Genomic DNA, 264,254 nt, shown 5'->3' with positions numbered 1-264,254 from the left:
AACATTTTTTTTTTTTTTTTGTTAATGCAATGTCAACACAGTTCCTTTTAAAAGTCAACCAACTCTGCTACAGATAAAGCCGAATAATCGGAAGAAATGGCAAAGTGAGTTGTGACTTTACTCAATTTATATGCAAATGTAATATTTCCTGAGTAATGAGCTTATTGTATTGTGTCAACACTTACTGGTGCTGTTTTGTCATTCAGGATGGAAACCGCAATCAATATTGTTACCTTGTACTCATTTTCTGAAAGATGAATGGAAATGCACATGTTGCGCAACTCTGACGGGAGCTGCACAGCCTCAAACAACGGAACAAGTGCACGTGAAGGACAGATGGTCGTATTTAAAGGTTCATTTCACATAAAAACAACGCTGTAATGTAAACCTAATACCGATTACGGTTAAAATGTAAACATTAACGCGCTCGTCCTGCAATGTTCTACGTTATCGTGTTCTGTTTATGTGGGGGCTTTGATCTGTTAACCAGCCTGATATCTGGATGCTGTCTGATATTAATGTTTTTAATTTTCCAGCCTGACAACACAGCCTCCTGATGGCTAAGAAATAAAGCAACTTAACTGATTGCCAATTCTCCACTTTGTTTGCCAACACAGAAGTGTAGAAGTGCCTCAGAGCTTTAACAAATAGTGCCTTACAAAATTATTCCTGCTGCTGGAAATCTACACAACCACTACCAATGTAATTTTTGGGATGCTGTGTTTTATATGGGCAGCACGGTGGGGCAGTGGTTAGCACTCTTGCCTCACAGCAAAAGGCTTTGCATGGGCCTTTCTGTGTGGAGTTTGCATGTTCTCCCCGTGTCTGCGTTGGTTTCCCCCAACCACTAAAGACATGCTGGTCAGGTCGGCCATTAGCGGCGACGCACTCAGTAGCAGCGGCTCAGGCTAACCCGTCATCTGATGTACGCAATTTTGTTGTATGTACCTTGTATGTATAATGACAAATAAAGGACCTTTTCCTTATAGAACACAGGGAATTGTGAGATGATAGCAATATATATGTCAGGATCCTCTGCGCTGTGGACTGGTTTCTGTTTATGGGTCTCACCTGTGTTCCCCTGATTAGCACCTGTATTTAAGTTCCTCTGTTTGTTTCCCCGTTGTCGGGTCATTCTGGTCCTCCTGCGGTCCCCTTACTCCAGCGTTACCGCGTTATCTGTCTTTCACTCCTGCGTTCACTCCTGCATCCTGTAAGTCTCTTTGCCTCATTAAAATCACCATTTTCTCACGTTCTGCCTCCGCCTTGTTGCCGCGTAGGTTCTCGCCACCACAAGCATATATATATATATATATATATATATATATATATATATATATATATATATATATATATATATATATATATATATATATAGAGAGAGAGAGAGAGAGAGAGAGAGAGAGAGAGAGAGAGAGATATAGATATAGATATTATTTTTTTATTTTTTCCCCCAAAGAGATTTATAATAAATATCTGAAAATTCTGACCAGAAAGCATCCCCACAACATAAAGCTGTCCTTGCCCGGCTATCTGCACAACTCTGACCCAGACTTTCCAGCTGCGTTTTTGGTCTTCATAATGTTTTTCAGTGAGATCATACCACCATTATAAAAGACACATTTATTTTAAGTTTCTTTCGAAACCTTTTATTTAATTTTACGAGTTGTACCAATATGTATGGAGGGTGGTTTAAAAAAAAGGAAGACGGTTAATAGTAGCAGCAATTTATTTATTTTCTCATTAAGCATTTTCTGTTTTGTAGAGAAAAATTAAATAAATGTAACACAAAACTGTTTAGGTCAGATAGTTGATATCAAGTAATACCCAAAGAAAATGACAGTGTCTTTCACTGTTATTCAGAAGTAAAGGATGTTGCGCGTACACCTAAAAACTCGTGACAATATTGGGATCAGGTTATTGACCCATGAGCACCAGATCACTTCATTATTCCTCTCTGTGATCATAGTCATACTCGTCTTAAAGGTCTATAAAAGGTTGTGTGCGGCTTTAAATACAGGTTAGCATGAAGACGTGTCTCAGAGAGGGGGTCAGGCCAAGGCTGACCATGCTGTCTCTCTCCATCTTTCTCACAGCAAACATCCCTACACCTTAGCCCATCTGCATATTCCCAGAGTGACAAAATTAGTTAGCTGAGTAATAAATCAAACCTCGACTGCCCAATTTGGCTTCCTAATGCAATTAATAAGTGCTAAAAGCGTTTAACCACCTCTAATTTGCGGATGCCACTTCAAAGCGTGGGTTTAAGGAAAAGTTTGTGAGCCTGTTGTGGAAAAAAACATTGGTCTGGTACAAATACTGTCATGGGAAAGAGAAGAATTTCACGTTCGTCAGTCTGGTTGGGCAACAACTAAGTAAACAATTGCTGGTCACATAGCATTTAAAAAGAGAAGCTGCTGTCAGCTGCCAATTAAGGCTCCTGATTATTGATCATTAGCAGGTGTGACCACCTCTATAAAAGCAGGAGTCGTGGCAATTTGCTGGTCTGCAGCATATAGGTCAGCGTTTACAAAATGTCAGGGCGGAAAGACAACAGGGATTTTTGGAAAGGCAAACGTTGCTACACATCACTCAAGGGTTCTAAAAAGGGCCATTTTTAAAAAAATTCAAAGTCAACTATTCGACAGAGAGTGGACATCCCTGCCAATTTAACCCAACGTCAGGACCTCCCATGGTCAGAGATATTTCCAATAAAGGGTAAAAGGCCTTAATAAGCTTGTTTAAATTAAGAGTTAAAAGTGCAAGTGAAAAAAACACTGAACAAGTATAGTGTGTTTAGAAGGTAAAATGCCACATTTTTGTGATGATAAATCATTTCAAAGCATCTCTTTCCTCAAATGTGACATTTAGTCCAGTAAGACTTTCTCTGACTTTTCCACATTTGGATCCCTTCTTAAACGCCGCAGTTTGCAGAGGCATTAGAAAGAATCCAAAGCCACCCTATGTCAGGAGAGGAGCACACACTATTATATACAGGTACACCGTGGTATAATGAAAATGACCAACTGGGTCAAATATAGCATGAGCTATAACCATTCATGCCACATCTCATGCCATATTTATATATTTTTTTTATATATGTAACATATAAGTTAAAAAGGCAGGCAACGAGGCTAAAAGAAAAGCAAGAATTTCCAACAAGTACTGGTTGTGTTCTACAGGCAACACCAATCACACAACATGGATACTTAAAATTATTTCCTATTTGGGAGATGTTACAAGCTATAACGTCATGGGATGTACCTGGTTTGTTCTCATGACATGCATCTGCATCAGAAGGTTGGATGTAATAGCGGTTTCTCAAAGCAGGACCCATGTAGTTACTCAGATCATTCAAGCCCTACCGTAAAAATTTAAGATTACCAGATCATCCTGGTAAGAATTAGCAATTAATTAGAAACAATATCTGATTGCAAATCTGCCTCTAGTTGCAATACTGTAGAAGGACATAATGTCATCAGAGAATTAAACAATGACATTGCTTTACTAAGCATTTTATCCCGCACCTTTGAAAAGTTGATCACCAGAATAGCCAGGCTGCCATGAATTCTTTTGGAAAATTCCCCGCCACACTATGCACAAACTACACTCACCTTGCAATGGTGAGTGCTTGAAACTGAGAAGGACTTTTCTGATTAATTCAGTGAGTATTTATACGACCTCTTGGTGGCACTCACCCCTAGTTTACACAAAGCCTGTCTCTGCTCTGCCCTGCTCTGGTGCAAACTTTACTCGTGATTAAAAATCAATGAAAAGATTTACACAGCATCCATTTGTTGGCCTTCCACTAAAACTAGACTTGATTGTATTTTTGCCAGAGAATGGAGGCCAACACTACTCAATATAAATATATATACAAACACACACACTTTTATTATATATATATATATATATATATATATATATATATATATATATATATATATATATATATATATATATATATATGTGTGTGTGTGTGTGTAGCATAAAATCACCAAAATGAGCAACGGATAGAGCTTCTCTTTACTCAATATACTCACCCATTGTAGAACGTAACTTGCTAAAATGTCTGGTTGCAAAAAACTAAAGAAAACAGGAGTTTTTACTGTTATAACTTCCACAGAACAACTTTTTTTGTGTGCCCAACTTCTGCATTTATGACAGGCTTTTATTGCACAATCATGCTTCTTGGAACACCTCTGGGTTCTGCAGCGGGGTGTAGTGCTTCTAATGTCAATTAGGACTGAAAAGAATGGCGGCAAATGGCGGTATAAGGTGGAGCAGGTGGGGGTACGGACAATATTCCATTCCCAGACGGTGATTTAATAGTTTTATATATTATGAAAAAGATACAAAATTCCACATCACTGATCCCAAAACACATGCACTATTCAGACTGGAAGCAGACACAAAGCATTGCACACTTTGTTTACGACATATAAGCGTATAAAGCAAGCAGGACACAGTGTGACAGCAGCTTTGGGTCACAGGAAAGCTGCACTGTTACTGAAATCTCCAAGTTCATGAACGACTGCTTTTGGATAACCAAGAATGACTCTAAGATTTTCACCCTGAAATAAACGTGCAAATAAATCTGCGGAGATTTCATTTAATTTTTTAATCCAGATTAAAATTTGAAAGCAACTGTTACGATCATCTCCAGCCCATCAAACAGACTGACTCAATCAGAGAGGATCTGTCAGTTAAATCTCTGTCACTTGCCGTCCTGCATAATCTCCTCCTTACCGTTTTCTCAGCAGAAAACCGCTGAGAGGATGGTGCAGACAGAGTCGAGCAGAGGAAGGAAGCGGTGCGGGGTGATTTCCGAAGAGCAGAGCTTGTCATGAGTGGATTTATGGCTGGGAGGGGGGGGGGGGGAAGATAGCGGAGGGGGGTGAATTGATGGGTGACACATAATCAGCCTCCTTATCGCAGCCCCACAAAACTGGATTGCATCCACATCCTTGTGATCCGTCCGGATTTGGCTAATGTCTCCCACTCCTCTACGGGGCCCGGCAGCTCTGCGTTATCAGGGCCAGGCCTGGGCTTTGCTTTTTTTTTTTTTTTTCTTTTCTTCAGACTGCTATCCCTCCACACCTCCGTTCCCTGCCTTCTCCATCCTGTCTTTATCTTGACACAGTGTCAGGTAAAGAGGCAGCTAAGGGTTTGTTGACCGGGTTTGTCCAAACTCCACCTCGCTTGTTGCCTCACCCCTTTACTCTACAGCAACATTTTGCCCCATTCCTTTCTCCTACTCCTGGTGTTTCTCCCAAAAACTGCACGCTGCAGAGAAATCGTCAAACATCCCTTTTTGAATCAGCGCCGGTCGTTCAGAGGGCCGTTGCAGGAACAGAAGCAGACCTTTAGCGTGTCTCTGCTGTTTTATAAATAAGGACGGCTTGGCCGCTTTTGAAAACGACTAAATATACCTCTATCGAGTGTTTTGCATTGTTTTCACGAAACACGGCGGTTTTCGTCTTTGTGGTTTGTTTTTATGTGACTGAAAATGCTAAATAAACAGCTAAGGGAAGGAGTGAATCACAGCTTTCACGGTGGTTCCACAGTGGTGGAGCTCAAGTGGTTATGGAAGAAAGTAGAGCAATACAATGACATAATTCTCTGGTTTGCCTGCGTGATCACCACGTTGCCTGCAAACGTTTCCCATAAAGAGAGACCGTGGATACCTCACGGGTTCTGCTAGTATTTCTGAACAGCGATTTACCTGGGAAACTTGAGCTGGGCAAATATTATGGTGCCATGAAGCCACGCTTTACTCGGATGTGATGGACTCAAGAACACCGAAAAGGCTCCACTTCTACACAGTGCCTTGCAAAGGTTTCCAAATAAATAAGATGGGAATGGTATGATCCATCATTACTTTGACTGGTCAAGTCGATTTTCAGAAAATCACAAAGAAGGCACAACGTTGGACATGTTCTTCTGTATACCTATAGAGACATTTGTCACTGCTGTCATTTTCACTCTGCCTTCTTTTTTTTCCTTCTTCCTATTTGCTCTGATCAGTAAACCATCAGGCTCCATTTTTATCCCCCTCTCTCCTCAAATGCTGCTTTATGCGCAGCCCCCAGTCATCGCTGCCCCTTCTAATAACTCTTCCCATGTTTAAGCAAAAGCGTGTGCCTAATAGACTGATCTCAAATCACACATCGGGGAATGCCGGAGTGAGAACGCTGTCACAGCGCATTTATCTCCCTTTTTGCCCTCTGACCAACCCATCCATGCTGGGACCATTATTTAACCTAAGAGAGGTCAAATCCTCCCTGTAAGGCTGAAACGCAGCATTAATTAAACTAAATCGAGCCTCCCGCTACTGAAGTAACCACTCCCTGCTTTGAAGCACCCTGAAAAGCCTCCCGCACCGTATTGCTTTATGTGTGTCGCGGACCGAATGGGCTGACGGTGGGTGAGGCTGATGGCGTGTGAGGAGGTTGAAGGGCAAAAGGAGGGTAAGGTGGGGAGGGCTGTGATGCTGCTTGGTCAGCACTTGGCATTATATGAGGAGAGTAATGAGGCTTGGAAAAAGATCCCCCCCCTCCCTTCTTACCCCTGCAGACTGCCTCATTTTATGTTCTAGGAACTTCAGTGTCCTGGATTATATATTCTTTCTGTTTGTTCCGCAATCAGTAGATCTGCGGTTTTAGTTGCTGTACACATTTGAAGGACTCAAAAATAGAGTTATGGATTTCATAACTTTTTGGAACTTTTTATAATTCACACTAACGTCGCTTAGATGTGGTGGCCGAGAGGTGCAAAAGCACTTCAAATGCATAAAATGCAGTGCAAACACACACAAAAATGTACTGCAAACACACAAAAGAGAAACACAAAAAACACATGCAAAAACGAAATAAAATAACTATATACAAAATCTATGCAAACCATTGTAATAAAATACCAACTGTATGCACAACTATGTACCATAAAGGCATTTTACAGACCTGTAGTGGTGCTGTTGGTTTAGAGTGATAAACTATACCAATACCTACATAACTTCACCTCTCCTGCTACAGATGTACTTTCCTAGATTTTCTCCTTGCAAATCCATGTATGTGGTATTATAATCAGTAATATTTATTGGGTATTGTTTTACATTTAAATCTATGTTCCATCTATGTTTCCATTTTAATAGTAGATAGTAATAACTACTTTTAATATTTTATAGACAAGTATAGACAAATGCTTAGGCCCAAGTGCCCTCAGCATTTGTCTATAATGCCTAACTGGCCAGACGGCTTGCTCCACTGGCTGATTATTTTAGTTACAGACAACTTTAAATGCTTTTATTGTCTCAATTTTCAAATATCACAGGAACCTCTTTACCTGAAAGGTCCATTGTCCAGATCTTAACATGAAAAAAACAAAACAAAAAACAGCTGCCTCCACACCAAATTAAGCTAATATCAAATAAGGCTATAACGTAGTTTTATAAACTAAAATGGCCTGTATTCCTTTTGTAAGACTGGATATAATGCTTTGTTAAAAATGATCAAGCTTCCAACAGAATCCCCACAGAACATCCTCTCTGTATTTTGGCTGCTCGGTTAAAGCCTTATGCTGCAGGCCAGCCTTCGCCATCCAGCTGGCCCGGCAGAATTTGAACGCGTCCAACAATGAGACCAGGATCCACAGCTGTGTGACCATATTGCATGTGAGAGATGGCAAGAAATGGTTTACTTCATATTACACCAACCATCTGCAACATATAAATACACTTTCAGTTGGTTCTAACATACAAGCAAACTTTAAGTCAGTGTGTTAAAGTCTGTGTGTATAACTAAGCAGTTCTGAGTTTTTTTTTTTCTGAATAGAGTACGACTTTAATGTCGACAACTGAAAAGCATTGTTTTTGTATCCATTTCTGATGTGGCCTTTCTTTGGCTATGTCAATATGACAATTAGGCCTGTCACGATAACACATTTTGCTTGATGATAAATGTTTCTAGAAAAGAATTGCGATAAATCATATTATTGTCATTTGGGGAAATTGTTCAACTGAAATAATAATAGCATAATAACGCAAGTATATCCTCTCGACCTACCGGCTCAGATAAATTAAGCGACTGCCGTCATTTGGTTTAAATCCAAAAAGCTCCCACCCTGCAGCAGTCGTGTTCGGCTTTGGCACCAATTCCATTTTGTTTTCAAACTAGCATTTCTCTGGCTCTTCCTCATCAATGTTAACATTGAGCCTACCTGACATAAGCCGGGTATCCCCTGTGACAAAGTGGTTCAGTTTGTGTTCACCATTTCTCCCTTATTCTTATTTCTGATTTATTTCCTTTCTGTTGCTGGCCATGTTGCTTAAATTTAAACATTAGTTTGCAGCTCTGCTCCACTTACTATCACGGGCTTGTTTGTGTTGGCATTAGGTTGCAGTTTCCATCTATGTTTAGGTTGAAGCTACTATTGGATTATTGGTTGAACTTGTTTGTTTGGTTTCAAAGTATATTCATATTTGTTTACCTTTTTACTCACCATTGTTTGTCCCTTGTAGATCTGCAGGAGTATGGGAGGGGCCGGCCCAGTACTTCCTGCTTAAGTGTCTGAGTGATGTCACTGATTGTCTGGCTGGGTTCTACCAATTAGAGGGTTTCTTTTGGAGTATTGCTTTGTTTTTCTTTAAAGTAACTTTTTGACTTCTTTTGTATTACCTGGTTTATTTTTCAGATCATTTTATTATATAGAGGAGTTCGTAAATCAGATTAATAATTGTATTTTTGTTTTTCTATTTAGTTTTCATGTGTTTCTCCTTTTCCCTGTTTAATTGTGGTTTGGTCCACTCAAGTGCAGGTGTGTTTCCACTTGATTATAAAACAGAGCTGTTGGAAGCTCAGAGATAAAGGAGAAGTGTTCAGAATCCTGTGGCGAATAAAAGTCTTCAGAAGCTGGAACTGTTGACGGAGGCTGATTCTTCGGTTCACCTTGCTGACCCTTGACCTCACTACCTTACATCCCCCACCGTATTATAAGCCTGGCTGGCCGCCTCGCTTCCCATCAGACTAACCGTTAATTGTTTAGTTTAAAAGCCTTGATGTTTGACAGCAACATAAAAGGGTCGGTAAAGTTCCCGTCTAGAAGAAAACCTCCCGGTCAACTAACCTATCGCACAGTATGGCAACCAGTTAAAGGCTGCACCCCTCCTTCGAGCTGCAATCACGCAACGCTCCTCGCGCTTCCAATTCCCCGTTTCGCGGGCCCCTCCCACAACCCACCAGACTACTACTGCCAGGATGAACTGATTTTCTGTGAGAAACCCTGGCAAGACTTGACCCCTCCTACACTGACGAGCAGACATCGATGCATCGTACGGAAACCTTTTTGTTATTCCGTCTCAGAGAGAGGAGACGAAAACACAAGGGGAAATAAGCAAGCATGCATACCCAAATTATTACGTTTATTTGAATTAATCATGTGATTAAAATTCATCCTGCGATTAATTGATTTATTGATTATGGTGACAGGCCTAAAGACAATACATAATAATCTGTTTTTACAAACACAAGTGGTTGTGTTACTAGCTTTTGTACTATTACTCTGTTAATCTCAAGGCAATGCAGTGTAAAAAAAATTCTGCTCAATATCATTTTTACAACTTTTCATTAAGATCACTCTTTTAGCTCACGATAGTAATATCTATTTTCAGTTGAAGCTCAGGAAATTGTAAAAAAAGAAAAAAAAAGAAAATCACAAGATAAACTAAACTCAAGGCAACTATACATGCGACAAAAACCGGCAGTGATGACATTACTAATGGATGACCAAACTCAATCAGATGCATCATTAATGAATTACAGATTGGACACTAAAGAAGTTAACAAGGCAAATACTTGTGTGATCATCTGTCTAACTAGGAGAAAGAAGTCAGGAATAAAATGTTGAGTGGCAGCTTGGAGACTTGGCAAACAAGCACTCTTCTCAAGAAAATAAAAGCTTTCTTCGGTAAGCTTAGTTCGCCTGTAATGCGCCACTGCAGTGGATGATCACTTGTGACAAAAAACTGTAACTCAAAAGATAACAATTTCTGCAGCATACAGGTACATGTACTCTAACTTCTGCTCTAGTTATAAGCAGCACAGTTACTTGTGTAAAACATAGCAGTAGTAAATAGAAGCAGCTGAAAGTCTCATTTTTTTATCCTCATTTTTAGCCGGGTGAGAGTTGTGTACCTGTCAAATGTTATTCTGAGGAGATCACCTGTCATGCCACTAAACTCCTTAAGTACCTCTATACAGTTTTTTTTATTTACTTTATGTTGTTTGGCCCTAAAAGGTTCCTTAAATTTTATGCTCTACATGTAAGTAATGGATGGAAAGAGTCCCAGCTGCAGCTAATTGTCCTCTTAGATTGTACTTTCCCTTGAAGTCAAAACAAACTTTTTTCAAAAAAAATTTTTGGAAAAAAATAAGGACAAAAATTGATGAGGAAGGGGAGCTTTTCATCCATTTACTTTGAAGAATCTCATCCACTTGTCCTCCATTACTGGAAAAAGTAAAAGTGTTCAATAGTTGCAGACATTATATCATTACTTCATTAGTGGTAGTGTGATTTTACTGTATGATTCAAATGCTCTTTTTCACACCAGAAAAGTATTTTAAAATTCCTTATTTGCTCACTAGAAATCTCCGCTGTAAATTATTTATATTAGTACTGTCAAGACTTGTAGGTCTTGTGATGCTTGTGTTACATGGCAATCTGTGGGGATCTGGTTTACAATACCCTCCGAAAGGCACATATCATGCTTTTTAATGCCTTCCTTTTCACATTGAAATCCTTTAGTTATGGTCTATATAAAGTGGAGCTTTTGACTCATCTACATGTAGCTTCTGCCTTTTTGGGCAACAAGAAGCTCTATACAACAAGAAGCTCTATACAACAAAAATAAAAAATTCCAGTGAGTAATAAAATTCGCAAAATCGGTTAGCTTGACGTCCGTGGCCTTGTTTAGCAACTCTGCAGCAAATACTGCGGCATAATCGTTCGACATGCGTAATAGGAAATTGGGAAAATATATGATCCAAACAGAATATAAAGATATCTCGTTGGGGTTGTGAGTCTAAGAGGTCACAAATGCTGGCGAGCCTGAGTTAACTCGTACATATGTCATCCAAAAGCTGAGCTTTTGGGGGATATAAACACGCCCACCAAACACTAATCAAACCGAGGCTTTATAAAACACTGTTGATCTGTTGTGTCCAACTAGATATTTTCAAACCTTCGAGACTGATTCAAGGGGATGCTCTTGGCTGTTTTTCAAGCAATGGATTTCTACTAGGGTTCACAGAGAGAATACTGTACCTGGAAGGTCTAGCCTGACTTAACAATTATTAACGCATGATCTGCTTCAAACGTAGTATAAAAGAAGGTGCGGGTATACAGCATAACTGGACATGAATCGATATCTTCACCGGGGAAATCGATCACATCTGCACGGCGAGAAATTTTAATGTAAAGCGGCCTAAACAACCTACAGGCCCACTCTTAGCCCTGGAATTCAAAATGAGGGAATATAACTTAAAAAAAAAAAGAAAAAGAAAACATAGCTTAGCTAAATAAACTGCAATTTGGCATATGGATATAGACTTCCCCTGATGTATTTTTTTGTTTTGCTCCCACTCAACAAAAAGATCTGGCAGCCTTCTATCCTGTAAATGGCCCTATTATTTTGTGTTTGCACCCTCTAGTTCCTCTGAGCAAGCAGAATTTATCTTTGTCAAACAGCCTTGTCTGTGTGTTTTCCCATTTTACCTTTTTGCTTGTTTTTTTTGCTCCCCTAAAGCCCACACAAGCAGACAACTCTTGCCCCATCACTCCCAGTTTTTTTTTTTTTAACTTTCCGTTCTGCAATTTACTTGACTTTGAATTTTTAATTGGTGTAGTTCAGTGAACTATGTTTAGCTTTTAGATGCATTTAGAGGTAGTTAGTAATTTTGTGTAATGCAGTCAGTTCCAAAAATGTCGCTAATTTACTAAACCTGGGGCTACTGATTGCATCCTTGCTGACTGGTACTGAAAAATGAATGTTGGACAAGTTTGAAGGACACGTGTCCTACGGCAGATATTGTAAAAACAAGCTATTTTGTTTTAAAGGGTCACGTAGCTTGTGTGACGTTAAACAAATTTTGTTTTGCTGGACAAAAGCAAAAATGTTTCTAATGGTTATAAAGTTTACTGAGCCCAGGTCTAGATTATTAAAAATTATTTCTTAACCTGTAGCTCCATGATAAGCTATTTAACAAATCTGTGTTACTACAGCGTGATGCATGTTTTGCACTGTTTGTATTTAAATGTGTCTTTTAAAGAGTCAACGTGTTCTTGTTATTTTAAACTACATTGACATAAACAGATAAGGAAACTGACAGTAGGCGGTAGACGCAGCCATTTTTGGGTGCACATTCCTTACGGGGGCTATTTTGGAGATTTCAACGAGCTGTTACTATGTATTTATTTCCCCTCTGTCTCGGCCTAAAGTTTTCTCCATAATCTTGCAATAAAATTGATAGGTAAATGATCACAGCTTTCATGTTATTATACCTTGTGTATACACGGCTTATTTCGGTTTTCATTACTGCTGTCCAAGTCTAGATAAACAGCCTGAATTTAATCTCTCTCCAGTAAACAATCTGAGCAATGTTCCCTTTAAAATTATCTCTGTTTTCTAGCAAGCCAAATATTTTCCTTTTCTCATTTTGGTCAGTAAGTAACCATCATGATGAAAGGCAAAACCACACTAGGGAGTCAACCACCAATCAAAACTACACACCTATGACTCACTTGTTCTTCCTCCCACACAGTTCAGAGAGGGTGAAGACAACTGAGGTCGGACAAATCATACACGTCGTATGCTTTTTATATTCATTTTCAGCTTTTTGCACCCAGACTCACAAAGCTTACATTGGGTTGTTACAACTCTGTAAGTCCAAAAGCTGAACCTATATTTCGACCCATATACACTCCTTAAAATCATGACAAATGTTGAAATATTTGCCAATGTGTTAACCTATGATTCTTTTTTCTTTTCATATCTTGGTTAACTTTTAAACATAAGGGGGGTGACTTAACTTTCTTTTTTTACACCATAGATATAAACTTTCTAAATCAGCTTGCATTGTTTTCTATAGTGCTCAAGAATGGCACTTTAAATTAAGCTCAACAGACGAGACAGTAATGTTGGTTTTATTAAAATATGGCCAGGTCAGACTCCAACAATATCCTCAAGCCACCACACCTTTGTTTGCTTTCAGAAACAGGCAAAAGGTTTACATCCCAGACTGTGTTTTAAAGGAGCTTTAATTGGTGTTAAACAATTAAGTTCAGGTCTGACTTCTCCCAATACTCCAGTTTTCAAACAATCTATCCCATCTAAGTAGGTACTAATAGCAGTGACATTTCTCTTTGTGACAGGACGCAAGCATTGCAAAATAAAACCCATGTCTGATTGTCTATTTTAGATTTTCAGTTGTATATGATCAGATGCAGTCCACATTTTCTTAAAAAAGAACAAGGAACTAGCCATTTAGGTTAGAGGCAAATAGGAGGCCACAACTTGCATGCCAACTTTGTCATCGTGTCCAGGCAACAAAAACCAACAACAAAAAATAAATACACTGAAAATGCTCTTTATTTACACATTTTCAAATGTGAGCAATCTAAAGGTGCATTCCCATCGAACGCGAATGTGGCAGGCTCAGCGACAGATTTACATGATATCCCTATGCTCAGGTGCAACACAGGAGGCCACAGAGGAAATCCTAACAACGCAAAACGCGTGATTTTGGCGATCAAAGCGAGGCCATAGTGACACGACTCGTGATAGATGCAAAGCGACAGTAGTTGGAGTTGAAAAAATCTGAACTTGCCGCGTGTCTTGTCTCATCGCAACAACCAATCAATCAGGAACTGGATGTGGCTGTGACGTAGCGTGAAGGATTGCAGCGGAGACGACGCAGTTTTAATTCAACACGAAATAAAAGCGAAAAATAGCGGCCAATAGAGTAAAGATATTGAATATTTGGAACATATATTTGAAGGAACTGAGTTTATAAAATTTGATAGATTAAATATATTATGTGGTATTGACAAAAAATAAATTCTTAGAATATCAACAAATTAAATCTGTAATAAAAAATATAGGTGGTGTCTCAGAATTAGAGATCCCCTACATACAAAGTCCTTGCATTGCTTGTCTTTTTTTCCAGGATTACCTGTTTATTTTGTTTTTGTTGGGATGCCATTTTTACACTAATAATAATAATAATAATAATAATAATAATAATAATAATAATAATAATAATAATAATAATAAACAACCCAGAACTGACCAGAAAACATACAAAAAAGAAGACCAAGACACAAATGCCTGTGGATAATGCACAACTAACAGGTGACTTTTTTTTTTTACCTTTCAAGCATTTGTGGTACCCCCCTAAACCATGGTGCCCTGGGTGGTGAGCCATATTTGGCTCATATATGAGCCAGATTCCCAGCACTCCAGTCTTTGTACAGTTTCCAGGCCTTAGGTGACTGAGCTAAGAGCAGTACATAGAAGCTTTTATAAAACAGACTTGTTATCCTTCATGTGGACTACAAATTGTATGACTTTACTTTCCCAGAATTAAGTCTGAAGGTTTTTCTAAGATGCAGTTTTTAAAAGGCTCTTAACATGTGCTTTATATAAATTCTCAAATCTGCAAAATGATATATATATATATATATATATATATATATATAGAGAGAGAGAGAGAGAGAGAGAGAGAGAGATAGATAGGTAGATAGATAGATAGATAGATAGATAGAAATATAAGATATTAACTACATTCTGACTAAAATAACAGAGTATTTAAATGTTTAAAAACGCCTTGACTTTGAATTTATTTATGAACCCTGATCTTTTAAGGCTGCAGTAGTTAAAACAATCTTGCTTTTTGAAGAGAAAGATTTGGAATGAGATTTGTGGTGCTGCAGGGGAGGGAAGTACAATAGTTTAGGAAAGAAATCAATGTGGATTTGGCAAATACTGTGTGAGAATTATCTACAGTCATGACTGTAGCTCTACAGCTGTCAAGAGAAGACAAAACCTTTGGCAGACTGAGTTGGCTGCCAGGATAAGGGAAAAGCAAAAACGAATGACTGTCTGATTGGCGCCATTAGTTTAAATGCTGTATAAACAGCAACAAGGACAAACTGGTTAACTGAATATTAACAAAAAGAGCTCAACTAGTTTGAAAAACAAAAAGAACCACTGCGAATGCACCCAGGTTATTTAGCCATTTGAATAGGTGATGATGCAAAGCTGTGTTAGGTGACAGATTGGGATCGAGTAAACAGCTCACAAATGGCACAGCATAAAGAAGAAAAAAAAAAAAAAACTATGTTTGCATTTTGAGTTTCTACAACTGGGTTTATGAGAGGTGATCACTGATCAGTTGAGACCATTAGATACATCTATTGACACATGTACAGATGTTGCCCACTTGCATTATAGTGAATTTATCATCTGTAGAAGTTTTACTGATTTTTAAAATACTAAGGAACAGTGTTCCCGCATGGAGAATGGAGAAAATACTTTGTGGATTATTAGCCTGCGGTGGCATGAACCTACTCAGGGTGGATCCGGGGCCCTATCTTTGGATCCCACCCTGGAGAGTGCATTGTTTTTAACTTCCATGAGAGTTAATGATATACCTACAGAATGCTAATTTTCCCTGCGGCTTTTAATTGTAGCGTGTGCAAAAGCCCGCTGGATATTCCTTCCCCCACTTATATATGAAAAGTTACAAATTCAATGCAATCAACTCACCTTCTTTCATGTCCGTAAATATTTGCTGCAAAAGTTTGAAACTCCGTGGGCTTGCTTAGTTTCAGCCATCTCTTGCTTCTTTGGTTGTAGTTACATGCTAGTCCATTCTATATAGTGAATATTTCTCAGCATTTCTTCAATAAATGGCAGCTCTGTGAATAACTGGACAGCTGTCAAGTCATCAGTCTTCCCCTAATTGTGTAGTCCAAAACTTTCTGTAATAAAAGTTATGTTTTATTGGTGTTATATTATATAATATCCTGTTTTCAGAGAAAAAAAATGGATTTTCTTGGGTTTTCTGGCTTAAAATCCTAATAAATACTTTAAATATTTCACTCTGTATGTAGTGAATCTGTAGAAAGCATAAGTTTCTCTTTTTTAATTTAATTATTGGAAAAAAATAAGTTTTAACTTTATTTAGAAAGCGCCTGTACAAAGAATGCACCTTTTTGCCTGCAGTACCTACATTGTTATGCAGTTCAAAGTCAGCTCTGCTGATGGTACTTTGTTCAGTAACATGTTTTTTAGTATTTCTCTCTATAACTGTCCTAAATGTTTATAAATATCCGTTTTATTCTCCACATGTTTTTGTGAAAAGATTGTTTAGTAAATTGCTAAGTTCCTGGTATTACTACTTTTAACAAGTATCACTACACATTTTTAAGAGTGTGATAATAGCAGGATTCTCTCTACACTAGATGTGTGACATATTTAAAAAAGAAAACAACAATGACAAAGAGTGCAATCATACAAGCATTACTCAATAACTTTATTTAATTTAGATTTGTCTGAAATTGTGAAAAAAAATTAAGGCAGAATGTGAGTAACAAGGAGACTGCGGATTGATTTTAGAATGTTTTTGAGTATTAATTTTACCTGTATCTTTTATTGAATTTACATACATATTTGAAAATATTGCTCCCTTCTATCATACAGAGCCTTTTCATATCTGTCAAATCATAAGGAGATCTTCACAGCCCTTTTCTGGTGACTCCACGGATTTTCACAATTTAGCTCAAGACTATTCTAAAATATTATTATTCCGTCTTTTGATTTCGACTTAAAGCCAGACATACTAAATATTTTTAGGAGAAAAATTAAGGTCTTGCAATGAAACTGACTGGTAATTGGAACTAACCATGACTTAATCCATGGTGAAAACGATTTCATTTCCATCAAAAGGAAAATATCAGTGCATGATGCTGCCAACACTATGGTTCAAACTCGATGTGCAATTTTGTTCTTGAGTCAAAGATTTGTTATTGGACTGCGATCCTAAAGGTGAGGTGTTGGTTTCATTGGACCCTAGTCCAGACATATGGAGACTACAGAAGATTGTTGATACAATCGTCACTTATTGGAAATTCCTGCAACTCCTTCTATGTTCCCGTTGGCATCTGGGCAACCTCCCTGTCAATTTCTGAGACATGTCTACTTTTTGTAATGTCCTTGTGTTCCCATATTTTTTTTATTTTTTTTTACATGATACCTTAGTATGGTAAGATCCTTTTGATCATTTATAACTGACTGCAAATTATGCCATCAGTAAAGGATGCAAATGTCAGGAAAATCCTAATCAGACTCCCCCGTAACTGATGACATTCGTGAAATGAAACAAATTAGAGGTGTGTGCGATCTTGGAACAGGGTTATAGCATCTTTTTATATATTAGATTTTATCCCTGTCACATTAAAGAAGGAAAAAAGGTTTAAAAGGATTCATCGCATTTTTTTTTTTTTTTTTTTTTTTTTTAGATCTAAAACCCTGGCATTTGAACAAAGGTTAAAGATATTCAAAACCAAGGATTGTGAGCTCTGTGGAGAGGACACACTTGGGAGAAACCTACTTCAAGATGTTGTAATTAATCAGCTAATTATCCGCTGAAAATATTTAGTTTTAGTGTGAGAATAAACAATGCACAACAAATTTAAAATTTATTTTGGCAAAGAAAACAGGTAGAGAACAGGAGACAGGTTATTAATTCCTTTCATTCAAAAGTCACAATAAACTTTTGAATGAAAGCCAATTAAAAATATTTTATCACAGATCATACGAAGGAAACTTCTGGCTGTAGTAGGTTGACTATTAATAATAATAATAAAAAAACTAACAAAAAAAAAGATCCATTTGACTAGAGGTTGAGTAAAATGCAACAGTGCAACACATCAGTTTCAGACCAGTGAATATACAGAAGCAGGATGTAGAGCTGCATTTTAACCAGATATAAAGGGCATTGTAGCTCAGGTCAATGAACACATCCCTTGCTAGGGCTTATTTTTAAACAGAAATGTAAAAACGTTGCTTCCTTAAGGATAGTGTTAGAGGTAAAGCTTGTAAGCTTATCAATTATTAATTCCAGTAGCTAATGAGGTCTGAAACAGCAGGTAGCGCTTTCTCTGCACGCTGCAGCAAAGTCAGGGTTCCTGTGCCGTCTGGAAACGTGCAGCACTGTGAAAGGCTATTTGCGCCCTTTAAGGTTTCCTCTGGCTTTGTTTCCTTTTCTGCTTTTGCTTCAGTTCCGACAAAGAACCGAACCAAACACAAAGCAGTACAATAGTTCTCAATTTTTTTTTATAACAGCTTAGTAAATACTAAGGTTTTTAAATACCATCACACTGACAGGCATTTTAAAACTGTAGCTTACCAGGCCTTTGACTTTATATTTGGTTGATTTTATTTTGAGAACTGTAAACATGTTCCTATCTTTTGACACCACATGTTCGGTTAAAAGATTGTTTATTTCTGTTTTACTATAAAATTGAAATTACCAAGTTCCAGATTTGAAAAATAAACAGAAACGCCCACTGAAGTTGGAATTTTGATTTTTCTCAACAACCCCAACCTAATGATCCAACATGGCTTCTGGAATACACAGTGCTGCTATGGAAACATTTCATTTATATTGTAGCTAAAATTATTATTATATATTTTTTAAGTCATTCCCAGATCCTTGTTGTGACTGTGGAGGTAAATGTAAATCAACAAACATAGCCACTAACACCTGTTATTTTTGCACATAAACAATAGCTGGACATTATTCCGCACACTGTTTTTGCATTCTGTTTTTCTCCTGCATTGTTACATTCTGATCACAGCTGCACTTTATATTGTAATGTTGCCTTTTTCCACCTGCAATCTTATTACTCTGTCGTAAGCTGTATACAACGAAATTTCGTTCTGTATGCACTCTGTACGAACAAAATGACAATAAAGTTGTCTAAGTCTAAGTCTGTTCCCGATTCATTGCTGTTTGAGTTTACACAAGATCTTCTTCAAGCATTATCCATTGCACTTCTCTTGGGTCAATTTTCTATTTAAAGTAAAAATCTTTCTGACATGTTTACACTAATTTTCTCTATATAACTCTTGTCTTTGTATTTTCCTTGACAATAGTTCACACCAGCATTTCTTGAGTACCTCTAAAGACAGCCTGGGAGTGGGTACAGTGATTCCCATAACCCAAAACCATGGATCTGAAACATTCCAGCTCAACCACCTCTGAATGGCTCAACAAAAGCAAAATGACAGTTCTAGGTATATGGTGGAATTACTTTTTCACATCAGAGCACGTTCATTTGTATACCTTTTAATGAATAAAATCTTCATTTGAAAACTGATTTGTGCATTTACTCAGGTTAACCTTCTCTGGTATAAAAATATTGTTTGAAGATATAAAACACACAAGTTCTGAAAAGTACTTTTTCAAAGCCCTGTATAGTACTTTATTTTGTTTATAGGTTATAGTAGGGTATTTTAAATATATATCATCTCATCAAACTGGTAAATGTTAATATAGAAAAAAATCAAAATCTCAGGTTTCTCTGAAAATAGATTATGTTTTAGAAGTGTAAAGGATCAGTGATTGACTGACTGATTATACACCACATTATCTTGAAAGAACCTGTTTTTCAATGCCGTGAAGCAATGTTTAATGATGCATGAAACGTGAAGATTAGCAGGATTCATTTTATATTTCAGTGCACTATGTTGTTTTTCACCTGTGCGTTTGTCATATTTATGAGATTCAACTTGTCTATTCAATAAGGACCTTTTATGCTCCTCACATGGGAACAGGTCAGCAAATGTCACTTCCAGTGATTCATCTTTCATGTAAGATAGAAAATGTCTCATCCATCCATCACAGTGGATCCAACAAAAGTGTCGCAAAGTATCCGTATCTTGAGGAAAATTATGCCGTATCACTTTAAATAGTGTTAAACACTTTGTTACAGGAATAAATTGTCCAAGGAAATAAGCGTCTCCACACCTGACTTGCTCAGGGTAGGGGAAAAAAAATGTGAATGATTTTCACTCATTTATGTTAATTAGGAATCCAGAAAATTAAGGTGCCCTCAGGCAATCTCAACAATTAGAAAATTGGCTTTTTATTTTAGTCATAAATTAGATTTTCCTTAGAATTTAAATAAGGAAATTGTCTGCGATCATATCTCTCATTTTTTCGTGAGGGCAGAAAGAAAAAAAACGGTTCATATTGTTATGGTCTTCTGCACATCAAAGAAAAAAAGGAGGACAAATTAACTTGACTTGTTATGGCGTTGGTGTGTTTTGATGAGACTTTTTAATGAGTTTCGATGAGAGCCCTGAGCAGGATCTTTGAAAGGTGTTTCATGTAGAGAATTGATTTTACCTCTTTGATATAAAAGGCCCTAAAATGCCTCTATAACAACAAACAGGTGACATGTCATATTATTTTAATTAGTATTTATTGAGGAGGACAAAAACAGCACAAGTACTTTATTATTTTTAAATTTTACTAAGCATTTTTATGAATGTAGTGGGTAAAAACTACATTAAGCTGCTTTGATGCTGACAGTTAAAGCTCCTTCAAAATCTAACAGAAGAAGTTTTTTTTTTTTTTTTGTAAAAAAAGGAGATCTCTGGATATTCAGGCTCAAAACTTCACTAGTATAGCAATTAAAACTGAAAGACTGTCAAAAGCTGACTGACAATGTAAAGTCCTTATTTTTAATAACCAAACACCTTTTCGCTATTGATTAACCAAAGAAAAAGAAAAAAAATATGAGTGACTGACTGATATTAATTAATTATGACAAAGTAATTAATGACCAAAATATAAGTTTATAGACTGTATAAAACCTAAAAATATAAGTTTTTTTTAATTGGCTGATGGAAGGATTTTCTGAACTTAGTCAGGTTCAAAAGTTTTTACTGAAAAGCGGAGTTTGGAATGGATGTTCTCTTGAAGCCAACTTCACAATCACAATGAGGGCTTCAGCAGAAAAATCTGAATGTTTTAGGTGACCTTCTCATTCCTTCTCATTCCTGCAGAACCTGATTTCTTTCTTCAGATATGTGGTTCCTACTGTTGGCACTGAGCTTGGCTGAAAGCAAAGTCTTGGCCATTAGTTGTAAGAATTGGCCAAGAGCCACTCTACAAATGGTGAGTCCTCTCACCGTAGCACTAATGCTGAACAGCTAAGCGGTTCTGATCTTTGGAATACACTGAGTCAGGATTATTGATAAGACAAAAGGTAAACTCCAATCGAAAAACCTGCCTATCTTGTGTTTTAAGAACATCCAAGTGAAATTGGAGAGAAACAAAACAGTCTTGCACAGATCTACCGCACAGGGGTGACAAACTCAATTTTACAACATCCCTAACACATTTTTATCTATCTGAATATCCTTTTAAACTTCACGATTTGTCAGAAATAACACAATCTATCAGAGTTATAAAATCTGTCTTATGTCAACCATATCCAATCATGTAATCACCTCATTGAAATAACACATTTGCATTCAGAGTTTGACAGAATTAAACTTAAAGCTATAGTTGATAATCCAGTTCAGAAGTACTTTTTGTAATGATAGGCAAAATGGTCTTTCCATCCAAAGAGTAGTAAATACATTATGTATTCAGAAAAAGGAACAAAAGGAATTAGACCTGTGTGATACCTTAAGGCCTGTATAACCACTGACCAGTACCTGCCATTTGGCCATTGATCCTGACCATGCTTCCCGCTGTCCCTCGAGTTCCGGGGGAATGAACTTATCTATTTGTTGTCCCACATGCCAATCATTCTGACATACTGACGTAACAACGATGCGTGTGCACGTTCCTTGTTAGTTTCTGCTAACTGGTTGCACATGCATAACCTGACGCCGCCAGATAGATTTGCTTCGCATATCCATCTGGAAACCTTCCGTTGAAGTAATTTTGGGAAGGGGCGAAAATACTGGTTAGCTGATTGGATTATGTTGGTGATAGACGGGCCAAATAAACCAATCAGATCAACGAAGCATATTGACATACTTGTCAACATGCTTCGTCGTGAGCGACGACGAAAACACAACCACAAGCCAAGCTACTCTTGCTGCTGCAGGTAAAGGCTCGTTAGCTCAGCAAAGAATTCAATTCAATTCAATTCAATTCAATTCAATTCAATTCAATTCAATTTATTTATTTATTTATATAGCGCCAAATCATGAAACATGTCATCTCAAGGCACTTTACAAAGTCAAGTTCAATCATATTATACAGATTGGGTCAGATTATACAGATTGGTCAAAAATGTCCTATATAAGGAAACCAGTTGATTGCATCAAAGTCCCGACAAGCAGCAGTCACTCCTGGGGAACCGTAGAGCCACAGGGAGAGTCGTCTGCATTGTACATGGCTTTGCTGCAATCCCTCATACTGAGCAAGCATGAAGCAACAGTGGGAAGAAAAACCACCCATTAACGGGAAGGAAAAACCTCCGGCAGAACCGGGCTCAGTATGAACGGTCATCTGCCTCGACCGACTGGGGTTACAGAAGACAGAACAGAGACACAACAAGACAGACAAACAAGCACAGAAGCACACATTGATCTAGTAATCTGTTCTACATTAGATGGTAGTAGCGGGTGAGCCGTCTTCTCTGGATGATGTCACAGTTAACAGAACGCCAGACCAGGTGTACCTACTATGAAGAAAAAGAGAGAGAGCAAAAAGTTAAAAGCTGAAATGACGACAGTCATTTCAATGTAATACAATGCAAAACTGGAGAACAGTAGACTGAAGAACAGTAGAAATCAGTAGAGTGAGAAAATTAGACCCTGATGTCCTCCAGCAGCCTAGGCCTATCACAGCACAACTATAGAGATAGCTCAGGGTATGAGCCACTCTAACTATAAGCTTTGTCAAAAAGAAAATTTTAACATTAGTCTTAAAAATAGATTATACTATTTTTAAGTAGATTATACTTAAAAATAAAGAAATACTCTGTAATTCCGATAAAACTTGCTCGATAGCCACGCTAACGCTAGTTTCATCGGCTGAAGCCGCCATGTTCTTTAGACTGAACTGTTCCGCTTCTCGTTGCGTCACACCTCAACCCGCCTCAAAGCCAACGCTGATTGGACGTTCGTTTGGTGAACGGCTCCAAATTTTCTTTAACGGAGAGTAGCCAGACTGATCTGCGAGTGAAACCTTGAAAGCTCGCGAGATCAGGATGGTCTCACGAGGCTAGCACATGCATGCGTGTAGTGTTTATTTATCCAGTTAGCTTAGCGGTTAGCTTCAGTGTTAGCCATTCATTGTAGCATTGCTGCTCTCACTGTATACGTTGAAAATTGCTGTGAGACGCAAGAAGCAAACTGTCTGACAAGTTTATTAGAAGAAGAAGAATGCCTCAGTAGAAAGAAACAAGACCAGAGTGTATTTGGGAGATTTTCTGTCACGCAATCCCACTGAGGAGCGAAAGAGCAGGTAAGATGGTCTTGCACATGCAGTTATTAAAAAATGGACTTGGGTGTTTCTTACTGACATTTCCAGAAAAATTGTACAATCTACCTTTAATGATACCTAGTGGACCCTTCAACCCTGGGAACTGTCATCTGGTTGGTTCAGGAACCGGGAAGTAAACACGGAATACATGCTGGACTCAAGTAGTTCTGCGCCGTACCTCTAGATTTCAAAGGAGAAAAAAACTTGACTTACACATTGTTGATGGAGAGGACCAAATCTTTTTTTACATAATATTTCTTCATTCCCGGGTGACAAATGAGAATGATTTTGAATATTTTTACAGTAAATTTCTTACTTATTGATCCTTTAAGGTTACAAGTTATTAAAAATCTTTCTGTGTTTACAAATGAACAAACTAAGATTGTTCATGTCTAAAGGACCTCATATATCCTAAGTCAACACTTATTATTGTACATTGTCATGTAGGGCACGGAGATGCACATGCAAACTTGTCCAAAGTGAGAGATGTCTTTGCTGCCAGTGCAGTATTGGCACCTGCTTAATGGATGTTTGGTAAATGACCCTCACTCTACAGTGTTTGTCAGCATTAGCAGAGCCCCTCTCAACTGAGAGTAATGCAGCAAAACTGCAGGGGTGACAGCCTGCCGTGATTTGTCGCCTTCCAAACACACAGTATCATGACACTTCAATAATGGACCTGCGTGTTTTACTCAACAAATGGCACAATGACTGCCGCGATGGAAGAAAGCGGCTTCATTTTAATTCAGGCAAGGCTGTCCAGGTCAGTGCAGCAGGGCAAGAGGGGTGCAGGTGTGACACCATCAACCAAAGACAGATCCATATTGATGATGAGTTAATGAAGAGGAATGGACCCTATTGAAGTGTTTGCACCTGAAGGGCCCAACTCTTCTGAAAAGCTGCCAATACCTGTTCAATGAGACAAGCAGAGGACATTGGCCTGGAAGTGCCGTTATCGCCCAGAGTATTAGAAGCTTATATGGCCTTATTGTCCACAAGAGCTAGAGGCTGTATTTAAGGTAAACCTCTCTATCTATATAGTGGTAAATCTCTCTATCTATGAAGTGTAAAATATTTGTGAGAGTATATTCTCAAATTCATGCCATTCATTTGCAATGGCCTGCAAAACATTATTGGCCTGCATGGTTAAACCTGGCAATTTTCCATGATGCAATAAAGTACCACCCAGATGTGCAATTGCAATTTTAACCAAGTTAAGATTTATTATAATTGTTATTTTTTGTAGGACTTTGCCATGCAAAACATAGCTAGATTTGTACCCAAGCTGTGCTTTTTTAAATGAAAAACAATTCAACATACAACTTGTGAATACAATAACTTATACCCTTATTCTCCTGGTTAGAAGTTGACATAAAAAAATGTTATCAGCCCTAATTTGGCTGAATGTGTAACTATTTTAGGCAAAGCATGGCAACACATTTTTATTTGTACAACACATTTCAGTAGCAAGACAATACAAAGTGCTGTGCATGAACAGAACATTAGAAAAGAAAACACACAGAGAGAAGTACAACGCAGTGGAATAGTAGCAGTAGGTCAAGTTGGACTCCAAACTTAATATAAGGATTTTTCAGTTAACTACAACAGTTTGAATTGAATATTAATATTTAAAGGCAACTTTAAACGAATAGATTTTAAATCTCCATGTGGAGTAACACAACATTTAAAAGTTTCAGCAGTTTTACAGTCTTTTGGGAGTTTTTTTTCCAGCATAATAACTTATCACTGCTTCTCCATGTTTGGTTTTGGGTATGCAGAGTACACTTGAGCCAGAAGACACGAGTGGGCTTGTTGGTTCATAGATCGACAGCACAAGTCTGTGATGCATTTTGGTGCTAAGCCATTGATTGATTTATAGACTACAGGCTGAAACATACCAAACCATCACATCCTACCAACCCGACGTTCAGATCTGTACCACTCTTTTTCCTCACCTACTGACTGTGTAGAAGGTCCACTTTATGGACCACCGGACTCGGCAGATTAAGTATTCACGCAACAGTTTGTACCACAAATACCGGAAGAGTCGGCAGCATAAACAAGCCAGACAATCAACGTGAAGCTGCAATTTTCTTATCTGTTTTTTGCACTTCTGAACACCTACCAGTCAGCTTTCTGTGTGTACCACAGTGCCAAGTTACTGACTGCGGAAGAACCACCGTGCTGGTATTATTGGACCTCAGTGCAGCATTTGATACTGTCGATCACTACATTCTTTTAGAGCACCTGGAAAACTGGGTTAGCCTTTCTGGCACTCAACTGGTTTAAATCCTACTCAATGGATAGGTTTTTGTATCAGTACGTAACTTTACATCAGATACCACAAAAATCACATGTGGGCTTCCCCAAGGGTCCATCTTGGGTCCCCTCCTCTTCACCATCTACATGCTCCCTCTAGCACAGATCATAAAAAATAACAACATCAGCTACCATAACTTACGACACACAGCTCTACATCACCATGTCACCAGGTGACTATGAACCAGTTCAAGCACTGAGTAAATGCTTGGAAGAAATCAATGCATGGATGTGCCAAAATTTTCTTCAACTGAATAAAAACAAAACTCAAGTAATAATCTCTGGACCAATAGAGGAGAGATCAAGAGTTAGCACACAGCTTGAGTCACTTCAGCTAGTAAAGAGCGATCAGGCCTGAAATCTGGGAGTAGTAATGGACTCTGGCCTGAACCTCCAAAAACGTCTAAACACAATTACAAAGTCGGGCTTCTATCACCTGAAGAACATTTCCAGGATTAAAGGACTAATGTCTCAGCAGGATCTGGAAAAACTAATCCATGCGTTTATCTTTAGTTGAATCACATACTGCAATGGTGTTTTCACAGGTCTGCAAAAAAAGTTAATCAGACAGCTGCAGCCGTATATATATATATATATATATATATATATATATATATATATATATATATAATATTTATAGACCATTTGTTGAGCAACAAAGTAATAAAGCAACTTCATTTTTTTCAGTACTGCCACATCTAATCCATTGTTGAGACCCATGTCTAAAAACATGTTAATTATCTTGCAGATGAACTCGTACAGTCTTTCATGCTTGTATGTTGTCCTTAGGATAGGTTTAATCTGTAAAACACTGCACAAACCTTGCCGACGTCAGCCATTCTCCACAGAATGAATCCATCTGCAGTCGAGTAAGAAGGACATTGTGGCTGCCCTTCGTACCACTCCTACAGACATTTCTCCTGTCACCATGTCACGCAGCCTCCTTCGCACACACACCATAGCTCTTGGCAACAGCCGTCTTTCTCGAGGCTGGAGAAAGAGCAAAGTTATTTAATTAAATAATCACAGCAACGATTAACAGGCTGTGAAATGAACAAGTAAGAGGATGAATAGCAGAAAGAAAAGGTGCCTTTCACATGCTTCCCTGCTCTTTGGCCAATTTAGAGTGTGAGCTGTTTTAATGCATGTAAAAATCAAGGTAGACCTGTTGAAACTTTAATGAGTCCTTGTTAAAAATGTATAAAGCTATACATTATTTTTTAATAGCACAGCTTATTTATGTCTAATCAAAGTTAAGCTGATACAGCTGTAAAAAAAAAAAAAAAAAACTTCTTAATTAGATTGTGTCATCCTGAGATGCATACTAAGGGTGTAAATCACCAGTTGTATACAATATTTGCAAATATCACAAAGTCTGTTATGATTTCCGATCGACGTGATTAATGTGAGGCGATATCAACTGCCAATCTAATGCTTTTATTTACATTGATATTAACTTACATGAAAACCCAAATATGATTTGACTATTTCATTTCTAAGCAGGCCCTTACATAAAAAAATAACATTATTTTAGTTTTAAAAGACTGCTAAAAATAAAAAAAAACAGATCACCTGTTCACTTTAGTTCCATACCTTGTGAATTTTTAATACAAAAGTACATCATAAAATGAATATGTATTGTTATTTTCATCCTGCTTTGATGTAATTGGATCATTAGTGATTTAATTGATATAAATCAATGCGGATCGATGTATTGTTACATCCCTAATGTATCCTCTTTCTTTTGGCATATTGAGCTCTTTCAGCTGTCTGGTGTGTGCTTCTATTGTGTTCATCTTATATTTATAGCACTAGTTAACAACACATGTCTCAAAGCACCTTACAAAAAAAAAACCCCAAAAAAATTAAAAGGGCTTGGTGTTAAAGAAATTAACTACAGGTGCAGTAAAGTGGCAACAAGATGACCCCCCCCCCCCAAAAAAAAAAAAGAATAAAAAATAAAATAAAAAATAGTTTTGCAGGTCGAGGCCACAGACTGCTAATTTTTTGACAGTTTTTCAGTAGTTTGTGATGTGACCGAGGTCAGTGTCAGAACTGGTGGCATGAGGCGATACCTGGACCCTACAGAGCTTGCACAGGCATGCTAAAACCCAAATATGTCATTGCCTGAAGGTCCAAGCACAGTCTGAAGAGCATGGAGGAGCTTCCGGGAGATAGACAATTACTGTAGGAGAGCCTGACAACACCTTCAGAGATACTTGGCCCGTCAGCAGGACCCGTATCTGCTCCTTTGTGCAAGGAGGAACAGGATGAGTACAGCAGGAGCCCTGCAAAGTGACTTAGCATTAATGTCTCTGACTAAACCATAAGGAACTTTTAGTATAGATCCTAAACACTGTTTTATTAATGAGACCCCATGCCTGTTTTGATTTGATGTTGGGTAGTGTGGCGGTACTTGTAACAATGGATGCTTTTCTAGTCACAGTGATCCACAAATGTGCTCACAATCATCCACATATTCATTGGCCGATATATAGGCTACTATAAAGCTGGAATTAAGTGCAGGACAACTGCTCTATCCACATAGTCATGTTCACCCTAATTAAAAAAAACAAAACTGTCATCAAGATTTTTCTCTCATGTTCACAGGGCGACATCACATTGATCTTAAATTATCCTATGTAAAGAATTTTTTATACCAGCCTAAAAAAGCCTGGGCAAAGTATATTGTACTTTATTTTAAACATCTCCAAAACTTCATTTCCAAAGACAACTTCAGTAGGTCAGTTTTAAAATTACGAATCGGACGTCTTTCTTAATTTTCTGCTTGCCGTTCACTGCGCTAATGTGGACAGCTCGCCAACAACTGTAATCGAGTATCGAAACGGACAATTCAATGCACTGGAAAGACTTTGTTCTGTTAACGCTGGACGTCTAAATGGTTGTCTTCTCCTAATGTGTGTTCTGTTAGCCGAAATAATTCACAGAGATTAGTTCATTCATACCGCGGTGAAGCTCGAACCTTTCAATGGCCCCCAAATTGTGTATTTGACAACTCAAGCAAGCAGTGCATAGCTTGTGCAAAGACTCTGTTGGAGCAAACACATTGGCCAGTTGGAGGCGTGCAAGTCAGATGCTTTGCGAGAATACCGTGTCCATGCATCCTCTGCGGGAACGAGATAGGGGAAGCACAAAGAGAAAAGGGACAGGGACGAGGACAGAGACAGAAGAAAGAGTGAATTAAATGAGGTCGAGCAGCAACATATGAACTGCAGCTGAGGAATAAAAGAGGGATCAGTCGAGTGAACAAAAGTCAAGTTAACAAGGTGCGAGAGCAGAAAAATGAAGGGAAAGGAGAAAAACCAAGGACTGTACGCACGCACCGTCTGCCACATGGTTTTATCTGCCTGCAGGCAAAATGGGCACGAGTTATTATGCAAATGTCCCATGTGAATCACATTAAAGAATATTTAATGTTTATGAAATGGTTATTATAACCCTACAATAATCGTTGTATTCTCACCAGTCTGATGATGGTAAAGCGAGAGGAGTTTTATGCTGTGTGATTCCACGTGAGGCCGAGCAAATGAATCACTTGAGTTTGTGGGGCAGGGTAAAATGTACGGTGCAATGCAAAGGTGTCCATACTTTTTCACAATTGTTCACACCATGAACTAAAACCTTTTGTAAAAAAAAAAAAAAAAAAAAAGAAAAAATACAAATTTATTTTATTTACATATTTAGCCAGATTTTACATCAAAGAGCAGGACAAAGTGTCATACAGTTAAAGGAAAATTAGTTGTTTTTAATGGCTTTTTTACAAATAAAAATGCGAGAAGTATAGCATCCATCTGAATTTAGCCCCCTTTACTCTGACACCCCAGAGTAAAATCCAGTGCAACCCAGTGCCTAATAAGTAAATGAAGACCACCTGTTTGAAATTGTCTCCTAGTATAAATCTAGCTGTTCTGTGAAGGCCTCAAAGGTTTGTTAGAGAGCATTAGTGACAAAAAAAAGTCCTGATACTAAAAGCATCTGACATTTTCATGTCTATTCAGATTCATCAGATTCAAATGAAAAGCTTCTCAATATCTCAAAGTTGGAATTGGCAAAGGATTATAGGATGCTTGACATTCGTTGACTTCGGGGCCGTTTCAGTTTTTTCCTCCTATACAATATAGTTTGCTGTTCTGCTTACCGTTACTTGTGTGCTTGTTCTTTACATGATGTGATTGTTGGAATCTCAAATACCTTGATTGTAGCCACAAACTTGGTGAATAAAACTGATTGTGCCACAGATTATGGACTGTATTTAAATCCTTTCTACAAGGACTCGTGTGCGATCTCTGAGCTTCATGAATGTCTGAAGTTTTGTTATTAAGTATTGTCTAATTTTATTAAATTTGAGCCCAGACCTTGTATGCAGATCCCGTTTCCACTGACCAAAAAAATCGATTATTTTAAAAAGTCACTTAATTCAGCTATATACTTGCTATACAAATAGGTCCATGCTTTGATGTTGACTATATTTTTTTTTAAATTCAGTATTAAAATTTAAATGCATGAATGAATGACCTAAGAATCTATCATATTTTCACCTGTTAATTATTTGGAGTCTTAATGTCCACCACTCCATTATTTATCTGTGGCAGATCTCCTGTTCTTTTACTTGAATCCTAATGATTCAGCGACTGATTATTCTTCATTATGCTCTAATACCCACATGAAGTCTTTCCCATCATCGCCTTTTGTCATTAATGGAAATTTTGCATGATTAATAGTATCTATTTTTGTTTTACATCGCAAGTGACATGGTATGACTGCTTATCAGTCTCCCGTCATTAGGTGGTGTGGCTTGACAATGGGCCCTCTGGCTTAGGTCGACGGGACTTATCAGGATAATGTATGGCTTCTGGGTTTTGGGTTCAGAATCTTTCCCTAAAGATAATATGTCTTCATTTTTGCAGCCATGGTCCCTCCATCAGCCTGTCAGGTCTCCACTTTTAGCAGCATTCAAGTTCCACTGGGCCACAGAGGGGCTAAAGACCTAATCAGTGCACCTTTGAGCATGCAAAGTGGTTAAAGTCAAAACGCATTAAAAAAGTTTGACTAAAAATGTATTATTTAAAAATGAACGACTGAAAACATAGACACAAAGCTTCAGTTACAGGTAATTTCATATTTATTTTTGGCATGTTATATATTCATTTTTACATAACGTCTTTATTATTCTATGCAACTTTACTGCATAATAATAATTATAATAATGGTAATCTCCAAATTTTGTCTGAGTTTTCAGAAATAATTATTTTTAGTGATGTAAAAATGGTAAACTGAGTTTTTGTGTGTATGAAATGCCAAAACATATACAATTTATTTTCCCAGATATCCGGCTTTGTGTGGACCAAACCTTACAGATTATTGGTAAAAGGGCACATCAGAAACAAATTGAAGGGAATTGAAATATTTAGGTAAAGGTATGTATTAATTTAATTAAGGATGTATAATTTAACCCAGTAAGAATTAAATAAAATCACTGCAAGCTCAAACTTGTGCTTGTCCCATATATTTTTTGACAAATGCTTGAAGTTTGTTGTTGCTTATGGATTCCACCCTGTGAAATAAACAATTCAAATAAATCATTAAAAGCCAAAATATAGCGACCTTCATCCTGATAATTAAAACTTTGGACCCTCACAGTGCATATTACATGATTTTGTAACAGTTCAATGCAGTAGAGACCTAACCTCTTCTTGACTCTTTATGATAAATTGAGGCAGTCTGCACATCTTCCAGTAAACAAGTGTCTGGACCTGGGACTCCACAGCTAAAGGACATCAAACTTGCAAATGAAAAGGCAGAAGCTTTACCGTCCAAAATTCCTATTGTGTAGAGTGTTCCTAAAACAAACGTGAAAAAACGAATTGCTTGATCAGACCTACCTTTCCCTTTTAACCTCTGCTTAAACCATCATGGCTTTACCAGTTTAGAGACCCAATGACAGGCTTCAGCCAAACCAAGGTGCAAACTGAGAGATTAGCCAGACGTCACCTGCCAAAGTTGAGGAAGCTGGTGAAGGTGCCACAGGCAGAAGTTCAGCTCAGCTCACCGCCAGAATACGGGCTTGCAGACTGACTTCCTGAACTGAGCATTCAGAGACGGCAGCTACTTGAGGGACAAGTGATGTGACCCGTATGACATCTTCATTGTTAAATTTGCATTTAACATAGTCTGCATGTTGTACCTCAAGGCTGTGAAGTGATGCAGAGCCACATAAAAGCCAGAGTTGTACTGACACCGTTTAGCTCTGCTTTCCTTTATAATTTAGATCAGTTCTTTGGTTTCAAAGTCAAACTTTCTTGCGGTGTCACTGACATCACAGTGCCCTGCAAAGAAGTCATACCCTGGCAACTTTTCACATTTTGTCAGGTTACAACATAAAACATCAACGGACCTTATTTGAATTGTGTGTGTGATAGACACACACAATGTATCTGATGACTGTGTAAGTGGGATGAAAGAAATGACTTTGCAGATCTAGACCGTACGTTTTGCCCATTGCTCTCTGCAAATTTGTAACATTTTCAATAAGTACTACTAGATGTCTTCTAGTAGTACTTATTGAAAATGTATTCTGTACAATTGCTTTCAAAAGAAGACATTGTATCCGTGTAACTGTGCTTTGATTTGTAATGTCTCCTTCTATCAAAAGACCTTATATGTTAAATGTGACATGAATATTGTAATTGCGGGTAGGTTCTTATAAGTTCTTGAACTTCTATCTACTCCTTTTGAGCGCTACTAAAATGTCTTAACATCTCAATGTAAATCTTGCTTGTATTGTTGCTCAAAGAAATTGAAAATTATATATATATATATATATATATATATATATATATATATATATATATATATATATATATATATATATATATATATTCTTACACATAATGTGGTGGAGTGGATGGTAAGGGTGGTCCTGCTAGAGGGTTTTTTACGTTCTTTTGGTTTCAAATCTTCCGTATCTGTTGAGAAAAAAGTACTTTCATAGGATGATGCTGCCAACTCCATGTTTCTTGGTGTGTGTGTGTGTGTGTGTGTGTGTGTGTGTGTGTGTGCGTGTGTGTGTGTGTGTGTGTGTGTGTGTGTGTGTGTGTGTGTGCTTGTGGTGGTCAGGGTTATAGGCAGTGTTAGTTTTCTGCAACACAGTATAATATTTTGCATGGGGGCTTGTCCTGTCCGTTTAAGTAGGCAGCCGAGTCATAGGTTTGTAGTTATGCAACCTACCAACCCCGCTTTAACCTTCTGCATCACTTTATCCTATTTTTTTGTATTCCTTACTGCTTATAAGGCTTTTCGTCCACCAATATTCTCCAGCAAACCTTTGATACCACTGAAAATCTAGACTTATACTGGGATTAAATTACAAATTTATGGAATTTGTTTGGGTGACTCCAGTTTAAGTTTATTGCACTGAAGTTCATATGGGAGTAACGCGGAAAACGGGGTTTCATAGAGTTTTATTTGCGAAACATTTTGAAAATCCCGTTTTACTTTCCTTCCGTGTCACAATTATGCACAATTTTGTGTTGGTCCATCACGTAAGAACCCAGTAAGATACATTGTGGTTGTAAAAGGTCAACATAGGAAAAAGGTTCATGGAGTACGAATACTGTTCCCCAAAGCACTCCATACCCTTGTTCCGATCTGAATGGTGTTGGTACTGAAGACGAAGCCTTGATGCAGTCGCTTTTAAACCAGGGATAAAAACCAACCTGTACTTTCAGCTTCTGCTCTCTCTGCATAGCGAATGCATGAGCTACCATGTTCAGAAGGGGGGGAAAAAAAATCCTCACCATTTATTTCCCACAAATTCTTCCCGGACAAAACCTGCGTGAGATAAGTTAAAACCTCCTTGTCATGTACCAGTTGAAAAATGGCCCGCTGTGCCCCGCTCACCCGTGTCGGCTCACGCACTGCGCTGAGGTCTTTAAAACGCTTTCACATGAACATTCGATGCCACACAAGATGCCTTTACTGGGCTGCAGATAATTCAGATGGATGGTACACGGCGCGCCGGATCTCGAGGGAGCGGGACTTCATTTCGTAAACCACTCCACTATATCATTCACCATTATTCTTTATATTATCTCTGTGTGCCGTCACATTCCAGGTACTTCTCTGAAATCTCCGGTGGAAGAGGTGAGATGTTTGTGATGATGATGATTGAACACTATTCTCAGGCGTTGGGGCATGTTTTTCTGTTCTTTTTCTTTAAAAAACAAAGACGCAACTTGGCTCTCCCTGATTTATGTCGTCTCAGTAATAGGCCACGTCAAGATGGGACCCTTCAATACTCTTGCATGCAAAAGTTTGGGGATTTCTACTGCTGATGTCGATGGTAGAAGACAGATTACGTTTATAGTGTTTTTGGTTATAGGAACCACTGTGATGAAAGTACAGCGGTTTTGCAAATGTGCCTTGCAAAAAAGAAAACGTCTCCACTTTTTAGCAGTCATGCAAATGCTTTAATCCCCTTTTTTTTTCACTTCAGCCTATGATCTAACATAAAACCTTTGGAACCAGACTGTTATTTCACAAGGCAGTCTTGCTATTCACTGTGTTAACACTCTGAGACGATCCATTTAGTTTTATAATCACCCTTTGGCTTTAAACAGTTTATCTTTATCTCTGGTATAGTTAAAATGTTCTCTGATATATAATGTCCCTTCCACCTCCTGGACTCTATCCTCCGCTCTATCTAAAGGTTTATCCTCGACAAGAATATAAGCTTCAGGGTTGTTGTTGTTTTTTAAGTTATGGCAGGAAACCACACAGTTCATGTGTTGTGTCGGAAGATTTAGCCCACTGGGGTGAAACAACCCAAATTGAGCAGAAATTAATTCACAGCTGCAGCTGGCTGCTCTTTTTCTTCTCAAGGTGTGGTGCGAGCGAAATGCTTGGTTGGGTAATGAGACAGATGGACAACACAGATTGCTGGCATTAGCCTGCTCTTGATCTAGATCATGATTCCTCATCAAGCTAATCATTTATCAGTGGAGTTCATCTTGTTTTTTTTTTTTTGGGGGGGGGGGGGTAGAGGACAAGCTGTGAAGCCCTGGCTGCTTCAACACTTGACCGCATGGAAAGATGGCATCATGGAGCGTGTTGAAATGGAAACATTAGGGGTCTGTTGAAAATTCTGCACTAACTCGACACATGCTAACAAATGTGGAAGCTCAACTATAGCTGCTTGATATTAAATGTTTTGAGACACTCTGCTTTAGTGAAATTATTTTCACAAAGGAAAAACTCATTGTTAGTTGCAGCAAAACTCTTGGTAAACTTCTTAAAGAGACACTTCAGGATTTATGAAATTTGGTTCTGTTAAAAAGGTTACAAGTAGCTAATATCTTACCTGCAGTAGATAACTCTCTTGGTGTTTCCTTCAGTTTAAATCCAGGTAAGCTGGTCCTGGAGGCTATAGGCAGTCCAAGTTTAGGTAGCTTTGTTGTTGTATTTCTCTCTACACTGCCTTATGTTTAAAGGAGGCAGATTTTCTGGTCGGAAATGTTTGTATCTTCCATTTTCAGTAAATGATTTACACAGGAACATCATTGGAGGCTGGGGCACCACCTTCAGCCTGCATTTTCCTGTGTAAGTAATCGTTGGTTAATAACAGCAAAGTGCAAACATGGTGGTACTTTAAAGGTTCAGAGACTAGTGTTCAGGGAAACCATGGACGGTTTTGAGATTTCTGTGGTCTAAAATTGGTAGAATTGTGTTTTGGTCTTGGTCCCTCCAGGGATAACCATTTGCTTCAGCATCCAGAAACAACTAATCCTGGTTCATACCCTATGAAGCTACTGCATCTACTGCAGGCAAGATATTAACTGCTTAACTTGTAAAAAGGAAAGCATAATTCATTATCATTGTCATCACCTAGACCCGTTGAAAAATAAAGAAATGTTGCTAATATTGGTAACTGTACAAGGCGAACTAAGCTGGCCGCTGTTTTTGGGCTACTTACTACATTTAGTTAATCAGAACACACCATACCACAGGGCAGAACCGTAATGTTTCTTGAAATGCACCATCAGGCCTGACATATTGGCCTGCACTACGCCACCCATCTGCTCACAGCTGGGCACAGTTGAGGCAGACAGTAAAGACCAAAGTCTGTGCCACAGGGATATGGACTGGCAAACAGGGAGAGGTATCCACAAAGCCTTCCTAATCTACGGAAATAAAAACAGAAAGCGTAGCAGTGTTTCCCCCTTTACCATCTCTTTTCATGACCTGTTGGGAGATGAATGGCTTCATTTCCTCTTGCCCTCGGTTAAAGTGGCATCTTAGCACGCTCACTGCCGCTCTCTCCAGCCCGACAGTGCTAGAATGAGGGGAAAAGTATGTTGCCCGTGCCAAGGGTTGTGCTTGCCAGGAAGACACATGAGCAAGGAAGGGCAACATAAAGGCTTGCAGGCAAATTGGATTTGAGTAATGAGTCACACTGTCGCATCAGACAGAGATATAAAACGAGCACCTGGGACTTCAGCAGACTGTAGAAAACTACAGAAAACCACAGTCATCAAAACAAATGCATACTGATATGTAACAAGAAATGTAAGATTTATAGGACTTCTATATAAACTTCTGAAATACTACCATATTTACCTAAATTAATGGAACTGTGTAAACGTAATACATTACTTTTGCAATAATAAAATGTACAGTTGTAACATCCATTGATCCCATCTATTTTCTACACCTGTTTTTTCCCTGCAGCACCATGGGGGAGCCCGGCAAGAATTAAACCCAGGACTGTCTTTGGCATCTTGTACGAGCAACTTTACTGTAAGTTGGCTAAGCTTACTGCACTATTGAGTGTCTTGCTTTCTTGCACCGCTCTTGTAGAAAACACAGTTCCCTTTTAGATGTCTTCTTATGCCTTTTTTTGCTTAATTTGACTTAATTTCTTCAAAACGTCACTGATACTAAAAACAGCTGACTTCAACGCTTTTCCCGCACCAGCATCCACACCAAAGAGGGTTGTTACAGCACTGTAATCAGAAAATACACCCCAAAGTTTCAATCTGTTGCAGTTCTGTTTCTTTATTTCTGTATTTATTTTGCAACTGAAGGGGGCATTTACTGGGTTTGTGAAATACATTGGTTTGAGAACTGCACTTGTTCTTTTATTCCTCACCCAGAGCAAGGATCCAGTCCCCAACCCTCACTCTAGCTTCACCCTATCCTCATTTACTCAAGTGGGGCTAGATGAAAGCTGATGAAGTGGCTATTTTCATGTAACTGAGACAGAAATGTGGAGCCTCATCAGATGCTGACATGGACTTGGTATGAAGTACCATGGTTTCAAGGGTTTCATGGCATGGTTTTGCCTAGGAACTAAATGTATATGTGCATTCACATTATAAACAAAACCAAAACGTAGATTTAATTTCTGCAACAACACATTTTACAGATTGAGTTCTTACTTTTAAAAATCTTGAATAGATGACGTCTGATTTCTAAAGAGTGACGCAAAGTCACTTTGTGCTATAACAAGTTTGGCCTTGGCAAAAAGAGAACGGCAAATGCTTGTGCAAGGCGCTTCATTTCCATTGGCAGCTCCCTTAAACTTGCCTGCATTGATTAGTCATAATCACCTCCAACCACACAAAGGAGAATAAATGGCAAAAGCTCCTTACTGCATCTCTCCTATTCTGTCTGAGGCAACCAGCCCTCTAATCCAATTATGGTCACACGCCGCTCAAGAAATCTCGCCTGAAATCAGCCTTTGTTGTTTCATCCATATGAGAGCAGCATTTACTCAATCATTGCTGCCGCTGCTTGGAAGAGTCTTTTGTTAGATTGTAATAATGTTATTATCAGCATTCTTAAATACTAACATCATTCATTTAGTAATGGCACTAACGGTTGAAAACACTAGCTAATCAGTGGATGGTTTAACAAGACGTTTAATTTTGCTGCCTTGGTCTTTCCTGATTATGAAAATTACAAAGGTAAAAGCCTTGAGCTCTAAGTCAAAATGTTAAAAGGTATTTTTTACCTTATCATTTGACAACGGTTTTGATGTATGTATGTATGTAATTCTCCATCCTACAGGTCAGTATGGTTACAGGTGTGTGGGGCAGATGTGTTTTCACATAGATTTCTTTGGATGTATATTTTTTCACTATGTAGCCATCTTCAATATTATGTCCAGGGGTGGATGCCGAAAAACTAGTCCATGCATTTGTTACTTCAAGGCTGGACTAATGTAATTCTTTACTATCAGGAAGTCCACAAAACACAGTTCAAGGCCTTCAGCTGATCCAAAATGCTGCAGCAAGAGTTCTGATGAAAATTAACAATAGAGATAATTTTTCTCCAATTTCACATTCCCTTCATTGGCATCCTGTTAAATCAAGAATATAATTTAAAATTCTCCTTCTCACATATAAAGCCCTTAATAATCAAGCTCCATCATATACAGTTAGGCCCATAAATATTTGGACAGTGACACAATCTTCATGATTTGGGCTCTGCATGCCGCCATGTTGGATTTGAAATGAAACAACTACAATATATTTGAAGTGCAGGCTTTAAGGGGTTGAACAAAAATATATGAATAAACATGTAGGAATTGTAGCTATTTTTATACAAGGCTCAAAAGTAATTGGACAAATAAACATAACCCTAAGTAAAATGTTACTTTTCAATATTTTGTTCAGAATCTTTTGCAGGCAACGATTGCCTGAAGTCTGGGACCCATAGACATCACCAAACGCTGGGTTTCTTCCTCAGTGATGCTTTGCCATACCTTTACTGCAGCTGTCTTCAGTTGGTGCTTGTTTGTGGGTCTTTCTGCCTTAAATTTCATCTTCAGCAAATAAAATGCACACTCGATTGGGTTGAGATATGGTGATTGACTCGGCCATTGCAGAATATTACATTTCTTTGCTTTAAAAAAACTCTTGGGTTGCTTTTGCAGTATGTTTTGGATCATTGTCCATCTGTACTGTTAAGCGCCATCCAATCAACTTCACTGCATTTAGCTGAATCTGAACAGAAAGTATATCCCTATACACTTCAGAATTCATCTGGCTGCTTCTGTCTTTTTTCACACCATCAATAAACACAAGTGATCCAGTGCCACTGGAAGCCATGCATGCCCATGCCATCACACTGCCTCCACCATGTTTTACAGAAGATGTGGTTTGCTTTGGATCCTGAGCTATTCCAATTGTTCTCCAAACTTTCTTCTTCCCATCATTCTGATATAGGTTAGGGTTAGTCTCATCTGTCTAAAGAATGCTGTTCCAGAACTGGACTGGCTTCTTCAGGTGTTTTTTGGCAAAGTCAATTCTGGCCTTTCTGTTTTTGAGGCTGATTAATGGTTTGCACCTTGTGGTGAATCCTTTTTATTTACTCCCATGACGTCTTCTTTTTATGGTAGACTTAGATACTGATACACCTACTTCCTGGAGAGTGTTCTTCACTTGAGTGGATGTTGTGAAGGTTTTTCTTCCACCATGGAAATTATTCTGCAATCATCCACCACTGTTGTCTTCCATGGACTTCTGTGCACTCTTTTTTTTTCTCAGAATGTATCAAAGTGTTGCTTTGGCCACTCCTAACATTTCTGCCATCTCTCTTCTTTTTTCAGCCTCAGTATGGTCTGTTTAACTGCCATTGAGAGCTCCTTTCACCGCATGTCGTGTGTTCACAGCAACAGCTTCCGAATGCAGACGCCACACCTGGAGTCACCTCCAGACCTTTTAACTGCTTAATTGATGACAGGTTAACGAGGGAAGAGTCCATGCAGCCTTGCTATTTATGTTGCAGTCTTCTGAGTCAATTGTCCAGTTACTTTTGGTCCATTGAAAAAGAAGCGGCTACGTATTAAAGAGCTGTAATTCCTAGACCCTTGATCCAATATGGATGTGAATACTCTCAAATTACAGCTGAGAGTCTATACTTTAGGCCCATATTGATTAGATAATTGTATCCTGGATATGTTTTCATAAACAGCTAAAATAACAAAACTTGTGTCACTGTCCAAATATTTCTGGGCCTAACTGTATCAGAGATCTGATTACCCCGTATGATCTTAACAGAGCACTTCGCTCTCAGACTGCAGGTCTGCTGGTGGTTCCTAGAGTCTCTAAAAGTAGAATGGGAGGCAGATCTTTTAGCAATCAGGCTCCTCTCCTGTGGAACCAACTCCCAGTTTTGGTCCGTGAGGCAGACACCCTGTCTACTTTTAAGACTAATCTAAAAACTTTCTTTTTTGACAAAGCTTATAATTAGAGTGGCTTACCTTACCCTGAGCTACCTCTATAGTTATGCTGCTATAGGCTTTAGGCTGCTGGAGGACATCCGGCTCTATTTTTCCCACTCTGCTCAGTTCTCCTACTGTTCTCCAATTGGCATTGTTGTTTGTTATTTCAACTTTTTGTTCTCTGTGTCTTTTTTCTCTTCATAGTAGGTACACCTGGTCTGGCGTTCTGTTAGCTGTGACATCCTCCAGAGAAGGTCGATCATTTACCATTACCATATGACAGAAAGGATTCCTGGATCAGTGTGTGCCTCTGTGTTTTATGTGTCGCTGCTCTGTCTTCTCGGTCAAGGCAGATGGCCGTTCATACTGAGCCTGGTTCTGCTGGAGGTTTTCCTTCCTGTTAAAAGGGAGTTTTCCTCTCCACTGTCGCTTCATGCATGCTCAGTATGAGGGATTGCTGCAAAGCTATGAGCAATGCAGATGACTGTCCACTGTGGCTCTACACTCTTTCAGGAGGAGTGAATGCTGCTTGCCAAGACTTGATGCAATCTGCTGGGTTTCCTTAGACAGGAAACGTTTCGACCAATTTGTATGATTTGATTGAATTTTAATTTGAATTGAAGTGCCTTTAGATGACATTTGTTGTGACTTGGCGCTAGGCAAGTATAAAATTAATTGAATTGACCTATGTTAAATCACAGTTAAATCACAATTTAACAAGGAGGGCAAATTAAACATTTACAGTAAAAATAAAATGTAAGTTAAACTGCTACTTCTCTCACAATATTTTCCATGCAATGTACTATGTTCTTCTTCCATTGGGAACATTTTTGTCTCCAGGAAGCTGAATGTTAGTTAATTATTTTGTGTTATCTTCCACCATGGCTTGAGGCTCTATCAAACTTATATGCATGCAGTGGAGATAAGAGCTTATTGGCTAAGAGGAGCGGACAGTTTTTTAATCATAAATACAGGCAGCTCTGCTCATCAAAGCGCTGCCGTCTGTAGTCAGTGTGATTTTCGCAGGCTCGGCCCACTTCTGAATCTTTGGTTCTGCTCAGTATTTGGGATAAACTCTCTGTTTTAGTGGTAAAGGCAGCTCTTAATGACAAATGTGATCAAGAACAAGTTAAGGGTTATTTATGTATATTTATTTTATTAAATTCCCACTTCCTTAAAGTAGCAACACAAAATATTTGACTTCAGAATTCACAATTCATCAGAAAAACACTTTTTTTTTTTTAAGGACAGCTTTCTAAGTTAAAATTCAAATACTGGTGGACATCCCTCCTGGAAAGCTATACAGGGGTAGTTTAAATGGGCTCCAGGCTATTCATGGTTGAAAAAGCCACCACAATTCAGAGTAGATCAAATGCCTTCACAGTGTAAAACATCATAAAATGTTTGTTACAGCAAACACTTTATGGTGGTGTTTGCTGCTAAGTGAGGTTTATTAGCCAATTACTTTCTCACATAGGGTTTGGGGGGGTATGGATAGCGTTTCCCTTATAATTAATGAAGACATGAATGAACTGCTGTTTGTTTTTACTCACGGAAGACACTAGAGTGTAACATAATACTGTAGGTATGAACTAGTTTGTTTGCAGATGAATAAAAGAAAAGGCTAGGGAGAAATGACAAAATGAGGGGAATTGAACATGAAACACTGGGTAGTAAACACAAGAGATACTGTATGGCAGAATCACACATTTTGTTTTTTAAATTTATAAAGGAAATTGATATAAAGTTCTTTGATAAAATATATGCAAAGTTGTTTGACAATACATTATCCCATTTAAAAAATACTGTTTTTAGATCATGAGTTTTCATGTGTTTTTGGTGTCTTTTTAGAACTAAATCTAGTCCCTCTCATGGCACCACATATTTGTTACTTAAAATAAAATTTGCTTTTTGAATAACTATTTGTAATTAATGTAAAATCTTATTGAATCTTATTTACCTTTAGTAGTAATGAAAAAGCACAATTCTTCCACACTAAGAGTATGTTTATTAGTAGACCACTTTATATGATTTTTATTGACTCCTGATTGATTTTTTTTCTTGTCTAACATAATGACTGAAGAAACATAAATATTACTGCTACTTACAACTATCTGCTAAGTTGTAATAGAAAATCAACTGTCAACTTTTGCTACCCCCCCCCCCCCCCCCCCCAGGTAAGATATGCAGTAACTTACCTGTCATATTTCATACATAAATCACAAAAAATGAAAATGAGATGCAGCTTGCATTTCTCACTAGGTATTAACAGAGAGTGTGAATAGGTTATTTTTGTGTGTTTAAAAATTACAGCAGCATTTTATTTTATTGCTTCCCTTTTTTACTTTTCTCACTGTTTATCTTGTCCCTCGAGGGGAAAAGCACCGAACCTAGCCATGATTTATTGCACAATAGCTACAAAGCAATGAGGGCTACTAAATTGCAATATTTGAAGTGTATTCTTTTGGGTTATTTAAATTGGTATACTCTTTTTGTGTCTTTCCTGAATATGGAAATGTGTTTAGATATAGTAAATACTTTGTGTGTCACTTTTTGTATAAAAATCAAAGTTCAATTCTTAAAACTACAAATAAAGCAGGATGGCTCTTGAGCCGCATGTGGCTTCTGCCTGTCCTGCGACTTGACTGATCTTTCAAGGTCCTCATTTTAAATTTTGTGGAGTATTTTATTTTGAAAAATTGCTTATATAGAAAAATATTAAGCTCCGACTGCCTACAACTTTTTTATCCAGCTCTGACGCCTTAAACATGTCTGCAGTTCATCTGTCTTTATTGCATTTACTTTAACCAGTCCACTAAATGGTAAATAGCTCATGCTTGTACAACACTTTATCAAGTCTGACGACGCCAAAGAGCTTTGAAATACATTCACTAACTCACATACACATTCACTTGCTGGCGGTGGTAAGCTGTATTGTAGCCATAGTTACCCTGGGGCAGACGGACAGAAGTGAGGCTGCAATACAATTGGCACCACCGGGCCCTCTGACCATTGACATCAGGCAAAGTGTCGATCGGAGCGGAGATTCAAATTGGCAACTCGCCGGCTGCAGGGCCAACTTCTAGCTCGTGTGCGATTGCTGCCACTAGGGGGAGGCCAGTTAAACCACAAAATTCCATCACTTTATAACCAGTTACTTTTGTTTGTTGGCACAACACACAACATATGCTGTAACCCTTCCCTTCCCCCGCAACACCAAGAAAGAAATTATGAATAAAGAAATATCTTCACAGAAATCGGCCCATCCATTTTGAAACCATTTTTGCCAGACTGAGTCACAATTAAGGTCACAGTAAGGCTGGTTTATAATTAATCACACAATTATTCTAATACCTGTTTGGGAACTATTACTCAGATTGACATGGCTTGGCTTAAAGTCGAGAAAAGGGGGTAATGCTGAACATGTTCCTGGGGACATTGTGTGCCTTCAGTTGTCTTTATTTTCAAATAATAAGTTTGTGAACAAGAGAGATGATATGAAAATGCAAATTAAAAAACTGTTTTGGTTTATGTAGTAAAAGGATGTGAGTAGTTAAAAATGTGTGAATGTTTTGTAGCGTGGCTTTTTTATTCTGGCCCTTGATGACCCACCAATGGCCTAATTGGTCACCACTCAGATCCTACTGACCCAATTACAACGCAGTTTTAATTGTTATGCCTTGAAGGGATATTTGTGCCATCTTTCAGCAGTTTTATTCATCTAGTGAGTATTTCATGATACTTTTCCAACTTTATTTTTTATTGAAACAGACTATTTGCACTTTCATCAAATGCAGCCACTGTAGTTCTCTATCCTACATCGTGTGCATGTATCAAAGTATATATATATATATGTATATATATATATATATATATATATGACAACTTTAGGCTGAACAGTGTCAAAGGATGCAGGCACTACTCCTTGGCTGTGACGTGTATCGTGCCACTGTTGTCTTGCCTGCTATCATTTCTCATGTCGACCGTGGTGCGCAAAGCATGTTGGCTTTCACAGAAGGTGACAGCTCATGCTCCACTTTCCTCTCTGTTCTGAGCAGACATGTTTTATTTGCAATTAGGATGTCGTCGAGGGAGAATGATGTAAGGACTATGTATGACGACATTCCCCCTTACCGTACTGAAATCCAGTCTGTCACATGCAACAGCACAAGACTCAATTTTCTCCATTTGGTTGCATCTGTTTTTTTTCCTGTAAGCATCTCTACTTGTAAGCTACACACACTAGTTTGGTATAGCCTCCTTTGTCAGTGAAGACATTTTGATTGGCTTTTAGAAATTGCAGGATGTTGTACTCAACAATGCATATAATACTATATGTTTGGTCAGTCTGAGTACAGCAATCTGTCCCCTTGGGACTGTAAAATCCTCTGGGTTTATGTAAAATATTTGCATAATATCAATTCTCCATAAATATGAAGAACTCTCCATAAGATGAGAACTCACCTGGAAAGAACAAATTAATTGAACATATTCCCTAACAAGCTCATTGTCTTCCTCTCTTGCTAACAGCTAAACATATGTCTAACCCTTGTTTGACCCAAAGCTTTCCTGTCACACCTGAAATACTTTATCTTCGATCTCAGACACGGAGTAATCTGCTTCTACATCTTTGTCTTCCACCAGATCAGGAGCTGGCTTCTCACCTGTGTTTCTCTGAAGGTCAGGTGAAAAAGCAGTTGGAGGCACTGAACCAAAACAATGCGGCAGGAAATGTGCAGACCAGCTCCAAGGAATTCTACAGCACCTCCTCAACCTTAGCCCGACCAAAGAGAAAGTGTCCGTGTTCTGGAAGATGTCCTGCCTTGTTCCAGCACCAAAGACAGCTCCTTAGAACTCAATGGCAGTGGACCTGTTTCCTTGCCATTCCACATCATGAAGGTCCAACTGAGATTCCTATTGGCCAACCTAAATATGCCAAAAAGTGCACATTAACACCCCTGGCTGTTTGTCTATCCTTGCAGAGCTGGAGTTTAAGACACCACCATACACCTTCTTTAACAAACCCACTGTAATCTAGACAAAGCAGGCAGCAGTGTGGAGATCATGGTCAAAATTTCTCCAGTGCATTTTGCTAAATCACCCTGATTTGCTTTTTTAGAAACTCCAAAAGAGTCAGGTAAAGACCTCAACAACTGCCTTGATCAAAGCCTACCACAAAAACAGGCCATGGTATTTGAGACTGAATGGCTAAGTGTCTAAACAGGTGGTTAGGAGCACAGGAGCACCACAGGGGACCGTACGTTCAGCATTCCTTTTCACTCTGCACACCTCAGACTACCAACACAAGACAGAGTCCTGTAATCTACAGAAGTACTCAGAGACTTTCCAAAAAAAGTAAAAAAAACAAAAAACAAAAACAAAGCAACTGGACTTGTTTTCCGTAGTTGAAGATATTTTGCTTCCTCTCCAGGAAGCTTTCTCAATTCAAAAAGTCTGGAGTAATGTGGAGTAACAAGCTTTATACTGCTGCCTAACAAAGGCCTTACAATGGATTAGATAACATGCAAATTCAATCGAAACAGGTCCACCCCTGAGTAATGGGCGGTTGTTAAAGCTATTAAGCCAGCAGATTGAACCAAAACTGGTCCACTTCTCTGTAACGAGGAGTCGTCAGGGTCGTTATTGGCTTGTCTTAAAGGAGCAATGTTTTGATCACTCATATGAGGATGAGAATTTAGGTGATGATTGGCCAGAATTAACCCTATAGCTGTGTTGTAAGTTTTTGAGAGTTGGAACCTAAGGCCCCCTCCTCTGTTTAAGGTTGGTTTTTACCTTAAACCAACCTTAAACAAAAAACCGCCCGTTACTAAGGTGTAGACCTCTTTCGGTTGAATTTGCATGTTATCTAAGCCATTAGATAACATGATTAGAAAGTTATGTATGGTTTTGCTTTTCAGTTTGAGATGCACTATGTGTGTGGACAGTCACAGTGTTTGAAGTGTCAGATTTATGTAGTTACAGTACTGATTTTAAATCACTATTGGCCATAGATACTTCTACTACCAAGGGCTTGAATTCCAATTTTAATAAGAAATATAATAAGTTAAAATGGAAATAAGTGTAGCATGTATAATGCTGCAATTTGAATAATAGTTGTAATTATAATAACAGTAGGTTAGAGACAGAAGTACCTAGTTCGGCTCGGAGGAAAATTGTGTGTTTATTGAAACACAGACCCAAAAAATGCGGTACCTAGTTGTGATGTATTATTTATAACAGTGAGGAGTAAAAACATTACATTACATACAATATGCCACATTTCACATTGAACTGGTTACTAATTAAGTCCAATACAGCTAGTGGTTGCTGACCTCATATGTGGTAGTGTGGCCGAGCGGTCTAAGGCGCTGGATTAAGGCTCCAGTCTCTTCGGGGGCGTGGGTTCGAATCCCACCACTGCCATATCAGTGTTTTTCCCTATCAAGCTGAAATGTGATCACAAGCAAATACTACAACCTGTCAGAGGATTAAGCTGCAGTTTTCCTGAAATCCTGGACGCCTAGGTAAAGGTCTATGGCTTATAAACCTCAACTCTTAACGGGTGGGGAGTGGTGGCCTAGTGGTTAGAGCGTTGTACTTGTGTCCCGGAGACAGTCCCACAGACTGCCACTCTTGGTCCCTGAGCAAGACCCTTAACCCCAGATTGTTCCCCGGGCACCACACAGTGGGAGCCCACTGTTCCCCAAGGGGATGTGGTTAAATGCAGAGAGCAAATTTCATTGCAATGTCTTTTGCAATGACAATAAAGATGATGATTATTATTAGTGCCTCCTACCACACCGGCAAAAGCTTGCATTCTTCAGACTAAAGGGCTTAGCTCCCCATCCAATGCATGGGACCAGCATGGTCCTACAAACAGGACCATGCTGTCAGTAACACAATATTACCACTAAATCACCATTTCCTATATCAAAATAATATTTTTCTTCATGTACATGATCAAATAGTTAGACTTTAACAATGTAAATCATTTCAATAATAATTTCACAGGAATTCATCAACAAGAGTACCCTTTCCATGTACATCCATATAAATTATTCACAAAGTCATGCTTGACCTGCATCGCAGATACAATGAACCAAATAGAGTTTTTTTGAATATGTGCAATATTCATATGAACTCACGACAAGTACACCATCTTAATGTTACATTTAATGATTTAGCATATTGTGAAACAGTACACCCAGCACCAGCTGACTGGCTCGCAACAACAGAAAAGCCGTAGCTTCGAACACTCACCAGTCCCGCTTAGATAAATCAAAGTTGACACAGGGTGGCCGATCACAGCGGTAGAGACATCTGAAAAGGTTGGTAGGCATCCTAGTTTGTAATTTAGCATACCTGCATCTGCTCGAGACCCAGCGCATCCCAAACGTGCTCTGCACAATGGCCGCAGCCATCCTTGTCAGTAAAAGTATAAATTATTACATAAACTATCTTCTTAGCTAAAGTTAGCAAATTAACAGTGGGATCGATCCCAATGAGTTGCTTTTAGTGAGTTAATTTAGTTAAATTAGCAACATTGGTAGCTAATGTGCAGTACGGTTGAAGATATTACAGACCTGTTGCATATGTTTTAGAGTAGCTACATGACGATGAACACCAGGTTTTTTTGCACCATGGACTGACTTTGGACAAAATTGCAAGGCAGCTTGACATTACTACGCTCTTGTCCTGCTTCTGGTACAATGTGTGCAGAAAACTCCTGCAGTAGACTCTACTGGCTTTTCTTCATCTTTGGAGAAAGTATCACCCAAGCACAGACAGAGGGTGATACTTAGACAGCTGACTGACAGCTTACAGCAAAAAGAGGGGGAGGGGGAGACTGCTTTACACTGAAAAGGTATGCACCGCCTTTGGCACCTCATTAAAATGACTTTAAAATGCAGGATTATCCAAAGCTTTCATGGCCGTGAACATTGAAAGCACCCAATGAATAACTGGAAAAATGGTATCTCCTGGCTTTGGCAACTTGGGTGTAGCCAAGAATAACTCAATATAATGTGTTGGTGAGTGAGCAACTGCTGAAATATTCGGGGTTTTACTTGACCTGGCAGTTAATAAAACTGATAGCTTTAATAAGACGCAGAAAGTCTGAAAATGTACTCTTATTTCTGCATATTGAGTGTATAAGCGGAAGCATGACTCATTTATTGTCATTCAATAATTGACGACGCCTAGGTTAAGGTCTATGGCAAGCATTTCCAGAATAACTAGCAGACATTTAAACTGTAATATTTATCTTTGAAATTGAAGGAGAATGATCATCAGAAAGCAATTTTAAGCATGCCAACCAGACAAAGTTGTCAGAAAGTGTTTGGTTTGGGAGCCTCAAAAAATAAAACTGCATCTCAAGGCGGGCATATTAAAAACTATGATGGCAACGCATGAACTCCTGCTCACCTTCTTGCTTGTCGATAAAAACCTATTCATTGGCAGCGGCTGCAGATAGGACACACTCAAACACACACACACACACACACACACACACACACACACACACACACACACACACACTCATGTATGGCTCCTGTGGATCCGCTGGAATTGGTAATGACACAATCCATCTCTAACCCATTTCCAATTCAGCTCTGGGAAATGAGATAGGATGGTAATGGAATCTCATTGATCTGAGTTTGCACTCATGTTTATGGTCTATAACTGTGAAAGCCATTTCTAATGTTCTTTCTCATGTCAGCCTTTTTGCATACTATCATATTTGCAGGAAATTTGGTTCAGCTTCAGAGGTAGGTGCAAACTGCACACATGGCGTTATTGATTTTTACTTAGTGCCTAAAATGTTTTAGTAGCCATTTTATCACAAATATGGTCATGATTGTGTTTTCAAACAAGTCATCCATTAAAATGGGTTATTAATACAAGGACTGCATTCAGTTAAGCAGTTCAAACGAAACAAAACCAAGGATTCACTGGCCGAGCAATCGATGCAAAACTACAATTTTTTGCTGTTTATTTATTTGATAGAAGATTTTGGTTGTGCTAAAAAAACATTTTAATTTAGTACCACAAAGCTTCAGCCATATGTGCTGCACAACGCTTCACATGGTTAAAGTTTGGCCAACTATTAATGCCTACTCAATTACACTGTTAAATAATAAAATTTGAAGTTGCCTTTGTAATCTTGCTTTGCAGGGACATGCTCTAGACTAGAGAGTACCAAATGGGCTGTCCATCTAAAACCGGACTGTGCAGAAATCCTGGACAAAGAAGGTGTACCGAACGATTCATGTTTATTGACTTTGGTGTATTCTGTTGCGATTTTATTAATGCGAAAGTGTAACTTTCAAGCACTAGTCTGATCTCAGACTGCCGTAACAACATATAATAATTTGCTGATTCTAAATTGGATTCAGGTTTGGATTTTTGACTGACCGACTCAAACACACGTATATGCTTTGATCTTAACTATTGCATTGTAGCTCTGGTCATATCTTTAGGACCCTTGTCCAGCTGGAAGGTGATTCCCCATCCAGTCTCAAGACTTTTGCAACTCCTAACATGTTTTCTGCCTGTATTGTTATTCACTTAGTTACATCCATCCTCCAGTCAATTTTTTAATAGTTTCCCTTTCTCTGCTAAGGAAAAGCATCCCCACGGCATGGTGCTATCACCACTAGGGAGATGGTGTGTTTAGGGTGATGTGAGTTGTCACAGATGGGCTTTTGCATGTAGCTCTGTGAGCTATTAAACGAAGCTATGTCACAATGGGGATGGTCAGTTATCTTGGGGACAACATGCACACAATCTATCAGATAACACCTGAGTGTTGACACATTTTCTACTGAAAACATGGGAGGCAGTGTACACCCTTGCAGGGCTCTGCCTAGTGTTCTATAAAAAGCTAATGTAGCAATCATCCGGGGCTCTTCTTCATTCCTTTTTCCCATGTCAATACCTGCCAAGAGCCTCTGCACTGATCTCTGTAATAATTTATCTGGGTTGTTTCGATTAAAAGTGTTAATATATACGTTCCGTTTGAGTCAAGTTTTTACTAAAAGTGTGATCGCTTCAAGGGAAAAGAACCCGGGGCATGGCGAGGCATCGAACCACTGAAAGGGTGTTGTAGCTTTAACAGCACAAAGATGATCAACTTCTCTAGCACCTTCTTCCAGATGTTTACTGTAACCCCTAACGCTTGTTGCAAACTGCAAAGAGAGCTTGTTTGGGGTTTCTTTTTCCCAGTGACTTTCTTCTTGTCCTTCCATAAAGGCCAGATTTGTGAAGTTCAGGATTAATTGTGGACAGATTCCCAACCCTCACCTCGGGATCTCTGCAAGTTCCTCCAGAGCTACCATCTGGGTCTTTGCTGCTTATCTTCTGTGAGATGTTCAACGCTTGGGATATTGTTTTAAAATCTATCCCTGCTTTAAACTTTATCTCTGTCCTGTTGTCCATGATGATATTTGGTCACTAATGTTCTGTAACAAACCTCTGAGACCTTCACAGGGCAGCTGGATTTATTCTCGGATTATATTACACACTGGCGATTCATCCATTAACCAACTAGGTGACTTCTAAAGGAAAGTGATTAAACTGGATTTTAATAAGGGGTATCGAAGTAAAGTGTGCTAATTAAATATGCATTTTATTTGAAGAAAAAGTGAGAATGATCATAATCCTTCTACTTCTCCATTATCTGCTACTTTGTGTTTGTCTATGACACCAAATCCCAATAATATACATTATCATTTGTGGTTCTAATGAGACAAAATGTAAAAAAAACATTGTTAAAGGAGCAGAAATACTTTAGAAAGGCACTCTATGACGAGCTGTTTTTTTTGTAGAAAAGTGTGACAGTATTCTGGATCTTTGAACCTCTCCCAAAATCGTCTTCATCATTGTTCACCCACTCGTGTGCACTTTTAAATACTCCTACTTCATCTACCTTTTATTCTCCTCACTACATTCCAGCCATCTTACAGTTAAATGCTTTTACATACTCACCAGTTTCTCATTCATACTGAATATGGCTGGGCTGAATGTGCAAGACTGCAGCAATATGGCTTTCCATTACATCACAAAACATCAAGTCAAGTGTGAAATTAACGTCAAGATTGTCCCTTGCAGATGAGGAGGAAATAGAAGGGTCCGCATCAATCCATGAAAAATATACACTATATATTAAAGATGAAATAAAACATCAATGGTAATAAGCACGAATAAGGTGTAGGAACGACTGTAGGAATGTATAAATACAGTCCAGTAGTTGTTCTCATTACATTTTTCTTCATTAAACTAAAAGCAAACTGCTCTTTAGGGGGTACGTTTTATTTCCACTTATCATAGGGAGACGAAGTCAGTTGATTTCATTGCTTACCTTGATGGGTCCCTTTTTTGCCTTGCTGTTTTACTTTGACGATTCTGGCTGACATTGTTATATAATTCTGACATGACAGCACATAACTTTGCAAAGCCACTTCGTAAAAAGCTTTGCTCCAAGGGGATGCATTAAACATCACAGAACCTCTCATGTTGCTCATGTTAACAGTTATTTTTGTTTTGACAAACCAGTTTTACATTCGCAGCGTACTGATTTTTTTTTAAACATGGATCAAAATATGCCGGCACCCAACAGATGCCAAACATGAGGCACAGATAAGTGCAAAACGTTGTTCTTTGGGTTCAAACCACTTTGGATACAATGAGATAAATGCATTCAAATTGCCACTTTTGGTGGATTTATCTAAGGAGACTACAAGGACGCTCCCCAGAGATTCGAGAATAGATTGATAGGTCTCTATGGTAATACATCAGATCACTATAAAGCTTGTCAGTTTAAAGCATAATACTTTTACTGTTTTTACTTTTCAAATCACTACCAAAAGCACAAAGCAACTGAAATAAATTGATATTGAACATTATTGATAAGTGTATTTATTTCAGTGATTCTATTCAAAAAAAGAGAATCTCCTGAGGATCCACAAAGAGGATAAGCCACAAAAGGTCAGAAAAGCTAAATAAGTTGCCTGTTGATAGAATGCTCCATCCAAGTATAATGATAGAAGGTTTAGTGGAAGGAGAAATGTTGGTTTAAAAATCTGCACTATTTTAATCAAGTCAATGTAGCCATCTACCTGCCTGTTTTGGAGAACTTCATGCATCCCTTTGCTAGAAGGCTTTAGGAAAGCTGCTCAGAAAACCTCCCTGGCCAGAACTTCAGACAATTCCTGGAGGAATTTCCACAGTAAGTTGAAAAACACTATGGCTAACAATGCAGATAAGCTTGAAGGCCCCTATCAAAACAACCCGGGCTGCCTCAGTAAATAAGCAGTGCATATAATGAACATGAGTATACTTTTACAAAAGTATTCCACGTATTTATCCATGTTTTTTTTTTTTTTTTTTTTTGCAAGTTCACACACAGGGTTTATTTTCATTAACCTTTCCATCAGTAGGCATGGACACAGTTGTTTGCAAATAACCAGCAAATCAAGATGAGCTCCCAAACCAAACAGTTGTCAACCGCTTTCTGATGTACAACTGCATAGGCAACAGTCATCCCTATTATTGTGCAGGCCACAACATAAAATGTTTACTTAAAAATATATTTTTTTTTATTGGTCCTGAGTGAGCTATACATATTGATAAGAATTTAAACAAAATTATTAGAATCCTAAAACTTAACAGAAAGAATTGATGACAACACAGTGTATAACTCAAAGACTTTATTATCTAATTATATATATATATATATATATATATATATATATATATATATATATATATATATATATACTCCCCATTTGAATTTATTTGGTAAATAAATGAAGTTTTTGATGATATTGTAATTTACCAAGACCTTAATCCTTGATGTTCTCTTTCTGCTCTCACTCTGGAGAATTTGAAGTTTACTCTTTTGTCTATAAATTTGCTGGTACTGACTAACAGTTTTTGGGATGCACGTCATTGCATTGCAAGTAGGATGAATGTAAACGTTAGTCCAAAATGATATTTTGGAACCATTATTTCTTTTCTGAAGCGGTTTAATGAACTAGTTAGACATTTAGGGTCATTCTCGGTGACATAACATTGCTTCAGTGTTGCAGAGTGAGTTAACTGTGTGAATATATTGATCCTGTTATGCTGAAGAGCTAAAGGTTAATGTGTTGCCCATCGATCTCAATGAGGCCTTTTACTTAACAGCGCAGATGATGTGTTCAATAAAGCCCCTGCAGGTGCCGCTTGTACCAACTCATTTTTAGATCAAACCAGGTTTTGGGATCCAGCACATGGCTCAAGGGTGGATGCACCCACAGACCACATATGTTGCATCATGCTAACCAGATCACATGCAGCCATCCAAATCTTGCCAGTATCTGCCCCACAAAATAACTGTGGCACAAACCTGTGATGCCAGCTATTACTGTTGGAAGAATACAAACACTGCTAAAGAAGTAGCAGTCCATTTATCTGTCACATTACAATTTATTTTAAGCTGGTAGGAGATGCTAAATATTGAACTCAGAGACCAGACTAATAACAAGTAGCAACACAAGTCAATAGCAATTAATTTATCTGCATGTAATGCATTGAAACACCGAGGCAAATCTATGGAGGTTCTAAAATGCTTATGTTACTTCAGTCCCAATCTATTGGATTGGGGTCCTGTTCAATGCATGTCTCAGTCCCTGATGAAACTCAGCTACAAGCACCAGATGGTATGCCAATTAGTCATGCGCCTACATTCAGCTTGTTTTGGAGAATCACAGCCTATTTTTGTGTGCAGTGCTTGGAAAAGTTTATCTTTTTTTGGCTCCACATTATATTGTTGGTCGAACAAATGCGGGGTTTCCCCAACAATCTAAGTTTCTACAATGACATCCACCATAAAAGAGAATCACCTTCATTCTGTATCTCTCGTGCTATCTGCTCTGTGTGTTACGGTCAGGGGAAGGAGAGGGGTTCACAGAGAGCAGCTGAAACACTTTGACGCTCTCATAGTTTCTTCCCACAAGCTATGACTCTAATAAACAGCTGACTTTGACTCACAGTGTAAACAAACAAACAAAAAAACCCTCCTGTGCAATAACCCAGTAATTCTCCTATCTATTAGCCACCTGTTATATATATATATATATATATATATATATATATATATATATATATACATATATATACATATATATATATATATATATATATATATATATATATATATATACATATATATACATATATATATATATATATATATATATATATATATATATATATATATATATACATATATATATATATGTGTGTGTGTGTGTGTGTGTGTGTGTGTGTGAGCGTGTATGTATTTGAATAAACCTGTTGGTTGTGATTCAGACCAAACCATGAAGTTTCAGGAAAATCCATAAAGCCAGTAAATACATCCTAAACATGATGGTGCAGGGTATTAGATTTGTTATCACGGAAAACTGTCAAGAAGACAACACTCAGATTGAGTTCTCTGTGGACTCCCTTTGCCTATTACAGAAATGAATGGTTTCAATATCTGTGCAATGGTGTGTTAAGAATGAGAGGAATATCATTAACAGGAAAAGATGCTATTAAAACGTTTTATTTCTCTGAAGGCCTGGAAGTGAATCTTGCCACTGAGCAGAACTACTTTTGTTTACAGAAGTCACGCAGTATTCACACCTCAACAGTTGATCATAATTGAGATTATCATATTAAGTACTGGAAGATGTGATTTCATTAGGAGGTGCTGTGGATGAAAGAACAATGTGGATTCTTTTTGAATAAGGTCACGTAGATGCTGGTTTAAAACCCCACTGTAGCAGTACTGCAGTACATGGATTCTGTTCTCTCACTGAAACCACCTCAGCCTAAACTATTCCTGATTACGTAGGATTACTTAGAAAACAAATTTATTGAAAAACTTTTTTATATAGTTATTTCTTTCTTCAAATTATATAGTTTACATATATTTTATTAGTATTTGGTAATATTACCTTCTAAACAGTAGGACATGGGTTAAGTGATTTTGCATTCTTCCATCCACCTTCTCACAGTCGCTAGCTGGGCAGTCCTGATTGAACACAACTGCTCACAATCATCTCCTCCTCCTGTGCGTATAGGTCAAATGACGTCAAATGACTAAATTCAGACGCATGCGTCGCAGCCATCTTGTGGTCGTACAAGCAGAGCGGCAACGCTTGAATAAATTACTTGCATGAGTGAAATAGTGAACAGATCCGGGGATACTGCACCAACAGGAATTGGCTTCTTCAATTCAATTCAATTCAATTTTATTTCAATTCAATTTTATTTATATAGCGCCAAATCATGAAACATGTCATCTCAAGGCACTTTACAAAATCAAGTTCAATCATGTTATACAGATTGGGTCAGATTATACAGATTGGTCAAAAATGTCCTATATAAGGAAACCAGTTGATTGCATCAAAGTCCCGACAAGCAGCATTCACTCCTGGGGAACCGTAGAGCCACAGGGAGAGTCGTCTGCATTGTACATGGCTTTGCTGCAATCCCTCATACTGAGCAAGCATGAAGCGACAGTGGGAAGAAAAACCACCCATTAACGGGAAGGAAAAACCTCCGGCAGAACCGGGCTCAGTATGAACGGTCATCTGCCTCGACCGACTGGGGTTACAGAAGACAGAACAGAGACACAACAAGAGAGACAAAAAAGCACAGAAGCACACATTGATCTAGTAATCTGTTCTACATTAGATGGAAGTAGCGGGTGAGCCGTCTTCTCTGGATGATGTCACAGTTAACAGAACGCCAGACCAGGTGTACCTAATATGAAGAGAAAAGAGAGAGAACAGAAAGTTAAAGCAGAAATGACAACACATAATGCATAATTGAAGAACAGTAGAACTCAATAGAGTGAGAAAATTAGATCCTGATATACTCCAGTAGCCTAAGCCTATAGCAGTAAAACTATAAAGGTATCTCAGAGTAACATGAGCCACTAGTTATAATTTTTGTCAAAAAGAAAAGTTTTAAGCCTAGTCTTAAAAGTAGACAGGGTGTCTGCCTCACGGACCAAAACTGGGAGTTGGTTCCACAGAAGAGGAGCCTGATAGCTAAAGGATCTGCCTCCCATTCTACTTTTAGATACTCTAGGAACCACCAGCAGACCTGCAGTTTGAGAGCGAAGTGCTCTGTTAGGAACATACGGGGTAATCAGAGCTCTGATATATGATGGAGTTTGATTATTAAGGGCTTTATACGTTAGAAGAAGAATTTTAAATTCTATTCTTGATTTAACAGGAAGCCAACGAAGGGAAGCCAAAATTGGAGAAATATGATCCCTCTTGTTGATCCTCATCAGAACTCTTGCTGCAGCATTTTGGATCAGACTTGACATTGTATATACTTCTTGACATTGTGTTTCCAATTCAAGTTGATCAAATAGAAGCAAAATTAGGATGAACATTGGTCAAGTTTTTGAGGGTTGGTAGCGACATAAGGATGCAAAAGGGGTCACAAACCACATGGAGGTTGCTGTTTTCCTTCTGGACCGGTAAGTTAGTTTGGACCTGGCAACTGGCTGGCAAACAGTACAACTGATGGTTGGAACAAGGGCTAAGGAACGCAAGTGGGCCACCTGCTGGCTGAGAGGAGTTCAACTTGTTGCTATCTCCTTTAAAATAATATTTTATGGAGACACGTTTAGAAGAGCTGTTTTTAGCTTGTAGGAACTTCCCAACCGATAAAGATCATCACGCATCAGCTATATCCATATGGGATGTCGTCTTGTCTTTCTCATTTTGAAGAGTGAAGGACTGCAGCAGTGCACTGCCTCTCCTGGATTTTAGGTCAAAGAGTGTGTGGTATTTGAGCACTTGGTGATGGATTCGGGATGGGAAAGATATGTAGTGAGAGAGATTCCAATTAATTAATTTTTTTTTACCTGTATCATTTATAATGGTTAAATGACCTCTGACTCATAACAAAGACTAAACAAAACATGTTCCTTGTAAATGTTTACTAAGGGATGTGCCTTACCTAACCAATTTAAAATGCCAGAAGATTAGTGTCTTTTACAGACGGTTTGCAACTTTAACTTACCTGCAAGATGCCTTGCTAACTGGCTGGCCACAAACCTGCAGGATTAAACCAAGAGAATCTGAAAACCAGGTTACATTATCATCCTGAGTAGGAGGAGAAAATCCTGTCTCTGGTGTTATTATGAAACAAGAAAAACACCTGTTCGCAAAATCACTGGAGCTTGCGATTTAATTTTATCAGCCCACAAACAATCACTCATTATGTCGCTGGAACGATGATAGAAAGCAGTCATCTGTGAAGCCCTCCATTCTTGGGCACAACGCATAACCAAAGCCTCCTCTTTTTTTTTTCCTTCGGGGAGTAACCTGTTCAGCTGAATCCTCTTAGGCAAGGGGGACACTTGTGGCAGCAACACTGGCTATTCAGCAAATGTCACGGTCTATAATCTTTTAATACCCCTTGAAAATAAGAGAGGCAAATATATGTCCAATACTAGCTTACAAAATAATTAAGTGAACACTTACCATTTAATTGAAAAAAAAGCCATTTCAAATAAACTCTGTGTTTGTTTTACTGATGGATATTGTGGAAAAAATGTCTTGCTCTCTGTTATAATCCAACTCCCTCATCCAGATGGGGATTTGCCTTTGGCTGACTGGCAGATGTTTAACAACTGGGGACACATAATCCAATATAGGATAGCCAAACAGTGTGGCTAAGAGAGGCTTTTGAGTAGTAGTTTGGCCCTGGGTGAAAGCTTGTTTGTGTCCATCATGTGTACATAAACTAATTTTCTCAATACTTACAGTGCATGAGCATTTGACCCCCAGCTAAATTTCTATGCTTGCTGACATACAAAAAAAAATAAAAAAAATAAACAATAGCCTCAAATTGTTGCTGTCGTTTCATTTAATAAAATAAGACGTTATGCCAACAAAAATACATACATTAAAAATCATTAGGATGCCTTTGGAAGAAACAAGTATTTGGTTGTCCGAGTGACACAAAGATCACTTAATTAATTTAAGTCTACATATAAAACAACATTTTGTATAGTCTAAAGAAAACAGAAGTGATACATTGATTTATAAAATTTAAAATGGTTGTTGAGAGTATTTATAGTGGCTTACTAGCCTTATTTCTCTGAAGCTTTATTTCCTTTGGACTTGGAAGCTGATCATTTTGGGTCTGAATTCAGAAAAAAACAATGGACCCACTTTTAAGGTCCAATTAACTACTCCTTAACTTACAGTACTGTATATGTATGAAGCAAATTTGTGTACATAATCAGTTTACTGTGAGTAAATATGGATAGATGACTCTAGGCAAGGGGTCTGCAACTTCAGTTCTTGAGTTCCACTTAGTTGAGTTCCTGCTACTTTTAGATGCATCCCTGCTCCAATACACCTGAATCAAATGAACAGTTAATGACCACGCCTTTGAAAAACTTGCCGACATGCCAAGGAGGTAATTCAGTATTTCTATTCAGGTGTGTTGGAACGGGGATGCATCCAAAATTTTTAGAACAGGGGCACTCGGGGAGTGGAGTTGCAGGTTCCTGCTTTTGGCAAACAGCAGTTATTATTAAGATATACCAAGGTCTCAAAATCTGTGGTTCCAAAACTGCAAAACCCTTTCTTCATATCATTTCAAAGCCTTTCCGTGACATCCCAGAGAAAGAGGGGCTTAATTTGTCTTTCGTTGTATAGTGCACAGAGTGATGCAGAGCCCCAGTGGCACCAATCATATTTGCACTGCTGGTCTGATGGCTAATGCCTGGTTCACATGGCCAAATTTTTAAATTGTCAGCTGATTTTCAAAACATGAGAGACCCCACATTTGACGATAAAAAAAGAAAAAAATCATAGCTGTAACAGGTTTGCTCATGCAGTGTGTCCTGTAAAATGACAAGCACAACACACCGCACACAAACAGATTTCACTCAGGAACACTCAGATGTCAGATGGGAAATCTTGCAAAACCTCTCAATATCAAATGTGATTTAAAGGTAAACAAACATGATCAATGACAAGGTACAATGGCAATAGTTTATGGACTAATTTTAACAGAAAAAAACATAATGAAAATAAAATATTGGTTGGTTGATGGAGTGGACACAACACAAAAAGGGGTTCTACATTTGTTACACAATGATTAGATGTGAGTTGTTGTGTTTTTTTTCCCCCTCCAGGTTTCCATCATCTCGCTTTCCGATTAGCTACACATCACATTCAAAAGGTGCCATGGTCGTTTGTCCTCAGGGGACACTACACACTAGGATATCAGGTAAAAACAATCCAACGTGTTGAATATCCCATATTTAAAGTCAGAGTGGTCAATGTCCTTATAAGCAGATTAAATAACTCTTAACACATCACACAGCAAAAATATCTCAGAAGATTATCTTAAGAGCCATCCTGATAATCGGGGGGGCCTTAAGACTGTCGGAAGGGGAAGATTACTTACTTTATAAGAAAGACAGATTCTGCTCAAATATCTCAAACTGCAAACTATACAACTAAAGGAGCACAACCCATTGGTTTTCTTATGCTAACACTTTTAAAACTATAGTTGGGTAGGTACAAAAGTCATACCTGTTAAGCTGAATACAGTCTGACTCCCCAAGTAGATATCCTTATTAGTTATCCTGGTAATATGAAGGTTTTATACTCCAATTGTTTTTCTACAAGAACCAGAAGAGGAAAAATATATACTGTTAGATGTATACTGTTAAAAAACAACTAGTCCATATCATCAGCTTCTAGTCCATCCATATTTGACTCCAATGAATACTAGTGGTGGTTACTTCTGCCTATTTTGGATTGATCAGCCATCACAAACAAAGAAATTGTGGTTTGATTCTTACTGTCATAAATCTTTATAAATACTCAGGAAAATAAACTTGAAGATTCACTAAATGGGCCACATCCTTTCCTCTGCTCAGGCGTGTGTTGACTTACTGAACACAACTTACGTACACACAGAATGGTGAATTCATCCATAAACAATGGTACAGTTGTCTTAGAGACTATCTTGGTACACACATATGTCAACAACAAATGTATTAGTTAATATAACAGTAATGGTAAATATAACCTATGTCAAAATGTATTCCCAAGCAGTCTTAGTTATTAAACCCTCTTACAACAGTGTATGTGTGTTTATAAGACTATTCATAACTGAAAAGGAGATTATTCAATAAATAAGCCACAGACATATTCTGTCCTCCGCTCAGGTAATTATTGACTGTGAAAGAAGTGCCATGCTCTTTACTATGGGGCTCCAGTGCTAGACTCCTGCTGCTGGTCATCTCTGGTTACTACACCGTCCGAAATTAATTAAATATCGACATAATATTAAGAATTATTGACAGACAAAATGTAAATCACGTTAGACAATATAGCCCCTTTGAAAAAGAAGGTGATTATTCACAGGAAGCTGGCTCCCTGGGTTAATTTAGAGCTGCGTTCTTTGAAACACAATGTTAGGAAACTGGAGAGAAAATGGCGCTTTACACATGTAGAGGAATGCTATCTAATCTGGAAAAACAGTCTACTGTTGTATAAAAAGACCCTTCGCAGAGTTAAAGCAGCATATTTTTCATCATTAACGGAGGAGAGTAAAACTCTTTAGTACTTACAGCAATGATTTTATGGGATTCTTTGTATATAAAATTGATTCTATTAAAAATAAAATAAGTAGCATCTTCCCAAACATGAGTACCTCATCCGTAGTAAGTGAGGCAGCGTTGGTGGCATCTTCAGAACCTAGTCAGAATTTCACCTGTTTGGATGCAGTAGAGCTTTCTGAGTCATCTAAAATTTTAGCTTCATCTAAACCTTCTTCTTGTATGTTAGACCCAATCCCAACTAAGCTATTTAAGGAAGTATTCCCTTTGATTAATGCCCCTATCTTATACATAATTAATTTATCCTAAGTAAATGGATGTTTTACATGCTTTTAAAGTAGCTGTTATTAAACCTTTTCTTAAGAAACCCTCTCTTGAAGATGACTTCATAAATTACAGACCTATATCTAATCTTCTTTTCTTATCTAAATTATTGAGAAAGTAGTTGCTACTCAAGTATGTGAACATACTTAAACTAGTCCATGCATTTGTTACTTTAAGGCTGGACTATTGTAATTCTCTACTATCAGGAAGTCAACAAAATGCAGTTTGAAGCCTTCCGCTGAGCCAAAATGCTGCAGCAAGAGTTCTGATGAAAATCTACAAGATGGCTTATATCTCTCCTATTTTAGCTCCCATTCTTTGGCTACCTGTTAAATCGAGAATATAAATTAAAATTCTTACCTTCTCACGTAAAACAGCCTTAATAATGAAGCTCTGTCATACATCAGAGCTCTGATTACCCCGTATGTTCCTAACAGAGCACTATGCTCTCAGACTGCAGGTCTGCTGGTGGTTCCTAAAGTCTAAAAGTAGAATCGGGGGCAGATCCTTTAGTTATCAGGCTCCTCTCATGTGAAACTAACTCCCAGGTTTGGTCCATACTTTTAAGACTAGGCATAAAACTTTCTTTTTTGAGAAAGCTTATAATTAGAGTGGCTTAGCTTATGCTGTGCTATCTCTATAGTTATTCTGCTATAGGCGTAGGCTACTGGAGGACATCAGGGCCTATTTTTCTCACTGTACTGAGTTATCCTCCTGTTCTTTAATTTGCATTGTTTGTTGTTATTTTAACTTTTAACTTTATGTTCTTTGTCATTTCTTTTCATCATAAAAGGTACACCTGGTCTGGCATCCCGTTAGCAGTGATATCATCCAGGGGAGACAGATCATCTGCTGTTACCATATAACATAGAAAGGATTCGTGGATCAATGTGTGCTTCTGTGCTTTTTTGTCTCTCTTGTTGTGTCTCTGCTCTGTCTTCTCTAACCCTCAGTGGGTCGAGGCAGATGACCATTCACACTGGTTCTGCTGGAGGTTTTCCTCCTTGTTAAACATGGGTTTTTCTCTCCACTGTCTGTATGCTGTATGCTCAGTATGAGGGATTGCTGCAAAGTCATCGACAATGCAGACGACTGTCCATTGTGGGTCTATGCTCTTCCGTTAGGAGTGAATGATGCAATCTACTGGGTTTCCTTAGATAGGAAACTTTTTGACCAATCTGTGCGATTTGATTGAATTTGCCTTTGTAAAGTGTCTTGAGATGTTATGTGTTGTGAATTGGCGCAATATAAATACAATTTAATTGAAATTTAATTTAATTCAGTCAACAGCAAAGAATCAAAGTACATTTGAGCTGCAAAACGGCAGCCAATAAACCTCAAGGATTTAGAGATTTTGTGAAGATGTGTTCAAACTTTTTGACCTACTACTAGGAATATATTTGCACTGTGTTTTCTATTAAATGTCCTATAAGTCCTCTTTTTGTGGCTGATCCAATAACTATTTAATTCAATTATTTAGTCAGGAAAATAACTTTACAGCTGTTCTGTAAACGAACAAACGTTGTCCTGTTTGTTTACTCCCAATGTTGCCCATAAATCAACTTTTAGGACACAAACGTCCATCTACACATAATCAACAATCTTGGTCACAACCCTGAATGTCTGTCATAGTAGTTCCAATTTATTCTGTATTCTCCCTGCCAAACAACCCATAGAAGAAGGCTGCAGTTTACTCTGCATGGTGGTGTAATTTCTAACAATATGGTGTGACCAGCAGCAGATATCCATGCCTAGATTTTCTGAGCAAATGCAAGACAAAAATATATATTCAGTTCCAAACAAACTGGAAATCCTTTCACAAAAAAAACAAAACACTTTACCTGATGTTGGAAGGCCTCCCCATATTTTCCACAGCACAAAGAGTCTTACCTTGATATTAATAGGCTTGTAACTCCCATTTGAATCTGTAAAAGTAGTTCTACTTGACAAGCGTAGGATGACAGAGCATTTGCCTTAATGGAATACCGCAGTTGCTGTGCTGAAAACAAATGAGAAAGAGAAACAAAACGAAGGCATCTTGTTATCATTAGTTTAGCAATGCCACTTTATATTCAGTGGAGCACACGGTAGACTGCATAGATTTTGTGCAAACTAGAGAAAAATGGCAATCAAAAATTATCATTTAGTGTAACACTGACTTAAGCTCTGCTCAGACATTTGTCAGATAAGAAAAGCATTAATTTGTGATTAAAAATGTAAACGCCATTTGCTCGGACTGCCTTCCAAAGAATGGGGTTTATACCGTTTTTCATTGCAAGATTAATCTAAATATTCCAAACTCATTTATGATCCCAAGTGTCTTTTGTGCTCCGAAATGTGGTTGTAGCTGATTTCTCTCCAAATGGCTGTTGTCAAAATAATGGCATACAGATTAAGACTTTCCATTTGTTTCCATGATTGAGGCTGTGGCTCAGCTAATAAATTGCACTGACACTCATTTTAGTGAAACTTTATTTCAGTACAAACATGCTGGTGGATAATTCGTCTGCCTCTTTCGGTACTTTGGTACCTCCCCTACATCTGCAATATGGTATAATAATTAGCTGCGGTGATGATAGTATGTACAATCCATAATCGGAATTATGTGTGAAAATGTAGTCCATGTCCTGATGCACTTACCGGCCACTTTATTAGGTATGTCTTTCTAGTACTGACTTGGACCCCTTTTTTGCCTTCATAACTTCCCTAACTCTTCACAGCATGGATTCAGAGAAGTGAAACATTCGTCCAGGATTTCGGTCCATGTTAATTTGATAGCAACACACAGTTGCTTCAGATTATATAAATCTATCTTGTTTCCAAAAGGTGCTCAGTTGGGGTAATATCTGGTGACAGAGGAGGCCATTGTAGTAAACTGGAATCATTGTCAGGTGCAAGAAACCAGTTTCAGCTCATTTGAGACATGAAGTCATCATTAGACACTGTGTACGCTGTGGTCATTAAAATATACACATGGTCAGCAACAACATTCAGATGGACTGTGGTATTTAAATTATGCCTATCTGCTATTACAGGGTCCATTAGTATGAAGTGAAAATATCTCCCATATCATTATATCAACACTACTGATACATAATGGATTTATGTTTTCTGTTTGCACCAGATTCTGACCCAACCACCTGGGTGTTGCAGGTCAAATAAAGAATCATCAAACATTTGTCCAATCTATTATTGACTAACTTTGGTCAGCCTCAGTCAACAGCAGCCTCAGTTTCCTGTTCTTAAAAGACTGGCTTTAATAAGTACTCAGCTTTCAAACAAATCTAACTACACAAATGGAACCTCATTCTTATAAAATTCAGCATCACAGAACCCTTCATTTTGAACACATACTTTGCTCTCAACACTGATTGGTGTTTTACGGAGAAGTGCTGGTGCCAACTTTGACTTTTGATGGGCTGAATTGTCCCCTACTTGTGGGTTTCATAATTAAGAAAATTAAAATTGTAATATTGTAGTTAATTATATTTTCTACTCTAGAAAGAACAATGCGCCTTGAAAAATGCAATTCAAAGATTAATGTGTTACTAATACCAAAATCAGTGTTTTTGCAAATAAACTGTTATAAACCAGGTCTAAGGGTGTTACTTTAATGTTACTGTGCAAATGTTTACATTTTCATGTAAACTTGTTTAGTTCTGTAATACTTGCTTTAGAACCAACTCAGTCCGGCCCTCTCAGGGTTGAACAGTGGCTACTGCAGTTGATTTTTTTCTATTGTTCCAAACGGTACATGCTTTTGTCATCAAAGCTCTGCGTTCAGTTATAAAAGCATCTCAGCCAGACGACGCGAGACACACCCAGGAATTGGAATCTCGAGCACTGGGAGCATTTATCAATAGCACTAGCCTTTGTTATTTCTTTGAACGTTAGCCCATGTTAGCAGTGATGCTGCTAATATTGCTATTGTAGCACCTTGAGGCAAAATTTATAAGACTCAGGCCCGCCGGGTTCCACAAAGCCTCCTCCAACCTCCCGTGACGAGGGGGGTGAAAAGTCCTCCACCTCAAAAGACTAATCCATGGTGAAACCACCTCCGCCGCTCTGGTCACTCAATGTTTCAACCTGTCGCTTTCCCTTCTCCTGACCACTTTAACACAGTCTCTCTCTCCCCCAGAAAATTACAGAAAATACGAAGTACCCTAAAGCACACACAGCGGTGACAAAACACCCAGGTTTCTCTTGGGGGGAAAGATAGATCATTTGAAATAATTTAAGAACTATTTTCACCTTTAATGTGACATTCTTACTGAACAATTTAACAGAAAAAGCCTGTAAAAAATAAAGGAGACTTGATAATGACCTGGTAACAGAGGTTTGCACAATCGTCATGTAATTTAGGAATTAATTCTTCTCTGATAGGACTGGATAGATACAGCACCCTTTGTCTAACTGACACCTGTGTGTAAATCAGATCAGTTTTTATTCTTTGTAGTGAATTTCTATAACACTTGCATTCAAAGATTCCTGACTTTTGCGGCTCAACTTATTAAGTTCTTAGTGTCTTGCAGGTATTTTAATATATACCCTTTCTTGTGGTTGAACAGAGGAACTTAAACCAGAGCCTTCCATAAATTCACTGGAGGTAGATGATAAGGAGTACTGGAAAAACTGAAGGCCCGTGAAGGGGCCTTCAAATTAGCCCCGCCCCCTACAGCAAAAGAGTGCCAGCTTGTAGTCACATCCTAGCTGAAGCTGTTTTCATTGTCAGCTTTGAAAAAAGCTGATAATGAGAATATCATCATAAGTATTTACTTTCTAACAATGTTTGAATTTTCAATGTTTGGCTTTTCAATGTCTAATGTTTCAATGTCAAATCTCTTTTTCAATGTCATTCAAAGCGATTTTTTAATGTTTAATTATTCAGTGTTTGATTTTACAATGCTAAATCTCTTTTCAATGTCGCTGCAAGTTGTCACTGGTTTAGCTCCATACTGCTGTGTATGTGCAGTGTCATACTTCTGTTATTATCAATATACACAAAGGGCTTTATTTACTAACAAATTGAGCAAAAAAACAAAGCATAAAACACCACAATAACAACTAATACACCGACAGGACACGATAATCTTTCATAACAACTTTGAATCCAACCAGAGTGAGCTAATGACGAGGAAATAAAAAAGGTAAATAATTTGGCTATGCACCGTTAAAGCAATAAAACACCTTTCATTAAATAAGGGATTTGAGCAGTTTTGAGAGCCATGGACCTTTATTAGAGTGACACGAAAGTCTATAGAAAAGCCTTTAGTATTTTGTGAGGTGCTGTTTAGAAAAAAAAGTCTGTAGATTGAAAAACATTCTAAAAATTCAGAGTGCACTATCTTCCTGTGTGTTGACCCTTTAAAAAAAAACATTTAGCAATGTCACTCTCAATTAACATTTGTCCTCCTGATGGCAGAGACGAGTTGTCATCCAAAGGAGTAAAATGTCGGTAAAGAGAGATAATGATTCTGTCTCCGTTTCGTCCCGAGGTTAAAAAAACAAAAAATGCTGCATTTATTTTTTTTTCTTTTCATGGTAAACATACAATGTTTCTCTCTTCCTTTCCTCTGCCAGATAGCCCCGAGGCTGCCAGAGGGAATGCTATTGATTGTTCACCAGAAGATGGACTTTGTGTTGTTGTGAGAGAACATATAGCATGGGAAAAGGGCCTCTCACTTGAATCATGCAATGTTTACCTCCTGACTGAGATCCAATAAGTATAGTGCTTTGATGGTGTAAGCGGCACAGTCCCGACAGTACGTCATTCTTCCTGAAGTCCATCACAGCTGTAAAGACACACCAGCAGGGAACATGCATTCACATGTTACAGAGCTGCAGCGCAAAACAAATTATAGCCGGGTAAAAGCAGACAGCCTCGTAATTGTGATTTTTCACATTTCAACATGAGCTGGAAAAAATATGCCGCTTTTGTATTTGTGTACAATATGCCTCTGACACTTGTACTATGATCATCGATCTGACAAACACGAAGCGCCACTGCACTACTGCCCAGACACTAGAAGCCAGTTATTACTCCGGAGAAAGTATATGTTTTTGAGCTTTTTCTGCTCTCAGCCATTACACAAGGAAGACTAATTGATCCCTGCAGACGCCAGACAAGGCAATAGGTCATAAAACCCAGCCACTTTGCTTTTTCACAACTCGCTATCACTTTTCTCCCAAAGTGCCATCAGCAACAGCAACGGGGGAGAAAAACTCTGGACGTAATTTGAGGCAATACATCTTGGCGGACGGCTTGTTTTGCCAATGCAAGTGGATGAAGGAGGGAAAATACAACATCCACGCCCGGGGCTCTTCAAATTCTTTCAAAAATGTACACAGAGTACAAAATCTAGTAGTCTACTTATTTTCCATTATGACAGATGTTTACTGTCTGTTCTGTAAATCAACAAGCACTATAATAAGCATTGTGCTAAACACCATTTCATTTATCTAAAAAAATAAAACACCAGAGGTACAACGCCCTTCAGGATAACAGTTAACCTTGGAAAACAGTCATTAAAAAACATTAAAATAGATTATTACAGTGCCATAATCTTATAATGAAACATTTTAAGAAAACCAGTCGATAAACAGATTTTTACAGTGATGGAAAAGGGAGTAACTGTAACTTTTTTTTCTTTTACTAAATTAGCTGTGCCACAAATATTGGCACCCCTCAAAAAATCCTATAAAATTAAACTTGCGCAATCATTTTTCAAAATAGTCTCATGTTTATCGTTCATCATCATTATCATCATCATCATTGTTTATTTATAAAGCACTTTAAAAACCAAATTGTAAGCATAAAGGTCACCTTTAAAAACTAAAAACAATATCTTGAAAAAACGAAAGTGACTTAAAAAAGGAAACCCGAGGAACCCCTCATGCGGTCTTTGTTCAGATACATGATTGCTATATTATACAAAGCAGTTCCGGCCTAACAATGAGGATCTGAGCCAATTTAGTGCCAACCTGAGTCTCGGCAGCTGTATTTCGTTCCGCAGAGCTCCATTGGAGATGTATTACAGAAGATGGGGCCTTATCAAAAATCCTTGCACCTGATTGGACATCATTTCCACTAACAAAAGGCTTCAAAGCTGTTCTCTGGTGTTCTTTTAAAGAATTGACATTTGGTAGATTGGACTGATGAAATAGCAGCATCAATGTTACCGCTTGCTTCGTCGCTGCGAGCCGACATTTTTGTCTGAGTCCAAACAGTCGATTCTCTGATACGTCACATCTACGAAAACCCCCGCCCGGCGATCCCGATTGGCTCGTCCATTTTATGTGGTATTGAAATCCCTCCCAATGGCAGCGATTCCAGATGGATGCGTGGAGCCGTGTGGAACTCAGCGGAACGAAATCCATCTGCCGAGAGTCGGGTTGATTAAGTGCAGCACATTTCCAATTTATCAATCTATTATTTGATATTTCCATACACACCTGGTCAAAACATTTACATATGTTTTAATCAACTTTATCAAACACAGCAGTGAAAACCAGTAATCCAAACACAGACGTTTTACAAACATCATTGTTAAGATATAGGTTATTCAAAACCTTTACTAAACCAGTCTGTGTGTGTAGTTATAAGCAGATTGAAATGAGGAAAAAAATATAGACATTTTTCTAAATTAGTGCTTTCCCAGCTGCAGCAGATAAAATCAGTAAGCTGCTGGCAGCCGGCGAACATATCACCAACATTTCTTATGAGAACATTATTTCAGACTTTTTTTTATAGACTGGCTGATAAGAGTTTGAGTTTGCCAGATGACTTGATGATGGGGAGGGGGAAGATATGCCCTGGAGATGGCAACTTCTGGTTATCACATAAGAAAACTATAATCGAGATGAGAACTCAGTGAAGATGTCAAGTTCCCCCAACACGTTACTTTTTCCCTCATCATTTACATGTGGGGCACGTCAGTCATGTTGTAGAAAAAGACTTTTTAAATAAATAACTTCAGCTGTAGTATGTCCGAGTGCTTGGTAAGTACTGTAAAGGCTTATAGGGGTAGAATAAAAAAAAAAACTATTTCCTCCCTTATAGATTCCAGCATTTTTTGTCACGTCAGTATTTCGGATGGGGAAACTTATCTTAATATCAGCCAAAGATGAGCCTATTAAATACAAAATGCAGTTTTCAAATAAGAGTTTTATCTATAAAAAGAAGACAGAAGGCTAACCAAACCAGCCTTGTCCTGCGTGAAATGTTTTTCGTTATAGCAATATGGTTCTTGAACAGGACTGAACAGTTTTTACTTCTGATAAATTATCTTTCAGCCTACATATGTCTCACCCTTTTGACATATGTCGTTATGAGGAGATGATCAATGTTATTGAACTTGGCTGTAGGTGGTTTTAATGAGCAAAATGATCTGGGTAAAATAATAATAATAATAATAAAAATTGGCATTCAGGCTGTTATGTCCTGTGTTCTCTTTTGCTCTCTCCAACAACTTGCGTCACTGCAATTATATTCCCCAATATGGTATGTAAAAGCATTTCCATAGAAACTAGATTCCTTCCATGAAGACTTTTGGGACAAATATGACATAAGGCCAACCATAATTGCAGGTTATGGATGGTAACTGCTCTGGCTCTGTGTGTGACTTTTCTCAAGAAATTGTGCCTTTGCATGCTGAGGTAAGAACTTGGCTTTTTATCTGGAAAAAAAAAGGCATGCATTGATCTTTAATAGTCTCTTGTAAAATGCCTTTTACACAGCAGGAGGAAGCATGTATGCGTGGACAGGCTGCACAGTTTATTTGGTATTTAAACACACCTGTCTTATGCTAGAAAAATAAATCACATTTTAATTTGCATTTTAACATTGGGTGACAGAAAAGGTTTTGATTTATTTTAAATACAGTTGAGTGAATAATAATTCACCTAGTGATTGTATGCATTTATTAACAAGAAAATGAAAATTATCAAATTTTAATGGTTCATTTTATTTATATTGGACTGAATTGAAAACTTTGCATAATATGAAAAAGCAATTATTTAAAAATATTTTTTTTGATTGCCCCCAAAATCTAAATGTATAACTTGTATGTTTGAATTGTGCTCTAATTTAAAATGTTTATTAATTTACTTTAACCATATTCCATGTTACTTGTTAATAATGCAATATTTATCATGCACAGCAAATTGTCATGTACACTATATTTTAATGTGTTGAGCTGCCTTGACAGAAACGTAACACAAATAAGCACAGGATCACACACTGATCCAGGAATCCTTTCTGTTATATGGTAATGGCAGATGATCTGCCCCCCACCCCAGATGGTGTCACAGCTAACAGTACGCCAGGCCACGTCCACCTAGCATGAAGGGGAAAAAAATTACAGAACAAAAAGCTAAAAGTTGAAATAACAACAAGCAATGCAAACTGGAGAACCCAGCAGAGTGAGAGAAATAGATATTGATGTCCGCCAGCAGCCTAAGCCTATAGCAGCATAACTACAGAGATAGCTAACCTAAGCCACTCTAACTAGAAGCTTTATCAAAAAGTTTTAAATCTATAGTCGGTAAGCCTGTTCAGAAACACTTATTGTAATATTGGGTCCTTCCACCCTGAAAATAGTAAATTCATTATGTATTCACAAAAATGAATTTAAAAAAAAAACGTTTTCTGTGGGACAGGCCTGTAAAACTCTATGTAATCCATGCCCCTTGAGTTTTGTTCCTGCTTTCATTCCCCTCTGTCCCTCAAGCTCCAGGGGAATCACTATATCTATTGTTTGCCAATCATTCTGACGCGCTCACGTAACACCAGTGTCTGTGATAGTTCCTTCATGGTTTCCGCTTTCTGGTGTTTATGTATCCGGTTAGCTTAGCGGTTAGCCGTTCATTGTAGCTCCACTGCTTTCGCCGTAGACGTTGAACATGGCTGAGGGTCGCATGAAGTGAACTGCGTTCATGTTCATAAGAAGAGAAAGGCTTCAGAAGAAAGCAATAAGACCAGAGTGGATTTGGGAGACTTTAAAGATGCAATCACTCTGAAGAGTGAGAGAGCGAGGTAAGTCAGTCTTGCGCATGCGCCGTTCTTCAGAAAGGGACTTGGGGAAACTTCCGGAAAAATTGACGACCCTAGCTTTAAGCCTAGTCTTAAAAGTAGACAGGGTGTCTGCCTCACAGGCCAGAACTGGGAGTTGTTTCCACAGGAGAGGAGCCTGATAACTAAAGGAACTGCCTCCCATTCTACTTTTAGAGACTCCAGGAACCACCAGCAGACCTGCAGTCTGAGAGCGAAGTGCTCTGTTAGGAACATACGGGGTAATCAAAGCTCTGATATATGATGGAGCTTGATTATCAAGGGCTTTATACATGAGAAGGACAATTTTAAATTATTCTTGATTTAACAGGAAGCCAATGAAGGGGAGCTAGAATTTGAGAAATATGATCCCTCTTGTTCACTTTCCTCAGAACTCTTGCTGCAGCATTTTGGAACAGCTGAAGGCTTTGAACCTTGATGTATGAGATTTGCACTTTTTAAGGATAAAAGCCAGGCTCATCAGTGTTCTGTGAAATAGTGCACCGTTGTTCAAACATCAACACCGACTCAGAGCTTTGGCCTCATGTGCTGCTGAACTCGCACAACTCACTCATCCCTTTCTCCTCTGAGTTTTATCCGCTCCTTCTCACCTCCGCTCTCCTCTTTCTGCCTGTTTTCTCCTCCCTCACCTTTGCCTCAGAGGGCTCTGCAATTATGTGTGGTGCGTTCAGGAAAGGGGTAGGGGTGGGGTGGGGTGATCACTCCAGCGAAATAAATCGCTCCATAACAGCTGTGGTGAAATGGTGCTAATTGCCGATTGATTGGGAGCAGAGGCAGCAGATTTCTGCAATGCAGAGCCGCATCTGCCACTCTCCTCATCATCCCCCTCTCTGATTATCCATTGTTCAGGCTGTTTACTTGGTGGTGATGAGTGGTAAATGGCAGGTTAAGAAAACTAAGGGGGCCAGACACCAAATTGGGTCCCTCTCAAAAAGACGAAGTGTAAAATTAGACATAATTAACACACCCCCTTCAGGCAGATTCTCCAAACCGCATGGAGAGGACAGATACACATTTCAGATACAAAAACAGTGATTAAGCTTCCTTTGGTGAACAGGGGCTCCAGCCAGTTTTGATTGAGAGCACATCAGCGACTGAACAACTCATTTTAATTTTCAGGACTCTTGATGATTGGTTGCTTTAAGCAGCATGTAAAGAGATAAGAAATCATCAAAACTTAAAGCTTAACTTTGTAATTAGAGTGAAAAGTACAGTTTGCTTCACTGCAACCTTTGAAGCTCCATAGGATTTTGATTCGGTGTACAGATTGCATAAACCTCAATAGTATCCACTTACTGGTGTTTAATGCGCTTTTCATAGCTGTAGCTTAATGGTGGGGGGAAAAAAATGATTTGACTTGATAAGTGTCAAATTCTCCCAGCTCTGTGTTTGAAATAAACTATATCTGACACATGTGAGCCTACTGCATTTAATGCTGTGCTGAAACTTCACCCTCTGTCTGTGTCACTTTGAAGTGGTACAGCTATTTATTTGCTTAACATATAAATAGAGGAAGAAATGTCCCTTTGAAAATAAAATCGACTCCTTAGCCATGTTAAACCCGCATGAATGTATTCAGCAACACTGGAACCAGTTTTCAATTGTAGTGAAGCACATTCAGAACATTATGTATATTAATTCTGTGCATCAGATATAGAGGTTGGCCCATATGTAAATGTTTTCTCTAAGTATTGTCCATATGTGTTTTGTAACGCTGTATAACCTAAAATAACACTTACATCAAATTTGAAAGTATTATAAACTATAACAAGCTAAAATAAAATACTTGCAGTCATTTTTGTACGCTTTATAAAACATGCACAATTAATTAAAAGTGCATTACATGATAGTAAAACACTGCTACTGCCTCTAAAGAAGTGGCACCTATTGCTATACCGCTGGTGATAATTATCTATTTATGTTTACATTACTTAAGATGCATCTTTATTTATTTGTAATCACCAGTAGCCAGCCGATTAAAAAAAAGAAGACTTTCAGCAGATACATACGAATGAAAGCTCTTAAGTAAAATACAGAATTAATGGCAGCTATATAGTACTAAAGAACAGTTGTGTGGTTCTGCTCTTTGTAGATTATTGTTGGAAGGTTGACAAGCTGATGTTAGCCAGTGAATAGTTGTCTCCTGTAATAGCCCAGCTCAAGTAGACTTTTTACTTGTCTTGAAAATGTTAGTTTTAAAACACCCATCCATCTGTCTGTGCCTGCTTATAAGAGCAGGGTCGCGTAGGCCCTGGTTTCTAGCTCCAGCGGTCAATGGACGAGAGGCTAGTTTTCAAACACTGTTACTTTAAAGACAGCAACATGTTTTGTATCTTTTGGGTTCAAACCACAATCTTATGTTTTTTTCTATCACATTGTTGATTTTATTTTTTTAAATGTAATGCTTTGTAAAGCCAATTTTAGTCAATTCCAATTTCTCTTTCAGAACTGTAATTTAGGCAGATATAAGAACACCTTTTTGTCTGTCGTCCAAGCCGTTACTATGTAGATAAAAAGAAGCTACAGCTGATAAGAAAGCAGCTGTTGTAAAAACAGCGACACGATTATTAGAGATGAAACTTTAAACGTCCTTTTCTAGTTTGTATTAATGATTAGCTGTAATATTCTGTTATATAACATTTATTTACATTATATTTATATGTAAATAAATTACATTTATTTACATATAAATATAATGTTATAAATAACATTTGCTGAGCAATAAAAAAGGATCTCCTTTAAAGAGAAAATTACCGTTTGCTCATATTGTATATTATGAGCACGTTATACGTCTCAAATATATAATCTGTTTAGTATGAATAGTTACTTCATTAAACGCAAACACTACATATGATTGTAGTGTTTGATTATGGCTTAAAATAAAAAATATTTAGCTTTAGTTGCTAAAATAAAAACAAAAATTAGATTAGAGAGGAAGAAAACACTCTCCCCCCCTTTGTTTCTCATTCACACATACAAATTACAGAACTGATTCGCCATTTCAAACTTATGGACCATGAAAGTCAAAAGGAACACAGTCAGTAACTACTACTGTTACGAATACTATTCTTCTCCACAATAAATAGATTAAATCCTTCTCCTAACGGTGCGGCGAGAGAACACTTGTAGATGGATTTAGTTTTTTTATGAAGTCGACTGGCAAATGCTATCATTCTCCAAGTGCTGATTATCCATTATCATTTTTTTATTGAATTTCCATCATACAAATGTGTTTTATTAGGTGAGGTTATAATAGAGTGCATTGTGGATGGCGGACCCCCTGCTGAAGTGATTGTCTTTTCACAGCAGGTGCAAATCCATTTGCAACAAACTCTCAGAACTGACATCATTATCTCTCAATTTTATGATTCATGATTGTTTGAAGGCAGTAAAAGATCCTGTTTCCACAGAATTGACTACCGTTTCCCCAAAAGGTTTTTAAGTGATCTTCTTATGATTGTCATCAGCATTTAAAGTGTAATGTCTTCTCTGCTGGGACTTATGCAAAGAGGGTTTTTCTCCAGTGATGTTTTTCTCTTTTTTTTTTTTTTCCTCTCCTGGTTTGAGTAAAGAAGTTTATCCGCGTAGGAAAAATCGTCAAAGCAACTCAATCTAAGTATGTTGTTTGCGCTTGTCACGTTGATGCACTGTAGGTACACATCCTACATGAACTTCAAAAATAACATAACGCCTGTGGCCCAAGGAGACAATTAGGTGAAATTATGGCAATTACACTAAATTAGAGGTCTTTTATTTATTGCTGTAACAAAACAAAAATCTAAATTGTTTTGTTGAAAAAGGAATAGAAGAAAAGGGTTAAAAAAAGAAAATTACAAGACACCGCCAACGTAGCAAGACTTGATTTGTGAGAAAGTAAATCGTTGAACATAAACAACATTTTCCATCCGTTTTCCTTTGCAACAGCATTAATTAAAAGTTTTTCATTTGTGTAGGCACTATATACATATAGTGAGTAATAATTCTGACTTAACCTAATGCGTATAGAGGAATGAAACAGTTTAGAAGTTCAAATTATTTTGCAACACACTATAGCTGTCACATAAAAAAAAAACTTTTTGAAAAGTCATGTTATAATTAACATTTTTCCCACAATCAACATGTTTAATGGCAGCTGATTAAAGAAAACACAAAGGCCTGTCTCACATGTAAAAACAAACAAACAAACAAAACACCTCCTGGTGATCCCCAACACTTTTTTCCCCCAGAAAATATTGTTGGAACTAACGAGACAAAAGTAGAACTGTTTTTGGAGAGTGTGTGCCCTGTTACATCTGGTGTAAAACTAACAACATTTCTAAAACCGCGTATTATACTGACAGAAAACCTTATGCTGCTTTTGTCATGGTCTGGGATTGCTTTGCTATGGATGTTTACTTACAATGTGGCTAGAGCCTCTGTAAGAGAAATAGGCCGACACCATCACATATCCTTCACCATACTTAACAGCGGAAAGGAGGTACTTTTCCATATACTCGTGTTTAGTTTCATTCTAAACACATCTGGGGTGCTTGTTGCAAAAAGAGCTCTATTTTAGAAATGTACAGACTTTAGCATTTGCTATGTAAGGACAGAACAGTTTTTTTTTGTTTTGTTTTTTCCTGGGATGCCTCTGATGCAACCAGTTGCCATGCATATTGCCTCCAGTGGTTGTTATGGAGACTTAGTGACCTCCAAGATCAGAACTGAGCAAAAAGGATATCATATATGTTGACCCCTTATCCTGTAACGTATGGAGTAAGACAGCTGTCAAAAAGATGTGTCCCTGATTCTAACAATTCATATTTGTATTTGTATGTCAATAAAATATTGTGCTGTTATATACGTATGTGAGTCTGACAAATTGTGTGGGTTAGGATTGTTTTTATTTGAGTATAAATCTGCAAGCTTGTGAATACAGCTTTAATTTCTACACTGCAAAGTCTTCACTGCTGTGGACACGAATCCAAGTTTGTGGGTATGATTAAAATAGTGTGATTGGTCGGATTGACAAGTTTGTGTGGGGTTTGAAGAAGCCATGATGGTTAGATTTCATTACTTTCTCCCACCCAGGAGCTGCAGCAAAGCTGCTAATTTACACTAGCTAACACGGTATATAAGGCTAAGACACTTTTTTAATATGATTGATCTAATATGTTGATTTTATTAAGCTAGACTGCTCACTTCCAACTTCTGGCTAATCATAATGCTAATTAAACATATCTGATACATGAAGGCCATCTGGAATAAAGGGTGTTCAATCACCAATTTATTTGGATATATGTTAAAAGATATTTTAACTTGTTAAAAATACACTTTTAGATGTCTCTAACTTAGTTTTGCCCAGTGAATATTTGTTTTCAAGATATCTGGAATGTAATTTGCACTAGTCTTAGTTTTAGAAATCTTAGTTTCAGATTTCTAAAAATACGTTTAGGATATCTTGAATAATGAGGGAATGTGAATTAGATGTTTCAGGTTGTCAGTCATTTAATGCAGAAATGATTCTTTTCATACAATGTAATAGTAAAGATGACATTGTTTATACTAGTCAGAATGTAATTGGAGATACCTCAAAATACTATGTTGTCTGTAAAAAATATAGAAATTTCAATTAACTAATATGACTGGTTATACATTCATTTCAGATATCAGGAATGTAAGTTTGGTCAAGCCGATTTCATGTTAAAACGGCTTGCCATAACTGCGGCAGACATCCTCTTTGTTCAGTAACGCCCCCTGTGACATTTCAACACTGTTTTACTCATACCCAAAAAACTTGAATTTGTGTCCACAGCAGTGAAGACTTGTAGTTGTAGAAACTAGAGGTGTATTCAAAAGACTGTGGACTCACAGCTTTCAGGCTCAGACTCACATAAAAACCTTCCTGACTGACACAATTAGTCAGACTCACATATTTGACATCAGAATTTTGTATGCAGTATTTTTTTGGACATACAAATTACAAATAAGAATTGTTTGACTCATGGACACATCTTTCTGACAGCTGTTTTACTCCATAGACCCACAGCACGACCTGCTTCTCACCAATCCAATCCCTCTTGGAGGGTTTTTAAACAGGTTTTCAAGACACTTGGAATTCAATGGACATGGAGTGTTTTCATGTTCATCTCATCTGTGTTGTTTTATTAGATGTGTCTCCGTATCAGGAAACCTGTGTAAATGAAGGTGTCATGAATTGTGAGGTTTGTTTTGAACCAATTACAGACGGGGACTCGGGAACGGCATGGTGAGTAAAAAGGGTGACAGAGACAAAACAAACTCACTGACAGGCACGAGGACAACAGGATGTGGAACACATGCAGAACCCTGGCATGAAATGGGAAGGCAAACACAAGAATCCATCAGAGAACAATGGCTGCATACAAAATGTTCTAATTATACCTCCTAGCGCCTGTGTCCTGACCTTAAAGGAGGTCAACAGTAAGAACTCTTTAGCTGGTAGGAAAGGAGCTTTGGACTGCTGTGCCGATCTAAGACAGCCTTTAACTCATATGTCATTACATGATGGAAACACATATGAATGATGCAAGTCAAATCCGGGCCTCCAGCCTTCTGAGAAAGAACTACAAAATAAACACCAGTAAGACTAAATAGACAATGTGTACAACATGAACAAGTAATCAGAGTTTAATTTTCAAGGTTAACATACATATATACACAATATATTTCATCACATCACAGCTGTTGATTTCATGGCATCCTTTGATTTAAAGGTATACTATGCAACCGGGGTTGATATTCCAGCGAGGCTCCCCCCAGAGGGCGAAAGTAAAAGTGCACTGTCATAAAGATGCTCAGCTGTTCTCCTGGTTTCTCCGTCAAGTCAGGCGCGGTTGTTTTGAGCTTAGCAGACAGGCGAACGCAACGAAAAGTGGAAAAAACGGCAGTACAAACAATGACTAACACAGTGAAGGTATGAACATCAAGCTTCCCGCAGCGCTATCTTGGCGAGGCGGCCGCGGCGAGGCTCGCCAACATTAAAAAAATAAATAAAATAAAATAATAATAATAATAATAAAACTCGATATGCTTGCATGTTTATTTGATGTTAACACGCGGTTCTTTGTTGTTGCTTTCGCGCGTGCATATAGTGAATGGCAGGGCAAAAACACATGGAGTTCTCGCCGTAAAGCAAGACCGACTCTCTCGGTGTTGCACGAGAGTTCTGAACCTGTGTGTGCGGGCCGAGAGCTCTTGCAATTGCAAGTGCGCTATTTTCCCCACAGACCACCAGGGCGGCCGAGAAAACCTTTGTTTGACCTGAAATGACTCATTTAATCATCCAAAACGGTATGGAACACATTAATTAACTGAAAAATGTTGCATAGTATGCCTTTAAAACTTTGCCGTTTAGCTCCAGTAATGGACATCGCAAGCTCCCTATGCTAAAGCAACTATGATAGGAAACACACAGGCTCCTTTTTCTTCCTTACTGACAGCACTAGTCGGACAGCACTTGTCATTGTGAACGCTGCGTCACAAAGGTTTAGGTGCATGGATTTGAAAGGATTGTTAGAGGTATGAATAATTGTGGCCCTGGTAATTTAGTGAAGACAATTATTTTTCATCATGGGATATTGTTTCTCATTGAATAAATATAATTAAATGAAAGGTTGGACTTTCTATTTTTGTTTCAGTGCAAGTTTATACTACTGCAAGAAAGATTATTTAATTTTAAGGCTTTTCAGATATTTTTTATCAGGGTTGGCAATAAATGCAGTCAGCGCAGTATACTATATAACTAGGAAAATAAAAAGAAAGACATATACTACCAATGTATTAGATGGTCACAAAGACCAAGTCCTCTTAAGACACACTAAATGCTGATTAGCACAGTCTTTTGTTTCATTTTTAAGCTCTTGGCATAGAGTGCCTCAGTTTTTGTTACTGCCAAAGCAGTCTTGGATCCTGGTTTGATTCCCACACAGCTTCTCCCCATTACGTAAGTGTGTCCCTAAGACTGGCCAAGTTCGAGGAAAGCGTGGTCAGGCAGTAATGGTACCTCATATAACCAAAGTGCTATGATGTCAACATAATCACGTTGCTTGTACAGTAACCGCCAGTCGGAGAGCCGCACTGTTAGGCTTCTCTGTCCCTGTTTATTGGGCCGTCCGTGTGAGGAAAATGAATAATGGCACAGGATATCTTTCATCCTGCCAAAAAGTGACTTGATGAGCCACACTGAGTAGTTCCTCACACACACACACACACACACACACACACACACACACACACACACACACACACCACTCAGCCTATCGTGCGGGATGACCTCATGGTGATTTTTTCCTCTAGTAACATCTTTCTCACTCTCTCATATGAGCAGATTTTAGACCACCGACAAAGCGTGCACACAGGCACCACAAAACCAAAATGTTCACCAAACAACGATCCAGTCCAAGACAGGAAATGTGGGGGCAACCAATTCATGCAATTTACCCAAGCTTCGCCCTTTTACAACCTCGACTATTGACACTTATGGCTCGCGAGAGGCAGGGCCACTGAGTTGGCGCTCAGCTTATGAGAAAAAGACAAACGTCCTGCAGTGAGCGTCGAGATTGGAGCTCCTGTTTTCATTACTTTGGTTTATCGGCTCAATAGTCCCCCTCCTCTCTTGCAGTGCTAAATATCCCCTTGATTTGTTCCTCTCAAGCACGCACCTGAAGCAATTCATTAAAAATGAATAAGAAAGTGGCAAAACACTGCAAGATGAGGGTATGAGAGTGATCAGTAGACAGAAGAACAAAGAAAAACATTGACATCTGCAGTTTAAAACAAATAAAGCCATTAAGTCCTTAGGCTTTCCTCAAAGCAATAATTTAAAAACCTGGCAATGCATTCAAATCATTTTAATACATTTTTGGGCATAGATGAAGAGTTTCCTTTGTATTTTTAATCTTATTTCTAGGAATAAAAACCAACCATCCATTCTCTTCCAATTATCTAAGATTGGGTCTGGGGTAACGGAGCGGCACGGTCCACTCTCAGGGGTGTGGGGGATACTTCCTAAACATTATTCCACATTTATTTTTAGTAAAACGAACCGCCCATTATTTATCTAGGTTTATTTATCCCTACAGAAGGGACGTGGTGGTGGTGCCCATGTCTGGCAGTCATTGAGCGAGATGCATGGTATTTTTTTGAAACACTTATGGATATGTGAACACAGTTAATATGAAATCTATAAATATTTTACACCCCAGAATCTTCTATTATCACTTCTCTTAGGAGAGTCCCTTCATTAGGGTTAAAAAGCACCTTTCTCACCTTAATTTGCACCACGCCAAAGCGTGATGCAAATTAAGGTGAAATTAAGAAAGCTACGAGTCCGGGAGGGAAACCCACACATTGTTCTCACTCACCAGTGACACCTTGTGCTCTTTGTGGGATCCTAAGGTATCCACAACCCATCTATGCATGTATGTATGTATTTCGTTCCGCAAGTTGACATTGCCTGGAAAACCTCCAATGGGAGATATGAAAAGATGAATCCCGGTCCTGGTTTTGATGCAGAGAAGCTGTGGCTCTAACCTGACCTCCCCTGATGAGGAAGCGTTACTTGCCTCTAGGTTTGAGTCCATCCCCTTTACGGACAATACATCAGCTTGTATCCAACATCAGGTTGTTTTGGTCATCATCTGTACCTTATCTCTGAAGACGAGGGTCGGACCATAGACTAACCTGTAAATCAAAAGATTCACTTGAAGAACACACCAAGCTACTTGAATTCCTCCAGGTTAGGCAAAGGTTATCCTCTGTCCTGGTTGTTTCACACTCAGCTGTGAAGTGCTCCATTGCAGATTGAAGACCAGTGTTCAGAGATGAGACCCTGAGACCCTACTATCACCTGAAGAACATTTCTAGGATTAAAGGACTAATGCCTCAGCAGGGTCTGGAAAAACTAATCCATGCGTTTATTTTTAGTAGCATTGATCACTGCAACGGTGTCTTCACAGGTCTGCCTAAAAAGTGGATCAGACAGCTGCAGCTGATCCAGAAGGCTGCTGCCCGCGTCCTCACTAAGACTAAGAAATTAGAGAACATCACCCCAGTTCTAAAGTCCTTCCACTGGCTCCCTGTATATCAGAGAATAGACTTTAAAAACTTCTGTTAGTCTATAAATCCCTGAATGTCTTAGCACCTAAATACATCACAGACTTGTTATCGGTGTATCAACCCTCCAAACCACTAAGGTCTTCTGGCTCTAGCCTGCTCTGCATACCCAGAACCAGAACCAAATACAGAGAAGCAGCATTTAGTTCCTATGCTCCACTTATCTGGAACAAACTTCCAGAAAACTGTAAAAGTGCAGAAAGCCTGAGTTCCTTTAAATCAAGATTAAAAACACATTTGTTTAGGATTGCCGTCAACTGAAACAACACTTTTTTGTTCTTTTTTTCTATCTACATTTTATTCCTACTTTCTTTTATTCTGTTTTATTTTGCTATATTTTAATCATGTAAAGCACTTTGCATTGTCTTTGTACTGAATTGTGCTATATAAATACATTTGCCTTGCCTTGCCTGAGGGTCACATTCCAGAGTTTTTCCTCTTCACTTCCCTGCTACACTGAGTTCTGACCCACCCGAAGAATCATGGGAGCACTGTGAGGATCATGTTCTTTGAATTATCCAGCTCCTTTAACACCACTTAACCAGGACTCCTGAATGGCAAGCTAGAATGGTCGTAACTGTCTTTTATGCATTCTCTGCACTGTTCTTGCACAAGTCACCATCACTTCACTGGGATTCCCAAGGTGAAGTGTTATGACTATTGTGATATGGTAATATCTTGTACGGAATGTTGTAAATAAATATATATATATATATATATATATATATATATATATATATATATATATATATATATATATATATATATATATATATATATATATATATATATATAACAATGTGTGTATTCTGGAGCAACAAAAGTAATTTCCCCCTGGGATCATTAAAGTATGTCTGAGTCTGAGTCTGAGTCAGGAGTGGACAACACCTGTCACAGTGTATACTAGATTACCTCACTGGTCGACTGCAGTATGTGAGGACATGTGGTTCTGTTTCTGACAGGTTGATCTGCAGCCCTGGAGCATTGCAGGGGACATCACTGATGGGCAATGTCTCCCACCTAATGCAAGAAACCGTTGAAGAGCTAGAGAGCTCTTTCAGTGACTGGCATGAGGACAACAGTGCTGCATCCTAGATGCTCTAAGCAGCGTTTCCACAGGTCATTCCTCCCAGCTGCTGTTAGACTTTATCATCTCTGCTGCTCACAACAGACTCAATGGGTGGTTCACAACATGGAAAGGTTTTGATCTGATCATAAATCTTTTTTTTTTTTTTTTTTTACTCTATCCCTCAGAGGCTAAGGTACACTTGTACATGCCTTAACTACTTCAATATGCTGCTTTATTAGCAGTCATATTGCATATCATCTCATATTGTTCTGCAAAAAGGCTGTTTTCTTCTTAAATATTTTTCCTATTTACCCATGTATGCCATAGTAATTGTGCAATATTTACTGGTATTTATTTTCCATTTATTTTTGGCCTTTCTGATGAACTCATTCTCTTTTGCTTTGGGATTCATTTTAGATTAGATTAGCTTGTTTTGTTTTTTCATTACTAAAAATTGTATACAACTGTCTGTGTCTTTGCCACTGGCATGCCCGTATTTCCCCATTGTGGGACAATAAAGTAATTTCTTATCTTCACAATCACAACTCGTACATGAACACCACAACCAAGATCAGCCAAATAATTCCCACTCCCACCGGGGACCAGCTCCAGTTTGTGGTCTCAGCCATTGCTTTGCTTACACAAGGACCCATAGAAGCTTCCCTTGCACCCCATGCACCCATAGAATTGCCCACATAATAGCCCTCATGATTGGTATCTAGACCCCCCCCCCCCAAAAAAAAGAAAAAAAAAAGAAAAAGAAAAACATGTTGATTGTTGGAAGACCAAACTGCACTGACCCCCTACTAAACTCTGTAATAGTGAACATCTGTTCCACCATTACACAGTCAGTACAAAAGCCACACTTCACATCCTTAATGTGAGATTTAATAATCTATCAGAGCTTCCTTTCCAACGTCATAGAGCAGTAGTTCATCAACTTTTCATCGTCCAACCCAATACATAACATTTGAAGGCAATCGTGACAGGGACCAGCAGTTGAGCAATCATTTCTACTAAGTCTGTTAAACTGCAGTATAATGATAACTGGGGTTTCCATTTTTCACCTCCGGTATATTGCCAAAATTGAAAATATTCTGTCCAGGAGTGCCATGCATTTGTTACTTCAAGGCTGGACTATTGTAATTCTCTACTATCAGAAAGTCCACAAAATGCAGTTCGAGGCCTTCAGCTGATCCAAATGCTGCAGCAAGAGCTGTAATGAAAATCAACAAGAGGGATCATATTTCTCCTATTTTAGCTTCCCTTTGCTGGTTTCCTGTTAAATCAAGAATATAATTTAAAATTCTCCTTCTGACATATAAAGCCCTTAACAATCAATCTCCATATATATCAGAGCTCTGATTATCCCATATGTTCCCAACAGAGCACTTTTCTTTCAGACTGCAGGTCTACTGGTGGTTCCTAGAGTCTCTAAAAGTAGAATAAGAGGGAGATCTTTTAGTTATCAGGTTCCTCTTCTGTGGAACCAACTCCCAGTTTTAATCCACGAGGCAGACACCCTGTCTACTTTTAAGACTAATCTTAAAACTTTCCTTTTTGATAACACTTGCAGCTACAGCGGCCTGAGCCATCTGGTGTGGCATTCTGTTCAGCTGTGACACCATCCTGGGGGTAAGAGCATCTGCCATTACCCACTCTAACATAGAGAGTATACCTGGATCAATGCTTCTATGTTCATTTTCTGTATTTACTCTGTCTTCTCAAACCCTCAGTCAATCGTAGAGGATGACCGTTCACAACGAGTCTCGTTCTGCTGGAGGTTTCTTCCTGTTGAAGGGGAGGTTTCCTCTCCACTGTTACTACATGCATGCTTGGTATGAGGGATTTCTGCAAGCCATCGACAATACAGACGACTGTTCCCTGTGGCTACACGTTCTTTCCGGAGGAGTGAATGCTGCTTGTCAAGCATTAATACAAACTGTTGGGTTCCCTTAGATATATATATATATTTTTTAAACTAATCGGTCTGGATGATTTGATTGACTTTGTAAAGTGTCTTTTAAATATCCTGTGAATTGTTGCTATATAAAGTAGAAAATGTTATTGAATCTTGGTCTCTTGTAATTAAACCATTTTTTTGTTTCTTCTACAAATTAGTTGCACAAATTTGCAATACCTTTTATCAGCTTATTTTCTGACGAGGCTTATAAGACCATGTAGGGCTAAAGCCAAAGTTTGAGTATAAACTAAATTATATACGTTGTAAAAAACTTTAACATACACATCCGCAGTTAAAGGCAAATCCCAATTGGAGTTTATAATTTCCACAGATCTGTCACTTAATGTCTTGTTTGTTTGTTTTTTTCTTATTTTTTTTGGAAAGGAGAAGCCGTCTTAAGCACATTTTTAGGAGGAGCAATTACAGTTTTCAAGTGAAATAATCTCTCCAGTCAGTTCATAACTTCCCCTTTCTGTCAAAAGAACCTATACTTAAAAAAGTTTTACATTCAATATGTGATGCATATGTACCATTAAGAGATCACTGTGGGTGAAAATTTATGGTTACATGTGATTGCTGCTTTGCCCCTCTGTGGTATTAAGATTTACAAGCACTGAAAGAAAATATGATTCATAGGAGGAGAAAAAAAAGAGAACTCGTAGAAATAAAAAAAAAAGACTTTCTCACTTCAAAGTTCTCATGAATTTGAGCCCCTGAGCTCGATTTAGCTGAGAGTGTTTACCTTTTTGAAAATGACCTGTTGATTTTGTGGAAAGCCTTTCCTCTAAATGCGCTTTGTCTTGGTTTCTCCTTGGAAGAAAAAAAAAAAAAAAAAAGAAACCTTGAAAGCAACCACAGAAGTTATGTCAATGCAACAAGAACCGCAAGATGAAACAATTCCTCCGCTGCTCAACTTTGATGAAACGTACATAAATATTTAAAGGAAACACACACGGACAGCTGTTATTTTAGTATCGCCAAGGCAGCCGGTAAAATAAAATCCCCTGTATTTATATGAATAAGCACGCAATTTCATGTGAGCACAATGCATTTCCAGCTCTATCAGATCTGTTTTTGTTTTGTTTATCTCTCCCCATTTGCATCATTATGAGGCAGAGAAAATCTATAGTGGAGTCTGAATAGCACCGTAATGAGGAGGAGGAATCAATCATCCTTTCAAAGTAGGCCTGCCGCAGCAATGAGAATATAAATTCACTCTCATAAATCCCACACTTTAGGGTCTCTATATCCTTCTTAATGTCTCTGGAGTTTACAGCGGCCTTGTGTGTTATACTCCTCTGTAAGATGGACTGCCTGATTTAGGGCTGGTTTCCTCTGTCCTGCTGGGAGACATCGGTAGAGATATCCAAGTTAGCCTTCGTAGTGCGAGCTATAAAAGTGCTGTAATTGCTGTGTTAATTCTGGGGAGAGCACAAAAGGAGCTCTCTTGCTGATTCATCCTGCTATCAATCTACCTATCATGTCAACATTTGGCAGGTCTGGACCATTATTACATATGCCACATAATTGGGCGCAATTAAAAGAAGGCACAAGTACTGTAATTAATGTCAGTTGTCAAACAGAGAGGCTGGCGGAAAATGATTTTTCTCTGTGACTTTAGACAGAAAGCCTATGAATGCAGAAGTAATCTCGAGGACTGCACTTGACTTGTTTTTATTTTTTTTTCAAACAAATAAAGCCGATTTTTATTTGAACTACTTGAAGATAAACATCTGATGCAGTTCTGACTTGTCTCACCTGCCACTTTTCCTCGGTATAAGGGATTTGGATCCCTTTTGTTTGCTTTGTGGTATAAATTCAACAAGCTGCCAAAAAAAAAAAAAACGTCCCTCAGAGAATTTCCCCCCCCAACGTTGACAGGATCACACCTTGCATCACAAGATGAATCTCCCGGTCCAGCACATCCTAAAAGGTGCTCTATTAGATTGAGGTCAAGCCACTTTAAAGGCTAATGAAGAACACTGATCTCATTTTATTCAACTAGATCCATCAGTAAATATGATTTGAGCTTTGCGATATTGCCCGTGCACTTTCTCAGCAAAAATCCGGAAAAGTGAGAGAAAGTCCAGTTTTCTCCGATTTAAGCCTCTTTGCTGTTTGTGATATAAGATATCAAGATACCATACTTATGGTCAACAATCCAGAGTAACAGCTAGTGCGGAGGGGAAAAAAGACGTGTCCAAGCAGGTTAGAATGAGTGGAGGAAATGTGTCAGGTGTGTTGTGTGATAAAAGAGCATCAGCCCTTTTAAGTTCAAAGTAAATCTTCATCTCTGTAATAGCTGAGATGAAGATATTGAGGTTCTCTTCGAGAGTGATGAGAATGGATAGGATCAGGAAGGAGTACGTTTCAATCACTCTTGTAACAAGACTGAATCGTCTTGTTACTGAAAAAGTACTATATAAATAAACGTGCCTTACGTCAGAGAGACAGCTGATGTTAGCTGTTTTGGAGATAAAGCCAGAGAGGCAACGCGTACAGAAGAGGGATCGTGAGTACGTCGGTAGAGGAACGTTGAAGCTTGAACTGTCAGGCACGAGGCCTAGAGGAAGGCCAATAAGGAGATTTATGGATGGAAGTTTAAGAGGACACGAAGGTAGCTGGTGTGAAAGAAGAAGAGGCAGAAGATTGGTTAGATGTAGACCGATGACTTCCTGTGGCGACTCCTGAGAGTAAAAGGCCTAAAGAAGATTACATTACTGCTGTTTTTATTCAAGAACATATTTATAACAACAGCTCCCAGACTTCTTTGCTAAACAACTTAACATAAATTGGATGAGTAAACTGTTAAGTCAAATAAATAGGAAAAGATGGAGCAGAAACAAGCTAGTCTGTTGGGGTTTATCTGTCTTTATATATATATATTCATACATATATATATTTATACATATATATATTTATACATATATATATATATATATATATATATATATATATATATATATATATATATATATATATATATATATATATATATTTAAACTTTTATATGTTTAAACTTTTAAACTGTAATAACTTGTGCAATAACTAACATGCAATTACTATTTAATACCCTATACAATAACCTGTGCAATAATCCTGTTAAATAAGTGACTTCAGCTGTTATAGTTATCTCACTACCTCGCTGTTGTTCTTTACCTGGTACCACTTTAATGTACAACGTCAAATCCATATGTATATAAGTCGCCTTGAATGTACATAAGTCATCTTAAATCTCTGCTTTATTTCCTTTTTTTTATTAGAATTTTTTTAGATCCACTGTATATGTGTGAATTTCTCCACTTTGAGATCAATAAAGTCTATCTTATCTTATCTTATACCAGACATCTGTTTAGTCATTATTAGTTTTGATATTTACTTTGAACTTAAAAGGGCTTATGACCCCATTCTTGTTGATTTGTGAACCCCAGTGGGGTTGTGACCCCAACGTTGGGAAGCACTGGTTTAGAGCACAGCCACTGTGTCTAAACCACAACATTAAAGCCACATGGTGAAAACAGCCTTGCTCCCGAAAAAAGTAAAATGTAAATAGGAAACAGATGCATGCAACAACATCCACGCAAGAGAGATGTGTAGTGTAAAGCCACAGCTTTGACTGTGTGGGAATTAAGTGTAGGCATAGATCAGCAGACAATGGTTAGCCTTTGAACTGAACTTGAACACAAAACTATTATCTGTTGAAGGCGCAAACATCTCAAATGGAGTGATTTTCATGGATTCAAAATAAAACTTTAGAACAGAAAGGGGAAATACTATGTGGTTAAACGTTCCATTCACTGAAGTTCTTCTAAATATTTCTTGGTTACATTGCATGCACTGGATATACAAGGTCTACACCCCTCAACCATTTCATGTTTTTGACTATTTTGTGAAAAACATAATAGTCAATGGTTCAATTCAATGGAAAAGCAAGACAAAACATTTTAGAGGAGGAAAAGAAAACAAAAAAGTATCACTCTCTCTCTCTCTCTCTCTCTCTCTCTCTCTAATCATCAGTGAAACTGAACCAAGGACGTAGAAAATACTTGCGTCACAAATGTGAGACATAAAGAAACTTTTAAGTATTTCTTAAAAGACGATTCATTCCATTCTTGTTAGATCAACACATTACATAAAATCCCACTATCTTTTAGTATAAATGTCAATATTTGGTTGTCTTTTCACATTTCCACTAAACAACTGTTATTTTGTCATTTTCACCAAAATACATAAATGTTGACAACAGGCATTGCACAATGCTTTGCATAACAACAAACTATTTACTTCACTGACATGCAATTTCACTTGTTACATTAATAAGAAAGTTTCCTTATCAGCTCAGCTATCCCCTTTTCAGTCATTTACAGTAACGCGTGTTCAGTAACTTCAGTAACTGTCACACAATCTCGCTGGACGGTGGGCATTGTATGTACATACATGGTCTAACTATATGAGTTTCATTATAGCTTTGTGAAAGCCTGTGGGAAAATGGATGGCTTACATACAGTCGAGTTTAGTTCTGCTTAGAGAATCTCTGGCCTACTCCTGCACTATGCAATTACCATCTTTTTTTTAATATATGAAAAACATATACAAACCATGAATGGAAAACATATTAACACATACTTTACTTATATACAACATACAGAGTTATATTACATTGCTTGAAATAAATGCAAAAGTGGCCATTTTGAACAGTAGATGGTATAAGCCCCATATAATGTGCAATATATAAAACATAAACTGAAGATATTTGAATGCTTAAATATTTTTTGTGTGCATTTCTTTTCCACATGGGCAGCCACGATCGAGACCTGAATCCAATGTCCACAGGGCATGCTCTAGAAGCCTGGCAGATTTGGAGCTTCTTTGCAAAAAAGAAGGGGGGGGGGGGCAATATGTAATGGTAATATGTGCTGCAGTAAAAACCAAAGGCGCGTCACCGAAGTGAAAAATGCAACCGTGTTTTTTTTTTATCTTCTTATCCCTCTAAAATATGTCACTTTGTTTTATAACCCTCTGGAGTTATTTGGGTTGTAGCTCGCAGTGCAGGTGGTAAATTATTTATATTGCTTTGAGTTTTAACATGTTACAGAAAATCTGGTATTTTTGGGTTGGGGGGATGGAGTGTAGACAAAATAAAATCATATGGTGCTGTTGGAGGCCAAAGTAAACAAGCAAACTCAAAACATGCAGTGGCTTGGAAGCAACTGTGGAACAAATGGTGGAAACCTCTAATATCTGGAACACGCCTTACCCCAGGGTTCCACTGAACGTGGAAGTGCTGCGCCGTGCTTTGTGCCAGGCACCCTATTCCACCAGCGTGCCTCTGCGCGGTTGGACTCGGATCACGCAAGGATTGTGCGCTAGTAGTGTACCTGTAGGCTTTTAATAGAACAATGAAGCAGTGAAGTGTCAGGAATGTTTCGAAAAATGGACCTAGGTACAGACAGGCAGGCAGAAGCAGCAAGGTGACTTGAAGAATTTAATGAAAAAAACAAAAATTTACTGATGACAGCAGCGAAACAACAACCAGCATGAATACAAATTGGCTTGGCTTGGTGTGACATGGACAAAACAGACTGGACCAAGCAAGCAGTATAATCCAGCAGGGAGTAACTAAAAAATAGGAGCATAAATAGCAAAGAAAACAGGTGGCAAGCATGACTGTGATGACAAGGCAGGTGAACTGAATAAGCTGAACTGGTTGGGGCTATGGCAGAAGCTGACACACTGAAACAAACATGAATGGAGCTAAGTAGATATACAAGGGCATAATGACTGAAAACACAAACACAAGACCTTAAGTAAAAATGATTGGAAGAAACAGCTGGAAGGCAAAAAGTAAGACAATGCAGTAACTATGAAAAACATCTTAACAAATCTAAAGCACGAAATAAAACCTATGTCAAAATCCAAATATCAACTCTACCAACTGAATATGGTAAGACCTATAGCACTTAAATAAATGACAAGAAAAACACTAATCTAAATCAAAACCATAACCAAACATTTCCAAATCCCGACAGTAAAGCGGTTATCTGGCCAGTACTACCCACGTCTTGCCTGCCTGCTCTTTATCTGATTACCTTGCCTTGTTTTGTTTGGGTCTATCATGTCTAAGTGAGTTCAAATATTTAGTTTTTCAGATATTATTTTAATTCAATGGTCGTTGTTATTGTTGATTAACTGCATGAACAGAATTTGTTTTTACATAAAAGTTCAGATTGTAAAGACTCTGCAACTTTATTGGCATGTTATTAAGTGCACATGTAGTCTTTTACTCGTAAACTCGACCGGATGCACTTTTGCTTTTCACCAACAGACTTTCTTCCTGAGCGATCCGCTCTGCTCCTGATTGACGCGGAGCCGGCATGGCGAGCAGCAAAAATAGAACAGCCGCACCACAGGGCTTCCACGCTCAGTGGAACTGAGGGGTCAGGCATTTTGCCTGTTTATTTACGTTTGTATAGTAACATGTTACTGCAGTACGCTGTCCCTGGAAACGTGGCCAATTTACTTACACATCTCTGAAGTGGGATAATATTACATAATATAATGTACTGTATTATACGATGCATTATATTATATAGTTTTGTGTACAAAACTATATACAATTTGTATATATACAACTTGTATATAGTTTTGTGTACAAGTCTAGAAAAAGTGTTAACGTACGTTATTTCTGGCCAGAGTTAGGATACATCCACAATAAATACCATTGCTCCAGTTTATTGCTTTTGTTCAAAGAACCTTTGGGACTCATGTTCCAGTTGATGGAAAACATTTTAATATATTCAGGTGCATCAGAGTTATTTGAAACAAAAAGCCTTAACTTCAGCTTTAAGTTTTTGTTTATATAATGCATGTACGTACAATCCCTACCCTCTGAGGTAAAAAGCCCGTGGAATATTTGCAGCATTCATCAAAATGATGCTCTGAGTGACCGCTCTCCCACGATGGCTTTATTTCCGCGAGCCATCTGTTACATCCAGTGTGGGAATACAAGCCTGGATAGTGCTCCCCATACTGTACTACGAAAGCAGCCACTGTAATAAATTAGGTGATGACCTAATGCAGGATGAGGAGAGGCAACATCCCATTTCTTCTTTCAGCATACCACATGGGATCTATTTCCCCTCAACATTAATAATACTCGGGAGCATTAAGGCATGCAACAAAAGCAGATGTATTCCTCCCCGGGCTGATTCAACTTGTGAGCGTTTCCTCTCCCTAACCCCCATCCCCGGTCCTCAGGCAAAGCATGATTACCCGATTTTAATGAGATTTTTAATGTGATTTTTTTCCCCTTCTTTTTCCAATTCCAGTGAGACAATCCAGTTCTCTGTTATGTACACACTATGGTTAATGTTTGCAGTCTGATGGTATGCAAAAGGAACTCGTGTTGACATTCTGTTTTCCCCACCCGTCTGCCTTTTGACAATGCCAGAGTTATGTTTCTTTTTCTTTATATGTGCATGTCTCCATTAGAGTTGCAGAAAAAACACAAAATATCCAGATTTGCATTTTGTACTTTTGTTGTTGCAAGAATAATATTATATAAATAACTACATAGAAATGAGCCGTTATGGAATTGCAGGAACTTTGCCAACACACATTCTGATTTTTATGTGACACTTGACAGTTTTAACTTATCACACACATATTAATATCAGAGAAAGATAAATCAAACCATATGACCAAATGTAAAAAAAAAAAAAAAGAAAATAATCTACTTCATCAATGATGAATTAACTATGGACCATTCATAGATTTTTCATTTATCACAACCATACCTGACTATTGCCAGACTTGTAGAATAGAGTAGAGAAATAACTGAAATAGAATTTTTTTGACAACAAGAAGACGGCCAAAAGACAACTAAAAAAGCAACATACTGTTCCCCAATCAAAAGACATTTGAGAACTATTGAGAAACTAAGACCCTATCTTAGAAGATGGCTTTGGCTGTATCCAACAACATATTTAGACAAGAGGTCGCAAAAGCGACAAAATTTGAAACCAGCTCCCAGAGTGGGAAAGTTTGAAGCCGATCCTTGCAGCGGCTTTGCCTATATCAGCATAACTGGTTACAAATTTGCACATGCGAGCCAATGTAGACCTCGCTTCTTCCATATCACGCATGCACTATAACACAAACACCGACAATGCTGAGTTTTGGGGTTGCGGTTGCGTCTCAGATGATATTTAATTTATTGTGGATTTCTAATCAACACATTTTATTCCTCTATTCCATTTGTGGAGACCGCCTTGTCATCAGTCCACAGAAAGGCCTCTTTTCTCTCCTGTGTTCATTTTTGTCACCTTGCTCGTCTTCCTCCTTCTCCCTTTTTCACTTCTGACATGTGATACCTATGCCACTCACTTGAGTGGCATAGGTATCACAATGCCTGTTACGGCTTCTCCAGCTTGGTGCGGCTTCATCTTTATGCTCAAACTTTACCATGCGGACACAGTATTTGGCTCTGAGCGGATGTAGCCTAAGTCATTGGCTTCTGTAAGTCTGGCAAGGGTTGCAAAGCAATTCCTAACGCCTTTGTATACCCGTACACCACAGTGGGAGACAATAACCTTAAATGTAGAGAACAAGGACCAGTGGTGAACTTTCTCAGGCATGGCAAGCCTACTAAATTTTTTCAACACATCAACAGCTCATCCAGGTGATTACAGAACAACTTAGAACGTCTTTACAGCCACAGACCTCCCTGTCTTAGTTCAAGATTCAACAATAAGAAAGAGACCAAAAGAAGAAGGAGAATGTCTAGCCATCAGTTTTATGACCTTAAACTAAAGCGCACTTAAGGTTTGCGGTTGGACAATGATTCAAAGCACATTAGCCATCCCATCCCTGAATGACTAGATGTCAGTAATCGCAAACACTTAATGACCGATGTTGTCTCCAAAGGTGGCACAACCAGTTATTAGATTATGGGTGAATCGGTTTTACGCCCAAGGACTGGTAGGTTTGAATAGTGAATAAAATTAGCATTTGATAATTTTGTTTGACAAACTGAAACATTTGAACGTGACAAAAATAAATAAATAAAAGAAAGGGAGAAGGGGGAGAAATGGGGCTTTTCACAGCCCCGTGTATAAGTAGGAATGTCCATGGTTACTTTACACAGCAGCAGTCCTTCACTTTTATTCATGCCTCGCCTTCTCCCAGCAGTGCTCCTCTATGAACCCGAGTGTTATTACTTGTGTTTCATCAACACTAATGTGTTCAGTTTTCTGCAGGAAGTGTGCTCTCTTGTCCTGTCTCTAGAGGTTTTTTTGTACTCGACACAATAAGAAGTGCACATTCTAGGACAGATATCTCTTAGACTTATTGATCAGGCCTAATCCCTCAAATATAAAGCACCTAATGAAGCTGAAAACACAGAGGCTTACTTGTAAATGATCAAGGAAATCCTCTTTGTTCTAGATTTATAAGCCATTGAATGCTTGTTACTGATCCAGTCATTAAAGTAGACTGCTTCAAGTAGTTAGGATAACCCTAATTTGGACATATATTTTATTTTTCAGGCATGCTTATCAAATGTAATTTTAGAATGAGAAGATACAAAAATGTGTTATAATGAAATTTCAATTTAGGTATTTAGGTACTCGAGATTTCAGATGCCCTTTTTCCACAAGCAGGTGCTGCTCCAAAGGGGTCTTTGGCCATTTGTCTTCGCACAATCTCTCGATCATCCTGAGTTCTGAGTCTTGATACTTAGGTGTGGGGACTGAGGTGGCCATGGAAGAATATAGATTTTGTCTCTACATTTGGATTATTAGTCTGCTGAAAGACCTATCATTTGTAGAAAGACCCGCTTTTAATTTTTTGTCAGATTCCGCCAGTTTTGTCAAAAAGGGTTTGGTATTTTAAACAGTCCAAGTTGTTACGTGGTTTAAGACGGTTAGGATTTTTGGAAGCCCAAAAATTTGGACCCACAGCATCCCAGATCCTCCATCATATTTGCCACTGGGTATTAGATGATTGTTCACATACTTTGTTTCACACCAAATCTCTCCATAGTATGTGTTAATAAAAACCTCAATCTTGGGGTCATCTGACCAAAGCACGAAGTTCACAAAGTATGTGTGATGGCAATTTAAACTAGCCTGCTTGTCCAGCCTTAATTGTCACAATTCCAATTGTTTTAATTATGTTTTAGTGCTGGTTTGATATGGGAAAGTTTACAAAACTACCTAGCAGCCACGCCCAATGGATATGGACCACTTAATTTCTACATCTGGGGAAAACAGGAAGTTATGTGCTCTACTGGATAGAGTTTTCTAAAAACTTCGATCAATTTAGTCAAAAAGCAAACCTGAGAGTTTGTTAAACACAATTAATTCCTGGCAAGGGATTTTCCCATACTGAAAAAATATATTTAAATTAAAGGTTGGGTTCTTAACTTTTTTGTGATATTATATTACTGCAATTAAAAATATCATGCATCCACTTTCTAAACCTTTAAATACATTCTGTTGTGTACTTGGAGAGAATACAAGTTAAATGTGTTCTATCCACATGCTGCATGGATATCTTTATATTTTTGTTTGGGTCATATTTTTCAATCCGTTTAGTTTTCTCTCTTCTCTATTATGTTTTTTTAACAGTTACGTCACAGTATTTGGTGCAGAACAGCTTCATTTCATGAATCTGTCATTTTATTTCTTTCTTTATTTTTTTGCCACAATTTTGTAGTACAAGCTGAAGTATGCCAATGCTACAAATGGACAAGTGAAAAACGTTTGCTTATGTTTATTAGCCCACACAAATCATAACACCATCCCCCAGCATTCTACAAGAATGGCCGAACGGGATGGAGGGGGACGGGATGGAGGGGAACGGGATGGAGGGGGATGCTCTGCGGCCTTGGAGGGTAGTGGGGGTGGGACATTTGTGGAATAAATGAGTCATATTGCCCACCCCTTTATTCTCTCTATAAGGTGGCCCTAAAAATATTAAAGCTAGACAAACTTCCTTTTGACACAGCCTATATGACATATAATAGGCAGTGGTCAGTGTTGAGTGGCCTTTGCACCATGGCTCTGTCGCTGCGCGGGTCACAACTGTGTTTATTTTTGTCACCGTCACTTTAACGGGCTCAGTACACATGCTCTGTAATTCCCGCTCATAGTCACTAGGCAGTGTTCTTAGAAACAAATTATCTCCAGTCATATTCAGCCCAGGTCAGGTCTAAAGTCTTAAAGATGTGGCTGAATGTGGAACCATCCCATGTAGGTTGGTGTCCCTTCCTGTTTGATGGTGAAGGATTAGTGAGGACTTCCTGTTGGATTATGTCATCTCACATTTTCCCAGTTATGGTTCTTTTCTCTGATGATAATAATAATAATAATACTTTCTTGAAATTCAATAGGGCTTCTCAACACTAGATTTTCTGGCCTAAATTAATTTGGATTATTTAACAACGTCTCCAGTCTGCCGGTACTGTATTCATTTTACACCTAAAGCAGTAGCCTGCAGTAAGTGTTTCTCAAGACATGGCATGGGGTTTTAAAGATTGCTCTTTGTGGGCACCCCTTGTGGAGAGGTTGTTGGTTTTTAACATGGCCTACAGGGTTTGATTCCCAACCGTAGAAGCTTTCCAGCACGTCTTTACCCCTTCTCTCTCCGTCCATTTTTTGTCTGATTACTGTGAGTGAAGGCCTCTAGTGCCATAAAATCTAGCTTTTGTGGTTGGATTTTTGGTCAGGGCAATTAATATATATATATATATATATATATATATATATATATATATATATATATATATATATATATATATATATATATATATATATATATATATATATAAGCTGTCGCAGCTATCTATAAGCTGCCACTTTGTTTTTGAAATAACTTATTTTGTGACCTTTTTTCCACAAAAGATATTTAATGTGTTGCATTTTTCCTAAAGTGGCCTTCGATTAATGCAATATAATCTGGATACTCAATGTATCTAGAAGACCTCATGCTCTTCTAATGACACTTGGTATAGTTTATATTTTGATAAGTAACTGTAACATGTTAGTGATGATGTTGGTCACCTAGTGTATTAGACCTATGAAAGAGAGCAGGTTTCATCCTGGTGCTGAAGATTTGGATGCTGTTACGAAGAGAAGGTGCCTTTAACTTACTGATGGAAAGCAAGGTTTTGAATGCATTTAACTTCTGATATTCCTCTTCTGTGCCCCCCGATTCTAGAAGGTACGTAGTTTTCCATATTTATTGTGTGACTGATGAGGTTATGTGCATCATAGATGCTGTCACAGTTTTAGTTCAGAACCACAGTAAGCTTTGTTTAATCTTAGAATACCACAATTTTGTAAATGAAGCCCTGTGTAATAGTCTCTGTTCGGTTGCCAGAATTCCCTTTTGTTTTATGAGGATTCGGAAGTCAACATTTCTCCTATGTAGTTGCCCCCACTTCATCCCCTTGCTTCGCTCTAAGTCTCCATTCTTCGACAGTGGGGTCATGGTGCTTTGTTAAGCAGAAGTCAACCCAAATAAATGTGAGAGACAACAGACCCCTGGCTCCCCGCACTCACACGCTCGCCTTATATTTGGACGGGACCCTGACATCATGAGGCAAAAATGGCTGGTTTCCGTGCTGAACTTGTCTACCCGTTCAGTTTACCTTCATTTCCCACTCCACAGGCAGCAGCTGTTCCCAGTCCATTTTTGAATGAAACCCAGGATTTCCTGTATTTCCTTTTAGGCTGATGGTGACCATATGCTTGGACAAATACCAGAGCAATAAAAGTCACAGTGTTACTATTTATTTTCTTGAGATACAGCATCAGTCTCCTTTAAAATGATTAGGCAGAGCAGGTGCAAAAAAACCCCCCCAAAAAAAACCTCACAATAGTACATCATGCAGCATGCCTGAATAAACAAAGGTGTCTGTCATAAATGTTTAAATCACCATCAGTTTACCAGTAACGCATATTCTGAAGAAGCTAAGAGTAAGGTAATACTGGTGCCGACCAAGATCAACATCGCCAGCTCCAAAATCAAAACAGTTCAAGTTCAAGTGAAACTTGGAGCTGCTCACATGAACAAATGCCTTTTGGAGAACATTTTGATAGTCCAATGAAACAAAGATTGAGCTTTTTGGCAATATTGAAAGTATTTTTAGAGGAGTCATGGTGGGGCGCCTAACCTTAAAGGTTATAGCTACAACTTTTTAAGCAAAACAGTAATTAAAAAATATATATATAGATATATACATCTCCACAGAACCCCTAGAGAGGTGCAGAGAAAAAGTATTAATTTTACTGAAAAAGAAACATTATATAATTAATGTTTATAAATTTTAATGGGTTCAAAATATATAAATATTTATCAATGGATTCTGATGCCAACAGCAACACAAAATTATTATGCACCAAGAGGAATAGTAGGTTGAAGTCCCATGAGATGCATCTCAGGTTTGTCAGACTGTAGTAGCTCCACGGTAGCGTTGAAAAATAGCTTCTTCTCTGCGTTACATTTCTCAGATTCAAACAGACCAAAAGAAGAAGTAGAATGAAGGTTACCATCTGTCTAACTTTTGAGCGTTTGTGCCAACTTAAGGAAGCAAAGGGGCTCAGAAGGTCACACGGAGGTTGGCGTTTCCTTCTGGACAGGTAAGTTAAATGTTTGCTAATGCTAACCATTATGCTAATGCTAACGGACCTGACAGCCGGCTGGCAAACAGTAGATTGGAACGAGACCAGATGAATGCAAGTGCGCCACCTACTGAATGGGATGACTTAAACTTGTAGCCATCTTCTTTAATAACAAATATAATCAAATGGTGAATTGACTGCTTTTATGTAGTGCTTTACTAGTCACACTGACCACTGAAAGCACTGAAAGCGCTTTATACCATAGCTGCATTCACCCAATCATACTCACTAACATGCATACATTCACACACCAAGTGGTAGGCAACTTGGGGTAAAGTGCCTTGCACAGGGGCACATCAACGTGGGACAGGGGGAAGCTTGGATCAAACCCACAACGTTCTGATTGCAAGATAACTATTCTCTACCCACTGAGCAACAGTCGCCCCAATCAGTTAAGCATTGTCATGACAGCATCGGCTGAGGGTCCGTTTTGCAGGTGGCACACTCGAATTGCACATGGTAGGTGAATAATAACAGATGAAGAATAATTACAAAGTTTTCAACTTAGTGTTCCAGTAAGTTGCAAATAAGCACCTGAACTGGTTTTGGAATGGATAAAATACGCTACTATTGTGTTTTTTTTTTTTTTTTTTGGAATGGGGCACACCTCAACCTTTTCATAACCTGTCAACTGTACCTCCAAGCTATAGCCGACACCAGGAAACCAACCAATTTAAAGAAGCTTTAACAACAAGGACTACATCTCTATATATAATTATGCTAATAGCTACTTGATGGCTAAGACACATATGTCCAAATGATCAGGTTGCATGTTTATATCTGAGCCTGTGTGTGTAATTTTAACCTCTGTGTGAACCAGGGAGCATGCACGGATTCAAACTGCCGCACCGAACCGTATTTTGGGAGTTTTATGTCCTACTTAGAGTCCTCAATGGAAGAACATTCAAATCATTAAAAGTAAAAAATAACTGACAACAACAATGACGAGTGGATGTACATTTCTGGGCTGCCTCTGCTTCCTTTGAAAAAGGTCTGCTAAGCATTTAAGAACTCTAGAAAAGTATGGAACCTTGACAAGAAGAAAGTGTAGGAACCTTGTTTTCTAATGTTGCATCCTTTTAAGTGGGAAACCTTGCACAAATGAAATGACTGTTTAGCAATTGAAATTGCTGTTTAGTAAATGGAGTGGAGGATTTAGCATCTGTCAGAAAAGCTTTCAGACTGGACTAGATGGTCATTTTTGGATATTTTTAAAGTTCTGGAAAATCTGAATGTTGAAACGAATGTCCTAAAAACCCTGTGGTAACTATTGAGCACATATTTGACATGTTTCCTAAAGTTAGGAACCACTGTAGGAAAAGAACAGTAAACCCTCCATTTATTTTCTCTCTTAAACCGTCTCACTGTCTGCCTTATGAACCTTAAGTCTAGAAACAAAGTGAAGAACATCTCTTGTAATATATGTTGCCATGTGAACTTTTGGTATGTTATTCTTTATCCTTAACATACAACAAACAGCTTTAGCTTTAGACCTTTGCAGTTGCATTCCACTCTGAGCTTGGAGGAAAATTATATATTTTTTTCTGACACAGGACTTCTGCGAGCTGTCACTGTAGCTGGGAGACAGCTCTGAATTTATCTGCAGGCTGTCAGTAGAATTAATAAAGATAAGGTAAAATATATATATATATATATATATATATATATATATATATATATATATATGACAAAAGTTTGAATGTCTGTAGTGGAAAGAAAGCTCTGCCAACTGCTTCATTATATTAAAGAGTGAGGGCAAAAAAAAAAAGGGGGGGGGGGGGTTATCTCTAATAGCTTGCTGTTGGAAGCTTACAGAGTTTGGGAGAGACCCAGAGCCAATTATATCTGCACTCAGTCCAAACTTAATCAGCACCCCAAGCTCTTTATACTTACATTTATTATTATAATGCACTTTGTAGAAGTATTTGTCAGGACACTTTCTTCTTCATTCTGGTTATGTTTTAATGGGGATTGACTATGGCATGCCTTTGTTGTTGTTTTGTCCCCATTTATGTTAACAACTTCAGGCTCTGCAGTGTTTAAATGGAAGCAATAAAACATGTGTAAGGAATTTAACAAGAGAACATTCCTAAATGACAACACGGTTAAAATGCAGAACCTCCTGCAGTGCTTTTTGAAAGTCTGAGAAGAATGATGTGGAATATTCAGATCACATTTGAATCACATTATCGTGCACTTGAGAATTTGCACAATATTTGAATAGTTAGGTCATGGAAAATAAAACAAACTCTCAACATTTCTAGATATGGGAGGGATTTTTACTTGTTTTTAGTGCGCTCTGCTAAACGTCTAATTCAGGCATTCACTGATTGGTCATGATTAACATTTTGCTCTGAGTATGTATATGGTTTGCAGTATATCAGTTCAGTCTATTTGTGTAATCTTTAGTTTTGTCTATTTTTTTGTTCAACTGGAGGTATTGGATTAAGTGTTGCCGTGCACGGCAGCGAACATCTGTACCTCTGTAAATCTCCACAGTTGTTTTGTGGCATTACAACACAAAGCCATAGTTCTGGGGAATGATCAAGTTTTCTCCCAGAGCTACCAGTTGTTTTGCAAATTTGTTTAAATTATGGCTTCCTGTGTAGTGCGGAAATGTTTGGTATTGCATTTAATCAATGTCCATGTTTGGAAATGTATAAAAAAGGAAAACATTCTCTTTATTGAAATGATTCTGTATGTTCCTGTCTGTGAAACCCCTGTCTGTAGTCTCATGATGTAGTTCCCTGGTCCTGCTCCCACACTGCCTGGTGATCAAGGTCCGAGCAGTTACACCTGCTGTGGCTCAGTTCCTATGCTCCGCTTATCTGGAACAAACTTCCAGAAAACTGTAAAAGTGCGGAAAACCCGAGTTCCTTTAAATCGAGATTAAAAACACATTTGTTTGAAATTGCCTTGGAATGTTCTAGTTAAACTGTTTTACTGTTTTTAAATGTTCTTTTTTGTTTCTACATTCTATCCCTACTTGCTTTTATTCCTATATTTTAACCATGTAAAGCACTTTGCATTGTCTCTGTACTGAATTGTGCTATATAAATAAATTTGCCTTTGCCTTTTGCCTATTTAGTGGAGTCGCTGCACCTGCGACAGGCCTCTCCCTGTGTGTAACTGCCAGATTCTTGAAAGCCACCATGTGAGTAAACCATCCAGCTCTCTTTTATTGCCGGCCTGACATCAACCTGTCTCGTTCCTGTGATTTCTCCTGCCTGTCTTGCCCCTGTCGGATTCTCCAGTTGGCTTCTGTATTCTGGACACTGACCTCCTGCCTTACCTCTCAATCAAGCTCACCTGCCTCTGCCCCTGTCTGGACACCTCTGCCTGGAGTGTGCCTCTCGTGAACGACTCAAAGCCTGTATCCAGGACTTGCACCTTACTGAAGCCCACATAGAAACCTCTGTTTATCTATGTATGAACCAAGTCCTGACTTCAGATTCCCCATCTATCTCTGCCCTGCAAACACACTGCCTGAAGCGGATCAGTCAGTCAGTAATTCAGATCACCCAGACAGAGCCGTTAAATTTAATCATCTTTTTGTACCTTCTTGGCTGGGGTTCCAAGCAAGCCAAGTTGTCCACAAGATCAGAAGATTTTGGGTCATTGACTGGGTAGGCGGTGTGTCACTGGTTGTAATACTAGACCCACTCCAATGGTAAGAGGTTATGGGTACAAGGAATACCAAAGTATTGTCATGAGAAGTCTAAAATGCTGGAAAGTGATTACAGGTCCATCAGAGCCTACAATAGCTGGATCGGTTCAAACCAAAAAAATGTTTAAGTCATTCAACCAAATGAGCTCTATTTACAGGCACTAACTAGAGAGTAATGGGAGAGAGAGTTGATTAATCTCAGCCACTGCAATACTGGTTACCAAGATGATGAGTGTTTTATGACTTAAAGCATCTTTTATGTAACTCCTCCCATCTGGAGCAAATTTAATTTAAACAAACAAGGATATTCTGAAATGAAGGCTGTTGTCTCCTGGATGAAGACAAAAAGTTACCTAGTTAATGTTAACTCAGTAATTTGCTCTAATTTTTCGCATCCTGTCTCTTACCTATATTGCAATTATGTGTTGTTGTGCACTTAAGCTGTAGATATATATTTTTTCTATTTCAGAATTTTTTTTCTGAATGCAAAGGGTATTCATCTACCTCTCTTTATTTGGATCCTCCAAGCTCCCCCGCTGTGTCTGCCCTTCCAACACCGACACCAGCTCCAACACCATCATCATGCCCCTTTTCAAATGTTTTATTTAATTTAAAAGACTTAAAACTACATATGCCTTGAGTTATTTGCTCCCCATCAGGAGAGGTTGTCCTTTTTTCTTTTTTTTTTTTGCTAATTGTAGTTTGGATTTTGCTGCTGTCAGTAATTCAAAAAATTGTTACCTATATATGTGCTCGCATTATTATAATTGTTTATCTGAGCATACACTGGTGGGAGAGGCAATGTACAACCCAAGCCTTTGTCATTGACATGCATCGATTCCAAGAAAAGGTAACAGTTTTATTTTGTTACTGGATCAAGTCATCATGCAAACAACTATTCTTGGACGTGCTAGTGCAGAAGGAACTGTGCTTTTTATGGACAATAGTTTTGCATTAAGGAATTTTTTGCCACGTTAGCGTCTGTATTTCTTTATACTGAAATAGAGTTTATTGAAAAAAAATTAATTTTTTAACTGACTACTTCATGGTTCATGGTTCTTTTGACCAAATCATACAAAACCAAACATTTATCTAATGGTTGCTCCTTTCTTTTAGCATTCTTTTCGCCATAAAAGGTTTGTAATACATACAAAACAAAAGTTGATTTTTTTTTTTAAAGAAACAAACATTTGTCAAAATTCATGGAGATATAATAATAATACATATTTGGGTGAAGGGCTGGAAAGGCAACAATAATATTTTATATCTGCAACAGCACTATGCACAAAGTTGTGATGCTGACTCCAAAAATATGTCCAAATACTTCTGTACTCTGAGCCTGTAGCTTGTTTCCACAGTGCAATGCCCCCTCTCTTTTTTAAGGATACACATTAACTGAAAGTTGTGTCTTGTCTTTCCTAAGACTAAATGCAGATTATTGTGCAGGAAACTGAACACTTGTTCAGACATCCTGAAGTTCTCACGTCGGTTAAATGCCCAGACTGATGGTCTGCAGCAATACATTTGCAAAACACACACCCTATACATATACATATTACATCATTAATATCTTCAAACATAAAATATTTGCATGATGAAGTTATTGCGTATATGACCACTATATCAAGCTGGCATTAGATATTATTAGCTTACCGTCTGACACATCGTCTAGCTCACGCTATGTGGTTCGATACTGTTTTATTCTTTCACACGTGGAGCCTTACTGCTTTTGCTATAGTGCGCCACTTGATTTATATATGCAAATAGCTTTATTAGATTTTATTCTGGGACTCTTTCACATTTAATGGACACAAAAACAGGAAGTAGAAGAACAGTAGATATTTCTTGAAGCATCAAAAAAATAACTGGGCTTGAAACTGGCAAAGATAGGACAGCACAAATGCAAATGCAGGCAAAAAAAAAATAAAAATAAAAATGGGCCGTAAGCACAGCAGAACAGGATATCTCCAAAAACTTCGGAGGATTTTTTTTTTTTTTAGGTTAAGTGAGATTCTGACAAACCAAGCAACTGTCTGAGTTTTAACCCACTACATTCTCGTCTAAAAAGGTTGCAGACGTTTATTTTCTGTTATAGAAAGTGTAATATACCAAACTTTAATCACAGTTTTCGACACCTTCTTCCTCCATTGCACTTCTGTTTGAACAATCAGCTTCGGCCTTGACAGTCAATAATCCTGGGATAATATGAAAGTCCAGACCAGGCCATTTAATGTGGGAAAATGTGGACCTGGGAGATTTAAACTGCATTCGGAAAAACTATGTCAAAATGGGCAGAAGGTTTTCAATATCCTAGTATAATGGCTGAAAGTCCCGGCAATGGAAAACGGGTTAATTGTGATGGAAAAGAAATTGTACTGCATTGAGTCAAGCTGGGCATGACAGTAGTTTTAAATTTGGGTTGTCAGCTGTAATAATATGCCTGCTGAGATACTTTTTATTCATCTAGGAGTTCACTTTGACACAGTAGTTTACTTTCTTGGCACAAAACATGTACGAACTTCTGATTTTAATATACATCAGTTTTTCAGCAAAGCAAAGCACAAATTTCTGTTTAACCAAGCCATTTCTTCATCCATATTATTTATCTCGGGGCTTTCAGATGCTGTGTTCCGAGGAGGAATTACCCCCCAAAAAATCTCTAAAATCAAATCCTGTTAAAGCGCAGGAAACAAGAAGACACTAATCCATCCCACGCGTGCTTCCACTGACTATGAGACCCGCTTTCTGTAAAACACTGTCTACAGTAGGGCTCAGTATTTACCAGTCGCCCACCCACTCAAACCCATGAGTGGAAACTTATCATAATTTACCATTGAAACTGTTGGACTTTAATAAACTTTGCTATGCAGGGGACACACACACACACATAGGTATTAGTTTTTATATGTGAAATATAGACCATTGTCTTGCATGTAGATAACTGTATAGAGTAATTTTGTTGAAAGATAATCGATGACAACAAAATATAACTTTGTTTTCCAAACAAAAACATTTAATGTTGGGCATATAAGTTTAATTCTAGATACAGTGTTATCTATCAGTCTAAGTAAGTATTTCTGGACTGCCGCTGTGACACAGTGGTTAGCTGACATACGGCTCAGAAGGACTCCCAGAGGGCTTTACCTTGATGGCTGCACCTCTCAGTGAAATCACAAGGGTAAACAATTCAATTCAATTCAATTCAAAGGTTTATTTCAAACCTGCACACATTTTACAATACATAAACTGTGCCAGATCCCTACCAGCATTTGAGGCTGACCTCATCCTAAGTATCCAGTGACTCAGCAATATTAAAATCCAAAGTGGTCCCCTCATGGGACAATGCTACATTGGATATGAGCATTGCTAGCAAATCCATCTCCAGTGCATTAAAGTAATTGACTTTATCAGAAAAGCTGTAGTTTATACTTTATGGGACCACACAGATTATTGTGATATAACACCCTAACTTTTAAGTTACTATATATATATATAGCAAAATTATTTAGTTATTGCTTCTTTGATACACTTGAATGTTTCAGATCAAACAAATTTCGACATAACGCATTTTGACATAACAGCATAAAGTGCTAGTTTGGATAAAAGGATGAAATTATGGATAAAAGGTTTGCTAAACTAACCTGAGTCTAACATCCAAATCCAGTTTATTTATAAAGATTTTTAGGATATGATTTCATTTAAAAAGTAGATTTAAAGTTTACCAAAGTGCTGTAAATAGTGAGATAAATAAAAAATAAAATAAAAGCAAGACACCCAGCAGACATATATAAGACAAGATAATATATGAGCATGTCCACTCACAACTGATCAAAGATGATAGAAAACTAACTAAATGAACAAGTGCATCCATTTATGAAACAGCTAAATTGGTTTTAAGAATGAATATTGAAAATCTGACTTTTTAAGGCTTAAAATCAAGATTATTAAATTTAAAAGGTTATGCCTTTTTGAACCCCTCAGAATTCCTGATTCAGAGCAATCTTTATTCTGTAGTGCCATGCTCTTTATTTGTTTGATAATAACGCATGTGTACTAATCAAGCTAATGCTACTTCAGAAGCTACCCCTTCCCTTTAACTGTCCAACATGGCAGCACAGGCACTACAAAGGGCTTATGAGTGGGACTGAAGTTAGGCAAACAAAAAGGGACATTTGTTGAGAAACGCCATGAAATTGACCGAGCTTACTTCATCTTGCAAAACACTCATTAAGGGGAAAAAAGAAGGCATCGGTATCATTTCTCCTAGATGTGCTTTGAAAATGTTCAATGAGACCTGTACTCATTTTGATTCTGTGGCTTGACAAGACAATAATGATGCTTGTGTCGCTACATCGGTGCAGCAGCTATGTTTTCCGTGCCTTCTCTTTTCTTAGACCGAGCGTTGATTCGCAGTTATGACCGTCACCTTGACACACCTCAATTAAAGCGACGCCATGGGATGATGAAAGCAGACAGGCTGATAAGGAAGCTCTGACCACGGCAAAAACAAAGGCCAGTAGAGTGTTGATTAGTTTGTTCATAGGTTACAAATACATTTAAATGAGCAAGACTGACGCTGCTTTTAATTGTGAATATAAATGGCCCAATGGTGGAGAGTAATTAAATATCCAACTGCTTCCACCTTGCCATCTCAGCATCATAAATATACAGGAGAGTGGGATTTAGAATTGTGTGTGTTGATCACGCACACACACACACACAATATCAAATGAGGCCTGCAATGAAGGCCAAATTTCTCATCATCACCCAGATGAGTGAAGCCTTTGCTATACACAGACGTTAACCCGCGCGCATCCACAATTTTCTCAGGCTGACACTTCAATTAGGCTAATCCCGGCTGCATGCAAAATGCTGCACTCCTTCTCTCTGAACCGGCATTGTTGGAGATAGACCAAGTCCCTGTACTTTATGTCCTGCTCTGCATTACAAGTAGAGGGGAGCTTTTTTTTTTTTTTCTTTTTTTCTTGACAGAGGAGAGAATCCAGAATGATCGGTTCCACTTCCAGGGAAGAGGAGCAGAAAGAGAAAAAGGGTTGGAGAAATGCAGGGAGAGTTATAGAAAGGAAGGAGGGATGGCATGCCGTCAAAGGAAAAGGCGGATAAATAAAAGTGATCCGCGCTGTGCACTTCCTCATACTTGGCATATAGAACATATAGAATAAGTGTGAGCTGCTCCTGCACCATCTTCCTACCATAAGGTATGTACTGTCCTGGTGGTGGATCTTATTTCAAATGTTCAAAGATGGTCTGTCACCTTTTCACTGATCAGAGATTTATAGTCCATTTTTTATCTCTTTGCTTTGTAAAGCTTCAACGTTCCAATACACATTTTAGCCTATTTGGCTTCCATTTGAAGAACAATAGTATACAAGGACATATGAACAACATTATAATAGAACAGAAATAGCTTTATTTTCCCACAATGGAGACATTCAGATGTGACAGTGACAAAAACGCAGATAGGATACACCAGATTTACACACTAGATTAAGTAATATGAACAATAAAGCTAATTTAAAGTTAGGTTCTGGACCGGAAGAGAATGAAGTTCTCGGAAAGGGAAAACCTTTAAAAAGGAATTACTGCACAATTATAATTGATAATATGTCAGATTAAAGTGAAAATCTGTATATTTTGTAAAAAAAAAATAAAAAAAAAATCTAACATTAAAGTTAAATAGAAGGCAGTAGCCGATTAGCGGAACGACACGGGAAAACTGCAATGTGCATGATTGTAAAGGAAGCACCTCAGAGTAGCTAAAGCGTGTGCAAATGGACATTGACATCTGAGAGACAGTATAAATAATTCTTGATCAGATCAAGAACCCGTGCAACCATTGGCATGTTTGTAAACACTTGTTGAGTCTGTTGGGAGGGGCAGAGGTTGTAGAGTCTATTAGCAGCTGGGGTGAAGGACATGTGGAAGCGCCACATTGAGCATCTACGATGCACTGAAAAAACCTGACAATGTTTTGCTATTTTGAAACACAAATTGATAAAAGAGTCACATTTCAAATTGTCTTTAGCGCTTTATTTAAGAATTTTGCACACTACAGGAACAGCAAGTTCCACGTGTCAAATCCAAGACAGAGTAGAGCCTTACCTTAACCTGGAGATTTGTTACCATCCCAAAGGGAAGGCAACATTTCCACATCCAGCGTGCTCCATAACAGAGAGCACTTGAATGCTTAATTAGATTAAGTAGGGTTAGGGTTACATTCAGCCTTCCTTGTATCTGAGGAAAGTCTTGCTCTCATCCACTTGCAACAGACATTTCTTGAAGTATCAGAAAATAACTGGGCTTGAAACTGGCACAAATATGACACAGGGCACTGTGCCCTATTAAAAGATGCAGTTCTAGTCGTTTTTATTGTGAACTTCATTAAAAGTATAGGACTAAACAGCAGTTGGCTCAGGGAGCTGCTCATCAAGCTGGAGTCAAGGTGTAGAAGTCCGGGGTACCATTGTGAAGTAGGATGGCTGAGTTGGGTAAACATAACATTATGGAACGATTCTGCTGTCTGAGGGGAAAAAGCCAAGCACTTTCTGGAGATTAAGCGGAAACCTATTATGGAGCTCTGTGATAACCAGCGGCTCTGTGCTATGGCCTTTCATGGTGGACGTGACCGAGCATCTGTCAGCGTTGAACATCAAGCCGCAAGGTTCCAACCAGCTTCTCGGTTATCTGCTCTCACATGTAAAACACTTGAAGGGAAGTTAGGGCTGTGGCAAAACCAGCGGCGAAGTGGCAACACCGTACGCCATGTCCTTAGCTTCAAGAGAAAAAGCCTGCTGTGACAAGTGAATATGCTGGTTAGTGTGCAAATCGAATCCAGGCCTTTAATGAATGGTTTCATGATGTGAAAATGAAACAAAAGCACGCTTGGGATGCTGGACAATGTCCACCTGCAAACCACCGAGCTTTAAATCAACGAGTTTGAAGCCCAATACAACAACCTTCCAGCCTTTGCTGGACATCTAAAGTCTGTAGGTGCTGAGGATTTTCCAAACCTGAGGAGACATGCCCTCAAGTTTGTATCTCTGTTTGGGACAACATACTGCTGTGAGCAGTTCTTCTCTAAACTCACTCTGACAAAAAAAAGGCTGCTTCTGCTCAGGACTTACTGATTCTAATCTTGAAAATCACCAGCAAGTGGCAACAACATGTCTTCCAGCAGACATCAGACGCCCGGCTGGGGAGAAGCCGTCCCCACCTTCACCTTAGATGAGTGTTCTGGTCAAACAGAACATATAATGCTTATTTTATAACCTTCAAAGACATTGAACAGTCTACGTTCAAAAGAAGAACATTTACTTCTTGAGTCACTTTATTTTCTGTGGTATTCTGTTGTGGTATTTTGTGTTTTGAAACAGAGCAAATGTAAAAAAAAACAAGAACTAAAATCTATAATTTAAAAAAACAAATGTGAAAATAAATATATATCATGTGGTTTATTAATTTATAATTGGCGGATCACAAGGGTTTACAAATTGAGTGTGGACCTGAGAGGGCTTTTTAAGAATATGAATGCCTCCCCCAAGACAGAAAGTGTTCCCCACTCCTGGTCCTCAGAATCGATATTCTGCAGCTTTTGACAGGGGAGCTGTTAGATTTACCCTCATTACAGGGAGAGGAATTTCTTAAATGCGTGACACGGTAACTTTCAAATTGTGACAACTGTCATTCTTTCTCTAACACTACCAGTCTAATTCATTATGTTAGAGCTCATAGATATTCTTGTCTGTAAAATAGTGCTCCAGAGGTAAAAGAAAAACAAATACCAGCTTAAAGCCACTTAATATGTTTGATACCAACGGTTGGCACACAGCTCAAATCAGAGTGTGATTAAAAAAAAGTCACATTTAAAAAATTTGTACATGTTTGATTTAAATAGCTATACTTTTCTCCAACATATTAAATGATATGTTCTTAAAACAAGGAAAAAAATAACATCCACTAAACAAATGCTCCAATATACCTAAAACAAATCCGTTGCTGTTTTCTCAAATGTTGCACAATTTTTTTTACAACCAACAACCAATTCAAAGTGAGGATTATTTGTGTTATTTCGACCCACACTCTGGTCAGTTTTGAGCGACTTATAACATCCTGCATTATTTACAGAATGACCAGTGGATATGGATGTGACGTTATGCATGCTAACGAGCCCCGGCCTGGGTGGATGTCAGGAACAGCCGGAGCAGGTTCCATAAATGTGTCCATCCAAGTTAGACTGAGCGCTGCCATCACCTGGCTCAGGCGGCACGATGGAGAGATGAGGGACAGTTTTCAGCAGGGAATAAATTGAGTAGTAAAAGCAGCTGCTGTGCCGCTGGTTTGAAAGTTTAAATGTGGACCCAGTTCACGATGTCCATCGAAGAGAACTGCCGTCTGCTATTGCTTTGTCTTATTTATTTTTTTTACTCATTGTCCTATGCCAACTATTGAAAGAGAAGTCAGCCTGGACGAGAGCATCTATGAAGATCATTTTTCAAGATTGCTACAGATGCAAAACTGGGTTTAGGTCTCACCTTTGGGCCATTTTAACTCATGAATATGTTGTGATCAAATCCAGTCCTTTGCATCTCCTACTGCAATGTATAGAGTTGTTGTCATGCAGGAAGGTGATCCTCTATCATCCTTTGTTCCTGCCACAACTTTTATAAAGGGCATATACATGGAGTGCAGAACTAATAATTGTCCTATTGACATATTCTCCTACCTGAGCTGTAAATGTCTGCAGTTTATCCAGAGTCAACAGCTTTGCTGCTAATCGGAGTTAAGTCATCTTTGCTTGGCCTGCCAGTTTAACTGGATGTCCAGTTCATGGTAGGTTTGTGGCTGTGAGAGATAGGCTTCTATTGATCTCACGTTGGAGAAATTCACTTGTCACATCGGCTCAATAGTCAGTCAATAGTCAGGAGAAGGTGCCAAAAGTAGGAAAAGGTGCAGTGTATCTTCATATATACAGAGGATCAAATAAGAAAACGAGAACAAGATAAGAATAAAAATACAAAAGAAATCGGAGTAGGCAGATGATGTCATATGTACATTCACGGTTATATACACCTATACCTATATATATATATATATATATATATATATATATATATATATAGATAGATAGATAGATAGATAGATAGATAGATAGATAGATAGATACATATATATATATTGACATATATTCACTTGGTGATAGCAGCAGAAGTCACCTATTTCAGGATTATTGCACGGGCTATAGGACAATGTATTAAATAGATTATTGCACATTAGTTATTACACATTAGTTATTACATCATCATCAGAAACCAATCAATTCAGAAACATTGTGGTTACAGTTATAGTCTAGTATTATATACATATATAGCTGGTTATAGCAGCGGAAGTCGCTTCTTTCAGTGAACCTAGTGCGTGTGTTTTTTTCTTTCACTTTCTATTTATGCACGACTGTGTGTTGTTGTATCACATCAAATCTCAATAAAACACGTCATGACAACATGCAAAAAAACTCCAAGAGGAATAAATACTTTATCCCCATTCATCCTGTAGATCTTAAAAATACAGTATATATACAATTGCTCATCAACAAGGTGTTGGGCAACCATTTGGTTGCAGTGTCATTTGATATGCATGACAAATTAATTACTGCGTCCCACTGGGTCTGAGACTCTGAAAATAGGGAAGGTTTGGGGGTTGTTTAATTTTGTCACTACATCCTCTCAAGTGACCAAAGCTGCCAGCACTACATGGACAATCTACACTCACATCCGCACCTCCTCTGCCACTCTGCTGATATCTCTCCTCCCCCAGGCTCTACACCAGGACATCCCAGTGGAAATCCAGTAGTTAATCTCTGCTAGTTAAATACTTGTGTATGGCCCTGAGCTGCCGGCAGTCAACCTTCTCGTCTTTTCAGCCGTACTTCTTCTCTGGGGAATTTTGCTCAGTGCTGTTTTATTGTTGCACATTGGGTAAAGATAAGTGTGTCTCACGATAACAATTTATCAGCCTATGTTTATAGTCTCTGCTCTGTGGTGGCTGATTGAATGTGAAAGACTGGAGTGTTTTGCCTGGTTAAAGTTTGTTAACTTTAAGTTCCTTTATGCTTTATTAAGCAAACTGGACGGAAGGGTTTCAGTGACAATATATATATTTGCCTCCATTGGTTTCAGATAGGACTCAAAGTATAAAAACAAGCTTTCCCTCCAACCTCATCCTTAATCCTTTTACATCTTGATATGCAACATTACCTGGTATGAGATTATCACAGTAACACTTGTGGTTAGTGGGAATACCATAAATGTCAGTTCCTCTTTGGCCACATTTAAAACTGACAAAGTAAAAGTGCTTCTATTTTCAATAGACAAGATACATGCAAATTGTGTCCATTTTAAAGCTCCTGGCATATTGTTTCCTATCTTGCCATGTATGTTGGTGTAATGAACAATGGTTGTTTTTGTAGGTCTAAATAAGATAAGATAAGATGGATAAAATCTGTCATTATATAAGCTGAGATCAATTTCACATGGCACAGCCAGGCTTGAACACTGCCAGAACGTCATCAATGTTACTTTTTCACCTAAGGAAGTTTTGGAAGTTTGGGAAGTCCCCCCACCCCCACACACGCAATGAATTAAGGTTATTTCAATACTGCTTTCTGTATTTAACAAGTTATCTTTGTTTGATATTAACATTCGCTGAAACATTTAAATGTGACAGATAAGAAGCAAATGCTTTTTAAAAGTGCTGTCAAGATGTAAAGTAATGAAGAAAAAGACTTAAATATTCAGAATGTAAGGTTTTTGTCTTAATTAGATTGTGAAATAACAAATAGCATTTATTTTTCTATAATCAGATTTCATTTTTTCCCTACCTACAGTGAGATGGAAAACGTTCAAATCAAATTCCAGCCTTGTCAAGACTGTGACAATGGAATAGAAAAAAAAAAAACCTCCACAGCATAACATTTATGTTGGTTTGCTTTCTACTGTGTCAAGTGTGTCATCTTTTTCAATGTCTTTTTTTTTGTTCCCCAGGAGTTTGTTGTTGTTATGCTACATTTTACAGGAGGAGATTTCACAGTCGTTCTAACCAGACCTGACTATTTATTCTGAAGAGTATAGCCTCAGACAAAACGATGCACCTTGCATTTTGTATCTGATCCTGAAGTGCTTGAAAGATGCCCTTCAGACCATACATTTGAATGTGATGGCCTTTGCTTTTTGTTTGAGCCAGACTTCCGCATAAAAAAAGGAAAGCTTGCAGAAACTGAGCAAGAAGAGAATGAATCAAACTGTCTCTGCGCGCTCGCAGTGGGTCTCTCTGCTGCCTTGTTCCAATGAGAAAAAAAAAGTGTTTAGCATCTCAGTCGAGTCGTTGCGAGCACAATGCAAGGCAAACCATACATGCGAAACATCAGGACCCGGCACAACATGTCCCAGTGGTCTGAAAGTTTGTCTGTAATAGCTCTTGATGTGCCACCCAGCATTTTGTCGCCACGAATTGGATATATGCGGATGTCAGAGTGATTTTCTTTTTTATATTATTGTTACATCTCTCTGTGACATCCTTTTTTTTTCCTGAGATCCTGCCTCTGTTCCCACCCGCACTTAGACTTCTGTTGTCTTGCTACATTTAGAAAGAGTTGTCATTGCAAGGCTTTATCTTCTGAAACACCTGAGCAGAGCCTTTGTCCATCCCATATTGCTGTCAAGATCCTGCAACAAAAATCTATCTCTGTTAAAACTAGACCCCTAAGCCTTGCACGTTCAACTGTTGACTCGGGCGATTGTTTCATATTTTCCCTGAAGTGTTGTTCTGTGAAGAAAGAGCAACTGAATAGAATAGCATTTTAAATGCAGCTCACTGGAGGGTCATGATATTTTTTTAACAAGCTTGTGGGCACCACATATGGTCCTTCGGGGCTACCTGGTGTCCCCATGTTGGTGACCCCTGATCTGTGTATTAGCGAGAGAACACGGGCGATCACGCTAACCAGTCTGTGCTAACGTTATCTGTCTATGCTAATGCTAACCAGCTGGGATAACCTTAGCCGCCTATGCTAACATTAGCAGTCTATGCTAATGTCATCTGTGTATGCTAACGCTAACACGCCATGCTAACATTAGCCGTCTATGCTAGAGAGAGAGGGAGTCAGCTTGGAAAAAACACCATCACAGCTTTAAACAATGTCTCAGTGAAAAACACGGGTACCATAGCAAAGGCTAAAGCATTATTGCAATGTTTAACAGTTACAGCCTGATGAAGGTAATGAAGTAGTACCATGTGTTACAATATATGTCATCAAACTTTATCTCATAGGGATATAGAAACAGCACACAATTGTCCAGCTACTGCATTTGCCACATAACTCCTCAGTTCACATCTTTTGTATAAACCTGTTGCATTTTGAGGCTGTTGTATAGGGCTGAGGACACCCAAGGTGTCATTGTCTGCAGATATAATACATGAAAGCATGTCAGGTTGCAAATGCCATGAAGCTACAGTAGAAGACTCATGTCATGTGGTTGCTGGAAGATTATCTGATACTGATCCGACTGGGCTATTTTTCCATCATATTGTATTTCATTATTATTCTAGTCCTTTTGCCTCTCCAATATTGACCAGTATTGTGTTCATTTCGCTCACTCTTGCCGAATCATTCCAGAATCAGCATCAGTCAAATTGTGTCCTGTAGTTTACAGATAACTGTAATTTGTCCAGGTCATATACGTTACTTCATGCCCTGCTCTGCTTCCCTGTCTGATGTTTGTGTGTTTGTTGTTCTTTACTAATCCTGTCCATCCAGTAAAACCTTGAGGAGAAATTAGTTGATTAGATTATCTATAATTCAGTCATTTGACCAAAATCATGAAGACCCACTTTGTTTGTTTCATTAGTCACAATCTATATCATCTGTATGCAACCTGGTGTCAATATCCAGACAGCAAAGAGACTGCATACATAACATAAGATATTATATTGTTTCTAATGGCTTAAAATGACTCCCCTTTCTAGCTCTGGGTATAGTTACCTGGTCCTATTTACGATAGATTATGCTACAAAGATCTCAAGACTTATACTAACCCTAATTCTGGGAAACAGTGGGCTCAAACTAAGAGAGTTACACTGTTAAAATGGTTTAGGGAGTTTTTCATGATTATTGTGTGGTTCTAGTGAATGTGGTTCAAATTTGTGGAGGACCAATTATGACATAACTAAAAATAAATATGGAAATAAATGTAGAAATAAATACATAATAAATAAATAAGCACAAAAATACAGCAAATAAACAAATGTATTCTTTTTTAACAATCACCTTTTAAATAATCCCCCCATTTATTTATTTGAATCATCTTGCTACTGAAAAGTGCTTTATAAATAAACTTGCCTTGCCTTTAGTTATTTTTTTCATTATAATTGTCAACATAATTTTTTTAATCACTTAGTTTGTATTTATTTCTGCGTACAACTTTATGTTTTTGTCTGTTTTATTCTTCCATTCTATAATTTTACCCCCCCCCCCATTTATTTCTTCAACCTTATTTATTTATGCCTCTCCTTTTTTCCACTTCTGTATTTATTTCAGCCTCATTATGCAAATGAGGAGGGGGCGGGTCTTAAGGGGACTACTGCCCCCTATTGGTTTGCTAGCATCAGACTTCCATAGATACAATCTACACGCTGCTGCCATCGTGGCTGACACTACCGACCGCTGTCAAACTGGTTCCCCAGGTTATGAGTGAGCTGAGGCATTAAGCCACTTGATTTGAAAACAATGCTGTAATTCCAGACTTTATTATCTGTCGTGTCACATGGACACAGGTCAACAGGTGTCGTTCTGACTAGTTCACCCTCCGTGCTCGGACTGCCCATTGGGCTAGAGCAGCGGATGCAGTCGGTTCTGTTTCTTTTTCTCCAGAAATGTTTAACCTTTGTTAAAAATTAAAAGAAGAGAGTCGTTACCTCATCATTCAGTTAGTGGGTTAAATCAGAGAATGAAACATCTTGCTCTCCCGTGGTATTGCAGCCTACGTGATTGTTGGATCGCCGTTTTGCCCACATAACTGGAGCGAAAAAAATCGTCCGCCAATGAATTTGAAGTGAGGTGAACTTGCACTTTACATGTTAATGTCGTGTTTAGCCATTTGGACAGATTCTCACAGTAGCGGTTGATCACAAATGGACACAAATTATGATGCACAAAATCCTAAAGGCCACAGAGTGGTGGAAACACAGATGAAAGGGGGAGAAAATAGGCAGATATTGCAACTGATATCGTCATCACAATATTTACCCACATTATCACCACTGCAGGGTTTTCTAATACTGTGCAGCCCCAGCTCAGGTCAATAAATCTGATGGATGTTCCTGAATTGCCGGTCTGGTGCAGGTTAGAATTAAAGATGAAAAAAGAAAGAAGATTAAGTCAGTAATTCAGCTGAGGAATCGTATTCAGAACGAACAAGTCATGAAACTAGGCAACAACCATAATGAGAATATTTCTTCACTCCTTGGTTAATTACTTTTCATAACTTGGATTTTTGCAACCTTGACTTTTTTTTTTTTTTTTGCACCTGCCTTTCTCAGATGGACTTTGCAAACTGCAGCCAAGCAAGTTGAATTCAATTTCAACCCAGATACAGCTTTATTTGTTATGAAAAAGCAAATGGCGGGGCAAAAAGAGGTGGACAAAATGAACACCTTACCGAGCAGCAGGAGCCTTAAAGGCTCTCTGACTGAGTGGGGAGGGAAAAAAAATAAAAAATTAGCTCCCTGAAGCGGAACTGTCTCACTATCAGCTGAAATTATATACACCCTGACAGTAAAATCACTACCAGCTGGTGAGCAGGAAAACGTGTGGGGGAAGAAAGAAGAAAGAAAAAAAAAAACACTTAATTTTATGATGACTGAATTTAATGACCCACTCCCCCACCGACTCCAACCGCTCACCCTCCCGTGAATTGCTTGAGACCATATTAAGCTACACTATTACATTAAAGTTTGAACTTGAAATCTCGCCACACCTTCCAGGCAGGTAGCTGGATTCTCCCTGTTACAGCGAGTTAGTCACAGCCACTTTGAGTTTTTCGCCGGCCGTATTTGGAGGAGTTCTTATGCTACGGATGCATTATGTAAGTTTGACTGCAGGGTGGCGTGCAGAAAAAAAAAAGGAAAGGAAGTGAATTCATGCAATCAGTCCCTGCCTGTAAAATGGACCGTCTTTGGATGGGGTAGTCACAAGGCTCGTGCTATTCAAATGAAAACTGCTGATGTGTCCTATTTACCTTGTGGTAATGGATTTGTTTGTGGCCCCGGCACCCCCCTCCTGCCTGTCTCGAAGGAATATTGGGGGCTTAACTCCATTCACTTTCTGCTGCCCTGGCCATTTATTTTGATTAGGGAATGAAGCCGTCCATAGGACCATACCCAGAATAATTGACACAATGTCCTCTGAGGTTGCAAAAAATATATATACTCTAAGCATCCCTCGGTGAGGTGGCAGCGTGTGAAAAGAGTGGAGCCGAGCACCAGACTGGAGGTGTATTATTGCTTTAGGTTGCAACAAAAAAAAGAAAAAAAAACTGTTGAGGGGAACTCATAAATTATATTTCGGCTTTTATTTCACACGGTTGACAGGATAATTGATGTGCACTGTGGATTTCCAAATGGCTTCAAATAGGTTATTGATTGTATATTTTTCTTTTGTTGTCATCCAGAACAAACAAAAAGAAAAACAAAAAAAAAATAACTATTTGGACCATCAGTGGTTTGCATTTAGGTCGCATGCAGTAATGCCTTAAAGGGATACTTGGGAATGTTCTGAACTGGGGCCTTGTGTGAGTTGCTGACCGCTGTCTCACAGTTTACTTAATGATTTTCTCACTTGAATGCTTTCATTTTTTTTTGCTCCTGTGTGGAAAAGGGATAGTCCCAATTTTGTTGACAAAGAGTTCTGTGATTTTAGCAAACGTCAGAATCTTGCTTGTACCGACTAATTGAAAGGAAAGCGAATGGAGGGTCAAGCTAACAGTTAATCAGAGCGGGAATGTTATCTGTTCTCTCTGGTCAAAGAGAGCAGGTTTCCCCACCATCTAAGACTGCATATTTTATCATATTTCACAGCCAGAAAAAGTGGAAATGTGAAAAGAACAAAGCACATGAATCGCAGATAGTCTTTCCATTATTTTTCAAAGTAGATATGTAATTCCAAATGCTCTTTTTCCAAAATAGATCTACATTTTGAGTCATGTCTACTAAAACAGGAAGGCGCTATCACATATTAATAATGACGTCGAATCTGTAGCAATACTTTCTGAAAATCTCTCATGGGGATCACAGACAGGGATGACTTTAATGGGAAATTGGTGAGTGGATGCGTGGAAACTTCCTGGGATCACAGAGAAAGGACGCAATGATCATTTTAACTACGAAGACAATCCATGCAGGAAACCTGAGTGAGCTAACTGAAAGTAAATTTAGACGAAGAGACAGACTCTCTCTGGTGGAGGCACTTTTTAGCCCGGCATGATAAAGCAAATTAAAAACTTGATTTTAGGGAAGCGAAAACATCAAGTTTTACAACCCTGTTCTGACAGGAGTATAGCGCATGTTCCAGGATTTTTGCCCCCTCTGGAGACGAGTTGAAATGATACCAGTGTTGTGCGCGTGCATGGGAGAAGTGGAAAAGCATCTGGCACTGTGACCGCACAGGTCTTTTGTTTAGAGGCGTAACGTCTTCTGGGGTAAGAAAGTTATACATATTGAAGCTAGCCCGTGTTCTCTCGCTAATGCCTAGATTATGGCCGAGACTCAACAAAGTAGCCGGGGGAAAGAGAGCGTGCAGCACGTCGCACCCACGTGCACACCCAGAAGATTCGGCCCAAATCGCTCTCTAGCAAACTGACAGATCCAGCCTATAGAGGCAACTGAGGTAAATAGAAAAAAGCTCATTTTATACGTCAGGTAATTGTAAGGCCTGTATGGGAAAGAAAATACATAATATTTAACTTCAAAACTTGCACTATGCACCTTAAAGGATAGCTTGAGCAGCCAGACCGCCACCTGACTGCAGCTGTTTTGTTTTTTGTTTTGCAAAAAAAACGTATCCAATAAGAGAATCCTTTCTATCAAAATGCTTAACTTCAGCCTCGACTATTCTGTTCACTGTGTCTGAGCCAAGTGATCAAGAGTGTGTTACTCCTGATTTTACAAGTGTACATATTCAAGATACATGGTGAACTAGTCTGTTTCCCACCCTGCTTGTCATGATTTCGGCACTGTTGCCTGGTCTGATCTCTCATGTCACACACCTGTTCTAGCTCCGCCCGTTCCTCATCACTTCAGATCTGTTCCACCTGTTCTCACTAGTATTTAACCAGCTCTAAGACCAGGCAACAGTGCCAGTTTATTTCGATCCTAGTGTGAGACTTATTCCAGCGTTTATTATTCTGACTCCTGATCCTGACCTGTTTTGCCTTTCGACCTCCGAGCCTGCTTACTCCTGTCTGATTCTGTTTGCCCGATCTGACCTCTGCCTGTCCTGACTACCCGCTGGATCTCTGCCCCGTGTACCGAACCTGGAACCGTGACCCGACGCCGTCCTGGATTATCCTTCGGTACCTCACTGGCTCTCTGATCTCCTGGCTCCGACCTTCGACCACGTCCCCGACTTCGGCTTCGCTCTACGGCTCATCCTGCTGACGTTTGCTCTCACGGTTCTGATCTCCTGCCTGTCCTCTGACCACCGAAACACCCGCTGCTGGGACTTCATGAGCGGCAACCGCCGCAGCGAATTGACGACCCGCCTGCTGGGACCCACTGGGACTGAACCGAACATTAAGACCAGAGGATCCCGCTGTAGATGCTGACGCCTCCCGCTCCGCACCTGATCTAAATAAACTGTTAAACTTGAACGGTTTGTCTGCCTCGAATTCTGGTTCCACCTGTTCTGAGCCTAACAGAATAAACTGGCCCAACATGGATCCATCGGCAGATAAACCGTGGCGTTCAGGCGTCGAGAATTCTATTTCTCAACTCCAGTCAGGCGTCAGGGAGATTCTGACTCGCTTACGCAGCGAGTCTGCTCTCGCTCCTACTCTTCCGCCTACGTCAGCCCCCGCCGCTGCGTCATCTGTTGCCGGGCAGAATTACCCAGAGCCGCGTCTATCGCCTCCTGAATTTTTTAAGGGTGATCCAGACCAGTGTCGGGCCTTTATCACCCAGTGTGAGATCCACTTTGAGCTCCAACCATCAGTTTATCCGACTGATCGGTCAAAAGTGGCTTATGTCATCTCGCTGTTGTCAGGAAAGGCTAAGATTTGGGGAACATCTGAATGGCAGAATAACCAGGCTCTCTGTTATTCTTATCGGGCGTTTTCTCAAGAACTTGTCAGGGTTTTTTGTCCGGTCCTTCCCAGTCGAGAGGCGTCTAGAGGGCTTAAGACGCTTAAGCAGGGTGGACGTTCGGTGGCTGAGTACATCATTGACTTTCATTTACTGTCTTCAGAGAGCACTTGGAATGAGGATGCTCTCATGGACACGTTCATTGGAGGACTCAATGAGAAAATTAAAGATGTGCTCTCCACCCGCGAGTTCCCTTTGACCCTGAGACAGCTCGAGGAGATGGCCACCCAGATTGACCTTCGGTTGACGGATCGTCGCAGAGAACGAGGAGCACCGATGTCTACTAGTCCTCATCCGAGGTCCGACTCATCTACAGCTTCTGCTCCCGCCTGTACACTGAATCCCAAGCCGATGCAACTGGGACGTACCCGGCTGACACCACAGGAGAGAAGCAGACGTCACCAGCTCAACCTCTGTCTCTACTGCGGTGGTCAGGGTCACCGCGTCCGATCATGTCCGTTAAAAGGGTCAGGTTCGGTAGAGGAGGGGAGAACTTTGCTGAGCCGTACTAGACTCTCTGCCTCTCCGGATCGGAAGTTCCCGGTGACTATCTTGGTTAACGCCAAGAGCCACAATTTGTCAGCATTTGTGGACTCAGGAGCTGATACTGAGTTCATGGATGAGGGGCTTGTTAGGCGATTGGGTATCAGAATTTTCCCTTCGTCGGCCTCCGACAAGGTGTTAGCGTTAGATGGTCATCAAATCAACCAGTCTAACTTAGTTTCTGAACCTATTGAACTAGTTGTGGGAGGAAATCATATTGAAAGACTGTCTTTTTTGATAATCGATTCACCTCAGGTTCCCATAATTCTGGGGTATACCTGGCTTCATAAGCACAACCCCCAGATCGACTGGCAGAAGATTGAGGTGCTAGGTTGGGCTTCATCTTGTGCTGGTACCTGTTTACGGTCTGCTCGGCCTAAGCAGGCACCTGACAATGAGGTGGAGGAGGTTTATCCTGACCTCTCCAAAGTCCCAGTTGAGTATCATGATCTGAAGGAGGTGTTTAATAAATGCAAGGCCACGGCGTTACCTCCACACCGTCCATATGATTGTGGCATCGATTTGTTGCCTGGAGCAACACCCCCTAGGGGCAGGTTGTACTCTCTGTCTGTGCCTGAGTCTCAGGCCATGCAAAAATATGTTTCTGATTCTCTCAAGGCAGGGATTATTCGTCCCTCTTCATCTCCAGCTGGGGCAGGGTTTTTCTTTGTGGGGAAGAAGGATGGCTCCCTCAGGCCATGCATCGATTACCGGGGATTAAATGAAATAACAGTTAAGAATCGGTACCCTATCCCCCTTATCAACTCCGCCTTTGACCAGATTCAGGGAGCTAGCATCTTTACCAAATTAGATCTACGTAATGCGTACCATTTGGTACGGATCCGAGAGGGGGATGAATGGAAGACAGCCTTCAACACCCCTACTGGTCACTATGAGTATCTGGTAATGCCTTTTGGCCTCACTAATGCTCCGGCTGTTTTTCAACACTTAGTTAATGAGGTTCTTAGAGACATGGTGGATCAGTTCGTATTTGTTTATCTGGACGACATTATTATCTACTCCCGAGATCTGGAGTCTCACAGGAAACACGTCAGGGCAGTTTTACTCCGCTTACTCCAAAATCAGCTATTTGTTAAAGCAGAGAAGTGTGAGTTTCACGTGTCCACCATGTCCTTCCTGGGGTTTGTTGTGTCTCCTGACCGTATTGCCATGGACCCCTCTAAGGTTAGCGCAGTCACCGACTGGCCCGTCCCTAAGGATAGAAAGCAACTTCAGAGGTTCTTGGGATTCGCTAACTTCTACCGCAGGTTTATTAGAAACTACAGCCAGGTAGCAGCCCCCCTACATACACTCACTTCTTCTAAGATCAAGTTCTGTTGGAATGAGCAGGCCGACAGGGCATTTCTGAGACTCAAAGATTTGTTCACCTCAGCTCCAGTCCTTGTTTCTCCAGACCCAGAGAGACAATTTATTGTAGAGGTTGACGCTTCCAGTACGGGGGTTGGGGCTGTTCTCAGCCAAGAGGCTAAGGATGGAAAAGTCCACCCCTGCGCGTTCTTCTCCAAGGGACTGTCTAGTGCTGAGAAGAATTATGATGTGGGGGATCGGGAACTGCTAGCGGTCAAACTAGCATTAGAGGAGTGGAGGCATTGGCTGGAGGGTTCAAAACTCCCGTTCCTGGTTTGGACGGATCATAAGAACTTGGAGTACCTTAAATCAGCAAAAAGACTGAACCCTAGACAGGCGAGGTGGGCACTCTTCTTTGGACGATTTAACTTCTCCCTATCTTACAGACCCGGGACTAAGAACGTGAAGCCTGACGCCCTCTCCAGGATGTATGAGGCAGATGGGGAGATGACCAGTGGTGCAGAGGAGTTTGTACTTCCGGAATCCGTAAGATGTGCTGTCACTATGGTTGACTTGGAGAGAGAGGTCAGGGGGGCTCTCGTAAATCACCAGCCCCCAGAGGCCTGCCCGAAGGACCGTCTGTTCGTTCCTGACCACCTGATAAGGAGAGTGCTGGAGTTTTGCCACGGGTCCCGCCTGTTCTGTCACCCTGGAGTCACAAGGACGATTCGTACTGTGCGAGTGCAGTTTTGGTGGCCTTCTCTGTCTGCTGATGTACGGGAGTTTGTGGCAGCTTGCCCTCAGTGCAACCAAGCTAAGACATCCAGAAGACCACCATCCGGTCTATTACGACCTCTACCTGTTTCCTCACGACCGTGGTCCAACATCTCGATGGACTTTATCACCGGCTTACCCAAATCTCAAGGTAATTCAGTAATTCTCACAATTATCGACCGCTTTTCTAAGATGGTTCATTTGGTTCCACTGCCCAAGCTCCCATCAGCTAAGGAGATGGGGGAGATTCTGGCCCGTGAGGTCTTCCGCCTGCATGGTCTCCCGACGGACATTGTTTCTGATAGGGGTCCCCAGTTTGTGGCACAGTATTGGAGGGAGTTCTGTGCCATGCTGGGGATCTCTGTCAGTTTGTCGTCGGGATTCCACCCCCAGACTGATGGGCAGACAGAGAGGGCTAACCAGGAGGTGGAGACCAAGCTGCGCATTGTGTGTGAGTCTGACCCTACCAGATGGTCCAGCCAGTTGCCATGGATTGAGCATGCTCTGAACTCTTCTCCGTCTAGTACCACTGGTCTCTCTCCCTTCTATGTTGTGTTTGGTTTTCAGCCACCGGTGTTCACCATCCAGGAGAGAGACTCTAAGGTTCCTTCAGCCCGATTATCGGCAATGAGGTGCCAGCGAGCCTGGAGGAGGGCAAAAAAGACCATTACCCAGATGTCTGAGAGCCAAACCAAGGCCGCGAATCGCCACAGAACTCCGGCACCGGACTACCGTGAGGGACAAAGGGTTTGGCTCTCCACAAAGGACCTGCCGTTGAGGGTGGATAGTAGGAAGCTGGCACCTCGATTCATTGGGCCATTCCCTATTGTTAAAGTGGTGAACCCGGTGGCTGTCCGCCTCCGGCTTCCCCGCACTATGAGGATACATCCTACATTTCACGTGTCCCGGGTCAAACCTGTTGCCACATCTAGATTCGTGCCCGCCACCAGACCCCCTCCACCCACCCGACTCATCAACGGGGATCCGGTCTACACCGTTAACCGTATCCTGAGGTCTAGAAAGAGAGGCAGAGGGATCCAGTACCTGGTGGACTGGGAGGGGTATGGGCCTGAGGAGAGGTCCTGGATTCCTGCCAGATTCATTCTGGACAAAACTCTGATACAGGCCTTTCATAGGGACCACCCTGACCAGCCCAAAAGGGCGTCTGGAATCCGCCCTTAAGGGGGGGGGCTCTGTCATGATTTCGGCACTGTTGCCTGGTCTGATCTCTCATGTCACACACCTGTTCTAGCTCCGCCCGTTCCTCATCACTTCAGATCTGTTCCACCTGTTCTCACTAGTATTTAACCAGCTCTAAGACCAGGCAACAGTGCCAGTTTATTTCGATCCTAGTGTGAGACTTATTCCAGCGTTTATTATTCTGACTCCTGATCCTGACCTGTTTTGCCTTTCGACCTCCGAGCCTGCTTACTCCTGTCTGATTCTGTTTGCCCGATCTGACCTCTGCCTGTCCTGACTACCCGCTGGATCTCTGCCCCGTGTACCGAACCTGGAACCGTGACCCGACGCCGTCCTGGATTATCCTTCGGTACCTCACTGGCTCTCTGATCTCCTGGCTCCGACCTTCGACCACGTCCCCGACTTCGGCTTCGCTCTACGGCTCATCCTGCTGACGTTTGCTCTCACGGTTCTGATCTCCTGCCTGTCCTCTGACCACCGAAACACCCGCTGCTGGGACTTCATGAGCGGCAACCGCCGCAGCGAATTGACGACCCGCCTGCTGGGACCCACTGGGACTGAACCGAACATTAAGACCAGAGGATCCCGCTGTAGACGCTGACGCCTCCCGCTCCGCACCTGATCTAAATAAACTGTTAAACTTGAACGGTTTGTCTGCCTCGAATTCTGGTTCCACCTGTTCTGAGCCTAACACTGCTAAGTCAGAAGCTTCCTTTTTCATTTCATTATTCTGATAATGATTTTTTTTATGACCAATATAAAAACTCATGGAAGAATGTGTACACTTGTCAAATAATAATGTTGGGAACCCTTGGAAATAAATCAAGGATACCCGAGCAAGGAAAGTATTTTTGTGGAAAAGTGGAGCACTGTAAAAATCTATAAAATAGCAGTTATTTCAACGGTTGGGGGAAAAAAAATGGTGTTTGAGAGTAAATTTCTGCTCCAGAGAGCTCATTCACAAAATAATTTATCATGACAACGTGGACAGCTTGAAAACATTTGCAAAAATAGTTTTACTACCAAATATGGACATTTTCAGGCTAATTTTGTTCAAGCTTTTACTGGCTTGTCAAAAATAATAACATCCAGTTCTTTTAGGATATAATTTAAGAGGTCTGAGATAATCAAATTAGTGCCACGTTGATTGACTTTTTTTTATTTATGCGTCAGTAGCTCACTCTGGTTGCATACAAAGTTTTTATTATCACATCCTGCTGGCGTATTAGTTGTAAGAATTGTAGGAATTTGCCACAAGAAATGTAGGCAATATTATGCTCAACTATGAAGGGAAAACGTCCACAGAGAGTCAGAACGCAGTCCACCAAGATCACAGTCTGCCTTTAGGCAGCTCACACCTGGACTACGCACTAGCAACAATAAACTTAATAAGTTCATTCAATATAAAAGTTCAATATAAAAGTTGCGTTTATTCTTCAATTACGCTGAGCTGCTTTTTACTGAGGCATTGCAGAGGGTCAGGCGTGGTCCCGCATTATTTACAATTGATTTATAAGTAAGCAAACTGGCATTATGATCATTCTGCAATACTGTCGCTGATGTCGCCACATTTGTTAATATTTCTTATTCACACAAGAGGAAATTATTTTTCGGGTTAAAAAAAGGACCATCATAACACTATCAAGATGGAGGCTTGGTGTGTATAACCATATTTTATCAGGGCCAAACTATTTTTGATCTTTTTTTTTTTTATAAACATACGTGGTTATGTACCTGTAAGCAGGAACTTCAGATGAGGAGTTGATCCCATTTAGGAAAACCTGGAGGAGCAGAGTTACTGTGTACTTAACCTTTGTTAGACAGAATGAGCAAACTCATTTTACATTAACTAAAAAAATGACAAAAATGTTGGAAGGATTTAATTTAGCAAATTACTGGGTTTTTTGGTACCCTTTATCAATAGGGTACTATAAGTAAAAACAAGCAGGATTGTGCACTTTTTTCCTTCTTTTTTTTTTGTTGAATTCACATTTGTTCAAAAACGTAACTCGTATGCCAAGAACTAGTACAGCATGTTCTCGATTATTTTGATGAAATATTTGAGATGTATTCTACAATTGTTTAAAAAATTACTGGGCTGGGCTAAGCCCCCGATGTTTGGGGATCCTAACTGTGCCTCTGCAGACTAGTAAGAGAGAGCAGTGATAAAACACCAGAGCTTAAGTTGTAAAAATGCAAAATAAGGCTGTGTAGATTTTGTGAGACCTTCTCTTATTAATTCCATGCACAAGACATGAAATGGAAACAAATCGTGTTAACGGAGGTTTTCCAGCAGGATAACCAAATACCCGACCTCTCTCTCTCACCTTCACATTTAGACATTAGTTTATGGAAGTGCCCTGACGCATGTCCACTCCCTGATGAAGCCAGCCAGGAATCAGTAGTGTGGCCAGAGAGGAGAGTGAAAGCAGATGGCCTGCCTACAGAGGTTCTGATGGCTGGGATGTTGGCAAGATGCTGAGCTGGAGAAATTAACCTTCATAGGTTTATACACTGCGGCAACCGTTGGCCCAGACTGCATTGCTCTCTTATTGCCCCCCTCACCACTTCCGTCATCGCTCCGGTCGACCTTTTAGCTGAAGTTGTTTTTACCTTTTCCCTCTCCAATTCGTTTCTCTCCTTACATCCTGTTTCATTTCAGCTGAAAACAAAATTGCCAAGAAAAACATTTTTTTTTTTTTTTTTTTTTTAGCTGGCTAATAGGGATTTCACCTCAAAAGAAAAACTAATATTTAATCACAGCAATGACCTCGTTCCTTTAGCAGTCTGTTAACTTTGGATTCCTCTATTTTTCATTCCTGTTGCAGTGTGAAAACTAAAGGTCAAACCTTCTCTCTGCCTCTGAAGTGCCGCTAATGTGACATGCACACAAAATCAGCGCGGCTTTGGCAGCGGTGTCGGCTTTTATCTGGGTTTGTCATCGCTGAACTGAGAGCTCGCTCGATTGAGGATTGCCATTTGGGTCATCATCATCGGCCGACTGCAGGGTATGGTGCCTGTCTCGCTGCTGCACAGAAACATTCTTCATCATTCTGCCGCCGAAAGGCCCCTGGGTTTTCCCTCTGCTCACACACCCATAGCTGTCGGTTTCATTTGCAGTGCACAGACGCTCCGCTTGCTCTGCACTGTGCATTTAGTTCAGTCAAGCCAAGAATCCAGGAGGTGCGATGTCTGTTTACTCAGACGCTTAGCTCTCAAGTGCAATATTAGCTATGCTGGCAGCCGGCTGCGATAGTGGATTTGTGAGCTTTGTCCTTAACAAGTGTAGAAAATCACTATTAAGGTTTTGCACTTGACATTGTTGACCATAAAGCTGAAAGCTGCTTTGATATACCCAAAAAAAAAAAAAAAGTTGACTTTTTAGCCATGAACTTAACAAGTAAAAGGGGAAAATGTTGGGGGCCCTGCTTGAAATTTGACAACCTCATAGATCCTAATCAGATTTTATGTTGTGTAATGATTGTTGGAAAAGGTCAGATATATTATCTTACTCTTAAAACGATGTGCCGGCATTCAGTTGCTTTGTTCTCCTCTAATCAGCTGCCAGCACCCTGGAAGCAGGTTCATATGTTTTGGAGCAGTCATACAAAATTTAGCGCCAGAAACAGAGACTGAAGGCATTGAAGTAATATTTCTGCCTGTAACATAAATTTGGAAGAAGAAAACAAAAACATCCTAAACTATGATTCAACGACTTTGATTTGTTCCAGATCACATCCATCTGATGATATTACAAACACAGATTCATATAAACAGTGTCAGTATATTTAGTTGTGATTATTGCCTTCTTGTTTTCATCTATGTAAGCGTCATGCAATTCAGGAAAAGGGAAAAGAAACCTGGCTCGCTAAGTCCACTGAAAGATTACATGATTTTTCTACCCACAAAACATGCCGTATTAGTTGTAAGATGCATCTAAATATCATGTTTTTACTAAAAAAAAAAAAACTCTATTTAAATTATTTACAAAAGGTTAGAAAATGTTGTCAAGACATTGATAAGGTTGATGATTTGTATTTGATTTTATTCTTCAAACTTTTCTTTGATCAAATAATCATCTGAATGCAGCAATTACAGCCTTGCAGAACTTTGGTATTTTAGCTGTCAGTTTGTTGAGGTAATCTGAGGAAATTTCACCTCATACTTCCTGAAGCACCTCCCACAAGCAGGATTGGCTTGGTGGACACTTCTTACACATCGTACGGTCAAACTCAATAGGGTTGAGACCTGGTTTCTGCACTGGCCACTCCATTATAGACAGAATACCACATTGACAATATCTAGGCTGTATTTAAGATTAATTTAATATTATTTTAAATGAAGAAAATTTCTAAATGAGTCCGATTTTTTTTTCTTAACATGTCATGTCTGGCAGTGTAGCATTAAGAATTGCTGTCTTAATGCCAACAAGAGCCCAACAGATTTACTTTCACGAGTGGAGCGTTACTGCTTTTGCTATAGTGCTTAACTTAATTTATATATACAAAAAAAGCTTTATTGGATATTATTTTGGGATTATTTCACGTTTAATGGACACAGAAACGGAAAGGTAAAGAGAAAGAAAGGGAGAGAAAAGGCTGTGTGGAGAAAAGAAAAAAAAGAGAAAAAGATGACACTCTCGGAGTCTGCTTCTACACATGCAGAAAGAGATACAAAATGAACAGCAAAAGCCAACCCAAAAAAAGTGACATCAAAGTTTTGAGTGGTAGAGCAGCTAATTTCCAAAGAGCTTGGAGAGGACAACTCACATCCTCAAATAAGACCACTAGACAAGCACCATCATCTTGTGTTTCCTTTTTTCCCTTGACAATTAAGTTATGTGCACCTTATCAATTTTGTAATGCTTATAAATAGATAAAAATTATTTGAAAAAATGGTCTCCAAGAAGAGAACTTAGGGGAAAAAACAGCCAAAATTCTGAGGTCTGTAGAGCCTATTGAACTTTGTCGCTCTTGCTTTCGTTGTAATCTTTGCTCTCTAAGAAAAAACACCAAGGCTTCTCAACATTCTAGAGAAAATAAGACAAAGACGCAGATTTCTGGAATGATGTTCCTTTGACTGATAAGTCTAAAAATAAATTGTTTTGATACCAGAATAAAGAACATGCTTGGCAAAAACCAAACATAACAGTCCATAAAAATAACTTCAGACCCACTTTGAAGCATGGAGGTTAAAGTGTCATGATTTGGGGATGCTTTGCCGCAGCAGCCCCTAGACAGTGAAAAAAACATAGAGTACATCAGGGTAGCCCTAAAGACGGTACAGTGTCCTGTGATCAGAAGGGTATCCAGTATAATCTATTACCACATTTACCCTGTGAGTTGAATATGACTTGGTGTGGTGACACCTGAAAGGAAAAGGCTGAAAGGAGATGATGATCATGGTGCAGTTGAGGAAAATCTGAGACAATCAAAGCCCAGATCTTGATGTGACTGAGAATCTTTAGGGTGAATTGAAAAACGGTGCATATTCAGGAAACTCCTCAAACATTTCATAGCTGGAAGTGAGTAGTGGGGCAAAATTTCTTTAGACTGATGTCAGAGAATGGTAGATGCCTACAAGAAGCTAAAATTGTCTTCAGTCAGAGACTTCTTCAAATTTGCTGCAATACAGACAGCTACAACAGATCTTTCCTGCCAACACCCGTCACTATCTACAATAACTCTTTGAAGAATTTGGATCAATAGGAGATCCAACATTTAGTTTCCCTTTGGGATCAATAAAGTATATTTGAATTTTTAATTGAATTGAATCAGTGAATTGGGTGTGCTAACTTTTTCCTTTGTTGAAAACATATCTTTGTTTAGTGAAATTAATCTTTTTGGGAAACTAAATCATTTATTTTTCTGGGATAAAAAAAGGAAAATAAATCAAACATTTCCTGGTAAAGAACTGAATATTAATTGCAGTGGCAAATGCGACAGAATATGTAATGATGGTGAACAAATTGCAAATATCTTTCTTTAATCATGAAAACATAACAAATTTGCACAGCATGTTTACACAGACTACATGCGTTTCTACAATCTAATATTATTTTCAGTTCCGATTAACACTTCTTTTATTTGATTCCAACAGTGGATGAATCATTCCCGTATTGTCTGAGATCTGCAAATGATTGACTTAAACTATCCTCATCTACTCTAGATTTAGAAATGCCACCTCGGAACATTTGCAAATTGTTTACACCTGCTGCTGTCGATAAGTGTTTTTGCACCGGCAATTTATTAGTGCTATTTGCTTTGTGAAGAGGCTGACGCAGAATATCAGGGAAGCTAATTGTGAGTGCTGCACAATATTAGTGAATCAGCGCCACAACAAAAAACACAAATTTTTAGTTACTTAGTCAAGAATCAAGAGTAATTATGAACTTTTATCAAAGACAAAACACCATAAAAGCTTGTATTCAGAGAAAATGTTTAGTTTGATTTGGCACTTAATTTACACCTGCAGGATAACATTTAATTTGAGTAGCTCACCCCGCTGTTAATGTGAAAATAGCCTTACGCATGGCAAACATAGCTACAGAAAGTATGACTGAAAACTGAAAGAAAACGAATCGCAAAATGCTCAAATTAATGAAGTGCTAGCAGGTGATTGTCACACAGCAATGGAAACGAAACAGTTCTGTCACCACATAGAGAGTTTCCTCTGTGAAGACAAAATGTTTTAGCAAATCTAGCATTGTTAAACAAAGCACAAGCTGTCATCGCTAAAGGAAGAGGTGGTTAAACGAAGGACGACTCGAGCATAGGCCTGGCTGCCTGGCATGCTAATTCTGCAGAGACGGCGGAGAGATGGAGACGCAACATCAGAGGAAAAGTAAAATGTGATGACAGCACGAGTTTCCCCCGTTCGTTGTCCGGTGCAAAGGAGGCGTTTGCGATCGTGCGACAGCTTGAAATGTTAAGGAGTTCATTTAAGATGGTTTTCGACAATTTCTGTGTAAAACAAGGGACAAAGTGAAGCTAGGCTTCTTCCTGCCATTTAGAAATCTGCATAATACCATCACTTCTGCCTCCGGCTGGGGAGTAATGATCAGAATGTTTATGGGGGTGGCTAGGCTAAGATGAATAAAAAGGATATAAGCTGATGCAACACCGAGGCTTCCGCGCACAGCGGGGAACGTCAAACATCGGCGTGAGTAAAACAGTGCATTACGATAGGACGGTGTTCTTCACTCCTGTCCAAGTTCCGTGTTCAGTTTGAGATGTGATTTACAGAAACAGCATTCCAGCTCACAGAGCAATCATGGCAGGAACATCATCTCTGTACATCTTGTAGCGTGTCAGCGCTTTTGACACATAATCTCTCAGACAACGCTTTCCGTCTGAGGAAAGTGCATGTTGTTATTTACGACGCTCCAACCAATCTGTGAGCTGAAATATTGATTTCATACATCACAAATATCTGACGGCGTATTCAGGAACAACATCTGTCCAACTCGCACTTACACCTTGGCTGTATGTGTTATTTGTTCAAAGCCCACTCCGTGCTCCGCGAGAGGCAAGAAATTGTGTTCGCTGCCACAGCTGCGAGATCAATATGACGTCATTTGGTCCTCGCAACCCCTGCTTTGGTAGTTTTCGCCGCTCGTTCTTGAGCTTTGTCCTCAACAAGTATAGAAAATCACTATTAAGGTTTTGCGCTTTACATTATTGACCATAGAGCAGTAAAGCTGCTTTAATATACCAAAAAGTTAACTTTTTTCCCCATGAATTTAACTGGTCAAAATGTTTCTCTCACAAGGTGTCTGACAACTGTTGTGTGACTGGTCAGGATTTAGATGGTGCAGTTAAGTTGGAAATGTGGGAATGTAATTTTCCACTTTTATAAAATTCAGAGCGTGACCGCTAATCTCTGCTGGACTGAGATTGGCATGCTGCGTGTGGGTGCATGCTGGATGTATGGCATAGTCTCACGAATAAGGTTGTCAAAATGACTGGACGACATCGTGAAGTATAGAAAAAAACAAACGTTTCTTCCATTGTCCGTCCCACACATCTGTTGAACGTAGACACTGTATTTTCCACTGTTCAGCTCTGGTGATATTGACAGGCCAAGTTCACATGTTTTCTCCATTTCGTGAAGAAAAACAGGGTCCGTTTCTCAATGCAGAGGTACACAAGACTTCCATGTGTACTTGACAAGTATGTTCTTGGGAAGTACAGCAGAAGGTACGTACTGCCGAGTGCGGGAGCACAGAGATGGCAATTGGAACGGTCTGTACTTCGTCACGTCACCATCTGACGGGAAATGTGTGTTGGCTCAAACATAACCCATTGGCTTAGCTCAGTTGGTGAATGTGTTCCCATTTAAAATGGGTGAAACAAGCCCAAGAAAAAAAATCTTGATTTCAGAAATATCAACCATGGGCTGGATAATCAGGAAGAAGTGCCAGTAGGAAGTTGAAAATCTTTTAAAATTATGAGATCAAGTTTGCTGTTTATCATAAAAAGCTTCTCTAAGTCAATAATGCTAGTTTACCACTTGGTATTACTTTTTCCAACATCCGTGACAACCAAACTGTATAACCCTTGCTTAGATATCTTTTGTCTCAGTTGAATAATACTAATAGATGATGACCTAGAGTTATACAGTTAAATAATTTCTTGTGTTACTCCTTAGGTTTGCATATGCAGGAACTGCTTCTCTTTTTGTTAACCAATCTCCATCTAGCCAGGGCTGCTAATTTACAACTCCATAATAACTACTAAACACTGATTTACAAACTTTCCTTTCAGATACTATCATCAGGTAAACTCAACAGATATCTACAGCATCAACATACAGAAACAAAATGTTTTTTGTAAAAAAAAAAATATATGCATTATGGCCACAATAAGAATACCAAAAAACTCATTGGGTCAGCCAGCAAGTACAAGAAATTGATTTCTTGGCAATTTAATCATAAGCAGTTATAATAATATAATTTTAAAATGTAAAAGAAGATGGGGAGACGTTGGAGGAGGTGATGGCAGGACACAAAGGTGAAGCAAATTACTGGGAAATGTTGGGGAACTGCATCCAAACCTAGACAGCAGACCTGCTGTCAGAAAACAATGAGAAATGGAAAATAAAATTGATTAGAAACAATCTTTATTGTCCCTCAGTAAGGGAATGTATCTGCCTCAGCAGCAGTAATGTGAAATGCAAATGGAAGCATGCAGATATGCACATAGGTAAAAACTATAATAACATAAATCAAGTAAGAGATACAGTGAGGGTGAATTTGTAACATAAGAAAAATATACTGTATAGTTGTCTGTTGTAAATAAATAAATAAATTAAAGACCTGTGCAAATGTTCAAAAGGTGTGTGTATAACAACACAGACTGTTTAAAGGAATAAAAAAGATTCAAAAGACCAGCAGACTTTTAAAAACGTATTGAGTTTGTTGGAAGAAGTGATGGTTATAAAGTCTAACCGCTGCTGGGAGGAAAATAATAGTTCATACTCCACTAAATAAGGTTTAGTAATAAGGTTTTGTTTGTTTTGATGTCTTTGAATGGTCTTAGCTCTTCTTATTCGTCTGAACTGCTGCACCTTCATATGTCATCACTTTTAGATCGTCTGACCGGACGCTTTTAGCAGTTCCAAAAACTTTGTATAAATCCTGAGGACACAGAGCCTTTGTAGCTCTGGCTCCTAAATTGTGGAATGAGCTGCCGCTGATGGTCAGGCAGAACCCATCTCTTTCTGTTATTAATACTAGGTTAAAAATACATTATTTCTCATTGGCTTTCAACCCAGAGTGAGTTAATATCTGCTTTTTTTATTTATTTGTACAGCACTTCGGTCAGCTTCTATGTTGTACTCTAAGTGCTTTAGAAATTAATATGGTATGGTTTATATAAAAAAACCTTTTAACTAATATTTTTCTTACTATAAATGAAATGCTGTTGTAGCTCATGTTATGTGGGTGTTTTTCATGTAGTTGTTGTAGATGCTGATGGCTAAAGGCAGGAAGGATCTCCTGTACTGGTCTGTCTTACAGCAGATCTGAAGAAGCCTCTGATATAAGACACTGTTGTTGCACAACTGTCTGGTGAAGAGGATGCTCATCTCCAGAGGTTCTAGAAATGTCCCCAGAACAGAGCCGGGCTTCTTTGTAAGCTTGTTGAGCTTAAGTCAATTGCTCTGATGCTGCTACCCCCAACAGGTGATGACAGAGGAGATCACGCTCTCCACAACAGACTTATAGATCTGCAGCATCTTGCTGCAAACCCCGAAGGACCTACGCTTCCTCAGGAAATCCAGTCTCCCATGTCCCTTCTTCCAAACAGCTTCAAAGTCATGTCTCCAGTCCAGTTTGTTGTCCAGGTGAACGCCAAGGTATTTATACTCCTCCACCACCTCCACTTCTTCTCCCAGTATGGTAATAGCGTTGGCATTATTCCTATTTCTCTTGAAATCTACAATCAATCATCAACTCAAACACCTTTATTAACTTAAAATATCATAAATCTACACAGAAAATGTATAAACATTTTATGTTCTGGTGCTTGAGCTGTCCACCAAATTACTATAACATTTTATATCTGGCTTTCAGCCACTAAAAACACAAGTAAAATAACGAGTTGCCGAGATCAGGCTACAGTTATTGGGGAAAATGAATTTCCAACTGCCCGCTGAGCCTGCAGCCACCCCTGAGGTCTACTTTCTCACTTGAAAACATGTTAAAACTAAACAGTGACAAATTAATATCAGTATAAAATACATGGAATTTAGACACATATTTACCACATGCACAATGCATGATGGGATACCTTCCTGGCCCAGGTCAGGATGCAACAGTGCATTCTCAATAAAATGGGCAGAGCGAGAACATATCCAGGAACCTTGAGCATACTTGCCTTGATGTGTACTCAGGATTGCAACAAGTGCTTGGCTTCACTTGACGTTTTACAAGTACGTGAGTTCACGAGTACAGATAAGACCGGATTTTGAGAAACGGCCAAGGAATCTTCTTCCTCTTCGAACATTTTGTTTTCTTTCTCCTCTTCCTTCATCAATTTGAAAACCACCCTCTCTGCGATCATGGTGGTGTTGTCTTGTCCGTCACATTTCCACAATCCACAGGTGTATCTGTAATGTGCAACAGTGGGCAGTGCTTTCTAGGAGTTCGGCAGCCGAGTTTCTTGTTAAGTACACTAGTCAGAGCCAAAAAAAAAAACAACGTTTTTCTAGTTCTTGTCACCTAGAGACAAGATCAAATTTCTTGCCTCACCCGGAGTATATAACATGCTTAGGAATGTGTGTTAACTTAGCAGATTGTAAACCACTATCTGACTTCTGAAAATGTTCTCAAAATAGAGAGTTGTGTTCTATGTTATGAAGCAATCGTATACTTTATATTTAATACCTGCAATTTTTAATGCTTTTTGCAGTTTTTCTTTTTCCTTTTGTAGAAGGAATTTCTATGAATATGGAAGAGCAGGCTGGATAGCACATAGTTGGACTCAATGAGTCGATTTTCAGATAACAGGCTATTTAACACTCCAGACTAAATCACACATTTATAATATTTCTCTAAATCTTTGTTTTGAGAGTTTTGAATTCATTTAATGTCAAAATTATGAGGCAGAATGGTTAAAATGTAATTCCTGTTCAGCCAATTGAATATCAGGGTAGCTACCTCAGTAAGCTATAGCCATAGAAGCTTAGCTTACTGGCCTATCTACAGATACAGATGCAGCTCATCTGCATAAAAAGGTTAATTTATTTCAGTAATTCAGTGTATCATGTCGTTTCAGGACACAAACACTAAGAAGCCTGATTCATCGGCACCATAGTTTGAGAAAAGCAGAGGAATATCTAGCTAGCAAGGATAATACCAAGCTAGCTAGATACAGGTGCATCTAACAAAAGATATTTGATCAAAAACCTTTGTAAAGTTAAAACATTGAACTCATAAATGTAAAGATTTGTGAGGGTGATACATTTCCAGCACTTTTCTGTTAATTTTGATGAATATGGCTGCTAATGAAAACCTAAATCCAGTTTCTCAGAAAATGTGAGACCATAAAACAATATTTTTAATGGATATGTTATGGTATGACCATGTTATGGGCACTAAAATTGTGTGACACATTGGCAATAGTTCAGCAGAAACCACCATTGTTAAAGAAGTAGCCCATTCAGCAAGTTTTGTATCCAAGGATATGGATGGAAAGTTGAGTGGAAGGAAGATGTTTGGCAGAAATGGGGTGACCAAGCAAAAGGAATGACTACATCCTTGAGAGGATTGGGAAGCTGATGGCCTACCAAGAGTTTTCAACTTTCACAAGATGTGAAATATGGAGTCATTGCTTCAACAGTCAGCACAGAGGCACACATGCAGGACATGGGTTACAACTATCCTTGTGATAAACCTCTCCTGAACCAGAGCGTGTCATACCTGGGCTAAGGAGGAAAGGACTTGACTCTCAGAGGTTCAAAGTCTTCTTTTCAGATCAAAGTATATATTCTATTTAATTTGTAAATCAACATCCTTGGGTCTGGACAAAGAGTGGAGAGTAAAAGCTCAAATGTTTTTTGGAGATGTGTCCAAAGTTTTTCCTCAGCCAGTAAAAAATAAGTTTGTTGTTCTAGTTTCTTTAATAAGTAAAACATCATTATTTTTGTTGTCTATGTGATACATTTCTTTTCCAAAAGATGAATAGTTGTACTCACAAGAAATGTTGACATAAAAGCCAGGAGAGAAGGTTTCAAGAGCCCTCTGCTGAAACTGAAGAGAAAGTCAGAGGAAGGACTGCTAGGGGTTACCATACCAGTGCCAGGGAAAACTTTTCTTGAGAGCAACCACAAGGTCAAACACTGGGAGGAAACTTAAGGCGTTATCTCAAAGTTTTACTTGGCTGTGGGGGAGGCGAAAAGCCTGGAGTGAAGTGTGTGGCAAGTCAAGCCACACACTTCACTCCTGCCAACTATTTCATTTTTCAGTGAGAAAACAACAAACTCAAAAGTCCGGGTCCTGGATTCAGTTCCGTCATAGAAAATTTGGTTGTCTTTACCGTTTACCTGAGATATAGAATAAGGCAGCCAAATAGTATTTTTTGGAATGAATACACAGCAGATGATTTAAAGCAAGCAAATGGAAGGAACAACAGAAATAATAGATGGAAGGGTGGGTGGATGCTAGGAAGGTCAGAAAACTGAAGGAACAAATAAAGGACACACATAAGAAAGAGACAAAGAGTAAAGGACAGAAAAAAAGTAATAACTAAGTGACAGAAGGAATGGATGAATGACAAAAGGAACAGTCAAAGGTGGTAGAAAACAAATAAAATAATAAACATTGACTTAACTGATAATGGAAGGGGGAAACACCAATAAGAAAGAACAAACTGAGAAATAAACAAATAGAAACAATGGAAGGAAGGAGGAATTTTGGGCAAACAGATGGATGTTTGCAAACAAGTCCTGCTAAGAATTTGGATAAGAAGAGACCGAATGATTTATGTACATTAGTGTGTGTTAGCGAAGCTTACTAAGGCTAGGGGAACTCTGTGTAAATAGGCGGTGATTTGGAAAAGCAACTTGAGAAAGAAAAAAAAAACACTGCATTTCATTTGTCAGATGTTCCTGTGATGATTCATTGTGGGTTTCCTCAGAGCAATGGAAATCTGTTCAGATGTGGTGAGACTCAATTTTCCCCCATTTCACCAGAGAACTGTGGATAATGTGTTGGACCCATACCAGCAGGGGGTAAAATGGCTTCATCAGTCTTTTCTGTTTTTTTGTTTTTTTTTTCGTTTTTTTTTAAGCAAAGTGAGATGGAGGGAAACAAGTGAAACTCCGATGCATAACACTGACATTTTTTAATAGAATTCATTTATAACAAATGGAACTCGTGTCAGCAAAGAACTGGTTTTCTTACAGACTTCTTTCTCCACCAATGTAACCTAAGTAAGAAAATAAAAAGCACTCCTTTCATTCAGAAAAAAAGAAACAGTTTACGCTTACGACTAATCAGAGGTAATCGTATAATCTTTTTAACAAGCCATGTTTTTTTTTTTCTTCTTTTTACAGTTTCATTATTTAGTTATCAGTCTATGCATCCAGACGAGAGATAGATAGAGAGAGAGAGCAGAGAACACAACGTTTATTTCTGTTAATGACACTCCAAGCTCGAATGGCAAAGCCACAAGAACAGATGGTTGGGGGGGGACAGATTTTGTCTGAAGTCATCTGCTGGAGTAAACCTTGGTGGCAACAGAATGAATGCTCTTTTTTGCCACCAACTCTTTATTATTATTATTATTTATTTATTTTTTTGTCTTTTCCACGGGTTGGTACCATTTCTGTGTTATTTACATACACACAAAAGTGAATGTCTGAGGAGTTTTCTTTTAAGAGATGGGTTCAAGTAATATATTATTGGGTTCAGAATCAATAGGGCAGTGCATAGTACAAAGATAAGAGAAAGTGCAAGTCTTTCCTACTTGGCCGGTGTGTCGGCCACTCTGCAGTTCTTCACCGTGTATATGAAAAACCGATAATAAGAAGAATCGGATGAGGGGGGGGGGAATGAACATGTTCTGAAACTACTGAGACAAGAACACTTAGGAAAAGGAATAAAACAAACAAACAAAAAATAACTTGTAGCTGCTTCAGTTAACAAGGGAAAAGAAAGCACCTGGAATGCACATCCACAAAGCCATCAGAGAGGGGTTTTCCACCAAAGGAATGTCAAAGCTGGTGGTAAAACTGGTTCTCAACTAGCAAAGAACTTTTTTTTTTTTTTTTGGATTTTCCAGAGCCAGAGAGTCAACTTTTGACCCCAAAACATTTTTTTTCTTCTTCAGTTAAAGATGCAGAATCGAGCAGAGTGATAGGTTTTCAGCTTTTATACTGCGAATGTAAGGCTTAGTGTCTAAAAACGCCTGCAGACAGATACCTTGAGATAACCAGCTTAATTTGTAAATGTTCTTTTAAACAACATTTAGTGTTTGTGAATGTTTATTTCCGACGCTAACTGGTCGGTGCTTGTATACAGTGCTTCAAACGGCTCCGAGTCAGTTCGTTTTTCCTTTTCGTTCCGAGTAAAGCCATTTGGTTCAAAGCTACTTCCATTTCAGATTAGACCAGCACAATATATTGAACTGCAACCATTGTCGCAATACCGATGTGTGCAATATCACAATGTCAAAGCACTGCTTGGATCCTATATTTGTTAAAATATATTGCCAATTTTGGGAATTTATGCTCTGCACACTGATTTATTTAACCAGTCGGATCTACACTGGCTGCTCTTAATGCTCATAGCTGATGCATGAATTTTATTGGCTGAGATGCTAAAGTTCATGCAGAGAGGAGGGAACACATTGTGTAAGGTTAAAGGAAAGATTGTCGTAATGTTTAGCAATAGTACGGTAATTATGTTGCCCAATTCATGAAGACAAATTATTCTTAAAGATCTTAGGTATAATTTAATTTTAATGACAATTGCCAGAAGAGTTTATATTACAAGCTTTTTCCCTTGATTGTGGTTAAAGTCCCCATTTTGGCCCTATTTAAATTTAGATAAGATAGGAAAATAACCCCGACTCCATCTTAAATAATTATGAGCAAGCTGCATTATGGAGGGGGGTGGGGGGGGGGGGGCATGTGTGGATTATAGGGGATTCTTTAACATTATTTGTGGTCAAAGTGGATACAAAATGTCCTGAAGGTGGCTACAAATAAGCTTAAGGGTTGGTACGAAATGTTCCTTGGCATATGGCTCCTTTTCATAACTCAAAATGTTGGGGGATGAAGAAACCAAAGCAGTAAAAGAATGAATTAGCTAATGGGTCAAATGAACAGCCTCAGAGTCGCACATGCTTTTACAAGCAGGATTTAGAAACTTAAAATGGCAATAATAAAAAAAAGAAAATCAAAAGAAAAATTAGTTTATTAACCGATTCACAAACTGTTTTATAATTCAGCCTGAAAACACCTCTTTGTGTTTTACTTTGTCCCACACTTGACATAGTTTTCAAACCACACAAGTGATTGATGGCATTAATACAAGCACAAGGTAAGAGACAGTGTGTTTATGGACATTTTTTCATAAAAATTGTGAAGTGTTTTGTTAGTTTTTATTTCACTTAGCCAGATTCTATCATTTCTTTGCAGCTCACAGGAAAATAAGATGACAAAAACCGGTTCTGTTCTTCTGGACCAGCGACGAGTCGGGCTCCAGAAAGCCCAAATGTTACAATGCCAGACAGTTCTTTCAGCTAGTGACAGTTTGGTGGTAAACCCCCCCCCCCCCAACCACCCCGATGGAGCATTACGGAAAAAATAGTAATGCTGCTCAAGCAGGTTTAACAACCTTGTCTTTAACTGTAGAAGTCAAAGAATATAGCACACTGTTAAAGATTGTCAGGTTAACAGTAGGGACATTTGTCTCAGAATTTGCTTGGTGAGGTGTCGTGTACAACGTCAAAAGGCATAAGAAGATAGTTGTCACTTACAACCTGCGTGTGTGCATTCTTTCCCAAATCCACTGGACCAGTGCCAACAGCTTTAATAACATTATGTTGGGCTTGGACACTCGCATTCATCTTTTTGAATCTTATCTTCTTTACTTCTGAAACGTGTATTTATTTATTTTTTATTAGCTGTACTTTGTCTTTTTGGCTGCTTATTACTTTTTAAACTTTTCAAGCGGTTGTTTTTTTTTGTTTTCCAAGTCCCTCAGCCTCTGTAAGGCCACAACAAACGAAAAAGTATGACCCTTAAAATTTTCTTATTTGCATATATATATATATATATATATATATATATATATATATATATATATATATATATATATATATAATTATGTGACAAATGAATACTACAGGTAAATAAACTTTACATTTTAATTTTCACTAAATGCCTAGATTACATAAAGGATACACGGATGGTAAATAAAATGTTATAAAAACAGGCATAAATATAAGGCACTCTAGATGCAAAATGAAAATATATATGTGTATATATGACCTCTTTCTACCTTTTTTCTTTTATGTGGAGACTGAGTGTGATTCCCTCTAATTTCAAACTAGAGCTGTGTTTTGTTGTATTTTTTATTTTTTTTTTAAACAAAGATGCACCGGCATCGCTTCGACTGCCAGCTGCTTTGTGGGGAGAGGGAGGGTATCATAAAGCCATGAGTTAATGACATCTCCACATATTGAAAGGAGAAAAAAAATAATCTAAATCTAAAACACGTTTATTGCACAAGAAAATATGCACTGAATCAGAATACAGTTTTGTTGTACTGATGTGCATTCCAGTGAAAAAAAAAAATCTCAGTTTCCCCCATGGCACGCATCTCCTGGCTTCAAAGCTTTCAAACACAATCCATATTTTATATACTTTTAAACTATATATTTTATATATATATAATGTTATATATATACTTTGATATACATTTTCACATATTTGACAGTATATAGTTATATATTCATACCCAATTCATCAAGTTTTCTCTTCTCATTGTAACATGGAAGAACTAAGATAATCGGTAGCAGCAACTTCATACTTTGCTCACCCCTGTTGATTCCACAAGGCCCCGGTTAAAGGGCATATATCATCATGTTCTAGAGCCAGAAAACCTGAAGAGCCTCGTAGTATAAAACAAATCAAAACCGGCCTTTCTGAATAATTTGAAAATGCCCTTTCCTGAAACAAAAAAGAGCCTTCTGAGTCTCTCGCTCACTAAAAAAAGGAAGGCACTACCATATATGGAACAGAATGTATCGTTTTCTTGACACAAAAATACCTTTTTTTAACAGGACTTTGTCAAACGGCCGCGCGGCTGCTCATTGGCCACACACAAAAACAAACGAACAAAAAAAAAAAAAAAAAAAACAGAGTGAGCACTTTTGCTTCAAAAACCTTCTACGCATGTTACATAGGAGTTAAATGCAGGTGAACACAGTCTCTGTTGGAAATGCTTTTAGATGTAACACATTAGCCAAACCTGAGGAATGACAAAACTCGTCATGGTACAGCTACAATAGCTAGCTCAAGCAGGGAATCCACAGCCAGACCGCTTAGGCGGCCGCAGGTGTTGATTACAAGCTTAAAGTTGAACAGGAAAAAAAAAAAAATATTCTCTTACAACAATTTTGAATTTTTAGGTTTCTAAAGATGTTTGCAGATTGCATTATATCATTAAGTCCTCCCTCTAAGTGATCTCGCTGCATGTATAGCTACAATTAAAAGCTTCAGCCGTAACTAATTTCCTAATGTCTGAAGGAGTGTGGCTGCTGTCGGATTGTACATCAATATTTTGACTTCCTTTCCATCCACTGAGACAAACAAGTGAGAAAACAATGTCAAGATGGAGTTGAGCAGCATGACAGCTTGTGTCCTCAGGAAGAAAAAAAACATATGAGGATAATTCTGTGAATTTTTTATTTTATTTTTTTATATAAAAGATTAATTATATGGAGAAAAATGAGACTCAATCTGTGCAGCTAGCCTGTATAAAATATATTGGTGGTGGTTGTTTGGAGAAATATGATTGCTGATTTCAGGCTTTAAAAGCCTGACATTGCAGTTTTTTGTCAGGTTTTCATGGTTGTTGATTAAGGACGGCACTGGTGGGGGCACCGCGGAGAGCTTTTAAATCCCCGGGTAGGGATGTTAGTTCTCCAAACAACAGCTCGCAGAATACGTGTCTCAAATATGAGTATTTTTCCAATCACTACTTTTGTCTTGGGCAGATGTTGTCGATGGTACTTAGCGCCTGAGCTCGATGTTCCAGACATGACATCATCCCTCTCCAGCGGCTTTCAGCTGCCTTCTCGGCTGCATCGGCCTCAGTGTTATTCTCTCGTCCCAGTTCCGATATTTCACACGTGCAAATTAACATGACTATCATAGGCTTCGACCCTCAACGCAGTTGAAAATGATGATATATGCCCTTTAATCCAATGGAAGTAATCAGGTTACCATGAGAGTGATTGTAGATAACAAACTAAAATAAAAAAATATGAACAATTCCCGGAAAAAACAGTTCCTGAAGGTTCACTATGAATGGTTTGAACGTTGAAGTGCGTGAAAATGAGCAAATGGATTCTCTGCAAAAAGAGCACGTACATTAGAACAGTTCTACAGCTTTTTAAAAAAATGGTTTAACGTTTTTTTTTTCTCTGGAAAAGAAAAAAAAAAGACATTTCTAAAAATAAAATAAGCACATCAACTTAAAAATAAAAAACTAAATCAATACTTTTGTATTTGTATTTTAACTTCACCCTCTCCCCCCATGTTTCCCAAACTGAAATGACTTAACATTGCAACAGGATAAAAGGGGTATTTATTTATTTATTTATTCATTATTACTTTAAGTCTGTCCTGCTCCTGTGGACCAAGCATCGTCTTCTTGTTGTGATGTGTGGACTTGATTGTGAAACAGATTTTTTCCTCTTTTTTTTTTTTTTTTTTTTCATTTTGTACAATGTGCATTGAGTTGCTTCCCCCTGCATCTCACTGGTTCTCCATTGTCTCTCGTTATGGGTCATAATCACTGATGCATTTCCGACGACGTCGTTATTGTTCATTAACTTTTTTCTTGCGTTGGTTTTCATTTAGTTTTATGAGCCCCAAAATGAATCCTTGAAGCAAAAAAAGAAAAGGTAATTCCCTATGATGCTTCATCAGTCAGGATCCCCCCCCCCTTACCCTCCCCCCCACGCTTGTGTTTCAAGGCAAGGTTCTTTTCATTTGGGCTTGTTGGGGGAAATCACTTGGTCCTCCGGGAATCATCTTTTTCATTTTTTGACGAGTCATGTCGCACATCCAACACTTAAATGAATTGTTAGCAAGGAGTTAAGGAGTACTTTCTCAAGCAGGAATTTATGGCTCAGAAGAGAGGCTCGCTTGGATTTCTTTTTTCTCCCAAAGAACCCTCCACTTTTATCTTCCAATACTGGGTGTTTTACGTTGCATAGTGATCAAAGCTCCCCAAGTACTCCAAGCCGGCTCTGTAGCAGAACTGGTATTGATCCTGGAAAGAGAGGAGACTTTAGTGCCTTTTATACCAAAATCATTCTCGATCATTCGTGTTGCACATTGTAGTTAATATCAGACTCTAACTGGCTTTTGTGTTAAACCCGAAAAAATATTTACTCATAGCCGGCCATGTTTCTGAAATGATGCAATGAGGCTGCAGCGGAGAGCACACATGGCTACTGTAGACTCATCCAGCTACTAAATTAATCATAGTCTTTAACACGGTCTTGCTTAAGTTAATCCCTTTGGCTCAGGAGGATTCCTGAAATCCTTCCAGGCTGTTCAAGTAACTGGAGTAAAACAATGGAATAGAACCACAGCAGCTGATTTTAGGAGTCGCCAACTCGCAAATGTATTCACATCCCTTGTATAGTCATGCTATTCATTAACAGTTTTATTCATTTACATGTTTTATCTTTTTCTTATCTGTTTTAATCTGTTTTAAGAAGTAATAATATTTGGACTAATAGAGGAGAGATCAAAGGTTAGCACACAGCTCCAGCTGCTTCAGCTAAAAACCACTGATCAGGCCCGAAACCTGGGTGTAGTGATGGACTCAGACCTGAACCCCCAAAAGCATCTAAAGACAATTACAAGGTCGGCTTTCTATCACCTTTCCAGGATTAAATGACTGATGTCTCAGCAGGACATGGAAAAACTAATCCATGCATTTATTTTTAGTAGAATTGATTACTGCAACGGTGTTTTCACAGGTCTGCCTAAAAAGTGGACCAGACATCATTAGTTGATCCAGAACGCTGCTGCGCGTGTCGTCACTAAGACTAAGAAAGTAGAGAACATCATCCCAGTTCTAAAGTCCTTCCACTGGCTCCCTGTATCTCAGAGAACAGACTTTAAAATACTTCTGTTAGTCTATAAATCCCTGAATGGCCTAGCACCTAAATACATCACAGACTTGTTATCAGTGTATCAACCATTTTGCTATATTTTAATCATGTAAAGCACTTTGCATTGTCTTTGTACTGGATTGTGCTATATAAATAAATTTGCCTTGCCTTGCCTTGCCTTTTATCTCCACTGCTGTATCTTTTGTTCAGCACTTTGGTCAACATCTTTTCTTTTAAATATGTTGACCAAGGTTTTTTTTTTTTTAAATATGTCTTTATAAAATAAAGTTGAGTTAGAAGATTGTTCAATTACCGTGAGGTGGACGGAAAATCGTGCACTGGCTTTCACCTTTTTGTTTTTTTGCAAGCAAAAATCTAACAAAAATGCTGTGCATTTAGCTTGAAACCTCCAGGTAAAAGTGAACAGGCAGGATGAATGCCAAGCAACAGAGGTAAAGTCGTGGAGAGGTTTAAAGCAGGCTCAGGTTTTAAAACGACACTTTGAACATCTCGCAGAGAGCGTTTAATCCATCATCCGAAACTGGAGAGCACACTGCACAACTGCAAAACACACCAGGAAATGGCCGTCCACCTAAAATAACAGGCCAGGTAAGGAGGTGGTAGGAAAATCTGCCGCTCACAGGACAAGTGCTAGACACAACAAAAATCTAACCTTTAAACAAGATTGTTGAATTTTAGAAAGGAAGCCAAACGAGGTCCAAGTTTAAAGTTTGCCATGATCTGCCTGTGCAAATTGTCATGGTTGCTCAAGTGCGAGCCAACAGAATTGACAGACTCCTGGATAGGGGTCGAAACTTTTACAAAGAACAAAACAAAAGTCTCTGTTTGCTGTTTGCCACAATCCATGTAGGGGCAAGGCAAGGGAAATTTATTTATATAGCACAATTCAGTACAAAGACAATGCAAAGTGCTTTACATGATTAAAATGTAAAGCACTTTGCATGGAACAGAGCAGAAAACATGTTGGAGACGGTGCTCCGGTCAGATTAGACCAAAGCTGAACATTTTGGACAACATGCAAAATGCCTTGTATGGAGGAAAACTAACAGATACAGCCAGAGCTACCAAGCATTTTGCTGCATTGGAACAGTGAAAGTCCAGACCTCAATCCAGTGGAGATTCTGTCAGAACACTAATTTTAGAAATATCCTTTTTTGTAGCCCCTCAGTGGGTACATGCACTCTCCATCCTTTCTGACTGAGCTTGAGCTTTTCTTGCATAGAAAAATTCTCAGAATGTGCAGAAAATGTCAATTTCTAGATGTGGAAAGCTGGCAGAAACATGTCCTGCTGAAAGACTTGCAACCGTAACTGCAGTAAAACACATTTCTACAAGCTACTGATTTAATGGGGAAGTGACAAATGCGCACCAAATTTATAGGATTTTTATCTGCAAAAAAAGGTTTAAAAACCTTGTCAAATTTTCCTTCTGTTTCATAATTATGCGCTACTGTGTGTTCTTCTATCACATGAAATTCCACCAAGAAACACTGAAGTTTGCTGTAGCGCCTGACTCACCTCTGTCTGTACCATCGCTGGTCTTTGTGTCCGTAGCATTTTCACTGTCTGAAAGATGTCTACTACGCCCTCGTATCTCATTCGTTCCAAGACGATGCTGAGGGTAATGAAAACTCCGGTTCTACCAACTCCAGCGCTGTGCAAATCACACGAGCAGAGAAAGGACGGTGACGTTGTGGTTCATCACGTGATTTCACATGGTTTCAAAAACAGGCCACCGCCCAGTATCCTTGGGTATGTTTGCTTGATCACTCACCTACAGTGGACTGAGATGGGACCATCTTGGCCGAACTGCTCTTTTGTTTTATGTACTTGGCCGATGAAATCGATGAAACCCTCCCCTGATTTTGGCACTCCTTGTTCAGGCCAGTCAGTGAACTGAAACTGCCTTACTGTTCGTGACTGTCCATCCTAAAGCAAGAGGACATAAAGAAGGTAAATTGTATGGCAGGCCATTTTAAGATATAATCAAAACACACTCATACATTTAGTTAACATCTTTAGATTCCAGAAATATCATTTGTCCTAAAAAATGGCGTACATGCAAATCACAACGGAAATTAAAAACATATTGTGTCTACATAAATATCTTTCTTGCTGTTAAATTATGTTTCATGGTCTTCATAACTGAAATTGTTGTAAGAGAAACCAGATTTTAGGGTTTCTAAAAATCATTAACCCGGAAAGCAATTGTCAGAAATATTCTGATTTATGGTTCATAAGATGCCTCTAATAAAGGCATAAAGAGCATTGATACGTTTTACTATTTTTACAGTGCTACGGCGTTTTTTTATACAGAGCATGTGTTAACTACTTAACTACGGAGATACATTATAAAATAGGTTTTGGAGGCAAGTAAAAGCTTAAAAAAAGATAGGCAGAAGTGTCAAAAATATTTGAGGCAAAAATTATGTGGCATATCCAGAGTTTGTATTTAGTGACTATCTTAATATGTAATGTGTAGAATGGTTATGTATCAATATTTGAATTCTTCACAGTCAAAATTTAGATTTCAAAAATGTTCTTTGGTTTAACAACAAGACATCACCTTCCCCATTCAATTGAATTGGGGCTTTCGGCTATAAAGATTCACAGTCACATTTTTCCCCTTCAGACAAAGCACAGCATAGATCTAAGATAAATCCTTACATAGAGACATTTACATCTTGGATATCTGCCATGTAGTTAAAACATTATTACTTGTTAGGTGATATCTTAAACTGCATTGTCATTAATCGTTATCCCACAAAATAGATAGCAGATATCCTCAATGACATTCAAATGGTGACATCTTTTTTAAACATATATATAAAAAACATACACCGAATAGAGTGCTGTTCAGGCACTGATGAAAATCTGGCAGCAACCTGGTCACTTTAATCCTTATGTTGCCCTTTAAATAACGCAAACTAATTGCTTAACAAAGACTTATAAACACTTTACATCTACTTGATCGTTGTCTTATTTGTTATTACCTATTTAACTTTTTGAGATCAGATTTTCAGGCTGGACATCTAAAATGTAACAAATGCTAACAACAATTGAAATGCAGATATCTGAATCATGCCAGATTTCTTCTATCCACCATCTGTTCTACAGTCTTAATGTGAAAATGAAAGCTTAAGACACATGGGTGTTAAAAGTCACTGCATTTGTTTGTGTGGAGAAACGAGAAAAAAAAAAAAATGATTTAGAGATCGTTATTTGTAAGACTGTGTATGCTTGTGATAACTCAGACCCATATGGCATCAGGCAGAAAGAGGAAAAACGTGTTTGGGTTTCAACTACTAAATGTTAGTCGTGAAACGGTTTCACACAGGTAGCATCAAAGAATGCCTTTCATTATTACACCTAAATGCACTTAGTACACTAAAGACGCTGATTGCTTTGATGTGCGGCTTTTGACAGGTTTCTAGAGGAGAGTTTTACTTTTAGGGGGTGCGCTGCTTAAGTGATGTTCCACCCCCTTGATAAGGAAACCAATCCCATTGACAAGACGGTGTAACAGGCTCCACAAAGGTGGGAGGCTGCACCATTTATCTGTCTGAGCCTTTGATGGAATTAAAAACTGTGGCAGCTCACTGCTGCCGGCACCGCTTGCATTTCAGTTTGTTATTTTTTAATTACGCTCTGACAAGTGTCATGATTTGCGCAAATTTAGAATTACACTTGTGTTGCACTTAAGGCCACGAGCCGGTGTAAACAAGTATTTGAGAAAATGCCAATGTGTTGACGTAACGACTAATCCAAACAGATCTGGGTAATGAATATCAGTCTTCAACCTTGTTTTTTTCCTAAACCTTCTCTTCAGCTAATTAAAATCAGGAAACTGTATTAGATACTTTAATAATCATTTGTGTGGCCTTTCACGCTCGTCTGTCTTTAAAAAATTCATAGCACCCCCGGCCCCAAAATTAAAGAGCGGGGTATGATCTTCTAGCTGACCTCTAGGCGATCCAGTCATCCCGCATGAGTCAAAGATGTTACAACCCGGATTTGGATCCGTTTCAATCCTCAATATTTGGTTTACACAACAATCTCAGCTTACCCTAGCATCAGTCACTTTGAACTCTCTCAGGATATACTGGGGCATGTTATACTCGGCCATGGGGTCCACCACAAAGTACTGGTATCTGGCTGACCTCTCTGCTGGCCAGTACTGGTGACATTTTTCCTGGAAAAAAAACAACAAAAAAAACAGACCACAGTGAGTCATAGCATTCCTCTTCTCAGGAGTTTTATGGAATATTTTATGTATGATTTAAAAAAGAAAAAAAAAAGCTGTCAGAATAACGGGTGTAGAGCAGAGAAGTATCAATTACCCTGCCCATTTCTCTGAGCTTGGTCAGCATGACTACAATGGTGGAGTTGTGTTCCCAGAGCATTCTCCAGAAATCTTCTGTAGTCTCCGCCAACGGCCCCTGTGTTGCTATGTATGCTTTCTGTTGCCTGGGGGGAAACAACGTGGCAAACTGTGTGACATCACTTTAAAAATTAATAAATCTCAGTTAATTAAACCATTACGTCTTGAAGCTTACCTGTACCCATCAATAAAACTTGCATTGATGTAGTCTGAGCCCTCCACTCCTCGGATGGGCTGAAGACACACTCGTGTGGACTCGTATGGCATTATGTTGACAAGGCGGTTCTTAAACTTGTTGCAGGGGAGATTGGCACTGATGAATCGCGACGTGTGAGCTTTAGTATTGGCTAAACGCTGCAAGGGGAGAGAAGAGGCAGATCGCCATGGGTGTGAGATCCATCGATAGATGCAATGACAGAGATGCTTCTTTTCTTCTCTGAAGACAGACTATGTTTGACTTCAATGCCATACCACAAGAATTAAAACTCCAAATGTCTCTAATATGTTTGTGCTCTCTATTCTTCAACAGAAAGTACACTGACTCAATGCTGTTGTGACCGTTGCTGTACAGTCATCGATGGAGCTACTGTCGCTATTATCTATACGTAGCTACAATGTTTTCAGCCCGCCATTTTTATGTTTAACTACCCTTGTCCTGGTTGTGTCTATTGACAGCTATTACTGCTGTTAAACTTCAGCTCTCTTTCATTTTCCTTTTACAGGAAGTACTCCACGCTCAGTGTTGTTTAGCAGTCTTTCTATTCAGGATGAAGCCAATGACAGAACTATGCTGAGATTCACTGTGTATGTTTTGCTTTTATCTCCCATAGAGAGTACTCCTGGGTTTGTCCATCCATGCTTTTTTTTTTTTTTTTGCTTTTTTTGCTATTTCTTCTTCCTATTCTGTGAAACTGCAGAAGACTGCTCATTCTGAACCTGGTTGAGTTAATGTTATCTTGTTAAAAAGAGGTGGTTGCTCTCCAAGGTTACCACATACTGTTCAGGATGAAGAATATCTGCTAAGTCAGACTTGACACAATCAACTGGACTTTTTTTTAACTTTTATCAAACAGCATTATGAGATTAATTTCACTTTCCTGCACTCTATTGCAATTTGGACTAAATGGATTGCGTGTACTATGGCTAGATTGTATAGGTCTGACCTAACTTCTAACTAGATATGAATAGGATCTGTCTGTCTTGTGAAGAATGCTGTGATCTGTTGTGAATTTACCCTTGATGAACAAACCAAACTTGACTGAAATGGAAAGACAAGGACACTAGCCTGCCTTAATTGGACAGTAGTGTAATTAAATAAACTGGAAGTATCTCAACGGAGATGGTCACTGAAACAGTGATCATGAAGCAAGCCGATAAATCAGGGAAAAGAAAAGCAATTCAATAGAAAAGGTTCTATTAAAGATTGAAAACTGCTGCATGTAGCTGGTTAATTAATGTAAATGAGAGATGTCAAAGATCTGGTGAAGTGAAGACAACAGCAACGCTTGAAGTACTTGGAAACATTTTTACTTGATGACCAACACGTTTCGGCTTGTAGCCTTCATCAGGGTCAATAATGACCATGACGCGTTTGCCAGCAAATAAAGTTGTTTCCCAGTAATTCAAGCAGGAGTCTTCACGCTACCTAATTATTGTAAATGCCAAGATTTCTGCTGATATTCTTCTTGCAGGTTTTATGGGAGAGAAGAAAAAAAGACGGAGATTCTTATGTAAAGTAAAACCACAGTTCCTCAACAAAGAGGACGTATGGAAGGGGGAAGCATAGGGAGGGTGGGGGATTTATCATATGTCGTATTGTAAAAGCAAGAAGGCTAAATCAAATAAAGAGGAAACCACAGGCCCCGCTCTGTCTGGTGGGCCAAGAGAAGACTGGGAAACACAGGAGGTCAGACGTGAACTGCGATACATGATATGTAGAAAACTGCGGAGGCAAAAAGACACACGGAGCAACGCTTTGAGTGAACGCTCCGAGTTTGTACCTTGAACTCGAGTTCCATGCCCGTGACGTTCTCTCCACCCTCTATCTGGGTCAGTTTCTGGATGTAGGCGTACAGGTTTCTGGCGGGCACTTCGGTGGTGCCGCAGTTGACGGCCTCCTGGAGCGCGTCGTGTATGAAGACGTACTGGTCTTCTGTCTGCACCATGTAGTTGCGCTGGGCGCGCATGAGGGTTACATGTCCGTAGATGTCCACGGTCTTCTCGTGCTTGATACGTTCCAGCATGGCATCAATCACAATGAAGCAGCCCGTGCGGCCCACCCCGGCGCTGTAATCAGAAAGGAAAGGCGGTATGCTGTTCAATGCTTTTATGGAAGATCTAGGGTACTGTAAACCACATTATATTTCGTTTTCCTGGGAGAGGGACTTTCATGTACTTTTTTTAAAAGCAACTTGGTCAATATTTCTTCGGCTGAACAATATTCTGTATCACAACCATCTTTGCAGTTTCAGTGTGCACATAATTGTGATCGGACTTGCTTAGACACAATGTTGTCAGGCTATATACTATTTCAGGTGCCACGTATTTAAACTCGGCGTGCTAATTTTAGATCTGGACAGTTTGATGGACATTCACTGTCCATTTCAGAGACCATTACTAAAGTACATAGGAGATGGGTGTGGTTAAAGAATGAATAAGGGTAAAGTGGGTTTAATCCCAATGGATATCTTCATCTCAATATTCAACAATATTGCAGTTATCTTTTACTAATGTTTAAAAAAAAAAAACCTTTTAAACTTATTTTGTCCACTTTAAGACAAACATTTGGTGCATATACAAAGGAAATATGACAATGCGTTCCAACATGATAAAAAGTGCAAAAGTGGTTGAAAAGTTAAAACTGAAAAGAGATCTTGAAAAAAAAGCATGTAAAGATATTATATATATTATAACATATCTATGTGCTTGGAGAGTGGTTGGGGTTGATGAAATAGGTGAAACAAGTCTTTGTTAAGGCTAAATTGGAATGCGACCTAATGGCTCAAAAAATTAATTGTAAAAAAAAAAAAAAGGTTAAATAAGACAAGTTCTTGTCTATGGGCATCCAGTGTTTGAAGGAACTAAGAACATTATAAAACCAAGGTTCTGAAACTGAGGTACAAGGACTACTGTTGTCTCCTGCTAGCAGTTAGGGGTGTATGTTATTAACCACTTACAAGGTAAATAACTGGCAAACAATTATTTGTTAAAGCACAATGTTTGGCTAATACCGAAAATGCAAAACGCAAGCTACATAGCGAATAATTTTCTGAAAGGTTCCTTCGAACTGTTGTCCAAGCAGTAATATGAAGCCAGTGTAAAAGCTGAAGCTCCTCATTTACCCCTGATGCTGGAACGTGGATCTGTGAGCCACACCATAAGCAATATAATTATTCAGCAGTTGCAAGTTGGACAACCACCAGCAGTCCCGCTTTGTGGTGTTACTAACTACAACAAGCCAATGTTCCAGTCGCAAGGTGGAAAACCTGTAAGACACGCCTATAGCTCCTGCAATGATAAGCTACAACTGCTATTAGCATGATAAGCTACAACTGCTATTAGTAATACAAGCTAATAACACCTATACATGGATGTATTGTGGCTTCAAACAGTAAGTGAAAATTTTCCCAATCAGAGTTTGTACAGAACCATATGTGTATATCATTTTATGATATTCTAACTTATAGCAGTGCAACTTAACTGTTAATTACGGCAGGTTGTTGATATGTTTGAAATATGCAGCAGGCAGGTTGGAATTTGAGTTTAATAACTGAAAAGATTCCAACTTGAAACTCAACTTCCAGGTAAACATTTTTAAGCTGTGTCCCACGTGAACGTTGCTGTTTATCTTCTTCAAGTCGTTTTGGGAAATAAAAGGAAAAAATTCCAAGTTGTCTTGTGAAACCATCTCTAGATGGCGCGTGTAACCTTTGTTACAAGCACATACTGTTAAAGCAAGGTTTGAACGCTACTCCTTTTAAAAGAAAACAAGACACTCTGCCTCCTTGGAAGCAAATATAGAGAAACTTTGGTTTAACACTTCTTTGCATCGCGCTGCACTTGACATTTGGACAAGCAACACATTGCACCCGACAGGCCAGATCTCCAGCAGCAGCAGAAGAGGCATCTTTTTTTGAGGAAGTTCTCTGGCTAAAGGCCAAAAGTTACACTCTCCACCAAGTTTGCTCCTGTACAATGAGCCATTAAACTTGTACCATAATTGAATCTGAAGTGGCACTGGCTTGGCACTCAGCCTGTAGCAGGCTCCGAACCGTGTTTCGCCTCTAGACGCCACCTGTGCTCTCCACCTGATCAGAACTTAATGCACTTATGCGACAGAAATGTCCCACCTTTATCTCTTGATTGAGAAAAGTGCCACTACAGCGCATGTGATCCACTGCTGCAAATAGGAGAGGAACGTCCATTTTCCAGTGCCTTGTTATTGGTGCGGGGCAACTTTGCGAGAAGTACAGCTGACTACAATTAGACCCATTAGATTAGCACAGTGCACCTGAACAGCATAAGAGCTTATTAAGAGGCACTGAAATGCAGGTCTCTTCATTAAGATTCATACTGTCGCATTTTTGCATCCATGTGCGAAGTGCACAAGTGAAGGAAAAAAAAAAAAAACTTGTTTTACTGTCTCTCTTTGACCTGTCCTTGCTGCCGGATTCAAAGACACTGGATGCGTGCAGCTCTCTCTGCAGACTGCCTGGGGTATAGAAATGTCCTGCACATTCCACGTTCCCAACCAAGAGGTTGCTTTCTGGGGACAATTTGCAGCGCCTTCCAAAAGCTTTCACACAACTTTCGCATTTTTCCACATTGCAAATGCAAAGCTTGGGACCAACACAGAGGAGAATATATTTGTGAAGCAGAAGGGGAATGATTTATGTTGTTTTTCCAAAATAAAAAAAAAACTCTAAACAGATATTGTTCCCATTGAGGCCACTGAACTGAAATACCAATAAATGAAACCCTGTGCAACTAAGCGCTTTCAAAAGTGCCTGATCGGTAAATAAAGTCCACAGAAGCTTGTTAGAGAACAGAAATGAAGAAACAGCATCATGACGAACAAGGAGATCCCCAAGCAGGTTGCGGATGATGATAATGACAAGCTTTAAAGTTGTAGCTGGTAATCCTGTTCAGAAACACCTATTGTCATACTGGGTAAAATTGTGGAGGTTACCAAAATAGATCTCTGTGAAAGCTGCAGGCCTGTAAAGACTCTGACCAATCACTGCTGTTTGCACCGAATGGCAGGGATTGGCCAGAGGAATGGCAGGTAACGCCAATGTCCGTGCTCATTCCCTGTTAGTTTGAGCTAGCCGGCTGCGCTCGCACACTTCTAGTGTTTATGTATCTGGTTAGCTTAGCGGTTAGCTTCGGCGTTAGCCGTTCGTTGTGGCTCCACTGCTCTCACCGTATACTTTGAACACGGCTGAAACCGCGTACAAGTTTACGAGAAGAAGAGGAAGACCAGAGTGGATTTGGGAGATGTTTTTCACGCGATCCCCCTGAGGAGCGGTAGGAGAAAGGTAAGACGGTCTCGCTCATGTGCAGTTATTCAATAAATAACTACGGGGGGGGGGAGGGAAATCGGCGACTATGCCTTTAAGAATAGTTTTAAAACAACAGTTAAATCCACCATCTGAAAATAAAGCTGACAAAAGAAGTCTCATATAAGGTCTGCCACACCACAAGGTGCTCTGGTCAGATACGACAAAAATTAAAGTTTTTGATATGTATGCAAAACACGGTTCATGATGGATAAAAACTAAAATCAACATGATCAGAGCAGGCCGCAATCCTCACAGTATTCTGCAAAGAAGAATGGGAAACCAAAAATTCAAACTCCAGACGTTTGTAAAAAGTGTCAATAAAGCAGATATTATGTTTCTGCCATCCCGCATTTTGCTTTGGTCTACTACACAAACCACGATTTAAAAAAAAAAATTAACTGATTAGTTTTATACGGGGAACGCATTATGTTGTACACTTTGTTTCTCTGTTCTCCTTGCCCCTCACACAGAGCTCGGCCTCGACACGCCGAGGCCTTGCACTTGGCACGCAAAAGTAAACAGGTTATTCAATTCATTTAGTGGACGTGCCTGTGAGGTGTGAGGCAGTCCCGTGTGCCTTCCCTTTCCTGAAGAGGCATTTGTTTTTCATTTGCTGCGAGGAACAGAGAATAGGTTGAGTAGGGGAGCTCAAAAAGCAGCGAAGCTGGTCCCCAGGGGCCGAGTGTAGTTAATGTGCCGTGCTGCAGAGGAACCGTGCTGCTGCAAATGGTATAAAGACACACATGGGAGTCACTGGCTATACAGCAAATGATCTGATGATCACTTTCAAAATGGATGAAAGAGAATAATTTCTTTGCCTTTCTTTGACACAAACCCTCCCCGCTCCGGGGTGCGTTTAAGTGAAAAGGGGATGTTTTTAAGAAATGTAAATGTATCCCAAGGGAGGAAGCTAAGGAATGACTCACTTCCCAGGTCTGAAAACACCTAAGGGTGTAAGAATAAAAAAAATAAAAAAAATAAAAAAAAATCTAGAGATATCCTCCTTCGCTGCAGCTGAAAACATTTTTCAGAGCAGCCCTGAATGTGGGAGAGTGATGACCTGCTAGAGAGTAAATGACAGAGTGACAGCGCGGAGATGGAGGGAGATGAGCAATGGGAAGGGAAAGTGAGGAGAAGACACTCATCTTGAACTTGCGTCGCCCTCAAGTTAGTTTTTCCAAAGCCCGAGCTGCAGAAATACACATCGGCTAATTTCTTTTCCCTCGAAATGTAAGACCACAAAAGGCGAGTGTAATTTTCTTTTCTGTTTTTTTTTTTCCTTTTTTTTTTTGGAGAAGTGATGGGGTGTCGGGGTGAGCTGGTGCAGAAAGCTGTCAGTACGTTTGGCAGTTAAAGGGGAGCTGGCGCACTGACCACGCTAATGACCTGACACTGCCTTTTCAGCTATTCAAAAGCAGCCGCCTCGGACGTCCACACACATACACACACACACACACACACCAAACACACACACATACACACGCACTAAAGTGTCAGGCTAATATGCTTTCCAGGAGTTTAGGGAATACGGGGGTGGGAAGGGGATGAAAAAGCAACGCACAGCACAGCTGCAACGGGTCCTGTGAAGATAAAGCATTAGCAGCAGTGAAAGCAATTACATATGTATTGTTGGCAAATCTCTGGCTGTCAGATGGTCTGTCACCAGTATATCCCCCCCCCCCCCACTCCCCGTTGCTCTGTCTATAAAAACATCCACACGTGTACATTAAATTAAACTCATAGGGGGTTTCTGGACTGCTAATGGTGGGGTAGCTTTAACTCAAGTCTTTACTGAATGCGAAACACTTTGGAAATGTGTGCATTTTTAAAAGTGATTTATTAACCTAAAGTCAAGCGTCATTTCTTTGAAATCCACTCAGTTGTGAGCAAAACGGCAGCATTACTATCTCCCTTGGACCGTCACGGGTGTCAGCACCGTTAGAGAATTTGTTATTGCTTATCTACCCTCTTTCAAATTAAACGAATCTCAGTAGCGAACAAAGATCACCCGACTAAATGCTAAAAGTCTTTGAAATGATCTAAGTTATCAGGGGAAAAAAAAAAAAAAAAAAAGTTAGGCTCCCATGTGTTACTTTTTGAATTAACTATGATTACCCACTTTTTTGTTGTGCAAAGGAAAAAATACTCAAAGAGCAAATCAACAACTGATCGTGATGATCCTGAACACATTAGGGATGATATAGATGAGGTAAAAAGGAGCTAAGCAAAAGTTTTAGAGACTTGAATCTAGTTGAGATGCTGTCACGCCACCTTAAAACAGGCCATTCCTGCCAGAATATCCTCTAATGTGGCTGAATTAAAACAAATCCGCAAAGGAGAGCGGGTCAAAATGCCTTCGCAGTGATGGAAACCTGTTGCCAGTTTTCACACATTATGTCATTCGATGCTCTGAAACATTTAACCATGGCAACAACAACAAACAAAAAAAAGCAAAACCTGAAGAAATCTTCAAGGAAGCAAACCATTTTCAGCATTTTTTTAGCACTCTATATTCTGTCCTTTTTCCCTTTCAACCGCACACCGATGAGCATTTTGGGAAGAACGGAGGATTTCGGTCCGTTGCCTCAGGAGATTTTGACTGTGCGAGATTGTGTCAACTGGTTCAGCATTAAGGGAAATGAAAGAGACTATGTTTAATCTTCTCCCCGGGGAATGTTTCCCGCATGTTGCTTAACCTGTCAGTGACGCTGGAATTTCATGGCGTATTAGGTCTTCGGTTGTAGGGAAGCCAGCACCGATGATTGTCTGTCGGACCTCTGGCGACGTCCAACGGCGTCCGATGGTGTGGTGTAACACATTTGTACAGCGAAGCGGCACGTTTTGTTTTCGTCAGCGCTCACTGCGATAAAGTATGCAGAGTTTCAATCTTAATCTTTTCCCCTACGATGTAAAAAAAAACATTTAAAGATGTTTTTTTTTCAAAACAGGGTCCTTGGCTGCCAGAAGAGTCATTTGCGTTATCGCTTTTAAACAAGGGATAGCAACACTGATCCAAACAAATGTTGCATGTCTAAGCTGTGAGTAAAACAGCAAGAGCCTGACTGCGACTACATTCGTGGTATGATAATCTTGAAATAAAGCGTTTTAAAAACCCTAATTCAGTCTTAAATATTCAGAATATCATAAGTAGTGTGGACAAAGACACAAAGCCATCTACTTTTCTTCGCTGGGCTGGCGGCTCAACGCCTCAGTACTAATCGGACTTTTCTTGAATATTTTAACGCTTTTCAGTGATTTATCTAAAGTTTTCCTTTCGGTTACCAGAAGAAGCCGGCTCCCCTTTTCGACATCTCGTCAAACCTTTCGGCCACCGTTGAAAACTGGCCCCTGACTTTAAAGAATACATGAAAGACGCATGGTAAACAAAGCAAACTTTATACGATGAGCAAAAGAAATGCATTTGAACGTACATCATGTGGAGGATGGATTAGCCATCCACCACATGCATAAAGCTGGATAGGGGCACATTTTAAATTACAACCACACAAACCTTGCGCGCTCCGTTTTTGCGTGATGCACAATTATGGACGTCCATCAGATGTCAACAAGGCTGCCTTAACAAAAGGTGCCTTCACGTCCACATAAAATGGTCTTGTTTGTACATGATTGGCATTCACGCTTCATTTTTTTCTTTCGTAGCACCGCTTTAAGCGTTTTGCATGTGCAAAAAAAAAAAAAAAAAAAAAAACAGCTTCAAGGGGAGAATCTGCACTGGATTCTACAGCACCAAATACTTTTTATCCTATTTGGACAGCTTAAGCACAACACCAGCCTTGTGTTACTCTGGAAGGATGTAAATATAGCAGCCTCCTCTGTTTAACATGAAAAAAAAGTAGCGATAAAAAGGCCCTGATTGGGGGATTTGGACGGTGGACACGACTATCTGATGGGAAGCCAGAGGACTTTAAAAACCCCCAATCTGCAGTGTGACATTAATTCCCACATTTTCCTTCAGACATTAAAGTCTTTTTATTGGGGTGGAGGTGGGGGGGGGCATGCTGGCAACTAGCACTAATTAACTTCAGCATGTGGTAATTCTACAGTAAGTCTCCAGTAATCCCGCTTCCTTTTTTTGTCACTTTGATAAAAGTTCGTATCTTTTACAGTCTGTGTCAGTACTGCATAATCCCCCCCCCCCCCCATAACTCCCAGAGCTAACAGAAGGCAGAAGTCTCTGTTAATGTGCTGCGGCCCACTGTCGGCGGCCCTGCTGCTGCTAACTGATGCAGGCCAAGTTAGTAAGTTGGGTTTTTTTGGGGGTTTTTTTGGGGTTTTTTTGGTGCGTTAACCCAAAAGAGATGAGCAGACCAGTGGGTTGTTCATGCAGGAGTGGAAAGATGACAGGTCAGCTTGTATCAGTGTCGCTGAGCGAGAGGAGATCTTCAGGATTTCAAGAGGAAATAAAGCTGGTACTGCAAACACGCTCTAAGTCAGAGTGCTTTCTGAAAAAAGGCTTGTTGGTGCTGCAATGTAGTGCATTTCTTTTATCAAAACGTCTTATTTTTTCCTTAGATATTATCAACACACAAAAGACTCAAATGTGAGCCTTTAGTAACAAAGAAAATGTGATTTTTTTTTTGTCATATGTATTTATTTATTCATTACAGCAAATGGGAAGGAAAGAAATCAATTTCATGCTTCAGGATGTTTCTGTGTTGTCTCCCACCTGCAGTGCACCACCATGGGCCCCGCGTCTGGAGGATTGCAAGCCTTCACCCGTCTCAGGAAGGCGAGGAACGGCGTGGGGTGCTCCGGCACCCCGTGGTCTGGCCAGGCGGTGAACTGGAACTGCCTCACTTCCCTCTTCTCGCTGGAGCCGTTCTGGAATTACAAACGGAGGCGGCTCACGCAGCTGGCACTGAGAACGCTTCCCGGAGCCCAGGCTGCGTAAAACGGAAATCCTTACCTTAAAAAGTGCGAACGTCCGGACGCAGTATGTGGCCAACTCTACCGTGTCCAGCAGTGTTATCTGGATGAGACCGTACGTCTCTGTCCCTCTTGTGGGCCAGTACTGATCACATTTAACCTGCAAGCACACGCAGAGTTCAGTTCATCAGTCCATGGTTAAAAAAGGCTGCTTGTGACGACAGCACCTTGCAAAAGGACTCACAACTTTTAAACTTTTCTTGTTTTGTCAAATACCACCAATTAACTTTTTTTTATTATTGGGAATTTAAGATGGATCAATACATCATAGAGAATAATTGGGAAGTGAAAGGAAAAGGATATATGCTTTTAAACTTTTCTCCTGATGGTCCGTGAGGCAGACACCATGTCTACTTTTTAAGAATAATCTTAAAACTTTCCTTTTTGACAAAGCTTCCAGTTAGAGTGCCTCATGTTACCCTGAGCTATCTCTATAGTTATGCTGCTATAGGCTTAGGCTACTGGAGGACATCAGGACCTATTTTTCTCACTCTACTGAGTTCTCCTACTGTTCTCCAATTTGCTTGCATTTCAGCTTTTAACTTTTTGCTCTCTCTCTTTTTCTTCATAGTAGGTACACCTGGTCTGATGTTCTGTTAACTGTGACATCATCCAGAGAAGACGGCTCACCCGCTACTACCATCTAATGTAGAACAGATTACTAGATCAATGTGTGCTTCTGTGCTTTTTTGTCTCTCTTGTTGTGTCTCTGCTCTGTCTTCTGTAAACCCCAGTCGGTCGAGGCAGATGACCATTCATACTGAGCCCGGTTCTGCTGGAGGTTTTTCCTTCCCGCTAATTGGTGGTTTTTCTTCCCACTGTCGCTTCATGCTTGCTCAGTATGAGGGATTGCTGCAAAGCCATCAACAATGCAGACGACTCTCCCTGTGGCTCTACGCTTCTCCAGGAGTGAATGCTGCTTGTCGGGACTTTGATGCAATCAACTGCGTTCCTTAGATGGGAAATCTTTGACCAATCTGTATAATCATAGATGAAATGTTTCATGAACTGGCGCTATATAAATAAAATTGAATTGAATTGAATTGTTTTTCTTTTCAAAATCTCCAGTCCTTTGTTTTCCCGTAAAGCCCTTCGTATTACCCTTTTCGTGAATGGTGCTAGATAAAAAAGATTTAGCTTGGACTTTGCTGGTGCGTCCCCAAATGTTCTCCAAATCTACAGGTGGAAATCATTGCCCGTTTTTTTTTTTTTTTTTTTTTCCAAACAAAACGCAGGCTCCGGCAGCCTGGATGGTATGTGTCTGTAAAAAAATGGATTTAGATCTATATCAATCCGTGACTCTGCTGTGATCTAAACCAGGGGTCTTCAATTCCAGTCCCCCAGGTCCGATGTCCTGCAGCTTTTAAATGTGTCTCTGCTTCAACACAGCTGAGTGTGTTGTCATTAGAGAAGCATTTGATCCAGGTGTGTTGGACCATGGACACATCTAAAAGTCCCAGGACACCAGACCTTGTGGACCAGAACTGAAGTTCCCTGATCTAAACCATGCAATTGAAGCTCTCACTGCGAGTTTTAGATGTTTTGGAAACGAATACAAACGAATACGAATACAAACGAGTTTTATCTTACTCAGACCTGGAAAACGTTGCACACCTCTCAGGTTTTTATTTGTAACAAGATTTAATCACTACTATGTGTCCTTCCATTGCATTATTATGCTCTACTTTGAATTGCTGTATTACAAATAATATTAACAGTAATAATACAATCCAGTGAAGTTTCACTTGACTCACATGGACTGAGTACTTTTATAAGGCACTTGATATGATGTTTGTACATTATGCATCAAATACCACTTTTGCCCAGCCAAATAATAGCAAAAACAAAGGTTGACCCCCTGGCTCCTCACTTCTGCTGACTGGCTTGAATTTCCCAATCAATGAAATGGCCTGAGATGTTTGTGTGCAGCCGGCAAAGCTATTAATTGCCGTGACCTAATCTATAATTACAAATTTAAACACAACGTCCAGTCATATTATCGTCTCTGCTTTATTGCCACTCCAGTCTCTTTGTTTCCAATAAAGCACTTTTCAATTGCTTGGTTACTGTTGGAGCTGACAAAAAGAAGCATGGCCGCTGCTGGAGAGGAAATAACCAAGCTCCTGAACAATTGTTGTTCTTTAAATTGTCCATTGACACTAATGCGGTTCTAAGAGTATATTTAAGACTTGTTATTATCAGCATATTACCTAACATACTGCAGGATTTACTGAGACTTGAGCAATATGGCACCAGTCTGGAGTAGACCATAATGTAATAGTTTTTACTTTGAATATGTTGAGCTTTAGAAAAGAAAGACATCCTCCAAAGGTTCTGCTACGCATATGAAGCATATTTAACTCACATGAACCGTGTGGTTATATCACATCTGTTGGGTACAACTAGCACCATAGCTATGATTAATTTAACAAATCATGACATCTGATTCATTTGCTCTGCATATTTTATGGAGACAGAAGCTTTTTTTAGTGACCACTCCAGTTTAATACAAACTAGGTTGGTAGCGTTTAGTCTTTGAAATTTCAGAGCAATGTTGTTGCTCTTAAATGTTGTTTGACTAAGATGGCTTCTTTCACCCCTCTTTCAAACCATCTGCTGGTTTGAAAGAGGGGTGTGTGGTCCAAAGCAGCGAAGACTGCTCAGACTACTACATCAGATAACCCAAATGTATATCTAGTTGTGCAGGGCTTCTTCAAAACATACATGGTACTAAGTTAGCATGTGCTTCACAGCTGCTGTTCAAGGCTATTTGGCCGTTCTGGGGGAATCTGAACTGAGTTTTATCTGATGTTTTAAAATCTAAAAAACTTCCCCTCATCAAACATGAAGTGGAAAGTGATATGCTGAACAAAGAACACAATCCAGGGTTTGGATCACCTTAAATTTGTAGTAAGAAAAGTCAATCCTATACCAAAGTATTCTACATTAAATTACAGATTGTCTCATTACAGTCGTCTCGTTTTCATGAGCTAAATGTCTTGTTAGATCCCTAAAACCTACTCTTGAAGATTCCAATAAACTCTACTGGACAATATGATTCTATGCAAAAACATAATATGAGGGTTGAGAAAACCCTCAATCGAACTGAGACTTGCTTTAAAAAAAAGTTTAAACAGCTGTCAGTTTTTATTTTTTACCCTCGACCGCTCCTCTAGTTTCGTCATCATGACAATGATGGCGCTCCTCTGCTCCCAGATCATCCTCCAGAATTCACCAAAAGTCTCTGGCAGAGCTCCCTGGGTGGCGATGTAGGCATTTTGCTTCCTGTAACCATCTATGTAGTTGGCGTTGATGTAGTCACTTCCAGGGATTCCTTAAAGATAGGAAGGGAAATCATTAGTTTACTCAGTAAAAGGTCAAAAATGGGTTTTTATGCACTTTTTGAGTCCAAAACCTTATCCATACCAAAGAGATCAAAGTTCTCAGTCCCACATATAAATATGAAGTTCACTGTGATTTGAAGATATTTCTATTAAAGTCTGGCTTTAAAAATATAAAAAGGGGGAAAAAAAACAGGTAGTAAAGAAATGTTAATGGGAGTGACAGATAAATGGAATAGAAAATAGGAGGTTATTGGATTAAGAAATAGATTAACAGTTTGAGGGAGGATTGAAAAATTGGATGGATGGATGGATGGATGGATGGATGGATGGATGGATGGATGGATGGATGGATGGATGGATGGATGGATGGATGGATGGATGGATGGATAAACCACTGGATTTACCACATGGAGGGACAGACAAATGGATAATTGATTAAAAAGGGATTGATGGATGAACAAACCAGTGGATTAAAGGATGACTGGAGGAACAGATGGATGAATGGACGGATGAAATGATGGTCAAGCAGACTAGATAGGTAAATGATCAACAAATGAATTAACAGACGGGTCAATGATGGATGGCAGGATGAATGGATTAAGGGATGGACAGATGTATGCAACATTCAGACAATGGAATAGGGAATACATTCTGGAGATACACATTTTTCTCCGTTTTCTAAACTTATATGGATTTATTTTATCAACAGACCCTTATCAACTTACTCAGACCTGGAAAACACCAAACTCAACACCCTTCCAAACATTTCCAGACTGAATAGAAACCCTGAAGTTTGTCCAAGTTCTTGGTTTCCTTACAGATCCAGAGAAGTTGTCATTTAGTGCATCGTCAGACTTTCCAATGCATTTCCTAAACATGTTTTAGTCAGACTAATGTTTTCTGAACAAAAAAAAGTGGCACAAACACCCCTTTTTGGATGTGGGGGGGGGGGGGCAGTGTTACCCGTCCGAAGGGATTTGTGTTCCCTATCAACAACACATTTCCCTATTCCATATCTGCAACTGACTTACAGATAAAGCTCGGTCTCACACGGAGAAAAACAAACCGACGAGAAAGTAGCAAAACAATTTTCCCCAAGCTCCCCCCCCCCCCTCTCCCTTTTCCCTTTGCTTATAATAAATGAAAGGCGCAGCAGCCTTTTCGAATCCAGGCGAAACAGACAGAGCTGACAGCTAGTCAATGCTTGAGGACTGGCAGTTTAGGGGCTCCGCGCACACATGGCCGACCAAGATAAGTCTCATCTGCATGGGCGCCACGTCTCAGAGAAATACCCTCCCCGTCCCCCTCCACTTCGCTCCGGCCGCTTCCTCTCCCTCAGACTTGCTTTTACTCTCAGGTAACTAATTCAACAGAGTAAAAGAGAAGGAAAATGGCATATGAGCACATTAAAAGAGCCCACCCACGTTGTTTTTACCGTCCCACCCACCCTCGCCGAAGCTGTCCACGTTCTAAGGCAGGCGGCTGTGCATTTTTCCGTGATGGACAAGGGATAAGTACAATTAAGCCTAGGGTGTTTTCAATTTGCAAAGAAAAAAAGAAAAACACAACAAGCGGAGACATTACGGTGGTTTAATGAGAATGGGGCGAGTTGGTTAAATGTACATTTGCAAATGGATTTTTCTTTTATTCCTTCTGTCACTCAGGATTGGAGTAAATTTCTCCATTTTCTAAGTCAATGCACCCATTAAGACATTAAAACAGCTGTTTTTTTTTTTTTTTTTTGCAGCGCAGCTCGGTCGGCTCTCGCTCCTCATCGGAGGAAGATGAAGGGATCTCAAAGGACGCGCAGAAGGTTTGATGATGACTTCCAGATTTCTGTTTGTTCAAGATTTTTTTTTTTTTTTTTTTTTTTTAACTGAGGCTGGTAATCAAAAAAAAAAAAAACCCTGCTTCTGTCGACAAAAAGAAAGAGTCTTTTAGCAGCGTTATGGCTAAATACCAATTAGCAGCAAAGATATGGATTATTTCATGTCCCTAACATTCAGGAAGGGGGGAATGGGGTTTCCATTATTTATAGAATTGTTGTTAATCAAATGTATTATTTCGGTAATTGAATTCAAAAAGAGAAACATTATGCTTCAAGCTTTAATTTGTCAAAATTCAGCTCCTCAGGAAATTGGAATACTACAAAACACGTAACAAAAATCATTTTTTAAACAGAAACGAGGGACTGTAAAAGTTTCCCCATTTACAGAATGTATGCTAAATACTTGGTTAGGGCCCCTTCTGCAGGAGCTAATGCAGTGTGGCATGAATGCGATCAAGCTGTGGCTCTGCTGAAGTTTTGCTTTAACTGCTCATCATCATCTCACATCTGATTGGTCTTGTGTCTCTCAACAACACCGAGCAACCGTGCAGTCCTTTTTCTCTCCTTTGTTCAGACAAGAAACTTCTGACATTGTGTCTGTTTTATGAGGGGCTTAAGAATAGGCTCTTCCATCACCTTTGCTTCAACATTTTCTCAAGGCTAAAGTTATCCCTGCACCTTGTTCTACCACCGTTTTTCTTCCACCTAACTTTCCAATAATTTGAACCTGTCAATACATGGCCGCACACACTCCTGTGTATGAAAAATATCCCTTTTACTCCTATGTGTTATCATAATTTTCTGAGAAAGCTTGTATTTGTTAAATGTATTGCGATTACACTGTCATCTCGTTATCTGTGCAGGGTAATATTATTGCAAAAGAACTCTGAAATGCAATATTTCTTGGCTAAATGTTTGCACTTTGAAATGGATCCCCCTGTGTGTGTGTGATGAATCTATGCAACATTCCTGGTTAGGATAGGATTACTGAAATAAACTTTTCAGTTACGTTGGAATTAATTATATGCACCTTTAAACATTTCAGGGATTATCTAAAACAAAAGAAAAAATAATAATAGAACTAAAAACCAATTAAGACTACACCAGTTTAAATCTACTGAAATTGAGCTGTTTGTTCAGAAAACGTGAGAAAAGACAATAATGTCGGCACAGAAAGCCCATTTCTCCTCGGGTCCGCCCATCCATGTCCACACAGGTACGTTTTCATTTCAAACTCTGAAGCAAATCATTTTTTTTCTTTTTCTTTTCATTTCAACTCATACACTAGTGTGGTCAGAGGAAAGTACGCGAGAAAATGGCCACACTGCTTGCCAAAACGCTTCGTTCAGGCCTCAGAAGGAATAAAGAAGTGTCCCCTGTGTCCATCAGAGAGCAGCACAGAGGCTTCAGCAGATGCTTTTCAACAATAGCTCCCTAATGGAACTTCATAAACACTTTAAGTTGTGGGGTGTTTCTAATAGACAGCGAAGAGATGCTCTCCAAGTCACTTTATCCATTTACTACTTTGTTTATTTCCCATTTTCCACCATGGGAGCAGCTGAGTGGAAATGCTTAATTAATAGCCGTTTGTGTGGGTGCAGTTGTGTTTAATCATAAACTGATGAATGAGTTGGTACTTTGGAGGACCATTTCAGAGCACCCTTTTCCTGGAGAAGGAACGCACACATTAAAGATGCCATTTCATACCTCCCCCTAACCCTGCAGCCAAGGTTTTGCACGTTCACACCAGGGAGTGGCCTTTTTCTGTGCATGGGAAGGATGCTGAAAGTTTTCTGACCAGCTAGGGATTTTCGACGTTCATGGACACACCCTAAAATGATGGAGTATGAAGTGTACATATAAATACGTACAAATTGAAGACATTTTGGGTATTTGTAAAAGGGATTTTGTTGATTTTATTTCGACATTAAAGCATGGCGTCACCTGTATGATTGATAGATTAGATTTGACAGTCAAATAGAGGGCTCAGAACTTTAGATTGATTAAAGAGGCAGGAGATATTATGTCTAAAGCGCTCCTCTGAACCCTCAGAAACTTTTTTAAACAGGCGACTATCAGACAGACAGCATTTTGTTATCTATGTGAAGTTACAGGTGAGTGCAGTAAAACCCTCTGTCCAAAGCCAATTTCACTAAAGGAAATGAATAACGACAATTTGAGTTTTAAATCTAATGTTTGAAATACTTGTACAGATCACTGAAATTTCTAATTAGATGTGTTTCAATATAGTTTACACTGCATGGTTTTCTGTAAACCTTCTTGATAATATAATGACAATAGCATATTTCTAGATTTAACATCCTTTACTGTTACATATATACTTTATTTGCATGTAAATCAATTAATTCATTCGCCTAGGATCAATATAAGTTCAGATGTCTTGCAAACTATAGTCTTTCTGGTTTAGAACTGTTCTTGTACTCCCCCCTAGCAGGACGCAGCAGATAGCCACTCACACCGCCTGCTTCTGCTAGAGGTGTTTCCCTGTCTGAAGGGAATGCAACCTCTCCACTGTCGCCACATGCATGATTAGGAGGTAGAATGGCTACAAACTCAAGAACTGAAATCAAATGAGCCTCTTTAGGTTGCAAACTTTGTACCATTTGGTACTAAATATTTATATACGGCTGTACAGTTTGAACTGAATTTGAACTAGGATTTGAATGTGACTATGAAATGTTTCTGGAAGGAACTTAAATTGTTTAAACTGAATTAATTGGCTCTATATAAATACACAGAATCACCTATTTTTTAGAACCATCATGACAACATATAGCCCTGATGTATCCCTGCGATAATGTTGATTTTACAGAACCCACATTAATTATGATGTACACCAAATTTAGATGATGCTATGACAACCTTTCACGTATATGAGCATTTTGATGTTGCTACCTCTACGCACCCAGAATCAGGGACAACTGGTTTCTGGAAGGAATTTCCCATTCCAGAACATTACCAACACCATTAGGACCAAATTAGTGTTGAGGTGTAAGTAGAAATAAGGCAGATGTACAAAAATAAACTGTAAAAACCAAAAGCCATTGAGCTGAATATAGGACCTTCTCCACAAAAAGTCCTAGGATTTAAATATCAGGATTTTTTTTAACCAGAGAAAAATGAATCTCAGGCTATATTTCTTTTTTCACTGCTCTGAAAGGAAGTGGAAAATGTGTTTAAATCGGCCTAATGGTAAATGGAGAAATTCTAAAGAAAGCTGCACTACGACTCCAGTTCAGTAGATGGCGGTAATAAGAAACCGAAGGCATCACTCGCTGTTCCTGCCCTTCTGTCACCTAGAGACCGTTTCAGAGTGAAGAAAAAAGCTGTGAAGCTATAAAAAAAACGGAGCCTAGACTTTTGATCCGTTTTGTTGTGTTGTTGTTTTGTTTACTTAATCCTTGAGGAACTCTGCAGTTGTAGCGTTGTCGCAGGCATGTGTTATAGATTTGCAAATTATTTATTTACAGTTATACTCTCCTGCTCTCCAGTAAGACATTAAAGTTAAATAAAACTATCCCTTTTTGAATCTTAACTTTAATCTCGGCCAAACGGATTTTCTCAGAGAGAAATGAAACCAAACATCAACTGTAAGATATCCCTTGAATGAATTATATCTGTGTTTAACTTCCACTCATTGGTGACAGGGGTTTGAAAATGATGTGCTGGGAATCATAAAATCAAATTCTCTCTCAGTGTAGCGAGCCTCGACAGCTGAAGAGGCAACCTGGCTGTAAGCGCAGCAGGAACGGACAACTCCGAAAACTGAGTGCTTTTGTATTTAATTATATATTTTTGATAAACCAATTTTTACACAGCTGTGTTCATGTCTAAAAACATTGTAAAGGTTTATTTTGTGGCACAGAATGTGTAATATATAGAATTTTAATTACGGTTTTGGGCGCTCTCTTCTGCCATGTCCACTTCCGTTAGAACAATCCAGTTTGACGGGTCCCTCAATCTTGGAATAATCTGAAATTCCTACCTCCAGACCGAAAGTACTTTAAAATGATATGGAAACACGCTGAAGATCCTGGGGGATGGCGGAAAGTCCTTCTAATGGGAAAGGGGCTAATGTGACTTTTGAGAAAGTCACATTAAAGCAAATTATCAATAAATGTTTGTATTGTGTTGTACAAACACTTTTCCTGTTGAATCATTGTTTTTTGTAGGTAGAAAAGTAGTAAAAGCATTTTATGTTGTACCAAAATACAAATGCACATGTGTACAACAAACGTCAATGTCCTGTACTTCTACAAATCATGTTCTTAAAGGATGTTTTCTGTCTGCAAGCAGCCACCTTACCTAACCCCGATTCTTATGTATGAATATAATGTAATTTAACAGTGTAGTAGTGCCCCTGAGGGCTTTAAAACACATTTTTACAGGCTACCCTTACAATCGATACAGCAGTTAGGAAGGGAAGAAGTGGGTGAGAGGCGTACCGTCGATACCAGAGAGCAGGACTCTTGAGTGATCGTAGGCAATTACGTTGGCGTATCTGTTCTTTGGTTTGTTAACCTCCAGGTTGGAGTGCTCCCAGGTGAACTGCTGACCAGGGTCGATGGACTGGAAGAGAGAGGAGTGTCGCAATGTTATCCCAATAAAATGTGTTTATACAATATATAAAGAATGAAAAAATACATCAGAGGATATTAATAGTCAACAAGAAAGAGGTTTCCAAATTCTTGAATTCTCCTCTCAGCAACAAAAGTGCTAATGAAAGTTTAATCTAATGTTCTTTACTAATGTTTAATTCATTCCTTTAAGAGTATTCTGAGAACAACTTTGCGCCATACATGGTTTTATGCATTCAAACACTATCCAGGTCTGTTTTTTTTTTTTTTTTTTTAAGTAAAAGTACTAGTATAAATATTTCAGTGTTAGAGAGCAAAAGGTTGAAAACATACATTATGTTCTTCTGCTATGTATAATATTTTTTTATTTTTTGCACAAAAACAGTGACACAGGAAGGTTGTGAAATATTAATGAAATTTTACTTTATAGAAATGTTACACTAACACAATCCTTGCTAAACATGACAAGCCATCAAGCTCCAGTAAGTTACAGACAGGCGATTTAAAGACTGAATTAATATATAAACTCACTAGTCAAAGGTTTTTATTAAAGATCTGTATTTTGTAGAGAAGACAGAAATAGGTTAAAATAGAAAAAAACTGCATGGAGTAAGACATTTTTGTGTCAAATAGTCTTCTCAACACAGTTGTCAAGAACATGTCAGTAGAGGCACACAGTCTATAACGGTGAAATAGCCTCTTAGCTAAACCTCATTTCGCCTCTGTTTACTTTCATTTTTTTATCCATAAACATACAATTTTATACGTGTGCACTTAAGCTACTGCGTATCACGTTGCTTCTCTTCTTGTTCAAGTATTTTGATGAATGATGAACAGTCAAACATGTTTATGCTACGTTGTTTTCTGTTTCCATTTATTTTTCATACCCATTTAGTCCATTAATCATGAGATTACAACCGCTGATCAAACTTGTGACAATCTTGGATTCTGACACAACAGATGTGACGTCCTCCTGGGCTGCCATGTTTATTTTGGTGTGTCTGTGGGCTCGGCACCTCTTACTTTCGTCACAGCTGGTAGGTCCCGCCTCAAACCATTATACTGCAATGGGATTGGCCCAGCCCGTTTTGGTTTGGTCATGATCAAATACCGCGAGAATTCAGCTTGCAGGCAAGGTTACGTTTGTCAGATATAAAGCACCTTTTGAAAATAACAGCGTTTAAGCAGGTGTTAAACATACTTTTCAGTAAGCCCACATTTCTGTATTCAAAATTATGTTTTACAGTCCGGTATCATATTTTAGTCTTAAATGTCATGTGGATCAGAAAACCATTCAGAAATAATTAACAGAAATAAAGGTATGGAAACAACAGTGTGTGTGTGTGTACTGTAAATAGCATGTTTTACTTAGTCTATTGAGTTACTATCCATGTCCGCACTTATGCTAATATCTGGCAATACTGAGATTTTTTGCTAGTTTTGTTACGTCATGTTTTGATGTAACATGGATATCTACATATGCAGGTAGTGGCCTTCATCATGCACCATCATGTTAGCTTCCAGTCTTGAAAAACACATCAACAATGAAGTTTTTCCTATGGGTTTATCCACAAACTGTATGTTTTGATGTGCCCAGTCTCTGCTTCCATCAAACTTTTCACATAAACTTAAGAAGGTGTATCACTGACAGTAGGGGTAAACATGTCAAGGTAAACATGAAACACACCTGTTTTGGTAGGATCTTTAATCCAGCACTGCTTTAGCCAAGCAGATTTTCTTTAGAATTTTGGTGCAGTTAATATTTGCACTATTGCCCCCTAATGGCACAGCATGGGTTAAAATAAAAACCTGGACAAGTGTTGGCTTTTTCCTGCTAAACCATTTTGTTACAGCATAGTTTCAAGGACATCTGTTTTTAGTCAAAATGTCCTGTCCAAATCTCATCTTAAAAGGAGGGAAATTCAGGCTCTGAATGAATATGTTTAAAAAAATGTGATGCAACTTTGCTTACAATATAAAAATCCTTATTACATTGTACACATAAAATTGCTTTCCCCTGCTCTGAAATAAGCAGTATGAAAATGAAATTGAAAGGTACTTCAGCGGCAGTAAGGATTTGGCAGCTTGGCAGTTTGAGACCCACAAGGTGACCTCACAGATTATGTAGCTGAGTGATGTGCAAAGAGAAAAGCTACTGGGACCTTTTTTTTTTTTTTTTTTTGCAGATTATTTTTAAGGATCAATGGAAGGCAGTGTTAAATCAATCTAAAAACAGCATTCAGATCGTCAGAGAACGCTCTAAAAGTCCCTGAGAGATTTTACACCTCTTTGGCTCTACATTTTCTTACAAGATGGCTACAAATAGCGCGCTGGTTTATCTCTTTATCCATCATCATCATCATTGTGAAACTTTATCTACTTACATTTTATACAAACATAACTACTGGGTAAGTAAGGGGTACCAAATAATGCAAACAATTTTATTTGAAAAACACCTTTCTTCACAAGGATTATCTTCCCTTATAAATAAATGCACTCAGATTATAGGATTTCACTTAGTCGTTTGATGTGAGATTACGCTACTTTATCAAAATATGAATATCTTTTCAGGGTTTTTGCACATTTCTTTTTTACCAGGGGTGCCAATTATTGTGGACGGTGACATAAATGTAAAAAAAACCCACAATAAACGTTGCAATAATAAGTAAAATATGGCAGTCCCACCTTTTTTATGGTATACAGTGCAGCAAATATGCTCAGGTATTACAAACACCATTAGCATTGTACCATCTGCCTTTAGTGCGCCTCATGAAGTCATGTCAGCGAGCACAACAGCAGCTCCCCAGCTCAGGTAATTGAATGTGTCCATTATTGTAACTGGTTACACCTGAGTTGGAGCCTACTTTGAAAATTATGATCATTCAGAGTGACTTTGACTCTTCAAGTAGCTCCAAGAACCCCCAAAAAGTTTTGACTTTGACCAAGACTTACTTCATATGACTGAAATCGAATAGTTCTTTCTCCGACACTCACCTCATATTCCTGTGAAAATTTGAGGTTGTCGTTGGCTTTCAGGCGCTCTACGTGATCGGCCAATTCCATGATGGGGATCGGCGGGTGGTTCGCCATACCTGTCACAAAAAAAAAACAAGATGGACTGATCATGGCCCAGGCAGAAGCCTAGATTAGCGGCGCGTGAGTATAAGAGGCGGAGGTGGAAGAGTGGCTCTTGTTAGGCTAGTTCGTTTACTCAAAGCAGTGACCATGCTAATAAAGAGACACAGAAGCCAATGAGAGGCCATCGAGCACACTTCAGCCCCCACTCCCTATAGAGAGAGAAAAACGTTATTCACACAGAGCGCTGCAGTGGGTAGTTAGCGATGACGGCATGTGCACAGACACAAACACCCCCCCCCCCCCCAACAACACAAACAAAAACGAACAAACGTCACACACTGAATGTTAGGCCAGCTGCCGACATCTGCTTTGAGTCGATGTCATTTCAAGCCCCGCCTCCTGCGATGACATCGTGTTAAACGCGTGATGAATTAGACGGCGGACGTGAATGCACACATTCGCAGAAACAAAAAGGAGGAAAAGAACCGAAGCTGAGGGAAACGATTATGGGTCATGTACAAAGCATAATCGAGAACAACTAACTTGACAAATGGAGGTTACTGGGGTGACTGGGCGCACCTGAACCTGCGGAGGAAATGGTGGTGGGATTAACTTCATTACAGACGTCAATAGCAATGTGATGACTGTTGCTTTTATTAACAAAACAAAAATTAGAAACGGGGATAAGAAACCGCTGATTTTTGTCTAGTCTAAATGGGACATTAGTATCCTACAACACAATATAATGGCACTGTGCTAATTTCAGTGGGGGAACAGTACAAACACAGTGGTAGGTTAAGTGATGTGTCTGATTAATTGTTTATTTAGCTCACAGGTGTCAAACTCAAGGCCCCCGGGCCGAATTCGGCCCGTCAAGGCAAATTATCCGGCCCTCAAGAGCCAAAAAAAAAGGCATATCATGTCATAAAGTAGAGGTATATATCCTTTTAAAGTGTATAAAGTGGCTAAAACTGTGCCTCCTGTAAGTGTAACTAACCCCAATATCAACTTTTCTTGCAGATAAACTGGGCCTAAGGTTGCTATTTTTATGTTACTGTGCATTTTTTATACTTCTATGTGAACCGGAATGAAATTATGAAATGAAAAGTATCGTCTATACACGTACTACCAGCCCTTTTAATAACTTCATGACGCCAAAGTGGCCCCATATAGAAATGAGTTTGACACCCCTGATTTAGCTTATAGAGCAGGGACCATGTTTTATACCAAATCATTTAAAAGATAAAAAATATAAAATAACTGGTAGCGATGCACTGCTCAGACCAAGCGAGCAGTTCAGATTGCTCAGATTTTACAAAGTAGAAATAATTTATAGCCAGGATATTAAAAGAAAACAGATGCTCACAAAAGCACATTTTGACACCGTGGCCGTGACGGAAGAGCCGCTGTGCCGTTTTAACTGGCAGGCTGGGCAACGGGCGCTCCATACGACACGTCGATGTTTCATTTTGGTTTCTGGCACAAGTGGGCATTAGCTAATGGAAGCTGCAGCGTTTTCACACCCACTTATACATCCCTTCACACGGACGCAAAGGCTGTTTCTACCGCAGTCCACTACTCAAAATCAATTTTTACTAAACGGGAGGGAGGACGGGGAGGTTGAGGTTCAGCGGAAGTGTCTTTTCTGACATGCCATCGTTCAAACACTGAGCATCCTTAAGATGAAAATGTCCAATGAGAGGGGTGAAGAGGTGATAAAGAAGGGAAGTGCCGAGAGAGGTGTTCTTATGTGGAAGTGCTTCAGGGGAAGTGGTCCGATGGAGAGAGGAAACATATTTGGTTCTTTCTGAGGCGTGAGAAAGCCAAATTACAGTCTCTGTGAAGTGAAGACAATAAAAAAAATAAAAATAGGGATTGAGAGGTGAGAAATACTGCAAGGATGGTTGAAATCCTTTCCAGGCTGAAGGAAAAATAACAATGACCATGAAAACGGTCCGCAGTGGGCCTAAAATCCTGGAAGAGCTTGTATGGATGTGCACAAATGGGCCTGCGGGGATAATTCCTTCTCTTTTTGAGCTAGCTGAGCTGAAAAAATATGTGTTTGATATTACAACTTTATTGACAGCCTCTGAACATCTGTTCTGAAGCACTGAACCCCAGAGAAAGTCAAACTGCAGTCAAATGTGCCTCTATTGGTCCTGGAGAGCGTAAAAAAAACCCATATTCTCTGTTCTGGTAATACGGCACCTTGTCAAAGTACTAACACGCCTTGAAAGTTTTCACATTTTGTCACATTACTCCCAAACGGCTGTATTTATTTGATAAACCGATGCAAAGTGGTACAGAATAATGAAGTGGAAGAAAGCCGCAGTTTCCAAAACTGTTAACGGTTTGGAGAAGGCACTTTATTACGGCCATTAAAGCTGCAACTCTAGGATGTGTTTTCAGTTTTGCACATCTGCAGGACTGACGTTTCGGTCCTTGTGTCTTTTCGAAATAGCTCAAGCTCAGTCACATTGGCTGCTCAGTCAGTTTGCTGCTCTCGCCAAAAATTACATTTTAGATTTATGGCTGGTTTGTTCAAACACAGGAATGTGCTTTGATCTAAACCCATTCCATTGCAGCTCTGGCTGCACGTTTAGGGTCCTCGTCCTGATGGAAGGTGAACCTCTACCCCTGCTCAAGAGAAGCATCACCACATTTCAATGCTGCCACAAAAGTGGGGTTGTTCAGGGCGTAGGTTTACCACCACATACTAATCTGACGAGAACACCTTTTCTCACATAACTGTTGTGTCCTCATAAGGACTTCTGGGACACTGTGAATGGGACGCTCTTACTACTGTTAACCAATCTTGCCAGTCACCCACGAGGCCCAGAACTGTGGAGTTGTCCTGTGAACAGATTTCCTCACCTGAGCTGTGGATCTCTGCAGCTTCTCCAGAGTTACCATCGAACAATTGACTGCTTCTCTGATTAAAAACTGTCCTCAGTCCCTCTCGTCACTTTAAAGCGAGAGCAATTTCTCAACAGCTTTGGAGATGTACCGTACACTTCCTGTTTTAGATGATGAACTGAGCAGCTCTCTGTGAGATGTTTGGAGTCTTGGGGTATTGTTTTACGACCTACCCCTGCTTAAAAAGTCTCCGCAACCCTATGTCCAACCGGTCTGCTAACTTCCTTGATATTTATGGTGCTGTTTGATTTCTAATATTGTCCAACGAACCTCTGAGTCCTTCAAAGAATAGACAGATTTATACATTCTCAGGAGGGCTCTAGTTACTTATTTGGTCAATTTGAGTAAAGCAGAGTTAATACAAATAGACGCAACACTTCTTAATATTTTATCAGTAACTAATTTGAAAACCGCCCAGAATTTCCTTTGCACTACATTGTAGTTATCTATCACATAAATTGAAAGAGGTGAACAAGTTTAAGGGGATAACGACACTATACACTGATCTGGGACTTCATAGTTACCAGACATTCATGACCTAAAAGACAATGCCTTTCAAGCTGCTAAAAACGCTCCCTTCCACATTGCATCTCTCGGCCCGTTACACACACGCGATCATAATTAATTTCATCTTTCCCCTCACCTCCCGCAATGCAGGTCTTGCGCTATTCTGGGTGACCATGGCAAGCTGCGGTGACCTGAACGACCCAGATATGGGCGAAGATGACATATGCCACGGAAGTGTCAAGCCTGCATTTCTGCCTCCGGATTTTCCGCAGCGAGGTCAGACCGATGTCTGTACCGACCCGCTCTACCTTTTTCAGAGCACCTGTCCACGGCCCCCGCTACACAGCGCTCCCTTGTTTACTGTCAATCTTACAGAACAGACGATGGGAGAATTCAAAATAAAGGACGATGATTTTGGGTTTGTCCCTTTGAACAAAGCAAAGGCATTCAGACCATTTTGCCAAGATGCACATTCATTATTCTTTTGTTTTGTTTTTACGTAACACGTGATTCGGTTTACTTACCAGGTGTCTGGAAGTTAAGGCGTCGCAGCTCAACCGGGTCAGTGGGATGATGAAGAGGCATTTCTTTGCTGTTTGGAAGGCTACCTTTTCTGGCTTCGGTTTCTGCTCTTTTTCTGCCGGAAATAAAACAAATTCTAATTATCTCAGGCAAACTTACAGAGTTTTTTTTTTTTTTTTGTTGTTGCTATTGTTGTATAATCTTAAAATGTTCCTCATTGTCCCATGAATAATGAGGGGCTGTATGTAATTAAGGAGCTGACAGGACAACGTTCTCTCGGCACGCACTACTACAAGGGATAGCCCGAGTAACATCTTTTCATTGTATAATGGCTTGCAGTATTAAAGCCTTTAGCAGGTTAATTCTACCCTTATTGAAGCCTAATATTCATGCTTAAGTGATAGCGTCAGGTTGTAAATTCAGCTTTTCAGAAAATTGGAAGATTGGGCCAGGACTTAATGGGCATTATATCGAAACCCCAAGTTTGTCAATGTACATACTCTTAATTATACAGTATGGTGCAAAACCAGCCCTAATTTCTTTATACATTGCCTGCAGGAAGCCAGGCTCTCTTTTTAATCATTTAAAGTGGGTCTTCACTACTTATGCGGGCTTTCCGAGGGACTTTCCAAGTCTTTTTTTTTTGGACTTCGGCTACTTTTTCACCAATTTTCAGCAAGATATCCAGTGTGTATTTTAAAATACGAATAAGTGGAGGGCAAAAAAGTCCTTTTAAAAAACTAAGGAAACAAATTCAACCTAGGGTTGACACAGAACCTGAGAGATACAGTACATTATCCTTTAGTAGAACTTTCATCCACTATATGACATGTTTTCATCTAACAGCTCTTCGGGAATCACTCTTTTAGTTCCAACTACATTCAGAGAAACTCTTGCAACGTCCTTTTTTTAGGTTTTGAGTGTGCAATTTGTTTAAAACAAAAATGAAGATTGAACATCAGTGAACTTATTTTATTTACGTTACATTCTCATCAATTTATTGGCAAGTTTCTCTTTGCTTTGTTCCATTGCAATTTTTAATTTGTCCTAAATGCCATTAATGTTGTGTCTATTTAATCCAGTTTTTAACATTATTTCAGGGTCATCATGAATTAAATGTAAGGATCCTGGATGAGCCCCCAATTTAAGATAACCCAATTCATGAGCTCAAAAAATTAACCATATAGTCATGTTTTTGGTCTAAGCATCCAGTGGAAAACCATGCGTACATGGGAAGAACACGGCAACTACATGCAGAAAGATTTTAATGAAGGACCTTCTAGCTGCAAGACAACAGTGCTAACAACTGTACAAACAGTCTAAGACCGCTATGATAAAAATCCAGCACTGTAAACCAAGCATAATGAAGCACATGACCAATAACTCTTAGTGAATCCCCTTAAATATGCTCAAACACCGCTGTTGTTCTGCCTTACCATTCTTATGACCTACACGGGAACAAATTATGTAGCAGTAGTCCAAAAAAAGTCAGGGGCTACAACAAAATACCTGTTACTTCTCATCACAACCACGGTTTCGTTTTTGAGTTTTGACCTATGGGTCAGACTAAAGTGATTTAGCCAAAACAATAGCTAAAACAACCAAAGTCCAAAGAAAAACTTTAAAAAGCCCTCCACAGACCCAATAAACTATTCATGAAGAAGTTTTTTTTTAAATACTTAAATGTTCCAGAAAAAGTTTATAAAGAAATGAGGCATGACTCAAAATTTCTACAAAGTACCATGCATTTTTCTTTTCAAACGTAGAGCTAATTTCTTGACATATGGCTTTTGTACATGCAGAGTGTTAAATACTATATCAGAGTTTAAAAGGATCTTTTGTGCATATCCTTCCCTCGCTCTCCAAAAAGACTAATTTACCTCGTTTTAAATATTTCTATTTGCAAGAAGAAGAAAAAAAAAACACAGTCACAGTGTGGAAACTAAATTAGCATCGCACATCATTTGTATTAAGCTGACATCCTTTTCAAAACTACAGCTGGTAAAGTAAAATTGGCGTGTCTGTTAAGCAGCTGAGTGCGAGCTCCACCAGAGCAGATAGCCTGCCTAATTAACCAGCTAAGTCTACGTATCCATTCAAAATAAGAAATAACTGTGACAGCTCTTCGATACTCTTGATTATTTTAGCAGCAGTAGACATGGTTGGTGCCCTCCTCTTGCAGGGGAGAGGTGCATTTGTTAATATTCATAAGTGTCTTATTAAAGAAAACACCAAGAAATGATATATTTTGTTCTACTTCTTTGTCAGTCTTACCTGTCTGGTTTGCTGCTCCGTTGGTCAGCAAGGAAAAGAAACGGCAACACATTAGGCAGTGAGACCTTTAGATTGGAATATTACTGAGACTTCCAGAAAGAAAATCAAAAGCAGCAAAAGAGAAAAGCGAATCCTTCGCGTCTGACTTTTTTTTTTTTTTTTTTTGCTTTGTGTGCAAGATTAGTGATGCTTCACTTCGGGGGATTATGCTCAATTATGCAGCCTTGAGGTTCTTTGTTTCAAACGCTACAGATTCCCAGGTGCAACCAAGATTCGTACAATGTATCTCTGCTATTTCCAGCAGTTTCAGCTGATTGCTTCTTGTTCAAGCATAAAAGTCATCTCTTGACTGCTAATTGGTGTGTCTGTCTCTTCCTGCCCTCCACTGTTTAAGGCATTTATTAAACCCAGAAACGATGCACGCCAAAGATTCGTACATTTGGCATTTTATATAAAAATGACACGTGGGCTTGTTGGTTCCAATCAAACGTGTGTGACAGAGCACGTGAGTATTAGTGTTTTGTCTCGTCCAGAGAAATATCTCATGGTTCTAGTGCTAAACCGTTCCTTGCCTCTCAATAAACCAGCTTGGTAAACCATGTTTAAATCTACTGGTCACAAAGAAAATGCTAAAGAAATGGACAGATCCAGCTAAATAATTTAGGATGTCTTTAATGTGATTTTTTTTTTTACCCTGTACATTTTCTAGATTCAACAGAGAGATTGGTTTTAGACATTTGTTTCCTATTTCTGATGCAATTGAAAATCCAGAAAATTCAAATGTGACCAATAAAAATGGATTTCTTTTACACATGTTATTTTATGTAATGTCATACAAAATCTTACAAAATCACGAGAATGCCACGTTAATAATTGCCCAGTAAATACGCTCTACGATAAAAAGGCAGTTGCTAGAGATGCTAGCCTTTTAGACGATGCCTTACTCTAGCATATTGATGGAAAGTTGAGTGGAAGGAAAAGCTGTGGGGGAAAAAAAAGATGGATAGCTGTAGTCTTGGGATTGAAAAGCTAAGTAACCGCAAAAGTTGTGCAGTATGTGGCAAACTTTTCAGTAGGTCAAAACGTAATTATTTAAAATCCTTTTTTATTATTTTAATGCAACATTGAAATAATGTGTTTCCAATAACTGTGAGCCACATATGTTCATATAATCACCTTTATTGGTTTCACCTTTTAAACTGAACTGATGAAATAAACACATGTTTAAACACTATTCTAATTTATTGAGATGCTGCTGCACTTATATCTTCATAAATTACTTTTAATGCAAAGCAGCCAGATTTTGGGAAAATAAACCTGTTTTTAACTAATAGCTCCTTTTTTTCTTGTTGCTTTGCTTTCAGTAGTGACACCCTCTCTGGTTTTAGCTTTTGCTGACTCTTTAGCTCTTTGTCTCACCTCCTGAAACTCCACCTTGACATTTGACTGAATAAACTCCTGGTTTATGTAGAAAGCTGGATGAGACGGACGAGGTAGCCAACGCTGCAAAAGCGTAAATGTGGTGCAGGTGCATGACTGTAAGCGGTGCATGTCCTGGCAGGACAGGACGACCGGGGAGGGGGAGGGTAGCATAAGGTCAAAAATTGAGGATCTGTAGCCCAGGTTCCCCAGTGGGATGGGTAGTGGCGGAAGGTGTGGGGTGGGGTGGGGAGGGGGGGAAGCTTGGGATGGCTGGGAAGCGAGCCCAGACCCCGGGGTCCTTCTGAAAGCTTCACACACATGCAGTGACAGGCAGCAGATAGTCAAAGCTCTTCCCTCCTACGCTTGACTGATGAGCAGTGACATTACGGGCTCAGAATATCACTAGGGGGTTCGGGTAAAAAAAAAAAAAAAAAAAAAAAAAAGGGGATATTTTTATTTCATTCAGTGGGAAACGCGTTACAGCAGTGTTTGCTAGAGTTTAGAGAGAGTTTGTGAGTGCGTGGAGGGATGCGTGTGATTAACTTTCAGTCAGCAGACGTGTCTGTTTGAAGGACTGTGGGCGCCTGAGCTTTGATGGCTTGACAGTTCGGGTAGCTGCATGTTTGGAATTACTCATGTTAGAATTAATGCGAGCGACCGAGACCGAAGGTCGCACTTAGCCCAAGGATCGATGCGCCGCGGGCTTTGAGGTGAAATCCCATTCTCTGCAGCCGCATGTTGGAATTTGTTTGTGTCAAAGTTTCAGGTAATTCAGAGCTAAATTATTACTGGTCGTACGCCACCCTTCGTAATTATCAGCAACTTATAAAGATTTACAAAGGCCTTCAGAAAAATCATGTTTTATTCCAGCGGCATAATTTTAAACCAAACCTATAATTAGTGGAAATGTATTTCTGGGTAACACCAAACGGTCATAAAATGAAACTAAAGCATGATATTCCTCTTGTAAGTTTATCAGGGTGTCTGCGACCTTCTTACCTTAAGGATTAGTAATCTGTAGTTTTCTGTTTTCATGGTTATGATGTAACAGAGTGGCCTATTTCTGTTATAAACTCTTCAACATCTGAATGAGAACATGGCAATTTTCGTAACCCAGACGGGTGTTGATCTCAGTCAGTCAGGAAATGGCTGCAAGGAAATAGCTGCTTGCCAAAACTTGCTCATAGCTACAGTCAGAGCAGCATGGGAAGGTTTAAAACAGCAAGAACTGGGATCAAAAAGGCTGGGTGACTACCCGGGCTTATATAGCCTCTACGGACAGCAAACCACAGCAAAAAGTGCCTTCTTCTGACAACTGTTAGATAGCGGCTACATGCCAACATGTTATTCAGAAGGCATGCCAGGAAGTCTTACGGCCTACCATCATCAATGTAAAACACAGGATTCCTACGACTTCGTTTCAAAATACCATACTTTATTTTCCAGTTTTTATTGCTTTACATTGGAATGGCCGGAAAGCTATTCATCTAGCTTGGTTCCATCCCTGCAACATGTGAACAGGAAACACAGTGCTGAACCTGGCTGGTGTTTCAGCTGGCGATTGTTTTTACAATCGCAATCTTGGAACCGAATTGCATTATTTAACATCGACAACTTGACATCCCAGTTTGAAATCAGCGATGCCTTCATTTAAAGTAACAGCCATTTCGAAGCTTGTTTTTCGGCATTGCAACCATGTCCCTTCTTTTTCAACATGGTAGATGTTCAGTAACGCCATGGACCAATTTTAAGTGCACACTTTAAATGCAACCGCCACATCAGGCGTTCCTTGCATCTACCGACCCCTCCCACGCTGCTGGGGACTTTCACACGAGGCCGATAGGGATGCAGGGGGCGGCGTACAGCAGCGTTTCCATCTGCGATGGAGTATCTTTCCGGTGTGCTGTAATTTCCTCACCTCTTATAGAGAAGGATGGCGATGACGATGCATATGATGAAGACAACTGCCAGCACGGGCCCCACCACCCAGATGAGGCCTTCCTCCTCATCCATGATTGGCTGGGGATTGAGGTCTGCTGAAACGACCGGGTCGGAGTACGGGCTGGTGGCATACATGATCTGAGAGGGAAAACCCAAGATTGGTCAGGACTGAGAAGAAAACACTTTTCGCCGTTTTAATAACCGGCAGATCCTTTGTGTCTATGCAATGGCTATCAAGCTCATCTATCTATTTGCAATGCAGTTCAACGAGGCTAATTCCAACTTTTCTCCTGAGTCGTTTTTGCATAGCTAGTTGGTGTTTGACCAATCCCAATTATCTAAGCATCTTTCCTTCTCAGGGAAAGAGCTGATTGGACCATTTCATATTCAAACTTGAGATTAAAAAGAATGGTCTTGAGGGAAGAAAATGTACGCGTTAGTGGGCAAATGAGAGACTCGCGTCTGTCCGTCATTATCTACCTGAACTCTGGGTGAGTGCAGAGAGTATGCGGCAGGGCTGTAAACCCTGGAGCTCATCAAATCCATCATCTCGCCTGCAGCTGCCTAATCATGGTGCTTTCTGCTCTTTCGTCCACACACGCACACACACACACACGCACACACACACTCATTCACACACTGGCTGCAGCAGCGGAGATAAGGTGGACCACACGTAGGATGCAATTAAAGAGGAGCTCCGTTATCGAGGTGTTCCTGCGATCGGCTAAGGTCTTGAGGGGGTTTCTCTCCTTAAAGCGTCCAGGGTCAGCTTCTTGGGCCCGGTCCCACTGCTGCTTTAAGTTTGCAGGCCAAAAGCTGCACAAACGCTCGGAGTAACACACGACCAGAGGCAGACTGTGACCTTTGGCCGAGATGGAGTGGATCTGACCCTTTTCTTAGTAGCTTTTGGAACAAAATAAGAAATCAGGAAGAGAACTTGAGATTAAAAGATTGCAGTACCCTATAAAACTACTCTTTAATGTCTTTTTTTTTTGTACGAATAGACCAAGACTAAGAAGTGAATCATTGCGAAGTGGAAGACAAATAATACAATGACTTCAAAATCGTTGTCAAGACAAAAATCCGAAAAGCGGGGTTAACAATTGTCAGTTTTCCCGAGTCCTGCTGGAAGGTGAACCTCCAACCCAGAGTTGCATTTATTGGAGCCTCCACCAGGTTTCCTCACAAAATCGCCACCCTTCCCCCAAACTACGACCAGCTTCCATGAACCTGCTGAAGAGAAGCGTTCCCACGGCACGAAGCTGTCGCCACCACCACATTTCACCATAGGCACGTTGCGTTCGGCGGGATGTGCAGCATACATTTTCACATATCGATAATAATTATTATGATACTATTTATTTTAGAATCCTATAATAATTGATCTTTATTGTCTTTGCAATTAGATTTGTCCTCTGCCTTTCCCTTAGGGAGCAGTGGGCTGCCTCTGTGCGGCGCCCAGGGAGCATTCTGTCTTGCTCAGTGACCCAGAAAGCTAGTCTGTGGGAGTCGAACCAGGAACCAGGAACCTTGCAGCCTCGCCAGGACACAAGCGCCCTGCTCACTCATTGCAAGGCCACGCCACCCTTCACATGTCTGCTGTGTCTGTTAAATGGAGTTTGGGAATCAGTTTTCCAACAATAGCTTTGTTCTTGCTGCCAGTTTTTTGGAAGAACATAACCTGTAGTCGTAATAGTTTCAACGGTCTTCCAGCTGTGGGAGTGTGGATTCTGGCTCCTCCAAAGATACCACAGGGCTTCTCTCTCTCTCGGATTAATGCTCCCCTCGCCTTGTTTGTAAGCTTAGATGTAAGCTTTGAGATGATGGATTGAACAGTGCTCCATGAAGTGTTCAAAGTCTAGAAAAATGTTTTGTAACCTAAATCTACCTTAAACATCTTCACAACTGGCCTGTCTGCCCTGTTCCTTGGTCTTCTTGATGCTGCTCGCTCTCTGATGGTTTCTAACAAACCTCTGAGGCCTTCAGAGAACAGCTGGGTGGATTCAGAGATCAAATTGCAGTAGCAGTAGACTCTGTTGACTTCCTAAGGCAATAGGTCAAACTAGGTTTTACATCAAGGAATAGGAGTAAAGGGAGCTGAATAACAAAGCACTTTTTTATTGTTATTTAGAAAAGGAATTGAAAACTTTGCATCATTTTCCTTCCACCTGATAATTACTCATCTTTGTAAAGGGACAAAATGTGAAATCGTTTAAGAGGAGTTTTGTTTGTAAAGCACTTAAGCATGAAAAAAGAAAACCTGAAATGACAGAACAAGGTAAAGAAAAGAAAACAGAGAAGCGAACGTACGTTTTCAGACATCTCCAGCACGGCGAGCACGAAGAAGATGTACTCCTGGCCGTTCTGGAGTTGCTTGTTCTCAAAGTCGCCGTAGATCTTGCCATCACCCAGGGTGAACTCTTTGGGCAGGTCTTTGAAGTGCGCAGCGATGTAGGCTTTGGGCTCGGCGTGCCGCTGGAAGCGAAGGCCTCTGCTCGTCCGGTTTATCTCCTTCAGCAGCTACAGTAAGGAGGGGGGGGGGAGAGAAAAGACAGTTGATAACAGAGGGATGCAACGCCGACACGAAAACGAATCCCACGCCCACTGAATCTGACGATCTCTCTTGATTGCTGAGCTGAAAACGCTGATTGCAAAAAAAAAAAAAAAAAAAAAAACTGTCAGAACATGAGAAGAAACATCAATAACTTTTTTTTTTATTTCATCTGCTTTTATTTTATTTTTTTTTAGTGTGTTTGATGACAAAAGATTGAGAGATTAAAAGATTGTGTGGATTTTCGTCATTTAAAGCAGCTGAGGATTATCCAGCAGCTTCAAACAGTGAGAAACAGACCGAATTAATTCAAAACTTACGTCGCCCCGTCGATACAATCAAAAGCTATTTTCTCCTGCCTAAACGCATCGGCAAGTAGAATCTGGGGAGAATTTAGCAGTGTTTGATAAGTGTACCGCAATTTATTTTCTACACGTTTTCTGCGGAAAGAAAAAAAAAGATCTAACACACAAAAAAAAAAAAAATAGGCGGAGAAAAGTAAAAAAGTAAAACATGCTGCAAAGGCAATCGCTTCAAATATATTTATATTTGTTGCTTTTCTACGTCACGCCAGTCTGTTTTTTTTTTTTTTATATTACAAAGCAGCGTATTTGGGTAAGTTATTTCAGCACGTTTTTTCTTCTCTCCAGGCCATGAGTGATAATGATCCTACGAGGCTGAAAGGAAAACAATGCCCTTCGCGCGAAAGCCCGTGTCGTCAAATTCAAATTTCCTCTTACAAAGCACGGATGATAATTATGCTAATCGAGCCTGGTTAGCAGTTTCTGTGCCTGAATGTGTGTATCCGACTCGTGTGAATGGATGACAACGCGGGGGCGTGCGTGTGGCTGCCATTCACGTTCACAGAGTGTGTGTCCTCGGTCGTTGTGTGCTTTGTTTTGGCTGCGGGGCTGTTGGTGCGGCCCGATAATGTCTTCAATCATCTCTGCTGTCAACACGGCTAAATCTAGCTGCCCTTGGGAAAAGTTGTGAAAAGGTGAGTGCCGATATTGACAAACAAATAAATTCTGACAGAGGGGGTGACTTTTGGGGCCATCGGTCAAGGCTGCAGACACGGGCCTACGGGCGTGAGCAGTAAAAGGCGTCGCTGGATAAGACCTCCTGTGTTTTCTTTTATCTGTCGGACGTGGGATATCATTGGATGTCTAGGCCGAGAAAATAAATCCAGGAATCTCACTGTCTTACTGCGCAGAAAGGGACCAACCTATTAGTAGTTATTAATTTCAAAAGGAAATATAATCTTATATTAGAGCCACGTAATTGATTAAAAAAAAACAAATAAATGTATAAATCATAATCCAGCTTTCCATTGTTTTACAAACCGGGTAAGTTTAACATGCACACATAAAAACCTTTCAATGCTACTGGCCTGTAAAACGGAAAGGCATTAGTGGAGGGGGGGATGACGTCGGTTATGCGACTTTAGCGAGCAACCACCTTTTGCTTTAAGCGGAGCACAGATTGTTTTCTCGACAAAGGAAGACCTTCCTGACGCGACACAGGAAAGGAGGGAGTGAGCACTAAGCAAGAAGCGTGAGTGAGCGTCGTGACAGTAAGTTGGTGAAGAGAACAGATTTCTCCTCACCCACCAAAAAAGTCTTTGGTTTTGAGACACGTTACGTCGCAGGATCAGGGAAAACCTTTGGCTTTAAAGGAATCGAGGCTGAGAGAGCAAAAGATTGTCCTTGTAGGAAAATGTACGGTCTGATTGTGTTTTTTTTTTCGGTTTTCTGAGACTAAAACATACCCGCATTATTCAGTAAAAACAGTTGTCCCACTTTGTGTTTTAACCACCATGTGTGGCCTTAGCGTAAAATTTAAAGCCATAGGACATAATGTTTCTTGGGGGTGGGTGGGGCGGGGGGAGCATTTTGATTTTATATAATTTTTGAGTGAGGTGGCAGATGGTGATTTCTGAATAAAATGTTGACAGTTACATTACTGCAGGGCAAATAAACGCTCACAAACAGAAAGGTAAAGATAAAGATAAGATTTCTCAATTTCAGACATGGAAAGGAGCATAACTTCTATGAGATGCAAGTTGGAGAACAAATGAAAAAACGAAAGTTGTAAGGCAATTGCATATGTCCATGAGGAATACAACCGAAGTGAGAGAACTTTAAACCTCACCCACCTGCAGTGATAAACGCTTTCATTTGCTCACACATTTAGTAATGAACGCAACCCGCCCTGATGCTCCAGAATTACCCGACTTGTAATTCTAAATATAAAGGTTTTTCGAGTTTTCGTGCGCTAGTTTTTTTTTCCAGGAACGACAAGAGCCCGCTAAGGCCTGATGCAGCTCTTCAGGTAATTACTGCAGATAGAAAGAGGAGGAGGAGGAGGAGGTGGAGGAGGAGGAGACGGTGGGGATGGGATGGCAGTTTGCAGTGCAATTGATGGCTACTTCATGTTCTCATTTCCATATGAACAGTGCTCTCTGGAGCTATTTGCGTCAATCAGAAAGACTCATCGCCCGTCTCTCCTGTCCTCTTACCTGTCTCGACTTATATATTCCTGTTTTGAGAAAATAAATATGTGCCAGTTGCAAATTAACTTTGTAGAGCTGAGTTATGAAATGGGACGTAACCGGATGATGCACGCGCAACTTCAACTGTGTCAGTGTTATTTAACAAAAGTTCCATCGAGTCAACGCGGGCAGACGGTCTTTGGAACGTACCTCCTCCAGATTCATCTCATCAGGACTGTCCCACGGACTGTAAAACTTCCCTGTGCGCTGCTTCTTCAGAGGTACAACCACAATATAATAGCCCCTGGAAGACACGAAAACAAATGCAGGTCAGTCAGAACAAACTTTATGTAAAGGTTGAAATGCGATCTGTGATCACTCGTTTCTTTTGTCTGGCGGAGACAGGTCAGAATCCTTTGCCTGCATGATAACCCCTCACTCAGGTCCCCGGCGAATTAATTAAGAGGCAATTAAAGGCCTTTGTAAAGGCAAAAAAAAAGATGCAGAATTAAAGGATTTTCATCCCATCATCAAGGTGGCAAAAACAAACCTGCCCAACTTGAGCTTTCTTGGTGGGGCGTTGCAACAGCTACCATTAGCCTGCGTGGCAGCGTAGCAGGCTAATACAAAACTAATTAGCTTAAGCTGTATGATGGGAGCCAGTAGGCCGAGAACAACCACCGGCATAAAAAAAAAAAAAAAAAAAAAAAAAAAAGACACAGATGAGTTAGAAGCCTTCATGTGCAATCTAATGTGCTCCCTGGCCTTCTGACAACCCTGGGCTTTGTTGAAAGGCTGTAAGAGACTTTACCAGGCTTAGGGGAGTGCACTCAAATGAGTCGGACTGCTTTTGAATATAATGATTGAGGTGAAGAGGATATTAGTCTGAAAAGCAGGGTGGAATAAAAAATGGTAGTTTAAGAAAAAAAAATAAAAAAATCCTCCGTGACAAGGTCAGATATTATGCCGGGTTGTGTATTGCTCTATTCACAGAGCACCAGTGGAAAGCAGGGATGGACCACTTACAGGCACCTGGAAAACCAAACGGAAAAACCAGGGTGTTGTTTTCAAAAGTTACAGTTTCAAAATAGGATTTTGGATTAAAACCCGCCAAATACCAGAGAAACAACCCGGTAAGGCAGTACTGCACACAGCCTTTCAGCTGGCTGAAATTATTTAATTACCCTTTCAGCTTGGTTTGAAGAAGGAAAGAAATGATTCATTGTATACAGTGGTCTTTTCAATCCAGATTATCCAACCAGGAGACTCTCATACCCGACTCTCCAGTGGGAAATAGTTAGCAGTTAGTTGTGGACAGTTTACTATTGTGACAGTATTTTAGAACATTTTGAATATTCAGCTAAATCCAAGAAAGACTTGTAAAACGACTTAATAGAGGATGGGATTAGTTCTTAATGTGGTCAGTTGGGAGAAACAGAATTAAATGATCGTACATTTGAGCTATTGGTTGGTGCCATTTGGGATTTCTGGCATCTTAAACTAAACTACGGTCTTTTAGAAACATGTATGCTACTATGACTCTGCATAACATAGTTATTTAGATCAAAATATAGTATTTTAAGTGCAATAGTACCTATCACATGACTGTATATATATCCACTGTTTGTTCATTTTCTGATCTTTGCAGATCAATTCTTAGGAAGTGCTTGAGACATTTCATCACTTTATTACCTACTAGGGTCTTTATACAAAAGAGAGCAAGAGCATACAGAGCCTGTATGGGAGGTGCAATATATTAAACAGTCTCAGATGCTTTCAATCCATGACTAACCATAAGTGTGCCTTGATTAGAAGAATAGATTTGTCATCAGTGACCAGTGCAGCTCCAAAGGTGTTTATAGGTCAGTTTTCTTTCTTAATGACTAACATAACATTGCCTATAGTACATCTTAGGACATCAGACCAAATGGAAAACTATCTGATTTAAAGACGTGTAAAAACAGACTTTTATTTCCCTATTCCATGCCTTTAGGTAGTGTGCCCCCAACAAACTCCACATACTTTAATTTGATGGTTTCTAAAGCAGATGGTGTAAGCAAAGAAGAGGCAGCTGTATGAGCTCCATATTTGCAATTTACATTATCTTTTGGACCACATGGACCACATGGAGCATGTTGAGTGTGACACCAGTAGACAAACAGAGTTGCCATGTTAGTGCCAACACGTGCTTATGCATGGTAATGCTAAACATACCTCAGCTGAGTAATTAGAACATTATGATCTATTTTGACAGATGTAGTCTACAACAAAATTTTTGGAACACTATAATTTGAATTTAACCACAGCTGAAACATTTACCTGTGCAACGTTTAGAGGTACAAAGACCTCTGAAATTGAGCTTTTTTTGTTCAATTAGAGATGTTTATCTTGTTAGCATGTGTTTCTCCATCCCCAAACTGAGGTTGTTCGGATCATCTACGAGTTGAAGCTCATCCTTCAAACTACAACCAAATTAAAGCCCCTATTCACACGCACCAACCAGGCTTACCTTACTCTCTCTGAAGTTTGGACAGATGGCAGCTCTACGGTCACCATGCCATCTGAATTTGTTTTGCCAATCATGTAGGGCTTGGTGCGGAGGACGTCTGGGGCGGTCATCGTGGACACACGGTGCTGAAGACCCCCAGCGCTGTTCCCACGGTTGGTCAACAGGAAGGAGTACTGCGTCTCCGGCTGAAGACCCGTGATCAGCTTCTGTGTTAGCTTCCCATCCACCTCCACGCTCTGCCCATTATCGTAGAGGATCTGTAAAGTGAAAAAAAAAAAAAAGTGGATCTTTCATGCAGGCACCGTAGGAATGGATCGTGTTTTAATCGTCCGTTGGAGTTACAAGCTGTGCACAAGGCCAGCGAGCACTCACGGTGAAAGGTTGCGCAGGGTTGTAGGTGTCTGGAATCTCCCACGTCAGCAACACTGACGTCTTCATGGCAGCTCTCACGTGAAAATTTTTTGCAAACACTGCTAAAAGAAAGGGGGAGCACATGATTTAGACACAAAACATCCCTCCGGTCCGTTTTCCTGTGAGCCCGCGCTAGTGCTTACCTGAAAAACAAGTCTCCTTCAAAAACCAGGTTGAAAGCAGTACTATGTGGAACTGAAAACTGTCCTCTTACCTTCTTACCAACACCAGGTTTATACAGTAATGACTGACCTTTTACTTAACTGACAAAACACAAAGAGACACACATACTTACTCCATGTAAGGTCTTAAATTATAAGATAACAAAAAAAAAAAACTAATCTTAGGGGATCGTGTTAATACTAGAGTCTTCTGGTTGAGTCGGCTTTAGCCTTTTGCGGCATTAAGGTGGGAGTTGAGGGCTGAGCAGGAAAAGGCTGATATTAAGAGGGGAAAAGGGGGCGTAGAAGGTTCAGTATCTGGTCCTACCTTGATCCACAGGCTGTGTTCTGAATTGGACACTTGGGCTATATGGACCAGAGCCCTTGCTGGTGAAGGCACACATTTTAATATCATAAGTGGTGTCTGCCCTGAGCCCATCCAGGAGGACGGTCGATTCCGGGGCAGTGATGAAGAGTTCCGACGGACTGCGCGGGCTGTTGATGTCTTTGTACTGCAGAGCGTATTTCACTATTTGACCGTTCCTCTCCGCCAGCAGAACAGGCTGCCAGCTGACCTGAACCGTGGAGATGCTAGCCCCCTCCGCTTTAATGTTCTGAGGGTAGCCGCTCGGTACTTCCTCGTTCGTGGTGACCTCTTTGACCGTCTCCTCGCCGAAGCCCACCTTGTTGCGCGCTGAAAGGCGGAACGTGTATGAGGCTCCCTTATGGATTTCTTTGGTGGTGTAGTGGTTCTCTCGCTCGGGGAACTCGATAACGGTCAGCGGGTCCACGTCTTTGCGGCCGAAGCGAAGGCGGTAGCCCTGCAGGGGCCCGTGGGTTATTACTGGGGGGTGCCACTGGAGGAGAGCAGTGCCCATGTTTGTTGTACTGACCATAAGGCGAGGTTTCTCAGGAACTGTTTGTGGGGAATAGAGAAAACAATGTCATTAGAAATACAAAGAGCAGTGGTTACTTTCATCTGTGATGGGCATGGACAGCTATCAAGGTTATACAAAAGTAAAAAAAATAAATAAAAATTTCAAAATTGGGATTTATCAAAATACCTAAACGTTTCTATTTTAGCATGTATTTCCACAGGATGTTTTGCTCAACGCTAATTTTCCTGGTACTTTCATTTATTGTGTCAGGTTTTGCTAAGCCGCTGTGAAACAATGCCACTACGCTTGCAGAGGACGAACTTCTCCCACTGCAGCGTTGTTGAGTCGACCAAGGTTTCATTCTGCAGCTGAGACTGGGGGGACAGACACGGTGATTCTTAGCGATAGCCCTTTGACCAAGGATTCTGTTGCAGCAACTGTTGTAACTTTTGTAAAGTGACAACATGTTTCCATTTTACATTGTAAAACAGATTAATAAGAATGCTGCTTATGCAGACATATGTCTTCTATTGCTTCTAACACTCTTTATGGGATAAAGAAAAGGTTGAAAAGGTTTCCCTTGGGTTAAAAATCTACCCATAAACTTTTTCACAGCATTTATGCTGTGAAACTGAATTATAATCACCTCCAAGTCAACAGCAGTGATGTCTCCTCAAAGTCTATTAAAGATCCAGTGGACTTGAGGTTGTTTTTATTTGTGACTCAGAATGTAAAAAGTTTAAAATAATAAAAGGATACTTTGAAGGAGGGATTGACTTTTTTGTTCCTCCACAGATGATAATTATAATAATCAAACTATTGATCTCACAATGGAGAAATTCACTTCTGCATATTAACCCATCCCCTTGGGGAGCAGTGGGCTGCCACTGTGTGGCGCCTGGGGAGCAATCTGGGGTTAAGGGTCTTGCTCAGGGACCCAGAGTGGCAGTCTGTGGGAGTTGAACTCAGAACCTCAGGGATCCAGGCATCTATGCTCTAACCACTAGTCCACCACTCCCCCTATTAGAAACAGATGGCGGTAAACGGATGATTTACAATCTATTACGGTTAAGTTAAAGGAAGATAGACAGAAAATATGAGCATATGAGTGAATTATTATGCTGGTAAAAAAAACTATTTGAAATGCTTACACACTCCTTTCACAAAGTTTAATCTAAAAGTTCATGTAAACAAAACAAAAAAAAATACTACACTACCTGGGCTTTTAATTCGGGTCATTTGTAAATTTTAATTCTGGCCATTTGTTTTTCCTCGGGTAAATGCAGCTTAAACATAGCGGGGTAATAATGGCACCAGAATAAATATCCTGGCACATTACAAAGGTTCCTATGATGGATAAACCCTCTGATCTTTCCAGCGATTGGAAGTTCTTTGCATGGGATGACAGAAAAACTATTACAGAGACCAGACGTTTCTCTGGCTGTATGACGCACAGTTGTGCAATGCTCCAACTCCCCCACCTGTTGCAGGACACTGCCTGTCGGGAAGAGTAAAGCAGGGTACGACACTTTTGTCGCTTACTGCAAAGAAAACAATCCAATATTTCTGTTTTGGACGAATCAAACCCATGAAGTGGAAAATAAGCTAACGTCAAACTGTCAGCTGAACTCATGAAATTTTGAAAATTATAGCTGGCACTGATCCATATGCTACATTACGTCAGCGGCGGCAGCAGGAATAATTTTTTGCATTTTCAATGAAGAAAAAAAAAAGTAGTTAGAGAATGTTGCAGTTTTTTTTACTTTGCGAGATACGTTTTCAATGCCGTGACAGAATCAGTTACAAAAGAAGACTATTTCTGTTGCTATTACTATAATTTTTTTCCCCTTAAATTGCTTTTAGCCTTGCAGTGTCAGACAAGTTAGAAAGGGACTGACATCCGGCCTCCATTTTCATCTGTGACGGTTGGATTACCTGCGCCAGTGGTGGTGATCAGTTTGGGCTTGCTGCGTGCACCGTCGCCTTTTGTCGTGTAGGCTGCCACTGTAACAGAGTATGTGGTCTCGGCCTGCAGCTCTGTGATGATCATTTCCTGAAAACATACACGGGTTTAAGGTGCGGAATTGGCGCTTTGCGCTCACAGGTGAACGAGGAACCTTAATATCCTTTTGATCCTTTGTAATCTCTTTGTAAACCGTAGCTTCAGCTAAAGCATCAAAATGTATACATTTTGTTAAAATCACACTAAAGCAGCAGGACTTTTTTTTCAAGTTAACCAGACTCACAATAATTGATGTTGGGAGTCAACTCAAGATAACTTAATGTTTTATTTGAGGAAAATAAAGCAACATTTTATTTTATGGGTGTGCTTACTATTGCCAGATTGACACCCCTATTTATTATTATTTGCTTTTCAGTTCATCCATACAGGATATGGGTCACATTTGAAAAAGAAACTTTTTAAAAATATTTATTGAGCGATCAGTTCTTTGCCATAAAACCCTGCCATTTAAGCAGAGCAGTGTACATTTGATTAATTTCCTCTTCATAAAATGTTAATTAGGAGTTAATCTTTATTTGTATTTTTTTTTTTTTGTAGGACAGTGAGGCGCAGAGGATAAGGGCGGCAGAAAGCAAAGTTTAGCGACTCACATGTTCAGTTGTATCATCGTAGTCCCACTGTGAGATATCGAAGAGTGGACAGAACAGACAACAGATAAGCAGAGGTACAAACAGTGATTGACAAGAAAATATTCACACTAATTGGATCTGTAAACACAAGCAGCAAATGTTTGTTGGTTGGAATATTAGCAATACGTGAACATATGAATTTCGAGAGATACAGCAAATGATTAATGTTTGTCAAGTGAACTGAGATCAGTGAAGTTCAGCAGGGATCGCACACGCTTGCTGGCAAAGTTCCTCACACAGGCTAAACTTTTTCAAACACAAACTTAAGTATATTTTATTGGGATTTTAGGCGAACAACCAACAATAGGGACTCCATCATTGTCAAATGGATAAATGATGATATTTTTTCTACAACAGAAAAATCTGCAAAGGCGTGGCATAGATTTCTACTTAGCCCCCTTTATGTTGACACGCCTTAATAAAACCCCAGTGCAACCAATGCCAGCAGAAGCCACCAAACTGGTGAAGAAAGTCTACGTGTGTGTGACGCCATCTCCATATAAATGAAGCCGTGAAGGCCTCAGGCAAGGAGAACGCCCCTATCCACAGCACAAGGAGGAGCACTGGTCAGAGGTTTATACAACCTGGTATTCTCTTCCATCTACTTCGCATTTAGGCACCATTTGGTGCAACCATTTTGCAATCCCAATAAAATATATTCAAATTTGTAGCTGTAATGCTAAGACATTTTTTTGTGTACTTTTGTGCAAAAGTTTTAAACCACCCCCTAATTTTCTTTTACACTATACACCAAGACGCTCGAGGCTTGGCAGCAAAACGTAACGAAACGAGAGGTGACTCAAGACTTTTGCACACGGTAAAGAACATTGCTCTTGCCCGTTTGAAGGTGAGGAGGTGAGTGAGACAAAGCAGTACTATGTGTCTGAGGAATGAGGTGGCAGGCTGTGAGTCTGGTGAGTGTTGTTGTACCTGGGCATCATCAATCAGGATGTCCTTGATGACTGGCTGTCCTGTGGGCTCCCCATTAACCATCCTGACATAGTGCACCTGGTATCCTCGGATCTGACCGTGCTGCTTGGTGGGCACCGGTGAGCGCCAAATCACTTTAATTGATGAAGAGTTGACAGCCTCCACCTCAACTTTACGAGGTGGCCCACTAGGAACTGGAGGAACACCATGGGATAAAAGAAATAAGGTCAAAACTATAGAAAACCCTCCATCTTTGCTTCACCCTCCTATTAAGCTTTGCCCAAAAAAAATGCTGCAGTGACCAAAAAAAAACAAAAAAGCACAAAAGTGCAGAAAACTGCAACAAGCACTGCATGACAGAGTTATTTCAACAATGGTAAGGAGAGAGTGGGGGGGAAAAAAACAACAGCAAAAATACAGGTCCGACAACTGACCTAATCCTATAAAACATTAAAACTGGGTCGGGTGGATTTTAAAAAACCATGGCATAAAAAAATGGGTTTAGTCAAAATAGAAAAGTGGAGCCAAAAGGGACTTCAAGAGTTTCATATGCTTGAAGTCCAAGAAGAGTTTTGGCTATGATGTAATAAAAAAAAACAAAAAAACAAAAAAAAAATGATTTACCATCACATGAACTGACAAAAATACTAAAAATGGCCTTTAAAAAGAAAAAGAAAAAATCTTCCATATTTTGTAATTCCCGCTGTTGTGAAATTTAAAAATCCAGGATCTAAAAAAAAAAAATTTAAAAAAAGGTACAAAAACCGACAGCTGGGATTGGAAGTTAGAGGCCCGAAGCTGAAAATGCCATACCATGTGTTGAAATTAAGCAGCACGAAGGGTAGAAAAAGCCAAAAAAAGGTGCTTGTGTGAGTCAGTTTGGTTAAAAAAAAATTATAAAAACTCTTTTCCGGGAGGGCTGACAGTACCGAGTGGTCACAGTCATTTCAGAAGCAGGCAGAGGGAATAGAGAAGAGGTAGCAGCAGATATAGGCTGTTAGTATCTGGTTGGGGGGAAGGCAGGGGGGTTGGGTGGGGGGGTTAGGTTGGGGAAAGGTAGGCTGGATTTGCAGCAGGACCTTGTTGTTTTTATTTGTATCAAACACATACCATCCTCCTCCGTGCGGATAAGCTGCGGCAGGCTCTCTGGTCCTGCTCCGACATCCGTGTGGGCAAGGACCGTCACGCGGTATTCAGTCCATTTTTCCAGGTTCTCCAAAAGGTACTTGGAGCTCTCCGGGGGGATGCCGGAGATTCGGCGAACGGTGGTGTCCTCCCCTTCAGTGGCGGCGTAGTGGACGGCGTACTGCGTCAAGATCCCGTTTTGGAGCTCCACAGCCGGCGGCCGCCAACTTACCAGGATACTGGTGGAGCTGGGGCTGTGGCACTTTACGTCCTGAGGCGGGCCGGCGGGTTCTGGACAGGGAAGTGGTTTGGTGGCAGGTCCGTTTTGTTGTCGTTTTTTATTTAGATTTGTTGGTTGAGGCCATTCGTTGAGTTGGATTTGTTGGTTTTTGTTTTTTTTGGGGTTTTTTTTTTAGAAAGGAAGTTCAGTTGTTTTTTTTTTTTTGATCAGGATGATGATGGAAAGATTGAAAGAAAGAAAAAGGGAAAATAAAATGATGAAATGAATAAAGCACAAGGACTTTTATGGATAACTTAAATCAAATTCACAAATAATAAAAAAGGTAGAAATAAACACAAATATTTATAAGTTTACAATGAATGGAAGAATGATTGGAAAAGGGACAGCTTTACCAGAAGTCACCTACCTTTATCATGAAAAAAGTACTGTATATTTATAAAAAAAAAAACGAATAAAGCGAAAAAACTTCTGTCCATTAACTTCATAAACAGCTTATCATAAACAATTTCAAATGAATTTTAAAAAAGCTACATTTTTTCAAGCAGTTACCATCAATCCAAAAACATAAAGGTTGATGTCGTAGTTAATAAAAAAAAAAAAAAAAAAAGGAAACAAAAATGTGGTATTTGTCACCAACCTTTCCGAAGCCTGTTGGTTTGTGGTAAAAGCCTGACTGTACGACAGAGAACTTTGCAAGGAGATATGACTGGTTCAACACATTCTGAGACCACCGGCATGCACGTCCTTTTTTTTTTTTTCTACGTCATCTTTGCAGGATTAAAAACTCTGAGTGTTTTTTTTTACCCACCTTAGTTCCTGCCTCTGACTGTCAGACCCCTCAGATTTATGCTACATGTCCTAACTCAGACCAGAAATCGACTGGTTTATTTACTTTTTTTTTTAATTCTGGGAACTGATTGGTAATATTCGAAGAAAAAAGCAGAACAAATTTGGAGCAAACAGCAGGACAGTTTGAATTTTGCCAATTTTTTATTTTATTTTTTTACATAAATCTGAGGTAAGAGGAATGGGTAAGAATGTCTCTAACTAGAAAGTTGCATTGAGCTTTCTATGCTGATGCAACTCGAAAACGTTTCCCATGTTGAATTTGACTGGTGAATAAAAAAAAAATAAAAAATTAGATTTGACCATTTGTCTCCCACAAAAATACCTACATAGAAAGCTCAATTTAAACATTAACTTGTGCTCCTATTTTTGGTGGCCTTGCAGCGTCAGGGTCAAGGTTTCCAAAGCTCCATTTCACTCCCTTTCATTGTAATACAATTGAGATGTGGGAATTCACATCGATAATTCAGGGACTTTAGTGTTAAGTTTGCACAAAACCATTTCGTGCACAAAGCAGACGAATGGCGGCTTTTGTAAAAACCTTTCCTCTGACTTTGCAGCAAGCTATAGCAGCACGGTCTGTGCAGCCTTTACAAGGTGAACGCTGCTCAGTTTTTATTTTCATTTCTTGCAATCTTCAAACTTAGATTTAAACGTATTTCAAATGCATCAAACATAAAGGCGGGTGGCGATCCAAAAGGATCTAACTGACGTCTCCGCCTCTTTTTTTTTAGTATTTGGACTATAAAGGGGAAAAAATACATTTGAAAATACGTTTCCTCCCATTTAATCCAAACTCGCTGAGATAAAGAAAAACACCTACGTGTCTGTGGCGTTTCGGCGGAGATGTCACTGGTGTAAGCGCCGACTCCGTGTTTGCTGCGGGCGGCCAGACGAAAAGTGTACGTGGTGAAGGGCTTCAGCTCCTTCAGCAGGTAAGTGGTTGTCGGCTCGAAGCTGATTCGTTTCTGTGAAGAGGGGTTGTTTTTTTTTTCCGTCATTTCATCAAATCTCTCCCTTTATTTTAAAACCCGGAAACACTCGTTAACGTGCGGAACCTCTGTTTTAGACAGAGCACCTAAAATAACCGGACTTTTTAAAAGCATCTGCAATGAGATCCATAAAGTCTTTCAAAACTGCTTTAATGGTGTTCAGAGAGACATCCTGCTATCGCTTGCAGGCGGAGAGAGCGGCTAATTGAAAAGACCTCTTCGGCAGTTCAGGCCAGAGCCTCAGGACCAAGAGATGGTTGAGGTTTCTGTGAGCGAGGAGAGCAACATCCCACACGGTTTTGGTTGCTATAGCTTAGCAGGTATGTAGGCAGCATTCCAATATTGCTTTTGTAAATCAGGAAGTGTCAGTGGTTAAGCGTTCTGGTGGATAGAGGAGACCAGCCCATTCTTCCCTTATGAAGACAACGCTGAGTTGGACCTTTTGGATTTGTTAAGATTCTTAGATCGCCTGGACAGACTGAGTCCCACATCTGTAGACACTTGGAGGAGGAATGTGTGTATACAATGTCCCTATGATCCAGCGCAGACATACAACTTTATGCAACAACAGGGAGCAATGAATCTTTTATAAGGCACACCTTGTAAAGTTTGAAAAGCTTAACCATGAATCCATCTTTTATTGCAGTAGTGTAATATAGAGTAAAAAAAAAATCCCATCATATATCTGAGTATATTTTTATTTAGTGATATAAAGAATCCCACATTATGAAATACATGTTGTTGTGGTTTTTAGCAAATCACTGTTGGCACAATTATTGGCACCACTAACTTCCTTTAAATAATATATTTATACTGAACCTTTTAGCTACTTTCTAAAAATGGGGAAGAAAAGAGGGCACGGAATTCAAATAAAGCCATTGTGCGTGTATCTGAATAAGGCAGGAAGTGCACCAAGAAATTATCTACTTGCCTAAACTTGCTCATAACCTCAGGTCACAGCAGTATTTATAAAGTTACAGACAACTGTGAACTGCAATCATGATAAACAAAACAGAACGAGGGGGTAAAACATTTCCAAATCTTGCTTAAAGGAAACTGCAGGAAGTAGCGATGTCTGGTGGTCACAGAGTCTATGTAACAACCACCAATCGCTAAACCATCTGGTTTGGTCAGATGAGACCAGCACTGTTTCTGGCAACAAACACATCAGGTGTATCGGGTGTAGAGCAAAGGATGGCTATATGGGGCAAACCACCCCATGTCCACTGTTAAGTATGCTTTCCTGTATACTAGAATACTAGAAATGGGTCATCACGTAGTCTTAGAGCAGAGAGTTAACCCAAAACACTGTTTGTTTTTCACAGAATTACATTTTTTTCCATGGTCACCTCAGTACGCAGATCTAAATCCTACAGGAAACCTCGATCTAAAGAGAAGAAGGTGTAACTGATATATTTCCCCTACATAATAAACTAAATAAAAGTTTGAATTCAGTCTTGGTAAGAAGATACTTCTGCGCTAACCAGTTTATATCCCAATTAACATGGGAGGCGCTCTACAAGGTGGACTGTGAATACTTTGAAACGCTAACTTTAAAGGTGCGGGGTCACAAACGTACTTTGTTTATGAAAGTGAATTACCAGAGACTGTTGGAACACAGAAACTAATTTTACCTCATTCTTTTCATTACCCAAATATTACAATGATAAGGCGAAGCGAAATTAAATAACTGCTGCCACCCACGATCAGCAAATGTCAAACAAAGAGGAAAAAGTTGCCAATTATGCTCTGGTAATTACTCAGAGCGGCGTTAAACTAACAGCAGTACTGTACATGATTAAGGAGGTGTTGTGCCAGTTCAGACGTGACAGAAAGCGGTAACGGACTACGTTACCCATGATGCAATGTGGTCAAAATGGCCACCAACTCATGTGGTCAAAATGGCCACCAACTCCCATCACGCAACACGGCAAAATGGCCGCCGATCAAGGAAACGGCATCAATTCGGGACGTAACGGACTGCGTTACCCATGATGCAATGTGGTCAAAATGGCCACCAACTCCCATCACGCAACACGGCAAAATGGCCGCCGATCAAGATAAGGTTGCTATAGTGATGGCTATAAAAGCCGATCACACACGATGAGCTTCCTTCTTCCCTGGCTTTTAGCCAACCCGAGAAGACACGCACAGCTGATTCCCACGCCACGTGTTCGATTGCTCGCTGGACCGAGATTTTTCGACGCAACGGTTATTCCCTGCTTTATAACAGGAGGTCGACTTAAATAAGTACTTTTAAATTCCCTCTGATCAAAAGACTGAGAGACGCCGCATCTCCCACTGATCGAAGAGGACCCCGCTTTTGTCTGGCCAACAAAGCGACTGACTGTGAACCCGGAGGAAGAAACGAAGGAGCTTCTTCCCCGTGCCGCTGCAGCCTGTGGACAACTGCGCTCGTCGAAGCGCGTCCAGAAAGCCACACTCGGAGCGTTCCGGACCAGCCCCGAGGCAACTCAAAGTAACGGGGTTTTTCCCCTTTCATTTCTGTCTCACCAACAGGGTGTTTAGAAGTGCCTGGGCAGGCGGTAGAACTTTGTAGGTGTTGGTTAATGCTTTTATTCCACGACGAAGTTGGAATTATTTTGCTGAACATTTTCTTTGTATGTGCATGTATTTTACAATTGATTTTGCTGTGTTGATTTGTGATTCATCAATAACCCCGCCGTGGGTTACCGCCTTATTTTTTTTTCATCTTTTCCCTGCTCCCCCCCCCCCTCTCTCTTTTCGCTTCTCCTTATCAGTTTAATCTCTTTGTCCGAGCTCAAGTCGCGGGCTTTGCTTTAAACTCCCAGTTAGCTGCCCCCTTTCGAAGCGAGGCATTACCCCATCAGCGTAAGCGTGGTTACGTCATTAGGACCTCCCCTCATACGTCATCGTAGCAGCCATCTTGGGAGGGTCACGTGTATCTGAACTGTAGGTAGCTTAGCTGAACTAGCTTTGTGTAAGACATCAAAGCGTCCAGTGAGATTCCCGAAGCTGTTCTGTCTATCAAGGCTGATACGTGAAATGCCGATGTCTCGAGGGCGGTGTTAAACAACTTTGAGTTAAGTTAAGATCTGCTAACCGCTCATTTTAATCCATTGTTTATTTTGTTTTGTTCTTTATTTCCACATATATATTTTGCATGTTTTAGTTTAGTAATGAGTAAGAATTCCAAAGTTGTTTGAATCAGAGAATTACTGTAACAGGGAATTGCTTTTGGTTCAATAAAACCAACGACTGCGGAATAGAAATTGTTTTGTGTTCAATCCAATTCACAGTTGCATGGGTATTCAGAAATCAGAGCTAACCTCCTTTGGAGTTAACATCTGATATTAATACAGAGACAATATCATTGGATGGTGATAAGGAATAAGGATTTAAACTCTAATTGCAGTTACATTGGGGTTCTCACAGCCTGCTGGATAAACCTGGTCGGTTAACAGTCCGACCTGATCATTTATTCCAGCATAAATGAGTTCATAACAGCAAGTTAACTAATGCATTAGTGGTATAAATACTTATAAGCTTATAGCTAACATCACCACCATTTGAACTATATTTGTTATAGCGAAATTTTGAGTTGAATGATTTATTATTTAAATTATAATACCAAATTATAATTAATAATAATAATAAGCATATTCAACCAGCTTATGGCATAGCATAAATTGGCTTTTCCCGGTGTGGGCTGGAGTCTACTTATTGGCGTTCCTTTAGACTAAATCGAATAACCAGCAACTTATGAATTGAATGAACACAATCCATATTCCAGCATTTTGACTGCTCACCTTGCCAAAAGGACTATTCAGTCATAATTGATTAAGGAGGTATCATTACTAAATATATACGTGTTTGTGGTGGTTTGAGGTTGTTAACCTGAGGTTTGAATATTGATTTCTGGACTGGAAGTCAGCTAGATTGAAATACACAGCAGCCAGCGTCTGCTACTTGTCAATCAGAGTCTGTGTCGTGTTCTGCTTTGAAAAGAGAGACCCTGCCTCCATCTGGTGGCCAGGATAGGTAGTTGCAGTCACGGTTTTAAAGACAGCTTAGATCGCTCAGTGTCCCGGAGGGACAGTTTTGAAAGTCAGTTTCTTTAAACTTACCTTACGGTTACGCCCCTTTGTCTTTTTAATTTTATTTTATTCATTTTTTTTTTTCTCTTTCCTCCCTTATCCCCCTTCTGCTCATCATAAGTGGTCAAAATTGAGCTGTGATTTTGAAACTAAGGTTGCAATTTAGCGGTTTTTAACTGTCATTCTTTGCCACCTCTGAAGCTCCAAGACACTGCTATTTTCCACACATGTGTAGAGCACCTGTTCTGAAATAACTTGCATCACAAACAAAGCCACAGCTTTATCATTTAATTACTGGCCGAAAGGTTAGTGGTCCATGTCACTCAAAGTTAATATTCTCAAAGTTAAACAAGCATATTAACCGTTCCTAAAACTAAGGAGTTGTAAGTCGCAGGGTTGATTCTCCCCTGCGCAGCCTAATTAAACGCACGTATTTGAACCCACTTACTGCAGTTAAGTGCCAGTCATAGTGCGTGTTTGCTGTTAACAGTTAAAGTGAAGCCACTTAACAGTTGTTGTTAGCAGTTGTTGTTTAGCGCTGAGCTAAACTTAAGTGTATGCGTTGTTACCTAGTGCTAAGCTAGAATACAGCGTTGTTATTTGTTGTCTGTTGTTTAGCGCTGAGCTAAACTACAGGTTGTTACCTGTTGTGTTGTTATCCATAGCTGACAAAGAATGGATAGTAGCGGTTCTTCAGTCAAAGGAGCTGAAGGTCCAAACCATTCCATTGGAATGGAGGCCCAGGATGTCATTAGCTCACTGCTTAAAATGACACCGGACGAACAAACCCGTCTGAATCAGTTTAGCATAGAAGACTGTGAGAGGAGAATTCAGGAATTGGTGGAGGAGGTCCAGAGCAAACCTAAACATAGATTGGTAGCAGATGTTTTGGGTGAATTAACTGCGTTATACCACCGAAGGTTAACGCTAGAGACCGATCTGCGTAACAGAGAGGTTGAGATGCGGATCGTAGCTGAGGAAAGAATCAGGGAGCTAGAACAGAGAAGTGTTCAGGGCAGCTGTCATCCCACAGAGGAGCGAGAGGAGGATCGCATTAGCTTGCAGACAGAAGGATCTGAGTGTGAGAACTCCAAAGGAAAACATGGAGATCACACCTGGAGGACATTGGATGAACTGGGCCCCCAGACACCTTCTGAGCGAAGGGTAAGCGAAGGTCAGGACAGATATAGCAGTGTGATACGGAAAGAAATGCCTAAACAACTTAGGGTGGCAATCAGGACTGATCCACATGATGTAAATCATGGGAAAACACCTGCTTCCCACCTGACCCCTGACACGGTCCGCTGTGATCTTTTCCCCCCACCAGGGCGACGAGAGCACCGTTCCTGGGACACAGGTGAACCCCACTCCTCTGAACTGCGTCCACAGACAAGAGTTCATGACAGGGGGGGTCCCCCTGCGTCCCACGAACGGCCGCCGATGCCAGGTAGGTGGTCAGAACTGGAGCCTCCCTCCTATCGTGGTTACCGCAGGCAGGAGTCGTCAGGAGAGGACTCAGATGGACCAGCTCCGATCCCTGAACAGGGACTGCGGATGCGTCAACTTGAGTCCCTGGCCCGAGACATAGAGCGTTTTGATCCTAGCAATACAGAATCCACCATTGATGACTATCTCAGAGAGGTAGAGCGCTGTCTGCTAGACTTATATAGCCCCTCAGCTCGAGAAAAGTTGAAGCTTATCTGGAAAACCACGTCCAGAAGTGTCCATGTTTTCATAGAAAGCCTCCCTCCAGCTACACGTGACCGTTATTCAGCTCTTTGTCAGGCTTTAAGAGAAGAATATTCGGCGTTTACAGACCCAGCTTCGGCCACTCTTGGAGCTTTTGCAATTCAGCAAAAGAGAACTGAAGCACCAAAAGAGTACTACCGTCGCTTGCGGGCTGCTTACTTTCAGGGACGAAATGCTCCCGGCTTGGAGGAAGACCACACTTTCAAATCTTTGTTCCTCCATAATCTTCATGAAAGCGTGCGTTATGAGGTTACCATGCATTGTAGAACCAAGAAACTTACCATGCAGGAAATCAGGAAATACGCGCAGGTGGCATGGGAAACACGTGTCCGGCCCAACAAAGGAGCCGATAGTGATAAAAAGGTTCTGCAGATTCAAGCCGAACCAGAAAAGAGTTTAGGTCTGGAGGGACATGAGATGCCTCCCTTCAAACCTAAAACTAGATTTGGTCCTAAGAAGCAACATGGTTTTGAGCCGCAGCAGAAGAAAGCTTCCCAGGATAGGAGAGGTCAGCATGGCAGCATGGAAGGTGAGAGGTTTCAAAAATGGCACAGGCCGGATCCAGCCCGAGACGGTAAGCAAACTGACTGGCCAGAAAGGTCGAAAAGCACACATGACAACAAAGGCTGGAACCTGCGCATGGAGGAGTCAATGAGAAAGGAGATAGAGGAGACTTTTCGCAGGTTGCTAGCCGAAACAGTGCGTCAGATCGCGCCGCAGCCGTCCCAGCCATCATCCAATCCTGTCGACCCTCCAGGTAAGCCAGGCCCAAAACCCCAGCCAGCATGACTAGGCGTGGAACAGGCTTCCCCTTCTAACAGAGTTTATCTGATTAAGGGGGGGGACCAACCGAAAAATCACCAACAACCTTCTAAGATCCCATCAGCAGGTGATCAGAAAGCCCCTTTTCTAAGGTTTCTAGGTGAGCTAAACCATCATGAAAATGCGCATCGCTTATACTGCTCAACAGTTATCGGAGGATGTGTAACTGCAAATGCTCTTTTAGACACGGGTTCCGAGATCAGTTTAATGTCCTCAGATTTGTTTGATGAGGTGACCAGAGCTATGGTGTCTCTTGGGAAACCGTTCCAGGTGGAGACCTGTAACGTGGGCATCACTAGCTACACTCAGGATCAGTCATGCATCACCAAACGGGCGTGGTTAGACATCACTTTCCGTGACATGACCCTGGTGCACCCCATCTACATATGTACTTTGGACACAGAACCTTTTCTTGTGGGTCAGGACCTGTTGAACAGGTTAGCCCCACTCATTGACTGCTATCATGGTCATCTTTGGGCCCAAGTGGGGACTCCCAAGCCCCTCACTTCTGGAAGTGGACTGTCCGTCCCTATCAACCAGGTGACATGCTCTGAGGAGCCCAAAGAACTTTTAGCACCATTTCTGCCTTCCACAGAGCCGATTTCCAAATCCTCTGACACACCCCTGCTTGAGCTGAACAACCGCTCAGCTTACCTTTTAGTGGAGAATCCAACTCGCATGCCGATCCAAGTGGTGGCGAAGAAACCTCTTGGGGTGCTCATCGAAAGCTCTTTCCACGACTTTGAGTTGAGCATTCCCGTCATCGGAGACCTGCCCTTATTCTTGACTGGCAGACAGGACTCTCCAGACACCGTGTTTACCTTTCCTTCCAGCATGATCCAAATCAGGCGACATGAAGCTCGGCCTGCTGGATCCATTTGTGGTGCAACGCTTGAAGCTGAAGGAAATCTGTTGGTGTATGCGATAGCAACCAACCCAACAGAACCAGCACCAAATCAACCAGAGAATTGGGACTCACCCACTGAGCCCTGCCCTGGCTTCGAAACAGAAATTATGCAACAGCTGGGAAAAGCTGATGCACTGACCACTGAAACAGAGGAAACGGCACTTAAGGAGCTGTTTTATGAGTTTCAGCCCATTCAGCCCAAAGATTCAAACGAACTTGGGATCACACTGACACACGTCCATGACTCACCAATAGGAGAACACAGAAGCTGCAAAGCTAATCTGACAACTCTCCCACAGGTGACGTCCTGGCCTTCAACGGCCCAGGACACCCAGGAGTATGTACAAGGCTGCTTAACCTGCAGCCAGTTACAACCCACACGACCACTAAACCGAGCCCTGCTTCAGCAAAGGGGGGTTATATTTCCATGGTCACATTTGCAGACTGACTGGATCGGTCCAGTCCCCAAATCGTCAAGAGGTAACAGATATCTTTTGACAATAACAGGCAGTTTCACAGAATGGGTCGAATGTTTGCCGGCACCGAAAGACACCGCTGTCACCACAGCAGCCCTGCTGCTAAATCACGTTTTCAGCCGGTGGGGCCTTCCCCTGTCCGTCGACTCGGACAGAGGAACGTCAAACATTATGACCGTGCTTTTCAACATGTTGGGCGTGGAAGTTAAATTCCACATCACCTACCGCCCACAGTCATCCGGACAGGTGGAGCGAATGAACTGCACCGTGGTCAGCATGTCAAAGGAACATGCCAGCAGCCATGACAGGGACCGGGATACAAAGCTTCCCCTGGTCCTAATGCTAATCCGCTCTACCTCACCATGCTCCACAGGGGTGACACTTTTCCAGATGATGACAGGAAGACAAAGGACACTTCCCCTGAATCTCATCTACCAGCCCGAAGACGTCAGTGTGACAACCGTCTACACGGCACACCAGTGCGTCACTGACTTAAAAGACCGTCTCCGAACGACTTTCGCGTGGCCTCGAAAGAACCTAGAAGCCAGCGTGCAAAGTCCAGAGTACACATGGGTTCAAGCGAACCAAACTAAACCGTCCACCAAACTCTCCTCGCAGGGAAGGGAGCCTAACTCCGCCCCCGCCGAAGAGAACAATGCATAGCATTAAATAGGACAAGTGCATGTTTAATTAGGACATTTTAAACATGCACTAATAAAGCAAATGTCCATACATAACTTCACGTCCATAATTTCACACTCAGCCATAACACCATGCATTGCTTTGGAAACGCTCACAGAAGTGGTAAAGAATGACATGATGTATACTCAGGTTGTTAGAGATTTAATGCAGGACCTCACTCGAGAGGTTAGCTCATCCATAAATAGCCTTGCTGAAGGACGGATTCCTCCGTACCTGGTACCAATAGATTTGGTCGAAAAGGTTCTCAAATCTGCCTCTAGTGAAACACTGCAACCACCACAAATACACCTGGCGTACAGCCTAGGTAGTGCAATTCCAATATTTGTAAATCCTGACAACTTGGAGATAGGATTTATGCTAAACCTTCCCATCATTGAAAGGGCTAATGTGTATAGGCTTAAATCAGTATTGAATGTCGGTTTTTGGCAAGGTGAGACCCACGTACACCTACAAACTCCCTCAATATTGGCCTATCATGATGCTGACCCCAAACTTTATTTAGTCCCTAATTTGGATTTGTGTACCAAAACCAAAGACATCCACTGGGTATGCCCAAGCAACCCATTTATCAGAGATTGAAATAATAGATGTCTTTAAGGGATACAATTTCAGCATTGATGTCGGCATTGAAAGACAGCTTTTACTCGCAGGCACGCAGCTGATTAAATTCAGTCTCACTCCATCAGAGTTGAGCTCGGTCCCTCTGCTTCGCTTCCCCAGAGCTACAGAGTCGACCGACACTCACATTATGACCATTATTGTGGTTCTCCTTGTATTTGGATGGGCCATCACTACCGCGATGGCGTATGCAGCATACAAACAGATCAAACAGTTGCAAACCAGGATTGACGCCCTCACCTTTGTCGCTCCCAGGTTCGTAGCACCAGCTCCTTGAAGGCCATAAGCTGATTAAAGTACGAACCGCTGTCTCTTTCCTTTCCCTTTTTCCCTTTCTCCTTTCTTTGGTTCAAAGTTCAAACCTGATGACCAATGAATGTATTGACAATGGTGATTGTGAAGTTTGCATTTCTTTTTTTTTATTACTTTATTGTTGCCTTATTAGCCAATAGAAATGACTAGCTATAGCTTAGTCCTGCCCAGGCTAGGTCACTGACCCAGGCACAATGAATGCTTTGTTTTTCCTCCTCTTGGATGATGAACTGAACTGCATGAATCCCAATGGACTACTAGAAAGACTATTAGGTTGTTCCACTCATGCACAATGGATTTTCGTCACGCCAGAATGGACTTGGTTGTAGCTTTAAAGACTGTGACCAGCATCCCACTCTTCAAAGCTAAAGGGGGGTATGTTGTGCCAGTTCAGACGTGACAGAAAGCGGTAACGGACTACGTTACCCATGATGCAATGTGGTCAAAATGGCCACCAACTCATGTGGTCAAAATGGCCACCAACTCCCATCACGCAACACGGCAAAATGGCCGCCGATCAAGGAAACGGCATCAATTCGGGACGTAACGGACTGCGTTACCCATGATGCAATGTGGTCAAAATGGCCACCAACTCCCATCACGTAACACGGCAAAATGGCCGCCGATCAAGATAAGGTTGCTATAGTGATGGCTATAAAAGCCGATCACACACGATGAGCTTCCTTCTTCCCTGGCTTTTAGCCAACCCGAGAAGACACGCACAGCTGATTCCCACGCCACGTGTTCGATTGCTCGCTGGACCGAGATTTTTCGACGCAACGGTTATTCCCTGCTTTATAACAGGAGGTCGACTTAAATAAGTACTTTTAAATTCCCTCTGATCAAAAGACTGAGAGACGCCGCATCTCCCACTGATCGAAGAGGACCCCGCTTTTGTCTGGCCAACAAAGCGACTGACTGTGAACCCGGAGGAAGAAACGAAGGAGCTTCTTCCCCGTGCCGCTGCAGCCTGTGGACAACTGCGCTCGTCGAAGCGCGTCCAGAAAGCCACACTCGGAGCGTTCCGGACCAGCCCCGAGGCAACTCAAAGTAACGGGGTTTTTCCCCTTTCATTTCTGTCTCACCAACAGGGTGTTTAGAAGTGCCTGGGCAGGCGTAGAACTTTGTAGGTGTTGGTTAATGCTTTTATTCCACGACGAAGTTGGAATTATTTTGCTGAACATTTTCTTTGTATGTGCATGTATTTTACAATTGATTTTGCTGTGTTGATTTGTGATTCATCAATAACCCCGCCGTGGGTTACCGCCTTATTTTTTTTTCATCTTTTCCCTGCTCCCCCCCCCCTCTCTCTTTTCGCTTCTCCTTATCAGTTTAATCTCTTTGTCCGAGCTCAAGTCGCGGGCTTTGCTTTAAACTCCCAGTTAGCTGCCCCCTTTCGAAGCGAGGCATTACCCCATCAGCGTAAGCGTGGTTACGTCATTAGGACCTCCCCTCATACGTCATCGTAGCAGCCATCTTGGGAGGGTCACGTGTATCTGAACTGTAGGTAGCTTAGCTGAACTAGCTTTGTGTAAGACATCAAAGCGTCCAGTGAGATTCCCGAAGCTGTTCTGTCTATCAAGGCTGATACGTGAAATGCCGATGTCTCGAGGGCGGTGTTAAACAACTTTGAGTTAAGTTAAGATCTGCTAACCGCTCATTTTAATCCATTGTTTATTTTGTTTTGTTCTTTATTTCCACATATATATTTTGCATGTTTTAGTTTAGTAATGAGTAAGAATTCCAAAGTTGTTTGAATCAGAGAATTACTGTAACAGGGAATTGCTTTTGGTTCAATAAAACCAACGACTGCGGAATAGAAATTGTTTTGTGTTCAATCCAATTCACAGTTGCATGGGTATTCAGAAATCAGAGCTAACCTCCTTTGGAGTTAACATCTGATATTAATACAGAGACAATATCATTGGATGGTGATAAGGAATAAGGATTTAAACTCTAATTGCAGTTACATTGGGGTTCTCACAGCCTGCTGGATAAACCTGGTCGGTTAACAGTCCGACCTGATCATTTATTCCAGCATAAATGAGTTCATAACAGCAAGTTAACTAATGCATTAGTGGTATAAATACTTATAAGCTTATAGCTAACATCACCACCATTTGAACTATATTTGTTATAGCGAAATTTTGAGTTGAATGATTTATTATTTAAATTATAATACCAAATTATAATTAATAATAATAATAAGCATATTCAACCAGCTTATGGCATAGCAGAGGGGAACACAAAACTCCTGAAACACTATAAAAAAAAAAACTTCAACAGCTTTGTTATTGGTAAACAAAATCTGGGTAGATTCAGATTATTTCTTATGTGGACGCACTCTTTAAAATGCCAACTGCTAAGATCGTAAGCAATTACCTCCTCTTTGTCGTCCTTCTTCCTGTACATGAGCTCATATCCAGTCACTTGGTTTTCCAGTCCCGTCTGTGCCGGAGCGTTCCATGAAAGCAAAATACTTGTTTCTGATTTGGCTTCTCCTTTAAAGTCAGTCGGCTGGGAGGGAACTGGAAATCAAGAGATGAGTTCATTAATGATCCACATTATGGGCAATTCGTTGTGATTTTAGTCATGCTTGTGGGAACAAGAGCGGAATGGTTAGGGCCGGAGGCTATCTGTTTGATAAATACCTCTATGCCATCCTCAAATATACACCATACGCAATATTGTTGTTTTATTACTGAACGTAATTTGGGGCATTTCAAGGGTTTCTAATATTCTTTTAACTTTATGTACCTCTATATTAAAAGACCCAACAGACTAATACTTTTTTTTCATTGCTGCAGTATTAAAAACCAATTTAAAGAAAATAACATGAAACCAAAATGTGTGCATGTGTGTGTACTCTCTATAGTCCCTTTCACTACACTTGAAGGTGTCAACTGAGACCCACATCGCTTTCTATGTGTGTTGTGAAAAGACTGAGGTGATTAGGGGGGTTGAAGTCAACCCACTACGGTTAAGCTCCGGTTTTGTGGTTTATTTAGCAATGACGGATGGTCCGTGTGGCCAGTTGGCTAAAGGATCAAGGGTGTAAACACACTGAGGGGAAACTGCTTTGGTTCAGCAAGGCTCTGCTTGACTTTTATAGATCTCACATGACGGTCACACCTAAACTTTATTTTGAAAAAACATTGCATCACATTTTTGCATTGCATTAGAAATGTTGGCCCTAATATTATTTAACATCACCTGCTATTACTGTAAGAGACCGCCTGAAAATGTCTTTGTCTTTAGCTTCTTGCGTCTTTAGCTCTGCTTTTGACGGCCATGGCTCCAGTTATAAAATCTCATTGGTAAATCTCATCGGTAAAATTTTTGTTTTAAAGATTTGCCGTCTGTTATTTTAAAGTTTTGCTACTTTTAATTAATAAATTAATAACAGAAGAAAATTATTGATTTGATTTGTCATGGCATATCACCGTTGATCAAACCGGAAGGACTCCAAGCGACCTCTTGCTAGTAAATATTGGTTAAAGGAGTCATCGAACCACATTTCCATACAACTGACTTCCATGGAACAGAATTACTTAAACCGTCAGTAGTTCAGAAATATTAAACAAATTGATGAAAATGAACAAAAATATGTTTGTTTTTAGTCAAGTAAAAGACAAAAACACCCTGATTTCAAATGAAAACTTTACATTTTAACGCTGGAGATGCTTTTGTGTTTAAAGCCCTGAGTAACAACTTTAACATTCTGAGAAAATCAAAAAAAAAAGGGGGCAAACCCACCTCCAGTCTTGGCAATAATTTGGAGCTCAGGAGAAAGGGGTCCATCGCCAACCGAGGTGTAGGCCAACACCTTGATGAAGTAGGTCTTATTCGGGATGAGGCCCTGGATGGTGACGAAGTTAGAGCCCCGAACTATCTGCTTCTCCCAGAGGTTGACGTGCTGGCTGGAATCCATGGTGTAGTACACCCTGTAGCCCATGATCTGCCCGTTGGGCTCCTCCGGCTCGTCCCACTGGATGACCGCCGTGGTTGCGCTCATCATGTGACCTCGGACCTGCCTCGGCGCGGTGCTCGGCGCCTGCTCCGCCGTCTTGGCCTCGATGCTCTCGCTGGGCGGCCCTCGGCCGATGTTGTTCACGGCCACCACCATGAACTCGTAGTCGGAGTAGGGGCTAAGGCCGCCCACGCTGTAGCGAGTGGTGGCCACGCCGTCTATCTCCTTGTACAGGTCGTCTGAGTACTTGGACTTGTGCTGGATGATGTAGTAAGACACCGGCTCGGGGTTGCCAGAGTCCCAAGTCAGCGTGATGCTGGTGGCTGTGCGCTCAGTCACCACCGGCGTGCCGGGCGCCTTGGGTAGTGCTGCAACAACAATTATCACATAAATATTAATAAAAACACAAATGTAAGGGCAGGAAGTTTTATCTCTGTCATTTATTTTAGAAGCCACGGACTGTTGTGCCATCCAGGCTCAGCATTTTACGCTGCTGCTGTTGTTGATGTTGTTAATCTTTAGATTTCTCTTTATCACTTTAATAATTAAACAGGTAAATTTATTGCTTTAATTCTCCGCACCTCGGCGCAGGGCAAAAGATATCAGGGCAATAGATCGTGTTTATATGCTATCTGAAGCAGACTACTGGGGGAAGCCTCTGCCACGCTGCTATATAGTGAGTATCTTTATGTTTTGTCTCAGACAAATACTAAACTGTGAGCGTATTTGCAGGCTGGATTCTGTTTCTTCTGTGAATGTGAAAGCGGTATCTGAGTTGTTATTCTGGTACATTACAAGGGACGAATGATTATTATTTCTTTTTTCCTTTTAGAAAATCTTTAGTGTGACAGAGAAGTACTTTGCTATTATTTTAAGCTTGCATCATATGTGCCAAGCCTAGAGCCAGAGTTTATCTACAGTTTAAGAGATGATTTGGAAATGGCTTGTTTGACATTGAGAGGTGCATGTGTTTCTGCTTGCAGTCTCTGGTAAGATAATTTTTCAATCACAAACACAAGCTGCAAGATACACTGATAACATTCTTGATACACAAATCTGATAATTATTTTAAAACATTCTCAAAAGACTCTCTTTCATTAGGATCACTATGAAATGGTAATTCCGGAAGTCCATACAGTGTTATGACTGTTGCATTTACTTTAACTAACTTCTTTCGCATAATGTATTTATTTCAGCCAATCAACACTAAGAATATTCTGTGGCTGTGTGTTTTGACATTTGGTGCTTATAACTTATATCCTATTTAAAAAAATAATAATAACCTAAATATTTTTCCCATGGAAAGGGAGAGCTTTGAACTTATTCAAACACCGTGTGTTATTTAAAGACTGAGTAACTACTTCCCTTTAAGCCAGAAACACCATTTGAATTTTAAACAGGTCACTAAATGTTTAAGCTTATTTATATAATTTGCATTTTTATATAAAATCAGAATTGATGTTTCTTTAAGCTTTTGGTCAGATAGTGCTTTTTTCCTCTTAAAGCCAAAGACGTTGCCTACTTTACTGTGCAGCCGAACGCCTACACTGTTTACTTTTTGCAAACAAATTCTTCATGCTGCCACACCTTAAACCAGGGATTTCAATTACATACCCCAGAAGAAAGACTCACCCACTTCTCTATGGATGTCTTCTTGCAATTGAAAGTCTTCAATACCCAGATCTAAAATTTGCATTTTGATTATGTAACATAGCAGTTTCCAACATTATTTTTTTAAACTTTCTTATCAGAGTTTTAGAAAATCTTAAGTATTTGAAAATGTGTGCTAAATTTACTAGTAAACCATGTAAGGATTTTTGCTTCACTTAAGGCTTTCAGCTACTTTCAGCTACTTTCAGCTTGTACCTATGCCTTATGGCATTAACACAGTTTTTTTTTTTTTTTTTTTTTTTTTTTTTTTACTGGAAATGCTATTTTTTCTAGTTTATATATACAATCTTTTGTATAAAATGATTGCTTACCATTAACATTTTTTTAAATTGTCCTCTGTCACTAAATAGATGCTCGAGATGAGGGATTGCTGCAAGGCCAAAGCAAATGCAGGCAACTATCCACAGTGGCTCTACGCTCTTTCAGGAGGAATGAATGCTGTTTGTCAAGACTTGATGCAGTCTGCTGGGTTTCCTTAGATAGGAAACATTTTGACTAATCTGTCTGTAAATTTTATATATATATATATATATATATATATATATATATATATATATATATATATATATATATATAAACACTTTCTCTAACATTCTAGGTGTTTTTCACTCTTTAAAATGACATTCACATTAAAGAAGAAGTTAAATTGGCTGCTGCACCTTCCTGTCTGATTGGATATTGTGACATGCCACATGTTGTGTTCCTTTGTTGTTTTGGCAAAATTTGCATTGAGACCAGCCAAACCACAACTCATTCAAATTTATGACTTTCAAACAAAAGCTCTAACATTATGAAGCAGAAGAAAAACTTTGCTGTGGAAGAAATGCCCACACCATTAACTTGAACCACACCGAAATAATGTTAGGAACTGACATGACTTAACATGCTAATGTTAGCCTAGCACTACAGCAACCTGCTCCACATAAAAGCTCCAGCTGGAGCATTGGGAGTTTACAGAAATCTGCATGTATAGGCTTAAATAGAACTTTAGAAACAAAAAACAAAGCCACATGATATCAAAAGCTCTCATTAACGAGTTAAGGTGGGTTTGAGCAGTGTGTTAAGACTGTCCTGCAGAAATCTTAGGTGGCGACAAAATATTTGTTTCTGTAAGGAAAAGCTAAGGCATCAAGAACATTAAATGTGACTGGATAAAATGGGGTATAATGAAAAATATTAATATAGATTATTCAAAACTGAAGAAAGACTGTTATTCTACAATTTTAACATACATTGCATTGATGTTATTAGCTTTATTGTAGTAAGCTCATCTTAAATGACAAAGATTCCAAGTAGACATCGCTAGCCTAAACAATACTTAAAAAAACCCCCACAACAAATCTTGTCGATATTAATGAATCTTGTAACCATATTTTGTCTTGGATACCTCAAAGCAGGTAACTGCAACATTTGAACATGCTTGTTGACCACAAAACCCTTGTAATTTCACTTAATTTGCTAACATGTACGCATAAGTGACAAAAATCTGTATATCGGCAGTAGGTCGGTCAAATAAAGTACATTTACCTTTCACCGTTATCTGGGCTACAGCCTCTATCACTCCAAGTGTTGACATGGCAACACAGGTGTAATTGGCCGACTGCCGCACATCAGTTAGCTCCAGAACATTCCGTCCAATGGGCATGTCGTCCTCAGGGGTGAGGTCCTCGGCCCCCAGCATCCACTTGACGTAGGGCATGGGCGAGCCCACAGCTACGCATGTGATATTCACGCTGCCACCTGGCATGATCTCATTGTTTGTCGGTGGGATGGAGAACCTGGGTGGGACCCGTCGCACTGAAAAGAGATATCCACCATTAGAACTTAAACCAAGAAGAGAAATGGATGTGGAACAAAACAAATCTTTGGGCATTGCTTCCAAATAGTTTGATTGTTTGGAAATTAATAGAACAGACGATGGCATAACAGTGATGAGCTTTCATCTGCAAGATTCAATTGAAAACATTCTAGGTGATGGATAGAAAATAAAATATAAGAGCTAGTTTCACTGCTCTGCTGAGACACTGAATAAAATTCATTTCTGTTCTGCAGATGTAGTGGTGAATGGGTGAACATCAACATGAGCACCATGCACAAAATACAACATCATATTCACACAGATGTACGTATACAGCACGCGTTGCCAGGCAGAGAGAAACAACTTTTGGGCAAAAATAAAGAAATAAATCTTGCCGACTTTCATGTAACACAGGCACATACACAACAAATACACAACCGTTTGCTTTACGTAGATTGGCACATATTCCAACTAGAGCCTGTGATCTTTTTGCACGTTCGTTTAAGGCTCAGTTTCAACATAAAACAGGACTGTCAAATGTCATGCATTCTTAATGTATGTGTTAAGTGTTCAGCGTTTTTCTCTTTGTCACAAATGTTCTTTCTTACTTCCCTTCCTTCCCATCACACTTACAGAAGTCCCCCTTTCAGACGGTGCTTGGATCCAGGTGCGTACAGACACACTTCTATACAGATAAACCCTATAGTTAGCTTTGGCTATCACTATATAAGTCTTGTATTAAATAATACTACGTATTTTTCAGTGATTGAAGGCGTTGCTTGTTTGTACCTGTGATACTTTTTTGGTTGGTTTTGTTGTTCTTTCTTTATCTCTCTCTCTATATCTACAAACAGACTCCAAGGATGTCATGTTGTAGTCTATTTTTCCTGTGCTCTATTTTTGTCACCTTTTCTCGCTTTTAACGTTTTGCCTCACCTTTCTCCCTTCCTTTCTTTCTCTTTTACCTTTCTGTTTTTATGTCAACTGAATTTCAAATAATCCCAACATTTACATTTTTTTGTTTTGCATGAGTATCGAGCGGAGCACAGAAATGCTCCAGTTGTGAAAGTAAATCTGTCGGGCTCTCTTTGGCACTAAGAAAGCAAATCTGAGTGCTTTCACTGCCAGACAGGACACATAAAAAAAAAGATAAGAATGCATAACATTTGACTGCAACAGTGGATACATATCACAAACAGCAGTCTCCCAAAGAAGAAAGATTAAAGCCGGACAAAACCGTATAACATTATGGACACAGGGTTGAATTCAATGGCGTTTGGAGGTGAGCCAAAGTCCATCATGCACACAGGAATGTTGGTTGGTTGGTTGGTTGGATGGAGGCAAAATTAAAGAGTTGTGGGGCTTTGCAAAGTTAAAGGGGGGATTTGCTGTAAATATGGTTAGTATACAGTCTTAGTAATCCAAACAGGGAGAAGGAAAACAGACTAGGCACGCTGCTTTCCTGCAGCTTCTCTTGATTAGGCTTTTTCACTAATAAGAAGTGCATAATGGAGCACAGGAACAAACAAAGCAGAGGTGCTGAAAGCGAAGGCTCATATTTACAGGTGGCCTCAGTGTTACTGCTCGTAGCATTCAAGGTGGATTACTAGCATCTTTGATAGGATGCTAAGGGCGGAAAAAAATGATTTTTTTTCTGTTCACCTATAACTTCCGCTAGTTTATGCTTCTGTGACCTAAGGATACGTCCGCTTTACTCGGCTACGACGTCGGCATGTGCTTCCTGCTGCCAACTGTCGCAGCCCATTCTGCGGAGCGGGCGGCAGCTCTCCGGAGAGGAAATCGAACGGGAGTGCCTGCATTATTAAATACGACGTTTCGCTCGCTCAATATTTAATTAATATCCAATTGGATCGCGCTTCCCACAGACATAATATTATCCCGCTCATTTGAATATCACTACATTTGTCAAAACTTGTGGATAAAAGTCTGAGGGCATCATTCTTTCATGACTTCTCCAGCAGCGACATCCTCATCAAAGGGAGCGCATCATCTCCGTGGGTGGGATTGTTTTTTTACAGCTTGACGCTCAACTTTAGTGCCAATTCCTAAACAGTTTTTTTTTTTTTTTTTTTTTAATCTATGGGAAACAACACTGAGAGAGATGCTTCCATTTATCTATGCAGGGTTAGTCTCCCGTCTCCTCGGGCCGGATTTCCTGAAAGCTAGGAGTCAACCCAAGCAGGAACACAGCCATGGTAAGGAGCTGGGGTAAGGGGGTTAGAAAGTGAGCATGCAGATAGACAGCCGAGCAGATGCAAAGATCAACCTCCCACCATTCCGCCTCTAGGAAGCAAACATGCACCACCTGTTGGAACGGTCATGCTTTCTGACGAAGAGCAAGTGGCGGTCTCAACAGGAGTAAGAACAGTGAATGTGCAACAGAGTAGAACATTATGCTGAGAGGCAAAACGGAAGAACGTCTGCGGCAAAGTCTTGAACGTGTGATTCCCTTTCGCGGTGATGAAAGGAATGCAAAACCCATTGCAACAAGGAGTAACTCGTTGAAGAAGTAAAAAGCACACCAACCTTCTCGTAGCTCTGAAGGATGTAGGGGTGTGGAGGCAGAACGAAAACGAAATAAGGGAAGGAGAAAAAACAAGGGAACACAGAGAGTAAGAAGGCCATGTTCTAGGAGCTCAGATGTTGCGGAAAACATTTAGGAAGACCTTAAATCCTCTAAGGCGAAAGGGAGCCCCGTGTATCTCCCCCAAACCAACAGCGACAACCTTATCGGAGCCGAAACCTTTGAAGTCGCGTTTACTCACTCTTGACCCACGTTGTAGCCCGGGCGTCGAACTCCAGTCCTTGAAGGCCGATGTCCTGCAACTTTATAACGTGTCGGGGGCCGGTACACGTGAATTAGATGGCTCGATTGTCTCCTCAGCATGCACACGTGCTCTAGAGCCTCACCAGTGACAAAATTTGTTGATTCTAGGGTACTGAAGCAAAAACCTGTGAAACCTGTTGCATCGCACCGGCCTTTGAGGACTGAGGTTTGAGACCCCTGACCGAAGCCATGACATTAGCTCATGGATATATATATTCATTCTTCTATAAATTAGTCTGGAAGGTCGGTAGCTGATAAGCTTACCATATAACTTTTGCAGTATATGACAAAAGATAGCTCTAAAACAGAGCAGTTTCTCTTTGTTTGTCTGCTTTCACACTGCCAGAAGAATGCGATGGCCATGAATCTGGTAGTTGATGGTCATTAGGGGGGTTCTTAAAAAACAGGCCATCCCCTCTCTTTCTCCTTCAAGTACCCACATTTGTTTTTACCGCTGTTGGATCAGCGCATCCCACCCCAAACTAAGACAAGAATGGCTGTAGGTAAAGAATTGCCTGTCTCTTTTCATCAAGAGTGGGAGGTGCCTGGATTTCAAGGGATATGACAGCAGTGGAGCTGGACAGGGGGACATGTGGCCAGCCCACTGAATTTATAATAGCAGTACTCTTATTGTCAGCTCGTCTTTTTTTTTTTTTTTTTTTTTACCAGAAACCATTGCACAGTTATAAAATGACTCACTGTTCAAACTGTGTCACAACAGAAGAGAATTTCTATGAGATTTGCACCTGAAATATTTTTCTAAAGGCACCCAATAGGGACTTTATGGCTGTGGTTTAATATTTAAGGAAGTTCACCAGCAGAAAACGTTCAGTTTTAACTGGTGTCTGGGCATTTGTATCGTAATTCTGTGTTTTCCCACAGATTTATGCATTTCCTTTGTTTTGCTTGAACATTCAGATTCATCTCTGTATCCTTACAGTACTCTACACTTGTGTATTTTTTGGGCTGTTATTTCACTTGGCTGTTGCAACAAAGCCCGTTTCCCCCGGTGCCTCACTAAGTGTAAGAGACAACATTTATGGTGGATAACGTTAGCTTTCTCAAGAGTTTTTAATTCCCCTGAAAAAGGTAACAGACGCTATTAAGGCGCCTTGCTCTATACATTGGTGTGTCATTGTACAACAGAGGTGATAGAGTTGGTGCTTCAAATAATTAATGGGGTTGGTGCAAGAAAAATAAAATATGCTTTTGCCCCTGAATTAAGTTTTATACATTTTAATTTAGTTTTTTCTTTGTGACCCCTATACTGAAGGTGAGCACCAGCTGAACCAGCATCAGTACTAAATACCTCATGGTAGACGGCTCATTTTATACCAAAGAAATGCAATAAATGTAACATTAAAGTCTCCAGAGGCATCCTATTTTTATTGAGCTATAGTCCACACTGAAGAAGGCCCAATAAAAAGCAGGTTTTAAAATTGTAAATGGCCACACAGCTTCTGCAGTGAGAAAGCAAACAAAACTTTGAACTGGGTTGAAAGGTGACAAGAACTGCGGAAATGAGGTCAGAAAGCTCCTCAAAAAGTAAACCAACAATTAAAAAAAATAAATAAAAAAAAAACAAGCAAACGATATTCTATGAATATAAACAAAACAAGTAATGAAAGTGCAAAGTATTTTGCTGGTCATTTTAAAATACATTTGATAGTATTAGAACTGTACTTTGTTGTTTTCATGATTTAAAGCCACCGCTGTTGTGAGGTAAAATTAAGTAACAGTGAATTCTGTTTAACCAGAGAAAATGATAATTTGAGAAAAAAAAAAAAAATCCACAGTTCTGTTCCGCCTGCTGCATGGATGGTTTCGAACCGTAGCAAATTAACTATGTATTTTATTAAAAAAAGAAGATGTGTAGAGTAATATTAAATGCAGTTTCTCGATTCCTTTAGGTTGCATCCTCAGTAATGGGATTACAGGTGTCTTAGTGTTTATCAGTAGGAAGAGGGGAAAACAGAGGATCTTTTCACGGGTGCCGCTGATGAAGGAGGTCTTTCCACCGACTCCAACAGTCAGCTTTTTTTTTTTTTTTAAAGCAATTAGTAGATAAATGCTTCAAGCAGTCTCCACACTTGTGTTAGGCTCAGGAAAAATCAACATAAACGGACCGGAAACATAACAGAGCAGATATTGTAGGTTCAAACCAGTGCAGGTAAGTCAAGTGCAAGGAACAGAAAACAAACCGTAATAGGGGATACTTACAGTGGCCTCACAGCACACGTACCCTCGCGGACTACGTGTCGTATTTAAACGCTCCTTATCAAGCGATTTGAATGGCTAAGACGAACACAAATTGCGTTTCCTACCTCTGACGTAAAGATTAGCCGGGGCAGAATAGCGAGTCCCGTCGTTGTTGGTCGCCACGCACTCATACTTCCCCTGGTCCGGTTCCTCGCTGTGCTCTATCTGCAGGGCTCCTAGTCGGAATAATAAACGAGGGCAACAAAATGCATGTGGTCAACTTGGGACACAACGGGAAATTGCTTATCTTCTTTATTCTCCTTTCATGTCTGGGGTTGGCTTGTATGTTCTCGCTTCGGAAACATTAGATTTTTTGGACTTTATCTGCTAAACGTTATCGTATAACTCAATTCAAATGGGGATTCCTATTGCAGATGGACAGCTGCTAATAACAACCATGCAAAACATTGCAATACAGCTAAAATGATCTTCATTGTCAGGGCTTAGAATAGCAAACCAACAAAAGAGCAGAATAGTAATGTAAAAAAGAAACTGAAGAAAAAGAACAACTCAAAAAAAAGAGTATTCCCCTATCATATTTGATAGCAAGTATTCATTATTTTGATCTTTTGAGTAAAAAAAAAAAAAATAGATTGTGTCAAAAAAGATGCTCATCTCAGTGCCAATTAGGCATGGGCTGGTTTCTTGTGTCAAGGTATCCAAAGGTTTTAAAAGGTTCTGGTCTAAAAGCAACTTTTGCTGCACACTGAAAAGCAGCTGGCCGAAAGAAGGCTGCGGCCCTTTCTCTTTGCTTTCATGACAAACAAATGAGTGTTTGCAAAAATTTTAACATTGATGGTGCAGAATCTAATGGAGCACCAGCATCACTGAAGTTAAACTCCACAAAAAACTAGTTCAAATATAATATATATACAAACATTTCAAACCAGACATTTACACGACCGTTTTTGACCCTCGCTGTCTGACGTCAAATAAAACTAAACTTATTTTTTTAAATCTGGTATAATTACGCATTTTTTTTCTATTTGCCAAAAATAATGTTAGATATATATTTCTTGACTAGGGTGAAATGGTTTGAGTATCCTTCCACAGTTCCACTATTCAAGCTTCCCCCTTTTTCCTACAAATTTAAATTGTAGGAAAAATCCAAATAGTAGGAAATGGCCAAATGCTTCAGTTTCCCTTTGATTAGAACTGAGGTAATGTCTTCGGAAATTAGCTTATTTTTCCCAGAGTGTATTTGCAGACAGAAATCTGGTGTTTTCTGTTTGACTAATGCCTTCCACTTTGCTTTAGTGGTCTTTCATGCCATGTTGGAAAAAAGGCTTGCTCCTCGTTGGATTAAGGCTTTCTCTTAAACAGCTTCAACCATAATCTACACTACGTCCTTTGCTTTTGGTTTGGGGTGATTTCACACCAAAACACGTTTATGTCTTGCACACTTATACTTGTGTGTACAGAAGAAGACTGCACCCCCAGGCATTTGCAATTTGTATCCAAAGGTGAAACTGACTAGTGGATGTCCAAAAATATCTTGGCTGATTTCTTGAGATTGTTCAGTGATGTTGCACAAGGGAACGGTGTGTCAAAGAAGCTGTCTTAAAATACACTTACATGTGTGTCAGAATCAGAATATCCTTAACTGGACTTAGGTTTGTAATCTTAGTGTATGTAAACTTATGCCTCAGTTTTCTGCCGTTTAGAAATAAGTGAGCGTAAGTGACCTTTAAAAAAAAAGGATGATTTAATGCCACGATGTAAGAAAGGTGGTTGTTATAGAGTGAATGTAAATATCTGGCTTTGACAATATGCATAACATATAAAGGAAATGCTGTTTTAAAGTTACATTTGACACACTAAAACTGACTAATTAAACATCTGCCATCAGGTTGTTATGCTTGTTCTGCCCTGTAAAGAAAACTGCAAAAAGTTATAAAAGTGTAAACATTTAAAGACAAAAGTGCTGTTGTATATAATTATTCTGTATGTTAGGTTAATTCTGGGTATCAAATGCAAAATATCAATAAATACATTTTAGATAAAACTGTAATAGCTCAACTTTCACGTTTTCTGCTTATCTTCGCAGCCGCAAGAACAATTTCAGCGTTTTTGCTTAAAATTGTTGTCCGAATACCTTGACACAAGGAAACCCTGGTATCTTTCTCAGAGTTATTACACGGTGAGAGTGTTATACTAACCCATGCCTAGCGCCGACAACAAAAAAAATAAAATAAAAAATAAAAAAAAGGCCGATTTTGACTTTAAAGAGGAGGGGCGAGCCCATCAATATACAACATGTCACGGGACTGGTCATTATGGGGATGAGTGATACTGCTTCAGGGAAACATGGATCGAACAAAAGAGGTTTACAGTATAAGAAAGCAGCGCAACAAGGGAGGACAATTTAAAAGAACAAAACAAAAAGAATAATTAGGTGTGATTTTTTTTAGCATATTCAATCACAGATCAGTTGTAATATTCAGCCTACAGGATAATTTGGACTTCACCTGGATGAAGTATTTTTGGAAAAAGGGAGGTAAAAAAAAAAAAAAAAACAACGGCAGCATGTGCAAAAATATGTTGCTGCTCAGATTATCTGGAAAAAAATGTTTATTGAATCATTAATTCAGGCAGAACCAACATATAACCCTCTAGCAAAAGGTTTGACATGCAAATCTTAGCAAGAAATGTATGTCGACACAACTTACAACCTTCTGACAACCCTTAGCTGAAAAATAAAATGCAATTGTATTAGAAGACAAAATTCAAAATACGGTCCGAGCCAACAAGAAAGTATAACCAACCACTGCTTTAGCTTGTGTTAAGCCACAAAAAGACACCCATAAAAATCCACCAATGGGATCAGCAGTGTGGTGTCACATGACTCAAAGAAAAAGGGCTTTATGCATCAACAACTCTCCCGCTCCATGTCACACGGCAAAAATGAGCCAATCAGGTCCTCGCCAGACTCTACAGTTTGCCTTTTCCCCAAACCCTGAAGAAAAAAATAAATATAAAAAAGTCAAAAAAGATTTAAAAAAAAAAATACAAGAAAAGTAAGAAAAATAGGTGAAAGAGGGAGGTGGGAAAAAAAAGCACCGTAGAAACTTTATCAAAAAAGTGGTTGTTTGGGCTTTTTTGTAGAGGTACAGGAGAGGAAAGCAAACAGAAGAAATGGAAAAAAAAAATAGTTTGCAAAGATAGAAAGAAGTCTTTGGGAGGAAAAACGCAGGAGAGGTGGTGTTGTCTTGATTCCACAGCATCTGTGCATGGCGCTTTCTTTTTTTTCTTTTCTTTTTTTTTTAAAGTGCTGAACAAGAAACAGCTAAGGGGGGAAAAATGCTTGGTTGTTTTAGTTGGACAAAAAAGAGGGACACATGATTGGCTATGGCCAAAAAAGGAAAAAAAAAAAAACAAAAACAAAAAAAAATGAGCATTAAAATACAGTTTTGAAAAAAAATATAATCGTCATTGTATATGCTTATTAGAGCCAGGGCAAGCATATCACAACTGAGCTAAAAGAATAAGGAAAAAAACAAGAACACAAAGGAGTGAATAATGCATAGACACGATGATGAAATACAATTTTAGTCAACCAAAACCAGGACAAATAAGGAGGATGGGTCCATATGAACGAAATGGGATTCGGTCTTTGTAAACAGGACGTAAATGGGGGTGTACGGATGGCTTGACAGCAAGAATGAATTTGTATTATTTTCATTCTGTGAACGTCAGTTCAGCACTCTTACCTCTTATTGGCGTACCACCTGGGTGGATAATATGAATGCAAATAAGATTGGAAAGAAGAAGCATTAGTACGAGTAGATAGAGGCTGGGGGCTTTGGAAGAAGAATCAAATTAGATTTAACAGGGTACGTAAATAAAGGTACTACAGGAAAGAGACAGGAGAGAGAAGAAGAGAGAACTTTGCTTTCTGTACTCTATTGGCAGAGAAAAGACAGGATTCATCATAGAAAAACGATAAAGTCAGAGAGAAGATCTTGTGAAACACGTGGGGGGGAGGTGGTGCTGTTTTTTTTTTTATTTTCAAAGTGGCTTCTGAAGACCATCTACTGAAGGGGAAAAGACTTTCATGAGTCTGAAAGCGGACCTTTGGGCTTGAGCTAGAGGCAAAGCTGGCCGCCTCCCTAAAAGCTCTTGGGGATTTTTTCATACCTGAGGTGCTGGTGTTAAAACATTAAAATAGTGGAGAAGTGAGTGAGGAACAAACATGTGAGGACAGATTATTACTCGGGTCAGTATGTGACAGTACTTACAATGCTATGAAAAAAATAATTACCCCCTTTCAGATTTCTTCTGCTGTGCATTTGTTCTGTTGCATCGGAATGTAACGGATCTCAAACAAATTTTTAAATCAGACAATAACAACTTGAGGGAATACAGTTTTCAGATCGTGATTTTTTGTCTCAAGAAAAACAAAAAAAACAATCCAAAAATACCTGATCCCAAGTGAAACCCCTGGACATAACAGCTGTATTTGCAGTAACTGGCAATGAGGTATTCACATTACTGTGGGAAAATTATGACCTGTTGTTCTTTGCAGATCTGTTTTTGTAATTGTGTCTTTTAGAGGGTTTTCAAGAATAAGTCAGAATCAGAAATACTTTAATAATCCCAGAGGGAAATTACAGGTTTATTTGAAGTCACATCACAGCTTATGAAACATATTTAGGTCCAGGCTTTGACTAGGCCACTGTGCATTCTTAATTTTAATGTTATTTGGAACTAGGGATTGGTACCGAATTTGGTATTTTTATAGGTACCGACCGAATCCCGTTACCCGGTTACCAATTCACGTAAAATCAAACAGTACCATGTTTTGGTACCTAAACGCATCACTGTGACACTGAGGGAGTGGAAGAGTGGGAGATTGTCCGTGCCGAACATAAACACAGCATGGCACACACAAGAGCATAATGACGTGAGTAGCCGCTGCTCCGATATACAAAGCAAGCAAGGCTGATAGTAGGCGCTGGAAAGTAGGGCTCCACTTTTCTAAATGTGCTGCAGATTCCACTCGCTGCAATATTTGAGAGGCGAAGAACAAGGACAGCGGTGGGAATACTTCTAATCTGAGAAAGCACCTGGTCACTGCTGCCAATTTAGTCAATTTGGCGCTATATTTTTTTCAGACCCATCCAATTACCATTTTCAAAAAAGCAACCGGCAAAAAAAATCTAGCAACTTTCTTGCTGCTGTGAGCTCTTCCCACAAACACTGTCTTAGCTGCTGCCTCGTCCTGTATCTCGCCTATAGTCAGGGCAGAGAGGAGAGCCGAATGTATCCCGCCCTGATTTACAAAACGGGACACAATATGTTATAATGTAGTTTTTTTCTTCTCTGAAAATGTTGCACTAAAACAATTGCCTGTATTTTATTCACACAGCTTCAATCCCATATTTGTCTCCGCTCACTCTGTGCCCCTGATAACTGTTGTTTTGCTAAAATTGTGTTTTATGTGCTGTGGATTCAGGCAATGTATCATAGTTCACAAGTTATTTAATAAAGTTCTTTTGTAGATCCAAACAAGTAAATATTGAGAAATAAATATGTTAAACTGGAAAATGTAGAGACTTTATTCATAAACTAACATTTACTTCTACATAAACACACAAAAGTACCAAAAATAGGTACCATTAAGCACCAGTATCGATTCCCAGGTACCGGGTCTCAGTACCTTATCGGTTCAAATGTGAAAGGTACCCATCCCTATTTTGAACTACTCAATGGAGGACTTGCAGGTTTATGTTGTGCTGCAGGGCTGCAGCATGAATCAAGTTAAAAGGAGAAATCATTAATAAAGACACCTAGTGTTTCAAACTGGAACAACACAAACAACAGCCCCTCCCCCCGACCCTGGGGACTCTCATATGATTGGCGCAGGAACCAGGAAGTAAAGACTACACACTGCACTGAAGTAGTTCCGGACAGTACCTCCAGCTTTGAAAGGAGAAAAACTTGACTGGCATTATTGACATAGTTGATGGAGAGGATCGCTTGTTTATAGGGAATGTTACTTCCATCCCGGATGACAAATGAGAATTATAAAAAAAAAATTTGGGGGGTGGCGGATGGGGGCGGGGGGGCGGGGGGACGAGGGGGCTCTTTATTAATTGTCATACATAATTTAGGATATTTACTGATTGAGCATGGGTGTTATTGGTGAAACTGAACTAAAAAAATGTGGACCAATCACAGATAATTCCCTTCTTATTTATTTATTTATTTGTCATTTTTGTCTGATTTTGAACTTTGTGAGAAGATCAGAAACATTAAAATGTGACCCAAAAAAAAGCATAAAGAGAAGATATTTGTAAGGGGGGAAATATTCTCTCACAACACAGTAGCCTACAACTTGGGGGTTAAAATCTCAAGATAAGCTGGCATTAACGCTGGCAGCAGTAGTAGGAGCAGTAAGACAGTTAAACATCGTGAGGGTAAGGGGAGAGTGTGTTCTTGTGTGGTTCTAACCCTGACATTCTAAGCTATCTGTTAGTAAAATGCATGCCATGCATTTTAATAGTTGTTGGAACATGGAAATTAGTGGGGGTGATGTGTGCTTTGGAGCTAAGCACTTACCAAAGGATTCTGTAGAATTTAAAAATATAGAGAGAAGAAAGACAGCATAAGTATTATGATTATACTCCTCAAGTACGTTTAGTTAACAAGGTTTGGTTAATGCTTTAGCAAACTGCACGTCGCACGTTAGAAGGTTAATCTGACACAGTTCTACTGAGAAGAAGAAAAAAAGCAAGTCAGGTTAACACGATGAGTTTTAAAAACAAAAAAAAAAAAGGACAGCTATGACATCTGTGAAGACAGGTGGTTAAACAGACAAGACTTCCAGTTTTAATAGTTATGGTGCTGGGTTACCAGCTGGACAGCAGTGGTTAAAAAAATTAGAGGAGATTTTCTGTTATGTTAAATGAAAACAAAACTGGCATTTCAACATTAAAGCAGGGACCTACAGTGCCTTGCAAATGTACTCCCACCCCTTTAAACTTCCTCACATTTTGTCTTGTTACAACCGCAAACTTCAACATATTGTATTGGCACCCGTGGATATTTAGGAAGTAGAATGAAAAAGATATATATTTTTTATTTAATTTTTTTTCCAAGTCAGGTTGCTACCGATTTAAAATTTTGGGTTGGGTCTGGACCATTCTAACATTTGATCTTATTTGATCAAAATCACTCCATTGTGGCTCTGGCTGTTTATTGAGGGCTCTAGTCCTTAGGCAAGATGAGCCTCCATGTCAGTCTCAAATCTATTGTGGCATGTAGCAACTTTTCCTTCCCTTCTTAAATTATCCCAAATCTGCCTCTATCCTTAGTTCTACTACTATTAGACATTTGTCCTCCCCACAGCATGATGTTGCCGCCATGTTTCGTGGTGGGGATGGTGTAATCAGGGTAACGCGTAGTGTTGGTTTTCCATCTATCCTTTTCCTCTACATCCCAATTTTGGGCTACTTTGCGTTGGTCTATCACAATTAATCCCAATAAAATAGACTCAACTGTGTGGTTATAACGTGACAAAATTCAACGTTTTTGAAACTGTTTGCATGGCACTGTATAAAGTTAAAGAATGAAGAGATAAAGGGAAGCTTTGATGAAGTTTTACACACTACTGTGGCTGATTTGTTTCAAGAATGAAATTTTTTTTCCTCCTTGGCCCTAAGATGCTCATAGATAAAATATCTATTAAAGGACACAAAAAAGGGATAATTAAATTGCTTCTCTGCATTTTTGTCCTACTTTAAAAGCACGGGCATTCATTTGTGGACTCTGAATGTGGCCAAATGTTTATTAAAAAAGATGCAAGGAATGAGGGATGGTTCTAAAATATACTGCACCAATGCAGCGGAGACTAAAACCAGGGGGAAAGAGCAAAAAATAAATAATTGTTTGTGAAAAAAAAAAAAAAAAAAAAGACACAGCAGTGAGCAAGGTGGGCAGAGGTTAGGGGTGAAAGCCAGCAAACACAGCAAGGAAACAACCCCAACAGCTCATGACAACACTGGAGGACGAAGGGGGACGGACAAAGACAGACAGGAGGGGCGTACAGCAAGTAGAGGACAGGAAATAGTCGGAACAATGCCATTACCTATAAATGAAAAGCCAAATGAGAAGTTAAATCATGGCAGGAAGAAGAGGATGAAAGAGCAGAGGATATAATGTGGGAGCGCATCAGATAGAAAGGAAAAAAGAGAAGGAAAGAAGGAAAGAAAGAAAGAAGTCTCCCTGTTGGGTAAGCGAGCTTTCAGCAGAGGAAACCTACCTGATCTGAGCTGCTTAATGCGTCCGTTGTTGTTGGTGGTGTTGACGGGGAGGAAGTCTTTGAACCAGGAGATGTCTGGGTCGGGGTTGCCGCTGGCGGCACAGAGCATGGTAGCGGTGCGCGTTCGCTCCACCACCTTTAACTGTGGGCCCATGTCTATGGTGGGGAAACCAGGGGGCAGCTGGTCCTCTGCAAAAACAGGCGGGAGACATGGTTAACAACTGGAACCGTGAGCTGGTGGCAGGGTGAGCCAGTGGAACTCATATAACGGATGAGGCAGCAACAAAAAAAACACCAACTACTGCAACGTTTAATTTAAGTCGGCATCTTCAAGTTGCAAAGGGGGTCCGCCACCATCTTCCCACCTCCAGGTCTTTTCTTGCATTCTGGGTTGTGCTGCCAGAGAGATCCATTTCTATTTTGTTGTAAGCCAGGGATGCCTCTTTTTCAGCCAGCTGTCCAGCAGTGAGCAGCAACAGGTGGGGCAGGGATGGCGCTACATTACTCCATGCTCCATAAAGCCAGAGAAAACTCTGATACTTTTACTGGCATCTCATTAAAAGAACTTCAAGCAGCAGGAACGGCGTAGCCACAAAGCTTTTGAATCCTCGGCGTACCCTTGATACCAGCAACCGACCCATGCTAGCATAGGTAAAAGAAACAATTTGACCATGCCGAAGAGACGACCACATCACACAGCCCATCGGTTCATATCCAGGCGCGCACCACTGTACGGCGTATCACGATGGCGTTTATTTATGCAAGCTGTATCTGGGAGTACTATTTGAACAAGCTTTTTGCAGACGTGCACAGACCGAAATAAGGCGAGTGATGAATTTTGCATCGCTTCTGGTCTCTCGGTGGACTGGTACTACTGTAGCTGGAAGGGATGACATCAGACTAGCTTATGATGGACAACAGCTGCCGGTAAAAAAAAATAAAAAGCACTGTACTGTGGCTGAACTGCAACACGTAGTCGATATACAGAGTCGTAAATTAAAAACCGCCACGTTGGAGGGACGGTGCATCTAGGATTGTTTTAAAAGTACAATTGAACGCAGTCAAAGTTTTTCATCCCTCAACAGAGTGTGGGCCGAATGCAGCTAAATATGTTTTCCGAGTGGCTTTTTTGGTTTTTTTTTTCTCCGCAGTGGTGGCATGCAGAAGAAGAAGGAAAGAAGGAACCCTGACACGCTGACTACAAATCCATCCAGGTGAGGTGGAGCTTTGATGTTCTTTGATGACGGCAGGTGGTTGCGCTCTGTTGTCTAAGCTGTCTTCTTCCTGCCCGTGTCTGCGTTTTCAGAATGAACAGGGCCAAGGGGTTTGTCTCGCTGCGGGTTGAGATGTGAAACATGATAACTCAGAACGAGACAGAAACAAAAGCCTGGAGCAGCTTTATTTGACTCTTGCCACTTCTTAAAGAGGAAGCGTTTGCGGCTTGCAGCAAGCAGTGATCTCTGAAACGCGGCCTGTTTTAATATTCGATACGCCGTAATATCCCAATTTGCAAAGTGCCTGTTTCTCTGCAGTGTTAGCCAAGTGTTTAACTCCAAAACAAGACCTGCTCCTTCTGACTGCCAACGAGGCTCACGCACACCTTTAAGTCCTCCTTTCCCTACTGTGATACGGCTAATTAATATCTTCCCTTGCTTTCGTAAACACCACTGTTTGTTTTTGGAAACCAGCCGTTCATTAAATTTTCATGAGGCGTCATCAGTTTGGAAGCCGCTTTGAGATGCCATATACTGCACGCAGCAGAGCGAGAAACATGGCCGCCTTCCAACGCTGCCTTTGGTTGTCTGGCGTGGAAAACCACCTCGGTGGATAAATCTTCTCTGAAATAAGACCGCATTACAAACGAGTGACTTCATGCTGAACTGCAAAACTTTCTGAAGCAACTCTGTGTCCCTGCCTGCACTGGGGTGGAATAAGTAAAAAAAAAAAAAAAAAGGGTTTGTTGAATGTCCTGCTGAAACTGTATGTGATAAAAATCTTTTACAGATGTAAATTAATCTTTTTGAAAAAAACAAAACAAAAAAAAACAATATTTTTGTCATCTCTTAATTTCTTTGTTTTGCTTTCATCAAAAATGTTACACTCAGATTCTTTTTTTCTTTTTATTTTTTTTTATTCCAACTCATCCAAAGAAAGAGAAATAGTTAATTTAAAGTTCTCTGATATGCCTGCTTATTTAACTTGCATACAAAAAACTGGAGATTTTAGATCCCAGCTGCAGGTTTTAATATTATTAAAGTGGTTCACTGCTCAGGGCACCATCTTTTTTGGGGGGGTGACAACTGGGTTCAGAGGGGATCGATATTTGTCAATTGTTTCCCCACACAAAATGTCTGTTAAATGCATATGTTGTCAACTAAAAAACAGAACAGTAGAAAAATACAACTTTACACCTTAAAACACATTGTTTTAAATTTTGTCCTATATTGTAAAGGATTATTTCACAGATTTTGATAACTGTAGACTGCATTCGATCATCTTTAGTTTAAATCTTTAAATACTTAGACAGATTATACCTGATCTGGATAATTCACACCAATGTAGTTGCCAGCTTCTGAGTCCCGTCTTGTCTTTTGCACAGGAAACTACAAAACTGGCACCATTGCACTTTGTTCAAGGTACCTTCTTTGACATCCAACAGCTCAAAAAATAATAATACATTTTATGAAACGTCTCTTTCACATCCAAACTCGGTGCAAATAATTCAGCAACACAATGCAAATACGTCGCACATAAAATAGCTAAATATAAACATTGAGGTGAGACTAAAAAACACATCCACGTCAATGCCCATAAGAGTTAGTTAAAAATGTTAAACTAATTGTTTATAAAGACTGTGCTGAGTATTTTGCCAATCTTTGTTGTAAAGCAGAGCGACTTTGGGGAAATAGTAAACTGAGTAAATGGAAAAGGCAAGTTATTATTCCGGTTCAGTAAAATCTTTTAGCTCGTCTTTATTTTTATTTATTTTTTTGTCTCTCCAATGTCAAGATTATTGCAGTCCGTGGTTTGGTATTCATTTTTTTTAGCGTTTTTGTGGGAAATCCTACATACTGTGAGGATAAAGAAACATTTTCAATGGAAAACAAATAATAAATGCTGGAGTGCTGGCTGGTTGGGCAGATGCTCCATAAACTGTGGCTGAAGTCCTCAACACAGCCGTCCCGGGTCCGACTACTGGCTCTGGGTCGTTTGCTCCATGTCTGCCCCCATTCTCTCTCTGCTCCCTTTCCTGTCTGCTTACTGTTTAATAAAGACCACCAATGGCTCAAATCATACAATTAAATAAAAGCAAAACAAAAGAGTTACATAAAATATATGTACTCCGGTCAGGGCTTAGAAGCTGCTCAGTCTGGTTGTTATGGCTGGCTAGAGTTTATCATTTAATATTATATCGCTAGTTCATTAGAAGTCCTACATCTGTCTTTTTCTTTTATGTTAACTCCTCGAGTTTCTACGCTGCTGTCTTTTTTTCCCCTGATGATTTGTTCCTTTTTTACTTAGCTGTGTTAAATTCTGGTTTAGATAAGAACTCCTTGGAAGAACATTGGCCGCATCTCAATGAGACGTTTTTAACCAAATAAATATTACTAAGCCAGAGACACACAAACAAAACAAAACAAAAACAGACAAAGAACATCCTCCTCCTCAACTATGGTCAATTTAGAATCTCCAATGAATCTAACATTCATGATTTTTGGGCTGGGGGCGGAAACTGGAGTACCCTCAGCAAATCCATGGTTGTGATCTTCTAGTTATGAGAGGACAGTCCTGCAGTTCAGTGATTCGGGAACTCAAGGCAATTAAGTAACTTTTTCAGTATTAAAAAAAAATTACAAACATTGGTACAAGCAATTATTGCCAGGAGTTTATTACTGAAACAATCAAAGGTTAGATAAAACTTTAAATTTACGGAAAATATTAAAACTCCCGGTAATAATTGAACTTTCACTAAAGCAATAACAGTAACAAATAATTTATTCAAAATTAACTTCTATTTTTTTTTTTTTACGTTTCTCCATCCACAAATGACTGAAAAACATTTGTTTAACGTCATATTGTTTCAGAAACAACACCGCTTGCTCAAATGTAGAGGGACACTGAAGAGGGAAAAATGAATTCGTTGTAGGCAGTTCCTGTCCCTGCAGTCTGTTCAAGGTCAAAGAAACAATTAGTTGATCCGACAGCGAGTCCAAAGTATACCTGATCAAACCAAATAGCCAAAAGCAGGCCTACAAGCATGGATGCTTTCTGAATACAGTAATGGGACGTGACAATCCATGCGAACCAAAAAGCAGCTGCTGTAAATATTGCAATGTATTCAGAAACAAAGTGCTTGGGAGATCATAATTTAGTTGCCCTTTAAAACCTCTAATGCTGCAGCATGCGTGGTTTCCAAATAAAGTTAAATGGATAACAGAGACGAGTAGTTTACATCATTTATTTAGAGACGTCTTAGCAATTGCTTTCAGCATAGAATCTGGATTTATATCAGAGTTGAAAACAGAGCTTGTTCTTCAAACCCAGCTCGTCCTCCATAAAGGTAGTCTTGCTGATTCCTAGCAGGAAGCTACTATGACTCCAGGCGTTGTATTTAAAATTAATGGTCAGTTACAAGACTTTCTGGCCTTCTGAATACATCGCCACTTAGACCCAGAAATACATTTTCCTGCTGCTCTGCAAGCTCATGCTCGTTGAAAATGGCCACGAAATCTTAACATCAGCAGTTTGGTATCTAGAAAACTGCTTTTCTTCCCGCAGATTGTGTGATTTAGATTAAATAAACATGTGTTTCGATGCTCTCAAGCTGCTCGTAGCCTAATTTATTTCACTGTGAAATGAATTACCGCTGTGACAATAAATAAAGGGCAGGGAAATTGAATACATCTGCTAGCTCGCGCTGTTATTAAAAAGTCCCCTCCACCGGGCTGCTGCTGTATTGTCCTTCGAAGGCCGGAGACTTAAATTTAATCAGATTAATCATAGTTTAATCACAGTTGTTGTTTGTTTTCTGACAAATAGTTGGGTTATTGACAAAGCATTAAAAGTAAAGATTGAGATCATTAATCAAGCTGGAACCGAGTGGCTTGAGGTTTTTTCCCCATGTGCCATGTTTGCATTTTCAGTAGCAATTATATCAGAGTTTTTCAACCTAATTTGATTTTTCACAGAGGACCAGCTTCAATAAAACCACTGCAGGAGCTATGAGCTGGCATCTGCAAGTGTGGGGGAAAAAAAGGTTTACAATAGAGGTAATGGGTTTGGTATGTGTTGACAGGACCTGCTTGGGGGTTGCCTACTTGTCAACAAGATGGGTCTGCAAAAGTTAAATACATGTCGTCTGTTTTTCCTTATTCACCACAAATCAATTTTCCTGAGACTTCCTGACAACTGCTGGAACTGGATAATAAGAATGACACTGGCAGAGCACACAGGATTCAAAAGCTGAGTGAAAGGTTTCTAGTCTTATATGGAAATTCATATCTAATTGTTCTAAAACCCCATTGAAACATACTTTGTGCTAGAAATTTCATTTAACTGCTAGTAGGTTCCTTTTAATGTTGCACAAACCCCATTTGAAGGGTACCAAAAGTCCTCTATACATGTACAACCACAGTTAACAGGCCATATGTAATGTACTTTGAGCACAAAGACACCCTATGCAATATATGAAAGTCATACCTGAAAGGTGAGATTAACACACACACACACACAAAAAAAACCCCAAAGAGTTCTTACATATTTCCCTCACTCATCCTATTCTACCTCGCTGACAACCACTATCTCAAGGACATTCTCTAAGACAAGGGCAATTTCTGCTTTACAGACCCATACTGTATATTCAACAATGGATCTACACACTAAATGAGATGGAAGGGAAAGAAATGCTGAAGTCACCTTCTAAAGAAGTGCTGAGCACTGGTGCTTGATATAAAAAGACCCCCAATGACAATTTGCACACATTAGCCACTGCCAGGCTATCAGGCCATATGAGTGTTTAGTGCCAAGCATTTGGACGAGTATAAAAAGGACATTGGCTCAAAAAGTACCTCGGTGAGCAGATTTTTTTTTTTCCAGAATACGTTAGGCCATTGGACAGAAACTCAGCCCATTAGCAGATTATATCTATTGATCACGCTCACAGAAATATGGCCGTAAGTGAAATCACATTTTCCTTGTATGACAACGGGGGCCACTGCAGCTATCGGAGTGTTGCATTAGTGCTGTCATAAATTATGTGCAATTTACAATTATAATGTAGGTGTCACTAGTATCCAGTTTCTGACTATAGGTTCAAAGTAATCCAGATACTTTATTAGTGACTATAAGGGGACTTTCTGCCATTAATAATCAAACTAAGCAAGTTTGGCCTGATGTGAGTCGACTCTGGTGTTTACAAAGCTTTACAGGACGGATGTAGATCCAAACACTTAAATCTGGCAGCAAAGGACGTATTTACACCAGAAAGAAGTTCTGCTTGGTTTTGATTTCTCATAAAACAACCTTCGCGTGTATTAGTACCCCTAGGCAAAGTTGTGCTAAAAAGCCTTAAGATAAATACATTTTCATCTTCATCACGCTGGAAAATGAAATATGAAATTGAAAAAAAAACATTCAGTCAGAAAAAAAATCCTCCACCCTGAACACACCACCCTCGTTTTGAAGCATGTTGGTGGCAACATTATGTTCAGTGAACGTTTTTCTTTAGGAGGTAGAGATGAACCGGTCAACGTTAAGGGGAAGAGGGACTATACAGGCCAATATGAAAATGAGAAGAAAATCTGTAAAAGACTGAGGCAGGGGTTTACTTTCTGACAAAACGACAACAATAATGACCAAGTCAAAGTCCAGGTGCCTGATGTTTAAAGTGTGTCTGCGCACAGAAAACCTGTGATGCAATGCTTTAAGTACAACTTGTGACGGATGAAAATGAATGTTGCGTCAAAGTGTGCGGAAATCCACGCAAACTTTTGACCTGCTTGAAAAATGTGCAGCAGCACATAAGTATTTACAACATGCTACTGATTACATGGGTTCTGATCTGATCTTTAGTAATTTACACGGTCTCTGAGATGCTAATGTGCATTTGCACACGCTTTAGCTGCTCTGGGTGTTGCTTCGCAGTCATTGCATATTCTTCTCACATCGTTGTGTACATCAGCTGCTGTGTTTCTTCTTGTTAACTTCACTATCTGTTTGGTGTTAATGTTTTTTGTCTTAATATACCGTAACATGCATATTGCATTTCTTAAACTTAATATGCCATATTATCAATAATTGTGCAATAGTTTATTTTAATTTGAATTTTTTGCCTATCTGATAAGTTCATTCTATGTTGCTTTGAACCCTAAACTATAGGTTAGCTTGTTATTCATTCCTGATCAGGTGTATCTCTCTCTCTCTCTCTCTCTATATATATATATATATATATATATATATATATATATATATATATATATATATAGGTATTTGCTATCTTTAAGGGAACTATCCCTGATTCTGCACAAATTTGAACCATGAGTGAGGAGAACAGTTTAGTTTAAACTGTAAGCCAGTTTAAACTAATGTTTATGTCTTTTTTTTCCCCAATGAGAAACCCTCGACATGCACACACCTCAAGCTTGTGCTCAATCTTCCTTGGGGAAGACTTAAATAATTCCATTAATAATGTTATAAAGAGTATAAATTTCATTCTGACGATGTGCAAAGCTAGTAGAGACAGACTCCTGCAGACCTGCAGATGTAATTATAGCATTAGGTAATTTTAAAAAAGCATCAGCTCAGTGGGACAGAATATAAATGCACATCATACTTTTAAAATTTTAACTTGATAAAAAAAAGACAAGAAAATCCATGTGTTCTTCCACTTAGACTTCATAAATATGAACAAGTTTGGGCTGACTTCTCACATAAAATACACTGAAGTTTGTGCATGTCATGTGACCAAATGAGAAAGCGTTAAAGATAATGAAAACTTTTGCATAGCACTGTACAGTGCAATGCAATAATCAAAAGTGTAAAACATGTGAAAGTGCACCAAACAAGGCTGGAAGAGAAGAAAGAAAGTGTGTTGGCAAGAAAGTTTATCTTGCCAACACACAGGATGGTAAGGGAGCTTAAAATGATCCCCAAAGCTCACTATTGTGGAACAGCAGCTGATTCTTCAGTGTGAAATTGTGCAACAACAATAAAATATTAAGTCGCTTTTAAGCATTTTTTATGTATCTGTTTATACATGTAGATGACGCTGTATGCTCACAGCTTTCTAATTGTTTAGAATGGCATCCAAGATTAAAAATCTGTGTCCGAACACCTCTACTGGGTCATCAGATTCAACTGCGTCTTTTTCTCACTGCTTTTATTTTTTTATATGGAGCTTTAAGCGGGTATTGCTTCCAGATATTGATGTCCACATAATGTACTGTAGTGTACACCTTTAAGTAGAGCAGACTGGACAATTTATCTGCAACAAGTGCATTGATATTTACACAGTCGCCTGTGGAGATGTCTTACCAATATTCTCCAGCACAAAGCAATATAACAATTCCTCTTTTATGAGACCAAAAACGAATTAGTCTCCAAAAATAACTCAGTAAAGGGAGTCTGAAAAGAAAACAAGCCTTTGTTGCACCGAATGGTTGTTTTCAGAGTAAGAAAAAAAAAAAACCTTTCTGGTCACATTCTGGCTTTAGGTCTGTGGTTGCTGCACAAGGATTGGATTTGATCCGACCTTTTTCCCACCAAGCGGAACAAGACTTTTCACCCCGCGGTTGAAGATATTCTTCAGGGAAAATCCCCGCGGGCCGTAATAAGATATATTTGTTGGACCTATTTGAGTGGATACAATCTGCTCAAATGGGCTGTCACAGGTCACTTGCTGTGGCACGAAGGAGAAAAATGTGTGTCGAGACGTATTGTTCTTCTAGCGTCCAGCCAAAGACGCTGAGAAGAGGGGAGGAAAAAAAATAAAAAGAATCTGGTGCTGAGATGTCAGAAATGACTGAAGCCCAGATGGTTTAGCGCTAAAGATTATTTTCACCCAGGTTCAAATCAATACGATTCTCACGATCTCGTTATGACTTATCTGCCAGGGAAAACAGCATGAAAAAGTGACACGCCGCTAAGTATTATCTTTAAAAGTAATGTAAAGACAGCAGTGCTTATTTTTCTCAGCAGCTTGAACCAAACCCATTTTCCCACCGAACCACAGCATATAATTTGAAATTGAGGGACGCCGATTAAAGATCTTTCCACACGCAAAAAACAAAATACAAAATAAGTTACCAGCGTATCATAGAGTGCTTCTGAAGGTAACCATATTGTGCCTGTGAACACAACAGTGATTCGAATTTACTCTTTTTTCGCCTTTACAAGTGCATTAGCATGTTGAAATTGAATTTGGTTAATTGCTTTAAAACAAAACTTCTAAAAAGGAAATCTATGCACATAACTAAGGCAAATGATTTGAATGTTCAAACATTTAGAAAGCAGAAAAAAAAAAACTCCTCCTCCAGGCCATTTTACAACGTAAACCTTTTTCTTTTGATTTCATTTTGTCTCGTTGTTGACGTGAATGTATGCTAGCTCTTAAGCATTCAAGAAGATACCTGGAGGCTTGGGGCTAAAACTGACTGGTATTCAGAACTCCAGTTTCGTGTAGAGAACAGTAACCCCACAGCATGATGCTGCCACCATCGGATTGCTTTTTGCTTTCAGAAACATACCAGAACTTATCTGCAGGCCCAAAAGTTCAGGTTTGGTGCCATGAGACCTTAACAGAACCTCCCCTCAAGAGATTTTAATCCAGACCTGCCCCACTGATGACAACATATTTCAGTTTACGTCCATCTCTCTATAGACACGGTGTTTGATTTTCTCACATTTGCACCTCCGTAGTGCAAAACTTGATTTCCGTTCTACTTCCCCAGAATGAGATGGTTTATTTCCCAGCGCAACAAACACAAAAAAAGAAGGTCTGGCGTAATTTGTTTACAGTTTTGTTTTCTTCAGCACGCCTAGTTAATTCATCAGCCAGAGATTCAACTGTTATATTCAAGTTTTTTTTTTTTTTTGTTTTTTTTTTGCCCTGGCATGGAAGAGGGAACTGTTAATTATGCTTTTGTTTTCACACAAACAAAATTACTCAACCAAACGTAAGAGCTCTCAATTAACAAAGGGAGGCAGCGATTTCGTTTTGTGCCAAATCTATGACGGCATCTGTTCTATTTTTCTCTCTCCCCACAGCCTCTCTACCATTTCAACAGTTTTGCCACCATTATCACAGATTCCCTGCTCTGCCTACAAGTTCCACTTTACCCTGAGATTAAAAAAAAGGTGCACTTTTACTGCATAGGGACTAATGATTGGCAGGTTCTAAATCAGTGCCCACCGTTTTGCTTTATCAGCTGCCCACGGCTTGGTGGAAGTATTGGTCTATAAGTTGGTCATGCGCTTAGTTTCTTTACTCAACACTCCATCCATCAATCCCTCCTGTAAACCTTTGCAGATAACATTCATTTTTATTTGAGGAGATTTTTATTTTTTTATTAATTTTGTTTTACTTGATTCTCTTGGGATGCATTACATTTTGTTTCAGACCTTGATGGAAACGGCGTTCTCTGATGGCTGCGGGCTCTTCCAGCAGGATAAGTCCCCTGTCACAAAGATTAAATGGTTCGGGAATGGTTTGAGGAGCACAACAGTGAGTTTATGTTTTATACTTCCCCATATCTGAAGCACAAGTTAAATGCGACAGACAAACAAGTCCAACTCATGGAGCTCCTACCTTGCAACTTACAGAACTGGAAGGATTAGTCCAGTAGTCCAGACTAGTAGAGTTCATGCGACTATGTCTCAAGGCGGCTTCATCAGCAAACGGGGATCATCATGTGGTTAGGCGGGTGGTTATAATAGTATACCTGATTACATATGCTGCCCTAAAATTCAGACATCAATATACTCCATTTTCACTTTCAATTTTAAACTTTCAAGTACAAAACAAACCATTTTTGGGACTGCCCCAAAAATGTGTTTTGAGGGTTTTATTCTCTAGCTACCACTTCCAAATGTAACATGGCCACCTTGGACATAACATATACTCATGGCTGCAGATACAAACTACCAGAAGTGAAAACTGTATATCTAAATCGATCAGTGGCACACATCCTAGTTTTTGACTTAGCTATTCTGGTAACACATTCATATCAGCTTGTGTTGTTAATAACAGCTAGCTTCGTTAACTAACTAGCTATAGCTTTTCCTAATGGATTCCACACTTCTGATGTAATTAAAAAACAAACTCAATAATAATATATCTTGCCAAATGTATAAAGGCATAAATAGGACCCTCATTGTCTGGACGAGTGGTTGTTTGATTTGCTTTATATATATATATATATATATATATATATATATATATATATATATATATATATATATATATATATATATAAACGCATACATTTATACCTCCAAATATCAAATTTTGAGAACGTACAGTAAGTACATTTTCCAGTTTTGCCAGGGGAGAATACTTGGACTAGTCAAGATGCCATGTATAGCAACTTTTGACATTAAAAGCATAAAGCAGCTTTTATGACTGGCAGGTCCAGCCATTGACTAAAAAGTAAACAAGTCTGACAAGCATTCAGAGCACAAACACATTGCTGAGCAGAATGAACTAAAGATCAAGTTCTGTCCAAGAAACCAAACTTCCATTTGTCTCAAAAGGAACATCCTGGCCATGTTTGGCACAAATGTACAGTCTAAAAGATTATGATTTTACATAGCAATTCTTTTAGGTCAGATTTTCCAACAAAGCATCCTGACACCTTTATCTGATGAATGCCTTTTACAAGAGTAAATGTTAGGGAACAAGGTGCTCAGGACTTAATTCTGTTTGTGAGTGGAAACAAGTTTACTATACTGCAGTGTTTCCGTGGGTTTAGTGCAACTGAACTTCCAGGTGACCAAAAGCTGTCCTTGTGTGGTGTAAATCTAAGCTGGTCTCAATTATTGTCTAAGACAGGCAAGAATTTGGAAGAGGTCAGTAGGAGATATATCAGAATTTCATTGCACAACTAAGGCCATTGTATAAAATCCAGACTGATTTCAGAGAGTTAATAGATAAAGAATGACTGCTTGCCAGTTTATGAATAAGCCATTAAAGTTTGCTTTAAAAGCTCATAGGCCATTGACTTTAACCAAGGATGGATGTTTTCTTAGACATGTTTCACAAGAGCCTTGTGCATAATACCTTAAAAAACAAGGTTTGGTTGCACATGGTAGATTGGACACATTCATTGAAAGAACGCTTTCAAAAACGAAACACTAAAACATGCCTGTGAAGATTCTCAGTCATCCAGGTCATGGTCATTACAAAAAAAAGTTAAAAAACATAACAACTGGACCTTTTTCCGAAGTTTGAAGACGTTTCGCTTCCTATCCAGAAAGCTTTCTCAATTCAAAATTGAGACAGACCTCAGAGAGAGGCTGGTGCATCCCAAGGACAAAACCCCCAAACCTAAGATGGGCGGACTGCTGTATGCAGTTCAGTGCAGTGAGGAATGTTCTGATCTTTATATAGGAGAAACCAAACAACAGCTCTCCTGTGTTGAGTCGCATGGCTCAACACAGGAGAGCTACCTCCTCAGGACAAGACTCTGCTGTCCACCTACACCTTAAGGACAAAGGACACTCTTTTGAGGACCAAAATGTCCACATTTTGAACAAAGAAGACAGATGGTTTGAAAGGGGTGTGAAGGAAGCCATCTACGCTAAGAGAGAAATAACAACCTTAAACAGAGGAGGAGGACTTAGGTTCCAACTCTCAAAAACTTACAACACAGCTATAGGGTTGATTCCGGCCAATCATCACCTCAATCCTCACTCCCATATGGGTGATCAAAACATCACTTCTGTAAACCTGGCCAATAACGACCCTAACAACTCCCCATTTCAGAGCCGTGGACCAGTTTCAGTTTAATTTGCAAGCCAACAATGACCTTAATGACTCCCCATTACTAAGGGGGTGGACCTGTTTTGGTTCAATTTGCATGTTATCTAAGCCATTACAAGGCCTTTGTTGGGCAGTACTATAAAGCTTGCTACTCCACACTACTGCAGATATTTCGAATTGAGAAAGCTTTCTGGATAGGAACCGAAATGTCTTCAAACTTCGTAAAAAAGTCCAGTTGTTTTGTTTTTTAACTTTTTTTTTTAATAAACATTAAAACGACAACCATGCTGTTGTAGACATGCTGTTGTATTTGGAATATTGTCCTCCTGCTGGGATTTGCTGGGAAGTCTTGTCCTGGAAAGAACCTTGATCACTGTAAAATAAATTTGATGTGCATGTAACGACATTGCTTCTCTCGGGTCATTTTTGACTCTTTCCCTTTAGCATTGAGCTAACACACACCTGTATGCGCCAGATTAGCCACATATGTCAGAGAACTCTTAAGGTGGCTTATTTAGTTTATTTTTCATTATACTTCCTATGCTTGTATAATGCTTTTATAAACCCAACAAAGCTGACCAGAGTTTTGCCAAAGATTACTTCTTCTATTGTAAGTTGTGCACACAAAATGGCATGTTTCTGCTGTAAAAAAAAAAGAAAAAAAAAAAAGAAAGAAAACTGTAGTAAAAGCTTTGCTGCGCTGGAGGAAAATATGCCTCAGTTTAGCTTATTAGTTAACTCTACAGGTACATAGCACAATAATGAATATTACCCAAAATGCACCACTCTTGGCTCAAACAACTAATTTCATTTTACTGTAATAAGAGTTTTTTGGGGGAACATTCCCTGTCTGCTACAAAGTGGCATTAAGTCTTCCTGGCTTGGAACCTCTAAAAGGTTGTTCAGTAATTGGCTGAACAAATACAATATTTTTATGAAAAGTGTTAAAACCTGAAGGCAGGCAGCAAGGGGCCCTTGACTACCCACTGGGATTTTATTTTGCTTTGTTGCCCTAAGAGGCAGAGAAGGAACAAGCCATGAAATGCTATCTGGACTGTTCTTCAAAACTGAAGTAATGATGAATGCTAGAATAAAATATGGGAGGAGGAAGACGAAGGTGCACTACTCTCTCACAACCAAAGGTTCCTAGCTTTCTGTCTGAGTGAAAAATGGCATCTTCTCCCCCCTTTGCCCCACGCTGATTGTTTCTTCCATAAATCCCCTTTGAGACTGCGTAATTAATTGAATGCTTCTTATTTGTCATTAAAAATCCCTCTGCTAATGCCAGCGATTATGAGAGTACCATCATAAAAATCAATCTTATTAATCATCAGGCGCTTTTCCTGCAGAAAAACCTTCACAGGTGAACAATCTAAGCTTTTCTCATCCCAAATGACATTGGAGAACTTGTTGTAAAACTCTTAATTCAACTCGGGGCTTAGACTATGTAGAAAATTAAGCAGTTTTAATCATTTAAAGCAATAAGAATCCAGATTTTTTTTTTCTGCATTTCAATGAAGTGAGTTATCGCATCACTGGAACTCTTGGGAAGTAGCATCTCCAAACAACATCTATAGAAAGTCCTTATATTACTTAAGGCTCAGTTCATAGACATAACTGACCAGTTTCAGAAAGAAATGCAAGTGCAAGACTATTAAGCATTACCATGACAATGCTGATTCCTATTAACTTACATTTTCCTTTTTTTTCCTGTCATCCTATTATTCTCGCCAATCTCTTTGAGGTTTAGGTTCATTCAAAGCTATAGTGATATACTTAAATAATATGTTACAATCTGTCTCATAACCAAAATTTCAGCCTAAATGATTAATTCCTACCTGCTCAACAATCTCTAAAATAAATTTAAAGAAGCAAGTAATTTTTGTATATCACTTAGATCAACATTTATTAAAAATCATTTTAAAATATGGATCCTTTAATAAATGTTAGAAGAAGAAGAATGGGTTCTAATAAGTAATGCAATCGTTAAAAAAATTAGTTAAAAAATAGTTAAAAAAAGATACTGAGTGACACTGACCAGAGCTGTGGAGGAAGAAACAAAAAAACAAAACCTGAATAAAATGAGACATAAATAGCAAACGAAACATTTAGCATAACCAAAATTGAAAATATGATGTTTTCTTTTCCAAATCAGCTTGGCCAAACTTGCTTGTTTGGTTGTTCTGCGTGTCAGAATTCAGAAAACTACACAGCCAGCAGCCTCCAGGGTAGGAGCCACCACAAGCTCCCTATCAGCTAATGAATAATGAGATTGACAAACTTGTGATGCACACTTAAGACAGCTAATGAAAAAAATGCATTCCAATATATATATATATATATATATATATATATATATATATATATATATATATATATATATATATATATATATATATATATATATATATATTTACTACATTCTTCAGATTAGACCGACCGGATAATTAAAACACCCTTCTCTATAAACTATCTTGAGTTAGATGAAGTGATGCAGAATATACCTAGAGATGAGAGAGTGGTGATTGGTGGAGATTCCAATAGACAAGTTACAGCAGGGAACGGAGGTTATGAGTAAGTGAAGGGTAGGGATCAGGTATTGACCTGCTGTCGGCCTCCCCTGGTTCTTTTATCTGATAATGTGGTGTTTGCAATGTAGACCTCTGTAGTAATAAAAAGACTATTTAAACCATAACTATATTTTTCCCCATTTAATCTAATAGGCAGAGGATTGTTTACAGACATAACTATGTTCTCTTAACAACGCCATGCAACCGGTCCCTGAGAACCTCGTTAGTTACATTAAATACCAACTATGTGTCCACCCATTCAGGGCGTTCCCAGTATGATATCAGCGTTGCAATTATCCCATTGGTGGAGAAGATCTGCATTGCAGACGTCCTTGTTACACATATCATCAATAACAGTCATTCTGAACTTATGGTGATGGACTTTGCAGAAACGATGGAAATGGCTGTAGGGAAGATTTTCTTCCAGAAGGGGCAGGAACACAGAGTGACTTACAAGCACACAGGTGATTTACATCTTGTGTCAACCATATGACCTAAGGGAACCTAATGACTGCAAGGTAGTGGTTGGGGAGAGTGCTTACTGACAATACAGGTTGGTAGTGCGTAGAATGACTGATAGTGAGGAAGATGAAGATGACAAAGGCAGAGCAGAGGACAGAGCGGTGGAAGCTGGACAAAGTTGTCTGACTTTAAGATAGAAGTTGAAACTGGTTTTGGCTAAGAGGAAGTGGGACACTGTGAGGACAGAAGAGAGTCGCAAGGAGTACCGACAGATGCAGCGTAAATTGAAGGTAGAGATACCTAAGGCCAAACAAAGATGACAGAGTGATGTGTATGATTGGTAAGATAGTAAGGAGGGAGAGAAGGATGTATACAGGTTGGCGAGGCAGAGAGACAGATGAGAAGTATGTTCAGCAGGTTAGGGTGATCAAGGGCCAATGTGGAAATGTATTGACAGGTGCAACATATGAAGAAGTACACAGAAGATCAGAGGGAGCTGCTTTGTGGTTTTGTAGATCAAGAGAAAGCACATTAGAGTGTGCTGAAAGAGGGGCTGTGGTATTGCATGAGGAGGTCTGGAGTAGCTCAGAAGTATGTTAGAATGGTGCAGCTGTAGAGACAGGGAAGGTGGTGGGACAGAGAAGGGCAAGGTTGGGACTTCATCGAGGATCGGCTCTGAGTCCCTCCTTGTGTGCTGGGAAGATGGAGAGGTTGACAGATGAGATTAAACAGGAATCACCATGGACTACCATGTTTACAGATGACATTTTGATCTGCAGTGAGAGCAGGAAACAGGTGGAGGAAGATCTAGAGATGGAGGTTTGCCCTGAAAAAGAGAGGAATGAAGATTAGCCATAGCAAGACATAATACGTGTCTATGAGAGGGACCAAAGCGGAGCCGTTTGTTACATGGAGAAGAAATAAAGAAGGTGGATGATTCTAAGTACTTGGGGTCAACGGTCATGAGCAACAGTGAGTGTGGAAAAGAGGTAAAGAAATGTGTCCAAGCAGGGTGGAACGAATGGAGAAAAGTGTCAGGTGTGCTGTGTGATAAAAGATTATCAATGAAAACGAGAGGTAAAGGTGTGCAAGACAGGGGTGAGACCAGCAATGTTTTATGGTTTAGAGAGTGGCACAGAGGAGACCGGAGGCAGAGCTGGAGGTAGTAGATATATAGATATTGATGTTCTCTTTGGGAGTGATGCGAATGGATAGGGTCAGGAATGAGTACATCAGAGGGACAGGTCATGCTAGATGTTTTTGGAGATAAAGCCAGAGAAGCCAGATTGAGATGGTTTGGACGTCTACCAAGGACTGATAGTGAGCACATTGGTAGAATAATGCTGAGCCTGGAACTACCAGGCAGGATGCCTAGATGAGGACCAAAGAGGATGTTTTTGGATGAAGTTAAAGAGGACATGAAAGTAGTTGGTATGAGAGAAGAAGAGAGCAATAGATAAAGACAGATGACTCGCTGTGGCAAACCCTGAAAGGAAAAAGCAGAAAGAAGAAGAATTCTAGATAAACCCTCTCCTGTATGGGTTTGTTTTCAAATTCATTGTTTCGCCTGCAATGTTTCTATGTTTAAAGACATTGGTTTTAGAGAGTAATAATCTCTATTTAAAGCTGCAACTAATCAATTATATAAACTTTAAAAGCTTATTTGATTTCAAAATTAGCATAAAGAAAACTAAAAAAAAGATCATTCAAGAGAAGCTTTGAGAATAATTGTATAACATAAAACAACAATAAATAATATACAATGTGCTAGTATATAATGGTAAGAGGAGTATAACTCATAGTCCCATCAGCTATGGCAAAAACTCTTTTGTGATTGGGACGTCTTACACGTTGGTACCACGATTACTTTGATTCAATATATTGTGCGGCCCCTACACTTTAGCAGGTTTTTTATTCTAAAGTTTTTTTTTTGTTTTTTTTTTTTGGTCTTTGAATTTGAAAACCATTAAATGACCCATCCAAGTGTTCATCCAACCTGCCATCCTCCAAAGACATTCATCACGGCCATCGCTGATAGGGCAAGATTGGATCAGCCAAGCGGAGGGCATGCAACAGAGATATACGCCACTTCTGGCAAGACACTCCAACTCTCCGCAGGGCCTGTGTCATTCATAAACATGACGGATTAGCTGTGATATTTCTCCATTTACAACACAAGTGAAGGGACTGGAAGGAAGAGAATGAAAGCAGAGAGGGAGCGTTAGTGTTGGATGCCCCTTTGGGGTTGGTGCCAGAATGGATGGATAAAAAGGGAGATGAATAGTTGAGATGAAGCAGGAAGGGCGGAGAGGGGGGAACTTTCTCCACAGGCCTGACTGGGCAAGCAGCAAGGCAGGCAGGCAGCCAGGCACAAAACTCTACTTGCGCGTATATTAACCCCCCATTCCCACGCTTCTTGCTTTACAGAATACACATCAGCTCAACCAGATATACAATATTAAGTCAAGATAAGATTCCCATTTTATTGGACTCAAATCTATTTCAACTTAACAATTTTTCATGAACTCTATGTATTAAATTCTCCATCTCAAAATATTTTGAGAACATTTGGGTAAAATGTGTATTTTTAGTGATTTTTTATATTTTCATTGTTTTTTTTTTTGGGTGGGGGGGGGGGTCCAATTCTCTCTAGGTCTGCACAATAACAGGAATACATTGTGATTGTGATACTTTAGCTGAACGTTGAAAATGTGACATCAATTATAACTCACACATATGTCCCTGAATCGTCTCTTTCTTATTCATCACAATGCCCCCTGCTCTCTTTGTGAAAGTCTGCTCAAGAGGACAAAATAAAAGCTGTGATGTAAGTTTGCAAGCATGGTACTTAAAATACAATATACCAATTATTGCCTCAAAGCAATTCTCTGCACACAGACACTGTGATGCTCATAGCAATTATATAGATAGAACTCACTTTCATGACCGAGCTCTTCATTCATGACTCCTATCAGCTTGAAACTGCAATTTCTTATCATGTAAAAAAAATAAAAATGGTTGAACACTAGGAAGCATCAACAGTAGAACAACATTGTTGGTTAGGCAATGGGAAATGTCTAAGCCCAGGTGACAGAAAGTTAGAGCTTGAGGTGAGAAGACCACCAAGAGTGATCAACGCCTACCCCCTTTAACGGATTACCCCCTTTAATAACAGTTCCAGTTTTGTTTTTATCTGTAATACTTGAAGAAGCTGTTCACTATTTAATGATTGTTTAGGTTATTTGAAAAAAAATACAATGCTGCAATGAAACAGTTTGTGCGTGGTCTCCTCGGTTCCATATAGTACAACTTAATAACGCTCTTTCCATTTTTACTCTACCATGTTCCCTAACAGTCCATTACACTTTATAACATCCTCTCGGTGTATTAAACCTTCACAAATAAAGAGGACAATGTTTAAAAAAACATGAGCTATCAACTCCTTAGAGACAACTCCTATTTTCACAGACACTCTTGATCTTTAAGGTAAATAGTGTCTCAGAATAGTCTGTTTGATTGTCATGTTTGAAGGTTATTGTCTTAGGCTGGTAAGGCCTGTAAATATATGAATAGTTTATTATGAAACTTAGCAAACTGAAGCATTTGAAGTCTTGCAGATTTTACAGGATTCTAAAATGCATTCACATAATTAACAAATTGTTTTTTTCGTTGTATCAGAGGTATGTTATCTCAATATCACAGTATGAACAGTCAAATGTTATTCCCCATTAAAATGCAAAAGAAAAGTATGCAGGTATTTATCCCTCCTTTGTGTGTATCACCTCATGAAATGTCATCTAATCATCTGTTAAAATGTCTCCACATAAATTCCTTTGAGGTTTAATCACATGCAGGGCTTGCTTGACAGTGCCGTATATCTTTTGCGATTCATTGCTCGGGATTGCTCCATTTGAACAAAGTAAGGCATCAGACTAACAAAAATATTCTAAGAGATGCGCGGCATAAACGTCTGAGGGAACCGGCTTCACAGGAGTTGACTTCTCTCTGGGAAAGAGAGAACATAGCACCTAGAATTTCAATAATTTATCTAGCTAAAAGCTTGCTACAGAACAAGCAAAGTATAGAGATTATTCATGCTTGCTAACATCCTGCAGAGAGGACCTTTTGGCTCTCCAAGAGCCCTAATGGAAAATAGGGTTATGTCAGGCTTTTCAACTTTAGCCCGCAGACACTCTTACAAAAGTGACTTTGGGAGATGATGGGTATCTCAACAGACCGCGGCTGATGTTTTCTGAGTATGGAAATAGCTGCAGTGGCACAAATTCTGAGATTTTATGGGTGATGTAATGCACAAGAAGAATATGTAACAATGTCTTGCTTTTCCTTTAATTAGTCAACAATCAGTATCATGATGCACGGGGAGCTAATCACACCCCTTCTACTGCATCACCTTCCATCAAAGTTGTTTGGTTCTAATTAGCAAGCACCCTTAGATAACCTGGGAAGTTTCTCAAGATCATTAGATGCATTAAGAATGACCCTGCAGTATCCAGTTAATCTAGTAGAAAATTACTTTAGAGTAGCGCTAAGATCAAAGCCGCCAATATTAGCAACCCCTTGACTACCTGGCTTCGACTCACACACACACACACACTCACTCACACACACACCCCTGATTTTATGACCTTGTGGTCCTTCTAGGCTGTGGAAGCCATTTTGATTTCTTGTACTAAATTGGACCTGTAGGTGTTACTTTGTAAAACTCAGAGAGTAAATCATAAAGGTAAACAAAGACGGTGATCAAAATGAATGCAAAATACCATGGCTGTGATGCATAAATACTTCACAAGGATGTAGCAGGCATTGGAATGGTAACACGGAAAGCTAAAATAGTTAGCGGAAATGATACGCTTTTTATCTAGAGATAGATTTAATGGCAACGTCATTGTCTCTTTTAGAGTTGGATTCTGACGTTGAAAATTCTGTAGGAGCTATTTACATTATTTGTGCCATACCCATATTGGGCAGGAGAGTAAATTATAAAAGTAAAAAAAGAAGCATGGTAGCCATTTTGACTCAAGTGTTAGACATAGGCTGCATCCGGAAATTTCTCAATGGTAAGGACTCTTCAGCCAAAGGGCGAAGTGCGTCAGCGTTCGCCAAAATTAGTGCTGTCAAAATAGTGCAGTTACTAAAGAAGGAGGTAGGAAAAGAAGCCTGTTGGCTTCCTCTCATAGCTCCTTTAGCATAGGAACCTCATGAGGTCCCATACCGGCGCTAAGGAGCTATAAGAAATTGCGTGCCATAACCTACAAGCACAGCCCAACGCATGGAAATCAACAAAAATGTCAGGAGAGAAGGGAGCGCACACTTTGTAGTTCTTTTTTGGAAGGCTGTAGGCCCGGATTTGACTCACGTTATCCAAGTAATTTACGTTAAAAGCTGCCTGAAATCGACAAAGCAGCCCAAAGCTCCTTTCCTTCGTACAATACAGTTTTTGCTGTTGACCTCATGAAAGCTCAGGGAACAGGAGGTAGGAGCTATAATTAGAAAACTTTGGATGTAGTATTTGCTTTAAAGATTTAGCCTTTACTTCTTGTTACTGGACAATCTTTAGATTACAAACTGTGGATATTTGACCACACTGTTAAGCAACAGGCCTTTCAATGTGATCACATTTAAAAAAAAAAATTGGACGTTATTTTAAAACAAGATGACGACAAAAACTGCTTAAGTGGTGTTGAATAAGAAAAAAAAAGGATTCAACACTAAGTGTGGGCTTAGCCTCTATACGTTTGTTAGAAGACCTTAGCTTGTCAGGACTTCTTATGATAAGTGGCTATATTTTTCAGAAATATTATGAAAAATAAAGATAATATTTCGAGGGGGTAGTTTTCCTGCATCAGACCAGATTGTTAGTCATGTTCCAACCTTCCCTTTTCAATTTACAGTCCCTGTAAATTCAAGCCACAAAGTGTGCTTCTTGAAGTTACACACATAGGAGCTGGTTGTTGTATTCCTACAAAGACAAACTTTTTCAAAAGCATTGAGAAGCATCGTATATTGACACCAAATTCATCCATAGCTACTTTCTTTTACAGAAGTTGTCCTCCTCTGTGTCTATTTTATGGGTTAAAATTTAATCTTTCATACAAGTAGAGTTTAACTTCGACTACGCGAGCTGGGTAGTTTTATACTTTTATTAGCGATCAGGGTTGATGAAGATGCTTGTCTGAGCATGTCAGGAAACGGACAAGGGCACCTCTTGACCATATGTGAGGGAGTGACATCTGGACATGATTTCCATTTAATAGGGCTATAAACCTTCAAGGGGATTTTGTGAGCATTTCTGATGGCGGACATTAGCTCTAGTCTGTATATTTGGAAACCGTATAATGTATTTTATAACTACTACTGAACAAAGACGTAGAAGTATGTTGTGGATGTGATTATAGCCTTCACAATTATAATGAAGTATCAAATCTTTATACTTTGTTACACTAAATCTGCTCTAAAAAAGAGGACAAAAATTATTTTCGCCATGAAATCCCTCATTTCTTTTTCTGCAGCTCAGACAGGGGCAATCTATCGGCACCAAGCATGAGAGAACACATACCTCATTTGTCAGAATCAATATTTATTATTTTTGGATGCCTTTCACTTTTATTAAAGCGAGCACAGAGCCACGGCAGGCGCAGCATTATCTATCACGGTCAGAGTGAAGTTAAAATGCCTAACAGGTTCCAGCAGATGTTTTCTCAAACACTATGCAGACTGCTAACGCTAGCATCCATCTTGCTGCCAGCGGTTGGGGTTTTAAATCATGCTGCATACCATTCAGATACTGATTTGCTTTTTGTGATTAAACACAAAGGTTTGGTGGTGGACACTTTTTTAGTCTTGAAGAAAAAGATCAATTTCTGAGAGGACAGTTAACTTAATCTTTTAAATTGCTTTATATTTTATGAAACATTTAATGGACATGATGATAATAGACTGTCCTTTGGTGAGACGTTCTCACTCAATCACTGTTTCTCGGCATGCTAAGGTGCACAGACTCTTAAAGAAGACCTCATTCACATGCAAAGCATTAAAGCACTAGTACCCCTCTGTCCTCATTAGTTGGTTCAAGATTCTGCAGGATAAATGAGCTTTAACCATCGGAAAATAGGTTTGAGAAAGTTAAAAAAAAGTTTTCTCTTTTTTTTTTTTTTTGCATTGATCTTATTTTCAGAGGGAAAGCTTCTGACAAAATTGAATGTTCCGCACGGCGGCAAAGGTCTTGCCATTTACTGAGCTTCTGCCTCTAAACTAGAGAACTGTACAGTAGCTGCTGGCTAACTCGTCTCCTTTTGTGCGAGCCACTGATCATGAACACAGTAATTTAACAATGGTCAGTCGCTTCTATCCGGGCGCTACATTTGCTCCGACAGTCCGAGACAGCTGACACAGCATTTGTCTTCCTAAGCTGTTTGAGCTTGTGAACAAGTTTTTCTTCATCTTGCACTCTGTACTTGTTAGCAGAGTTGCAAAGGCTCCAAGGAGACAAATAAAGTGCCTAATATCATCATTATTATTGCTAACTCCTGACTTTTTATTTTTATTTGCTGGGCCTGAGAGCTTTATCTCAGACTTTACACATTATGCACAATTTAACCTCATAATAACACAAAGTAGTCCCTATTTTAATGCTAGAGTTTTCAGCATCGGGACATAAACTTGATCTACAATTACATCCACCATATTAGTATTTCTTAAACAAGCATTAAGGTAAAAAATTTTTTTTAAATAAAACGTTGAATAACTACATCCTTGTTTCTTCAATGGGATTTGCTGATTAAATGCACTGTATTAATTGACCATGAGCAAAGGTGAACACCTCTATGAAAGCAGGGCTTTTGGCAGTTTTCAAGTTCTGGAGCATACAGATGAGAGTTAGCGCAAAGCCAAGAAGGAACTAAAATAGGAAGGCCTTTAGAAGAGCGATAGTTGCTGCCTATCAATCATGGAAGGGTTATAACGGCACTTCCAAGCAATCTGAAGTCCTTCGTTCTACTGCCAGGGTGATTATTCACAAATGGAAAACAATTAAAGAAGCCCCAAATTGTTCCGAAAGAGAACAGAAAAGAAATTACCTAAAAAGCAATAAACCCCCCCAGAGGTTACAGCTCAGACTCTACAGGTCGGTTCTCAGCAGTGAAATCACATAAAGACTGAACTAGTATGTCTTGATTGAGACAGTTGCCCTGAGGAATCTAATTCTCTATAAAACGGGTATGGCGGCACAACTGAAGTTATAAAAGTTGCATCTTAATGAATTGCAACTGTCTCAACTGTCATGAGGACTAAGGAGACAAAATTGCACAAAAACCTGATACCAACTGAGCAGATTTGGGCTCGATTTCTGGACACAAGAACTGAGAACCTTACATCCATTAATTCAGCCATGATTCCACCCCGCAGTTGGACCATAGCTGAAAGGTCTGCAAACCTTAACGAGAGAGACCGATAAAGTCATACAGAAAATGACCAATTCTAGCGTTTCCTGCAATAAGTGGTTTCTGCAAGCCGTTTGATCTTGGTGTTTAGAAAGCTTAGCTTCATTTTTGCTCGATGAATAATGGCAGTGCTGCTTCGTTTGTGTTTTTTAACATTTAGATGTGAGGTAAGAAGTGAAAAAAAAAAAGACCAGATCATTGTTGTGATAAGAAAACTCTTTAACGCAGTACGGATGCACTTTTCCTTTCCTTACAATAAATGCGTTCTTATCAACAACTCGTAGATATCAGTTGTGTGTACATATGTGAAATGCATTTTACTGAGAGTTCTTTCCCCAACAATGGCGAAAGGAGGAGGGGAGCATATATTGCATCTAAATAATCACTGATCATGTAGCAGCCTTTTCACCGAGAGCGGAAGCAGCCGTCGTAACTACAGAGCTCTGACCGCGCCGTCGCATCATTCCATACAAATGGAAATGATGCTTTCTGTTTTCCCGTCACAGGAGAGCGGCTTCCCATTTTCCGCTCCCACTGTCAAGTTGTGCACAGCTGCATAAGTTCGCTGGCTTGTGTGCGGGGCAACAGGAAATGGCTGTTGACAGCATAATGGGACTATGAAGATGCAGTATAAATCCTTAATCATGCCTGAATCATGAACTGCAGCGCTCAAATGCACACATCATTCTGCTGGAACTATTAGCAGAGAGGCTGGAACCCAGAAAAGTGTCGTGACCACAGTTTCCTGAAGTTTGTTTCTTCCCGGATAGTTAATAGATTTCCAGCTGTGCTAATACTTTACGCTGATACTATTGTTACAAGCTCAGCAGGGATACTCATGTGTATGCAAATATAGTTGTTTTGTTTTTTTTCCCCAGATCCTCACTTATAAACGACATCCGAAAAAAAAGAAAAAAAAAACTAATTTGAAATGTATTGCAGCAATGACATTTATAATGTGCCATATCTTTATTTTCAACCATTTTTTTAATGCCATGTGGAATTACCCGGCAAATCTAGACAAGTTACATTTAAAGACTCAAGTCATATGGGAGTCTGGCCATCTCACAGTTAATCAAAACCGAGAGCTGAATAAAAAGGAAAAAAAAAAAAAAAAAAGCGGAATAAGCCAACCTGTATCTCATAGCGTGGCCTGGCAGATTTGACTCAGAACATCATTACGTTTCAGGGTTCGCCTTTCATGCAAATCACCTCTCCGAGCCTGGAAGTTCATTACTAATGGCAGTTCCCATCAAGTTGGAGACCCATCCGAATACTAATATCCCCCCTGTGCTTTGAATTTTGTCACCTCCAGTCCCCCCCCCCCCCTTCTCTTCACAACGTGGCAATTGCGACAAATGTGGTTTTCCTTTGTAGAATCAGGCACCGACCCCCACCCCCCGACGAGCTACCCACAGCAGATGCTTTGCAGTTGTTTCCACAGACCATTGAAGCCTAAATGAACTAAGTGAACAGTCACTTTATATGTATTAGGCTGGGTGTAATAGCACTTATCTTTATTTGCTTGACTTGTTTATTTCTTCAATACTCCAAAAGACGCTTCCTTAGAACTTTCCTTTCTTTCACGAAAACAGCCAAAACTGGAGAAAAGCAAAATATTACACTTTCACATCTGAGAAGGGGTCTATATAACCAACGCGAGGAGTATTTTTAGACAGACTACGCTTTTTGGCATTGTAAATAATGGATAAACCTTTCTTGAGTTATTTCTGCAATCTTATCTATTCTTACAGTATGAACAGCGCGCCTTCGCTAGACTGTCTTACCTTACGCTCAGCTTTGACCTTGGTCAGCATTGAGGTTTCATTTTACACTTTTTGCTGCTTAAACACATGGTAAACAACTTTTCCAGGTTTTTCTGTGGGCAAGTTTTCCTCTTACTAAAACTACAGTACTCAACAGAAGAGGACACGTGTTTCTGCAGAGACAGGATTACTTGCGTGCTTGATAAAATTATATTGCATGTGTAGTCTTTAGAGTTGGACTTTTCGCATGATCAACGCCGTTTGTTGCAGAAAACTAACACCGCTCATCATCCAGGAAGCACCAGCTTGCTGTGGCGGCGCTTTTTCTTCAGCAGACATAGGGAAGATGGTCAGAGTTGATTGGAAGATGGAATACAGAAAACAAACATGCGAGAGGCTGCTAAAGACTTGAGTCTGGGGCAGAGGTTCGCCTTTCAGCAAGAAACCAACTTTTAACACACACTCAGGAGCTACGACCGAGCGGTTTACATTCTCACGTTTTAAAATGGCCCAGCCAGAGCCCAGTACTAAGAATCTGTTGACTTGAAAATAGGTTTTCCCAGATGCACTCCATCTAATCTGACTGCAGCCTGAGCTATTTCGAAGAACGAGCAATGATTTCAGTCTTTAGATGTACAAGATGTAGCTCGAAACACTTACAGCTGTAATTGCAGCCAAAGCCAGTTCTATAAAGTATTATCTCAGGTGAACGGAACACAAATGGACCCCATTATAACATTATTCTACAGCAATTTTCTTTTATGTGTAAAGCTCCTGTTAAGGTGGGTTGCTATGTCCTTCAGTCACCACTTCCCACACTGATGTGGGTATAACCAAAGTTAATAATGTGAAAAAAAGCATTCCGTTTCTGTTAATTTCCAGTCAAGCTGTGACTACTGTTATGTCATTGCTACCAATTCTCTACTGTATTACTCAGTGACTTTATGTATTAGCTGGATGTTTTTTTTTTTCTGTTTAAATGCATCCCATCATTCCTGACACTTTGTTCAGACTACATTTTTGCAAACGTTGATGCATGTAATTAAAATTAGAGCACATTATATATATATATATATATATATATATATATATATATATATATATATATATATATATATATATATAATAAATTATTATTTGAATCATTCACAAGGCTGGGATGTTGTATATGTGGGAGGTAATGTGATGGGGCACAGCTTTGTATTTGCACAAAAGCAGAAGAGAGGGGGAGGGAAAAAAAAGCTTTCTCCTGTTTTACTATTTTTTTTTTTTTTTTGGTCGGCAATAGGTCTCTACTCACTCTCAATACATTGATGGAAAAGGAGAGAGAGCAGAAGAGCAAAATGGAAATAGTAATAAACATGCTAATGCTAGGCCGTGAAGCTGGGAAAAGCAGCTTCTATCCGTCCCTCAGCTATCTGCTGCAGGCGTGTGTGTGTGTGCGTGTATGTGTGTGTGTGTGTGTGTGTGTGTGTGTAGGGGAAATACAGAGATAGAGACAGAGGGAGACTGAAAGGGGAAAAAGAGAATTGTGCGTAGTATTGCATTGTGAGCACACCTGCACACACAGCGTGTGCTCCCCGAGAAAACAGGAGAGAGCCGCATGTGAACGTGCCCACCTTTCTCTTTCAATCGGCCCCTGGAGACATTGCAAAGGGCCTTTTGGTGGCTCACTGGTGAGATAAGAAGTAAAGGAGGGGGATTCATAGTGGTGGTGGGGTTTCAGAGAGTCGCAGAGCCAGCTTTATATTATATATATATATATATATATATATATATATATACTGTACATACGTGTGTGTGTGTGCGTGTGTTGTGTGTGTGTATTGAAAGCACCTCTTTCAATAGCAAGTCATTTTCCATGTTGTGTAATTGCAGAACATAATAGAGCTCATCTCATTCAAACAGCCCAAGACCTCTTTTTTTATTATTACTCCAAAGCTATTTTCTCTATTCACAACCAAACAAACCATGTCTCAGGGAGATATTACCCTGCCTTTTGAGCCCGGGGCCACCACAAATTTGCCTTTGAAATGAATGTTGTGTGTAATCAAGATTGCATTTTACCTGGAGCGCAATTATAAAGGGAGACACCATCAACCAGCTTGATATTTGCCATCCAACTCTTGCCCTGACCTTTCCTGCCCAGGTTTGCAAAGCGTGCGTTTTAACAGCGACTGATCGCTGGAAGATAAAGCCTGAATTAACCTACCACTGCTGGGAACAACAAACAGCGCGCCTGTTAATCGCACAAGTACAGACAGCCTTTTTCTTTTTCTTTATGTAGACGGTCAAATGAATATCAAAACTGAAACGCGGATATGAAGAATGACTGATTTCAAAATCATTGCTGAGCTTTTTTCATTAAACCACCACCGGCTCGAAAAAAAAAAAAGGATGGCTATTTGCATAATTTAACTGGCATCTTAATTGTCGTGTCAGGAATCGGTATGGAAATGACTTAAGTCACTTAGAAACAAAAAACTTACTAGGCTACATGGCTAATGGACTAAATCTCATCAAGTTAAGATCCACAGTGTGAGTGAAACCAGATTGAAAGGGAAGGATATATTTGCACACATTAACAGCGGGCAACGAAGAAAAGAGTATGAAGGTATTTCTGGTGCAAAACTATTTGCACATTGTCGCGGTGAAGTTGAAGTTGCGGAGAAAAATGCTACATGACTTGTGTATTATTTTTCTGTATTTCACAAATACAAATCAACATGTAGGGCTCTCCAGATTCTTCAGAGCTACAAGTAGACAAATAGCATTTTGTGATTCACACATTGGAAATCTCTTACATCAAGAGGTTTGCTGCAAATGATCCAAAGGGTGCAAAAGACTTCAACGTTTGTATAAAACACAAAGTTTATGTTTCTGTCACAGACACAGAGCTGCTGTTACACCTTCACTGATTCACAGCAGGTACACAGATTCTGTTCTGCAAGTCACAAAATATCAAACTCTTGCACTAACTGTTCTGATTGACTTATTCTGGCAAATGGGGTGCATAACAAACACAACCACCCATGCATAATCAACATTATGCCAAAGACACGTTTTTTCCCTGCAGCACAACCACAAGTCAGTGAATGCGACTGCTCGAATCTGTTGACTTGAGTCACAAATCCTGCTTTAAAAGTCCCACCTTCCTTTTTCTTGCTCTCCTGATTTGAGCCATTTTGCTTTATCTGCATAAAATAGCATGTGGACCATTGCTATAGTCATCGTTATTGTTGCTTAGTGTTGTTAACAATAGTGGCCCTAAGAGTAATAAAGAATCACCTCCTGTTGTTTAATGTTTCATATTTCGTAGAAAAGCGCAGCATAAATGGTGACTTAAAAAAAGCCTTCTGTGACTCATATTGGTTTTATTTGTACATTTTACAAAGGCTTTGCCGTGAGCGTCCGTGTTTTTCCCACTTTCAGACTAGCGGGAAACTGGAACGTTATCAACTAGGAAGTGACGCCGCTCTGACTTCCCAGTTTCCAGTTTGTTAGTAAATGGAATAGATTACTTGTCACGCTGATACATGGAGCAAAATTATCTATGAACCTATATTTCTTATTCATTTGACCATATAAAGTATGATATCCGTATTTGATTCTAATAGTTTGCAAACTGATTTAAGAATGCTGCAAATATCTAATGAATAATTTTTAGATAAAAACTTCAAATTAAAATAAGTCATACATTTTTAATCTATTCAGTAATTACTATCATCACATTCTGAAAGGCCTTCTAATGGTTTCGAAAGAAAGTGCTGCTTGTGGCTCTAACAATCATTTATAACAACCGATAATTTAAAATACAAAAAATCTAAACAGTAGTAGTGACTTGCTTTTATTTTAAGGTGATTGTCAACAGGTAAGTGGAGGAATAAAAGTTACAGAACATCTCTCATGTCCTACACACCTTGATAAGTAATACTTGATACCTTTGTGGTAATTGAATCCTTCACGTTCCCTGACAGCAACAAATAAATATTTTGCCAAGAAGTTTTTGCCAGTTGTATTTATCACTGGGACAACATGAGATTTATCATACAAGTCGGTTAAAATTATGCTAACGATCATCCTATTCGTGCTGGTGCCAAGAGGCCTCGCCACTTTAATCAGACATTAAAGAAAATATATTCTTCTGCCTTAAGGAGTTAGTGGAACACTTTGGTGATTTAAGTAGGAAGGACCGGCAGTTTTTTATGTTCCTAATTACTTGGTCCAAGTGGAGCAAGAATATAAGAATAGGAGTTTTATGTTTTGTGACTTTAAGAACAGAATCTGTGCAACTGCACTGAATGATCTTTGAAGGTGTAACAGGAGATTTCTGTCTTAGAGAAGATTTAATGTAAACAAGTTATTATTTTTCATACATGGGTATGTGAAAACAATTTATTTTGCACCAATTTGACTTAATGTAAGAGTACAAATTGTGTAGTTGTACTTAAGAATCGGAGCAGCTGCACCTGATGTTTTGCATTTTTGAAAGACTGAAATGAATCTACAATTACAAAACTCATCTAGCATTTTTCTCTGTGACTGAGTTCACGGTTACGACGTAAAATAAGTGTTGCACCAGAAATACCTTCACGAAAGAAAACTAAACAAACTTACCTGTTATCGATAGAGAGAAGTGTGTATGGTTGGTGTATGTGCGTTTGACTTCTTTATTCTTTTTATTTTTTAATTTCTTCATTGGGGGCTGTCGAGAAAAGACCTACCACGTAAAACAGTCAGCCTGGTCGTAGCGCTCGTCTCTCCAACACTGTTGGAGGCAACGCACTCGTAAATGGCTTCGTCTCGGGGCGTGCGCAACGGCTGAATTCTCAGCACGGAACCAGAGCCGTCGTCGAACTCTATCACCTGCAGGTGCGAGAGACAGGATATGTTAAAGGAGATTTTTTTGTTCACAATGGGTGCGGGACCTTCCAGAGAAAACAAGAATGAAAAACAACTGAAACATACATTTGGAGACGAGGCAACAACACTGATGGTACCTGACAAAATGTGCTTCCTATGCAAAAACAGCTGATTGCCTACTTTACTGTAAAGTATTATTTTGTATATTTCTAGGCGTTTAATGTACATGTAGAACATATAAGATTCTCTGTAAAGCTGTGTAGTCAATCAGACTTAAATAACTCTAATTTTTGTGTCCAGAATAGGCATGGGCCGCCTTGAGAGCCTCATGGCATGATCCATTTGAATAAAAATACTATAGTTTCATATTGATTACATAAAACATTTTTTAAAAATATACAGCACGTTTAAAGACAGCAACAACTATTACTACAACGGATAACAGGTAAAATAATATTATTTGTAACACACAAATTTTGCATAATGCGTCATTAAATTCAGTCTTGGTTTTCAAGTAGTTATTGCACAGAATAACGTATGGTCTCTGTTTTGCTTTTTATAGCGTATCATGAGCTAAACTGATCTGAGCTTAGCTTTGGGAAAATTATGTTAATAGCTTGCTAACACTAGTTCTTAAATCACCTTAAATTATTAAGTGTGACACCAGGTTTGGTTTCCACAATGTGACTATTGCGTTTTTAGCAATCAGAGAAATATCCAAACAGCCAAATGTATCTTTTATGCAAAGAAGGAAAACGTGTTTTAGCATTCACTTAGCTAGCTAAACATATGGGTTGGGGCAGCATAACGTTACTTGAAAACATAGAAAATGTTTAAAACCATTTCAAAACGTCAGATTTCTCCTTCTTTAAAGGTAAGAAGGATTTGAACCTTCTTTTAGCTCACTCAACAGTAGTGCATAAAGCATATTTGGATATGTTGCAGTGCTGCACTAATCAGAGAGACATCTCATCACTTCTCCAACTTCGGAACCGTTTCATAACGGACACATGTGCCTTTTCTTTCTGAAAAGCAAGCACAATGTGAATCTTGTAGCTAGCTAGCCAGCAGTATGCAGCGTCTGGGGGGTTAGGGCCAGAACAGTGCTACTCCCAACAACCACAGAAAACGCTGATTATTCTTGGCACTTTCAGAACTACTTCCAAACCTTTAATGTGTCCTTTTGTAATCACGGACATATGTTTTCATTTTTATTCAGCTAACTGGGCAGGAGTGCTTAGGAACAGGTGGGGGAGGGGGCAACATTGTGCTACTTTAAAGAGCATGACAAAACCTCTGGGCACTTCTGTGTTTTTTCTGGCATATATATACGTATATTGATGGAGGTAACCGGCCCATGCCTAATCCAGATCAATGGCTATATTTTTTACATTTGCTAAATGTAGCCTAGCGCAATAACTTGTAAAATGCCTGATGTGGCGGACTAACTTTAAGAATGGGGCAGGACACTTGTATTTTGCAGAGATATCTGGTTGCAGAGTGAATTTCAAGCCTGAATGTGTCCCACTCTTAAAGCTAACATTCAGTTTCCTGAAGGGCAAATGCATCACACTGGATCGTGTCAATGGGACAGAAAACAAGCACAAACAGTTAACGGTGGCTCGGTACTCGGTTACGGACAATTTGTACCATGGGGTGAGGTAGTGGTACGAGAGACAGGACCAACTTTTTCTGGACGAACGACACATAAAATGCTTCACAAACAGGTGTTTTTTTTTTATAGCTTATTCAGCTATCGTTGCATGCTACGTGTTGTATACTCACTGATTTAAGAAAGATCTGTCATAACTCAATCTCTTTTAAGCATAGAGGTAGATTCAAGTAAAAGATAGGCCTGAGACCACTTTCTCACCCACACCCAGGCACGCTCGCGCACACACACACACACACACACACACACACGCACAAAGGCCTACAAACATTTTAGGTACACAGCATATCTGAGCATGTTAAGTTAACAAAACTCTGTAACATTTGACTGGCCAAGCTAAAGCAGTGTTGGCACCCCAGGTGTCAGCAGGTGATGGTAAAAACAGCCTCCTTTCTGGGTTAGGGCCAAAGAGCAAATTAGAAAGGAAGTTGTGGGCCTTCCAGAAGGAAATGGGTTTTTGTTAGAAGATGAGGTGGCAGCGCATGATTGAATGGGTGCAGGATTGTAGCAGCCAGCGAGCCCCCGCGGGGCAATGGGTGGATGAATGGAAACTAACATGTTAGCATTCAGCTCGACGTGCGATGCAAACGCGATGAACTCTGATAAGATTGGATTTCTGTGGAAACGCGAAAAAAGAGGTGGGAAGGGGTTTCTGAGCTCCATTAGTGCTTAAGGAGCTAAAGGAATATGGCAAATGTAGAGCAAGGAGAAATTCTGACGACTGAAATTAATAGAAATCTTATCAGTGCTCCGCAATGATGTTGTGATGGTACTGAGCTCAGATGCGGATTAAAGCTGGCCAGAAATCAAACCTTCAACCAAAATAAAGAGGGTGGGATATGCATTCAGATAAAGATGCCACAAAGCAAAAGGATCTTTCCAAGTGAAAGTGCCGCTTCCCCTTTCACTTTGCATGAAGCTGGAAATGTGGCGTTATGCTAATATAAAGATCTGGGTCACACCACAAGTTTTTATTTATATATTTCCAATCTGTTCAGTTGCTTTCCATTTGTAGCCTATTCAAGTCCAAATTTATCACTATAATTTTTTTGTTGAAACTCATGCATGTTCAAAAGCCGGGTCAGCATGGTTATTAGGAGCCCACTAATGCGTGGTGGCAATCCTTGGGATGGCGAGGAGCAAGCAAATAGATCCTGGCACAATGGATTGTGTTGCAAGCGGAGCCAAAGGAGCGGTGCTGAAACATTCCCATTTTGTCGAGCATTTTACATCAGAACAATAGACCTAATACCTCAAATCTCTGGTTGCTGACTTTCTTCCCCTTCTTGTTCCACACGATCTTTGGCCGTGGATCTCCCGTGGCCTGGCAGATGAAGGACGCAACGCCTCCCTGCACGCCTGTTTGGTCATTGGGGGTTCTTAAAAACTTTGGCGGTGCTGGAGAGACACAAAGGCAGAACAAGACAGAAACCGCAAGATGTTAGAATGAGCGTGTTGAGCAATCGCAGACAGGCCAATACATCTTTTCATGTTATTCAGCCAACATTTCAACACACAAAAGTAAAATAAAAAAAATAAATAAAAAAGACTCAGATTTTAGCATGTGGCTTTTAAGACTATTGTCTTTGGAGATCCAAACCGGGGATTAAAATGTCTTTTTAGAGAAAGTGGAAAACAGAGGATGAGCAAAATGTGCAAAAAGGTTTACTTTTGGTCTAGGAAGTACTTGGTAAGTGATTGTGATACATTCACAAAAAAAAAAAAAAAAAAGAAATAGGGGAATATTTAATAAAACAAAGTGTTTTTGTTGTGTAGAAAATAATAGGATTACACATTTTATACCTGGTGCTTAAAAAGGAACCATGGGCTCGAAGTGCATTTGCTTAGCATAGGAGGATGTAAATAACTTACTTGATTTATAAGGTTTCTATACAGTATCAAATTTACTTTTTTGCATGTTTCTGCTCCAAGTATAAAAAAAGGAAAACGATGATGGAAATCATGTATCCAGACTTTACTACATATTAAATATTTTAAAAGATAAAAAGCACATAATGAATTATTAAAGTAAGCAGAGTAATTTTGATGTGATGTAAAACTATGGGCTAGTTTTAATTCATAATATAAAATATTCAGCCAGACTAGTTGGACTTCTTTCTATATAAATGCAGAACGTTTGTGTCTTTTGGGCTAAGCTTTTCCTTCACAAGTCCCTTGTCTGATGGAGGAGACTTCTGTTTAGGACCATCCACTGGCTGCGACCTTATCAGTCAATTTCCCCTTAAGTGGATGGCTCAATGTTAAATTGTTAACTTTACATTTTATTCTCCAGTCTTAACTGCTGCCCATCACTCTGTTTTAAAAAGCAAATTACAGCCCGAGCAGCTGCAGTCGTTACTTGTCGGTAAATCAAAACAATATAAGATGAAAGCAGAGATATTGCCCCATGTTAATGAAATGAAATTAGTCAAGATGTTTTATTTGTGAGTGTGAGCCTTCTGCCGCTGCAAATGTTCACCAAGTTCAAGACAACAGCTCAGTGGTGAACAAGAGAAGATTAACCATTTAAAAAAAAAAAAAAAAAGAATATATCTGTGTAGAAGTTTAAGAAAAGCTCCACTTTGGTCTTTAACAGAACTTGAAAAAACTCAATAAGAGCTGAAACAACGATTACGGTCCAATAAATGCGACTGGAAATCATAGAAACTAATTTCTCCTGGATAGGTTTTTGGACTTCCCAGCCTTACTGTGAAAGTAAAGCGTTTCATAATTACGACTAAGATCCCAACCTGTCTGAGCCTCTTCCTCTACTATGAAAAGGCATATTTTAAATTACATAATGTCTTAACAGTAATGCATCTAAAACATTACTGCATGACTAGATTATGCAAAACCGTTGATGATGACACACTGATTGATAGATTGGTTAAATGCATTTCATATTTGCTGGTCAGATGTGAAGCACGTGGAGCCAAAAAGCTTATCCAGGACATTTTTAGGGGGGAATCCTCGAATCAGAGCATTTAGATTCTATGCTTCCCTCCTCTGGAAAAGACTCCCCGATTACCTGAGATGTGCAGAAACTGTCGCTTCATTTAAAGTCGTACACACAAAATTACCGTTCGCT

At 39.5% G+C, this 264,254-nt stretch overlaps 1 protein-coding gene and 1 non-coding gene across 11 annotated transcripts; one reads left to right on the top strand and one right to left on the bottom strand.

Annotated features, from left to right (window-relative positions):
• The first annotated feature begins 46,475 nt into the window (after positions 1–46,475).
• Positions 46,476–46,557, top strand: trnal-aag. Its single transcript has one exon. It is a non-coding gene; the product is annotated as a tRNA-Leu (tRNA).
• A 94,461-nt stretch (positions 46,558–141,018) lies between these two features.
• Positions 141,019–262,564, bottom strand: LOC105927914 (protein tyrosine phosphatase receptor type D). Of its 10 annotated transcripts, none has more exons than XM_021317699.2 (36): positions 262,416–262,564; positions 259,356–259,497; positions 228,399–228,587; positions 226,697–226,705; positions 223,846–223,863; positions 220,201–220,311; positions 217,576–217,587; positions 214,758–215,027; positions 211,346–211,927; positions 209,972–210,117; positions 197,756–197,900; positions 195,831–196,136; positions 194,721–194,914; positions 193,752–193,778; positions 193,074–193,191; positions 190,589–191,176; positions 190,061–190,161; positions 189,689–189,945; positions 187,390–187,483; positions 184,448–184,657; positions 182,115–182,275; positions 178,775–178,786; positions 176,503–176,615; positions 173,099–173,140; positions 172,472–172,569; positions 169,346–169,469; positions 162,866–163,041; positions 159,688–159,807; positions 159,448–159,602; positions 151,200–151,485; positions 149,375–149,553; positions 149,159–149,285; positions 148,885–149,010; positions 146,593–146,747; positions 146,337–146,472; positions 141,019–143,945 (listed from the first exon to the last, which is right to left on the bottom strand). In XM_021317699.2, exons 3-36 carry the CDS (start codon positions 228,550–228,552, stop codon positions 143,877–143,879), a joined length of 5,421 nt encoding a protein of 1,806 aa, XP_021173374.2. In that variant the 5' UTR covers positions 228,553–228,587; positions 259,356–259,497; positions 262,416–262,564; the 3' UTR covers positions 141,019–143,876. The 10 variants fall into 10 exon arrangements, with proteins under 10 accessions (XP_021173374.2, XP_036002410.1, XP_036002409.1 ...); XM_036146517.1 differs by lacking the exon at positions 262,416–262,564 and having other exon boundaries at positions 190,589–191,081; positions 191,154–191,176; positions 259,356–259,465; XM_036146516.1 differs by lacking the exons at positions 173,099–173,140; positions 262,416–262,564 and having other exon boundaries at positions 259,356–259,465.
• Between the last annotated feature and the right edge of the window lie 1,690 nt (positions 262,565–264,254).

This window comes from Fundulus heteroclitus, chromosome 14, assembly GCF_011125445.2.
Source record: "Fundulus heteroclitus isolate FHET01 chromosome 14, MU-UCD_Fhet_4.1, whole genome shotgun sequence".
NCBI classification, from domain to species: Eukaryota; Metazoa; Chordata; class Actinopteri; order Cyprinodontiformes; family Fundulidae; genus Fundulus; species Fundulus heteroclitus.
Note: the sequence above shows the minus strand (reverse complement) of the source record. Positions and strands in the feature narration are given on the sequence as shown.

What these genes read in the sequence shown, in the direction of transcription:
- LOC105927914 (XM_021317699.2), bottom strand. Translation starts at nt 228,552, where the DNA reads ATGGGCCCACAGTTAAAGGTGGTGGAGCGAACGCGCACCGCTACCATG. An exon ending in GATCACCACCACTGGCGCAG is followed by an intron (nt 191,177 to 193,073) that starts GTAATCCAACCG and finishes CCCCACAAACAG; the next exon opens with TTCCTGAGAAACCTCGCCTT. An exon ending in TGCTGGAGATGTCTGAAAAC is followed by an intron (nt 182,276 to 184,447) that starts GTACGTTCGCTT and finishes TTTCCCTCTCAG; the next exon opens with ATCATGTATGCCACCAGCCC.